Consider the following 257,718-nt stretch of genomic DNA (forward strand, 5'->3'; position numbering starts at 1 on the left):
AAGCTAGGGTGGTGCCACCATGTTCCCACCATGTTCCCATCATTCAGCCATATTAAGTATGTTACATAAAAGATGACATTTCTTAGTGCAGAAAGGGAGTATGCCGTTCCTTTCATTACATAATGTACGTAGGAAGAAGGTAAATCTTCAGCATCCGTTGAGTTCAAGGGGAACCACAAAGTCATGAGGACTGGTCAGGCTCATAGAGCAAATGACGGAAACTGAATAACCCTTGTTTCTTAGTGAGAAGGTGAAGCCCTCCACCAAAATGGAGATTCACAGCTAATTATTGCAGGTGTGCTTTGTGCTCCCAGTGGATGGTGCTGCCTTTTCAGTTATTTCCCCTGCATCCCATGTTACTCTCCTCAGTGAATCAGTTGGACCCTACAGTGGTTCACTGAAGGTTGAAAGGAATTTGATGTTTTTCATCCAATACAAAAGAAAAAAGATTTGGATAAATTAAAGAAAAATCTATCTCTGTACAACAGACATTTTCGGAACTAAGAGATCAATATGCAGTACTTCACATGTATCTCAATTATCTTCCAGAATAGGAAGCGGATGTTTATAAACTGTGGACCTCGGATACAACGAGGGTATAATTTCCCATTAAACCTAACACTATGTGTGTGTAGGTTGCAGCTAAGAGGGACAATCCCACTCCCCTGCCTGTGGCTGTGCATTCCCTTTCCCTCATATGCATGCAATCACAGGGCTAGACAGTATTGCTTCAGCTAGCTAAGCCAGCAGAAATAAAGTACCTCCTGCTCCAAATGAGTAGAATTCACTCAGATCAGTAGGCTGAACTGACTCATCCTGCATAGTCATAGAATGGTTTGAGTTGGAAGGGACCTTGAAGACCATCTAGTTCCAACCCTTTGCCATGGGCAGGGACACCTTCCACTAGACCAGGTTGCTCAAGGCCCCATCCAACCTGGCCTTGAACACTGCCAGGGATGGGGCAGCCACAACCTCTTGGGGCAACCTGTTCCACTGCTGCACCACCCTCACAGTGAAGAACTTCCTTACATCTAATCCAAATCTAGCCTCTTTCAGTGTGAAGCCATCACCCCTTGTCCTATCACTACCTGCCCTTGTAAAAGGTCCCTCTCCAGCTTTCTTGTAGGTCCCCTTTAGGTACTGGAAGGCTGCTATAAGGTCTCCCCAGAGCCTTCTCTTCTCCAGACCGAACAACCCCAACTCTCTCAGCCTGTCTTCATAGGAGAGGTGCTCCAGCCCTCTGATCACCTTCATGGCCCTCCTCTGGACCTGCTTGATCAAGCAGGTCTATGTCCTTCTTATGTTGGGGGCCCAGAGCTGAACACAATACTGCAGGTGGAAACTCACCAGAGAAGAGTAGAGGGGCACAACCCCTTCCCTTGACCTGCTGGCCACGGTCCTCTTGATGCAGCCCAGGATACGGTTGGCTTTCTGGGCTGCAAACGCACATTGCCGGGTCATGTTGAGCTTCTCATCAGCCAACACCCCCAAGTCCTTTTCCTCAGGGCTGCTCTCAATCCACTCATCTCCCAGCCGATACTTGTGCTTGGGATTGCCCCGACCCATGTGCAGGACCTTGCACTTGGCCTTGTTGAACTTCGTGAGGGTTGCATGGGCCCACCTCTCAGGTCTGTCAAGGTCCCTCTGGATGGCACCCCTTCCCTCCAGCGTGTTGACCACACGACATAGCTTGGTGTCATCAACAAACTTGCTGAGAGTACACTCAATCCCACTGTCCATGTCGCTGACAAAGATGTTAAACAGCACCGGTCCAGCACAAGGAAGAGAACAAGACCTTCTGGCTGAGGGAGGAGGAAGAGAGGAAGGAGGGGAGAATGGGCCCATCCTGAGAGCAGCAGCCTGCAGCGGCACTGGATTACATGTATCAGGAAACTATACCATTAATATGTCAAACAAATTAGCCTAGTGTATTCTACTGTTATAATTATACTGCAGTTATGCTAAGAACAAGTGATTTAATAAATAAAAGATAATACCAGCCACAGAACTTGATACCTTTTATTCCATCTATTCATATGCAGCAGTATTTTTTAGGCATTGTAAATAGTAATAAGACCTCACAGTAGCAACTGAGATTAAGGTTCCACTGTGCAAACAGGTACTAATGCACATTTTCTAAGGAAACAAAGAAGGTGTGATGACAGCTCTAGGGTAAAAGAATGGGTTATCATCCCCACTTTACAAAGAGAGAACTGAGGTATGCCCCAGTTAAGCAAGCTGCTTATGATGATGTGTATGAACTCCTCTGGAATGTATTTCTGTTAAATACCTTCATAGAGTGATTATGATATAGTGAGGGTGACCTTAGATGGTGGCAATCTGAATAGGAACAGCAACTTTGATAACATTTCCAGGCTATCAAATAATTAAGAGTGAATTTAAAGTTCTATTTTCAGCCCCTTCATGGTTGGGACTTGGATGCTTTTCTTTGAATGTTAATGAACTATGACACTTGGATTTACATCATTCATTCTGTATTGTTCAAATATTTATCTACCTCTATGAAGTATTAAAATTTGTAAGACTGAAATATTTAAAATTCTAAAGGAGACCAAATAATATTTTTTTTAGTATCAATGTATTTCTAATACTTTCATTTGGAGGTTTGTGACAATTTGAACATGGAAGACTGGTATTATATAAGCACTAATTAGAGAGGCTGCCTCTGTCATTGCAATAATTCTAAAATTGTCTCAGAGATGTTAATCAAGGTTATTTGGAATCCCCTGTGCTAGCATTTCCCATAATACATGGTGTGCATCTTTGAGTACAAGAGGTACCTACCAGATTTTGACACTGGAACTTGCTAATTGTAACGAGTAGGGAAGCAAACTTGGGAAAAATAATTTGGGAAAATTTGCGCTATTGCTGGGATAGTTATGGATTTCAGGAATTTCCTGGGCTAACAGTCATGTTTTTGAAATTCTGCAGACTTCCAATAAGACAGATCAAATGCACTGAGAATAATTTAAAATTGATCCACCAAGTTCCATGGTGAAATGCTCTATTCACATCAGAAAACACAAAAAATGCAATTCTGAGAGAGAACCCAAGATCAGAGTCCGAGGTTTATAATGATGAAGGGGCATTTTCCTCATCCCAAGCCTCATAGGCCAGTGCTGGAGACACCGTACCAGTGTGATACACCATAATCTGCTGGGGCAAAACAAGTGCTCTTTGTAAACTGCTGAGGTAGATTTCACATGCTTAACGAACAGATCAAATCAGGGCCGAAGAAACTTCTGTTTGTTATACTGCATCGGGCATTCACAGTTAGGCAGATTTCAGCATGATGGAGCATGTAAACCCAGCATGGGTCTTCCATACCTAGGCATAGATCAGGTGAGGAGCTGCTCCCAGTTTCACCTGTGGAAGTAAGAACAAAAATCTGGGCTGCAATGTCTCTCTTCTCTCCTGGCTGCAGGGTCCTCTTTCACTTTTCCTCCTAAAAACTGAGTGAAATAAGCTCTGTCTCTCTTGAAGTCAGTGGCAAAATTCCCATCACCTGCCTTTCTTAGCAACCCTCATCTTAATTTTTTCTTACTGATCCAGCCAAGCAGTCGACAGAAAGAAGCTCTTCTCCTTCCTCCTCCTGCCGTTTTGCCTGCTGCCCTGACCTAGGGACTAGCTCTTGACTTTGATGCCGAGTGCCTCAGCGTGCTGGAATTTACTGTCAGAAAGGAAACACTCTGACTGCTATAGGACACCATGGGGCATGTGTTGCTTACAGAGTAATGTCATCCTTTGGGTCATTGTAAGGCAGAAGGTAAAGCTGACAAGTGGTGTTTATCTGTCAACGACATCTTGTACATGCCTTGAAGTGTCTCCAAGCCGACTGTCTTGGAAAAAAAAACCCACAATCTAGGCTTTAAAATTTAATCTTCCCTCGTCTTGCTACACAGAGTAAGACCCCATTTGTGGATGCTACATTTATACAGAAAGTATTTCTCATCACTTCTCAACCAAGGTCATGTCTCATTTACATGGCAGAAAAGTAGAGTGCATGGCAGAGTAGGAAAGTCTTTTTTTCCTGGTGGGTCTACAGTACAAGGCTGTGATTAAACGGAGCTGGGCAGGTGAAGCCAGGTGTCTTTCATCAACACCATTAGGTTCAGCAAAGATGTCAGATAAAAAGGACTGCTGTCGCAAATTAGGTGGGGACTTAAGGAGTAGCAGGCTTCCTGAGATGCAGCAGGCTTCCTGAGATGCAGCAGGCTTCCTGAGATGCAGCAGGCTTCCATGCTGAGGTACTTGGTTCTTTTGCAAAAGTAGAAGTTGTGCAATTTTGGGATCTACATTTTTAGTCTTCCACTTGCCAGCATTGTAGAAATTGAAATAATTGATTTGTTATTTTTATTGGTAGAAAAGAAAAAATGCTCTGTGGGTTATCAGTAATATCAAAAGAAATAAATTCACCAAAACCTATAATGTCCTATTTTAGGTACCATATGTGGCAAAGGTGGAATCTGAGCACAAAATGATGTCACTATGATGTGATTCTGGTGGGAGGGGCATGGGACTTAAATGGGGCTTGGGGACTGTCAAACCTCATTCCGGTGTCCTCCTGGAGAAGTGTGTTTATGTGTTCATCCTGATGGGAGGGAAGGCTCTGTCTGCTGCTGCTTCTTATCATTTGTCCTTGGGCTCAGTAAACTGTTTCCTAGAGCTTCCAAATATTAAAAATGGTTAAAATGGGTTTCTGTTATGCAAGACTTTAAAACTTTGGATTCTTTGTTAGTAGCAAACCAAGCTGCTGTTTATTTTTTTTTTTTTAATGAAAATGCGTAGACACACCAGCATTTTGGGGGTTATTTCCAGATTATCTTCTGTGTGGACTGGGAATCCTTTCTTGTTCTCATCTAAACTGAATGTTTCTGCTCAGCATTCTTATTTCAATTGATCATCTTTTGTCAATATCAATAACACCTTTTGGTGGAAAATTTTTAAATAGTTTGGGTAAAGATTTCTCTCTGAGGTCTTCTGGGAATGTCCTGATCCTTTGGCTTGGTGACAAGATGAAGATTTTTCTCTGGCAACAAACAGACAGTGACTTACTAGAATAGAGACTGAAGTAAGTCAGAGTCCAGTCCTAGGAATAGCAGCAAATATGAAGTTATGGATGCAGATCTAGCAGCTGCAAGAGCAAATAAGGGCTTTGGATGTTTGACCAAGGGAATTTATTAAAAACAGACGAGAGAGAAAGATTTAATTATCTGACGCCTTGGTTAGCTGCTGTTTGGAAACTGCTCAAGGAGCTGAACAGAGTTAAAATAGGATACTCGTGTTTTGGAAAGAGACCACAGAAGATTAATTGGGACAGGCATGGAAGGGAAAGGTTCAGAGAGTTTAGCATGTTTGGCCCCTGAGGTGGCTGAGAAGAGGGCTTAGGGTGGTACACAAAAGCCATGCTGCCATGAGGATAAATTTTGGTCAGAAGACATTCGCCTTGCAGAAGGGCGAAATACAAGGTCACATGCCTACTTATGGAAGGAGAATATCAAGTTATGAGACGGGACGTTTCCATCCATAGGCATGAGGCTGCCTGTGCAAACAGGGATGCTTTTAGCAATAGGGTAAGTTAACGAAAGCATGGCTGGGGACCGCGCAGCCTCTAGTTCTATCTGCCGAGGGACAGGAGGTGGGCTAGAAATGAGGTGGAGCTCAGCTCTTTCCACCTCACGGTTTCTCTGAAGGGTCTGGCTCAGTCATTTGGCAAGTAAGCTGGCAGCTGAGTCAGAAGATGGTTTGTGGCCCTCTCGCTTGCTCAGGAGTTGTGTGTTCAGCACAGAGGAGCTAAATGCTTCCCCTTCTGGCTCAGCTCCTTCACCGGGTGAGTTGCAATCTCATCAGCTGAGTTGTTGCTGTATACAGGGAAGCAGAACAGGCCTGCAGGAAGAAAATGGCTAAAAAGCTGAACTTCATAGAATTAACAGATAAATGCATTTATTAACAGAGTGTACAGGTTGGGTGGATAGATAATTGTAAGTATATTTAGACATTTCTGTGATCCAAGAAGCATAAGCTTACAGATGACCAAGATGGAAGAAAACCCAAAAAGGTCAGGCATTTCCTTGTCTGCAGTTTTTTTTCCTTCTTTTTTAACCAGCTTTAAAGCAATTTGGGCAATTGTTGGCCAAAATCAACATCTCTCCTGTATGCAGTGATGAGGCAAGTTTGGTGACTACTGTGCACTTTGCAAACGTGGAAAAGAAGTATAAGAAAGCAAGCTCTGAATAGTATCTATCCAATAGTACCAAAGTATTAATAATTGTTACGGCACAAGCAAGATGGGGTCAACATTGTGACAACATTTGTGCAGGAAGAGAAATAAACTAAAATCCCAAGGTTATCTTAGATTGGAGTATGAAGTATCTGCAGGTGCCTGAGGCATAGACTCAGCTGGGAACTGGACTGAAACAAATAAAATACGGCTGGCTTACTTAGGAAATAAACTGCTTTCCTTGTCACTGCTACTGCTAAGGTACACTAAGACATCACAGCCTAAATCTACCTGAGTGGCATCTTTTATAATACCATTAAAAATTACATTACAGAAAAGCTGCAACACTGGAATTTTTTATGGGAGTAAACCAGAACATAACAAGAAATGCAATGAATTATACAACTATAATGTAAGGGTAGGAAAGAGTGAAAGGATGAGCAAATTTTCAGGCGATTGCTAGTCCATAGTTCTAACTTATTTTCTGCAGTTGAAGAATGTTTTGCTTGCACTCTCAGCTTGCCTTTACAAAACGGAGACCTCAGGAAACGCACATTTCTCTGCACGCTACAAATGCAACTATACTGTTTTGTGATTTTATTCTACATATAACCTGTCTTCCCTTATTGCCTAGCAGAGTTTATAGAGCCAATTTAGTTTTCTAGCCATGTCTATACCAGTAAATAAAGCAAAGCTAGGGCATGGGTTCAAGTGTTGTCCTGTGATTATCCCCACCGGGGGATGGTCAGCACTTTCCCTGGTACCATTTTGGCTCAGGCCAGCTAACACTCTCCCACCTATACTTAAGCATAGGTCAGGCACATGCCAGCAACCATTCCCTGAGGACATTTTGGCTGCAGTCTCCCTGTTTAGGGGTAGAGAGGGAGTTTTGCTGTGTGGATGAGAACCACGCACTTTCACTTGGCCTCTGGGTCAGTGAGTGGTCTCAGTACAGATTTATTTAGTAGTATAAGGGTAATCCATGCGTTAGAGTCCGTCTTCCTGAATGTCCTTCTTCTTCCTGTAAAGGAAGCCCTTTAAGGCTGTAAGGATAAGCACTGATCTCCAATCCTTTCTCACCACGAGACTGCAGTGGAGGTCGTCTCTAACCCATGCAGTGGTAGACTGCAACCATGTTTAATCCTGTATTAACAGGAATCACCAGATATGTAGTTCTGAGCACCTCTTGGCACACAATGGGTGAAATGCAAAGCAAACTGTCTACATCTTACAAGGGACCACTCGGGAAACACCGTGCTGGAGAGAATCAGCAGTTGCTCTTCATCCCCCACTGGTTCCAGCCATCACAGCATTTGGTACGTGGATGTGACTAGAAGAAAGGGGAACAAGAAAAAATGATCTCTGCAATGTTATTATCCATTCATGCACCAGTTCCCCACTGCCACCACAATCATACACGGACAGACAGAACCCCCAGTTACCTATTCAGGGTAGTGTTCTGTTTGCTTTCCAGAGAAAAGAATGATTTCAGTGATATAAAGAGGGTTACCTAGACAGTGATATGAAACAAAGGAGGAAAATGGCTTTATTATTGCTTGGTTAGGTTCTTGTAGGCAGGGGTCTTGCCTTTCTGTGTATTTTATAGGCACATGAATCAGTCAAATAATAAAACACCATAATGAGTAGAGCAGAAAAAGCCAGATGATAGACTTGTCTTAAAAAAGGAATGAAATGCCCATCCCTTATAAGGTGTCTATAAAGTGGCTAAATACCCAGAAAACAACAGATTGTAGAGGAAACAATCATGCATCGGCTACAGGATAAACAGGCATATGACCACTCTTCCATCTCTAACTCCTATTCAAAGACATGAAATATAATTTCCATAGCATTTGGGTGTATTTAGACACTGAGCAGCCTGTCTAGTAGCCTAGTTCTTATCGATATGCGATCGTGATATGAAGATGTGTTTTAATAGCATGAAACCCTTGAGGACCACTTAATCTATTGCACTAATCGCTACAGTTTTGTCTCAAAATCCTAAAAGGGCATAAGAAAATAAATCCTAGTACCCCCTGATTAACTTGACCTACATTTCTATTACCTATATATTCATAGTTTAAGTAGGAGTCTAAGAGAAGGGGAGCCCAGTGGCTTAGTTTAGTGGCTTGATGTGTATGCTGCAGATAGGATTTCCATTCCTTCTGTCTGGTTTCCTGGCTTGGCAAAGGCGAGGAGTGTTGCATCTCCTGGATGAGTGGAAAAGAGAGTATCTCTTCTCTCAGCAGTGACCTCTCCAGTTAATGAGGTAGCAGTGCTGAAAGGAATACTATAGTCTCTACCGAAGCCAAAATGAGGACGGCTACAGGAAAAGGACCCAAGAAAGTGCAGCAAATGTAAACAGAAGGGAGATATAGAGGGTCTTCACTGCTCCAAACAGGAACACAACGATCCTGTTTTCTTCATTAATACTGCAAAGTACTCTACTTCTCACTCCATCTTTCTCTTAAAGGAAGGAAATGAAGTTTCATTGCAGGCATACTGGCTATGCTTATTTGTCCCTTTCATGTTGTGGAAAAAGGACTAAAAGTATACAGGTAGTTCCTATAAGTTCTGCAGGCAGAAGGACCTCTTTACTAGCATGGCAGTCACTTTTTCAACCTCTGTCTGTGTGTGTGTGCGTGTCTGCATGTTACAGAGAGAGACGCAGAGAGCGAGCGAGCAGTGCGGCTGAATTTAGAAAGTTATAGATGTTCTCATCAGCCCCATGCAATGCAGCAGAGATTCCTTCCAAAAGCCAAGGGAGCAGAGGCTGCAGACAACAGATGTGAGAGGGGTTCCCATAACTGTCAATTTTCAAAGTGTTTGCACTGAAAAGAGAGGAGGTGCTATTTTGATTGATATTTCAGTCGCAGTATATAAAGCAGAGGAATTCTTCTTACCCTCTGCTTGTCATACTGATCTGCATACTCTCTCAGCTGGACTTGGGGCTACTACTTACTGCATCTGAAAGACTGAAACTCACTGGGAATAAAGAATTCTTGTAACAATGCCGGAACCCACCAAGAAAGATGGTAAGCATAACAAATATTACCTGAACGTTTCTTAATTGCAGGAATTATGAGTACGCACACACACAAAACACTTTTTAGACCATCTTGCATATTTCAGCAACAAACAATATCTAAGAGTGATAGCCATTTAACATTGTTATATCATTACAGATCACTGATCCTTTTAAAGTAAGAAATTACTTTCAGGTAGGGCTATAGCACAAAACTGTTTTGGCCTCCAAGTATTTTAGACAATAAACAATGACTTTGTAGATATATTGAGAAACTACTTGATTAGGCAAATGCTGTATTCACTTTTTAAAGACTGCAGGGTTCTTTTAGTGCAATTAGTGGTTTCTCTATAGCTAACATATCTAGACATGGGAAAACAGGGAATAAGATTTTCTTACAGTTTAAAAAGCCAGCATGTCGATATGTTTTTCATAACATTTTATAAGTTATTGAATAGAAAGGGTGTGTTCATGAAACAATTTTAAGGTTCTGATGAAAATATATTCTATACGTTTAATGCGTGAGTGAAGAATGTAGTACGTTTTCCTGTACAGGTGAAACTGGAATGATACATTTTGTCACACTACAGAAATTACTAATTTTTGTCTCAGAAGGATAGTTAAAGGCAGTAATACTTGCCCCTTTTGTGGTACTATTAAGTTCATAGCAAAGAAGCTGAGTATGTAGTCTGATAGCAAGATACAGAATTGTCCATTGGAGGCTGCCCAAATAGGCGTAAAATGTTCAGGGTCTATTAAATCATAACATTTTAAAACCAGCACTTATTTTTTACTATTCTGAAAATTTAAGTTAAATAAACTTCTTATATTTGTATTACTTCTATAGACTTTCTTTTATTTTTCTTTCAAATTTAGACATTTTGGTAAGATTTTTTGATGATTATTGTTTAGCAGTGACAATATACACAGCTTCTGCAAAGCCAATAATGTGCAAACTGTATGTGCTTTGCAAGTGTTGGCATACAAGAGGTATACAGGCAGGTTCTCTAATACATTCCCAAATGCAAAACTGAGTTTAATCTTAAAGATAATCTTGTGGAAAGTACAGAAGTCATGAATCGGCATTTATTTCCCATCAATTCTGAAAGATCCAGTAGGTCCATGCACGTATTTGAATGAACACATTTGATTTAACACTGGCCTATCGATAGCATTTGCTTTATTTTAAAAGTATTTTTGATATATTTCTTTTTTTTTTTTTTTGGAAGGCAAGAACAGAGCAACTATCAGGAGCATAAGGCAGTTTCAGCACCTTGTTGGGTTGGGGGCATATGAAAACTAAACTTTTTGCATGACTGAGTCTTAAGCAAGTAGTGTTGACAGACCAATGTGATCGTTTTACTTACTGGCCCTCCTTAGTGCTCGAGGACAATGATGGATGAAGTATGCTTCTGAAAATAGCTACACCAAGTGCATGTATTAATACGAGAGGCTAATCCTCTATACCAAACCTAGAGCCAAGCCCTTTCTAGAGTGTCTTATTTGTAATTCAAATGATTTACACATGTATTAAGTGTCCTTTTTATTTGATCTCTTATTTGACTGGATATTACACAGTTTAATCAGAACGCATTCTGTGGCTGCCAACTAAAAAAAAAACCCCAAAAATATTTCTGCACTTTCAAAAGATAATGTACTTTAGAAAAAATTTGTTAAGAGGGTCAAGTTTCTAAAGGTTATTATTCTGTTTAAGACTAGATTGTTTCAAAGATGTTCTTACAATGCAGTGAGTACAAACACAGCTCCATGGTTGTGTTATGAAATAAGTCTAGTAACCCTGAGCAACATCATATTGACAGTGGAATAAATGTGATTTTTTTGATGAGTCAATATTCAGGAACATAACAAATATTGAAGCCTTCTTTCCTGAAAGAGCTAGAGTTCACAAGTAGTAATGAGCTCTGGAAAAGTGATACATACATGTTGTACACTGGTTGCTCCCCATTGCACCCAGCTTATTTGTAGCCAGTAGATCAGGGTGATAACATGTGTATCTCATTGCACTTAAGAGATAAGCTTCTTCCTAAAGAATTTTTGTTGATCGAGAACTCACCTGAGCTGGTGGCAGTACTTGTATAGTAAGAAGTACTTACTATATTAGTGGCAGGAGTATTCGGTACCAATAAAAGTACGATACCACTGCTGCTACTCATACTAGCTCTACCAGTAAGAACTCAGAACCTCAAGTGTCCATCAAATGCCTGTTCTCAAGGTAATTTCCAAGGCATGAAGGATTGAAGGTAATGAATTAATGAAGGTGAACCTTGGACTGACTACATTCTGGAAGATACCACTGGAAGGACTCTTGGAGAAACATTTGAGGAACTTGTTGGCAGACTACAGTAGAAAGCAGAGAAAGAGGTTTAAGGTTTTTGCATCACATGGGCACATAAGCAGTATTTTTCTGACATTTCCAAAAGAAGCAATCTACATGAATGATCCCATACTCCTCATTCTCGTAGGTCCTGCCCGTTAAAAACAGCACACACAAGAGCAAGCAGCTGAGAAATCAGAAACTAGCTAACACTTGAATGTTAAGAAAATCTCAGCTTTGCATTTTTTTTGCAGTGTCTGAAGTGCATAGCTACATTTTTCAGAGGCAGTGCTCTAGCAAGCTCCCAGGCTTTTTTTCAGGCCAAATGCTCTTTGAGCTATTTTAAGATTATTAGATTACTGAAGTGAGAAATTTCCTGACTTGGTGAGAGCGTAGCCTCAGAATGTGCTCTTAACAAATAGGATCACCAAATTAAACACACCACTCAGCTTAGAGAAGGTTGCTGGAGCACTTCAGCCTGATGGAATTTGTCACTGTAGAAACAGGCTTCCATGACTAATGATTTAAGGCCTTTATTGTACTCCTAAAAAGTCAAAGTCCTATATATTACATCAGCTGTGGCTTCTTTGGAGTATATGGTAATGCTGTTGTAAGATAGTTTTGTCTTAGCCTGTTCAAAACTTCATATTTGCAAAGTGAAGTTCACATCAGTGGGTTAACTGATCCCAGTGGATGACTAGGATAGGACTGTCATGCCAAAGACCTTCACCAGTGCATTTAAATTTAACAGCTTTTAGTTTTCCTGGTGACTAATAAAATAACCTTCACTCACATAATTACTTCCTGTAATTTATTGTAATCACTCAGTCAGTCTTTCCTCTCCCCCCTTTCCTTTAACCAATATTCATAATAAGAGCTGCCCATTAATTAGGTGCCCTCTTAAGCTGTCACAGGCCACGGCATTTGGATAGGCTTTTGTAAAAGTGCCAAGTCTCTCAAGAGCAACGGTTTCAAACTATTTGTGGGCATCATCCCACAGGGACAGGTGCAAGTCAGTTCCCAGTAGGCAGCTCTGTAAATTTGCCTTATTTATTCTCCCCAGTCTAGGAAATAACTCATGGCCCTGAGTTAAGTGACCATTCCAAATTTTAAGCCAAAGCATTTATCAACTGTCTGCCAACTTCATTTTCTAAGGGTTTGCAAGCTCTGCTTGTATACTGCCTGGAGCATCTGCATATTGGCAAGGAAACAAAATTAAAAATCTGCATGTCTACTTTAAACAGTGTTTTAGCAAAATCTTTTTTGATCTGTAAAAAGCACAGATGTAAAAGTTGTGAAGAAAACTATGTGCATATATTTTCTGTTAGAAGGACAATCTCTAAAACATGAAGCAATTTGTGAAAGGAGGTAGACGGACGTATCGGTAGCGACTGCTTTGGAGATGTGGTAACGCTGCTCTCTCTGAAGAAGCCCAGTTGAAACAGCATTTACTTCTATTAGCTTTTCAACGTGACCGGTTTTGTTTTATTGCATGGTTCTCCTATAATTATATTTGCATTATATTTATGATATTTAAAACAATACCACAGTCTGGTATGTCAAGGTAATAGGCACTGTCAAACAAGCCAGCTAGTCATATAAATCATGTAAGTAGACATGTAGAGCAGAATTCCAGTGGGAAATCAATCTCAGTATCAAGGCTGGATAAGAGTTAATTAAAGTAAGATTTCTTTTAATATCGTATTTTCAAGGCTAGACAATTTTTCAGAGGTGAAAAAGAAGTTAAATAGAATTTCTGCTTTGGTATATGGATTTGGCTTGTGTCAAAATTAACACTGCTGATGGGAAGTTTTCCTGAAAATTCAAGAATCCAGCACGTGAACATTGTATAGCATTGTTTAGTGCTTTCCATGCAGAAGACTGGAACTGTATAATCATTTTATTATGGCACCAAACTGGGTAGTGCAGCTGCTGCTGTCCTTGCTGCATAGATAAATGCTTCAGTGAGGCCAAAGAAAAGCATACAGACATCCATCTTCTGCCATCATCATTGCTTCTCCGCTGGACTGACTGGAAAATGCATTCCTATTATTTCTAACTACCTTCAGTCTTGGAGCCAAATTACACTCAAAGTCAGGCCCATATATATCATTTACAAGCACTGTATTAAATTCACAGGTAAATGAGATTTGGTGGGTGAGGGAAGGAGGAAACCCTAACCCCTTATCTTATTTTCCCTCCCAATTCTTTAGAAAGTTTCTCTTCATCACCTCTAGCTAATAAATTTAAAGCCCTCACAAACAGAAAGCAAACTTACGCCTAACTGTTGTAATTAGATCCGTTAGGGTGGGCTCCGCTCCTGTCCTGAGCCCTATAGACCAGTGTCCTCCTGCACAGATCTTGTTGCACACTGGGAATTGAGTTGTTCTTAGACTGTCTTTGCCTTCCCATTGCTAATTTCTAAGTGTTGCTCCCACGCTTCCTTCTGAGATAGCAGAGCATCTCAGATTTATTCTCTGACCTTCCGCCTCCACTGCTCCTAAGTTTAAGACTACTTTTCCAACCAGACTAATCTGATTGAAAAATCCCTACGCTGGTGAAGAAAAATCCCCAAACTTGATTTATTTTGGTGTTTTTATGTTTTGTTTTATTATGGTGTAAATTGAAGGAACTACATTGATTATTTTTTTTTTCTTATACAATGCATTGATTTTATTTTAAGACTAGTGTAGGAGGATAATGCAAGATTGATCTGGTTTACTGTTCTTACGTGAGTTGAAAATCTTGTCCACCCTGTGCAAAAAGCAGTGCATCTATGCACAGGAAAAATATTTAATATTACCACACTAAAATAAAAAAAAACCATTGAGTTTAGGAGGAAAGCAGGGAACGGTCTTTCAGCAGACCAGAGGGTGCTTTGTACTTGGCAAAACTGAAATTAGCAAATGCTGCCTTTGTGCCTCCCTGTACTGCACCTGTTGGGAAGATAAATAAAGGACTGCCCAGTTCTTTCCCCTCATACCTCCTAAATATATCACTTTAAGAGAGCTTTAAAAAAACCCAACCATGCTACAGTACCCTTCTGTTCCATACAAAACTCGATGAGTTTCTTCATATTAGTTTCAGGGATCTACCGAACAAGAAGGGAAGGTCTGTGGTCGCATAGCAAAAAAAAAAAAAGCAGAGAGATCTGGGGAGACTTCAATTATCAAAACATTAGTAGCTGCCACACACATTAACGGTCCTTGGAAAATATGTGGTACAACGTATTTTGTGTTTCATGAGGGGACATCCAAAGGGTTCCTTGAAGTGGAAGAGCAAATCAAGTTTGAAAATAAATTACCTGGGGCAATTTCCATTGGGATATGGCCAAATACTACCACTCACCACTTGGGGAAAATGCAGATATTCCACTAAGAGGTCCTAATTTAATAGTTGTTCTAGGTGAGGGGGGAAAAAGGTTGTTCTCATCCAGACACTAATGTGGATTTGCACTGAATGTAAAAGTCTGTAAAATAAAGGAGAAGGCACATGGATAGAATCATTAACTTCAGTCGTAATTAGAATTTTTTCAGTCCCACTGCAGACAGCTTTGTCTCTTGAGTCTGAAGAACTGTGTGGCTGAGAAACAGCCCCTTCTCTTCCCATCCAGCCCTCTCTCTCTACTCTCAGTCACAGCTGAAGTGCTACTTCTGAAGACTCCCCAAAAAAGCTTTCTCTTTTCCACTGCTGTTAGGGAACCAGCATTTGAAGCCATTTTTCCATCATTCCCTAGGGGAGTTCGACACACTTTGTGACCACCAGGAGATTTTATTCTTTTGCTTTGAAGAGTAGTTGGTGTTTTAAGAGTTAGGGGAGAGAGGGCTGATCTGACGTGAATGTCTATGTTAGTTCATTGCAAATTTTGATAAGTTCGCAACCGTACAAAGAGCCCAACGGTCTTTACACCGCCGCAGAAGACCTTTGGGTTAGGAACCAGATACCCAGATGGAAGTGTGTGCAAGTGAACAAGGTGTCCCCGCTCCCATGGCCAGCAGGTCATTACAGTCAGTGGAGCCCAGACTGCTTCTCAGCTGACCAGCCAGCAGTTGCCTAAAGATAGGTGCCTACTGCCATATGAGACACTCTGGGATACACAGACTACCCGTTTTGGGCTGGCAGATATGACTTAGAACCTACGGGAGACCTGCAACACCCTGCAGTAGCAGCTAGAAACCAGAAGGGTATGCTACAGCATGTGAATGTCATTGATCACCTCTGTTTAAGAAAATGAACTGAGCCATAAGCAGCTATTTTATGGAGAACAAAAATCTAATTCCATTGATTGTAACGGTAGCTTGGACTCCTAGCTCACACCGTAGGTGCGTTCATGTGTCTCCCTTTTTTTCTGAGTACCTTAACAATAAGGCTGCAGAGTTATTCTCTATAATTTATTCAATTGGTGTTTAAGAATTTTCTGCAATGTGTACTTTTATAAGAAGACAAGGAGAGAGTTCCACTCCAGCATTATTTGCATGTGGTACTCAGGTGCTCTCCCTCAATAAATGAGGAAGTACGTTGGGCCCAGATTCCCTTGAGCAGAGAAGAGCACGCCCTTCTGTAATCTGCTGGGTGCAGTGATAGAAATAAAAAAATTAAACAAACAAAAAACCAAACAAAAACAACAACAAAAAAGAAAAGATGTTACTGCCATGTTTTTGTTGAGAGATCCAGCTGGTTTTACTCGCTTTATTTTTTATAAGAAGGAGTCAATGTATTTTATTTCATTTCATGGCTAAGCTCAGTGTTTAAATCAATTCAAAATTAAATTTCTTTTTTGCATCAATGAGAGGAAAAGAGTTGCATTCCTGTTCAAAGCAATATTAATTCCTCTTCCTCCTTTCTACTCTAGCTTGCTCTCACTTCCTCCAACAGCTTTATGCTGTTAGATAAACGACTGGTTACATCAAGGACATTTGTGGCTATGAGTAACAAGCACTTTTAATGTTAAATCGTAAAGGGTTTCTGAATATTCTACAATGTGTTCAACAAAACACATGTAGATTCAGGAATCTCCATGAATTCTTATTTCTGGAATTTATTCTCCCTAATTTGTCAGGTGTGATTTTAGCTCCTAGAGCTCACTGAACTAGCAGGTGGTTCAGCCAAGATGAAGATGCTTGCAGAAGAGAGCGAATTAGAGTCAAAATCCAATTCTGTGTCCAACAGGATTTTATGTCCTAAGAAGCTGTTCTAGCAAGCATGTTTTGGTAAAAGTTTCAGTTCACTGCTTCCTGAGATGCTGTAGGGACAGAAAGATAGGTGCTGTGGATTCAAGAAGTATGAAGGTAGATTTCTGCTCAGACACCTCTCAGAACCCTAAAAAATGCAGCATTCGCAAAACAGAGTGGTTTCTCTCTGGCTTCCCGCCCTCGTTACCTATGTCTGTATCGCTAATGACATCTCCACAGAGCAGTCAGTGGGACCTAGGCGAAGTGATGCAGGATGTCTTACATCCCCATGGCTTAGAACTGCCTCTTCTGAAGAAGAACAATCCTCTACTGCTTGGCTAAGTGTCTTTATGTGTATTTTCAAGTTCAAAGTGCCAAAATAACCTGTGGTCTCTGCTGCAGTCAGCCATGGTGGTGTTAGATGTCATAATACTGAGATGTTGCATGCCCTGCTCTCTGGTCGTGCTAGATGGGGGTTAATTCAGGACATTAGACCTCCTGGAGTTGTGTCAGAGGGTTGTTGAACAGAAAGTCAAATATAGCACAGTCTCAGAAAAGTTCTACAGTTCCCCCCAAAATTCACCACCCTAAAAATTGCTCCATGCTCTGCTTTGGAGTAAAGCTGTTTGTTTCAGGAAAGACCCTCATGGATACGATAGCGTCCAAGTCGGTCAGTGCATGTGACTTCCATGCAGTGCAGAGAGTTGCGGTACCGGGACATGGGAGCATGGCTGGGTGACTCATTCCACAGTTTAGAGCCCCTCCATGTCCCATCTGCGTGTTCCCAAAAGCGTACAGACACCGCAGCAAGAAGGAGCCCTGCTGTATCTTGCCGCAATGGAACACGTTCAAGAGAGTTATTGCTCTCCCTTCCCTGGAGATTAGGAAATATTTCTTACATAATTCGCTATCCCCTGGCCCCATTACTAATTGAAAATAGCATGTGATCTACTTCTTAGGGCAGTTGTCCTTATATGTGATGGCTCCAGCAAGTTATTTTGATCAGGTGATTATTACAAAAAGCTCCGTTCTAATTTAATTCTCCATAGGATCAAATGGTGGTTTTAGTGAGCGTCTGAAAGCGTCGTTCAGTAGTACCATGATGCTTCCTGAGAGGGATCTGTATTAAAACACATACTCATCACAACTTCGCAGGCTCAGAATAACTTCCTAATTTTGATCATAAATGCCAAGAGCAGGTTGCAGTCATACACAGGCACGGATGAAGATTCCCTTTTCGTACAGGTTTCTGTTTATAAATCTTAGCTCTGTGTGCATAGACATAAATTGCAGAGACATTTGCTCCACTTCTTGCTATTGAACTAACTGGATGAAACACATTAGGTAGGGGCTGAGCAAAAGCAACGCACAAACCAGCTCAAACAGTTACTTTCTTCTTGAACGGGAGCCATGCTTTGCTCGGCCAGCATGCAAACCCAGTCTGAAAGCCTATTCCAGATTTTGTCTTTCAAAACCCTGAAGTTGTGATGAAATTAAACTGAATATAGATGCAGCTAAAGCTGAAAGAGACCCCAAAAGAAAAGCTAACTGGTTCAGTTGATGGGATAGGTCTTACTCCTTGACACTCACCTACTCCAGTGTGCTAGCGGACTAGAAAGAGCAGTAAGATATAGTTGTTGAACAGTTGTTAATTTCCAATCTTTGGCTATTTTTGTGTTCATTTTCATAACTTTCTGACACAAGATCTTTTCCGTGTAAGAGAAATGCACAGTTACGGCCCCTCGCACCAGTTCCAACTGTTCTAGAAGGAAGAAAAAATACCTCTTATCAGTCTGAGCTGACTGTGCTAGTGTGGGAGGGTCTTTCACTGGTTTCTGACCTGAAATTAAACATTTCAAACCATTTGCACACCTGAATGTACACAGCATTGCACTTCTGTCCTTTTCCAACAGCTTCAGCAGTTTCCAGTAACCCTAAAGCACTGTTCCTAGCAAAAATTACAGAAAACACTTATCCCTGGTGATGTGGAGAATATCCGTGGCTAGAGATATCTAGGAACAGTCACACGAGAAATGCCATGCAGATGGAGCAATTCACTGACGAATACCTTCTGGGTCTCGTGCTGTGATATTCATGTAGATCGAGATACACATACACACGCTGTAGCGCATTCTGTATCTTCTGTTTTTATAAGATCATAGTATCTAGGCCAAAAACCTTATTTTAGACCCAAAGAGGAGCATAATACCGATGGAGGCTGTGGCTGCCACTCCTCCACAGATGCAGACTTCAGTGAAGGCACAGAGGGTCAGATGCCTGATGACATTTTTTCCATGGCATTCCCTCCAGCCTTACTAATCTTTCATCTAAGCTTTCCTTAGCCCTATTTTTAAAGGGGAAATCTGACCTCTGTCCTCTGCCCCTTTTTCTTTGCCCTTGTTTTGCATTTCCATGTTTTGCAGTGAAGGTTTCTGTCTCACCCAACAGCTTTTTAGTTGGAGAGAAAGTATATTCAGTGAGCTGTGACTGTTATTCATCTCAAATGCATTTTGCTGTCATGCTTTGTAAGAGCTTTCTTTTATACATGTCACTTACTGATTTACTGATGCAAATCCCCACAGTCTGCAAATATCCTGCTGTGGTGTTTTTCCTAAAGGCAAAGTTAAGTGATTTTTTTTTAAAGCGAAGGCTTATAATTCTCACAGTTATCTTCAGTGCTGCAGAATGAGATTGAGTGGTAGAAAATGCAACAGTATTAACACAGGGGGATGTATGTAATTTTGTACGCCTAACACCCACAAAGGGACACGCCTGACTTTCATGTACATAAATATTGCTGCACGATCCACCAAAGATTTGCCTAGTGCCATAGGTCTCTGGGACCTTAGACCTCTTAAATTTACCTACAGAAAAAGTCCTTTCTCTCCACATGTGCAAAACACTTCTAAATGTTTTTCAGTACAATGCTGAATTCCAGGCATCTGAGCAACAATAAATATTTATATGCAAACAAGCTTACAAAAAAAGAAAGCTCCCAAAGTCGGTACATAGAATTCCCATTAAGTAAGCAAGTTTCTGAGGTTCAGGGTAACTTCTGATTCTTTTAGTGTTTGATATCAGCAATACTGCAACTCTGACACAGAGCTTTCCTGCATTGCCAGTTATGTTTGGAGTGTTTTTTAATTCTTCTCCAGACTGAATTACAAATCACCTTTGGCTGGCATGTACAGGAACATCAGCACTCACAAAAAATAGCAGCCTCTGAATTTTGTAGCCCATAAATATGATATACCCTTAGTAAACTAAGAAAGTGGATGCTACCACCCTCTTTTTCATCTTGAGTTATTTTCTAAAAGGCTGATGATGGAAAATTAGCATTGGGGAAAAAAATTCAGGTTGACGTAAGTAATGGATTATTAGTGATTAGCTACATGAAACGATCTCTAATCACCTATGCGCCTGACAGCCCTTTGTCAGGGCTCCTCATGACAATCCCATTCTGTAAGACATTGTCTCCCAAGAGGCGGCAGAGTACTGAAGTGCAGATGACAGGAGAGTGCTCTTATCTGAAGGAAGTCTGAGAAGACTTTTCCTTCTTGAAAAGATCACAGAGTATCAGATTATCTGTCACCCACTGTCAAATAGCCTTGAAGCAAATGCTTTTCTTATTTGGTATTTGGACACAGTCATGACAGTGTTTAGACACAGTTGTAGTACATATTAGTTTGACAAAGAGCTGATAACAAGCTGATAAATTCAGTCCTGGGGAAATCCCAACGTGTGCCTATTTGGGTTTGCCCTGACCCTCAAAGAAAAGTTGATATTTCAAAAACTATGGCATGGCAATACCAGCAGGTTTTAATTTTAACTTGTTGAAATGTTTTAGTCTGAAATTTGCTTAAAATGAAACCTATCAGCACGTCTCAAATGCTTCCTTTTAAGTTGCTGAAATAAATTGGATTGCATGAACTCGCGTCACCACAGCTTTATGCTGGTGCCCTCGCCTTCCCCTAAGAGTCAAGCTCTCCAAGTGGAAGGATTTCCCACTGTCTGCACATACTCACCTGCCTCCCGGGACTAACCTGAATGCGCTGAACAACAGGAGATGTAGTCCTTTGTGGAACTCACTCCAGTTATGTAGAGCATCAGGTCCATAATGCGATTTTCATAAAACAAGACTGCAACTGATTTCCTTGATTCAGAGTGAAATATTTCAGGATAGCTCAGCAAAACAACACTGGTGTGTTTTGGGTTTAGCAAGAGCAAAGACGTTTTTCTAAATTAAGAAAATGCTTCCTGAGCTGGTTTGGAAATTATCTGGACAATCTGAAAGGAAGTTCTTTACTGGTTGAGTATTCATCTCTTGAAATAACTGCCCTTTCAACTTTATTGCTGACTTTTATCCTATAATTAGAAGTGCAACTGTCATTGAAAATATATTGTTAAATTTGAGGAATAAATTACTGTCATTCCTGAGCGGTAGTTCTTTGTTTTATGAAGATTTTAATCCAATAACCTGGTCCACTTTATTACGTTTTGTAGCTTTCAGAAAGGAAGTTAGCATTACTCAGTGTACTGCTATCTCTGGTATCATATTGTGCTGTCTTTTGCTTTCATTTTTCCCTAGGGAATCTCTTGAACTAAATGAAAATATTTGCTTCCAGAGAAAAATTAACAAACTATTGCAAGGAAGGATAGGAAACAAAGAATAAAGTCTATCTGTCGCCATACTTTTTTTACATGGGATCAAACTTTTCTGATGAGTGAATTAATTGATTTCAGTAAATATATAACAAATATTAATTAGATTTGGGTTATTTAAAACAATAATTTCACTTGCCAGGGCTAGGAGTCATTTTGAAAGTTTGATGCCTCATTAGGACCTGCTGCCAAAAAATCACCTTATTTTACAGGCCATTTAACACATTAAAAATATGTTGCATCATTTAATGAAACTAAGAATGTATGAACTATGCTGTGCTCGTACATTTTGGGTTTATGCTGAAAAGACTGTCTCCTGAACACAGGAACTAACAAAACCTGGCTCTCTGTGGCTCTGTGCCTTTTGTCCTTGCAAATACAAAAATACAGATCACTGCATTTTGACCTATGAGCCAGATCACCGATTTTTAACCCAAAGACAAGAATCAGAGCAGCTCTGACTGCTCCCCGCTCCCCGTAAGGAATAGGGAATCATTTCAGACTTGCATTAAATTGGTGGTATATAAACTGAGATGGTGCCATAATACAGGAAAATTTGAGAGTTTCTATCAGCAAGCTGTCATTTGCAGGAAGAAGCTGACTCTGGGTGGAATTTCCACACTTTTCACTATGCAAATATTATGGGGAAAATGCCTACTAAGAATTTTTTCAGTGACATTTGGGATTGCATACACTACATTTTATGACAAGTTTTGCAATGATAGTTCAAAATAAAATGTTTTTATTTCCAAACATGGAAATAAAACTGAACACATCAAGATGTGGAATAAAAGATAAATCAATGTAGCCACAAACAGACTCTCGAGAACTTTTCAATGGCTCTGCAGGGACAGCTGTGCTGACAAAGCCTTCTCATAAAGGTACAGTTATGATGGCAAACTGAACTACCTTATCAGCACAAGTCACTTTGATAAACACTGTAACACATTTCAGCAAAATCCTTTTGGCATATAGATGGTGTAGCCAGCAAAACTTTGCCTATAGGATTTTGCAGGACAGATAACATCACAAAATTTCAGTTTTGGAAGTTAAAAAAAACAAACAGTTTGTTTGTTGTTTTTTTTTTTAATTATGGAAAAAGTTAGAAAACTGCAATTGTGAAAAGCTCAATGGAAAAAAAACATTTAGTCAAAAAAATGTCAACTGTGGCCCTCAAATTGCAGTCTACTGCTAGTCTGTGATGAGATACAAGCATGAATAATCTTTTTTCTCTTAGATGCACAAGTGCTCAGGAAATAACTTTTATGGATTAATTTCTTTGATATAAAGTAAGAGATGAAAGATACAATGGAATTATAAATGGAATTTAATTACTCCATGGTGGTGCCTTGTGGGCTGTGTAGGTTAAAAATGAGTTTGCGAATGCATGGGAACTTGATAACTAGCCTAAAGCCACCAACTTTAACTTTATTTCTCTATTTCAAATACTGTCAACGCTTGGCAGCCTTCTAGTTTCCAATTACAGTACATAGGCAACTTCAAGACTGCTAAGCAAGTCTTGCACCATCTGATGAAGGTGCTGACTGCTGATGGCTGCCTCCTACCTACCAGAAATTAAATATGGGGGCTTTTAATGCATGGATGACATAGTCCTTTGCTGGACAGTCTACTTGCATACACTTAGAAGAATACAGATATGTAAACATACATTTTATTAAAGAAATTACTTTTGTTCAAGGTCATGGTCACAGTGTTCTTTAGAGATTAATTCCTATATGAAAGCAAAGTTCTCGTAAGAAATTAGAAAGCTGTGGAAGCTTACATATGATCGGATTTGATGTAATAGCATCATTTTAGAAAAATGGGAACTGCAAGGAAAACACACTAAACAAGCAATGGTTGCTTTATGCACTTCCATAATTATGGATGGCAATGAAGACAAAATCTAGAGTCACCAATTACACTGCAGCTCCTCAAGTGGATCTCTAAACTATTTCTTTGGTGTCTAATCCGTTCCACAGAATTCACTATTACTAGGCTTTTGTTCCAACTGTTCATTCATTTTTTCAGTCCTTAAGTCAGGGAACATTCTGCATTTATTGTATGATGGTTTGATTGGATCCGCAGTCCATAAAATCCTTTCTAATTGGAAGTAATTAGATTATTCCTGAAACAGGAGTATTGTAGGTGAAATTATATGCTGGGACAAATTATAATTCGTTAGGAATGGTTTTGAATCTTAATCATACGCAAACCTAAATATTTAAGCAAACTCTGTTACTTCTTCTCCGGTCCACACCTGAAGATGCACCACTGGATTATGATGCATATAAATATAAATACAAATATGAATATAAATAGAAATAATTTCAGCTTCAGTGAACATGCTGATTTGTTCACTTTGTTGCAGTAAGAGACAGTATTTAACATAAGGCTGCTGTTCTCATGTTGAACCAGAAACAGTCACAGTGAGCCAAAACAGGCAGTTTCATCTGTCTACACCATCATTAACAAGTGGAAACAGAAAATAGAAATACGTTAATAAATTTACTAGTCTGGCTCCATCACGCTGTTGGTCACAATAATAGTCATCTAAGCAGCCACCAGTGCACCACTGCTTATTCACTTCAGTCCTTTAGAATGACTTTTGCCCTTAGGACCTAGGACTGAAGTCTGTTTAGAATAGTTTCTGTAGTTTTATTTTAAAAGTAACATAGAAAATGTCCATGGATATTCATAAAAAAAGGTAATGATTTCAGCTGGCATAGTTTCTTGCTTTCACTCAGATTGGGAACAGTCTGTGGAAGTTGCATGCAAATCAGATTATTTCTCAGTGAAGATCTGAGACTCGGGAGGCAGCTGGCAGACCCTGTCTGCATGACTGTGCTCAGGTTTTGCAGAATGCTGAGCATTCCACTATTTATTGATAAGAATAGTATTTACTTCAATTTAAGTCCAACTGAACACATTAAGAGCGCTTTTATTGATAACAGAGGACTTTGAATCAAGCCCTCTATTTCCCAGCTCCTTTAATTTAGGGTCTGATAACAGTATTGTTTCCCAATGAGATGCTCACCATGCTCTGGTAACCTCTATAGTCTGTTGAGCGAGTTTCTGTCTTCCAAAAGATGACCCTAACGGTTTTAATGACATCACTGACGCCACTGTGACTCTGTACTGGCCTGGGTGAAGTGACCCATAAAAAATGGTCAAACCATTTTGAGCCATTTCTCTTATTCAGAGCACTTGTTTTGCAGGGAATGTAAGTAACACTGAAAGGAAGAAAGCTTTACTGTTTTTCTCTGCTGGTGATCTGGACGTGAGGTCTGTTGAGCAACTGTTCCACATCCTTGGTCCTTCCCTGCCCACCTATTTCAGTGGAGCATCTACCCCAGGAGAAAGCCATGTGCCACAACGGGAGTTCTCGTGTCTTACGGGGGCCACGCACAGGGGACAATCCTTACACGCGACAACTGCACAAGGGCTGGGGTGAGCCGTGCTCTCTCCCCAAACTAGCATTTTGTCTATTTTTGTCCGACTAGCAGAGTCAGCACTTTAGGAATGCCTACGTAATAGTTATATTTGTCTAATCCCTTGAGGCTATGTCCGCAGACTTAATCCACCTACTTAAATTTGACACAAGTTGACAGGTCTTTGTGACAAAAAGCATTAAGTGACCATCCTCGTGCTCTTTGACATATGAAAGTCGCTTTAATATGCTGCTGTTCCACGGACAGATATCATACCTGTATCCATGATGATGCAGCTATAGTCCTCGTTTCCCTTTCAGGTAAATGAGAGTAAGCCCTCTGGTCAGACTGGGTGAGATCCTGAATCCCTTGGCTGTTCAGACCAGAGTCTTTGCTGGGCTGTAACTAAACTAGATCTAACTGCAGGGAAAAATTAGTGCAGGAGACTCTCCTCCCTCTTGTGAATGTTGCAGCCCGGTGATGGTGAAATGCTATCTTTAGACTTTGTGCAAGCCCTGATTTAATGCCCAAGGTCATTTCCTTCACCTAAGGGGAAGAAAAACCCCCACTACTCATTTTCCAATACCATTGGGAGTTCCTAAGCCTACCCAAAACAAACCTGGTCATGAGTACAGAGTTGCAATGTGAGAAGGGTTATCCAGCCAGACGTCTTTCCCAGTACGCTCGCTGATAACCTGTAGCTCTCGAATGGTCTGAACTGCAAGTCTCCAGAATACTTTGCTCCCAGCACAGTAGTAGAGTAGGACCTGGTGACTGTTTTAGAACTGTCAGCATGCCTCATCATTATGTTTACACTCCAATGTGAAGAGTAATATATATAATGTCAGGGAGTTGCTATGCTTGTTGCTATCACAGAAGTCAGTGGAAGTGGGAATTTAGAGCCCTTGAAAAAAGGCCACCACACATAAGCACCCTGCCAGTTCCCTGCCAAAGCTTCTTGTGGTTATTGCAGGTCGGATGTCAGTGCAGCCAGACCTAAAATGGAATTGAAATTTTAAATAATGATAGTCCCAATTTAACATGGTTCTGAAGCATTTCCATAACTTTAGCACATGGGTAATCTCATGGAACTTTTTAAACCTTAGTTATCTTTATGCATAGCAAGAGATTTTAAGTCTTATTTTATCTGAAAAACTGAACGTAGTAACAGTGGAACAGTGATGGAAAATTGTTGGTAATGGGTCAAGTTGCATCTCCTGCTGATTTTCAAGAGTGTATGTGTACATGTACATTTATAAATCACAAATAAAAATGTCTTGGCTCTAAGTGCTCATATCCTATGTCGAACTGGATCCTGAATGCATCTCATGACATGGCTGAGGCATGAAAGCATTTCTGGAGATGTTATTTAAGTGACAGTTGTGATTTCACTTTATTTGCTAACTATACTTCTTAATATACTATACTTTCTGAGTAGCCACATAGATAGGACTGGTAAGTTAATTCCTTTTCTTGCTGTGGAATTATATATAGCCAGCTGCTTTACAAGCTCCCCAACCAGTGAATAACCCAAGGTCTGTGTTTAGCAGGACACAACCCGCTGAAATGCAACATTCTTGGCTTCTTAAATAAAGAACTGCAAAGAAGAGACCGTTACCTTTTGTCTTAGAAACTGTGAGGCAGAAGTTAACTTTAGGTGTTTAGTAGAAGGCCCCGTTGACATTATGGTATCAATCCAGCGGTAATTAAACCTTCACCAGCCTCTTTCCCCTGTAGCTCAAGAGGCATCGTCACGACCGAGTGAAGAACGCTTCTTCTCCCAAAGGGTGAGGAGCGCATGCTGGAGGCGACATTTTCTCCACCGCCAGCCCCACTGACAATGCCTCAACAGAGAACCATATTAGGCCATGGGGCTGCTGGGAATGGCATCTGGGGACTCCAGTGAGCATGCCTCCTAGGGAAGGAGCACAACCGTAAGCTGCCGGTTGAGTGCACAGAGCCCTTTCCTGGCTGACAAGCCTGTTGCAGAGGTCAGCCAGAGAGGGCTATCATTCTTTGGGGAGGTGGAAACTACTCGGTGCTATTAATGGGTTTTTTCCTGGCTGTCCTCAGGAATGGAACTGTAAGCCTAGCATGACCATGAAAGGGGTCGCACATGGCCAAAAGATTATGTTGAAGTATCTCCCATGTCTCTGCCACCCCCAGTGCCTGGAACTCTCCCCCTTCCTTTTTTTTCCTCCCACGCCATACTTCAGGTCTCTCCCCTGAGCTCAGTTCTTGACTCAATTTTCATAGCAATAGCCCAAACAGCCTCGAATTATGGTGTAGGAAAGAAACCGTGGACTTCTTGGTCTGGCTTCAGTCATCATCCCATCACAGAACTGCAGAATAGCTGAGGTTGGAAAGGACCTCTGGAGATTGTCTAACCTCCCTGCTAGCGCCAGGGTCGACTAGACTAGGTTGCACGTGGTATTGCTCCGGTTTTGAATATCTCCTTGTATGCTTGCATGTATGAGATGAAGTTTAGACTATAATAATAGCGTTTCAGGTCTGGTCCCTGCTGTAGATTTTGGCTAACACCTGCACCTACTGCTAGGTAAGGCAGGACTGGAAAGTTGTGTGATTTCTGACCAACACTACTGTGTGATAAAACCATGGAATACCTTTCAGAATGAAAGAAAATCTCAAGGCAAGTCCCTCAAAAGGCTCATAACCCTTTCATCTGAGCCTGGAAATTGCTTAGTTTGGTAAGCTTTTGTTTATAAATTTGTGGGTCTTGCTCGTGACCCAGGGAGAATTTTCTAATTCAATGTTTGTAAGAATACTCCCTGTTTCAAGCAATTAAATTTCAAAAAGACAAGTATACAGTCAATAATTTTCTGCTGTTACTTTTCCATGCAAGAAATAGTCTTTCATGCCACAGAGATGTTATTTTATTCTCAGTGGAAGCGGTAAGAAATGTCATGGTAGTAAGGGAATATGTTCCAAGATACACTTTTTGTGGTGGAATTTTCATATTTTCATATGAAAAAATTTAAATATTCTCCTAGGCCACAAAGCAAAATTTAGTATGTTAGTAATTAGAGAAGAAACAATACATTGCTATGAACCTAAGTAAAGCTATTTTTTTATTATCAGACTGTGTGTCTGTTGGTCTTACATACACATTCTCCCTTTTATTCCATAGGATGGGTGCTGTGACCAGAACATACAGCACTGAGCGCTTTCCCTGTAGTGAGGGATTCTCATTGGACCCTCTACAAGGATTTGCTATAGCATCCATGTATCTGGCTGGAAGTTCCTAAACCATATCAAATTCACACACTCAGCTTAAAATTACATTTGTATTAAAAGTATTCCTCCCTTTTAAACATTAAATGGATTTATTAAGAATGAGAAGTATGTTTTAGTTATATTTAGACCTGAGTGCAAAGGAATAACCTTACCAGCATTTCTGTGTGACAGAAACCGAAACTTTATTTCCTGAATATGACCTGAGGTGGGGTCCCAAAGGTTAATACCCATAACATGACAAAGGTTAGTCAGAGCCATCTACTGTTACGGTTAAGGATTTCAACCTTTTAAATCTTTGCTTGTTGCAAGTAGTTGAACTATAAGTCAATGCACTATCTCCAGTAAATATTACTATTTTCAACCAGTGTAGAGTCCTAAGGCTTTTACAGGTTGAAAATAAGCTTCCTTTAACATTTTAAACATAGATTTTGTCTAGTTAATTTGTTCTTATGGTTTTAGATCGCAGAACTTGTCATCCCAAAAGCATAACATTTAAATAGGATAAAAAGCCTGGTTTCTATATTACGCATCTGAAAGGGAAGTGATTTAGATTAAAAACCATGATTGAAAGAAACAAAACCCAAACATACTGTAAGTCCTATGCAGAGCAGCTAAGATGATTTTTTTACTTTCTGCTTGCACTGAACTCTAGATCTAATAGTGTGGTAAAAATGAGAGAAGGTTTCTGCATTCTCCGTGCATGATCCTCCTCAGTTAATGGATCCATTACACTTCACAATAAAACTCATATCGGATATTATTCTAGTTGATGGAAAATTTGCTTAAACATAGGATATTATCTGACAGAAGCATACTGATGTGCTAAGTTATACATTTAAGCATAGGTTCAAGACCAATTGACTTAAATCAAACCCAAACTTGAAATTCAACTTGAATCCCATGATGTTCCAGAACCATCCTAAACTGGAATTGCCAAAAGGTCCCAAAACTTACTGGGGCCCACCTATATAAATTAATATGAATACATGCAGGTAGATGACCTGTGTCAGGCATGGAGAGACCTTATTGTTCTCTACAACTACTTGAAAGGAGGTTGTAGCGAGGTGGGTGTCAGTCTCTTTTCACAAGTAACAAGCAATAGGATAAGAAGAAATGGCCTCAAGTTGCACCAGGGGAGGTTGAGATTGGATATTAAGAAAAATTCCTTCACCAAAAGGGTTGTCAAGCACTGGAACAGGCTGCCCAGGGAAGTGGTGGCATCACCATCCTTGGAAGCATTTAAAAGACGTGTAGATGTGGTGCTTAGGGACATGGTTTAGTGGAGAACTTGGCAATGTTGGGTTTACGGTTGGACTCGATGATCTTAAAGGTCTTTTCCAACCTAAATGATTCTATGACTACTATATCTCTCCAGACTGAACAAGTTCAGCACCCTCTCTTCACAGAGCATAAACTTTAGGCCTCTGACCATGTCACTCTGAAGATGCCATATGTTGCATGTGTAAAAGCAAAAAAACCTTAGAACTTCATTAAGATATTAAATGAACCAAAACCTGCGTCCACATTCAACAAGCATACACCACATGTGTGAAAAATATTTGCTTTTACTTGTAGCTCAATATCTGTCTTCCTTCCTCATTTTTCAGAGACTGAAACTGAAAGTGCACCACCACCTCCAGGTTAGTGTAAAAAATGCTAATTTGCACTGTAACACTAACAATGGTTGCATGAGAGTAGATACTGCATAGCCGTAATATGATTTGTGTTCATTGTCTCTTTGAAAGTGAGAGGACAGTAGGAAAAGTAAGAAAGCCCTGAAGTAACAATAAGATTTTCGCACTTCACTTTGCCTGAATGTTGGTTTTTCAGATTCAATTTTTTGTTTGTGAGAGACTTGTTGTTTGTCTAATGATGCAAATATCCTTCAGGATACAGGAAAGTGATGACTGCTTAAATTCTGAGGCTAAATTATGCTGTCTTCTTTGATGCTGAACAGCATCTAATTACCAAAATATTCCCTTTCATTTTGCCTCGAAGGTACACTGTGAGTAAAGTTGACAGAATCAAGCATGGGATTCATTTCACCTAATTTTAGCCGTCTGAGGATGAGGTATCTTGTCCAAGTTGCTCAACCTATGGCGAGGATCCTCAGTTATACATGCTCATCCAATGGGCATTTCCTGGATAACCCATCTAAAATGTCACTGGATGTCTGTGTATAGGCAATTGCCCTCAGGAGGCCGGTTGTCTAGATTGGAGTGGGTGAATAACTACCAAGAAGCCAAAGTTAGGTGAGGGGAAACTCAGTCATAAGGACTAGGGCTTCAGGTAAAGCTGAAGCTCTGTGCAAAGCTGCTACATTTTCTTTACCGGGAGCTGGAAAGGTGGGCAAGCCTTTGCCTTGTGGGTTTGATTTGCATTGATTAACTTGAGTTATATTCTCTCATGCTGGTTAATACATATATACATTATGCATGTCTAATTTAACCACTTCATGAGTTTTATTCTCTGTGTATCTACCCAAACAGCAATACCAAACAGAATAAACACTCACCAGGTGTTAAACCTGCGTTTACTTACAGTCTTGCAAACTGGCATTTTACAAGGCTGATTCAAGACATTTTTGTTTAAATGATACACTTTCATTAAATAATGACAAAGTCTGAAGGTAGTGGTATCATTTGCCACAAGGAGTTTCATGTCTAAATAACCCATATATTATTTTTATGTTAGGATGAACTCTTTCATATTGCATATATTTGTAAGGAAAATTAATTGATATTTCATTCATGATGACTGTATTTTACTCAACCATAAAATCTGTACAGTTGATATTAAAGTAATTATTTTCAAAATATTCACACTGAGGTTCTTATCTGATATACTTTGTACTTGAGTTCATGTTCTCCATCAGTCTTAATGTTTAAGGAGAACTGAAGCAAGAAGCTTCTTTTTGTAGACAGAAAGGAATAGCATCTTTGAAGCATTATATTAAGGACATCTATTAACATTTTCAAATAAATAAAATCTTCTTCATTTCTATTTAAATACACAGGATTAAATGCAAAATCACTCCTATAACCCCTTCCGTTTTCCTCATACCTGTACTTCCTCTGCAAAACAAGTAGGGTGTCAGTAGGCCTTTATGGTTATGCACAGACCAAACTGGGGTATTTCTACGCTGAAATGCCGGTTGCTTGTCCTGGCTTCCTTCTGCCTGGGTCCAGATACTGCCGTCTTGCATTACCAAGTGCTGTCACACAAAGGGGGAGGTTGGCTGTTCAAGAATCCAAATGCTATAACATATAAATATTTTATTGGATGTAATCAGCACCTTGAACTACACCAGGAAATTTTTGGGAAGCCATTGTAAAAGCTCCTTCTAGATCTCAATGTCAATGTCAAGCCACCAGGTTGGTATACCAAGCCCTGATGAGGTTTTCAAATGGAATTTAGATATGTTACCACCTGCCAAGAACAGGAATTCTCCTAATTCCAGTTCCTAGGGGAAAGGAAATGTTACTGTAGCAAAATTCCCATTAAAAAGGAACAGGTTTAACCATCTGGCCAAGATGGACAACCCGACAACTGGAGCTTGGAAATTTAGGGAATCCAGACAGAAGCATCTGGGAGTCTGTCACGCTTCCAGAATATGGACTTCTCTTCCACATTTCAAATTTTACTTTTGTAGTTACCGTGGCTATGCACATGTGAACAAGAAATCAGGATAATCATAATATCAGCTGGCTCTTGCAGATGTTTCCTCCATGGCACAAAAGTTATCTTAGCTCCGTCTTGACAATGTTAGTCCATTGACCTTGATCCAAACCCATATTCTATCAGGCAGGTGACAGGTAAGTTTGCCACAGAAAGTTATTGTTCAAAGGCAGTAGAATACCGAATGTTTTGACCTTGAAGACAGCACAATTCATATGACTTGACAAGTCTCTAAATGGCCTTGCATGCAAATTGAATGAGATAGGAAATCAAAGAGAATAGGAATCCTATCAAATCCTGAAATAGAGAAAGTGTAGAAATTTTTATTTTGTTGAAAATACAGTCCAAGTTTTCTCATACATATGAGGTCAAAGATAATTCACATTCACTTGCTTGGAGTAGAGGACAAGCTGACAACTCTTCTGATCAAGAAAACTGAAAACAAGTAGCCTAGGAAACATTATGATGATAATGATAAAGATGATAAAGAATTAAGAACACCCTCAATTCACTCTCTCTGTCACCTACTTTGTCTTAAGGATAAACTGATTAGGGTGATGGAGCTCTGCATACCATTAATATTTGGCAGTATCTCATGTCTGATCCAGTTCCATTCAAATTATCCATATCAAATAATGATATGTAACTAATTTCAAAGGCTTTTGTAAATAAGCCCAAGAACAAATACTAACAATTGCTACTTCTAAAAACCCCAGTATTTTTCTTCCACTGCATATAGGAACATCAATCTTATATGACTCATTCAAAAAATAGAAAATGCATTGATATGCACAGAGTTGTAAAATGCTTTATGGAATTACAACTTTATATTACATATAAATGTATATCAATAAATCTTTAATTTTGGGTTTTCAATATTAGCAGAACCTAGAATACTGATGTATTTTTTAATGCTGTGTAAGTTTTTCTTTTTACTTTAAGATCCTCTCAAAAATATACTTGTACTTCCTACACAGAACAAAAAACACCTCAGGAGGGTGAAACTGGAAAGGGTAAAGGTGAGTCCAAAATCGTATTTAAAAAATGGGCAGTAAAGAGAATATTCCTAAATGCTGTTCTGTTGCTGGATTGCTTGAGCTTTAATTCACAATTTTGGTGCCAAATTTCAGAAGTGTGATGTGGAGCTTCCTGGACCCTTTTTCTGCATGACTTATCCAGCACAAGGAAATTATGATACTTATGAGTATCTTCAAAAATTCTGCAAACAAGACTGACACTTTAGCAACTGTATTTATATAGACTGTGTAATTAATAGATCAAATTTCAAGTGATTTGCATGAGCAGAAAGCCATGTTTAAGTGAACCTGGATGCTGACACTGACCAAGCTTGCTAAAACTCAGATACTATGCACATTGGTAGCTTTTAAATAAAGCAGACAATCTCCTACTGTCATTCTAAGCTGTTTCTATTCTACCACAGAAACTTGATATTGCATGTTTTACCTTTCAGCAAAGTGCAATAGATTTTTTCATCTGAAAAAAGAAATCACACATTCGCCTTTCTGTCCTCATTGGGAGCCCAGCAGCGGAGCTCGTTAGAAGTTCTGAAAAATGTCTTTGAGGACTGCTGTGAACAAACACATAACTGTTCCACTAGCAATGCATGTAAAAATCAGCTCCATTTTTAATATACATTTTTGTGGTGCTGAGTTTAGGCTCCAGCTCTGTTGGCAACTCTTCCGGTTACAAAGATACATTTTGAGGCAACTGGGCCAAATTCCACTCCTTTTTGTACTCCCTGCCAAAGTAGAATTCAAACAGCTCATCAGCTAATTTTGAAATGAATAATCTTTTTTTTTTTTTTTCTTCATTCAGATAAAAGGCTAAACCAGACAAAAATATACTTACAACTGATGCAATGCTTGCTTTTCATTTGGCACGGTTATGCTTTTTCATGGCAAATCAAGAAATGGCTTGGTTGAAAATGTATTCCGGTTTTTGGTCTCTTCCAGACAAAAATCTTGCCTTTTAGACAGACTGGATGCATACTTGATATTTGCAGATTTATTTGGCAAAGGCATGCATGGCTATTTTTCTCAGCAAAGTCAAAATATAAACACTGAGAGTGTGTGACTCAAGTACCTTTTTGAAAATAAAAATGCTGAACCAGGATTCAGTGCATGTTGTTTTGCCAGCTATCTTTGCATTGAGCAATTATTTTGACATACAAAATTTCGTGTGAGTAATCAAATCTGTCATCTTGGTAGTGGAAACACAATTCAAGAATAATTTGCATGCCTAATGATAGGAAAAAAGATGAAGGTCTTACCTCAAGCTATTGCAGCAGTTAGTTCTGCTTGCTTTAATTTTGATATGAGAGAAATGTTTGTTCCCGAACTGAACATGAACGGTGTTTTCCCCACTGCTTACAAGTCTACATTTTACTGAATAAAAAAGAAAACATGGTAGGTATCTTATCAAATACTTCTATTATCTTTTTATACATTACTGTGTTTCTGTTTTGAATTTAGTGAAGAACACAGGTATTTCCTAAGGGGAGAAAAGCTTTCTTGGTGCTTACCCCATCTAGCATGATTTTGCTACCAAAAAAAATTGTTTGAGATCCTAGCATGGGAAGTGTTTCCAGTTTCAGTCCATGGTGGCAGCAGCTACGTCAATAAGAATTCCAGTGAAAGGCTGAATACCAATATGTAGAAAGAACGACTTTCTGCCATGCTCCAGTGAAACTGTCAGCTCTGCAAAGCAATGTAGATGCCATTACCAGACACTCAGTAGTAGTTTTTTTTAAATTAGGTATAGTGCAATTGTTCCTATCAGCTCCTGTTTTGTTGCAGAGCACAATGAAGTAAGAGAAAGTGTCTTTTCTTAGAGTCATTCCTTCATGTCTGTCTGCCAGAAGAAAATCTTTGTAATGGTGAATATAATTCACAGAATGGAAAAAGGCTCCATTTTTCCAATCTGTCCAAAATCATGTACACTAGCAAATGAGTTGTTCAACAAGGAAACAGGGACAGAACTAGCTAGAAGTTAGATTTTGTAGAAGCTATTTATAAAAATGTTTCTGTGTAGCTTCTGAAGTAACAGATTTGGGCAGTTCCCTGAATGGGAACGAGGTGGGAAAGATTTCGTATCTGAATTCCACAGCAATTTTACTATACCTGTGTGTTAGCAGTTGTGACCTCTTTGCTGAAAATTTCTAAGGAATAGCACACCGCAGGAACCTGGGACAGCCCCTCTCTGCAGCACAGTCATGCTGTGCTGCAACCTGGCCTCTAGGAAAGAAAGCTTGGTAGGCCACATAAACCACGTAGTCCGTAATTTTCACCTCATTTCGAAGCCAAAGTTAACAGCAGAAGTTAGGAAGATGAAGTGTACCTATCTGTGTGTCTGTTTTGCTGTTCTATTTCTCTTTAGTAGTTACTGTCTGTGTGAAATTACATATTTATGTTGCTTTATGTTCACCGTCAAGTTAAGAAATGGCAGACAGTGTGATAAATTCTTTGTTTTCTGTGGTTATTTTGCTGTAAATTAGTAGCTCAGAGCAGTAAAAATAATTTTTTCTTGCACAGAATAATCTTTTATAGCATTTTGAGTTTCAAAAATATCTGAAATAAAGTTGTAAAAAAATCAGGATATATATGATCATCCATTTTATTTTCAGAGAAAAAAGTGACTCAGCAGAAATCTCACCAAATTTACCATGTTATCCCATACTCATTCAATTTAAATTCTTCTGCCTTTGTTTTTAATTTTAGCATTATCTTACAGATTGAATATTGTTATAATTGTGTTCCCACTTGCTGGAATAATAATTGAATTTTAATATCAATTTGCTCATTCCTTTTTTAGGTCAAATCCAGCCATTCAGAGAGCTACTAAAATTTCCGCATGTTTTACTGATACCTATTTCTCTAGGTTCCATCCAACCATCTACTAAAACGTTCATATGGTTCATCCTTGTATTTTTCCAGGTTTCACTTATCCATTCATCTCTCTACTAAAACTTCCATTACTGTGTGTATGTACTTCATTTAGCATTTCCAAATTGCCAAGTCCCCTCGATGGGACTGCTGAATTCTCTTTGAAAATCAGATGGGTAATTGAAGGCAACTAAATGTTAAACTCAGTCTCAGACAGGTTCAACTGCGCTCAGTAATTTCAGCACAAACCAAAACGATTCAGCCAGTGGGTTGAGTTACTCCGTACTTATTTATGTACCACGAAGACAAAGGTTGACTCTTTGTGGTGTTGGTCTGTCTCCTGCCTTAGCCCCCAACGCTTGCTCCGGTGTGCAGCAGCGCAGGGAAATGTTAAGGTTCTCTGAAGTCCCTGCAAACCAGCGTCGCTCCCCCGTTCCCCACGCTGCCTACGTACGCCTGCCAGATCTCTCATGCCAGCTCCCGTGGGCGTCAGTGAGCGAGAGCAGGGAATAACAACAAAGAAAGATTAATTACTTTACCGGCTCTGTCAGCTGATTAAATCAAGTTTAAGATGCTCTCCAATGGAATGGAGTCAATTCCAAAATTCCCCCGTTCGGTTCTGTGCCAGGGTTTTGACGCTGACACGTGGCTTTCAAGTCTTCTTTTCAACAGCTAAAAAAAAAAAGAAAGTAAAATAACGGCGTAATATGATTTTGCCACTTCTGCAAAACATTAAGTTTATCAACAATGTGACTGATGGTAGAATAGCAGCTTCCACTTTTGTGTGGTAGATTTCAAATCAAGGGAAAGTAGGAGGTCTAAAAGTCTTGATATCAGCAGTTCATGTATAAATCAGTAGTTACCACTTACATTATGACAGAGTTTTCTAGACTCTTGCTGGGTCAGCAATCAGAAATTTTGATATTGAAGTTACAGTAACAGTGAGTATAAAAAAGTTTTACATTACCTACTTCTGAGGTATGGATTGTTCCTTCCTCTTACAAGGCTCTACTCCTGATGGAACTCCAAGAGGCCTGGTCCTCAGTTAATGTGATTGTTTAGATACAAGGAAATAAATGTAAATATCCTATTTGTTAATGAAAATGTGCCATAGATGAATAGAAGCCAAAGAACAAAATCTCTATAGAGTAATACATCCTACTGACCTACTGTCAAATGAATGAAGTGACTTCTTCATACCTAGCTCTTATGCAACAGATTGCTAAATATATTCCATTAAAAGTTTACTTGCAGAAGTTAAGGATAGTGAACTAATGATCATAGTTCTACCTCCAGGTCTGGTATTTTTGCGATATTTGTTATCTCTAAATAGAATTTATTGCCAACATAAACGATTGTTCATCACAGAAAGCAAATTGGTTATAGCTGTTGAACCATTTTTCATGTTTATTCAATAGTCAGTTCACTTCATCCTAGAAGCCTGAGATATAAGGAGTCATGGATTGATAATTACCCATTTGTCAGAACAATCCTACTGGCATGTATTGTTTTCATACTCTTTCCATTTACAGCCTATTCAATTGTGCTTTCATTTTGACACTTCTGAAATGTTTGTTTTGTTTTGATTTGCTTGTGTTTGATGTTAACATTTTGTTTGAAAAATGATAGATTACCCTGGAGAAACCCCGGCAATCCCTCCACAAAACTAATAACAACTTGCTGTTGGTTTAGTTTTTCAAATGTTTAAAGAAAATAGAAGTCAAATAGAGTAGTCCTTTAATGATGTGATTATCATACATCATCATGTAGGCTGTATCACATCAAATATTTTGTGCTGATTGAGCTTAATTATTTTTTTCTGGGCAGAGAGTGTATTCTGTACCTCTTCAAGTCATCATCAACCACAATGAAGAAAACATTTTTGCAAGATAACACATTAATCCTTCATGTGTAGGCCTCCTTCTTACAACTGACATCCTCCTCCCAAGGGATTTTTAAAAAGAAGTTTGATGAATCATTAAAAAGGAATGAGTAAAATGTTATGGCTAAGTAGTTATATTCTATTAACAGACTTTCAATTAGCCTTCAGTGGTTAAGCAAGCACAAAAAATTAGTATGACCAATATTTACAAAAATGCAACTATATTTTATACGTGGTTTTGTCATAGTTATCACTTTTGTCCTTGAGAAAATACAGACAAATTATAACCTTAAGGTCAAAATCAAACAGTAACCGCAGAATTAAAATTTTATTCTGGAAACCCAAGTTTAAAATCTAAAAAAAAGAAAAAACCTCTTTAAAAATGTGGGCTAATTGTTCAACTGTCTTCTTCCACTTTGAAATGTTCTCTAGATTTCCTGATACCGTATGAAAGACATGTTATCTTCACATTACATATGTATTAAATCCTCAATACATCTAGTTTATTCTAGCCTTTCAAATGCTACATTGGTAATTTTAATTTATTTTTTTTTTTTTTTTTTACCATTAGGCTTTAAGACACTAAGACTTTTTTGTATATTTTTACCAGAAAGTGATATCTCTAAGGTTTCTAGTCAACATCTAAATTTCAAAGAGATGTAGGAGACTCTTGTAAAGATAGTCTTTACCTTATTCTGTTTTTCTAATAATCATGATTACAGTATTTCAGCTTTAACTTAAGTTTCATGTTTTTTCCAGGCCTTTGATTTATTTAAATATATACCTCAATGTATTCTATGAGATTAAACATTTTAAAAAACCTGGGTAACAATCTCTTGTAGTGATCTAATACCTGATGATGGTCAACTTTTAGTGTAATTAAAAGGAAAATCCAGTGTGATGATAATAGTTCTGTCCTTATTTAAAATTATTCTCCTGTAATATGGGGAAAAAAATTAGTTGTTTATACCCTACATTTTAAATTAACATTCTGATACAGAAATTACAAAGTGTAAATACAGGGGACTATTTTTAAGTGTTGCATATCTTGATTTAACGATGCTCAATGCGTATATGGTGCACATTTTAATTGCAGACATGGACATCAGAGAAATGGCATCTTCCTCAGGTCAGATATGTGATTGACCTTGATTTCATTGTGTCTTTTTTGTATTTACTGTGGATTACATCTCTAACAAACAGAACCACTCAGCAGCTTTCATATAAACTCATGATTTAATAATAGATCACAGTCCACATCTCATTTTTCTTTTACTTGCTTGAAAGATTAAGGTTTACCATTTCAGCTACTGAATTACGCAAAGCTTTCTTCATCAGTTTGAAGTTTCCATTGTGAATGCTCCTGACTATTACGATTTCTTTCCCTCTCTTTTGCAGGTTTTACATTTTCACATATTTGTTTTAAAGCAGATGATCGTCTGTGCTTTCAGTTTATGTACTTTTTTATTTGTATTTCTTTTCACAGATGAAGATGACACTTCAGTTAGTACTCCACCAGCAGGTTAGGACTGTGATAGTACTTTGTGTGTGTATGTATGTATGTATTTTTCTTTTGACTATTAATGAAGAAAGACTCCAAACCATTGGACTGAACTCAAAACATACTAATTAGAGAAAAGGTTTTTGGAAGTGCCCTACATTAAATTAATCTCTGTTCAGAAGTATGAGACCCTCATACCAGATAAGTTCCTTTCCAGTCCTGTCTTGAGGTCTTTGATAGAACTTCTGGCATTGGAAGGTAAAATATCACTTAGCAGCTCTGAAAGCAACTCCCCTTATTTTTTCCTGTCAACAAACATGGGGTGCATTTTTAAGGTTAGCCTTGAGAGCAAATTCCAGAATTACAACTGAAACAGACACTTATGACTTCAAACCAGATTTATCCACATAATTGTCTACCACCTCACGTTAGGCCATATGACCTACGAGGTAGTTTGAATGTACTGCTCCAAGCCATTGCTGCCAAGCTGGCAGATAAAACGCCTTTGGTTGTTGGCAGTAAAAGAAAAGCAACAGCGCTGGGGTCCATCATGATAGATGTGACATGGGCAAAATTTCTCCATTGCTTGCTTAATATGTTTTTTAAAAATCAACTGTGAATGAAACAGAGATATTGAACGCAAGAAAATGCTTTGCAGTGTGTCAAACGAAAAACATGCTCCTGATTATCTTCGTTGTCCTAAATGATCGCATTGTCTTGATTTCTCCCCAAAGAATTTGCATTACTAACTTTGGGCTGAATGCTATCTGTAAAGTCAGTAGCAGTACATTTATTTACAGTACTACAGGATCTCACTGGTAAAAGCTAAATATATAAATGACATTGTGAATCACAAAACCCTAAAATTTAACTTCTTTAACTATTTATCATTTTTCTGCTCAACCTAGATAAATAAACAGACTATTTAATAATTCAAAGTACTGTCCCCTCAGATAAATATTGAACAACATAAATTCATCTCTTATCTGGAACTACGCAAATCATGAAGAAAACATCAGCTTCATGGAACCCTTCTAAATATGAACTACGAAAAAGGGAATTCTTGAATGGGAATTCAACTAAACTAATTTAGATTTTCTAGAGAATAGGGGGAAACATTTCTGAGGTTTTTTTCTCAGCTGTTCACTTCCTTTTTCTGGTATTCCAGTAGGTCCTCATGGGTATGGTCCTAAATATCTAGTCTAATCTGCTTGCATGAAGAATCAGTGTTCTTAAAATCCCAATGATCTGAGGTCAGTGAAGCTGTGATCTCTGAGCTGGTGTCATCTAAATTGCTCTTCCCTTTCAGATGGGATGTCTAAGCCAGCGGAAAGAAAAGATTCAGGTGAGACCTCCTATAAAACATGATGAAACACTCCAAAATTTACATAATACAGTTATTATCAATACTTGATTTCTTAGCTATAATATTTATTTTCATTGTTTATACAGTATCAAACTGTAACTGTTGAAGTACTTTAAAGTATCGGAGCAAACTGACTTCTAGCAGCTGAACCAGGAGTGAGAGAAGGCTCTGCTGCACAAGACAGGACATGTACCAGTATTTTACACATACATACATACCTATCTATCTATATCCATTTCTATATAGATAGATACGCAGCTATTCCCTTCCTCCTCAGCCTACAGGGTGACAGTGGCTTACCTGAACGCCACGCACAAGCCCCAGGAGATTGTAGGAGAATGGCTTCTTCTCACAGCTCAAAGGACGGTGGGGAAAACTTAGCAAAGTCATAACCTCTTTCTTCCTACCCTGGCAGGTAACGCATACTACACCCACTTTTGTGGTTTCAGGATTTGCAGCCTCTGGAACAAAATGAGCAGCAGGTACTTCAACCATGGTTATTGACCTGGCATAGCTGCCTATGCCAGCCCCCCGAGCCAGCGTCCAGCCCACGTTTTGTTCAGTTTGTTTAATAAATAGGAAAACGTTAATAGCTAAAGGTGACCATAATATTTAGGTGTTACTTTATGTGGTACCGAATTAATGACTCTATGTAAGCTTCTTCCATTTATTAATATCCTTTTTTCATTTCACCCTGTGGCGTCTTAGGTTTGTTACTGCACGTGACCAGGTCCCGTACCGAGCACTGTCACATCATTCTGTTCACACCAGTAACCATCACTTGTTCTTACATTGTTTCCATATACTAGCACGTTATACTGGCATAATCTAAACGTCTAGATGATAGAGAGAGTATATATAGATCTGTATCTATATATATTTGTGTTCATCTATGTATATGTTGTCATATATGTGTATATACGTGTGAGTATATATATGTAAGAAATATTGTACAAGCAGAAATATACAGAGGTGTTAGGCACACCACCCATAATTCACTGAAAGACTGAAAGGCAAAGATTTTATAGCAAAGCTACATAGTATTTCTATACCTTTTTAAAATTCCTATTAGGCTTTAGGATAATAAAAACAGTTTGGTTGCATTTTCCCATGGCTGTCATGAGTTGTAGTGCATCCTTGAGTGATGGAAATTTTCATGAGTTAAAAAAGGTTACCGTAGCAGTAATGTCTACATAGTAGGAAGACAATTCTGACTTGTGGCAAATGCGTTTCTACAGAAAATACTGAGCAGGGAAAGGAACTTTTAATTTCAAGACCAGGGTTTGACTAAGTGAGAAGAGTTGTGTGACTGCTTCCTCATTTATGCTAGTTATGAAACCAAAACCAAAAGAGTATTGGATAAACTATAACAAGCTACCTTTGCTTCTGAAACAACGGAAAGTTCAAGGGGAACAAGGGAGCTGCAGCTCTGATTTGAGAGACAGATGGCTTTGTTAATTATAGCTGTACGTTTCCACATTTGCTCTGCTCTTCGGTACTACCACAGCAGCACTGGCTTTACTCCGTTTCCCCTGTGCACTAGCGATAACTCCTCAAAAAAAGGAGATGTGGCATTTGGACTCCACAAGTTCTCACTTGGAATATGAGACACGTTTTGCCTCTCTGCAGAAAGGGAGCAAGTAACGGACAGATGTTCACTGCCTTGCTCTCCCTCCCTTTTCTGTTAGGAATCAGCTTTGACCATGGTTTTGCGTGTATTTGCCTGAGATGTAACTGTGTAGCCCAAAGCCAGGGCTGTTTGGATGAGCAGAAGGGCCAGAAACGCAGAGCTGTGCTGGTACAGTTCTCTGCCCTGGGGAGACCACTCACTTGCTGCTTCTCTCAGTACCGTTGCTCCTTTTCAGTTCCAAAACCCTAATTTCCAGAAGAGAAGGCACTGTGTCTGAACATATGACACAATCGTTTCCATCTGACAAACTATTTTTCTGCAAAATATCATCCAAAGCCCATGGCAGGACATGGTACTGACTGATCCCCAAGCCCTCTGCTTCTATCATGGTAGAAGAGATCAAAGTTCAAAAGTAAGCTTCATCCCTGCCCTATTTTGTGGACAAGGAGGAAAAACTAGCTTGTACAATTGACTGAGTTTGGGCTTGAGAGAGACCCACTGAAACGATGCATCATACGTGTTTTGTTTGTGCTTATAGCTGTTTGTGTTTTCAGAACCTCCATCTCTTCTGAAAAACAAAGAGCTGACCTTTGTGCCTTGCCTCTGTAAAGCACTCATGGTTGAATGCTGATGCCATTTGAGTTGCTCAGTACCCGTCTTGGCTGATCAGGTTCCTCTCTCTTCCTCCCTGATAGTTTCATTTTCTGTCACCAGAGGTAGCGTTCTTGCAGGAACTGTACACAATGTGACAGCCAAGCAATGGATGTCAGTGTGAACAAAAACTTACATATCTTTCAGGACATCTGAAGAGAGAGGTAATAGGGTTAGAGAGTTTAGTAAGTTCAGGTAAGTGTACTTTGGAGGGAGAAAAACCACGCTCAGATGATTGACATTTCCCTCTCTCTCTGCATCTCAGTATGGTCTATTGGAGAAGGAGCTCCAGAAGAGACGGAAAAACGCGATGACTCCCAAAGATCCACTTTATTCATCGAAAAACCTCAGAGCGGTTCAGTGAGTGTCGGTAAGTGCTTAGAAACAAAATCAAAAGCGACTCCCAGAGACACAGAGCCTGAGGCAGAAAGGACGTGCAGTTCCTGCGACACGCGGCTTCTGCTCTCAGCTGCAAGTACTTGCACGGATTTTAGTTGGATGCGAACTCCACTCTTTGAGGGCAAAAAGGTGTGTACGAAGAGGAGCAAACCCCAACTGTTTAGTTCAAGACAAGCTCAAAATCTAGCAGTTTACTGAGCACAGTGGGTAAGAGGTATAGTTTCTGGAGAAGAGACCTGGTTGCTGTGATGCTGTTGGCCGTGCTGTTATTGCTACGTCAGGAAGGTCTACCCAAAGGCCTGCAGCGTACCTTAGAGATTGCCGGGTCAACTTTTGTACCCTACAGTTGTGTGTAAATTAGCAAGTAGACTAACAGGAGCAGCTCCGTGGGGAAGCTGGTAGGGTCACCCCCACTGTAACCATTCTGGGGGACTTGCTTTGGACTAGCTCTGGTTTAGTCCAGTGGTCTATATACCTGTTAGAAGTTGGAGCACAGGTGGTAAACTCTCAGAGCACATATTTGGTTTTAATTTCACCCCGGAGGAATCCAGTTCAAGCACTGTGAGGACTTTCTGTGTTGTGAACCAGAGCACGGTAAATGGGGATGGTCAGGAATTTCACTTCCCACCTGCACTCCTGAGCCATGCTATTCCGGTAAGGTTGCACCCGAAGCAGGGTGGCAGCAATGGTGAGAAGTTCAGGACAGGCTACTTAATACATCTGTTATGTACTTGGGTACACTAAGACGTGGTCAGATAGGGGGTTTGGTTCTATGCATGCCTATTATTTTTCTGTTTCTGAGTAGAAAAAGAGCATTTGGGGAGGAATTATTTGGAAAATAAATATAAGGACTTGATGGTGTTCTCCTCTAGAGCCCGGGAATGTTAGGATGGAAACTCAGCAGGGGCTGGGCAGTGGTGTTCTGAAAACTGGGCTAACTTTTACTATTCCCAAATTACTGTTTAGAGAGGACTCTTTCCCCTCCCTTCTCAGCTTAAAGAATTCAGGATAGAAATGCATGAAGAGCTCCAGGCTTTCTTTTCCAGACTGGAGTTTATTTGTGTTACATCTGCCTGGTAGACTAGGAACAACTGTGCTTGTTTTAAGCAATGAAATTCAGATATTGGGAACAATTTGCCCATGACAACACGGGGTTTTGCCTCAACTAATTTATCCTGCTTCTCAGTGTCTCAAGCTCCACATTGACATGGGCAGAAGGCTTCCAGACCCAGAATCATTAGTTTCTGTAACACTGCGGTACTTTCATAGCCTGTGTGACTCCATCTGATTCTTACTGTTGTGGTAGAGCTAGCACATGGAGACTGGAAGGAGCAGTAATAAAAGAAATTTGTACAGACGGGACTGACTAACCACATGTTCCTTAATGCCTGCATTATTCTTTTCTCTTTTTAAAAGGTGGGAATATTACATTTATAGCCAAAGTAGAAGCCAAAGATCTTCTCCGAAAGCCAAATGTTAAGTGGTTTAAAGGAAAATGGATGGACCTGGCCAGTAAAGCGGGGAAGCACCTGCAGCTGAAAGAGTCCTTTGAGCGTCACACTAAGGTATGTCCTTGCTTTTCCTTCTTACGGTGGCAAAGCTCCAAAGAGAGCTTAAAGATCAGTTTAAGACAACAGGTAGAGTTTCAAGAGCAGTGGATTCTAACCCAGGCTTCCCCACGCAGATTTCAGTGATGATCTCTGACCCTGCACAGAAGCAGGCTTCTCTGCTCTCCCAGCGCAGGACAAGTAGTGGTGGCGAAATCAAAGTTTTCCATTGCCGTTTCTGGGTTCCAGTTTCTTTCCAGAGCCCTTTATCTGAGTTATTCCTTGTTCCTGGTTTAGGCCTGAAAGACTAATCTTTTCACTTCTGCTTTGTGCAAATGTATCCCCTACATTAATGAACAATTATGTTTTATTTTTAGATTCACACATTTGAGATGCATATCATTCAAGCTAAGGAAAACTATGCAGGGAACTATCGCTGTGAAGTATCTTATAAGGACAAGTTTGATAGTTGCTCTTTTGACCTTGAAGTCACTGGTAAGATTCCACTTGTGTCTGTAAAGCTTTATGAAGGTTTCTTTGTTCTTTAACCTGAAATGCCACCTAATTTTGTTCAGAACCTTTAAATGAAGTAATGCTAAAAGTGAACATTTTTAGCACAGAGCTCAGAGAATTCTCTTAAGTGTCTGTAATTTATTGTTTAAATGAACATTGGGATAGATAGCATGCGAGATATTTATCCAAAAATTAGAAAAGCTGGCAGGTAAAACTGGTATTGAATTAAAATCAGGCTCTGGCACACAAGACAGAGAGCTAGGCTTAGGGCTATCCAGAGAGAGAGGCTTCCTCTGGCAGCGTCCGAGCAGAGGGACACGGAGTGGTCATGGCTCGCCAGGGCTTTGCACCCTGATCCGGCACGGTGTGGTCATATTCCAGAAAGCTGTTTCTTCCACTCTTCATCAAAATAAAGCATAGCACAATGTGGAGAGTCATGCCTTTGTCTACTTCTGTGTTATAATTATCTCTTCTGAAAATCCAGCGCCGGCAGCCAGTGCACAAAATAGTTGTTCACCCTCATAAAGTACACCTACCGAACAGCCTAGATCGGGCTGTTCCGTCACCCGTCAGGGGGAGCCGGTCACGGTTAAGGGGACGTTTTTCGGCTGACTGCCAGCCGGAGGGGCACAGGTAGGTGTCTGTACTCAGAGGTCAGCGAGGCGGGGGCCAGCCTGGCTGCACCCGTTCGCTGGCTGCGGATCGGAACCGTTTAATCTGATTCAGGCTGGCACAAATAGGTAATTCACGCGAGGGGGAATTCCTCCTGGCGCCAAGAATCAACGTGAGTCGGTAGCTGTAGAGAAGGCCGTCTCTCTCCTCTGATGCTGAGCGTACTGAGAAAGTGCAAGATGCAAGCAGGAGAGAAAGCATAGGGAATGGGGAGACAAAAAAGCCGGAGCCTGTGTATAGGTAGGAAGGGGATCGGAGAGAAACAGCACAAAGACAGATCTCCTGTGCAGAACGGCAGAAAGTATTTTAGAGAAATGCATGAATTAAACTTAGCTCAGCACTGAGCAGCTTTGCATTTATCAGAACTTAATGCCAAGGGAGACGCACAAACTGCGGTCACTTTTATCAGGAAACTGAACAAATATGCCAAATTACACTGATTACATAAATTACATTAATTTCAAATTACGTTTTTAATTCCTGTATTACTGTTATTTCATAGAATCTTCCCAAGCTGCTCCATCCATTGACATCAGATCTGCTTTCAAAAGAAGGTAACTTCAAACAGTGATCCTGTGAAGCTCCTCAGTAATGGATGGAAGCTGGTAGCATGCACAGAACTTGCATCAGGCAGACAATTGTATCAAGTACTTTAAAAAAATGTTTTTGTAAATAAAGATTAAAGAAGTGGGGTTTAGGGTAGTTGGTAGTGCATAGAATGAAATAGTTACAACACATAGTACATATGATATTAAATACTCTACCGTGAAATTACAATGTCATTGCTTTAAGGGAAAATAGAATATTTAAGGCAATTAAATATATGTTTCTTTAGAGGTTTTTAAAATTGTATTTTCATTCGCTAAAATATTCTACCACATTTTTCGGTAAACTTGTCAGCTACAGTATGAAAGTTCCTGGTCCCAATCCTGTACTGATTAAAAGCAGAGAGAAAATTCACACTGATTTCAAAAAGAGGGGATCTAGCCTTATGTTATCTTACAGCAAAAAAGTATGTCATAAGGCCATCATTACGGAAAAACTACAAACAATATATTGCAGAGGACATAAGATAAAGCATTGTGTCTTAAGTTTTGTTACTTTTGTGATAAAATAGCAACTCAAACCAGTATAGGCATCATCTTTACACTTTATGGAGAAAATTGTCTTACAAGGACAGAAATATTCAGAATGAAATTGTTTTACAGACAGAAAATGAATTTGTTTGTTATTTTACAGATACAAGCAAAGCTGTGATTCAGAAGTGACTGCTTTTATTTAGCGGGATTTGATTTAAAGAGTAAATACAAAAGATATTACACTCAAGGTGCACTCCTTTCTTGAGCACATTTTAAAAAAACTGCAATAATTATTCTGCCCAAGCAGATGAGGACATCTGAATATTGTCTGATTTTCTAAGTAATATCTTGCATGCAAAATCTGGGATGAAATATTGGCATCATCTGATTTAGCATTTGCAGGATTTTGCCCTCTTTACAATTACTAAGGGCATTTCTTTTGCCTGTATGTGCTTTATAATAAGGTATTACTGCTTAAGGTCACATTATAGAAAGAAATGCACCTTCACAAGACTGTGATTCTATCTGTAAAAATGTACAATGTACTGTTTCTTCTTTTTTAACTGATTTCTCCCTTCATTTAGAGGAAGGTTAAATGTTAAGTGTAATGCTTTGCAATCAGTATTTGACACAGCTATGCATTGTTAAAAGCACCACCCAGCAATGCGAATCTTTGTTTTACATTCACAGCAAAAGATCAGCACAAGCCCTTTGTTTTTATACACACACACTATGGAAATGAAAAACAAAGCTCATTGTGTTGACTAGCTCGCATTTATTTGTGTTACTGAAATCTAACACAAATCTTGGCAAATTTATGTATGCAGTTACAAAAATTTGTCACCAAAGTATAATAACAAGCAATACAAACCTTTGTGTTATTTTTCACAAGTGCCTAAGGAAACATAATTTCATGTGAAAAAGAATACAAGTTTGTGTTGATTTTATACCATTATTTGTGTGTCTGGACAGTGTTGAGTATGAGAGACATGTAGAGCGTTTGCAATGTGTGTTGTCGAAGTCTTCCTGTATTAAACAAAGATTTGATTTTTTTCTATTAATAACAGCGGTGATGGACAAGACGATGCAGGAGAACTTGACTTTAGTGGTCTCCTGAAACGTAGGTGAGAACCAAGTGATGCAGTGAGCAGGTGTGGATTGCAAACCATTAGGTTCTCACACAGAAAGAGTCAGGTGTAGCATTAATAACTTCTTAAGAATTTTCTGACCTTTCTTTTTTTTTTCAATGTTTCTAACTATTATTCTCATAGTATAATACGCAAGTGTTCAGTTAATTGTACCTTTAACTGTGCAGAAAAGAAACCTCAGATTTGAGTGCACTGGGAAAAAAGTGAGCCACAACCTAAAGAGGCCAATAACATTTAGTTTACTTGCTATTTCTTTTGTGTTTGCATGAAGGGTAGAGGGGCACAATTTCCTACGCAGGGATGAGCAGTTCAGAAAATTGAGTCTGGTGCAAGAATAAAAAACTGCAAGGGTTAAATTTTTACCTCTTTGGGTGCATCTTAATTTGATTTCATAAGCATCCTGATATGAAAAATCATATGTCATGCTTTCAAACCATAGACATTGGTATTAATTCTTTGTAGCTTTCTGTTTCATTATGTGCACACAAATATTCAATGGTGTTTTATTCAACTTAAATGCTGTGATGGAGAAAAACTTGGGCATGTGTTTCTCTGGTTTGCCTTGAAAATCTGGTGTTACGATAGTTATGCCTCTAGCTATTTCAGATCTTAAACACAGTTTAGTCTTTTAACAGGGCAAGACAAGATAGTTAATTCGTCATTTTTTTAAATTTATCACAGAAATTCTATATGCCATGGAAAGCAATGGCAACTGACCACAGAGAACTGGAAAAGGAACTAGATCCTTTATCTCATCTGCCACTTACTCTGAAAGAGGAAAACCCAATATGCAGTATTAATTACATAAAAAGTTCACAATGGGCTCATGAGCTATGATGGTGAGGATAGTATTTAAGCAACTAAAGCAAACAGGAAAGGCTGAACGTAAAAGTAGGCGGTGAAAGAATTACCTGAAGCAATTCAAATCCACCAGGTCTTTGGTTTTTTAATCTTCTCATCCCTAATTAGGATCTGCAGTTTGACTTTTTATCATACTAATACAACTTACCAGGACTGTTCTCATGACTGCCCGTGGGGTGTTTTATTCGCAACATGAGAGTTGCATGTAAGAGGTCTTGCTGTTTTTGTGGAAAGAGAAATGTGATTTAAGAGTCATTATCATTTCACTAACAAGTAACACATGTTTTGTAAGATAAATACTGTATAGCCATATAAACATAGTATACCTATCATGTGGTTAATGGGCAAAGCAAACTTTTAGTTTTTCAACACCGTTATTTGATATTGGTCAAATAGGTTCATCACCTCCTTGCTTCAGGCACTGACATGCAACCTCACAGTTCCGAGCTTAATTGAGTACAATTGCTAATTAAGCCCCAGTATGGATATTAGTATCCATTTTTATGAAGACAAATACACATTTTTGTAACAATTTTTTCAAGAGGCAATGTTGCAGGTGCATTCCTTTTCTTTTGTATGGTTATATTACCAAGGAAAGGGCTAGAACTTTTCACCTGTGGTGCATAATACTTGAAATATGTTTTTAAAAAAAACCTAAATGCATGGAATCTATATACTGCCTATTTTCTAATTTCGTGCTGGTCTTGCAGGAAGAAAAACCAGTTCTTATCTCAGTAAGCCACTCTGTGACTGGTTACGCTTCGTCAATGCAATGGATCAGTAACGGCACGAAATTCCAAAAGGCACAAGATCTCAAAACCACTCAAACATTTAGGTCCTTTTTTTAAAAAGTACATCTTTCAACAAAATGCACTTTTTCGGGGAAAAGGTCTGAAAGCGATTTTGCGGAGAGGTCGGTCTGCTCAGGAAATTCCAAGCATTGTTTGCCCACTACCCACAGCAGAACCTGTTGTGGTGTCAGAACAAAGTTGGTTTGCTCTAAGTGTCAAAATTTGTTCTCCAGTTACGCAAGAGGGAAAAAGAGTCTGGAATTAATTATTTCAAGCTGGTTGAAAATCAGGATACTCTAACTGATCCTCATTCTCAACTACTGCCTGATTTAATGGGGTACTTTATCTCCATTCCCACGGAGCGTACCTCTCCTTAGCATGGACAGGCGTTGCATGGCAAGCGGCCAGCTCTGGGAGAGGAGAATGCCACCCCATGGGGTGTGTCAGCTTTTACATCTATTTGCAAGCTGATCTCCACTTGCCACCATGCAGAAGGAATCTCACTGAAACGCCAGTGTTCGCTGTGCATAGTCAGCCTCCCCAAAGCATGAGCACAGATAAAAGTAGAAGGAATGAAACATAAAATTTCATACCTGAGATTGTCTAACAATAATTCTAAGATAACAATGTATTTCAAAGATTCCTCAGCCAGAAGTTCTTTCCTTTTTGAAATAACACTGGCATATGAAAATTAATAAACCTCATGGATTAAAATTTCCATAGTTCCTCATCCAACAACCATGCAGAGATTCTCAGGGACTCCCAGTGCTATTTCTGCATATGTTAAAGAAAATGCTCTATCAGACTTGATAGAGCTCAGCTCTAACAGTGTCTCACTCCAAAGCTCAGGGTTTTTTTATTTCTTAAATGTTTATTTTCTCACTCTCTTCTCTAAAACACTGATTTTGTTAGACCAACTAGACCAAATCAGAATGATCCTGGTCTGACCCTCCTGAATGTACAGGAAAAAATGTCTAGATTTCTGCTCCGATTTCTGGATTGTTCTAGCAGTTCACTTTTTTGAGCTGAGCTGTCAATATGAAAAATTATCGTTTTGTTTTGTTTAGGATGCTTCCATTGTTCTCTCATTTCATGGCTGCCATTGTGAAAATAATTATACTTCTTTTTATTGGTTGTCTTAGCCTGAAGTTGCAGATAGTAATTGAAACTTCTGTATAAAGGTGATGCTATTCACACAGGCCTCTGAAAACACTTTCCTGCTCTTAAGACTGAGATAAACATGGAAGCCAACAGATCCATCTTGCAAGTCCAAGCTGGTGTGGAAACCTCCAGTTCCTACCCATATGCCAACTTTAAGTAACTCTGAGAAGCACTGGTGTAACTATAAACAGACCCAGATTCCCCTGGATTTCAATGTCCTTTCATTGGTCACCCCTAGTAGCAGTTACAGGGACTCAGGGTTTGAAAGCATTTTTATGTAATTATGAAATATATGGATTAGTCTCAGATCTCAGTGGTGCCATCATAAATTGTAACTGATTCCACTCAAGTTACAAGATGTAAAATTGATTTAAGTGGGATTAGCCCATATGCTATTGTAGTACTACATTTTCAAATTGTATTTTTTCTTTTAAATAATGAAGCAATATAAAAACTCTCGTAACCGATTACATCAGAAAAGGCCATATGAAGACTTATACCCAAATTCTGCCTGAAGTAGTGTAAAGTAAGATGTGAATGTCATTCTGAGCTATTCCACTTGCACTGAATGACATAAAAGAATATGATGGTTGCCTTCAAATTTTGATCAAAACTTTTCTAACCTCACCATAGATTCAGCTTCACCTTTTTTATGGTGTGATAAAGCCTCGCTAACTCTTCTCCCATAATTTTATTTTGCTACTGTTAGGGAGATTAAACAGCAAGAGGAAGAACCTGAGGTAGATGTGTGGGAGCTCCTGAAGAACGCGAATCCCAGTGAATACGAGAAGATTGCTTTTCAGTATGGTATCACTGATCTGAGAGGCATGTTAAAGCGTCTGAAGCGCATGCGCAGGGAAGTGAAGAAGAGTGCAGGTATGGATAAAGCAGAATATTCTTATGTTCAGCAGCTCAAACATGAGCGTCCGCCTTAAAAAACCCAAACTTGCTTTATTTCCATGTAAGGGGACTTGCACGCTACAGCTCAAGCCTTATTACTGCAAGGAGTTAATCGGAAGGCGGCTTTGGTCCACTGTGGTTAGTGTAAACACCCTAACCTATTCAGTGCTTACCAAAAGCGTCCCTCCCTCTTGGCCAAACAGTAGTTGCAACAGGAACAAAGTCCCCGAGTTGTGTGGAAGGGTGTTACCTGATCAAACAGTATGGAAATTAGACCTTGCGTTATCATTAATATCTCCTGCTCTAAAATAGAGTCGCTCCAAACACATTGTTTGCTCTTCATAATTTCATTTTGCACTTTATCTGACACTCCTTTGAAATCCCACCTGTACTAAAACCCCTCCACCCTGCGCTGGGTGAGAACGTTCAGGCTTGTCTTTCCCCATCTACCCTACTGAATAGTACGAGTGGTGTAATACATACATAAATATAGATATGTGTTTATCTTTTGTGTATATATTTAGGTATATGAAATATATGTCGCATAATATGTATGCACACACAGACATGCATATAAATACAACACACTATCCATTATACTCTTGTGGCATTTGCTTGTTCCTGGAGAGCATTTCAGACCTGGATGCAATATATACACCTGCTGTTCCACTGGTTTCCTGGAGGGGAGTCCCTTTTGTGTAGGTGTAATCCTCCACAAATCCAGCTGTAATCCAGCTGCCTGATCTACCCTCTCTCCTCATCCATTACCTCACATCATAACATGTGTTATGTTCCTACACATTAATTTTTAATTTATATTTTTCATTTGCTGGTATATCTGATTCTGGCCACAGTTGAGGGAGGAAGAAATGGAGTCGGTGGGCTTTGGCTGAGCCACGGGGGCAGTTTCTGTAACCACTGGAGGTCTCAAGGGGCTGAAGCCCAGGGAAACTCCTCATTTTGCCCCAGGAGTCCAGAGCAGGGCTGGAAGCTGGGGCAGGAATTGCGCAGCTGGCAGGAGGAGCTGCTCCCTACCCAGTGCATCACGTGGGAGTGCCTCAGTGTTTTACTGGGAAAGGGGCATCTCTCAGCTTCTGGGACCAGTCTGTCTGATCCCTCTCCCCGGTTTGCTGTTGAGTAAGATGGAGCTTCCAGCCATATCAGGATTTTTCAGTGGACGGGGTTTTCCCTACAGGAGGGGCTCTAGATGTTGGGAAAAATGTCTATCGTAGTGACAAGATGAGAGTAGGGTGTTCTTCCCCTCACACCACTTTTATTATAAATTGGAAACTTCTACACTGCAGCAAGATAGATAAAAAATCCTTTCAAGATTTAATAACTCTACTCCTGTTGTGTTGATATATTTAGTCTGCTGCAAGCAGACATATGCACGATATAAACCTTAGCAGAAATTGATTACTTAGCCGTGGGCAATTTGTTTGAGGCACCATTTATTTATTTATTTTTGAGACACAGATATCTGCTCCCCTGGGTCTGACTTTTGTGGCTGGCAATATCTACATGTTGATCTTAAAGTGTTTTGAAATGTTTGAGTTGCATCTGGCCTTACCTTGCCCAGAACAACTTGGCCTACATTTGCACATCTCAAAGAACCTTTTTGAAAAGCCCCATTAGGATTCACAGACTGACAACTTTTGCCTGGTTTCAAATATTTTTGCAAATGTTTTGCAGCTGTAACATTTATCATAAGTGGAACTGCAACGTATGCCTTGCAACCTACAGAAAGAATCGGGAAAGTTAATTTGGCTTTTAGATAAACCAATGTGTTTATTCTGATAGTGGGAAGCTCAGTAGGAATTTCAGCTTAAAATTCCCTGTTAACATGCGTGGCAGTGCTAATAGAGAAGCCCCTTGTAACAGATCCATCGTAAAAGATTCCATGGCACCAGCTGTATACCATTTTATTCTGACTTCTCAGCAAGCTGTAAAAGCTACATCTACCCAGTCCTATTCAGAATACAGTCACGCTGCAAAGTCATGGAGAGATACTAGCTTGAACTTGGTCAGGATAATCAGATCTGCATAGGTTTGCAATTACTCTAATGTTTCTAGAAAATAAATTGATTCATGTGGACTAGCCTAAGAATATAGATTGATGCATAACATCACGTGCATGTATTCTGACAGCTTTGGTGAGGTTTCTGCGATGTCATTTCAGCATTCATATTCTTGTTTTCTGATCTTCTTTTATAATAACACTTGGCTTCCACAACAGCTTTTGCCAAAGGTCTTGATCCTGCATATCAGGTGGACAAAGGAGGTAAAGTAAGGTTCATGGTGGAGCTAGCAGATCCAACGGTGGAACTCAAGTGGTATAAAAATGGCCAAGAAATACGACCAAGTGCAAAGTAAGTGGTTTTATTGTATGTAAGCAAAAAAAATGGGTACCCATGTACTTCCCTGACAAGTGTGTTGCATAGATCTATCTCTTTGCTCAGGTTGCACCGATTTGATTTCTGATTTTCATTATATGTGAAAAGTATGCAAATGATGCTATATAGCTTATAACCCAGAAAAGTCCACTGTAGGTTAAATGTTAATGCAGATTGGCTCCTTTGCCTCAAGAGAAAAGAATTAAAGATCCTCAATCAAATATGGAGCCACTTCCTCCTTGGTAGTTTGTAAAAAATTGGGAAGCACTGTGAGTAAATAAATCACTTGTCCTCAGTCCTATGTCTGAAGGAGGTCAGAATCTTTCTACAGTAATTGGGTGAAAGAGGAGAGATGTTTAACATCACATACTTACCCACCTGGCTCATAAACCACCTGAGGAAAGGGGAGCAAGGTTTGTCTCACCTGCCCCTACCCAGTTAATGCTCACACTGAAGTCAACATCTCCGTTAGCTCAAAGTGACTTCAGTTCTGTGCAACAGGTCTAGTGTACCCCGAGCTGCTTCATCATCTGTATCACCTGCATACTGGTTTATTCTCTGGTTTTATCTAGAAGAAGTGGCTTTTCAGGTGCAGACACTTGAGTACAGGTAGAGCAATGGCTGGAAGTTGAGCCCAGTCCCTAGTGTGGGCACAACCAGCTCTTACAACCTGGTGCAGAAAATCCCATTCCACAGTCAGACACAGCTAGGAATGACGATGTGCAATAGTAATGCACAACGCTGGAAAGTTCCTCAAATGTTCCTCAGCAGCACAATACCCCAGCAACTTTCTCCTCTGCCCTTTGAAAAAATAATTAGCAAAAGCCCTCTTATGGAGAAGGGGCAGATTTCCTTCATTCTGTTGCTGCAAAAGTCAATGAAGGATTTCAATTAACATTCCTAGTTGACAAAAAAAAAAAGCATAATAAAGAGGGTACCTTTTCTTTAGCCCCTATATCTGCCATGAGCAGTTCAGAATTGTTCCACAGCCAGCTATATGGACACCTCTCCAGTAGAAGGACCTGGACTGAATGCTCCAGTGCATTTCTTCCAGGCTGCTGAAGCAGCTGTCAGATGCTAATGAGCTTTGGTCATTACAAACCTGGAGCAGATCTAAACTGGTGACATAAAGGTGAAAGGCTCCATATCCCATTACCAAAACCCCATATCCCATTACTGATCTCTTGTGCCATCTGGCCTACCAATAATATTAACTTCTTAACTTCGGCTATTATTATACTTCACAAAAATGTTAAGAGTGTTGGAATGGGGATGGTGTCCTATTACTGGTTATTTTCATCTTTACTCATCTAGAGTTTCAGACTCCATTTTAATTGCCATCCTTCAGAGTCTGCTCATTTTTTTTTTGTTTTTTCATATCACCCAAGCTTGGGATTTTGGAACAAGTCCTAAGATGCTCGTTGTCACTCTACACCATAGCTCTTTTTGGTAAAAAGTCTATGACAGTTCTGTTGAATCTTGGAAATTGCTTCCCAGGACAATTTTTCCCGTTCTATGTAAAAACCAGGTTTTTCACCTCTAATAATCCTTAAAGCACTTTCTACATAAAACAAAAGGGGTCTAGTAGTTTTGCTAATGTATCTTTGCTGCATTCCTGTTCAAACAGATACATTTTTGAGCACAAAGGTAACCAGCGAATTTTATTCATCAATAATTGCACGATGACAGACGATGCTCGCTATTACGTAACAGCTGGTGATGAGAAATGCTCCACAGAACTGTTTGTGAGAGGTAACTACGTCAGCTTGCTCCTATTTCACCTGCTGTAGGTTGGTGTGGCTTCTTTGGCTGCAACAGAAATTAACAGGGAATATCTGGTTCGGTATATTTTTGAATTTGTATTAGCAGCCCTTAGGATCACCCTGTATTTCTGTGATCCCTGACCATTTTTTTCCTCATCCTGTATTTAGTAATTTAATGAAAACCCTGAAATGGGGATACATTTGATTTCATACTGTGCATTGGGATCTAGTGGGGCTGTGGTCCCCTTCATAGTTTTGAAGCCATTTTGGAGACTCATTTGTCATAGCGTTGGCTTTCCCTAACACCACCCTTAGGTACCTGATGACCCCGATACTCTTGGGCCAACTGATCTGTTTCAAGTACCCTCAGATCAGGATTTCTAGCAGTTAGTTTTCATTCCATCTGCACAGATTTAATGGAAGGCTCTATCAAAAGCTATGAATGGGTGGCCATTTCTTCACCCTTTTTGCTCTCTCGGTGTTTATAGTCTTACTGATAATATTCATGGCACTACTCACACATGCACAACAAAACAAATGGAAAACCAAAACTTACACTGAAAGAAAAAAATCATCAAATATTTCAGAAAGCTATTTAAAATAATGGAGCCCACTGCCCCTATAAATATCATAGGATAACTTGTACAATCTCTTACTATTAAATAAACTTGAGTTTTGACAGCAGAAATGGGTTAAACCAATAAGGGCCCCACGTTATGTCATCAGGTCATCTTATTGTGCATAACGGGCTATAAGACCTAATAAAAATGCAGCTTTATGAGAGGGGTCTGTGGGAGGCAGGAGGGGAATGTCAGCTTCTCATGTCGATCTGCCTGGACAAACTGTCAATAAAATGGGACACAAGGCAGGTATTAATCTGAACAAATGTTATATTTTTATTTAGCACATTTCTTACCAGCATCTTAATGAGCAATCGCTTTTCTGCTTTGAGGCAGAAAAAGATGCACTAAGACTGATATTAGAATTTTAAAGTACTATCATTTTCAATAGCATGATTTTGAAAACCTCTTTCACTTAGTTTTCTCTCTCAGAACGTAAATCTGTAATTTTCTCTCTACAAAGATCCTCCAATTTTGGTGACCAAAGGCCTGGAGGATACCAATACCTACGTTGGTGAACGAGTAGAACTGAGCTGCGAAGTGTCTGAGGATGACGCAAATGTGAAATGGTAAGCCACACTTTGAACAGATACTGTTTTCCCTGAGAATAAAACCCAGAATATTTTAATTGTCGGCAAAAATGTGGACAGCTTTTTCTATACCAGTGAACATGAAAATTGCTAAGAAAATGTTAAGAAAATCTCAAGAAAACATTATTCAAAAATGTAGCAACAGCAAAAACATCCTTACAGATTCATGGATGGGTTTGTTTAACCTTTTCTTGTGCCTTAAGTCTTATCAAGTCTTCTTTGGAAGTTTCGGTCTATGGGAGTCTTATTTGCACAGAACTTCTATAGGAAAAATAATGACTCTTTGTTTTCCATTAGGTTTAAGAATGGTGTGGAGCTTACCAATGAACCTAAATCTCGGTATCGAATCAAGGTTGAGGGTAAAAAGCACACTTTGATCATAGAGGAAGCTGCAAAAAATGACAGTGCAACTTACTCAGTAATGACAACTGGAGGCCAATCAGAAGCTAAACTTTCGGTTGATTGTAAGTATCATCCACCTTCCTCTTGAATTTGTATGTCAGACTTTACTAGCTTACAGGAATAAAAAATTTGTTTGCCTTTTCCTGGGGGTTTAAAGGGAGACTTAACTTCCATACCAATTTCCTTGCTGAAAATCTCCAGAACAGTGACTTTCCTTTAGACACTGTTTGCAGTAACAGGCAATGACCTAGTCCCGCTTGAAAACTTTCTGTCACTCTGTTAAGATGGAAAACAAACCTATCCATCCAAAGATATAACAGGTCAACAAAGTGAAATTTTTGAGGGAAGTATCTGCTTTTCTTTAATCCTTTCAAGTTTTCACAGGAAAGTCAAACCAAGGCTTTTTAGCCAAAATCAGGAAAAAAAGTATGTTGGAAAAAATAAGCAGTTCTTTAACTAGGCATACTGTTAACAGGCATCACAGTCACTTGACCTGAACTCATAGGCACAAACACACAACTATGTAGTTCCCTCAGTATTGTTTCTGCAATATATTTTTAAAACGCCTGTGGTTTTTTGTGAAATATATGTGCCCATCCTCTAAAGTTATCATACATTATGCATAAACATACCCTGTTCTAGAATACTCATACAGCTTTTAACCGTTTTGTACAAATTGGCAACCTAAGCACAACCAATTCATGCTGTTCTATTATCAAGTTGGAAATTATCTTCCACGGCTATTGAGCTCCATCATCTTTCCTTTCATGCAACTTCTTCTGAGGATTGTCCAACCGTCTTTCTATAAAACACTGCCCTTCCCATCACTTTTTGTTTCCTACATCAGATTATAGTCAGGTATTATTTACTACATACATATGGTACTGTGTGTTCAGCCTGGTCTACAGCATCTAATCTTCCAGAAAGTGGAAGTGAACTGGGGCTCTGCTGCTCAGACTCAAATTTTACAAAAGCTAGTAATATCTCTGGGTATTCATAGGGTGAGTTAAGGCAGTTTAGCAAACATAAGAACAAATAGCATATGAAGTTAAGCTTACTGGCCAGTCAGCCTTTGCTACCAGCCTGACAAAACAGGTTGAGAACTACAGTCCCTACTTGTGATGAAATACTTTGGTAAATCTCCAAATTATCTTGGATCAGCTGGGAGAGCTAAGAGAGCAGTTAGATCACTGTTAAATCACAGCAAAGATGGGTTGTAATCCCTTCTAGTGCATAGGTCTGGGGACACAGGACTTTCACTTCTTGAAAGTTTCTTACTGGACTCTGGGGTATAGAAATACCCTACCTACAGCACCTAAACACCAGAGAGGGGACAGCATTCAAATTATGCTCCTGGGCTTACTTATTCTACTGGCAATATTCATGGAGTTTCCCCAGATCCAGTATTTTGGATCACCCTTTCTAAGGCATCATACTACATGAAAAGAGGTTAATTTATGTGGCTTACATGTACATATTACTGGTACTTCGACTTGAGAACTTTATTATTGGAGGCTTTTTTCTGATTTGAAGACTATTGTGATGGCTAGTAGCAGCTCTGTGACAGGATCATGAGCTATTGTTTGATATTAGCATTAAAATCTCTGCTTTTGTTTTCCTAAGTGAGACCACTGAAGATATCACTTGCACTAGAAGACCAGACTGTGAGGCTTGGGCAGGAAATCCACCTGAAGTGTGAGATATCTGAGAACGTGGAAGGAAAATGGTACAAAAATGGGCAACTGATCGAAGCTAGTGACCGTGTAAAGCTTTATCACAAAGGAAGGTAAGCCTGTTGCGTCTTGGCTTTTGATGGAATGACGCTGTAGACCAGTATGTGGGTTACTTCGCTGAAAATTATCTAGTAATCAAGCCTAACCTCTGCCCCTCAAACATATTTACTTTTACCATCATAAAAGCCATGTCTCCTTGCGCCCTTTCATCTCGTATCTTTTGGCTGTGGAGGACAATAATCAAATCCTTGATGCATCTAAGTTCAAGCTATTAATTTTTCTTGACGTTGCTGGTGGAGTTAGTATGGGATATTAAGTAGTAAAGTAAAATAATTGTTAGACATTATTAAAAATATATAGCTTTTGAATGTCCGTTTTTCTGATGGCTTCTGTTTGTGTCAATTCAGACCATGCATCTCTGCACCACGCAAAGTATGGGGAGATATCAGGTCCCTTTACATTTATAATCTGCCCTTTTTCATGGAAAGTTTGTCAGTTAAAAAACAAAACAAAACAAAACAAACCGCAAAAAAACCCACAAAAACCAAAGCCAGGTCCTACCTTTAACTACATCCCCTTCACTTCAGCTTAGTAAACCATACATACAGCTGGGAACTGCATTTGTGAAGATGCTCCTAACCAGGCTATGAAATGTTTGCACTGATTCCATAAGGCTTGCTAAGTCGCAGTAGTGCCAGCTGTGCAATGACCCCTTGCTTTGACATAAGGTGAAGGAGCTCCCCACAACCCACGTAGGCCCATAGGGTGAGGTGAGGGAAAAGGGAGCAGGAAGGGGCACAGAGGTGAGTCCTACCTTGAGCAAAGCTTAGCCACAGCAGGTCATAGAAGAGCAAAAATATCATCATCCTGGAGGATGCAGTTAGCTGGTAAGAGCAGAATATGCTTCACCGACCCATTTCTTCATTCTGGCAAATGAATAGTAGGTTGGATCGTGTCACAGAGATGTTCAGAATATTCCAACAATAGGATCACCTAAAGATTTCTTCTTGAACAACCAAACTACAATCCAATGGCGGCAGCACAGAATCCCTGTGTCAAAAAGATTACGCTCCTGTATTTTTCTAATTCTGTGTTCAAACAACGAAAGTATTAGAATTGGTCACACTATTTGGTGTTTGTCTCAATAATATTTTGTACAAATCACACAGTGTTCCATCAGCTAAAATACCACTAAGCAGCCAGCAAAAGATTTTCCGTCAGTAATTTTACACACTTGCACAGATCTCCTAAACTTTTCACAGATTTTTCCTTATAGCTCCAAGCAGTCTTCAAAAATAATTTACATCGATTTCTTTTTCAATTTTTCACAGAATCCACAGATTTGTTATAGCAAGCGCTGCTGTTGATGATGAGGGTGAATACATGTTTGTACCAGATGCCTATAATATTAATATTCCATGCAAAGTACATGTTGTGGGTAAGTATATGGCACAATGACTTATATGTAACATCTCTTTTTCTGACCTTTGGAAATTAACAGCAGTGTGAAATACCCTTGATTACAATCAGTTTGTTTCCTCTGAGCAGATATCTACCAGAGAAAACAGACCTGCTGCTTTGGCAAAATGCAAGTAAGCTGGTCAGAGCGCACTTTGCCTGTGCTCAGGATTTGCTCATAGTTTACAAGCCTGGGGGAGCTCCCAGGGAAGGTTTCTTGATGTTGAATTCCTAAACCTAAACCACTATTAAGAGTATGTGTAAAACACCTGTTGCTGTCCTCTTTTCAGCTATACAGTGTTGTCTTCTTTGAAGAACTGGCTTGCTAACATTGCAAAATGTGATATAGTTTGGTAAAAGATTAGTAGAATAGGTACATATTTACCTATTTCCTAAATACGTTAAATGATATCTACAGAGCAAAATGTTTCTGGCCAGCTTTTCTTCACTCAGCAAAACATAGGGCTTGTTAATGATCCCAGTCTTTCAAACAAAAATAAAACAAGGCATTGACTCTTCCCACAACAATACCTCATTGGCTTTTAACTGCAACCAGCAACTTGGAAGTCAAAAGGTGAGCCATATGAATGACCAAACTTTTAGGAAGTTTGTTCTTTAATTGAAGGTGAAAGAAGTGGGATATCTGTGTTAAAAAAAGTATTGGCACGGTTTAGGGAGAATGAAGAGGGAAAGGGTACTACAGGGGTATGCCCACCAACATAACTTCCAATACATTAAAAAAGTTGTAAGAGGATATTAATTTGTTGTTCTCCATACACATGGGGTACAATAAAAGTGACCATTTCATTTTCAGAAAAAGGATTTGGGTTGAGAAAACTTTTAAATTGTAAGAACAGTGATGTCTGAAGTGTGGTAAAAGGTGTAGAAAGCCTGCAATGGAAATTCTGAAGAGCCACTTAGAGGAAATCTCTCTCAGAAGTTACCTGAATAGACATAATTCTGTCTCAGGAAGATAGATTTTTTTGTTTGGTCTTACTATTCCAAAATTTCTATGGTGCCGTGATTTTTTTTTCATCAAACAACTATTTTCTTAAAAAGAAATTTTCTTCTCAAATTTTCTTCTGAACAAAAAATCAGTTGACTAAAAATACCAGGAAAATACAAAGCATAGAGCACGTTTCTCTATGTTGCAGACCTGTGCCAGGTCACTGAACTCTCAGAGTGGCAGCCACAGGGCAAATTTGGACAATCTCTCTTTTTTTCAGATCCTCCTAAACTCCACCTGGATGGTCTTGGGGAAGGTAACACTGTGACAGTAGTGGCAGGAAACAAACTACGACTTGAAATCCCCATCACTGGTGAGCCAACTCCAAAAGTCATGTGGAGTAAAGGCGACAAGGTACATTGTCATTATACATGTTTCTTTAGCTTAACAAGGGGCCTTTTCCTTCAAAAAAATAACCTTTAGCCACGTGAAGACATTGATTTTAATAGCAGAAAATAAGGAGGAGATGCATTTTATCTGAAAAGGCCTCCTTGCTCAAAAATGAAGGGTAAAATGGATAAATATTATCTAGTATCTCTTGGGTCTTTTTGAGGAAAGGTTGAAATTAACGAAGGAAAAAAATATGGGTTTGCTATAAATAAATTGTAAAGGAGAGGGACATACGAGATGCAGAAGAAAACTAGTGAAAATCTACAAAATCACTACTTCTTCTGTACATACCGCCCAGAATGGCTGCTGGGTTTTGACAGGAAGGCATGGCACGGTCTGGTTTTGGAAAATGAATGATAAATTCTGATAGAGTGTCAAGTCTCAAATGAAACAATAGGCTGGGCAATTGGTGTCTTGCATCTGGTGTCTTAATGCAAAACTTTGCACAGATCGATCCCTGGCTGTGTAATACCAAAAAGCCACTTTTCACATTTAAATTTTTATTGTGGTTCATGGAAGCTGGAACATGTTATTATTACTGGATTTGTCAGAACTATCTGGTCAAATCTCTGAGTACTATTTTTCAAATATTAATTGTAGTATCACCACTGTGAACTTGTCCAAATAGGGAATTATTCTAGGAGAGCTCTTACTCCAAAATATGTGCCATCATTTGAAATCTGTGAGGACAAACTACTGATCATTGTAATCACTCTGACCTTTCAACTGAACGAATTATATTTTGACCTGACTTGTGGGAGAATCCACTACTCTCTTTCCATCAAATTAATGACAGGTAGTGTTGACAAAAGCATGTTCTTGCTCACAGGACAAGTAAGCCCAGTGCCTCTTCCTTTGAGATGCAATGGCTGAACTGATTACCAAACACTTACCGTATTTTAAAGTTACTTATTTGTCCCTCAGTTATTTTGTCATTTTTGTGATCATTAGGTGACTGAAATTCTGAGCTTTAGTGTGCTTTTTCTTACAGTTGCTTCAGTATTTTTGGTGGTGTCCTGTACGGCATTTGGATTTTGATTTTTGAGCATTTTTATTCTCAAATCCAGAAAAGATGACTTTTCCCTCTGCTTACTTTGATTCCTAGTGGATCACAGACAGTGGAAGAATACGGGCAGAAACATACCCAGACAGCAGCTGTCTGGTCATTGATGCCGCTGAGAGGGAAGATTCGGGTCCTTTCAGAATAACGTTAAAGAATGAGGCTGGAGAGGACACAGCTCTAATCAACATTAAAGTGGTCGGTAAGTCATGTGGAACAGTGCACGTGAGCCGTGTCTTTTAACACAGCCCTCTTCAATAAATGCTCCTTTCAGAACCCTATTTTTCTGCACCCCAACAGGACGCAAATTCTTCTTCCCATATCTGAAGGGTCACTTCTGTAGATGCTGTCCTCCCTAGCTACCAAACTGTGGTAGATTCTCAGCAAACTTTCATTTCCCTGTTTATCTCCATTTTCAGATGTGGAATTGAGACGCAAGGATACTAAGGTCCAGTGTTACTGAAGGACACAGGAGCTTAGCACGGGATTTAAGTAGAAGTTAATTATCACCCCGCTGCCACCTCACGCTGCCGGGACCAAACTTATGCAGCTGCCTCAGGCTGCCCTTAACACTCTCTGTTCTCCGTTCTCCATAGGGCTGTGGGCTCTGTCTTACCACATGCCCTCAAGCGCCTCTCAAGTGTCTTGACTGTGCTGAAGAGTTTGGCATTTATCCCTTCCTCACCACCTGCCAGGATCCAGAGAGACCTTCTTTCTCTCTCTCTCCTCATTAGGAACTCGTGTTGCACTTCAAAAACTATTCAGATTTGTTTCTTATTTGACATTTTTTATTTCAGCCTATGTGAAAAGAAGAAAGTTTGGGGTTTTAAAAAAAATAATATTTACTTTGTTTACAACAGATGTTCCTGATCCTCCTGAGGCACCAAACGTGACTGAGGTGGGCGAAGACTGGTGTATTATGACCTGGGACCCTCCAGCAAATGATGGTGGATCACCCATCTTAGGTACATACTTTCCCTTTTTTTTTTTTTTTTTTGTGGTGATGCTCTAACATAGACAAAAGAAACAAACACCCGAAAACAGATACCATAGGATCAGAGTTTAGCTCAGGCCCTGGAGAGTTGGATTATCCAGTTGCAAGGATGTCCTGCCCAATCTTTGACTTTATCAGATACCTGTTTTTCTAATGCTTTGAGATTTCTCATTTTGCCACATTAACAGTCTCCTTGTTTGAAAGACAACCTCTTATAATACCAAACTTTGGACAGTTAGCCTGTTTGAGTGTTAGCAGGAATTTCAGAAACTATTTACTGAGTAAATTGGAACATCTTCTAATACACTGAGCTAACAGGAAAGTCAGAGGGGCTCACAGGCCGGCAGAATCAGGCCCTTTTCACTCTGAACTAAATACAGAGGTGGTGTAAGTGAAGCCCGAAAAAAAGCTGGTATGTGGCCATGAAAGCCAAAGAAGTGCCCGATAGCTTGAAATGGGAAAAATTTAACAGTAGCACCTAAAGCACTCTGAGGTGAGAAAGGGATATTGAGGAGTATTCAGAAAAAATGCCATTGGGCAGTCAAAAAATAGACCCCTCACTATTGAGCTTTATGCCACCACTTACTATAATTTGTTTTGTCAATAGGATATTTCATTGAAAGGAAGAAGAAACAAAGCTCCAGGTGGATGAGGCTGAATTTTGAACTGTGTAAAGAAACAACTTTTGAGCCAAAGAAGATGATTGAAGGTGTTGCTTATGAGGTCCGTGTATTTGCTGTTAATGCAGTAGGCATTTCCAAACCAAGTATGCCTTCAAAGTCCTTTGTTCCTTTAGGTAAGTAGTCAAGAGCATAGGGATAGGCATGCATTTAGAGAATTATCACTAATACATTATTACAGGCATCTAATTACATAACTGTAGTTCTTATTGCACTTGTGTTGCTCAGGACCTGTCTTTATTAGGTGCTGCATAAACTATATGTCTATCCCTGAAGGATTTATAGTCTTTTATAAACAAGAAACAAGGATGTATAGACAGAGAAATGGTGCACTACAATAAAACAGTGACATGCTTTAAGTGAGCCTGATACGGTCAATACTGTGGTCAATATGTTTTAAGGACCAGAAATAGTATTAGTTCCACGTTTTTGTGTATCATAGGTACCTCCTGAGTCAATAGTCCAACTATTGGCAGCCAAACTGGCAATTTAGAGAATTGATAAAGATGATGGATTATAGTCTTGGTTGTGTTATGTGTCTTTCTCCTGCTAAAAGTTCAGTCAGGCACTGGCTTCTGACCAAAAATGGTCAAGAAAAGAGACCAGAAATCTAAGGATCACTATTTGCAGGCTGAACTGTATGAAGATGAGACTTTATTTCCTGTTTCACTACTTAGGCTTGCTGATACATAGTAGCTTGCAATTTAAAAAGGTACAAGTATTCACAAATAAACCATACATTTCCATTAAAAAAAAATAAATCACAGGTATACAATCTATCATAAAGGTAGAAATCTATGGGAAAAAATTGAGTGAATTTGCCTGATATTGCAACAAATCATATGATAAGATACATTTGAATAGTCCCTAAATTCACTCTATGCCTCATGAATCCCCCTTAGCTGAAGCAGGGGCTTTTTTCCCAGAAAGGGACCACATATTTTCAATGTCCTTTTGCAGACAATCCAGATTAGGCTAGGTCATGTTTTATACTATTGTCTATAAAATCTTATTGATTTATATTAATGTAACAGCTAGAGGGCCTTGCCATTCACCTACCGACAGATTAATTTGGTGGCCTTTTCACAGGTAGAAACAGACTTTCAAACTATTGTGACAACTACGAGTCCCCGTAAAAGAAAGGTGTCTTGTTCCGTAGGCCAGCAAAGGTTCCCACCTTGCTCAGCAGCACCCCTGTAATTGCTACGGCACCCTCTCCTCCTGCCAGAAATTATACCTGCCGCTGTAGAATACGCTACTCGCAACTTCTCTGCTCCACCTTCCACCTCTCTTTGTCCTTCTCACTCCCCAGCAGGAGGAATTTAGCTCTGGGTTAGGCTGCGAGCAGATATGGGATGAGGTACCTGCTTCTCCTAGTTTGGCCCTAATTGGGAAAGAAGTGCCAGGGTATGATTGGAAATACCGGGTAGGCAGGGTTTAGCTTGCCAGCTATGATGCTAAATTAGAGGAAGGCACACCATAAATGTAAACCTTTAATTGTAACACAGTTTTCTGCCTTCTCCCCACTGCCTGCTTGCTTCAGCTGTTACCAGTCCACCAACTCTCCTGACAGTGGATAGCGTGACCGATACCTCCGTTACGATGAAGTGGAGGCCACCGGACCACATCGGGGCGGCAGGGTTAGACGGCTATGTTGTAGAGTACTGCTTTGAAGGAAGTAAGTGCCAACGACCGTGGTATGTTACTCATAGTGAAAGTGGGTGAGACTTTCTCCATTTTTCCTCTACGGGTATCAGGTGCTCTCACTTTGAGGCAGAGATTAATCAGTCAGAAAAGCTCAGGCAGCAGGGTTTTGTTCAGGCTTCCTTAGGTTTGTATTCCAGATCCCACTCACTGATTGTAGTTCAACCCATCTTACGTTTGATCTGAAATCCAAATCAAAAGCCAGGTGATCTGCTGTAGCGTACCAAGTACCGTGTTAATCGCTATCCTCTTTTTTTGAGCTAAATGAAGAGTCGACGCAGTAAAGAGTGGGTAGATGAATGAATAGGAAGTAATGACTGGCTATAAGTGTGGTCCAAAATATGTGCAGGTTGGCTGGGTTTTAGGGACAGGAGGTCCTCAGTGTGGTAATCTCTATCTTGACATATTACTAATTGGCTACTTCAAGTGCCAGTTCCCAATACTGAGGACAGACGGCCTCTCCCATAGCTGGCTGTAGAAGTTACCTAGGCATGCAAAGTTCCTGTCTGGATGTTGAATTTCTCCAATGTTTCAGTTAGATACAGGGTCTTTAACTACGTCCATCTAAGACATAAATCTATACAGAACTGAAGGAGAAAGATAAAGATGAAAAAGACTGAATAAACTTCGGAGAGTAAAGTAACAAGGAATAGTGAAATATAATATATATTTTACAAGTAGAGTCTTTGGGGATCAAGCAGCAGAAACTTAGCATTTTCCAGCAGATTTTCTTCTGAATTGGCATCAAACGAAGTCTATTTCAAAAAGTAAAATCCACCAACACCTGGGTAAGTATCAAATAGCCTGGAGTGGTATGTGCAATACCCAGCCTCTGTGGGAAAATGCAATCAGTGGGACTCCAGCAATGTTGTCCATTTGGTCGAATGGGACACAGTTCTCTTCAGCTCCACTAGCTGCTGCTCTTAACCGCATTGTAAATCAAGTGATGAGTTGGAGACCTTTTTTCATCAAGGCGTTGATTTCAATGAAAGCTTTTCATGAATGCAGTCCGCAGCCTGCAGACAAGAGGTAGAGGATAGAACTTGTCATTCACACTGTCACATGTTTCAGATTCAGACAATCCAGGAAAACAGTAGTTCACAAAAGTGGTCAGATACCACAGGAGCAGAGTGCCCTCAGCTCTCACTCAGGCGAGTGGGAGAGGGAGTGAAGAAGAACCACTGGCTTTTCTCAGGAGCACTCAGCGTCTTGTAGTATTGAGCTGAATATCTGTAAAGGAGCAGGAACAGACTGCAAGAAGCTCAGAGGTCTGGAGAAGATTACCTGAAGGCAGACACAGCTGGAATGGTAGGAAGGGTTTTCCTTGTATATTGGGAGGGAGCTGTGGGAACAGCTCAGAACGGGTAAGCATGCAGTCTTGCGTCAAGATGCAGCATTCCTATAATGTTTCCATTGCACAGGCAAGGTGTACGGGAATATAAAGGGGACTGTCAATGTGAGGACTTCAGTGTATATTATGTACATTATGTTCTGTTTAGTATTGGTAGGATGGTGGGGAAAAAGTTAAAAGTGCTTGTACTATGCTACTGTCATAAACCTCTTGACATTACAGTATGTGATATCCAAATTAGGTGCCAAGAGAGGATGAGAAATACATATATATGCTAATGCAAACTGAGGTTTTCAGAGGAATCTTCCAAATCTACCTTTTAAGGACTATCAGACAGAAGATCATTGTATACCTGTTGAATGGAACAAATTCTTTACTTTTTTTTTTTTTTCAGATAGGTTTAAAACATATGAAGATACAACAAAATGGCAGTCAAGTCTGTCATTTTATTGTTACCCACCTCAGTTAAAATACAATGGGTACAATGTATTTTACATAGCTTTCTGAGTGTTTATGTATATCTATATATGCCTCTTATATATGCATATACATCTATATATACACAATTGTCATTATTTATGTATATATGTTATGAAAATGGTTAGGAAGAAGCAAGCTTAGTAGAAAATACCAATTAAAAAAAAACTTGTTATTGGAATATACATCCTTTTCTCTGTGTTCAGCCCTTTTTTTCTTTCTTGCAATATTGCAGTGCCTCCTTTTCTCAGCCCTTTCACTGCCTGTTCTGCCTCAAACTAATTTCTTCTATAATGTTTAATAACTCTTTTCAATTTCAAGGTACTTTTTATGACTGTCTATATTCATTCTGCCGTTCTTTTCTTAGTTATCTGTTTGTAAACTCATTTGTCTTTACCTTCTCCATTCTTTCATTGTTGTCACTGAAGTAGTTTTAAAGTGGGCTTTTTTGAGTCTTCCTTATCAGAGCAATCACTAGAAGAAATCACAAACCGAAAACAGAAAGACAAAATATATATATAATTATAATTTAGAAGAATCACGTACCACGAGCATTGGTTTGGCTTTGTGAAAATTGGTATTTCCCTTTAGTCTGAACCTCACAGCTTGATTAACATGGTGGACTCTTGGACTTCCTTAACCATGGTAGCACCTTTGACAGCTCTGTGTATATTACTGAACTGGAGTCTCATCACGAGTATCTGGATCTGGCACTGCAGAGGTGTGAGTAACGTGAATATAGAACTCCTCAGGGCTAGTATACAACATCCAACTTGAACTTCTTGCTGTGGTGACGTGGAGTAGACCCAATCTTGTTGACGCTGGAGAAGTCAATTCCTAGTAATGTATGCTGCCAGCTGGTTCTTGTGTGACTTTTCAAGGGTAGTCTGATGAGTTTGGCCCTAGTTTTCCCTAGGACATTGTGTTTATCTGCCTTTAAAGGTCCATTGTACCTGCAGATGTTCTGTTTTCATAGCTAGTAAATAAGCACTCCAGACTCTCCGTTCACTGAGATCTTTGCCAGTGTGCCCATCCAGGACCATGCACAGATAGTAGAATAGTATTTTTATTATCCCCAAAATAGCCAGGTCCAGGATTCCAGGAAATCCAGGGCAGTGTTAGCTTGGCCCAGGAAATAAAGCCTTAGGGATTACATTATATCTGTCATCATCCATGGTTTTGGCCTTCTTTTCTTTCTATGTTGCCTTTAGCTAAATGTGTTCTCTTCCTCTGTTTCCCCAAGTTTTTTTCCAAGACTTCTCCTTTCCTGTCTCTCTTACCCAGAATTCTTCTCTGAATTTCTTCTCTCTTCTATGATGTGTTTTCTTCTCCTACACTTTCTCCTATGATCATTTTGTTTCATTTCTCTCTTCCAAATGTTCCTTTTGTCTCTTTCTTTTCATCTTTCCTGGGCTGTGTCAGGCCCAAAGAAAAAAACTCAACCTTATCTTCCCCTCTTCCTTTATCCTTTAGCTTTCCTGTGAGCATCATGTGTAACTGTTCTTTGATCTAGACGCCCTCTTTCCACCTCTTTCCTCCCTGCAGTCTCCCTAAATACGGGTCCTCTAAATCTTTAAAGCCCAGCATCTATCTTTGCATACTTACTAACAGGAATTGCTAACCACTGACAAAATGCTCCATCTGTGTGAAAGTGGGTGTCTCTGATTAATTTTAAAGATGGATTCTCACAAGGTATATCGACAGATCTGTCTGAGGAATTGGTGGAGCCACCTTTTAACCTGGAAGGTACAGTATTCAACAAAGGATATACATCTTCTTTAACAAAAGAAAAACTCTCTTCTTAAAAGTAAAGATAAATTTCTGAGAGTGAGTTTTAGGGGCAACAGTCTACAGAATCTGCTGTAGTACATGTATAAGGGGAGGGGGGGTGCTAGGGAAACAGTCATTGACTGCAATCCTCTTCTACTAGAAGCTGAAAGAAGCAGCTTGAAGGAGACCTTAATCCCTAAAAGTAAGACACACAGTTATGAAAATGTACTACAGTACAGTATTGCGCTCTAAGTCTGCAGGGCTCTCTAGTTTATCATAGTTCTCTTGTCTTCTGTGCTGATTTTATAACGCTGTCTTTATATGGTCTGGAAAGTATTGATACTGACTTGCTACTGCATAAATCTGACTCGGAACGTCAAGGTGCCAGCAGTGTTAAAGCAATCTACGTTTGGAGGACAGGGTGGGAGAGAAAGTATCATTAGTAATTGAAGCTTTTCTGAAAGACCGTACTCTTGTGATCACTCTATGGATTACATGCGACTGCCTAGGGGTAGGATAAAAAAATCCAAGAATGCTGTAATTATGTGAGTAATTCTGACAGCCTTCCTTTTTTAAAGGCATGAGGAGAGATGGCATTTCATTGCAATTTGTAAATATTCTGCGTTTCTCTCATCCCTGCACTCTCAGTGGTACTTTCAAGGGAACTCAGTACTGGTTGAAATTAATTGTAAAACCCATTTCTCTCCAAGGAAGCTGTTAAAGCAATGATGAGTGCTTTTGGAAATATACTCTATGTCCCCCTTGTTTTCTATCAGCCAAATTTAATAATTAATCAGTTTTCTCTCTGGTACAATTAAATGATAGACACATTCTAAAAACATTTATCTCTCTAAATATAAATATATAATCAGCAGAAACCCTTTAAGGTTTGAAACATTCTTCCTACACATGAAAGTGAATCAATATCATGTTATCGCATAATTAGAAAAACAAAATAGAGGTATTCATTAGAATATAATGAATCTATTACTGTTCTGTAATATTCCTCATCTGTGCAGTGGATGTATTTCTAATTCCCTATTCTTTCGATTCGTCCTCCCATCCTCTTTGCCCTAAATTAGCTGATGAATGGATCGTGGCTAACCCAGAGCTGACAGACAAAACGAAGTTTACTATCAATGGCCTGCCGACTGGCTCGAAAATCCTTGTGAGAGTAAAAGCTGTGAATGCTGCTGGTGAAAGTGAGCCCAGGTACCACCCACAGCCTATTTTAGTCAAGGAAGTGGTAGGTAAGATCCTCCTGCTACACTCGCCCACAAATACACTCTGCTTCCATACTTAGTTCTGGTTTTTTTAAGGCTAATACTTGTTGTTGGAAACTGATGATATGGCCTTACAAAGCCATTGTGCAGTGGCTAGAAATCATGAAACCATCTTTAAAAATATTCATAATTCTTTTTATTTGTTTTATTTCTAAGCCTTCATTGCTCAAGCTTTTTTTTTTTTTCTGCAGAACTTGAACTTGATGTTGCTTTTTATTTAAGTTGTGCTGTTTGTCTCCTGTTCCTACCACCATAGCATTTGGTGCTACAAAACCCGATGGTGTACTGAATGTAACATTGTAGGACCAAGAAATTTAAAATACCTCATTCATTTGTCACTTCTGGGAATTGTAGAACACACAGTCTCCTATTTATAGTGATGCCCACCAGTGCTGCCTCAGTTAGAAAAGAAGATAAAAGTCAAACACAAGCTTTTGGCTTTTTTCAGAACCTCCAAAGATTCGTCTACCAAGACACTTAAAACAAACCTATACTCGAAGAGTTGGAGAAACTGTGAATCTCGTTATTCCTTTCCAGGTAAGAACTAAAAACACTGTCAGGAAATTACTCTATTTTTCTTATACTGCTGCTTTTTAACTTATTTCTGTATAACTTTGGTAGGCCAGTGAGTTAAGCAGATGTGGAAGCACACTGAAGTACATAGGTGCTTGAAGGCTTTTGTTTTGACATCCCAAAGAAATGATGTTAAGCCAATTAATGAATTGGGTAACTAGCTCACGCAGACTGATTTGTCATCTGTCATCCACAGGACACTTATCCTCACAGTAGACATTACATGTGAGATAAATAATCTCTAGCACAATGCAAAATGGTGACACTGGCAGTAGTTAGAAAGGGTATCAAGGGTAGGACTGTAGCATTTAATCATTTCCTTGTCATAAGAGAGGAAAAGGGAGGGGAAGAGGGAGCAGTTTCACTCTCTCCTATAGAAACTGCAGCTTTTAAATTCTTGAGATCACAGCTGTAATATGACTATTTCCAAGGATATAGCATGTTTTGCCACAGCATTGTGTTAACCTACAACAGTGACTGCCTCTCTACTTGCAGGGTCCTTATTCTTCTGAACACAAGAATTGCAGCAGAATTCATTTCTATTTCATGTCTGCACACCTAAAGATACTGGGTGGGCATGATCTGGCTTCTATAAGGCTGTTAAAAGCCTGATAAAAGCTTGATCAGCAATACACTGCAAGGTACACTGCTCTTGAGAAATTAAAGGAATATTCTATGGTTATTCTCTAAGGCATTCAAAAAGGCGCGAGATTACACTTTTTGGACAGCATCTACAAATTGTTTGCCTCTGGAAGGCAAATCACATGGTAAAGCTGGTGGAATTCACCCTGATTTAAGCACCTAAATCGTGCATTACTAGGCCTACAAAAATGGCACAGAAAAGACGTCAACCCAGCCTACCTAACAAGTATTCCAACTGCTTTTGCAATGAAAGAAGAGAGTTTGCGATCCCTGGAGGACTTTCCTCTTTCACTGGCAGTGTACAGAATGTAGGCACTTCCAGAGGGTGAAATATTTTGTTTGGCATTTTCTGGGGTTTCCCCCCTTTTTCTTCTAGAAAACTGGAAATTAATTGTCAAATTTAACCAGAAAGTTAATTGTGCAATTTAGCCAGAAAGTTAATTGTCCAATTTAGCCAGAATTTGCAAGTATTTTCAGTCTCCTGAAAAAAAAAAAAAAAAAGAAAAAAAAGAAAGAAAACTGCATTTTAGGTCAATTAATATGATTTCATCTTATATGCTGTATGATTTAAGAAAGAATTCTCAGTTTCTTTCAGGATGGTTTTTACTTCCCATTTGAGGAAAATGGGAAATAAACCCATTTTCTCTCCCATCCTTTTCTTTCCCCAATATCATATACAAACTGTTTCCTGGCTTCTTACAGGGAAGACCAAGGGCAAAAGTATCATGGCAGAAAAATGGTTCTCCAATCGACAAGAACCAAATCAACATCCGCAACACTGAAAACGACACTATCATCTTCATCCGAAAGGCGGAAAGGAGCCACTCTGGAGAATATGACATGAAAGTGGAAGTAGAGAACTTGGAGGACAAAGCTACGATAGATATTCAGATTGTTGGTATGTTTTGAGAAACAGAAATAAATGCATGCCAGAGAAGCAGACTCCAGCCATTCCAAGGCTATAGGAAAACAGAGGAATCCCAAAGAGCATCTTTCTCGACAGTGATAACTCTCCACGTCCACTTACTTGGCTATAGATTTGTGGTCTCTAAGTAAAGCTCCCTACACAATGGCAGGTGCTTGATGGAACATGTCAGTCCCTTTTCTTTCACTGTTATGCTGTTCATGTTCTTGCCTATCCAGGATGTAAGCTTTTTCCTGTTGAGTCATATCCCTAGCCAGAAAAGGTAGTAAATTCATAGTAACTTTGTCACAAGTGTAATGTGAAAGAAATCCTAAATGTTGAAAGTACATAGAAGTAGGAAAGACAGACAAGAAAACTCATTTACTTTTTGGTTTTACCAATCTATTTCTTTACATAATAGGCAAAACTGGTAGCACAGCCTTTATAATGATTGTCTGACTTTGTCTTTTAGGAACACATCTTCAACTGTTTTAACTTTCCCAAAATATGATGTCCTTATGCTATTAAAGAGCATGTGCATATTAGAAACCATACACACAAAGTGGTCAAGTTACGTTTTTCATAATTCTGACATGTCTTAACTTTGGAAAGTTTTATTTTGCAACCTCAGCTTTCTTTTGACGTTGGTTTTGGCATCTGCGTGTTGTAAGAGAGAGAGAGAGAAATTGAACTAAGTGGAAGATGTGCGTAGGAAAGACAGAGGCAGAGAAAGCAAAAAGTGGAAAATTTCAGCTGCCTTGTTTTCATTATAGATCGCCCAGGGCCACCAGAGGTTGTAACTATTGAGGATGTCTGGGGAGAAAACGTAAATTTATCATGGAAGCCACCAAAAGATGATGGCAATGCTGCCATTACTGGGTACACTATTCAGAAAGCAGATAAGAAGAGTATGGTAAGTAATAAGGAGATATTTAAAAGGCTGATGTACTCATGAATTCTCCCTTTTAAAAATAAAAAGCCTTACATGCTTGAATTGATGGAGGTGGACAAAGCATTGATAAGTCAGTGTTGAGAAAATCTGCAAGGCATCTCTAAAATTTATAAAGATCACCTATTCACTGTATCTAAAGCCTAGAAATGGAAATGTTTTCAGATGATGCCAGAGAGGAGGACTAAAAAGGAAAGGACGGGTGGATTTGAGGGAAGTAATTCTGCTTTTTTTTCCTTTGTCTCAGTTGAGAAAGTAAAACGCCAAAATATTAATTCAGAAGTCAGTAGGCTGCTACTACTATCAAAATGTAGTGCTGTTGTTTTCAAACCTGTGATGTCACATTGTGTAAGTCATTGCCATTCCTTGCTATCCATGGCAAAATGGTACATAAGTAATTTGTAAACCGCTTTGAGATTTACAGATGAAAAGTGCTATATAGAGATGTTTATTATTTTCATTAAACTACATTCATTAAACATGAATTTTACACTTCCTCAAAAGAGAGTAGTTGGTTTCTTACATTTAGCACTTACTGGAAATCTAGGACAATGTTTTGGGAGTTGCCTTATCTAAGGGAATCTTTTTGCCACCCCCACCCCCCCCTCCCACTTTAATATGTTGATCTGCTTCATGGTCTGATCAATTCATTCTTCCTGTGCCATTACTTCCCTTCCTGTCCTTCATTTTTTCTTCCTCTTCGGACTGTAAGAAGAGATGGTCTCTGTACAGTGACCAGAACAATGATGTCCCCTGTCTCTAAATTACTGTGTTAAGGAGAAAGGAACAACAGTGGTGTCTGGGCTCCAGTGTGTCGTGGATCACTCAGGTCATTGTTTCCCCACATTCTCCATGGTGGTGAATTCTGCAGTTGTGGCACAGCTGGCCTTCTGCAGAAAAACTGTTTTCCCCAGAGGCACTTTGGCTCTTAAAGATGACCAAATATCAACAAAACCTGTGGCACACTGAACTCGGAACAAGTTCATCTTTAGAAAAGCAAGGAAACTATGTAGGGCAGAGTAAAGAAAAGCAAAAACATTGCTGTGGTCATATTGCACTTTATATTAATTGCATTTTTAGCATTAACCTCTTTCATCTCAGTTTGTTATTTAGGTGTTGTGTACTAGGATAGTACTTACATGCCCTGTTACTGCTGCCAGACTAAAGCGCTAAAACCCACCTCCCCATCTGACCCTTAAGATATCAGAGGATCACCTGCATAAAATTACATTTCTCATGAGCACTCAACCTGTGGAAGGGGGTGCAGATTAGTGCATTGGCCTCCTGTGAGTACATGTTGCTGCAGACTGGTACATGCAACTACTTTCCCCCCGCAGCCTGCAGTTTTCTACCTTCTCCGTCAGCAGCGTGGACTAGGAATGAAGGAACCTGCCTTGCCTCGCACAATACAACCTTTGTAATATCAGATTTCCTAAAATGAACCCTCCCAGCTGACGGAGTGTAACAATTCAGTAGGGTTCATCTGCCAGTTGGCCTTCACTGCTCAGTAGTGCACTCTGTGGTATTCTCATTATCACTCATTTCATCAACTACTGTTAGCTTCACTATTTTAGTATTCACTCACATTGCCTTAAAAGAAAAATCTTGCTTCTGCAAGCTTGATGATTCTTCCAAACAGTTAATGGTTGAGAGGCGCAGGGGCACGCGGGGAAGCTCACGCTCTGCGTTGGTGTCTTTCAGGAATGGTTCACAGTAATGGAGCACTACCACCGCACCTGCGCCACCATTAACGAGCTCATCATAGGAAACGAGTACTACTTCCGAATCTTCGCTGAAAACATGTGCGGCCTCAGTGAGGATGCAACGATGACCAAAGAGAGCGCTTTGATTGCAAAGGATGGTTAGCTAATTATCCGTTCCTTGTCAAAAGGGAAGGGGTGTGTTCAGAGGCTGGAAGGTGATGAGAGGTAAAGGCCATATCTCTAAAGCTTTCAGGTGCATTCCTAGCCCCAAGACCAGGTACAAGTAGCATCTAGGACATTTCATATTAGGGCTTCTTGGTTTGTCCACACAGTCGCGGGTTTTTAATTGAGAGTGGGACATTTTTTCCCATGTTCTGACATCCTCTACAATCTTGGATCTCAAAGTCGTGTCACCGCTGGCAGACCTAAGCGGACAAGAGCTGGAAGAGGAGTAAAGCAGCTGTTGGGTCAGAAGCAGGGGGTCACTGCCTCCCCCTGGAGACTTGGCATCAGCCGGGCAAATGCTTCTGCCCGTTTCAGGCAGGATCCAACAGATAAGTGTAACCCTCGCTTCACATCCCTTGCAGGTAGAGCTGGACAAATTCTGATTCTGTGGTCAGAAATCCTGACATTTCAGAAAGTGCCAGTTTGAAATGGTACTGTAAACTTTTTTAAAAAAAAATAAAATTAACTGCCCCTTTATGGGAGGGAAATTCTGCGAACAGGTGTTTTAAAGGAAGAAAATCAAACCAGATCACCTCAGTTTTCCTGAAAGGAAGGAATACGACTGCCACGATGCAGAGAACAGACAACCTGTATGACCCACACAGCCAGGCTGAAGGACTGAAAGTCCAGGGCACTGGGCCCCACTTCCATTATTAAAAAGAAAATAACCTGTCTCTTAGAAAGGGGCTCACGAGCAAAAGAATGGCTATAGGAATTGCTTTTCATCACTGCTTACTTGCCCTTGTCATGAGAGCAAGTATCAGGCCTAAGCTGCACTGAAGTCGGTATGAGAGCTTGGATCAGGTCTCAGTGAAGCAAAGATATTTAATGATACCTGTGCACAGGAATGGATGTCAGTCAGTCCAGCTGTTTTAAATGCCAGCTTAGTTTGTGGGTCAAGGTGATTTATTGATGGTAATCTCCATTGCAGAGCAGGGATAAAGTGGAATTGAGAAACTAGATTTTACCATATTTTCCTTGTACAGAAACTACATCCATTCAGATGTCTGTATTGTTAGTGCACTGTATGAAGCAGAAAGAAAATGGATTTTCCGATACAGAGCCAGTTTGTAATCAGAACAAACTGTGAAAAGTAATTGGCAACAGAGTGAACAAGGCTTGTCAGGGCAGACATCCCGCAGTACATCAGTCAGGATCCATCCTGTTCTGTAATACACAGGGCACGCTGGCAAAGACACAGAATAAATGGGTATTATTTTGTATACCACCTACTCAGGAAACAAAGAGAAGCTCTCAGACATCTATGCTGTAGCATGACCGAGGGCTGTAGTCAGTTCACAGGCGCACTTCCAGCCTCCCCTCCAAGTGCAATTACTAGAGTCACTAAAGCAGTGCAGGTCAGAACTGACTCTTTGCAGCCGTTGAAGATGCTTGACTATTTAGCTACATGCCAACAGTCTTTTTATAAATATTTTCTTTTCATCTCATAGGTAAAGTCTACAAATATCCAGTTTACGACGATTTTGACTTCAGTGAACGGCCGTTGTTTACTCAGCCTCTAGTGAACACATTTGCTGTAGCTGGTTACAACGCTACTTTGAACTGCAGCGTTCGGGGCAACCCCAAGGTACAGCAGAGCTCGTAACGGTATCAGTCAAAACACTAGAGAGTTTAACCTGACAATAAAAATCATAATACCATTTTTACTACTTGTCTCATGAGCCATGCTGAAGGCAAAAAGAGTGGCGTGGGCTCTAAAGAGTGGGCTCTAACACACTACCTGTGTTATAGGCATTATAGCAGTTACTAAATCCACAGATAACTCCGTGAAAGGGTAGAACCTCAGGAAAAGGCTGGGCTATACTGGGACCGGCACTTACAACAGCTGTACGGTTAATAGATCAGTAAAGGTTGTTACTAAAATAAAGCCATAATTATTCTATAAAAAGCTAATTATGCTTTAAGTAAGCGCATTGCAGGAATACTCTGGGGACCACGCTGGTTCTCAGGCCCACTGGGCAATGCATCTTCCAGTTCCTTTTGAGTTGTGTCTTTTTGTGATCTATTTTCTGTTGTGAGAAACTGAACTGACCTAGTAAAATGAGAACTCGGGAGTGTTTAAGAATGTTAGCTGTTCACTCTCCACCTTCCCAGTTTCTGACTGTGGAAGTTATTGTGAAAAAACATGCTTTTCTTATTGACTTAGAGTAATCGGATGTCAAAAGTTATTTCTCAGATGTTTGCTATCATTACACAGCACCTCTTATATTGATAATAGGCTTATATTTATGACTTTAATTATGTGATAGGAGCTGCACTGAAAAAATCATGCTTAAAAAGAGATGCATGATGCAGCCCATGTTTATGTTTGAGTTAAGGATTACAGTTTCCTTTCTATTACTACTTTATCCATTTCGTATCATTTCTGGAATACTCACCTTTAGCTGAACATCACAAAAAGTAGTAAAATATTTCGGTTCCTAGGTTTATGCATGTGGGCTTTCTTTTGTTTTTACCACAGCCCAAAATAACCTGGCTGAAAAACAAAGTCGTTATCATGAATGACCCAAAGTACCGAATGTTCAGCAACCAAGGTGTCTGTACCTTGGAGATCCGCAAACCCAGTCCCTACGATGGGGGTACTTACACCTGCCGAGCAGTCAATGAACTTGGAGAGGCAGAAGTTGATTGCAAACTGGAAGTAAAAGGTAAGGGGTTTAAAACATTGCAAGTGCCCTGTTTGTCTGAACACCATCTACATAGGAGTCAAAAGTATGCAAGGCAAACGCAAAAGGGAGTTCAAACAACTTTTTAAACTTTCCCAGATGAAAATATTAACTTGGTGAGGACAAAATAAACGATATTGGTTGCTTCGATTTCTTTTTGAGGACCAACATGCTGTGCTTATGGTATATTGTCTTCCCCACCCCCCCATGCTGATTCATATCTTCAGTGATTGCAAGGACTTCTTCCCAAGTGACAAAAGGGAAAACTGTGACTCTCAGACCACTTACCTGAGAAACTCTAGTAAGACTCAGCCATAGAACTCTTTGGGAAAACGTTAAGAAAATCATCTTGGATAAGCAACAGATCTCTGAAGGAAATGGCAAGGGGAAAAGGAGAGAAGGAAGAAAGATTAGTTCAGGGCAGACTGTCTGCTTTAAAATTATTAAACAAACCAAAAATTCGCTTCAAAGGAATGTGTTAGCAAAATCATGTAGCAAAACCCAGTATTGTTCCCAAGGACACAAGCTAGTTGATACAGCTGCTGTATTTGCTTTGAGAACAAATATTCAAAACTATGGATTTTGCAAATACAGGGAAAGAGGACTAAGTAGGTTAGCCTTCCACAACTGAAGACATGCTTTATTTTCATTAATAGATAAATTTTATGAATTTCAGGGAGTTTAGCATTGACTGGGATATCATGAGTGGCAACAGGGTTTGGATTGGACTACTAATGAATAATCTCAGGATGATATTTTTCAGAAAATTACTTCCTAGGAAAAGATGGTGTCATATTTAGCTGGACTAACTCCTACCAAAGGCTTTTGTTTCAAGTGTGGAATAAGCTAAGTATTTCTGAAAAAATTAATCTGAGGTTATAAGTAAGGAAAGCTGCCTAAAGCCAGCTGATAGGAAGTGTCTAACTCGGGAATTTAGAGGGAATTTAGGCTAGCTGAATATGGCCCTAATTATATTATTTCCATCATGCTAGTCTATAATGAAAACCATAATATTTAATATCCTTATGGATTGTATTGTGTTTATTTTGGATTTCAATTTCCATTTTCTGTATTTTCTCATGTGTCTTGTCCCACAGCTCAAATCTGCTAGCAAGAAGCCATTGCAATAAATGTTTGGTCTATGAAGTTGAACATTTAACTAAATGTAATGAAAATATGCATAATATGTTTCTTAATTTTCATGATTTATTTTTAAGAGATTGTGTTTAAAAGATGTCCTTATCCTGAAAGTATGATGGTTTTCCTTAATCACAAGCAAACTTTCTATTTCACAGCATAACAGAAGACCTCATCACCTGAGAGGGTTGTTTCATCTATTTTTTTATACTGAAAGGCCAAGTTAGTTTGCTATTTCATTAAACTTCCTAAGTCCCCAAGCCCTAACGTTCTTAGGCACATTTACACTCAATTGCAACTTTTTAGTCTTCAGCTCTTTGCTTGCAGTACAACCAAATACTACATTTTTAAATACAAGAAGCTGGTTTTCTCTGTCCTTTGTTTTACAAAGAATTTTTTACATTTAATGTGCAGAATACTGTGAAACATTTTTAAGATAAGACATAATTTAACTAATATCTCTCCATTTTAGGAAGTCCAAGCTCCAAATATTGCCGCAGATTACGTATTATTCTTCAGTAGTTCCCTTTCCAGCTGTTGTGAAATATAGATTCTTCTGTCGATCTTGGAACTTTTTTTCATTGAATATCAGGATGAATTACTTCATTGCCTTTGAAGCGTAATACAAACACCACGTTGTCACTCAGGCTCTCTTTTAATACGTAACACTTCCCAAGAAATTGTTCACTAGCAGTGGAAGCTGCTCTATGCTAAGAGTTTTTGAGAGAAGTGTGGGGAGATTTTTGCCTTTGATCAATACAGATGGGGAATTTAATGTCTTACATTTATGGACTGGTATCTGAAATAGGCTGGGAATGCTTAAACCCTTTTCTAGTCAATTAGATGTAAAGTATCTAAGAGAAAAAGTTACAGTTCTATTCATTGAAGTGGGCACTAGGTACAGCTGAGATGATGTCCCTGCTGATTTTTGCTGACAAATGTTTATTTAACTTTCAGAAGTCCAGTTTTCTGAGTAGTGTTCTGAAATGGAGAGCACATGATACACTATGTTCACAAGCTGCCAGACCTGTCCCATTCACAGCTGATTCTTTCCATAATGCCTGCAATTAAGGATTAAACCAAAAAAATGTTATGTCTGGCAACAGAGCAGCAAACGATTAGGGTAGACAACAGAGCAGTGAAGCACTAGAGCAGATTTCCCGCAGAGGTTGCAGAGCCTTTGATACCAAGAGCCTTTAAGAGCAGCTTAGAAGAACAGCAGTACAATTTGTTAGGCTTATGATATGCACTAAATGACTTCTCAAGATTGCTTCCAGCTCTGTCAGTCTGAGATTTTGACTCAGTTCTTAACGCTGCCAACGTACCCTAGCACCTCAGTCAGGTTCAAGCATCCCCCGATAGTTCATCCCACGGGAAACCTTGGATAGATGCATGGGCTTTGCATCGTGTCCTGAGGGTTGTATTAATCCTATCAGCTGGTTGCAGCACATCCTACAGTCTCAATTCCTCTGGCACCTTATCTTGGGGTTGCAGCTGAAGATACCTTTGCTACAGCGAGAATGGGGCTGTAAGAATTATTCACTTTAGACAAGATTGAGTTCATCCTTCCCCACTTTTAAACAAAACCTCTCACACCCACTGACTGCAAAAGGCTTGTAGCATAGACCTTTCTAGACTCAAACAGCCTTCTTTCTTCTCAAAGAAAGTAATTTTTACTTTAAAAGAGGAACTGGAAATAATGGAATATGATGCCATAGACATCTTGCTCAGAGCAGCACTTTAGTTTTGCATCACACCTGGAAGAAGTCCTGAAAAACGCAGGCTGTTAGGATCCTACCCGGGCTGTGTGTTGTTTCTCTCTTCTTAGCTACGTGATGGGCTGTTTCATTAACCTAAATCCCACCTGCCCTAGTTAATGGTTGGCTTCTGAACCCAATTTCACGTCAGCCGTCACCTGGTGCAGCCCCACTCCCTCCCACCAAGCTTGGTGTTGTGGTTCTCTCCCAACGGTTTGGGCTGTCAGTGGTCGTCCCGCCTGAGATTCCTCCTTCCATCCTGGCAGGTTTAGCCATTACTTCGGGCTCCTTTTTGAAGACGGCTTAGACTAGTGATTTGTAGGGCTTAGACACAGGACAGCTGTTGTGAGGGTTCAGTGCTGACACTCTTAACATGATTGGCAGTTCAACTGATGAATTCAAAGGGAATAGGATTAAGCGAATACAGCAGCTTGGCTAACCAGGATAGGCTGAGGGTTTGCTATGTGATACAGATAAATGCGAATGAGTATTAAACAGCCAGAGCATAAAAACATAATTGCATCTTATTTCACTCTCCTACTGACTTACGTGTTGAATCATTCTCTTAAATTTTCCAGCCTGTTTGTTCATTTAAGAAGGCTCTTCGGATCACTGCTCATCACGCTGATGCAGAGCAAAGACTTAGGGATTTCTGACTCACTGGAAATAGACTGCAGTGTGTGTGTGTGTTTTCATATGTATAGCTTTAAACTGGTTCAGCTTTATTCCAGCAAGTAACAGTCAAGGTCTGGATTTGTAAAATGATGAGATACAGTTGAAGGTTGCCTGAATAACACCAACAGGCTCAAAGCTATGCTACCTATCTGGTGAACATACCAGCTACAGTGCTATTATTACAGCTCTTTGGATAGTAAGTCCTGCTAAAGAGCTCTATGCCACGCAACTGTATATATTGTAGTAAGTGAATTTTCTTATATTGGCTAGAATTTCTGTTATCCATCTATTTCCGAGGTATTGGAGATCTGAAATTTATGACGCATATATATATACACACATATATGCTCAGTCCAAGGAATGTCATAGAACTACTCACAGAACAGTCCTAGGATTTCTGATTTTGCATAGTATTTGACCAACTGAGCAGCTATGAATACCTTGGCTATGAATACTATCAGTATGCTACAATTTTCTACTTTTTTAGCCATTTGCTTACATTATTTTAGGTGTAAAATTAAACCCCCTAGTTGTTACTAAATTTAATGCTCTTTTCCTGAAAAAGTTTTAGTCATAATTATGAGCACAATAATAAAAATAATAAAACCTTATTCTGTCCTCATAAAAAGGTTTTGCATGTACTGATGTTATTTCAGATAGACAGTAGTTCATTCTTCTGTCTTAAGTTTTGCTGGGCGAACTTAAAGATGGCAGGTTTACGAGCTGCTTGGTACAATTGCACGTGCAATGGTTTTTTTTGTAAATATAAACATGCTGCAAAAAGTCATGTAATAGATTTTAGAGAAAAGAATAACTCTACCTCATATATCTTGAAAGATGATACATGCACAGAATCTCATGATACATCTTTCATACTAATCTTACTACAGAAAAGAATGTATATATCTTTTAAGTTTGTTGAGGTAGATCCATAAATATGGCTGTAAGTCTCCACTGCAAGCAGTAAGAAACTGATTCCTTATCAGCCTCACTGGAGTCAACGAAAAGATTCAGATAAAGCGGCATGTTGCTTTTATCATGAAACAAATGTTTTTGGAGAATGTTTATCTTAAGAGCGAAATCGAGGTTGGTGATCACTCTTGTAGGTTGATGGTAGCAAAGATGCTGTATGAGAAATATTTTTTAAAAAGGTGTTAACATCAAGATGCTGTATGAGAAATATTTTTTAAAAAGGTATTAACATCAACTGGGAAGAATTTCAAATGCGAATAAATACCACTATAAATATTCTAATTCTGCAGTGATATATCATGGAGTAATTAACCCAGGAGAACCATTCTTCTTGGCGGGGAATAATCAGGTTTATAATAAGCATAATCCTCTGGACATTCCATTTCACTCCCTTCCTTTCTTTCCACATGCAAACGCATTTTCTGCATGCAAAGTGTGTATTTATTTGCTTTTTAGATTAAACTAGCTAGTGTCTCATGGCATACAATGTCTATGTCACATGAGCAACGAAGGCCAAATTAATCAAGAATATGGGTATTTAACATCAGAGTTGCAAAGGTTCTAGATGTATTTCTGCTATGTCACTGGGCATAGAACTACTACCAGGACCTATAAAGGATTTATTTAATGACTGTGACTACCTTTGACCAGAACACTTAGACCTTTCCAGGAGATAGAAATTTGCATCTCGAAAAACCAGCTCTCAGTTAGTTTGTAGAATTGTTGAAAGAGCAGAAGTATCATAAAGTCATTTGCTGTGCTTAAAAGGCATTCTTTATTACAATCATTATTTGGTTACGAGTTAGTGCTCAGAATGATATTCCATGCCTGAGCTTGACCTACAGTCTAAGGATGAAATCTTGATCCAACTGAAATCAGTGAAAACTTTTTACTTACAAGCATATAATTTTACCTAATTTCCTCTAGAACTTACCTTAAATTCAGGTTTGGTGGGCTTCAGAGAATTTGGCTCTTTTTATAGAAATGTGTTTGCTTTTAACATTGCCCAAATCCAGAATATTGCCAGTGCAGTTTTAAAATTACAGAGATGCCCAGAAACCAGTCTGCAGCATATTATGCATCCAAATTTAATATTTCAAACCTAAAACATGTTAAGAAATCAGGCTAGATAATGTTCCTGTAGTTTTTGAAGTATGAAGGTATTTTTCTTAAAAGGCTACACTAGGTACAAAGTTGATTGCTTTTATATACATAGACATATATAAATGTATATATATGGGTGTTTTTGTAGAGTCAAACTGCTTAAAGGTAAGGGCTCGTATAGAGTAAATAGCATGCTTTAAGTAATGTAAATGTGGATATGTGACAAAGTACATACTTTAGTCCACAGGTATGTAATTAGTCTGTACTTGATTATTTTGCCTTATAGAGTTTCAACATATATATATATATATATATACATGCTTCAGTGTTATGTGTGTGCTTTTTTTTCCCTGGTGGAAAATAGTATATATATATATGTGTTAGCTTCTTTGAAGCTATGTTTGGAAACTTTTATCATAAATGTCAGTTGCATAATTTGGTTCCAATCTATACTTTAGACTAATTACAGGATTTATAGTTACTTGTACATATTAATATAGCTTTTACATATTAATGATAATTTTGAAGTGGAACTGGATCCCTACCTTTTACTCTTCATGTGTTTCTATTCCTACATATTTTACATGACTAAGGATTAAAACGTCATCTTGACATAATTGTAAGCATAATTTCACTCAACATTTTCTCTCTACTTTTGTGTTTGCGATTAAATTGTTACTTCTCTTTCTCTCTCTCCCTTAGTTACACAGTAAGGATTTTTGAATGTATATTGTCATCTAAGGTAAGCTTTCATATGATTCTTGCATATGAAGCTTATGTCTGTTTACACGTCATACAATGTCTGCCTAGTATGGCATGATTTTCATTATTTCACTTAATGAAAATGTTCTTTATAATTAGTAGCATGATAGTTTTAAGGCATATAAATTCAGATTTTTATAGTAATTGTTTGTTACGGTAACTCCTCTTAGTAGTACATCCCACTACCTTCTAATAATGCATGTTTCAATGGAATTTAACAGTGCATGGGTTAGCATGATTAATTAGCACGAATAAAATGCAAGTAATAAAAGAGCATTTTGCATTTACAGTCAGTTATTTTCATAGGAATATACCTCTACATAAATGAAATATTTATTCCACAGTTAATTTCATTTACAAATGAATAAGTCATATCACAACTTGCTCTACATGAGTTGAAAAGAATGCCAAAAAGCATGCTTTTTTTGTGTCTGTATTGTGCATCTACCTAAGGTCAGAAGCGAACACTTCTGCAATAATGATGGTGTTAAATGAGATAGCGCAGTCTCATAATCACTAGTAACTAATAGCACTTTAATTGGATAATCCTTGTGTTAATAAAGGTTATAAATTCCTAAAATCTGTACTCAGGATAAATGCTGTAAGTATCAGCTCAGTTGCATTTAGCTGAAGCATTCAGAGGCGCTGGTATCTTCATCCTGGCAATGTACTTTTGCTTTAAAGTTTTTGGTGTGTTCCAGAAAAGGCTCAGAAGGTAAGTGCAGTTATTAGTAGGTGGTTTTGCAACTTGCAGAACAGAATACTCATGCAGACTTGTAAAAGGGATAGTAACGGTACGTAGCTTTCTTACAACGAATGGCACCCTTCACCCTGAGAAAGGGCAGACTTTAATGCTTTTAGCAAAATATTTACCTTTTCCCCACTGTTCCTTCCAAATGTCATTTGATTTCAATGAAATTAACAGAAATAGACATGTGTTTCGTTTCCATGACATTTTTTTTTAATGGCATGAAATTTCACCCCTAATTTGGATTATTGGTAGTAAATTACTGCTTCTACAGCAGTGGGATCTGGGGTGCCCTGGCTGGTGTGTTAGACACTACACACGTTTTTCTGGGCACTGAAAAGAAATATTTTGTCTTGGATTGCTAAAATTATTAAATGTTCTTCAAAAAATCTTTTGCCTTGTCCCTTTTTCCAGAACACCAAAGAAAACATGGAGTACTTCGAGTGGCTTTCTTAAAAGTCCAGGTTTCTATTATAGCAGTGATTTAAAATAGGTTTGGTTCAGCTTTTTACTCACGGTGGCTAAGCCACAGTCATGAAGCACAAAGACCTAAAAGGCTGGCAATGGTACTTCTGATACCTGTTCAGTGCATATTGACTCCAACCATCATAAAACTGGAAAATGGAAAAAAAACCCCAAAACCCAAACCCAACCAAGTTTAGTTTGACAGAGACAGGAAACAAAGTTTTGGCAGGGCTGGAGGAATCGCTGAATTCAAAAAGCCCCTATTTGTCAGCAGGGCTTGTGAGCAAGGACACTCACTGCTGCAGCTGAGGAAGATGCTGGCCACACGCAGGGAGTAAGTCTCCCCTATGGCTCCGTGCAGGACCTCTGCCGTGGTTTAACCCCAGCCGGCAACTGAGCACCACGCAGCCGCTCGCTCATTCCCCCTCCCTGCAGTGGGATGGGGGAGAGAATTGGGAGGGGGGAAAAAAAAAAAAAACCTCCTGGGTTGAGATAAAGGCAGTTTAATAGGACAGAAAAGGAAGGAAAAATACTACTACTACTACTAGTAATAGAATATACAAAAGAAGTGATGCACAATACAATTGCCCACCACCTGCTGACAAATGCCGGGCCAATCCCCGAGCTGTGGTGCCCCCCAGCCAACTCCCCCCAGTTTATATACTGGGCATGACATCATATGGTGTGGAATATCCCTTGGGTCAGTTGGGGCCAGCTGTCCTGGCTGTGTCCCCCCCCAGCTCCTTGTGCACTCCGCTGGCAGGGCAGTATGAGAAGCTGAAAAGTCCTTGACTTAGTACAAACACTGCTCAGAAACAACTAGAACATCTGTGTGTTATCAACATTCTTATCCTAAATCCAAAACACAGCACTATACCAGCTACTAAGAAGAAAATTAACTTTATTCCAGCCTAAACCAAGACAACCTCCCACAGCTTTGAGATCACACACCAATAGCTTTAAGCGCTGGGAAAACTCTAGAGCTTTCAGGGAGTAAGCACCTGGATCCAAGGTGATTACATGTGGTCTGGTTTTATACAAAAGTGAATCCAAAATCATTCCTCAGGCTTCCCCAGCAGGTGAAAGTTTCCACTTTCGTCACCTCTCTCTGGAGCCTAAAGGCACCTGTATCTAAAGTCCTGGCTTTTTTTCATATGATTCTTTTACATATGTCATCCCACCTGTTATTTTCAAGCAACTTGGTAAATATCTTGCTAAATACTTATAAACCATTATAAGACCCAACGCTAGAATAATTTGAATGTCTCCGCATGTTTTCCACAACTCATCGTAGTCAGGTGTTTTGTACTTTGTTCGTGGGCTCAGTTCCATCTCTGACTGTACCCCACCCAGCCGGATGGAAAACCAGGAGGGTGATTTGAGGTGAAGCTTATCACAGACTATTGCATGGGGTGAGATAAAGGACTGTATAGATCACATCCCAGAAATTAAATTCACCCTGCACAAGAGGACAGGAAAGTTCTGTATGGTACAGAGATTAAATAATGGTTAATTCTCATGCTGGACTTTTGAACAGGGATGAATTTTATCACATCTCAAAATGAAGTATGCAATAGGGACTGACTAAATCTTTCTTGCCAGAAAACAAAGGTAAAAAGCTCTTGCTCCAAGGACCTTTGACCTAAAGATTGTCTTATTCCTTGTTTGTAGGTGGGCTTTCGTTCTTCAGACTACTGATGGATGGAGTGCCTCCGCATATCATTGATTCATATATGCGTGAAGTACAGGCAAACAAAACTGAGGGGAAGTGAGAGTCCGTCCAGTGTTTCCTCCCACCGCGCTGGAAATTGGTAGCAGAATTACAGCATTTTAGTTCTTGCAATGACAGAACAAACGTGTGGCTGGGGATTTTCTTTTTTTTTCCTTCTTCTTCTTTTTTTTTTTTTTTTTTTTTGTTTGTTTTTTGTTGTTTTGTTTTCCCTACCTGCTCTTACTGAAAAGAAAGAATACGCATGGATTGCTTTGGGGTTGAAATGAAATGAACTGAAGACAACACACATTTTGTAATGTTCAGCTTTATTTCCTGTTTGATATTGTGTTCTGGTTTTTAATGAGGAAAGAGGAGAAGCTGTGTAATAAACATGAGGAGGCAGTCAGAGTTCCCACTCGGTGGTACAAAGCAGATCTTTCTCAGACTGGAAGTACATGGATTACCCAGTAGCTGTGCAATAAGACCCTTGGAATACATACCTCTGATAATGTATCTTATTCACCTGAGAATTGTTTAGCAGAATATGGTTTTACTGTAACGTAATTAATACATATGTACTTAATGATCATTTAAGCTGAACATATCTTCCTTTAGAAGTTTTGATTTCCTAAATCCAACCCATCAGTCTCTCAACTGAACTGAAATTGTTTTATTTAATGTACAATAAATATGAAGTGTTTAAGATCTACCAAGTTCTTGTTCACTATTTTTTAAAGTTTTTTTCTGTCTCATCTTACCACATTTCTTGTTTAATTTCCACATACTGTAAAGCAGGAACTTGAGCCCACCACCTTGAGGGGAAAATAGTATCAGCAGTCACCTAACCCAATGGGCTTATACCGTAAGATGCATGACCCAGAATGTGAATGAAGTTAAATGCTATAGGTACATGCAGTTTTGTATCTACATGTTTTGAATGCCAAGGGTGGCAGCTTTCATCACCCTGGATCTGCCCCCGTCCTCATCAATTCATGGAGCTCTTGAGGTATGGTAGCAGGAAAGGGAGTCAGACCATATCACTAGTGAGTTTACCATGCAAGGCAAAAATGCCTTAGATAAGGTAAAATGGCTACATTATTTTTCCAGCTCTAGTGTCATTAACCTCCAAGTATTTCAGGAGTGGGGGTGATTGTCCGTAAGTCTCCAGCAAACTCTAAAGCACGTGAGACAGAAGGTCACACATAATTCAGCCAGGTTGTTGATTGTCTATTGCCCTGTCATTTATTTACCAGTTCTCACTCTGGCTGTATAGATAGGGTAGGTTATGTGCTTACTGACTAATGATTGATCTCCAATTACGGTTTATAAAGATAAAGGTCTACTTAGACCAGTAGTACATTACAAGGTGGTTATTTGAGGTTAGCACATTTTCAAACACCCAGCAGTCAGTAATTATGCAATAATAAAAGAATGTGTTACTATGAACCACCACTGCTGAACGGGTGTTTTTGCAGCTGAATTACCATTTCTTTCACTTTGGGGACCTGAATGCATTTTCTCACTTTGTTCTGTAAGTCTTACTCACGCTGTGATCCTTTTTCTTCCTTCTCTCCTTACTATCTTTGTGATTTCTTCTGTGCTGCCATCTGTGCAAGGAAGCAATTTTCCGTTCCCAGTGTTCCTAGACACAGCCCCCTGCCAGTATTTCACCCTGCTCCTGCAAAAATCATTTCTCTCCTACACATTCATTCACACCTACACATGAAAGAATGCAACACATCTACTAAGAAGAAAATTTCATAAAGGATTAATAATTTCTCTTTTTTCTGTATCTCACCAGTGAATCAGGACTCCCTTCATCTGCTTTGAAGGGCAGAAGGCTGTAGGAAAGGGTCAGTTTGAATTTATGCCATGCAGGTTTAAGCATTTAAGTACATGGCCCTCATTTAAAATAATATGAGTCTGTTGAGATATATTATAGTCAGCACCAAAAACTATAGTTATTTTGAGTTTGTGCTTTTCAGTAAGCCAAAAAGGATGCACATAGCCATCTGCACTTTGTATGCAATGATGTTTACAGCTTCAAGCTTATGTATCTATCTGCCTCCTCAGTCTTAATATACTGTACATCACAACCTGGAAGCCAGCATAAATCTCAGCTTCTGTAGGCTCTCTGCCGATGGAATTAGCTAGGCTAATTTCTACCAGATGCCAGCAGTGTTAAAAGACAAGCTGAACTAAGCTACTTTTCACTGTGTGAACAGTAAGCGTTATATTCGGATGCCCTTAATTCCTCCCCAGTTGCGTTGCCCAGCATTTGCCATTGGCTGTCCCTCGGCTCGAGATGGGCCACACCAACAGGACACACTGGGTATCAGGCCGTGCGTGGAATCGAGCTGAGTGGGCATTAGTGTGCTATAAATTCATACTCTCGCTAACTGCTGACCAGCCAAGCCTCTGGATTAAAAATTAATTGAAAATGACTTTGAGAGGAATGATAGGATAGGGTGGGATAGAAAAGGGACTTCTAGTAGATCTAAAACATGCTGCAGAACCTTAAATAGAGAATAACATATGATAAAGTTTTGATTTATGATGATCCCCTAATGGGATTCTCCAGGGATGGTGTTTGATAGATGAAATAAAGTCACCAAACCCACAGAGTTAAGAAAATGCTAATGAAATCTGCAGTTAATACCAGCTTGGGAGAATAAAGATGTACCAAAGACAACAAAAACTACAGGCAAAACAACCTAGAGAAAATAGAAGCAGCACAGTATCATGTAGTAGAAGATATGTCCCAATGCTCCTAAGAAGAAATTTCTCCAACAGTCAGCTCACATGGAATTTCCGGGAAATTAGTAAACCTGAAAGAGACCTATGAGTAACAGAGGACAGCAAATAAAACCTGGTCATAGGAGATAAAGTAACAGCAAAACACAAAAGCTCCAGAAGTGAAACTAGCTGTGCTTTTGTGGCTTGCGGTTGTGTTCCCTGATGTCTCACAATATGCGAAACCAGCCTAAGGCTTCAGCTAGTTGCATTATTCGTATTACCTGTTTGCTATGTACGCTCTCCCTCAACTAGTATGTGCTGAGGTTATAGTTCAGTAGCACCTTTAATAAGGATTCTCTTTTCTGCCCGCTTTCACATATCTGGTAGGAATTTAGTATTTTTGAAAGCTCTGCCTTGGTGTTCAGTTTGACTTACACAGGTCAGGGAAAGGTATTACTTGGAATAAGAAGGCAGACCCAAACATGTATACAGATATAGATATACACACAGAGAAAGAAGAAGCAAAGTTAATTAAAAAAAAAGGGGGGCATTATTTTTAAAGAAGCCAGACGAAAATATTTTGTCTTCTCTTGGCTTGTTCTCCTTGGCCATGAAAGGGCATTTGATATATAGTTGTTACTGTGGTATAAATACAGATCCATTCTCAAATTGGAGCTTGATTTTCCAAATTCTCATTACGTGGAGCTTGATTCAGGCATTTTAGTTACCCATTTGCATTGAAAGATCATGGCCAGTGTCAGCCAGTTTTTCCCTCATTGAAAACAATCTCACAACTATAAAAAAGGGAGGGAGAAAACTACATGAAAATCTTTTAAAGAATGCTTAAATTGAGATATGCTGTTTATAAGGAAGTCTTTACTAAAAGTCAGAAATTTTAAAAAATATTCCTTTAAAAAAAAGTTTCAAGCTTCCTCTACTTTCTTTTTGGGGAAAAAAAAGTATAATATTACTACCTTTTACAGAGTATTGTGAAGGAAGACTTACTTTATGAATGTCTTTTGCTGCATTTTGAGATTCTGGAGCAAAAGGCATTCTATTTTAAGCACAGTGTACTTACTGTCACTTGATTTTTTGTGGCTTGCTTTCCTGACTGACAAGTAAAGCTGCTGCTTTGCTGAAGCAGAGAGCATTTGGAAGCAAAAGTGTATCCTGAATACTGAGGAAGCACTGGAAGTCTAAACACACTGGACTTTAACTTCTATGTTTCTCTTGTTCTATGCCTTGCTGCTGAATACTTTTAAAATTGAAAGAAACCATTCCCCCAGCTCAGTGATAAATTCAGTAGAGAATCTGTTTCTTCCTCTACTCACTTGGCCTTCATTTTCATCACCACTTACCTCCCCCCCCCGCCCCTTTTTTTTCCTAGCTGTTTTTTTTCCTTCTTCTTTCTGTTTTAATTGTTTAAGTTTATAATTAAGAACATGGATGCAATACTGGTTTGGTTATAATTCTTTAAAACATAAAAAATGTTTTCCTTTTATTTTCCTCTTGGTATCACAAAGAGCTTGAGCAATCTTTCCATAAATACTAGTACCATCACGTTCATTGACCATAGCGATGCACAGGGTATTAAACAAACAGTATTTTACCTTTTGCCAAACCCAGTGACTCCAATGGACGGGCAATATGACTGGTTGTGAATCTGGCTGTCACACTTGCCTTTTGCCATTCTCTAGTTGGCTGTCATTGACTCTTTCTTTATTACATTAGGTATTACCCCCTCCTTTGCTGGCAGTTCCTCTCTTCTCTGTTTGGTCCCTAATACCAATTGCCATATTATACTGTATTTACTGAGCTGTAACTTAAATCAGCAGACGAATGACATAGCGTTTGGGACACACATACCACGTCAAGGGATTTTGAAACCTCCTTTTTGCATGTCAAGCATTCCTGACCCTTGCAGTAGAGAAACCTACTCAAAAACGTATTATCAGACAAAGGGAATCAGCTCACTGGGGATAACAGGGAATTGCTCTGTCCAAGAAATTGTCTGGCCAGAAAGCTGCAGCGTCTGGCCCGCAACAGAATAACTTAGAAAAGGACTGCTGATTCCAAGAAGATGCCATTTGGGTGTGTAATACTTGTTAGAGGCTGTCTTTTATGTTTTCTACTTCACCTTTTCGTCTTTTATATAGCTGCACATTGCCCACCTTTCCTTGGCCGCATTCAGAAACCTCATACCTTCCTAGAGCGTCAGCGATACATGTAAATCCTCCACATGACCAATTCAAATAACCTGACGTGCCACAATTTCCGAAAAGGCGTTATCTGTTTTGAAGCGCCTTCTCTAAGCAGGTCAAGGAGGTGAAGGCGATCCAGCATAAGAGAGTCTTCAGGTGCCCCGTAACACCTCAGACCGCCCCGACCCCTTCGCCGATACGCCGGGGATCACCTCCCCGCACACACGGCTGCGGCGTCCCGCCGACGGCAGGGAGGTTTCCTGCTGCCCGAGCTCATATTTTAATAAGATGAACAAGGCAATTCAGAGGGGAAAGGGGGATTCAACCCACCCAGCCCGCGTCCAGCAGTGACGAGCCGTGGGCGCGTAGGCCCGCCACCTCAGCACCGGCTGAGGCTGCCCAGGGGCCTGCAGAAAATGGCGGCCAGCAGGCGGGCACCCCCTCGACGACCGGAGGGTTCCCCCCCCCCCCCGCCGCCGGCAGCCGCCACAACCGGCCTAGAAACGGCACCCCTGCCGCGCGGGAGGGAGGGAGCCGTGCCCTCGGGCTGAGGAAACCCAACGGCGGGCCGGGGGCGAGGGCTCCCCGCCCCGCGTTCGCTGCCTCAGGGGCGGCGGCGGGGACCGCTGCCCTCCAGCAGAACGGCCGCTGGGCGTCGGCCTCTTCCGCCTCCCGCCGCTGCCCTCAGCTCAGCCCCGCCCCGAGCGGTGGCGGCGGCGGCGGCCTGACCCCGGTCCCGTCCGGTGCAGCGGCCGAGCGGCGGCGGCGGCCCCCGCGGCGGCGGCATGGCCGTGCGCTGGGCTCTGCCCACGCCCCTCAGCCCGGCTCAGCTGAAGCGCCTGGAGCAGCACCGCTACAGCGCGGCCGGGCGCTCGCTGTTGGAGCCTTGGCTGCAGCCCTACTGGGCCTGGCTGGTGGAGCAGGTCCCGCTGGGGTTGGCCCCCAACGCCATCACCCTGGGCGGCCTCCTGCTGAACTGCCTGACGGCGCTGCCGCTCATCGCCTGCTGCCCCAGCGCCACCGAGCAGGTACCGGCCCGCCGCCGCCTCCCTCCTCTCCGTGAGAGCCCTTCTCCCGCCTGACACCGCCTCCTCCCGCCGAGGGCCTCGCCTCAGCCCGGCGGCCCCTACCCCGGCAGCGGGTGCCGCCGGGCGAGACCCCCCCCCCCCCCCCCCCTTGGCCCCGGTACCTCCTGCCGGTAGCCGGCCGGAGCTCTCGGGCCCGTGGCCCGCCACGGGGGTGCGGTGCCCGGTCACACCTTCCCGCGGGAGGGAGGGCTAAGGTAGCGCTGCGAGTTTGCCCTGAGAAATCAGGGGAGCGGTGATGCCAGGGGTCACGCTTTGGGGTAGCGGGTGGCGGGGGGGTCAGGCTGGAGGTGGGTGTTACGGTTGGAATGCCCAAAAGGTTGGGGGGATCCCGTGAAAGGGCGAGTTCCAGCGGGCTCCTCCGCGCCCCTTTGCTGACCAGAGGTCCTGGTGAAAGGGCCCGGGGCTTGGATGATGGGTCTGTGGAGCCGAGCTGAGACCCTGGAACACGGGAGCCCAGCCTGCTCCGGGGACCGTCGTACCTCCCGCGCGTGTGCCTCTGCTCACGCAGCTTGCTGGGAAGGAGACAGAAGCTGTCAACTCCCTTCTGGAGAGGAAGGCTGTAACAAGGGCCGCCGGCCAGGAGAGAGGGCGCGGGATGCGCCCAGGAGCAGGGCAGAGCTGGCCACCCCGCGTGGCTGACGCCACTTCGGCACCGCTTAGTCCGGAATCGAGGTTGGTTTGTGCTGCAGACGTGTTAGCTGACGGTAGCTGAGATGCTTCCCATCCTCGCATAGGAAACGATTAATTGCTTTAGCTTCTGGAGGGAAAACAGGCTTGTTAACGTGGGCTGATGCTGCTGGCGCTTAAACTGGGTGGCCTGCGGTTTCTCTGACAAGTTAAGGAGTTCTGTTGGAGCTTCCCAGCCTGTTACGGGTTTCCCAGTGCAGAGTCTTCACGGTGGGAAATAGCAGGGGAGAATGGCTTTGTGTAGGTAAAATATCTTCAAGGGTGGCTGTTGTTTTCCTGCGTTCTGGTGGGCTTAAATCCTAACTTAAGGCAGAGGTGGCAGTTGGTTGGGTTTCTTTAATAACTTAGATATACTTTGGTGAGCGTTCTTGTTGACAGAAGAACCCTTCTTTTTCTCTAGTTGCTTTGCCCTTTATGCTAGCAGAGGTGTTTGTGGCAGACGTACCAGGAAGCTGATCCAGATCAAAATTAAGTTTGCTTTGGTCTAACCTGATCACTTCCCTGATTTCCATCACCAGGTAGAGGCACTCTGTGGCCTTGCAGGCAGTAGGAGAAGGGAGGATAGAGATGGGAGTGAATGGTTGGAAACGGCAGATTGTCTTCTAGTGGCGCTTTGAGAATTAAAATGCTTGTGGAACTGCTACCTTTAGCTTAGTTTGCCAGCTATGTGTCTGGATGTTCATTTTAGCTTCTCTTTGCTATTCAGGCAAAAAAAGGCAGAAAGTAAATTTTAAGTTATTTTTCCCTTGAGGACTCTTGCACAAAAAGAACAAGGTTCTGTTGCAGACATCCAGGGAACCATTCCTTCTGGAAAAGCTTAGGTTGAGTTTTAGAAACTTTACTTTTTTTTTTTTTAATTGTGGAAGCTGAATTTTATAAGAATCTAGAGTTTGGACTAAACTTCCTTGTTCAGATATCTGTATATGCTTTATAAATATGTAGTGTAAAGCCAGACTCCTTATCCTCCTGGGATTTTTTTTGCCTCTGCGCTGTGAGAATAGCCCTCACTTTCTCTTTCTGCATCACTTAGGGCATCATTATCTCTCTTCTGCTTGTTTAACAACTCAGCTTGTCTTCCACCTAAGATGTCATGGTTCTGGATGGCTTTTTAAAAAATATAAAAATAGCTAAAACTGTTGCAATGCTAATAGGTGTTATATGTACTGTTGTAACATCTACTTTGTACTTTTGACTTGGATGTGTAGGCTGGAAGGGCTAGGGGGAAGGTGGAACTAAAAATGATGTTAAAGGTCATTGAATCACAGGCTGAACTAATAGCATAGTACACTTCAACATCACTTCTCTATACTGCCAAGCCACCTCTTCCACTCATGAACAAGTCTTGATTACCTGATGGACTAACAAGAACTTGTTATATTCTCTTGGTGGAAGTGTAGGAGCACTGGATAGAAGGCTTGGATAAAATAACAAGCAGGTTTGGGTTTTAGGTGGGGTTTTTCTTATGAGTTAGTTTGTGTGGTGGGGGTTTTTTTCCCCTAACCAGTCTTTAAGTGGGCCGTTTCTATTAGTCCTTTATTGAAAACACTGAAGTCTTGATGTTTGTACAAACTACCCGAAACAAGTAAGACTGGTAGCTGAAATCCCTTGGAGCGTAGCTGCTAGCAGATGCCTAGAAAAGAGATCTTTCCTTGATATACCCTTCCAGCTGCCAAAAGGCTGTGGTTTAGGGGTTTCTTGACAAGGGATTCTACTCAGGTTACTTGCTAGAACAGCAACCGATGGATCTATTTCTCCACAGACACCCTCCACCTCATGATTTTGCCTTCTGAATTACTTGTTTTGAACCTGTTTGTACTTTCAGATTCCATTATGTCGTATTGCAGTGAATTCCACAATTTAATAATGCTTCCCCCTCCGCCAATGCAATTAATGTCTAAAACCATACAATGCTCCCTTGTTCTCTTACTGTGTAGCCATTATTTCCTTATACACTATTCTTTTTATTTTCATCAGCATGAGTAGCCATTAAAGCCACTTTGTTACTGACTAGCACAATATGTTTTGGCTTTATAAAATATTGTCTGCTTCAGTAATGTCTCCTTGTTTAGTAGAAACATGGGTAGTATCACTGTCTCCTGTAAATGCACATTTCAACATAAGCCTTCTTACTTGTAGCTAAGCCATTAGCAGACTGCACCCCTCAAGCATTGTTGTAACTAAAATCCATGTGTGTAGATTTTTTTGTAGAGTGTTTGTCTAGTTTCCTATTCTGTGTAACTTAGGACAGTAATCTATAGGAATAATACCCAGGACTGCTACACCAGGTGTGGTGGTGGGGAGGACACTACCTGCACATTTCATGTTCTGTGGAGGGCTGAAATACCTCCTTCGCTATGACTTCAGGCTGTTTTGGTTTTTTTTTTCGTTTTTTTTTTTTTGTTTGTTTGTTTTTTCTTTTTCTAATACTAATTATAAAATATTTAGGAATGAAAAGTTTTACTGACTTGAAGTATGAACAGCGTATATTTGCTGCATTAGAGTGTAAATGGAGCACTTCTTAGGTGAGGATTTCTATTTTATCCCCATTTGACAGTGAACTGTTTTGCTCTACTGCCAGCTGACTTCTCTGAAGAAGCTACAGTTACTTCATTAGGTCTTGCAGGGGAATCTCTCTTACCCTCTCAGTTTCTAGGGAAACTGACATGTTATTTTTTTTTAGCTTGCATCAATACCAGGAAGAAAACTGGCTAAACATAATTCTGTCTTTTTCAAAGGGAGAAAGGAAACACTGATCCTGCTGCTTTCATGGTTGCTTGTGGAGGGGCCTGGCTTCGGTAATCCTTCAAGCTTAGACACAGGTCTCTCTAAAATAGCATAGGAAGCTAGAATTTTAGGACAGAAGTTCATGCTAACAGTAATAATGACTTTGTATTGAATTTCTATCTATTTAAAATAAAAATAATCTTGTAGCATTTACAGCAGGATCTAAACAAAGAGCCCCCCAAACTGATCAGAGTAGATGTCATCCAGTGATAAAGACTTGTCCTGCTTGCTGTCAACTTCATAGGTTCCATCATGTCTCATTTATTTGGGGTTTTTTTTAAAGCCTTTCTTCCTGTTGTCTATAATTTCCTGGAGATTACTGGGAATAGGGGAAGATGGGAAGAGAAGAGCATGGATTATGGATTTGCAGTTTGGGCAGTGATGGCAAAAGGGGGCAGGGGCTCAAGGGTTCTCATGTAGAAAGCAGAGAGAGGCAAGGGAGGCCTGTGGTGGCTAGCTTTGTAGAATTGTTTAAGAAATGGTGCAGTGAATTTATAAAAGCTGATCTTGCTGGTCTATGCTGTTTAGAAAGCCATATGTCTAGGGAGACCAAAAAGCATGGGAGGGTCTGGGTGACTCCAGCTAGCTCTACTATTAACTGTTTGGAGGGAGAGGAACATTGGCTAGGTGTTGTCTCTGCTTCTCTCTCTTTTTTAAAAAAACTCCCTTAAAAAAACCCCCAACACCCCCAACCCACCCCCAAACAAAAAAAACCCCAACAACCACACCTCCTTTTAAACTGAAAGAGGGATTGTCTTGAGTTTTTTCCTGTCAGAGGGGAAATGAGGGGAAGATACTGACAGGCATGACATCATGTAAACTCCAAGGGGACAACTAAGCTTTGTGGGAGGGAGAAGTAGAAAAGAGGGTGAACTGGAACAGCTGGTGTGAGCTGGGGGCATGGGGGCGTGAAGGAAGAAGAATTAAGCCCCTGACCTGGTAGAGGAAAAGCGTGAAGCACTGACTGGGGTGGGGAATCCAGCCAATACCCATGAGTGAAGAACAGACCACTCAATAGTGAATGAGAGAAAGAGGTATTTGGCATAAAGTAAGACAGCAAAGGTTCCAAAACCCTGATGCAGAAGGGTGGGAGATCTTTCAGAGGGAGCTTGTTAGGGAGAGGAGGATGCTAAAGGAATGCGGAGAGATGCTGGTGTGCATGAAATGCACTTGGGCTATAGTATGATTATTTGATATTTCCCCCTCCCCTCCCCCTGTCCTCTCCTCATGCTGTAATGAAGGTTTAAACAGGCCCTTCCCTTCTCCTGCTATTAATACGATTGTACATAGTGCTTTGTGCTGAACAGAAGTGAGGGAAATGATCTGTGTTTGGGGGCAAGAGGGAGGGAGTCCAGTAAAAATGTCTCTCTCTATTCTGGATCTGGTCCAGAGAGGGACCGTGCAAACCAGGGCAAAATTAGTAGCTGTGGATTGAGGAAGTGAGATTATGACTAAATGTGATGAGTAATTAAGGGGGGGGCTGAATCTTTAAATATTGCAAGATCTTGGGCTGTTGAACCCTCTGGGCTTGAGAGCTTTGCTTGAAATAAGTGGTAAGGGATGTCCTTGGCACATGTAGTCTTCTGCAGCTGTCCATGTTCTTTTGTGGGGTGGAATCACAGAAGCAGAAGAAGAAGGACTGCTGTTCAACCTACACTTTTTCCTGAAGGAGAGGCATGCCACACATACCTGCCAAAGACTATATGCACATGGTTTTGTTTTGACACCCTCTGGTTCAGTAGATGGCTAGACCTACTGTACCAAATCTGTGTGTGACAAGATTCTGGGGCTGTATCATCTTTCAGACATCCTTTTTAACTGAAGCAGAGAAGTATCCCCACTCGCTCCCCCTTCCCCCAGGTTTGTGTTCTCTTCTAGTTCCATGAGAATAGCATCTAGCTCTGGCCAAATAATACATTTGCTTGGACAGGATATAACTTTGGGCAGAGATAATAAACACCTCATCAGTGAAAAGCTGATGATTATTGGGAGCCTCCTGACCTTTCTGCTGAGTCTGTCAGCCATGTCAGCGTTCTCAAATGCTCCCACTTCTCTAATTTGCAAACTACTTGGGTCCAGCGTGGGAAGCCAGCAGGGGACATCCCTGGATGGAGAGCCAGGCATGTGAGAAGGCAGAGGAGACAGTAGCTGTAGCTGTATTGAGAGGGTGGACAGCAGAGAGAATCTGTGGTTATTAGGGAATTTGGAAACCTCTGTGCACCTTCGGTGATTTAGAAAACTGTATTTTACCAATTAAAGAGCATTCATTTAATCTGCTAAAAGCATAGTTGATCGCAAGTGACCTTTGGTTATTACCACTTTGGGTTAAATTTGAACTGACAGCCTAGGGATGAAATGCTCCAGATTGTGTTTCTAAGCTCTCTCAGACACCTGTTCCCTTATACTTACTAGGATCTTCTTCCCTTTTCCGCAGCTGTGGAGATATAGATGCATCCGCTACAGGTGTTAATGGATACAGATGATCCTTACTGGGAAGAGGATGAAAACTCTCCCCCTCTTTCCAGATCATCAAGGAGCAGAGCGTTTTAGTTTTGGAGTCTGGGGGGACCATTGCTTTGATTTGTCCCAGCAAGAGCTAATGCAAACAGACTTGGATCAGCAGTCTTAATGATTATACCTGTACTATAACTTGCAACTTGACAAAAGCCATTGCTTTGTCAAAAAGACCTAATATGAGAAGTTTGAGTTGAAGCTGATTTATTTGTTTATTTTTACATTTAATGTGTTACACTTGTTTTGGGGTAAGGTAGATCTAGACGATGTGACCTCGAACAGGAGTTCTTGCATCATGTTCTGTGGGTTATGGAAACTTTCATAAACTAACTACAGTAACTAGCATGCAAGCCTTGTGTTTTGGTTAGAATTGAGGCTGTACTTCATGGAGCTTGCATTTAAAAAGATTGTGATAATACCAGCGTATGGCGTACAGAACTATGGCTAATGATTAAAAAAAAAAGTGCCATAACAGATTTCTGTTCCTGACTGGTGTTTCAATTATGGAAATGATTCAGTTAAATAAGAAAATGCCCACGCTCCGGCATTTGACTTAATTGGTGATGTGCCCCACACTGCGGGGGGTGAATGCAGAGTGGGTAAGGAATTTGGCTAGAATATTTAGCACTGGAAACAGTCTACTTCTGTCCATGATTTGGAGAACCTGATGACTTTAAAGCAAACTAAAATCTATTTCAGCTATAGGTAGATGGTTGCAAAAGGAGGGGAGCCTAATGCAGCCAAAAAACCAGTGGTGTCCTGGACAGAATTGTCAGGTGTGGCCTGGTTTACTTACCAAAATCCAGGGATTAGAGTGACAAGTTTTGATAGATCTCAAGCTATCATTTCGTAACTAGTAGAAGTATGTCACAGTAAGGACGCCTTGTAAAACGCTGCAGATTACCTTTGTGGCAGTTCACAGTTGTATCGGTGATAAAATTGGAAATGTCTTTAAAATACTACTTTAAAGGACTACAGTGAAACCAGTGGTTTCTCCTAGCCTTTCTGCTCATAATGCTTCATTCATAGGTCTGTGTGAGGAGCTGCCTTGTTTGAGCAGTATCAGTTATTCTCCGTACAACAGAGTTATCCTGAATAAGCTGATATAGGTACTGTGGTAGCTTTAGTATGTGGATTATATCACAAGTGAAATGATCTTAGCTTCAACAGGGGTCCTAACTGTGCTTTTATGTCCTGAAATACCTGAGCAATGGCTGACAACTCTCTGTTTTGGAAAGGTGGAGAGCAAGAACAGGGGCTGCCTGATAGCTGCTGCCTCCCTGCAGAATGTCTGACCAAGTGAGCTTGAGCCAGGAGAGGCCCCTGAGTTCTCTGTTCCTCCACATGATCTGCAAACCCGGGGTGGCAGTAGGCATCTCCTGCTGTCCCCAGGCTCTGTCCTTCCCCCTTTGTCAGAGGAGAGAAACTTTTTCAAAAGTTGGCTAAGAACTCATTCCCTGGCTTAACCCCATCCCCCAACACAAAATTCCTTTGTTTAACTGCACTAACAAGGGAGAAGAAACGTAAATAACTTGACTAATTCCATTGGTAAACATCAAACATATTGCTGTCATCACTTGACCTGGATTTCTGTAGTGTGATCTCTGGGGGGGCGGTTCTCAGATACCAGCATGTTAAATGTCCATTGGAATGAGAATATCTACTCATCCCGTTTCACCTGCTCAAGGCTTCCAACATGATCTGCGATTACAATTTTACTTAGTTTCCTTGGATGAAGGGGAAAGACAGCCTTGCCAGTTTTGAAGAATTTTTCTAAGTTTTCTAGATTTCTGTGTCCATACAAATCCAGACTTCTCACCCATAGCTGGAATCCCTAATTCTTTGACTGTCTTTTACTTCAAAGCTGGACACAGCAGCCAACCGTTTGACTTTAAATGGTGGAAATGTTTTGTTAATGAAATTATCCAAATACTGGGTAGCAGGAAAATCATACATTTGCTGACAATATTGTTTCCACATTAAGAGCACAAAACTAAGCGATAACATATAGTGTATCAGCCAGCCTTGAATACATGAGGAAGTCTTAAATAACAGCAAAAAAGCTGTTCAGAATTGAACCTCCCTTAAGCATGCTGGTTCTTGGGAATGACGTGTGTTTTGATCAGTCTGACTGGAGGCATACCTTTTTTTTTTTTTTTTTCCCCTAACTCAAGTCAGTGAGTATAATGGTGATGAGAAAACAGAACGTCTGGAGGAGCAGCTCATCTGCATTCTTATTGCTGTCTTTTCCTGTCCCTGCCTACGAACTGATGGACAACTGTTGTTTTTCCTTTTTCCCCCCAGCTCTGACACTGGGTTTATACAAGTGTGGACAAATCTCAGTGAGCTGAGATTTGATCTGTTGTCTAAATCTGCTTAATAGCCTTTACTGGAGTTAGGAAATACATGTAATCACGTTGGTCTGTTTGTGCTGCAGCAGAGGAATTGCAGAGGTGTAGAGCCGCAGCAGCTGTCCCTTACCTGGGAGTGGGAAAGGATTCAGCTCTGTGACTCAGCCTGTGGCCGTTCACTTCTTTAACCTGCAAGTTGCATTTCCAGCATTTATACCTAACTTTGACTCTTTTTGTGAACAGTGTTTCTAAATGTTAAGGATACCACTGGAAACTACTTGAGAAAAAATTTTACCTGTGCTTTGTTCAAAAGGCGTTATAAGTAATTTTTAGTAAAAACTAATTCCTAGACATAGACATGCTGACTGTGCGTGTGAAAATAATGCTTTTGAAAGGTACTACTGTAGGACATTTCCTTTGAACCTAAGACTGGTGTTAATGTAACTGATTCACAGCTTGTTTTGAAACTCTGATAGTCAGTAGACAGTTGCTCCTTCATATTTAGTGAATTACTTAATTTCTTCAAACCCTTGTCCAAAGTGCCTATGTAGTCAATTTTTGTATGTTGGAAAAAATCTCTTTCCCTAAAAGCTGAAGACTTTATTTAGTAAAATGTAATGGGTTTTTATATCTATATGTTGTAAATCATCTAAGCATCTATCACATAAACTGCTGAGAACTTTAGTAAGTGCCTTGCTCGTACTTTCTTTTTTAAAGATTACTTTTATTTTTGTAACATGTTTCAGTACAAAGAATACAAATAATTATAGAAATACTGTGGTTTTAAGGTGGAAAAAAGTCAGTTGATGCAGAAGAGAGGTTAAAGTTTTTTGGGTGGGTTTTTTTGTGTTTTTTTTTTTAATAAATGGAAGGACCTGTGTTTCACTGGTGTATCTGGAATAGTTCATTATAGTAGTTACTACAATTCATGTAGACTAGCGCAAGGAATTTGGTTTGTCTATTAACTAACAAATAGCACAATGTAGTATAGTTTTGTGGTGAATAGTGTTCTACCTTTAATGAAATAGATGATCAGCTAAGAAATTGGGAACTGCCTAGTGACCTTATATGTGAATCTCTTTCAGGCACCTTTTTGGGCATACATCTTGGGTGCATTAGGACTTTTTATCTACCAGTCTCTGGATGCCATTGATGGGAAGCAAGCCAGAAGAACAAACAGTAGTTCTCCTCTAGGAGAACTCTTTGATCATGGTTGCGACTCTATTTCCACAGGTAGCCTTAACCTACTGTTACCCATCCTAGTTTTAAAAAAGTTACCTGTTTTCAAGAGGAGCTGATTAAGCACAGATTTGTTGAAGTTGGAAAGGACCTGTAGAGATCATCTAGTCCAACCTGCTCAGAGCAGGGTCAGCGTGTTCCCTTCTTTTAGGAGAACTTCACCATCTCCTGGTCACTGCAGCCAAGACTGCCCCTGACCTTTGCATCCCTGACCAGTATCAGGGAGGATATTCCAGAAGTACCTCTGGCACGTGTTGGGTAACGTGTTCTGCTCACACTCTGCATCTTCACGTACAGTGTTCTTTGAATGACCTAATGGTGAACAAAGAATTCCGTAACAGCATGCTCAGAGATTCTTTGCTATACATAGCCTGTGTTTTCCAGTGGGGTGCAGGTGATTGCCTAATAAAGGATTTTAAGGACCTAAAAGACCAATGCTGGCATGTGAAACCAAGGATTCCGCTTTAGGAGTGAGGTGCCAAAATATCAGTTTGGTAATAGGGCATCCAGCCTGGCACTTAGGAGAAAGATAATTTATATTCCTTAGAAGAATGAGTTTAAAAAAAGTTGATTTGGAGTCCTTAAAAAGTAAACCTTGCTCAGTTTTACTTTCCATAACTTAGCTGCTGTTGGTGGCAGTGCCTGTACTTCTATAAAATCTTAATGGCTGAAACATTTGCCCTGTGAGTTTTTTACATTCTTTATGCCTCGCTTCCCAGAGAAGTGCAACTACTAGCTTCTCTGAGCTAGGCTTTTCAGTTGGAGCTGTCAGTGTTGCAAAGAACACGAGATGACAAGGCCCGAAGAAGGGAGAATGACCACTGTAGGCTAGAAGGCAGGGCCCTCACTTGGAAGAAGAGAGTCCTGTGTTTTGGTGTCTCCTGCCAGGACTGTCCCTGAGGTTAGCTACTCAGTAAAGTATCAATCATATCATTACTTTGTTACAGTGATGTAAAATGCCTTGTGATATTTTTTTTTTTTTTAATTTCTCTTAACTACCAGCAAAGAGGTTATATGACTAACATGTTCATTTCTGCTTTTCAGTTTTTGTTGTCCTTGGATCCTGCATAGCAATCCGACTAGGAACAAATCCTGACTGGTTGTTTTTCTGTTGTTTTGTGGGACTGTTCATGTTCTATTCTGCTCACTGGCAGACATATGTATCAGGCATACTAAGGTTTGGAAAGTAAGTAGGTATCTTTAGAAGTACATGTTGCTTAATGTCTGAGACTGCTAGCTACTTGATTTCCATTTCTTCTTTGTTTTTTTTCCCTGCTCTCTTCACCTCTCACCTTCTTCCTCATCTCCCTTCCACCCTAGCAGACTTGTGTTTTACCTGTCAAGAATTCTAAAACTCTGCATAATACTGAGTAGAGGACTTGTTCTTTTGGCAGCTGATTTTAGCTGTATGTGCTTTGTGTGCATGCGTTTGGCTCTTTCATCTACGGATTCGTTCTCAAAATCCATACAAGCACTATGCAGGCTCAGGCCAGAGAAGTCCTGCCCGCAGTGTAAACATGTGCTCTGTGTAGGAGTAGGGACAGGGCAAGCATTTATGGTACCTCCCTTCGTAATCTCCCAGCCACAGAACAGTTTCAGCCCCGGGGACTCTGACCCGCATGTATTTTCAGAGAAATTCCTCTGCTGATGGGTTTCCCTTCCATAGACATCTTCAGTCTTCCTTCAAATGAACTCTGCATCCATTGCATCCTTTGGCAAGGCATTCCACAGAGCTATGATAGTGCTTGAAGAATTACCCCAGGTTTTGGGGGGGGGGTTTACTTTTAATCTGACTCATACTGGCTTTGATGTCCTTCAGGTTTTGTGTTAGGTCACAGTTCTAGAGATTGCTGTGATGCTGTTCATGACTTTGTAGAAAACTCATCTGTTCTCACTGCAGTGTAGGAGAAGGAGTCATGACATTCACGTAAAAGATAACAATTTCAATTTAACTTCTAATAGCGTGGGGATTGCTGCACCCTCCTGCAGCTGTGGTGGTGCCTAGCCATGGCCTTTTGCTGTTTTTAAACAATGAGCTGCACTTTAGTAACAATTTCTGAAAAGAGGAAAAGATCAGAGACTTCTGTGGCAGCAAAATTGGAAATATGTGATAGATGAAGGCTATTCTCCTGCTAATCCTAGTCACTTGTGATGTCACCTGTGTGTAGTCCTACTTAGCTCTGACCTGCAAGAAGCACATTAGCAAATCTGAGTATCACTGGGCACACAGGCTAGTGATGAGCTATCCTTGCATGCTGTTCGATGTCTGTATCAAAAGAAAGCTGTCTCTGTGGTAATGCTAAGAGCTCTTTTTTTTTATTTGCTGATAATGCATTTTACCACACAAAATATAACTCTTCTACCTGCCTACCCATCCTACTTTATTTAAAGGATATTTTGTACTGTAAACAAAAATAGATGCTTTAGAGTGATGGCTGAAATAGGATAATTTCCATACATGACAGTGGACTGCACTGAAGTGATATGGACTATGCCATCAGCTCTGGGATTTTGCATACATGATTGCTTTTCTGTGCCTTTTGTTCCTGCATAAAATGTGAGAATGATTTCCCTACATCAGGAAGATACCGAGACTCCTATACCACATAAAAATTTCTTCATTAAAAACTTAATGGCTTCTACCTAAATACAGTGATACTGCATTGTACAAGCAGTTCGGAATGGCCTGGTGTTCCATGCTTACGGTTTGAAATTAAACAGACACAACTTTTCTCCAAGGTAACTATTTGTGTGTAGTGAAAACAGGTCAGAGTTTTTTTCAAGGCTCACAATTTTATTTCTTTTAAGCACAGAGGTGAGAGTCTAAATGAAGGCATTAGTATATTGCTCTAAATATGACAATACATAACCCGATGGATGGAAGCTTTCACTGATGCTGTTCCTGAATTAGCAGCATTTGATTTTAGAAGTCAAATGACAGATAAGAGAGCAGCATTTGATTTTAGAAGTCAAATGACAGATAAGAGAGTCCTAGCGCTGGTGGTCAGGAAGGATCAGAGCAGCTGGGTACTGTGCCACTGTCAGGTTTTGCAGAATACCTACCACACAGTGTCTGATTAAAATCTTTTGAACTCTGATTTGGACTGTGTTGCAACCAACAGTCTAAGCCTCTGTAAAATTAAGTACTAAACTTTTGCACACGTAATGACTCAACTTCAAGTTCGAGCCTCTTCCTGCCACCAGCAACAGCAAGTGCAGTACAGCTTAGAAATCTAGGTTTTAATAGTACAGAGTGCAAACGCCGCACACGTGCACTTGCACATGGATGCTTTTGGGTGATGTAACCAACAAGTTCAGTGTGCAGCTACAGCAATGATGTAACAGATGTAACACTTCATCCCTGGTAGAGGGGGAAAAGCCCAGCAGTTAGTGGAAGAAGCGCCACTGTCTTGTTTCCCCCTGCACAGACTTTGTCACTTGACTTCAAGCCAATTCATGAAACGGGCAGAAGATTAAAAACCTACACTAGGCTAGCAAGCTGAACTGGTTCACCACAGCTAGTACAAGGGAGGGAGTGCAATGGCGTAAGGAGAGGACTACACGTTCCAGCGGCTTTGGACAGTGATGAGCACCTCAGCTTGTCTAGTTGCAGCTTAAACTTTGGCTCTTCTAAGACTACAAGTCTGAAGCTCGTGATGAAACTTAGCGCATTTTATCACTATCTTTCTGATGAAAGAAAAGTTGAATGTTACTGTGATTATCAAGATCAGATAAATGTTTTCCATTAGCCAAGAGCTGATTCCTATGTGTACAAACAGTTCATGTGCTAAGCAAGTAATAACACATGTTGACTTTGGTCATAATACAGCAAATTTATTCTAACTGCTTAAGGAAATGTATTTTAAACATCCATTGTCACTGCTTGCTGGTAACTTCAGTACAGAGATCAGGTAACTGTCTCAAAACCTTCAGTAGCATAAACAGTACTTAGCTGTGCACTTTTTATTTATTTATTTATTTATTTTAAAGCTTTATTGAAAATACCAATTCTTTCTCTTGAGCCTCTTCTTAACTTTTTTTTAATATATTCAGGTCTTCTCAAAACATTTCATCAATCAAATACAGAAAGAGTTTGGCTATCTTGTCTGAGAATAAAAAAAGGTAGAATGCAGAGTCTAGACTTCAGGGGACATTCAAAGCCACCTATTTTAATTTTTTTTTTTATGGAAAAAGCAAGATATTAATTATATGTCCTCTGAAACAGGACAGATGCTTAGCTGTTCACTGACTAAGACCTCAAAATACTGCCCTCATGTTTTGCAGGCTGTATCTGTCAAGTTTTCATGACATGATAGCTTAAAGAAATCCCTTCTGTACCAGCCTGCACGGTCCATACTTCTATATATGCTTTTAATGGAAATGTTTGATTGCATTTACTATAAGCTTGCCTTAAACTTTGATTTGATGCTTACACAGCAACAACTCTGTAAGTTTATACAAAATTCACAAATAGTTAACAATGTATTCACTAAAGATTTTCCCGTTAGAATTACATGTAGCTTGCTCTAGATAAGGAGTATAGGTTTAATTTTAAATCTTAACCAAAGATGTGTGCCTCCATATAGATTATCCTTCTCAGTCAAGGAAAATCATATTCTGTATACATTGAAGTAATCTGAAGTACTTTTAAGGAGATAATTGAAAGTCAGTGTTTTTTGATTTTCCTCCCTCACCTGCCTTACAGCAAAAAGACCTTTTCTTTAACTAAATCTCCCTTTTTTTCCTTTATAGAGTTGATGTAACTGAAGTTCAGATAGCCATAACAATGCTGCTCTTGATATCTGCGTATGGTGGCACAGCAATATGGGACTATAGGGTAAGCATATTAAGTATTCAGAGTTCCTGCTGAGTATTCTGTTCCTGTTAAGTGTTCACAGTTCCTGTGGTATTTGAAGCTATCCTGTGCAGGTACCATCAACACCTACTAGTTGTCTAATGTTCTGTTTTAGCTTATTGTACAAATGTAGGTTATTTTGATGTTGTAGTTAACTTGGGTATAATGGTGTGACTTTGTATGCACAAATTTAGAGCTACGTAGAGGAAAAAAGACCCCATCTGCCATATATAAACTTCTGATCTGGAACTAATATTCTGCAGATACTTAAGCTTTAACAAATAGTTTTTCTTCTAGTTTTCTTTGTTTTGTATATTTTATTGTAAGACATACATTTCTGTTCAGTTAAATGATTTATAGGATGCTTTATTTTAAAATTTCAAGATTAAATGCTTTAATCCAACAAAATTAGGGGATGAAGTTAGGGGGTTTTTGGTTAAGTAATCCACATTTATGTGCTGATAGAGATGTACTGATTTTTAACTCTTATGTCACAGCCGATGTAAATGTAAATATCTATACTTAAAGAACTGTTTTCTGTCCAAAAGCATTTCCCTATCTCTGGCTTTTATTCTGATCTTTAAAGATGCACTTTATTGGATGGTATCAAAAGTATATTAGACTAACACCTTCATCCTTTCTAGGGTCTTTACTCGGAAATGTATAGTTCCTCTTGGTTGTAGCGCAGGGAAAAGCAGAGACCATTCCACGCTATTTGTAACCAATGGAAATTAATCTAAATATAAACCACCAAGTAATTAAAATTAATTCATGAGTTTACTCAGCAATTAAGAACTGTTTAGCTAAATCTGTTTCCTTTCCCCATCTTGCAAGATGCTTTTGTTCTATTTTCAAACAGCTTATTTTCTTGTTGGAAAATAAAGTAGGTGCATTATGATTTACTTTTCTTCAGTATTAAAATCTGTGGTAGTTATGCTGTATCTCAAAAAAATCTATATTCAAAAATATAGTCAATGGTTTAAATTTATTACTACTTCTCTTTTTTAAATCCTCTGCTGCCTTTGGAAGTTTCCTTGAAACTGCAATTGATTCTGAAAGGTAACTGTTTAATTAAAATTTGTATCTGGAGACTATTCTAAATGCAAAGATACAGCATACAAATAACATGTACCAAAACACAAAGCAGGCAGATGGTGTTTGTGTTTCCTGTGGTTCAGTATTGTGTTACCCAGTGAAATCGAAGGAACTAGCCTTCTCCCCACTCCTGTGCCTTGGTGATGCATAGTTTGTGTCAAGTTTTTGCTTATGTAGTAAAAATATTTGAAGAACATCGTAAGAACAAACACAGTAAGATCTAGCTGAATTTCAAGACCAGAACTAAAGTACTCAAAAGTCGAGTTTAAACATTACAAAAGAAATTCGTCGTCTCCTTAGTAAGGAAACAAATTCCAAACACTGTCCTCCTAAGCTTGTTCTTGGGAAAGTGAGAGTTTAAATAAAACAATTGTTTAGTAGATATCAGTAGCTTTTAAAATAACTTTTTTAAAAAGGTGTTATCCTTAACTTTTAATATCTTTCTCTTGTTTTTCCTGCTAAGGTCCCTTTGGTGGGCTTAGAACTGAAGTTCTTTGCAGTTTTTGGCATACTGTGCGGAACAGCACTTTCTTTTTTCAATTACTTCCGTGTCATCTTTGGTGGAGGGGTTGGAAAGAATGGATCTACAATAGCAGTAAGTTACTTTAAAAATCTGAATGAGGTTTGAATAATTTATGCTCATAATTTATTGCATTTCAGACGATCATAAGGGTTTTACCTGTTTAAGCATTTAAGCAGACAAGCATATGAGTGTTGGATGGCTAAAGCAAAGACTTCATTATCTACCTTCTCTCTGCCTGTTACTGGATTTCTTCTGTCACAGGAACCAGCAATGAATTTTCTTACAAAATTGATTAGCGGTCACTGCAAAGGATGCTAATAGCATTGGCATAATGCTAATGGACCCCTGAGTTTTGACAACTGGTTTTGTTTAATGGTATTTGCAATACATATAAAATCTGGACCTTACCATGTGACTGAAGCCTAAGACAAATTTTCTGTCCATTTGTATTTCAGGGAACAAGTGTTCTTTCACCAGGCCTGCACATTGGACTACTTATCACACTGGCCATCGTGATCTATAAAAAGTCTACAACTCAGCTGTTTGAAAAACATTCTTGCCTGTATGTCTTGACATTTGGATTTGTGAATGCTAAAATCTCACAGAAGTTGGTGGTAAGTATCTTGTTTCAGTCCTAAACCTCCTAAAACTAAACTGGTTCTTGGCTTAACGCTTGCTCAATCAGTGGGCACCATGCAAGTTTTCCCATTCTGCTCTGCCACTGTATTACCAGTTTCATTATGGCCAAGACACTGAACTAGACTCGGGCTCCTACAGAGAGATTATATATGACACTGATGTAAACACGTACTTGTTGTTGAATGTACTGGTTAGAACTTTCAGCTTTGTTTCACTTACTCCTAGAAATATACTGTCTGTCTTTAACATCGTAACTGTGGTCTCTCGAGCCTTATTAACAGTGCTGTGACTTCTGATTTAATTACTTGAAATAGGAATTTACTTTAATCATTAAAACAAAGAGATAAACTTTTCCATCTTTATCTCTTCGGTAATTAAAAATGTCATCAATGGATTAAAAAATAATCTGCCTTACTCTACATACTTGCTAACAACAGTAATCCAGCCAGCTGGTTCCCTGCCCCCCAGCATGACATTTTTCATGTAGAAAACAGGTATTCTACAGACTTTGTTGCTAAACAGGAGTTCACCTAGTGAGCTGCTAACTTGGTTCAAGAGAGAGAATGCTGATAAGACTGAACCTTAAGACTGAACTTGAGGCAGTTCATCTATTCTGTCAAACACCTTGGCTCCCTTGCTCATTGTAACCAGCAGTCATCGCTGTACGTACGCCAACTCACTCATGGACACTTCTGAGCAAACCATGTTTCCCTTGAAGCTTTATGTGTAGCTTTGAGGGTAGTCTGCTCCAGAGGCAAATCTGTAAAGGTAGTGGGGAAAGGATTTGGGGGGTTTAGCTCTCACAGTTTTCTGATACTATTTCAGGAGGCCTTGTCCTTCAGGCACTCCAGAGTGAGCAAACTGCAGTAAAAACTTAAGGCACGAACAAGGTCGGAGGCCCCGTGGAGACATGAGCCAAGGTCTGTGCAGTTTGTGTGGATGTGCAAGAGCTGCTCCATGGGCACTAACCCTGTATAGCTGTTGCACATCATGCCAGATGCGAGCCAGGAATTGCTCCCTGCAGCAGATTCCTTTAGCAGGAGAGATGCATCCTTAGCTTAGAGTGGAAGCCTTTGTCAGCTCTCCTCTGGATGTAAGCCTTTGTGGTTTGTCCCATCTTTAGACTGGGACACTCACAGGCTTTTCTGTGAATTTAGCTGTTCAGCATAGAGTTGAACATGATTTATATTATGCTGAGACCACTTTTGTTCACAGGAACCTCTCAGTACTTTAATCATATTTGCCAAGTGTCCACAATGCACGGAAACAAGGAATGACAGTGTGATTTCTTATGGCAAACTTGGCACCTAGACTACTTTCCTTCTGCCACTTTTGAGCTTCCCAGTGTGGACTCTTCATTTGTCCTCTGTTAGGTGTCCAACTTCTTACAAAACCCTCTTTTTCTGCCTCTCAATTAAAGGTGAGCTTAAGTTGTCTTTAAGTGCTAAATATAGAAGGATCAAGGTGTGTGTGGGGAAGAGATTCCCTCCCCAGTAATCTTTCTTCTTCTCTTGGTCATTCTGTAAAGCGTCTCTGCGTACATCGCTATCTCTACTAAACACTGAATACAAGTCTTGTCACCTAAGCAAAAGCCTAGTTTCTAGTTAGCTTTTGGCTAAGTAAAGCCAAAATTTTCAAGGTAGACTTGTAAACAACATTTCAAGTGAATAGTATTAATTTTCTGTAATACACTTGCAGTCTTACCCTTCGAATACAGCACCGAAAAAATAGAGTGGGGAACACCTGCAAATACCTAAAATGCACTGGTATAGATGTAACATACTACAGAAGGACAGGAACATGTTTCTTGTATCAAAAAATACCAATTGATAATTCAAATAGCTGTTATCACTGATTAAAGTGCTATATATTGATTGAATAACCTGGAAAGAGGTTACTTGGTCCTTGGGAGATAAATTGTCAGGGAGCAGCAGGCCCTGAAGCTTTTCTGAAGTCCTCAGCCTGCCTGCTGATTGCTTCCTAAGAACTGGGGACAGCAGGCTGCTCCTGGGTAAGGATGTCATGCCCCTTTGTAACTTAAGGTGGAGGTTATCTGGTAGTTACATTGATCTTGCAGTGGTGTGTTTTTGTCTCTCTCCTTTTTTTTCCCTTTTTTTTTTTTTCCCCTTTATCATAGGTGGCTCACATGACAAAAAGTGAAATCTGTCTTCAGGACAGTGCATTTATTGGGCCAGGACTTCTGTTTTTGGACCAGTACTTCAACAGTTTCATTGATGAATATATTGTTCTATGGATAGCATTGGTAAGCATTTTGTTTTATACTTTTCATTCAAAGCATACTTAAAGGAATGGATTGAGAACTGTCCCTGTCACTCTGCTTTGCCATTTCTGACTTGCTCAGATTTCAGCTGTCACTGCAGAGGGAGTGCCAGGATACTGTGTAAACATGTAGTTTGGGAGCCGACAGGCTTTCTTTCCTTGGAACAGAGATGTGAAAGTAAATTTACCGATCTCTCTTGTAATTATGCTTTAGTTCAAGTGATTTGTTTAAAGTTATTCTGCTAACTGCAGACTAACAACCTTTGTTTATCAGACTTTGTATATGTTTAATACCGTTTGTTTTTTGGGTTGTGGGTTGGTTTTTTTTCCTTCTAAAATAGGCCACGCTGTATGTTAAAATGCTTGCTAAACTTGTCACTTGGATAGATTGATTAAAGTATGAATGAATTTATACTAGGGACAATTTTAAAAAATATGTGTGGGATTGGTTGTTGTTTTTTTTTTTTTTAACCTGTTCTGTTTTGTTCTTTTGAAGTTCATATCCTTGTTTGATATGCTGAGATATGCCACTGGTGTATGCCTACAGATTGCTGCTCATCTTCATATACATGTCTTCAGAATTTCATCTCATCAAGCTCCTGAACAGGTTCAAAACCATAATGACTGATTAAATAGGTCAAGGACAAGAGGAGAAGCAGTTAGGGGAATGCTGAATGAAGCAGCCTCGTTTTGGGGGAAGACAGATTAAGTTTTTCAAGAAAATAGTTTTACGAGAAAGCTCACTCTATCCCAGACATTACCAGACGGTAGAATTACTAAATACAAAGTCCTGCAGATTCTATTGTGATCAATACTTTTGAACCAGAACATATTTCCCCTTGTGTTTTAGACATTGTAGCTGTTATTTTATACCATGAATACCATATTTGAAACTTTTGCCATTTCCTGTTAGGTAACCTTAATTCAGTACTTCTGGTCTGGTGAATGTAGACTTCAAACCAAGGTGCTACTGACCAGAATTTGAAGAGGAATTTCACTTTTCCCTAGACCAAGTGATTCATCTTATAGCATTAGTTCCTAAAGTGTTCTTGGAACTGCTGTGAAGTGGTAGTCAGAGGTATCAATGAATATAGTACTGCATTATTAAGACTGGTAAAATGAGGTACGACTACTTGTTAATCTCTGTTCTGGTATTTCTAAAGAACAAGCTACTGGATCAGTAGGATGAAGGAGGTCTAGCTCAGGAAATTTTTCTTCTACTTAAAAATACTGTTATGAGTGCCTTTAGGATTCATGCATTCTCTAGCATCTACAGTTGTAGCTTGTATTTTCTGTCATGGCTGGTTTCTGGTTTTGTGGTCATAATAAGGTTTGCCTCATTGTACTCCATCATTATCTAGACTGTAGGTAGTTGTATACTTCGAGGACACTAACTTTACCTAGCCTAACTTGCATCTGTGAAAATGCACAAGTGAATGACAAAATTCATTGATAAACTGAAATGACTGTGACTGTCTGACTGTGACAATGCAACCCACTCATATGTAACTCCCTCTGAAGTATGTTTGCTATCGCTGTGATCATCTACCTTATAATCTAATTTGTCCTGTAACTATCACTGTACTTTATCCAAACAAAACTGATGAAACTAAACCCTAATGTATAGTAAAACTCCAAAATAGAAAATCAGGCCCACTATCGGCCCTTCTTTAAGAACAGACTCCCTGGCTAATACAATGTGCATGGTTAAAGGGCTGTTGTTGTCATTAAAGAAAAGCTGAATACAAGTAGCTTATCTGTACAAGCAAATCATGACATGTACAGAAACCCTGTAAGCTTAGGCTCCTTTAAAGAGGTACTATTTGAATATGATTTTTGTAAAAAGCCTGTTGAATGTAAGTGTCCATTACCACTTTCAGTTGCTGGTATGTAGCCGAGCTGTGAGTTTATAAAGTCCTTCTTGAACTGTACAATAAAGAATGCTATGGTTTGTTTTAAAAATATTACTACTGCAGCTTCCTAGCTATACATTAATTCGAAAAGACTTCCTGAGGTGTTCAAAGAACTTTAAAAGTGGTGTATTGTCTGCTAAATGCGAGGGGAATAAAATGCCATCTACCATGATCCTGCCTAAGAAGGATATACTGATACACTTGAGGGATAAGTGTAACGGTTACTGCCAAAGGACTAGCATGCTAAGTGATTAATATAAATTCCAAATGAATCCTACTACACCTGTTTGAGCCTGGGAAAGACACAGCATCTATACCTGAACTTAGCCTGAACCCAGGCCATGGACAAATAGAGGAGAAGATGGTAAAGACCATTTCAGTTTGTCTGAATACTGGAAACAATTGATGAAAAGACATAGGCAACTTTTTTAGAATGAGATTTGGTTCCCCAGAATGCTCAGAAATGTGTCATGTAGTAGTAGGTATAAGTAGCTTTAAGGATATGATTGAGGTATGTGGATGATTGATAGGAAACTAATGCAGAAATCAGTCAGAAAACCAGAAACATGAGGCAATACTAACAAACAAAACCAAAAACATGAGGCAATACTAACAAATAACCTAGTATTGAAGATCAGAAACAAAAACTGTTCACTGTATTTCATAGCATCACCTAATCATCCTTAGAGGGCTGAGACTCAGCAGTGCAGTTACAAATTAGCATAGTTACCTGTTACCCACCAGAGGCCTACGTTGCCTCATATATCATTCTAGCAGTGTAACTTCTGTGTTTGCCCCTTCCCTGAGTCTTAGCAGATGCAGAACAAAAAGAGCTCCATAGCAGTTGCTTGTTCAACTTCAGTTGCAACCTAATAGCTGAAGTTTCTGTAAGTTAGCTGTCACTAATCTGGCTCCCAGAACTAGAGAACCATCACCAAATGACTTGATTCTGAATTAAAAATCCTAGTAAGCTGAAGAGAAGAATCTGTATGGACTGGTTTTGAAATCCATTGTTATGAAAACATCACATTTGTGTGTGTGGGTGTGTGGATGTTTTTTGTTTTATCTACTACTGTATTAAATCTAAGCATTAAATATGTTAGAACTACCTAATTTGTAGAAGTGGATATTCAGGCATAATGGTTTTCTGTAAAAACAAACTGCATGCAAGCTAAGCTGATTGTTTAATTTATGCTGATTTACTGTAATGAGATACATGAAAGACAAATACTTTATCCTTAAAACTTAGGCCTCCCTAAATTGCTAGTCATTTGGAATTGCAAAAAGTAATATTCCATCTCAAAGGCTTGTAATAACTTGTACTAAATAAATGAGCTAGATGACTTCTAGCAGTGGTTCTACAAGAACTACATACCCAAAAATGCATACTGTTTAATTATGCTTACTTGAGCAGATGTCATATAAAGCTATGATACTCAGCTCATCGTTCAACTAAAGAAACCTGCTTTTTGGACAAATTACAGCAGTTCATAAATCTCTTACTAGTACAATGATATTACAAGCCTAGCCTAACAGGACAGTTAAAATTTACTATAATGCACATCATTAAACAATCTTATATGAGCTATGTCATACTCTGTGAACTTTTATAATTGCTGATATGTTAGCAGACTAAATGTTGAAACTATGAAAATCTTAAAGTCTGCAGCTTGTGAAAAATGCTTCTATTTGCACAATGTACCTAAAGGCCTACAGTTATTATGTAAAATCTGGGTAATGCATTTTTCGTTAATTCTGCTCATTGTTACAATTTGGCATTATAAAAAGTGAAACAATTTAAACAGTCCGATGCTACTGGAAGTAAGTATTAAGTAGTTAAAGATTAATTGGACAGACAGTAAATGGTTTGGGGTCCATACCACCCCCCCAAAGTAATAAATTTATTAATATATGTTCTTATAACATTATCAGACACAAGATTAGAACAATCCGTGAAAATGCTTAACAGGAACTTTAAAACATTTAAATCTTAACATACTTCTCTATGGCTAATGCCTATACTTGTATCGTGTCACTTAGGTACAAGTTGTTTCTCCATTGAGCCGTCAGAATAACATGGACTGAAGAGACTTGCGAACAGTTGCCATCTCCTGCTGTTGCTGTTACAAGAAAAGGAGATAATACTGAACAAATGCCATATTAATCTGATTCCTTTGAGTTAATTAAATGAATGTCAAATGAATTCTATAAAGAATGTTCTATTTTTGCATTTAACTAACTTCTTTATAGACCTGACACTTACGGTGTCCATCATAATCTTCTTCTGCAACATTGCCATTTCTTTGCGAAGTTCACTTTGTGCACCAGCTAGAAGATTTTCATTGCTCTTTTCCAGCTCTTCCATGCTCTGAAGTTAAGGACAATCTTAATTCAGAACTGTTCAATGTCAGAGGGTTAATTTAAAACAAACAGACAAACCGTTATTCAGACTACAATTTAATTTTTATAACAGCAGTGGTCACTGATAAGTCATTAGTTTTGTCACAAACTTGACAGACAAATCATACAGGACTTGGTACTCCAGTCTACGTTATTATTTAAACAATATCAACCCTGTGAAACAATATAGACCCTGTGAAGGAAACAGTCCCCTCCACTTAGCATCTGTGAGGTCTCAGCTAGTTATCCTGCATTTCAGTAAAGAGTTCTAGGTGAAAAGATTAAACAGACATCTGTCAGGAATGATAGGGTCTATAATGTTATGACAACCTTGGAGACTTGAAGTAAGTACTATAAAACCCATTAAATTTCCTTCTTTTTGCACACTTCTCCCCACATAAGCCAAGTAAAGCTTGCTGGTTATCCTCCCTTTTGTAGACAGAGTTATGCCTAACTCTATGTGTGTAGTTGCATTTTCCTTGACTTGTATTTAGTGAAGCTTATTTGAGGCTTGATTTCTACCTTTTGATCTTTGAGGAGAAAAATCAAAGTAATACTTGACCTTCTGTTCAGTTTTTCATCTTTGATGAAAACATTTTGGAACAGTTATTATTTATTAATTTTTCTGTAATATCCTCTGTAAATTTCGACTATCTTAAACTAAGAGTTGCTCTGTTTCAGATTTATTTTTCAAAGCTACCAGACTTGAAAAAAAACCCATATCATAATTTACAGAATTTCAAAAAGGGACCAGTTAGAAAATGACTTGAACAGAAACTAAGGTTTATCAGAGACTGACAGACTTGAATCTGCCCCATGTACCAGTATGTACTGGGGGCCACCCAGCTGGAAAGCAGCTTGGCAGAAAAGGACCTGGGGTCCTGGTGGACACCAAGTTGAACATGAGCCAACAGTGTGCTATTGCAGCAAAGCCGGCTAACAGGCTCCTAGGCTGCATTAGGAGGAGTGTTGCCATCATCAAGGAAGGTGATCTTTCTACTCTACTCAGCACTGGTGAATCCACACCTGGAGTGCTGCGTCTAGTTCCAGACTCCTCAGTACAAGAGAGACATGGACATACTGGATAGAGCCCAACAAAGGGCCACAAAGATGAGTAAGGAACAGGAGCATTTCTCTTACGAGGAAAGGCTGAGAGAGCTGGGATTGTTCAGCCTAGAGAGAGAAGGCTGAGGGGGATCTTGTCTATATACATAAATACCTGAAGAGGGGTTGCAAAGAAAATCAAGCCAGGCTCTTGATGTGCCCAGTGTGACAGGACCAGAGGCAAACTGAAAACACAGGAGGTTCCCTCTGAACATCAGGAAACACTTTTTTACTGTGAGGGTGACTGAGCACTGGAACAGGCTGCCCAGAGAGGCTGTGGAGTCTCCATTCTTGGAGATATTCAAAAGCCATCTGGACATAAGTCCTGGGCAACTGACTCTAGCTAGCCCTGCTGAACCACCTGCTGGCTGGACCAGGCGACCTCCAGAGGTCCCTTCCAACCTCAGCCCTTCAGTGATTCTATGGTATTGTGCCTCTGCATTTATTACAAAACCAGTCATTTAGGGTACTTTCATTTTTCTCAGTTTAGACTTCTAATACCTTATTTAGAAAAATAGTGGGGAAGGAAATTCTGGGAATAAAGTGTTTTGTTCTTAAGTGTAAAATGACAGGGAAAAACTGTTTGGTTTTTTTTATGAAAAAGTCAAATTTTTGAGTAGTTGTACTCAATCATTTTTTGATTGCTGTCTAGTATGTTAGCTACTTTGTTAAAAAAAAAAATCAAAACACACAACAGTTGATCAGTACTAATCATGTGTTTAAAATACATTATCTCTCTAAGCACTGTCCCAAAAAATGGTGTTTGTAGGGACCCCCAGCAAACACAAAAATTATGCATAAAGCAACAGAAAGTTAAACAGGACTGATTACATAACCTTCCAGCTGGGCCTGTTTTCACCATAAATCATGATTTCCATCAGGTTCTTCCTGCTGACATATTAGTGAATGCTTACCTTGAATACCTGGTTACAGAAAAGAAAACACTTCTACTGAATGTTGCTTAGGAAGAGATGAAGGGAGTTCTAACTGGGCAATTTTAAGGGAATTACAATTGATTTTTCGTCAAGTGTCACTTTCCTTACAAGAAGCAGCAATAGCTAGAAAGGTTAATGACAGAAAAAAATTGGCATCTAATTGTCGTTATGGGGGATGCACCTGCCAGCCATAATAAAAGCAGTAGATTGCATCTTAAGATGTATTTTTAATAGATTGTCAAGTTTCCCTTTTTTAAATACATATGAAAAATCCAAGGGAATAATTAAGACAAAATCCTGATGATTTAACTGACCTGTATAATCTTTAAACTGGTACAGAACTGTGTTCTGTTTAGAAAGTATGCTCTGAGGGTTCTGGTTAAATATTTGAAACAGGCAAGCCAATCAGATCCCTGTGAGAACACATTTAACTAAATAATTTATTAAACAGATGCAATATGTATGCATGTATAGAGAGAACAAGCCATGTTCTTAACAAATAAGGGAAAGATACTAACATAAATATTCATGCAAGACTGTTATTTTCCCTAAATGAACCTTAAATCTCTGTATTTCATAGAAGTTGAATTAATACAGCTTTCTTATGTGATATGATAAGGATCAGCTGCCTTCTAAGAAGAAAATTTACTGTACCTTTAAGAATTGCTCATAGAGTTGCTTAATGGTTTTCAGTCTCTGACTCTGAACTACTCTTGCCTGTTGAAAAACTTTTTGTTGCTGACGAAACATATTCTGAAGCAGAGGCAAAAGAAAAAAATAATCACATTAGTTAACCAAAAGCGCTTGGACAGCAACACTAATGTCATTTATCAGAATGAGAAATTCTGCCCTCAACGGAAATCTGGGTCATGTAATGTAGATCTTTGCCTGGAGAGTTATCCTTGTTCTTATTAATGAAAGAAAGACTGAAGACTGGATTAAGCCCTGAGTCACCTCCTGAGGTCCCTTCCAACCTGAATTATCCTTATGAGATCATATGAGGATTGCTATCCAACACAGTTCTCAAGGGTATCCCAGGGAAACGTACTGCTTAGGGAAAAGCAAAACTTGCAAATGTGTTGGGAGTACAAATACAGCAACATCATGTGATTACATTCCATTGTATAGCTCCTGTCCCCTTTCAATGATCAAATTCTCATACATTTATTATATACAGGCATATTTTTAAACAATGCATGCTAAAAGACAATTACTTTCCTTTAGTCCTTTGTTCCCCGAACCCAAAGACTGTGGATACACAGGAACAGCACACATCTTTCTTCTCTATAAGTGGTCTTGGCTTTTCTCAAGCCATATGCTGGCTGGCCTAGGGCATCACTTACTGCCATTTATAAACCTGCAATAAAGTTTATAAATGCACCCCTCTTCACTTTAAATTATATCCCAAAACTTAAACATTTACAGTTTGAGAGCCACCCAACTTGAATTTTTTTAATCAAGAGGCAAACAATCGTACGTTTGTTTGAACTACATGAAGTGTTTCTACATTTCTTGAGTGTCTGAACAACAATATTCCCGCCTTGTGAAAATACAGTGAAACTCATGCCATGCTGGAAACCCACCGCTAGTTTTTCTTCCTGCTCCTCTGCTTTCTGCATATCTACATCCCATTGCTGAAATAAAGTCAGGAACTGCTGGGAGAACTCATGATTGAGCTTCTGCCTATGAACAGACACTAGCCATTAAGTACGACAAATGCTACAAAGAATTACAAGGAAAGCTAAAGGTCAACATGCACATAAAGTAGAATAAAAGGAGCTGGCATAGATAAACAGCCTAGTTTGACATCTGGCCCTAACTGAATACTGTATGTTTTGAAAAACTGAACAGACATATATACACACACACTTTCTGAGTGAATGTGGATTATACACATATGAGGAGACAGCACTCATATACAAAACTCAGGTTAAAAAAAATTTACAACTTTTCTTCCTAACAGTGTCAGGTTTTCTGAGATTTACTACATTTTTTCTAACCCAGCTATATATCTTGGCTTTAACACAAGGGGTTTATAATGAAAAATTGATTAGCTCATTCATTAGTTCATTATGCTCTAGTTTCTCTATGTAAACTTAAATTTTGTCAATGCAAGTGGCAAATATATATATATATAAAAAACCACCAAGACAGTTATAAATATTGCTGACTTTCAGTTTTTAGCTGTCTCATTTTTAGTTTTCTCTACTTGTAGTAACAGATGTAGTAATTAAATATGCCTTAAGAGGCAAGAGGAATGTTATGTAGGGTGAAAATGATTTACAATGTGAAATTGAAAATTCTTTCTTAACCAGAATGGTATAAAAGTTTTACTGAACATTTTTCAGTTTCAAGAAGAAACATAAAATTCCAACTGAAGTGGAAAAAAATTAAAACATTGGTTTAAAAGACAAAAATAACATCAAAGGTAATTTTCCATAAAGATAAAACAAAAGTAAAACCAGCTCTTTTAAGGTACATTGCTCTCGAAATTCCAAATCTTAAGATTCTCCATTCAGAAGAAAAAGCACTGTGCTAAACTTCTACAGTCAATTTAACCAAGTGAACACAACTGGAGGCAGCAGCAACAGCGGACATAAGTAGATACTTAACTAGTAGATATGCTACTTGCTATTTAACTGCAAGAAGATGGACCAACTATTGATGCGATGACACAAAAGGGAATTTGATTTCACAGGTTTGAAAAACAAGAGTAAATGTTACCTTTGCTCCTGCTGTGTTTTCCAAACATGTTCAATCTTCTGGTTACTGGTTTTGAGTGAGGCTTTTGTATACATTTCTAATCTTTTCCTCTTAGCTAACAAAGCCTTGTTAATGTCAGCTAAAAATCAAAGAATATTTAGACATTAAGCATACTGAGATACATTGTGCCTTTTATTAAAAATGCTGAGGAGTTATGCTTTGGAGAAGTGAACGAGGTGTATTCTAATGGAAAGAAGCTAACGTGATCTGGGCTCCTGGCTGCTGTGTTTAGTGTCCTTCAACCTGCTGTTGGCACTGGTGTGAGCGCTGCTTCCCTAAGCCCCCCGTACACCCTAACCGACACCTGGCCTCTGGAGTTGCAACTGCTTGTTGCCCAGCCCCACCAGCTACTCGAGCATCTACTTCGAGTCCCTCCTCTCTCAGGGGCCAGACCAAATAGGACCTACCATGATGTGACACAGCTTTAGCTTCTTTCATTCTAGGCAAGATGGTAGTGGGTACAGTGTCAGACTAGCTCTGAGAAGACACACACAGTGAACTGAAACCGTCCAGCAGTTTGAACTCAGGGTAGCTGCAGTGCTTCCATTATGTACATTTAAATCGGTTCCTTACACACTGTCATCGTGTGTTCCCCTACTGATTATTACGGTCCAACGGGCACTTATCTAACATGTCATCCATACAATAAGCACACATACGTGCCTGAAACACTAGAAGCACTATCCAATCAGTTCACACTGCGTATCTTCAAAACATTGTATTTGGACATCTCACAGTCTGTAAATTTTCCATTCAAGGCTAGAGATACCTTGCAAAATCTGAGTACAGACACCTTGGTCTTTTCTCTAGTATCTAATGATGTTTTAGTCACACCATCAAAAGCCTCATTAGTTTAGCTGCATGACTGCAGTGCCAGCTCAGTTTCCAGACCTTCAAGGAATTTAGTTATGCTGACACTTTTTTTTCCCTAGAAAAAACACACATTTCAGAGTAATATTCAAATTACATAGATTTTAGAAGTAAATTAAAGGTAGTATGTAATTACTACCACTGTGAACATATGGAATGAATGAATGACAAACTATTTTTCATACTTTGGAGAGACTTCATACTTTTTAAAAAGTATTCAGGTTAATATAAGTTAGTATGTTTGTTTCACTTTAATTTACATTTGGAGATCTAACAAACAAGTCACAGCTTAAGGTTAATACAGCAATTTCCTTTCCCTCTCACTGTAGATTTCAGGAAACATCTGTCAAACCTCTCTCTAATTTGCTGAGGCATCTGGCCCTGCTAATGCCAAACCTATTATTTTTGAGCAGACAGCATCCTTTCTCTGATCCATTCATTTTCCTTCCTTCCCTCCTATTTTTGAGTCTTCAATAACAAGCAGTCCTAGCTTCTGAATACTGAAATCCTCCTCCTACCTAGATTGCTAGATCTACAATAGCATTCTAATATGTAACTTAACAGCAAAAAGTCTTAATTCATGGATTAAGGAATTCCTTGAACTCTCTTTCACCTCAAGATTTACATGCAAGTAATGACTGTGTACAGCATTTTCTTATACAAAAAATGAAAGTATTAATCAGCTATTAAGTATATAATACTGGCATGCTTTGTTACATGGTGACATGTATTATACATTCTTTACAAGCGAAATGTGTCCGCTATCTAGTATTCAGCTGGAAATTTAACTCTAAGTAAAGGCATCTGATGATCTGATTATGACTAAACTAAATCCAACTAGGTAACATGTATAAATGTCTCATCGCTAGATGACTGGCATTACTTACCCTCATTCTTTAGCTCTTCTAGATACTTGTATTCTTCTTCCTGACTGCTGAAATTCTCTTTTCTACTGATTGCCTGTTCTCTAGATTCCTGAAGGTGTGGAGTACAGACTACTCTCTAGCTCATTCTGTATCACAACTACAATCTACTTCCAAAATTCCTTGTTTAGCATTATAACTATTTGTTCTATTTAGCTGCTCATATTAACATTTACGTGCCCCTAATTTCTTACTCAAGTCTTGCAATCCCCAGTCTCTTCTACGTCACTGTAACAAAAAATTGAGTAAGAACAGCTGAGTAATATTGTTCCTTTTCTCTACAATATAATCACTGCCTCTTAAACTTCTTCTTAATTGGAACTGATAATCAAAACCACTTCTGCATCTTGCCCTTTTTCCTTTGTGATTACTTACACTAATACATCTCACTTCATACGCAGTTTCTCCCTTCTTTCTCTTTGCTCTACTTAAATGTAAGTTTTTTTCTGAAAACTAGCTTTTTTTCAGAAATGCTGAAAAATGCTAGAAAGACTGGTCATTCTATCTAAATTTTGTAAGTTATTTTATGGTAAGGAATTACTGCCAATTCTGCAAACTAAACATTAATTGTTTTTTAATTTATTAGAATGTAAACATACTTACCTCCAAATCTTTCCAGCATATTCTGTACTTCACCCCTACAAAATAGTGTTTAAAGTTTTTATTTGCCCACTTTCTGACTTCAGAATAAGACCTGTTGTATATGCTTAAAACTAATTTTAATCACATACCTATCACTTGTAAGCAGTAACAGAGATGCTACTGTTCTACAAGATAAAAAATGATACTCCTTTTCTCCTCCTGTGAGGGGTCTCTTTTTTAGACTAATTTTCTTTTTTCAAAAAAAATTACTAAAATCTATTAACTTACTCCCCAGTAAAAAGACAGTATTAGGCATTTAAAAGGTCTTGAGTGAGGGAGGATGGTAAATAAAATTATCTTTCCCCATACAAAAAGAAAACACAAAAGGTATTTGCAATATCAAATAAAAACAAGTCCATCACAGAAAAAATTCAAGACAAATTCAAGACAAATAATATCAGTGTTGTTTTTACACCACCTTTAAGATGATAACACCAGCGTATAAGGCAGTGGTACAATAGCCGACAAATCCAAAAAGGGACATGGTGAGTAAAGAAAATGTTTTTCCTGTTTTATAGCATCTTCTCCACAGGATAGCACTTTCTTTTTTGAAGAGTAAAAAAAAGAAAAAAAAAAAAGAAAGGAAAAAAGGTCTCTTCAACTCAACAGCAATAATCTTGCTAAAAACTATTTCAACATACACTTTTTAATTATGTTTACACTGCCCATAAATACTGAATTTCATGAGAGTTATCTGTAATGAGAATTTATTTTCCATGCAATAGTTGGATATTTAAAGTACTGTCAATATCTTCAAGCAACTAAGATCAGAGGGAAAAACATTAATGATCAACAATTTAGGATAAAACTTAAATCATCTTTTGTAAGAAATGAATTTTAAGAATTCACATAAATATATCTTTTTTATGCATGTTCAAAAGTATCTACAAAGAAACTGCAGAATTACTAATTTTAAAATGTTACATTTTCTTTTTTTACCTACAGCTGCTGTATTATCTGTCAGCTGATTTTTGAATCAAGTATTTAAAAAAACCCAAAAAAACCCAACAGGCAAAACAAGCATAATGAATAACTGAAATCGGTAAAAGAAAAATAAAATCGTAACCTTACCCCACATCATCTGGAACGACATGAGTAGTCACCAAAGCTCTCTTCTTTCCATGCTTGTCCATTACCGGTGTTTCGCCTTAATATAAAATTCAGAAAGATTTACAAAAATATCTTATGTTTTGAGGGTCATTTGAGTTATTAAAAGTATACTTACTTTTCTGTAATGCCACTTCTCTGAACATGTGTCATGGGTCTCGGTTCCCACCCATAACACATGCAGCTCTTAAAACTTTGAATCTGGATTTGATAGATGGTGGTGAATTATTCTGCAAGGCTAGATTTGAGCTGGCACTGCCTTGAGTTCCTCTAGACTGGTCTCAACCAGTTTTAGTTTCTCTGTCCACTACTACACAGTTACTCCCAACTCACAATATAACAATCATAAGAAAGGTAAAAATAATCTAAAAATTGAAAAAGCCTAATCTGTAAGAATAAGTACTTAAAATAAGTACTGAAATTGTGTACTCTGAAAGCAAAATCACAAATAGATATTTATATTCTTTCCAAAGAATAAAAAACCTTGTCTGTCAGATTCTATTAACGAGGGGTGGGGGAGGAATTTAGTCTGAAGAAAGGGAAAAATTAAGAGAAACAACCCCAGAGATAACTGCTGAAAGACAAAAATCCAGAAATGGAGTTACATCAAACTTTACAAAAAACTATCATGTGATGAATGAGAACTCTATTTTTAAGCAAAGTCTGCTTTTTTATGACACTCCCTCAAAATTAAACAAGAATCTCTTGGCTGCCTTCTCTTCTTTTTTTCCCCAGCTTTCTCTACTTCTCCCTCTCTTTTCTTTGGTTCAGATTCTTCTTGAAGTACTCTTAACCCTGCCAGCGTTGACTCCAACTACCCTATCCGACATAGCAATCCATGCAAGCAAGCAGAGCTCTTCTGTTCTATCCTGATCTAACAATGTTATATGCAGCCAGGTGATAGGAGGATATGGCATTAGAATAAGGTAACAAAATCCTACTCTATGAAAGACTCCACCTATAATTTTAAGACATAATAGTGCACTATACAGAGCTACTCTATTGTGTTCTCTTCTCTTACCAATCAAAATTATACAACTGGAGGCTAGTTGTCACAAACATTATAAACCACGCTTACTCAGACACTCACTAACACGGAAGCATCTCCATTTCTATTCATAGTCAGAAATATTATAAACTTCATATTTTAAAAAAAAGTATAAAAAAATTTCATATAAGCACCTTCTCTAATATCTTCCTCTGATCCACTCAGCTCTTTTCTTTCCTCCTGAAAGTCATAGGCAGGTATGGCTTGATCTTCCTGTGCTGGTTTACCAGCTTTTCCTCCATGCTTTCTTCCCGATGGTGCCATAATGAGATTTTCTTCCTACTGAAACAGTATGTTGTATTTGTTACCTAACTCCCCACAATATTTTGAAGACGCTTATGTTGAGCTGTTATAGACAGCCCTGTAACAGTCTCCACCTGTCAGAATATTCAAGCAGTCAAATTGTTTTAGTTTTGAGGTAATCCACAGGATTACCCATCAGTGGTGTTTTTAAGAACAGGGTAAAAAAAAAAAATAAAAAAATACCAGGGCTAATAGGAACATACTTGATTCTGCTGAAAAACAAGGAAGTAAATGATACTCTTTCTTAAGGTGCCTGCCTGCTTGGCTTTCATAAAGTTTATTACGTATTTTGTCATATCCAGTACTGCATTCCCCAAAAGCTATGCCAACATTCTATTTTACAAAATACAGAAATGATAAGCCATAAAGAACAATCTGATTCTACAAGCCATCCCACACTAGAAAGACAAATATACACACACGCACACCATTTTTAAAAATCCTGGGCAACTTTCACTTTCTGAATTATCTCTATTTATAGCTATTATGCTTCTGCATTCTGTAACATAACTAATGCAGTTTCTGTATTTGTAAACGTTTTACAAAGATATTGCCCTCTTAAAAAAAAATATTCATTTCTTTACTTTAGTAATACTAATTTTTATATATTCTGTGTATTTTTATAAATATTCAAGGAGTAAAACATCTATTTAGAAGGAAAAAAGCATATTTGTAATCATTAAATGCATGAGTGACAAATTTTTTTCCTTAAAAATCCTTCACAAAATAACTGGATTACTTGGAATATGGAAAGAACACAGAAAAAAAAAATCAGCTGCAAGTATCCTGTTTTCCAAACTGAGCAAGATGTGACTCAGCAGTGGATAAACTTCTCATTCTAGACAGCTAGTAATATCAATAGGTTTTCCAAAAACCAGGGCAAAGATAGATCTGAAAATTAAGTTCATGCACTGAAACTGACAACTCCAGTAAAGATCTTTTGAATTTCCAGGACTATTAAGTCCCCCCAACATTAACAGCTGTCTCGCACACCTGAGTTTCCCATTTCTGTTTTCTGACTTAGTTGTCCATGGCTATGAAAATACTTTTTTAACCACATATTACATGGGTATACACCACGCGATCACACTAAGCTACAGGTTTTTCTGTGGTTGATGCTTCTCTATGCAGTATGGTTTAGATCTTAGAAGTTTCTTGAAAAACAAAAACAAAACCTCCTTAAATTATTAATTGGAAAATCAAAAACTCGTGCATTAAAATTATCCTCAAATGAGAGAAAATTTTAAAAACTCATTCTACTTTTCAACTACTGTGGCTGTTGAAAATGTGATGTAAGGAGGAAAGTACTAGTAAGGCATCTGGCTGTGCATGTCTCTGTGCTGCCAAACAAAGCGCTTCGACTTTGAACTGCAAGCACATATTTTATGTCACATACAGGCACTTTTCCTTGTACTGAAAATCAGTATACAAAGCAGAACACCCCAGTCCCTCCATAAACTGTAAAACAATCTTGCCACCTCACAACCTCATACAACCTCCACCCATTCTGTGTAGCTACCTGCTTCAGCCAATTCAAATATCTTCAATCCACAGTTGTGCATTTAACAACGATTTTTTTTCAGAGAAACTCACCTCCTTTTTTCACCCTGCCCCAAAAGACATGAAATAAACCAGTATTTGTGTGAACTTCCTACATGGGGCTTTTCACTGTGGGGTCCCACCTATTTCTACCTCAGAGCAGCAAGGGAGACAGGCCCACACCACCACCACAACAGGTTTTGGGGCGAAGCCACTGGGGTATCAAAGGCTGAGGGGCACCGCAGTGTCCTAACCCTGTTCCTTACTCCCTGCCCAAACCCCTTTCATCCCTCTCCCTCTGCCCCGCGATGGCCTCCTCTCACCCCCACACAGCGCCCACCACGGCCGCCGCCTCACAGGGAGGGGACCCACCAGCCTCACAGCCTCCCGCAGGCAGAGGGAACACCGCTCCGTCCCAAACCCCTCACCTCCACTCGCACCAGAGCCCCCGGCAGCCCTGGCGGCGGACGGGGCTGACGGGAGCCGGGCCCGCCTCAGCAGCTCCCGCCCCCGAGGAAAAGGCGGGAAGCCGGGCGGGCCGCACAAAAGGAAGGGGGCGCATGCGCACTAACAGGGGCCGTAGGCCCGCGGGAGCGGTACCTGTGGCGGAGGCCGGGCGCGTCGTGCATTAAACTCATTTAAACCTTACCTACCTTCATCTATTTTTATTTTTTTTTATAGAAATGGCTTAAATTTCTCATTTGGACAACAAAAGGTCCGCAAAAGAGGTCGGTCGGGTGGATGTAGGCTGTGGCCAGGTGCTTAGTTGCCACCACAACACTGTTCACATCCTTACCCTGCTTGGCTTGCTTGCTTTTTTCCACATTTCAGCAGCAATTTTCAATGAATGTTTCTCAGCAAGTTTATGCTACATCTTTTGGGCTCTTATTGCTGTAGTGAAACAAAGGGGCATTAATCGACCTTCAAAAATTGCTTAAACAAAACTGAATTTCCATGACAGCTGAGTTACCCAAGCGAGCCGTTTGTTTATACGTAACCTCAGCAGAAAAAACTTCCTTAAAATTTTCACTTGAATCTACCTAATAATATTTTGAAGAGTAAGAAGAGATCAAAGCTTTCTTGCATTCCTTGAAATGTCTCATTTTCTGCTAGTCTGAGGTAGTGTAAACTACTTATTTATATGCTACATTTCAGCATAATATGTATTGCTAGCATGAAATGTAACCTTAATTTAAAATGCTTGCATTCTTGCAATGCTCAAAAGTTTGATTCTACTTTGAGAATCCATCCATGCTTCAAATTAATATTAAATTATTACTGGTGGAAGTTTTTTAAGGGACAAATAAGAACTTTTAACATAAGGATGCATACACATTCATGGCTAATTTATCAAAATGGGTGAGTTTTGGTTTACTTGAAAACAGAAACAACAGACAAAACTTTCATCACATTTTAGTTACTTTCAAAGCAAACCAAGTATCTTTCAATACATACGCACAGACATTTTGTACATCGTCTGATTACAAAAATTAATGCTTTTTTGAATACTGCTAATACAATTAACTGAAGACACACCACCAAAAATTTCAGCTTGAAAAGATTCGGCATCCTTTCCCACATAAGACAGCACTATTCTGATGTCTCAGCAAAATAAGAGCCAAACCCTGTTAAGTTTAAAAACACCAAAGCTTCGTATGTCAGTACAAATATTGTTTTCTGAAGTGAAACACTGTCCCATACATTGCTACATTAAAAGTTTGTTACCCATTCATATAGAGAGGCACTTTTGCTTTTATATTTACAGTGCTTGTAAAATACTATACCTTGATCATTTTCATTTGATTACAACCCTCTCTTTGTAATCAAGCCAAGGAATAATACCATTGTATTCTTTGGAATATAATACACCAGATATCTTTCAAATAACCATTTGTTGTTCTGTTACTGTGTATTTTATTAGCATACATTTCTTCCAAATCCCAATTAAATATTACAAATAGGAGGATGAATTGTCACTGTTCTTTAAACATCAACATCAATAAATGTATACTAAATCTAAATGACAAGTTACATAATTCTCAATTTTCCCGTAGGGCTAAAAAAAAAAAGAGCAGCAGTGACAGAAATTTGCAAAGTGTTTTGGAATGCAAGATCAAAGACCCGTTAAGCTGATCCCAAACAACTTTGCCTTCCAACATTTTATCTAGTTGGCAACATCCACTGCAATAAATGCAGTTACGTTTCTTTAGGTAACCCTTTTTATAAAAAAGGATAACATGGCCATGAACTAACAGTTGTAAAGTAAGATCTGTTGAAAACTGCCTATGTACAGCTTTCCTGCAATTATTTTTTGTGCTGTTTTGCATTGTCACAGCTCCAGCAGCTTGTAGATTATGAAGAGTACTGCAGATATTCTAACTGTAGATGCATGATTTTTTTTCTTCATATCGACGTAGTTAAATGTCAAACCATAAAAGACACTGATGAGAGAGAGATTTTAAATGCTTATCACATCTTGAGGTAGACTGATCTCCAAAATAAAGCTCTTCTACACTTTGATTCGTTCATGACCAACTTCCTTTTGGATCCTTCTCCTTGGAAAAATCTTTCGTTTAAGTGCAATTAGCTGAGGAGAAAAAATACAATATTTAGTACTCTGCTAGGCTAGAGGTGCGCAGTTGGTCAGGCTTTCATTCTAGAAACTGTGAATTACCATGGATGGTAGACATTTAAGTCAATACTGTCTATTTTTTTTCACTGCACAGGAAGAAAGTTACTTACTCATATTCATCTATTAGGTGTGCACATTTCCATTGGACTTCTCAATAACCAGAATACAAGCCGAAAGTCAAAAATACAGTATCCGTATATTCTGATTATTTTAAAGTTAATTTATGTATTTAAATTAATATAACACCAGGCTACATTCAGTTTCTAAAAGATCAACACAAAGCTGGCATCTTAACACAGCATTTATATACCTAGCTGTAGTACCGAGTTCAGTACCCCCTTTCGAAACCAAGTTACTAATAGAGGGTGAGTTTTCCAATATATACAAAAGGCTGAAAATCAAGGGAAAGATTCATGCAAAAGTTACAGGTGGGAAGAAAATAATAATCAAAAGCCAACCTTTTAAGAATTACACCCTCTTCATCAGACCACGGAAAGTGTTACTTAAGGCCCCAACCTGCAAAGAATTACCCATATGATTTGTTCCATTGACTCCCTCTAAGTTTAGCAGGATTAATCATGTTCAAGAAAGCCATTTTATGCTTGCAGAAGTGGAGGGGTTTTTTTCCTTTGAGTTGGATTCAAAACCTTTTGCATTCAATAGGAATCTTTGCAATTACTTAGGGATGACATTTAGATAAGGCCTCTAAATAACCTAAGATTCTCTTCAGAACTAGAGTATTGCTATTACTTAAGTTTTCTTCCTCTTAATTTACTTTGCACTTTTACCAATATGTGTGTTAATAGACCAAGAATTTTTTTAAAAAATAATTACTGCTTTTGAGCATCCAAATTTAGTGCACTGAGGGACTTGACAGTAACAATGTGCCTGAAAAGGAAATACCACTCTCCTTCCCCTCCATGACACTCTTTTCAAGGAATCTCAACACGACTTAAAAATTGGAACAACCTCATCATTAGTCATGTAACATCTTTTTATGAAGGAAAAATCCTAGCTACTCTTAAAAACCTATTTAAAAATCCATCTTATGCTATCCTGAAGATACAGCAATCTATGAAGTGTTATAGATATGATAAGAAGTTAATTTTACCTGTTCAGCAAAAAATGAGATGACTGTAAATACAATAAGTGTTACTAGAACACAATGGGTCCAGAATTTGAGCTTGTCTCTGTATGCCCTCCTGCATAAAGAAAGAAGGAAACAGGAAAACAGCTTCATATATTACAAATGCAAATATACAAACTTTATAAAGAGTTCCCACAAAAGGCAAAGAAAGTTTTCTCCAGTACTTAAAGGGTGGCTAGAAAGAGGACAGAGGCTCTCTCTTCGCAAAAAGCCACATGGAGGAGATAGGGGGCAACAGGTACAAGTTGGACTGGGAGAGGCTTCATCTTGATATAAAATATTTGTTTTTTATAGTGAGAACAAACATTCACTGTAACAACCTCCCCAGGGATGTGGTGAGGTCCCCTCCACTGGAGGTTTTCAAGATGCAACCAGAGAGGGTGCTGGTTAATCTCATCTAGGCTTCCTTTCCCACAAAATTTTGGACCACATGATTTTGAGCTCCCTTCCAACCTGGGCTGTCCTAGGATTCTGTAAAACATTTTGATAAACATGGATTTCCACGAGCACTTCAGCATGCTTTCTTTCACTTACCCTGGAAGAAATCCGCTTTGGCTACAAACAAGTCAAAACAAAGTGTTCTTTTGAAGCTAACGAAGTCTTGATGGATGTCCTCAAAAAGGGAGCCAACAACATCTACTCCTCCAGCACAAATTTCTACAGCTAAATGCTGAAGTGGGTTTGCCCCCCAACTCCCTCTGCCACTGCTACAGCAGGGCTTGCAGCACTACAATCCACGCCTATTCTTGTCACCTACAATCCTTCTGATTCCTTCTACAGTTCCTCTATATTTTCTCTTTCCTTACCAACAGCTATTTCTCATAATTTGCTAATCAGCAACAAAATTACTATACTAGTCTTGACTCATTTTTATCACTGTACCTGCCAACCTTTTGCTCATATTCTTAAATCAAATACCCCAACTTCTGAAGTTGTTATATTTATAAAATGGCAAGAGGTAAACACACACAAAAATTTCACACATTATGTAAAAGTGACACACACATGTATCTTCTGATGATTATCCAGCTGATTATTGCTGTCTGACAGATTAAAAAGAAACACTTAGTGAGAAATGTAACAGTTTATATTGCCCCTGTGCAACAAGCATTCCAAACAATGTGGGGGTTTTTGGTTGGGGTTTTTTTTCCACATTTAAAGAAAGCCAGAAATCCTGAATTAGTTTTTTTAAAAAAAACACAACTTTTCCTTTGAAGTAAGTTGGGGCCAATCAATGAAATGTTGATGACTATGAGCACCAGCAAAACCCAAATCCTGCAAGCCTCAAATTTTAGTCCATTCAAATCTCTTCACATTATTTTCACTATTAACTCCTTCATGACAACACTAAGGAAAAAAATGGCTTGTACCAATATGTTCCATAATTATATGCTACCACACTACAACAACTTGAAGAGAACCTGTGTAAACATACCATTCTTGCAGTTCATGCATGTGAAGGAAACGATTCCGATATTCTCTTGGCAGTTCAAACTGGGAAGGTATGGGAAACATTGATTCATAAAAGTCCCTAAGCACAGCTTTCACTGTCTGAGCATCCTTATGATTGTGATCAATATTGTCATTTAGGCAAACAAATTTTCTAGAAAGCAAGAAATCATTGTTAGAATATTTATTTAATAATATAGCAAAGGTATTGGCAAACCAAGAACACACAGAGAATCCTTTTAAACAAAATTGATACAATGTCCTTTTAAAATCAAATTGATATATTTGATACTGGTAATCAGTTTCCTTGTTGTTGCATTATTTTAAATTAATTTGATTTTAATTCTAAGAGTACTATAGCGGCCAGTGAGTCAAAACCTCTGAGGAATCCAATGACAAGCCACATTTCTCTCTCTTCTATTTATATAATGCTGCCATCTAATGGGCACTAGCATGCATCATCCCAGAGCCCACCCCTGGATACAGACAGCAGTTAGAGGGCCAGCATTATGATTTGGGTAAGAGTTTTTATAGTTTTAAATAAATTATCATGAGTAAAGTATCTAAAATAACAAAGTGAGCTCCACTGTAGGAGGTAAACATACTAAATTATTAATATTTTACTGCATATGCTGCACTCTTCAGAGAAAGTCAACATAAAAACTATAGAAGATTGTGCAAGAGAAGGCAAAGCTTGGTCCCCAGGCTTTGAGTTACTGAGAACACTATATAAATTGGGCAGGACATGACTTGAATCACAGACTCAAAGTTGAACTTGTATAATCAACCAAAATACAAACAACAACCACCTGGATAGAATTTATACGGAAATCACTGTGACCAAATAAGCATGATCCCAATAATGACTCTTGCAAAGAGTTATTTCTCAGGTAAGAAACACACAACTGTCTAAGTTATTGCAAATTATTTAAACTAAAGCAGCAGCTAGTGTTCTAGACTGCTATGTACCCTTGGTCGCTCTGACCTGGTGCCTGACAACAAAAATTCCTTTTCCCATATATGGGCAGAGTTATGTGCTTTATTTATATTGTGAGATACAAGACCCTTACATTTTCCCCAGAGGGAGAAATCGTATCTGGTGACATATGCCTTGTAATTGCTAACCTTTGTAAATAAGTAGTTCTGGTCAGCTGTATTCTCTATAGTATGGTGTGCTCTTTCAAAGAGCAAAGTTCAGACTTCCTACATAAAGCTGGAAATAGGCAGAACTCTAGAGCACGCGAATCAACCTACACAGGCTATTACCACTTTTCCTCAGTTTGTACCGAATCTGGCATAATTGGTAACCTTGCTCTAGACAATTACATGCAGAGGATAAACAGTCATTCAAATTGCTACATCTGAGAATAAAATACACCTCTTCAAAGATGAGCAGGCTGTGTCTACACTATCAAGTAACACTATGCAAAGCAGCTAGTTACAGCAATTATGTCTACACTATAAGCATTTTGGGAGTTCACACTGCACTACCCCTGACCTTGTCCCTTGGACTGGCAGCTCATTAGCCCTAGGAATGCAGTAGCTGTACTCCTGGGGCGTATATCCCTGCTTATACACACAGCAAACCAAAGCACAGTAAGTGGGAGCGGTGAGGGTATTAACCTCTTTCAAATGGAAAGACTTTTTAAATCCATCCAACAGAAACCAATTCTGACATTCCTTTGGATATTCCAGAATTAATGCATAGATGATTAAGGCTCACTTTTTTTCCTGAAGGTTGCAAAACAAATATTTTAGGCAGATCAGTAGGTGAACAATACTTTTAGTTCATCCCAGGAGAGGTACTGAATACCTGTTTTTAGAGACTGTGTATAGTTATTGTTTTATATGCAGGGAAAACATGGCAAAGAGAAAGAAATGGCATGCCTACGTAGCTGTGCCAGCTCTCCTTTGGTAACAAGATATGACCACAGTACTGCACTATACTTTGTTGCAGGAATACAGCTCAAGCAATTGACTCAACCTCACTTCACAAAGCAGCCAACAATCTGGGACTACAATACACTACTGTTCTGTAAGAGAAAGAAAAAAAACAACCACCAAACCAAAAGGGTATGGATAAATGGGAGTCTCAGGCTAAGTCCATAATAGCATGCCAGTACATCATGTGAAAATTAGGGAAGATTCAAGACAGATCAGCTCACCTGCCTCATCTTGCGTGCTGAGGTTCCCAAGACAACAGATTAGACACCCCTACTCAGACACATCCTCATCTAAGGATGCAATCACTCCACAGAATAGGCAGCTCAATTTTAAGTTGCTAGAAGGCCTCAATCCATTAGGCATACTCATACCACAACCAACACAGTGACAGGATCAAGTCTGACATCAGCAACCACCCTTCAAAATAAGCAGCCAGTGATTGCAAGCATGAACTTGAACACTGAAGGCGAGAAACTCATGTTTTATGCCCTGCTTGGGCCTAACAAGGCTTGAAATCACACTTATATTTCAAAAAAAAAAAAAGTCCTAGCCACCAGATACAAAGAAATTGGGAAAGAAAAGGAAGCAGCCGAGAAAGTTAGGGCGCTGCCCACTTTTCTTTGGAACCGGGTCATTGCAGAACTGGAATACAGGAGTTATGTGGTCAAAAGGCACTCATGTAAGGAGCAGCAATAGATACAAACCACCTTCAGCTGCAAAATGTCTCAAGACTAGCATTCCCCTTCCCGAATGAATGACCTAGCAAGTAGTAGAGTGTAAAAAGCAAGTGAAAACCTGCTTTTTATCTACAAATGCAAATAATGGTGTAGCTTTACAGGCAGCTGAGATTACCCAATAGCCTGCTGTGGCCTGCAAGAGGAGGTTTCACTTTCCCTGGCCCAAAGTATCTGGTCCTACTTTCCTCCTTGTTGTTCTTTAACACTTGTCAGACCTCTCCTTGAGGCCAAACTCATTATATTGGCAGAGAACTCTCCAGTTTTCTGAAGACAGAAGCAAGACAAAAGTGTGCAACCAAGAGCAAGGAAGGAGAGCAGACAGGTGGAGGCACTGTCTCACTTCTATAACAGCTAGCTATCAAATTATCTCACCATGTCTTGTCAAACCCCAGTCTTATGCAATGGGCTCAGGACTACAGTTAAAAGTTTCTATGAAGCAGATTCAGACTTGAACCTCAAATACAGCATCCTTTGCTTTGCAAGGTGGTTGCTGTGAAATATATTCCAGGACATTTATTTTCGCCATTTCTCTCAGTCATTTCAGGAGCCTAATTCAACACTACAGACCTTACTCTCAGATTTGGGTATCTAAACCTTTCACCACTGCAGACTGAATAAACAGAGGACTACCTTCCAGCTTTGGATTTTTTCTCACCAAATATTAAAAAAAAATAAAAATTAATACCTCTTGCCATGTTGTAACAGAGCATGAAAGCATAATGGATATGCAAAACTGATTTTGTTACAAAAAAATCCATCCTTAAGTTTTAAAATAAAATTGCTACATAAAGCAGATCAAAATGATTTTCCTTTAAAACAAAATTGCCTGCAACATAAACTGTATGCCCTCTAGAATGGCAAAAATGAAAGCCTCAAAAATAGCTGAAGTTTATCTATAACTTTTCAAAGGTTTTAGATACATAAAAATGTAACAAATTTATGAGATAACCCCTAGCATAACAGAGAGAGCACTTACCTTCAGTTAAATAGAAAAAATGAGAAGTACTTTTGGTTAAAATTGGTCTTACCCTGTAACACACAGTGTAGAAATACATGGCAATAAATTATTTTTTCCAACACACAGTTCAAACAGTTGACAAAGAAAATTAAAACCAGCTCAAAACCTCATACAAATCAAGAATCACGATACCTGGGATTTTTTCGTATGTCATCGAGCTGACCAACTACATGAGAAACATTTGTGCGAATCATTTTGAAGGCAATTTCCTCTTCTCCCATGATTTCAAACCTTGTTGTTAAAATAAGATTTATACATTAATAAGACAACCTAAAGTCAGGTTCAATAAATATTAATCTTTTATTTAACAGCTTATTTCTAGTCTGACTGACCAACCTTCATTAGAATTTGTCATTTGCTTTCTATCAGTGTATTTACATTTTTCATCTAACACTCTTGCACAGATCCACTTTCCTATAGATTTATTAGTAGCCACCCATAAATCGAAGAACTGAATTCTAATAAAAAGTATATAAACTCTGAGTTTTGGCATAAAAGTAACAATTGATCTGAGAGTAGACATAACACTTACTATGCAATTTATTTTTTTTTTTAAACACACACAATGTACAATTGTCATTTACAATTACACTTCAGACATGAAAAAACATGTTCCTATTTTCCAATCACCAAGCCCAGAAAAATCTTGAAGTAAAATTACAGAAGAGTATATAAAACTACAACCTTAAATACAAATAAAACCTTCCTCACCCACCTAATCAATAACTTGCAAACAAAACAAGTATATGAAATGCAGAAGTATCATATCTCTGAAAGATATCTTGAATTTGAAAGAGCATTTGACCCCAGTTTAACAGCCTTACTAGAGGTATCACACATTTGTCACCTTTCTTTCTTTGATATAAGCAAATACCCTGCCTGCTCCCTGAAGTCTCACCCGAGAACATACTCCATTTATAAAGCTCACAAAACTAACAACACAATTTTTAGAGTTCAACAGAAAAAGAGAGCAGCATACATCCTAATGCTATAAACATATTACTATAAATCAATTTAAGCACAGCAAATCCTTGCCCCCACCCCAACATTTTTCAATCTCATTTGTTGTGTCAGCTTTTCAGTTTTAGCATAAACTCTCCCAGGAAGGGAATTATTTATAAAGCTTACAGCACAACTTGAGGTACTATGAATTAATGTATAATAATGTCCAAAAGCTGCCCTAAGCAGCATCTGTAACCTTCTTTCATTCTACAGTTTCATTTGACTTCGTAGCCACTCCTGGGGCAACTGCATGGTTCAGAGGCTCCCCACCACCCTCCCCTGCCCAACACTGCTGGTGAGGCAATGGACAGGAGACAAAGCTATAAGATCCACACCAGCAAACAGCCTCATTGGCATGCAAATGGTTTGCAGGTTTCAGAGAAGAAAGATCCAAGAGAACCTGATCTCAGGCAGATCTACGCAAACGCAATTACTCAAACTCATGGTCATGATCATGGTTTTTCCTGCCCTTTCCAAAAGGGTATGGAAACCCTTTTCTTGTCCCTCTCCCTCCCTCCCTGTCACTCCTCCTCCTTGCAGGAAAACTACAAGGTAGTCAGGGCTAAAATGCTTTTTCTTTTCTTTCCTTTTTTTAAGCTTCAGTAGAAGAAAGGATTAAGCAGATTTACAACTTCTATGTACAGGACAGGCTCTTTCCTCCTTTTTATGCTACTTTAACTGCCCTTAATCACTACATATAGTCAATTTGTATAGCCATCTAAACATACTCTGGCTTACTGTTTACAGCACAAATGAGGATCTGGCCCAAGATGACGAAAGTATCATGGAAATCCTTAAGTCTACTAAACAAGAAATGAAAAGAGTCACACCGTTCTGCACAATGAAACATACATAGGTAGATACCAGTATGTTTCTTCAGTTCCACTGTTAAAATAAATTGAGCTAAAATTTGTTAACATATACATGATCAAAGATTCTATGTGTATATTTATACCTCTTCTTACTGCTTTACAAAACCTAGCTTGGCTTTTCACAGGACTGTAACAACATACCTGTATTTGTTTTTGTCCTTGTATGCCTTACGAATTCTGTCAGTCACAGGTTTGCAATTAGTCACTAGGTTTTTTGTTACTGGAGGCTGGAAGAAGACATTGTTTAGATTATAGGTTACTGAAAATTACAGAGTCTGTTATAAAGATGTATTTTGTAGAAAACTTATATTACAGCTAGAAAGGCCTGTATATGCTTACTCTCCTAGAATGAAAGGCAACAGTTTCTTGATCAACTGTTGAAGGGGAAAACCAAACAAACAAAAGATACTGGTGCATAACATCAAGATTTTTCTATGCATACAAATATTATATGAAAAATACAAGATTATTTTTGGCAAAAATATTGTAACTTCTAGATTTCACCCTCAATAAAATATTCAGAAATTGTAGCTCATTTGACAGCTGTCTGACATTCCTCTGGTAGAGGCCACCAGTAACACCAGCCAGGCAAACTCCACAGAACAGCTGATACACGAGGCCTTATTTCTATCACAAGCTATGTTGAAACAATTCTGGGAAATAAAATCCCTATTCTCAAGGGATATTTCTACGGTAGTAGACTCATTCCAAGAAGTTTAGCTGTTACAGACAACAGAATTAAAAATAAATTAGGCTTCTGCGCTAAACACAAATGCTATTTTGTCACTATTTGAACTGACTGCTAACATTAGTACATTAGGCATTACTGCTTAGATTAGTAATATTTTACTAACTCTCCAAAAAGATTAAAGTAATTTGACATTGTTCCCAACCACTGAGACTTATTTTTAACCCCATCTTAAAACATATTCATGGCAGCCATCCTTTACTACTATTCTTCAAAGTTTTTACTTCACAGAATTTTACAGACTAAACTGAGAGTCATAAAGAGGCAAAATGAAGGCTATACTGGATGTAATGTCCTCAGACTGTGCAGGATTCTCAAATCCACACTTCCATTTCTTCAAATCAGGCTGACAGAATGGCTTTATATAGAACTTTGCTGGAATTCAGACTTAGGGGAAAATATTTTTAAAACCTTGTAAAACAACCTGATAAGAACACAAGGCAGGATAGATGTCCAGAGGGAAGGAAAGGAGAAAAAAAAAAAGAAAAAGAAGAGAAAAAAATAGTCAATGTCCATATACATTTATCTACACGTACATTGTAGATCTATGTACTATGATTTGCAAGTGTTGGGGATCAATAATGCTCTTCTACTACCCAAAAGTTCATGATCTGTACTCATTGAAGTTATTTTTGCTTTGATACAGTATTAGTTTGAAGCTATAAAACACCAGGTCATGAATTTAGCAAAGTACAACCACACATCTTTTTTACACGCATAGGTTGATGCAGGAATTAAATTCTCATTGTAGAAGAAATCTAGGTATTGCTATCAGATCTAAAGATTCTAGATTCTTAAATTCCAGCAGGCTTTAATGAGAATTTAACCACTAAAATAGAAATTAAGGACTCAAATCCTTAAGGAACATCTAGTCCCAAGACCTCCATTTTCACAGAATCACAGAATGGTTTAGGTTGGAAGGGACCTTGGGAGCTCATCTGGTCCAGCCCCCCCCGCTTATGCAGGGCCACCTGGTGCCAGTTGCTCAGGACTATGTCCAGATGGCTTCTGAGTATCTCAAAGGATGGAGACTGTCCACAAATGGATGACCTGCACCAGTGCTTGTCACCTTCACAGAAAAAAGTGTTTCCTGATGTTCACAGGGAACCTACTGGGCTTTCAGTTTTTGCCTATTACCTCTTGTCCTGTCATTAGCACCAGTAAGAAAAGGCTGGCTCCATCTTCTTTGTGCCCACCCTTCAGATATTTATATACATTGATGAGATCTTGCCTTGAGACTACTCTTCTCTAGGCTGAACAGTCCCAGCTCTCAGCCTTTCCTCTTAAGAGAAATGCTGCAGCTCCTTAATCACCTTCATGGCCCTTCACTGGACTCCATCCGGTATGTCCATATGTGCCTTGTACTGAGAAGCCTGGAACTGGACACAGCACTGCAGGTGTGGATTCACCAGTGCTAAGAAGAAGGTAAGGCTCACCTCCCTTGACCTCCTGGCAACGCTTTCTCTAATGCAGCCCAGGATACTACCTTCTTTGTGGCAAGGGCACAGTGCCGGCTCACGTTCAGCTTGGTGTCCACCCGGACCCCATGTCCTTTTCTGCCAAGATGCTTTCCAGCTGGGTAGCCCCTAGCATAATACTAGTGCATGGGGTTGTTCCTCCCCAGGTGCAGGACTTTGCACTTCTCCTTGCTGAACTTCATGCGGTTCCTGTCAGCCCATCTTTGGATGTTAAAAGGAGTTAGTCTGAAGCCTTCATATTAGGAAGACTTATTCTAAGATGTCCATCTGATTGTTTGCTTGGTTTTTTTGAATTTTATTGTTTTTAAATACATGGGTTATAATTCAGATAAAGACTTATCTGAAAGTTCTAATCAGAGAGGTATTGGGCTTACTGTCTTTTTGGATCACAACACTGAGTTTTCCTAACAAGGATGACTTTTTAAATCCCATTCTAAAGCTCAGCTTTTCTCTGTTTTTGAATGAAATTAATGGCTTTCTAAGTTGGGAAGTAGCTTATAAAATTTTCATTTTATAACACGTCATGTACACACAAGTAGAAATTTTTGTAAATACTTTCCTTCTAGAAATCAAACCAGCTTTTCAAGCACAGAAAATACATGCTCAGGAAAGAAACCAAGCATCTTTTAAGACCAATGTTTCTTACCAGATTGGGATCATAATATGCTTCCTGAGTTGGTGGAATGACATGGATCTGAGTGATGTTGGCAGGAAGAGCTTTAGAGCAATTTATTAACATTTGTTCTAAACCCGTCAAATCCTAACAGAAAGAGAAGAAGAAAAAAAGAGATAATCCTGTTTTCTCACTGACATAGTCCTAAAAATCCAGGGTGCACAGACATATTTAATGTTACCCACATAAATTTCCATGCTACTGCTGGAAAAAGACAACTTAATATTCAGCAGACCAGTTGTTGGGACTTCCCTAAAGTAAAGCAAATGCTTAATGTCGTTTTGATTTAAAATGAAAAACACACCTTTACTGATGATGTCAGGACAGTACAGAATTCCCAAACCAGCACTGGCATATTAAAATCCCAAATCAAGCAAACAAACAGAAAAGTGAACTGAAAGGACAGGAAAAAGATTTGCTGGTTAAGGTACAGGCTAGGAACACAGTAAAGCAGGGCTGTGTTCCAGCTATGCCAATGATTTTGTGTGCTGTTTCCAGAACAGATTATTTCATTGGTTTGTGCCAATTCCTCTCTGTAAAGCAGAAATAGTACATTTTGTTCTCTACCAACTGTCTCTAAGTCCTACAAAGACTATGGCTCTGTTTATCAGGTTCCTAGAAAAACAGAAGTGTAAGCCTTTGTATATGGTCATAGTATTTACTAGCATGACCTCTTTACTACCCTTTTTTTCAATTCTTTCTTTAGGCCACAAGTTCCTTGCAGCACAAACTGTCTTTTACCACGTGCAAGAACAAGAGTAAGCACAGCAGGATTCCAGTCTTCACAGTGGCTTTTACCCTTGAACATTTTTCTGACAAACTAACACTAACTGCTTGCTTGAACTCAGACACCAGTGACCCATTTTTCTGATGCTGCTAGAACTCAGTTTAATTGTTGACTCCATAGAGCAATGAATGATAAAATAGAACAGAACATTATACACTCCAGGTAAAATTGAAGAATTGCCAAATGTTACAGATGCTATAAGCAAGGATAAAATAAAGATTTGACTCATTTTATTTTAACAGTTTTGGACTTTAAAACCGAAGTTACTCTAAAAGTTATTGGTAAGGAAAGAGTACCTGCAAACTTAATGGTAGTTCATGGATTCTCGTGGCCAACGTGCGAATCTCTCGGTCAGACAAAATGCCCGACTGGTCCGTATCAACCTCATCGAAGATCTGAGAAATGTTCAGTGGCTGGACTGCACTCATAAGATAGTAGAAATATGAAAAAGCAAACTGCATATCTTCTGAGTGCCGCACTTTGTGAAATGATGTCTTGTCAAACTCCTCAGGAAACCTATATAAGAATGTAAACTAATTTAGTACTCCAGTTTCTTAAAGTAAAACATTCCTTACCAAAAACCAAATTCTCATCTAGAATTTTAAAAGGTCCTCAAACGTCTCCTTATTTTAGCACGACTATCATGTTGTAATAAATTCCCTATTTTCTTTTTCAAAATATAATTTTAACGAGTAGACATCAACATATTGGAAATAGCTATAGCAAAGCATCTACAGAAAGACAGAATTACCTCCAGTTTTACATTATTCAAAGACATACTCACATATCCTGTAGCTCTTGCATAACAGTGCGGTCAATCATGTGAGGCATATGAGCAGGCACTTTCCGAGATGTAAATCCAAATTTGCTGTTTAAAAGCTTATTTACATATCGAAGGGAATCAGCAAATGTATCTTTCAGCTGCCTTCCAAGATGTTTACCATCAGTAAAGTATGACATCTGTTTGAGTAATGACTCTTCTTCCTAAATAGCAGGACAGGCACAAATCAAGGTTACATTACCAAAAAGACCAAAACCATTAAACACACAGGGGAAAGCGGCATTTCAGCCAGCTGCCAACTCTTTCCAATATTTGCAAATGGGAAGAGAAGTTTTGAATATTTTTCTTCATATTGCTTAGTTCTCTCTTTAAAGAGAAAAGATAAAAGGTAGCCTTTTCCTTAAAATTTTCATACTTTGAGGATTAGTCTATAAAAAACTTCCTTACTATTTGTGCTCCAACACCTCCCACACACACTAAAGTTCCTGTTTGCCATCAGATTTATTTGTAATATTGCCTTGGTTTTTGCTGATGATTCATCCATTTTTGATAAACTGAAGTCCTGTGAATATAAAGATTCCTTACACAAAATCCCATCTCAGATGAACAGAAAGAGAGAAGTCTTTTAAAAACATAGCCCATTTTCTATTTGGATTAGTGCAAAGCAGTTGCTACCAACTGAAGCACAGTCTCCATCTTCTCTTCTAGAGGTTTTCAAAACTGCCAAAATGCTTTTGGCTGGAAGCAGAAGCAGCTTCCTACACATGTTCTTGACACGGTCTGGATATTCAGCCTTGTTGGCAGACTTTCAATTTAACTTTTAGAACCCAAGTATTTACCATTATACATATTTTTTGCATTTTTTTTTAATAAACTGGATCCATATTTGCATAAATGCAATAGAAACAAAATTTAAGCTTTCTGTTGTAGTACTATGTATGCCTGAACAATAGCACTGTGCCAACATACAGTGAATAAAAACCAAACCTAACAAAAAAAAAAAAGAGAAGGCAGTAGAAAGGGAACAGAAATGGCTATTCAGCTTTTAGCACCTAGCTAAGAGAGGCCCAAATTATAAACAAATTAGATTTTATGTGAAAAGTCAAAAGGAGCTTTCAAAAAACCTCAGAATTTGCCTCAAAGACAAGACACATTCCAAATGTATATATCATATTAACAGTATTCCACTATATGCAGAAAAATGCAACTATTCCAATAAGCAATGACATTAAGATACTCACATCAAGAAGGTCCTGGAAATACTTCTTTTTCTCCCACGGCAAAAAGCCTTGGTAACTTCCAGCATAAAACTGTAATTTTCTTCCCCCTAGCCCCTCCCTTACATTTGTATCCACCTGCACATGCCCTTTTCTTCCTTCCATTCCCTGTGCATCTTCTCCAGTATCTAAATTCCCAGTATGTTTTGATTTCTGGGTTTCCCTTAATATCAGTGCATTCAATACTTTTTCTCGAGTTTCATTTTTATTTTCCATGCTCTGGGTGGGAAGGGTGGATTTAGGCTTTACTTTATAAATAGGTTCATTTACGTTCATTGTCACAACAGTCCCCTTTGTTCCCGTAAGCCTTAATGGAACTTCTTCACTTGCTTTTATTGTTTTTATCTTGCCATCGTTTACATGTTTATAAGGCTTCTGCCAGCTGGTATGGTTCTTCTGATCTTCTGAACGATTATGCACACCCTTCTTTTCCAGGCCTATAGTACTTTTTATCGTAGTTAAGAGCTGGAAAGGTCTCAGGAGAGCAGCCTTGGATAGGTTAAATCCTTTCTGAGTGATATCACCATTTAGTAGTTTTAAGTCCAGGTTCTGCAGTGCTAGCTGAACATCTTCAGGAAGGAGAGATACGTTTACTGATGGTATTATCACTTCTTCATGTAGACTCTCTTTTGTGCCATTTCGACGTCTCCTTACTCTTGGAAAGCGTTTTTCTTCGGGAATATCCTCAAATATCATTTCAGCTTCTGGTATTGAAGTTATAGTTTTAAAATCAGATTTGGATTTTTGCATGGAAGTTGTATTCAGTTTTGGTTCCTCTCTAGTATCAGCTTCAACAGCGACTTGCATTTTAAACTCTTCATCATTTTTATTTAGAAACGTAAGGTTAAAATAGATCACAGTTGCATTCATGCCACTATGCATTATGAGGTGGATAGTCTTCCATTTGTTAGCAACTGAAGCATGTCGGATAATTGGATTATCGCTATATGAACCCTCAATTCCTTTCTTGGCTATTTCACTGAAGCTGAAGTAGGGCAGACATTCACCTTTAGGAATAACATAGTAGGTCTGATTAAGCTGAAGCGTCACCTTGTACATCTCTTCAAAGTGATCTGGAAAAAAACCCAAGACACAAACCAAATTTCTGTCAATTTGCAGTGTGACACTTATCTTTCAGTCTTTTTTAATTGTAATATGCCCAGCTAGATCCACTATATTAGCAAGGAGACAGCTTTGTGAAAGAACACTTACTGTAGCTCCCAGTTCTTGCTCACCTATCTTTAATAATGAATGACTAGAGCATACTCAGATATATAAAGCTGCCAGACATTTCAATGGTAACTCTAAAAGCCAGTATAATTTATCACTCTTTCAGTCTCTACCTGAAGAGCTTAAGTGGCTTGTTATCACATGTCACTTAAAATTAGGTATCAGTCATAAGTAACATGACCATACTACATTTTTGCCACATTTTAGTAGATTAATGTTACAAGAGTTGGATTTCACTGCTACACTGCATCTTGATTTGAGACTGCCAGAACCAGATAGGCTGAATCGAACTTCTCCCTCCCACAGCAGAAGACAGTTATCTGTCTACTCTCGCATGAACAAAACCTCACTGCCAGCAGCAGAATAGCCATAATACACTCATCTGAGCTGAGATGCCGGGGAGTCTCCACTCTTTCAAACAGGCCAATTTCTTTCATTTCTGTTCCCCTACCTATACCAGACAGCATTCTCAATCACTTCATTCATTCCTGATAGTCTTTCATATCAAAATAAACTTCAGACAACTTCAGGTGACTGAAAGTAGCCTTTGGCAAGAGCCCAGAGCCAGGCTTGTACTCACACTGTCAGTATCGGGTCCTTTAATTTTTTTAACCACTACGAGCATCATCAAGTCAGCTGTCCTTACTCAGGTAAAGACTGTTTGCATAGTTGAAATGCAATTTCTCCATTTAAAACGTAAGCCTCTTGGGGCAAGGAGTTTGATGCTTGCTGCTCTGTAAAGTATCAAGCACCTCACCCATACTTGGTCCATAATGGTTTTATTTAATAAAACAGCATATAATATTGATTCAGGTTTGTATCAGTGAATACAAGAAGCATCTGACTTTTTTCTTCAGCTGCTAGCAGGTCTTTTCCACAACTCTGTACAGGACATCTTAGCCCAATCTCAGAGTAAAGATAAGTCAAAAAGGTCAGGCAATTAAAGAGAATTCCTATAGAAAGTTATCAGCGATGTATCTTACGTACCCTGGCCACAGTCACCAGCATCAAATCCACAGGAAAGGACATTGCAGGCCTGATCACAGAATTTGTCTGCTAGCCAGGAATTAGCACAGCCTTGGTTACAGTATGAAACACCACTTATTCCTGCACCAAATTGCCATGGTGGTCCATTCCCGATACCTCCAACTGCACCTCCACCAGCAACATAGCGACTACCCCCACTGTTACCTACAGGGAAAGAAAAGAAAAACAAAGAAACCCACTCATTTGAAATCCTTATTTCCAAGTAAAGGCACACTTTAAGCCACAGTATTAAAGCTATACTGAAGAGTCAGTCTTCCTTATCACCACTGAAATTACAATGGGGCAAATGCTTAATAGACCTCTATGAGTTACTGTAAAATAATCTATAGTGTGCACAATCTCACTGTTGAAGTTTAGGAACTGACTTAAAACTACAAAAAAACCCCTCCAACATATTTTGTCTTAACTTCAAAAAAGACAGGCAGAAAACTGATTTACTGCTTCTCGTGCTTGCAGTCTTGAATCTACAGCCTCCTAGAGTGATATCACTTCCTCAATCCAAAAGCACCACTTCATTTTCGTACCCTAGAGTCCTGAAAATTCGATTTAGAAACTCATGGTGCAGCTCCACAGTCCTGTTGTTATTTCGGTTCTGAGTCCAAATAATACATAGTATTGTACTACTACTAAATTTGAATTTCAAAAACCTTCCTTTCAAGCTAGTCAAATTTGGTACCCAAAGAAAGATGTTCCAATGCCCTACTATTTGCTGTCATTTTCCATAGAAGTTTGTAGTTTGCAAGAAACAAGGTTTTCATCTGTAAGCCAACTTTTTTACTGTTATTAAAGGAGGTAAATTTTGTAGTTATAGGAGAATAACAAATTACAGAATTATTTTTATAAGAGAAAACAACAGTTCACTTTTTCTAAATTTAACACTGCTGTCTTACCAATGCAATCACCTCCATCCCAATCACATGCCGAGTTATTACAGGCTTTATCACAGTAACCGTCTTTAATCCATGAGCCAGGACATCCCTCAGCACAGTTTGGCACAGGCCAAGTCAAGTAAACCTGGAACAACATTACAGTCTGAGACAAGGACTGGCAAAGAAAAGTCAACTGAGCTTGTTTCTTGGAACACAGACACTTAAAATAACGCCTCCCAGCGTAGAGTGCCTTAAGTATTCACAAAGCTTTACAAACAGCTTTACACCCTATCACCTGTGAAGTAAATGTTATCCCTTCAAATAGAAGGAAGAACTGAAGAATTTCCAAGGCCATACAACAAGGCAGCAACAGCCAGAAATAGAACGCAGGACTTCCCAAATCTACTTCTGCAAACCATATTCCAATGAAAATTAATATTTTATCTTTTATCAGATAAGAAGGGGGAACTTGAACTCTGAAATAGCTCTGCTGTTCACTTGTTCTCCTGACTCAAAATGTTGCTTCATTAGTAACCAGTCATGAGATAAGCAGCACATGTTGAACATAATCCCTGAAGCATCTGATTGATTCTCTATGACTTAAATAATTCTAAAAATTGCCAAGACAAAAAAAAGTGTGTGGGTGTGTGTACTTTGAACTGGGGAGGCATTAAAAACCACACACATTTTCCTTTAGGCCTTATTGTTTCAAGATTTTAGCAGCACATTTCTTACTGAAACACCTGCTGATCAGGTTATCACAAACAATGCTGCACCTAACCTGACTTTAGCATAACAACTGGAAAGAATAACTGAAAAACAATAAAAACGCACTAACAGTATGATTTTGCAATTACATGCTTACATCCTTAAGATTTAAAACAACTAAAAGCCTCCTAACATCCTCAAGTACTGAAACAGTAATTTCGGGGTGGTTTAATTTTGTACAATGCTCCTGTGTGTGTGTGAACAAGTGTGCACATCCACCTGCATGAACTGTTTAATTTGGTGGTCTCTAGTGTCTTGTGTACTGGCTACTTTAATATAAATAACAATTATAAATCTTAATTTTTTCCTCCAGGTCACTCTTATAGATCCATCTCATGGATGGAAACTCTGCTGGCAACCAGAGTCTTTATGTATGAATATTGCTAATGTTTCCTTTCCTTGCTTAACCCCAGTTGTTGATAATAGGCCTGCTGAAAGACTAAATCACTTTGCATGTACATGAACACGCAACAACAAATCTTTTAGCAAATAATTTTATATATATGATTATATAGAGAGATTGGGCAAAGATACTATGGATGTCTGGAACAGAGGTAATTAATGGTAAATTTAAATATTAGACCAATTTAAATGTCATCTAACCTCAGCATGACCATGGAAGAACTGATTCTGTTTTGTTTTGAATACTTCCCACAAAACAAAAACAATTTACAAGGGAGGAAAGACTGACAGCTGCCAACCACCACATCAGTCTTACCAGTGCTCCAACAGAAAGTGGGAGAATTAGAGAACGACACTGAAACTAAAGCATGAAGTCTGACAGAGGAACCATTATACTGCCAGAAACCTGTGAGTGAATATGAAAAAAAGTAATTCTGCAACACAAACATCAACACAGCACACATACAAAAAAAAAAAAAAAAGACGGAGCCCTCTCCACCCTGCACCTTTGCTAACAATTATCTAGTTAAGAATAATGAACCTTTAGAGGTAAAAGGGGGAACGGGGAGCAAAGGGAAATCTTCTTGTATTTGTTCTTCCTTTCAAAGTAGTACATCTTTGATTTTTATTACATTAGCATAGAAAATTTTTACATCTATTTCTGGTAAAAAATCCTTTCATAATGGCTTACCTTTTGACCTTTAGAGTGACTGTAGAAATCATCAGGCCAAACATCCTTCCCAAACATAACATCATCATTGAGATAGATAAACTTCTGAGAAAGGCCACTGATACGATGAATGTGACTTTCAATAGCTGGTGAACTGAAGGTAGGCAAGTGACTCACATTCTGAAATATTTCCTAAAACAAAAAAGCCCCAACAACCAAAAACAGTTTCAGAAGGCAAAAATAAATAGAAAAACCACAACCATATCTGGTGTGCCTGACCTTTTATATTTGATACTTATCTACTAAAAAAAAAGTTTTATCAAGAACATGGAGAGACACGAAAGACAAAAAAGTGAAAATATTGTAGCAAAAAAGAAAAACTTCACTATCTCATTTTCCCCACACGAAACCACTTTCAAGTCTTCTGCTTAACTAAGAAACTGCACCTGGTTCAACGCAAAGTCACAAACTCCTGTTTCACTGGGTACTGGATCAGGCCCAGTGTACATATATTTATCCTTCTCATGCAGTACAGGCTGCACAAAATTTCAAGCAAGTTGAACCTGTTCCAGCACTCAAAGTCAGGATTCTTCCATCTCTTTCAAGTAATTTCACAAGCAGACAGCAACTGAAGTTGAATTAGTATCTTGTTACCACTTCGATTGCTCAGGGCTCCTATAGCATGTCCAAATACCAAAATTACTCCCAAATTCATAATAAGAAGCTACTAGAATATTTTTGTTTCACTTATTCAGGAAGGCTGAAGGATTCTCTTTCTCTTTTTAAGTAAGATTTTTAGAATGCATAGCTACTTTTGCAGCCATCACCTTAGTTCCAGTAATTGTAATTCCATCCTGTCTCAACCCAAGCTTATTAGATTATTACTGGTCCTGAGAGTGTTTATGGATTCAAATTACATTTTCTTCTCCCCAGGTTTTTTATAAAAAACGTCATAAGGAAATCAGACATGGTTATACATTAGCTGAAGCTTCAGTATTTGGAAAAGTGGACTAAATGAAGGCTTGATATATATTCAGTTATCTGCTTAGCCAAAATACAAAGACATACTGGGGTTTAATAAAACCATGGATGAGATGAGGAAGAGGTGGTCACTTCTACCTTCCAAATAAATGCAGCCTTTAGTTGAAAGGGGATAATTGCATTTCAAAACAAACACAGAATCTTTACTAGTGCCACTTTCATGCTGGTATTTTCGTTTGTTTGGGGCTTCTGGTGGGGTTTTTTTTGTTTGGCTTTTGTTTTTTTGGGTTTTACCTGATGTGTCACTATGGTTATCCGAGGATTATCCAGGTTAAGCCAAGAAGGAATCTGCCCATTAGTGACGATGAAAATATGTCGTACCCAAGGGGCATGCCTCTCTATTGATCGCAACGAGTATCTCAGCTCTTCATTATCTTCAAAACGGCTGGCAGAAATATCTTCATCCTGTTTAGACTATAAAAAGAAAAAAAGTCTTTCTTAGATTTTAAATAGAACATTCACATACTGATCCAGCTAGGTAACAACAGTATGCTTTAGCATATGGGTGCATAATCATTTGAGAACTTAGATGTCAAAAATAAAAAGTACACCAATCAAGTACCATTATTCTTCTAAAGGATCATATTCTCCTGAATTATCAAGGTGAACAATACAATCTTCTGACACCAATGGCTGAAAACCTGGTATCATTAGGATGTCTGCTGACCGCACCACAAGACGACAGTGCCTTGTGTGATCCAGGCTCCCAAAGAAAGAGCCCCAGAATAAGCACACCCTCCTGTTTTTCTAGATTATTACCCTCAATTATTTTCTGATCTTGATCAAAAGCCAAGTTGCATTTCAAATCCATAACATCACCTTTCAGCAATCTAGTTTTAAAAGGCTGGGGCCTTCCAAGTACATTGCATTATAAGCCATATATAAACGTCACCCAATATAGATACACTGGAAGCGTCATGATGTAGCAGCTCTTCAATTATTCTTTGCTCTTATTTTAAAGAACAATAACAAAAGAAAAATAACAAAACTGAGCCTAATACTATCAAATAGCTAAATGTTTCCGTACGTTTTTGTTAAAAAGACATTTTAATTAGAAGCTCTTCAGGTAAGTAACAAAATTAGGTTACGTGACACTGTAACATATGTTTCTTCTCCCATTTATTAGAACTTAATGACCTCTTCTAAAAACAAAAATTAAGGCTGCCTAAAAGGAACATTTCTAAAAGAAGTATGCCCAACTGAAATAGTAAACAAGAAAAATTTGAACATTTAACAATTACCATTTTTACTACAGATTCTACACACTGTAAAGAAGTCTCTCTTTCTATTATGTACAGTAAGACAGCTTACACATTCTCAAAAACATAACAACTGAAAACATTTCAGAAACACAAGAATCCACTGGCTTGGTACCCATTTACAAAATAATGCATAATTTCAACATGGGAAAGTATAAAGTTCGAGTTCAGCATTTGTATTAACAAGGAAAAGTTCCCCTAAAAGCCAGGTTCACAGGATATAAAGACAGACTGCAAGCTTTACTGGAGAGGGCACATCTATTTTACCCATGCCACTTGACATTTACTGTAAAATTAAGTTCTAGCAGGAAAAAAACCCTAAGATTTTAGAAGATCTTATCTTGAAACAGACATCTTGTTATTTTATTTCCTTTTGCTAAACCAAACACCCTTGCTTGCATCAAAAGCATTTGGAGTAAACCTCCTTTTTCCTTACAGATATCTGTATTTCAGGACTTCAAAATTTTTGGAAGAGAAGTAATTAGCATTTGGTCAGCATATATGATGCTGCAAAGATGTCCAAGAAACATATTGGAAAGGAAACATTCATGTTTGTTAATAAAGCCCTCTGTCTCTCCCACACAAGAAGCCTGCTTATCTGCCAGTCAGTATCAGTTAAGCCTTTCAGGACTTGACTGCACACAACTTTATCAGAACACATGCAGAGGGCAAAATCTTTCACTTAATGGAAAACATTAGAATTTAAATTAAATGTCACACTTTGATCCTTCTTCCTCCTCGATTCCAGAATTTGACAGTGTTCTCGTGATGTCTTCTTACAACATAATAAACACTGCATTCTTAACACTTCCAAGCTTCTGGAAGAAATCCCATGTTCCTTGTCATTGACTACTTAGCCTCTACTTGCAGTTTTTAAATACTACCACCTTTACATGCTACAACAGAATTTACCTACCTGACTGACAGAGCTGAGGTCCCACAGTAAATAAGCAGGATTAAGTGTCAGTTCTTTTCCATCTATAGTCATGTTCTTCTTTGCTTGCTTGCTCAGTTCTTGGAAACCCTTAGGGTTATTCAGTTGCAGGAGAGCCACGCTGGCTTCTGAATAGAGCTGCAACTATACAAGCAGAGAAAACTTCTGGCATGCACCACCAGCAGCACTCTTTCTTCACCAAATCCATCTTTTTGTATATTTTTCTTACTAGAGTTACTAGTAAGAATGACTGGTAAACACTGTTTTTAAAGAACTAGAATTTTGTAAGAACACAAAAAGGGGTAGTAAAATGGGAAAAGAAAAACATATAAAGATACAGAACATTTCTAGATGCTTAATTTTCATTTTCCAAAGAAAATTTCTCTTTACACAGTGATCTAGCAACAGTAAAGCTGTCCATGTTATAAATATTTCTGGAGTAAGTGAATACTAAGTCCCCATCCTTTCCCCCTGCCCCCCTCCCCCAACAAAATTCATATTTTATTACAACTTTATTACATGACTGAAAGAATCATACTTTTTTTTCTGTCTTAATCAAGCAATGCTTTTCTCAGAAAATTAAGGCCACCAATTCATCGTTGCTGTCAGAAGCGTGAAATTTTCAGAATGGTTTACAGATCAACCTACAGCTAAGAAATCTGAGATACAAAGGGCTCCAGAACTAATCCATGTGGGTCTCCAAGTCCTTAATGATGGTTGCCAATATGCTGTTAAGGTCATTTCTTAGTTGGGGACTGTTTGATCTGTTTGCTGTTTTTATCTCTTGCCACTAGTAAGTCTGTATATCAGATTTCATAATGCACAGGATAAGAAGGGGCTTGCACTACATGCTTTCTCTAACAGCTAGTATAGCTTACAAATTGCAGGGCACCAAAACATTTCACTAGAAATATAGTATAATCCAACAAAATGCTGTGTTTACCATATGAAGTAGCATGAACAGACACAAACAAGCTAAAAGCAGAACTGCACTTTGATTCAAGAGTCAGACTGAAAATAAATGCAGTTAATCGTTAACAATATTTATTAGATGCTATGCTTAATTTTTGTTCCTTCACGCAACATAAGACAAATAAGCATGTCTCCCAGATTTTCAGTTACATAAGAGCCGTAAAAGCAATTCATAAGTTAACAAAATTTGAATACTGTCATGTTCGAAAACAAAACAATCACAGTATATTTCGTAATAGCCTTACGTCATTTTTTTCTTTATTTTTTATTAAATCTGACCCTTTCTGCTCATTTTAAAACAACACTTGTCCTAGAGTTAGCACCCCTTCCCTTAGCAAGACCAGCTGTCCCACTTGTGACATTTTAAAGCTGTTGATGCTTTGACTCATATGCTATTTGAGATCTTTCAATCTGACTTATGAGGCCTGCCATCAGAAAAATCTGATAAATCTCAGACCTTCCAGGGAATCATCTGAACCTATGGGTGGAAAGGATGGCTTGAGTAGCTAAATGGCTGAGGTATAGTTACGGACTGCAGCTAGCAACCTCCAAAAATATCAATATCGAAATGCTACAGATTGCAAAGCTGCCATCACTGGGTATGTGCTTTATTTAGGAATACAACAGTGTCACACAGTCCCTTAGAATCCGTCATTTAAAACATACATATAACAAACCAAAAATATTACCATTCTAGTGTTTTGAAAGCATTTAAGAACATTTAGTTTCTCTTCAATTTGTTTCCACTAAAGTCAACAAAATAGGTATGTGTACTACAGACCCCTAACTAGATTTATCACAAAAACTTCCCATTCCACCACGCCCTCCCAACACAGCATATATACTCTAGGGTTTTAAATATGTAACAATCCAAGCACAAACAAGAAGTAGTGAAAAAATGTGGTCCACTGCTCAGCATCAGACTTAACCCCTACATTGAATAGATTATTTTTATTACATCAGTGGTTTTTTTCCACCAACACCTTTTTTAAGAAACAAGTCTTTTCATAAGCAGAGCTATCAATAAAGTTAGATTTCAATGAAGTTATCCGGTGACATAACTGACTAGATTCTAATAAGTTGCAAGCTCTGCTCAGACCATTTTGTGGCTGGTATATTCAAAAGGGAATTCTCTGGCAGATTTTCTGATGTCTCACAGGTATTATCATCCTCTGAGTGGGGACACATGCAATTGCCCATTCCCTTGAAACATTATCTTCTAGAGATCATCTTCACCCTGAGAAAACAGGTCAGCAGATCCAAAGGTATTGTGAAAATAGAACAGAAAAACAAGCAGGTAGATGCACAGGGTCAGCGTGATCAGGTGAGCCTCAGCTTCTAACACAAGCAGGCTGAAAGGACATCATGCAGGCACACACACAGACCACCACCCCTGCACATTTATATCATGCACTCAAAAATGAAACAGGAAAACTGCATTCTCCCCACCAGGTAAATGTAAATGCAGGTTCTCCTTTGGAGCTAGCATGTTTGGCAATGCTTAGACTTACTAGACTAGGAGGCAGTGAGGATGGGCTATGCCACCCCACGCAGAACTAACATTTCATTTCCACATTCTCAAGGTAAAAGGCCTAAAGAGCAGATTTTTTTCTGAGGTGGAACTGGACTCTTAACCAGTCTTTAAATTATTATGCTTTATTTTCTTAATGACCAAAGCTGATTGTTAAGGAAATGAGATGCTCCTGTTTTCACACTCCGGTATGGATATTAGGAAAACTCATATGCCAACATAGCAAGGGAAGGGGGAGGCATGTGTTATGTTAAAGACTTACAAAAAGCTTTACAAATATGAAATACTGTTGTCTTTACATATTTATCATCAAGTTCCCTTTCTAAGGTAACTAGTAGGAGGGTCATCTCGTAGCCAAAAGGACTGGAATGCCTTAGGTTTTTTTCTACTAAGCTTACTTATTACATCTCTGTGAACGTATAACACAACTCCTAAAACCACCTGTCTGCTCCATCAACACTGACAGAGCAGCAGCAAGATCCCCAGACCCTCCACCTTCAAGGCAGTGAGGACAGTAAACATCCAGCATCACTGTGCCTGCAGCTTCCTATGTTAATTTTTTTCCATTAGTAAGACAAAGTCATTAAAAGACATATTACAGCCCTTAGTTTCCAACATAACATGTCCATATATGTGTGCCCATGCAGATTAAAGAGGAAACAATATTTTGCAAAGGAAGGTAACCTGCAGGCTCTGTTTTCCCTGAAGCAATCAGGATATTAAATCTTGAAGGAGCCACCTTTCTCCACAAATTTTCACTACTGTACACTATTTCAGTGAAAAAGTGTCAGCATGGTAGCCTCAGAAAACAAAAAAAAAAAAAATCAAACAAATCAAATCCCCCTTGCCCTTTCAATCCTTCCCTTGTCAGTCTTTACATCACTACCTAGTTTTTAAGTCACAAGCATCTCTTTTAGGCTGAACAATGATTCTTTTCTTTAGAAATGTAGGTAAGGGGGGGAAAAGAAAAGTGGAAAAAAATTTTCAGTTGCTCTTCTTCAGTATAGTTACAACATAACATCTTCACAGCTTTTATAGAAATATGGTTTAGCAGCAGAAAGCTGCATAACCAGAGTAACACCTCCATCTAGTGGCTCACTAAAGCACTGTTAAGAAAGAGTGGAAAATAAAAAGCAGCCAAATATAATTTTCAGCCACGTCTGTGATAACACACACAACTTAGAACAACCAATGCAATCAGCGGACACACCGCTGCTTACCCTTCATCTGGAAATAAACTTCCATATCATTACATTACGATACAGGCCATAAGTACAAAATTTCAGTAGACCATAACATACATAATTCACCTTGGAAATTGATTCATTATATACCAAATCTTCACAATTTAACCCCCTCTACTAGAGCTCAGCTGCTTTTCTCAGAGATTTTTAGAACAAGAAACACCTGGCCCAGATGAACAAGCAATTTTTAGTCCTCTTTGGATCCAGAAGTTATTTCAATCAAACTAAAGCAATCCAATCAAAACAGCATTGGCAATATTCAACACAAATGCAACAGCTACACTTCTCTGTTTCTTACCTTTCTTCCCTTCTAATAGCAGCATTGTTGAAATTTTTTATTTTTATTTCTTTACTTCCAGCATTACACTAAGAAACAGCCACTGAGAGCATGCACAAACCCACTGAGCATCAGGAGGCAGCTATGAGACCCAAGTCTAGCCTAAACTCATGTGCAAATTTCTTCCTCTCCACTGGGCATCTCACACTACTTTCCAGACTCCAGATTCCAGAAGTGATAACAGCAGAGGAATTGCTGCAAATTTCACTGGAGACTCTAAACAACCCACCTTTCTTCTACTTAGCTGTAGCATTAACCTAGAACCTCTCTCTTTGGTAAGGAGAAAACCACACTTGGTTATTTTTACCGTAACTGACTACCTACAACATCCACTGAATGAAGAACTAATTCTGAGCTAGGATCTTAATAAAGGCTTCTCTAGAAACTACCTCATCCACACTTCATATGTAAAAATTTTTATCCTTGCAAATAAAACATTTCTTACATTTATACACATACACATAAATAAATTGCTGCTGTCAAGAGCAGAGAACTGGTTGGGGAAGAATCCCCTGCTATTACCACACAGGGTACAGTAATCCCAATTTAATTTCTAAAGCATCCACCACCAGGAAAAGAAACACAGACAGCAACGATGACTGGATGGAGAAACTGGAGAATGCTGCGGATACCTGAGAAAAAAAAATGTGTTTATACGGAGATAAGCCTAACCAAATTGCAGAAGAGGTGCTCTTAGCAACAGATAATAAGCTGATCACAATGGTAACATTTACACAAGATAAGAATGCACCAAGGAAAAGAGAACTAGCACAAACAAAGATTTTTGATCAACTCGATGACACATGACTGACAACACAGAGAAAAACACAACCAAGTCAAGGTAAGGAAAAATCATGTAGAAAGAGAATAGGCACGGGATGTCACTTCCATAAAAACAGACAAGGAGATACGAGACATATATAAGACACCCCAGACATGCAGCCTTTATGTTAATTTGGACGGCAATGCACAAACATAGATAGACTATAGCATTTTAAAGATTTGCTAAAAAGAGTTAAGCTAGTGATCACCTTGGATACAGACAACAGATCAGCCAGCTGCTTGGACATGAGAAGCAGAACTGAAACACTGAGAATCCATCCATCGTGGTTTTTGTTGGACTAATACTGCTAGGAGATCCTACTGGAATGGAAAAATGATGATGAAAGGGATCATCTGATGAAATGGAAAAAAATTACTACAATCAAAAAATTAAGGTCCAGACAGAATCGCTCCACAAGTCTTAAAACCACAAGATAATAAAAAAACAGCAGATGGCTCAAAAGTAATTAGGAGAAATCTGGGCATTTCATTCTTCCAAGGTGTCCACGGAAGATGGAAGGGCTCTATTATAGCACAAGAGACACAGGCTAGTCTAAGAATAGGGTCAGTGCTTGACAGATTTACAGCAAAAGTCCTGGAGAGAATTATGAACTTCTGGGTGCTGGAAACAAAAATCCACACAGGAGTATTAAGGAGAAAAAGCATTAACACTGACTTGAACAATAGTTAGATAATGCAATTAGAGAAATAACCACAACTAATGAAGTCAGAAAGTACCTGGGAACAAGGGGTGGGGGAAAAGCAGGAAAAACCCCTACAACAACAAGCATTCTTATACTAAAAGAAGTATGTTTTAGCAGCAAAAATATTAGTACAAGCCATGACACCAGAGGGAAGAAGAGAAGGTGGTAGAACATCAAGGACAGAAAGATACTGAAGGGTCCAAGAAAGACACATAAAAGCTATTCTGACAAAGGAACACCAAGTGTTAACGATACAAGGCACCAGAACTCAAAAAAACCCAAGCAACCAAACAAAAAGTAGAGTACTATGGACAAAAGAACTGATTCATGTCAAATTTTGGAAAAAGAGCATAAACCAAAATCTGCTAAGGTATAGAGAATGAAATTCCAAATTTTGTTTGAGGAGGGATCATTCCTCAGAACTATGGTATTATGAGAGCTTATATCTATGATATTCAACCAGAGAACAAACATTGCCTAGGAAGGCATTCCAATTTATCCCCAGAGGTAGAAGCAGACAGATTTCTTTTCCACCAAATTATCTTTGAACTGACAGAGGCAAATATTATTTCAGATACCAATTTGGTAACCAATAAGAACATTACAGAAGAGCTGCTCCTAGACAATAACCCTAGGTGAGGAAAACATAAGCCAATTGACTTTAAACTGAAACAGAAAAAAATAATTAAGGAGCATCTTGTTATTAAATTTCTTGAATGCTAAAGGGCAAGTTTAACAAATGAAAAGAGCTGGTAGTTGAAGTTAAAGGTATTCTGAGCTCTTCACCTCCATTAAGTCAAATGTGTTAAAACTACCAGGAACTGGTAAACTTAAGTTGGGGTGAGGAACTAGAAAAGGCTCCAAACCCAAATGGATGAACCTGCACTCAAAGAAGATTCTTCAGATGGCTCAAAGTCAGGAAGCATTTAACTAACAATGTTCCCCACGCAAACTAGAAATTAAGAACCTAGCATCTCAGCAAAACTGAAGTACTATCTCCTGTTGGATAAACAGTAAACACCATTTCTTTAAAGCAATTAAAAAATACCCACAGCATATAAAACAAGCAGAGACTGAAAGATTCACCATATGAATAACCACTGCCATTTAACCAATGTGCCACTAGGAAAGAGAAGAAAGGATGCCTTGGCCACACCAGAGCACATCCACCATCACTCACCCTAACTAGCAAGAGATTCACAATAGCAAGAGACAATGTTATGAACAGCACCAATACACAGCAGTGGAAGGATGCAAGGGAGGTTACATAGAAACAGTTGCAGCACTGTTTGCAATGAGCATAATCTAGCACACAGCGAGTCTCTGACAGTCTGCCGGCCTTGGGTTAACTACGTACTACACATTTTCACTGCGTAAAAAGTTCTGGTGACGACTCATTTAAACTGCTGTACAAAATTGCAGTCAATCATGTTGAAGGCAGACAAATCCACAATGGAAGTGGCAGGGAAGAGCTGTCAAAATAATGAGAGGAATGGAGAGCCAATGCTGTGGGATGAGCACTGCCTGATTAACTTCATAAAACAAAGGCTAGGAAAAGCCATAGCTACTCTCTATGAATACATTAGAGATGTAAACAAAGGCAAAAGAAAAGAGCTATTTAAGCTTAAATAACTGTTTAAGCACGTGTAGGAAGAGAGGCATAAATGTGTTTACTTCAGAAGTTGTCTACCATTAGCGAGACTCTAAGACAGCCTAACGCAAGCTGAGACAAGAAAGAAATTCAGCTTGCATTAAGTTGGAGTGTGACCAGCCTATGAAAGGCATCATTATAATTTCTGCAATAGCAGAATACATGATTTGTTAATGCAGCCTGCCAAAAAAAAAAAAAAAAAAAAAGAAAAAAAGACAAGGAAAGGAAGTCATGCTCATTTGAGCACCAAGAACAAGCCATAAAGTGAATTAGCACATCCTACAGGTGGGTATCACACTAACAAAGACAGATTACCTATGTATTGACATCCCTCTATCCCTGCTAACTCCTCCTCCTCCACAAACTCCCTGGCCTCAGACCCTTTCACAGCATCAATCACATCTCTCTCCAATACATAAGCCAATGATTTTCACAAACTTTTGAAACTTTAACCTATCTGTTAAACCTGGCTGTAACTGGAAAAGGTGTCCAAACGACAGAGGAGAATAGAACGCACGAAATGTTAATGGATGACACAGTCACACCAGTTGTGATCTACTGTTGCCTTGCAGGTGGGTAAGTTGAAGTGCAAGTTGCTCAAGACCATACAGAGTACTTGGCAGAGAGAAATACAGCATTCAGCTGTGAAACAATCCGGTATTGTTACTATTAAGGTAATTCTTCTAAAAGCAAAGAGGGAAGAAAAACGCTAAGAAGCTACATAAACAAAATTCTGTCACATTAAACAAGCCAGTGATATACTATACTTCAGCAGTACACAGCCTATAGCAAATGGCTGAGAGAAACTGATAAGGCTGGTACATTTTAATCAGCTAGCAAATCTAATGCCCAATAACTTACAGTCACAGAATGGACAAGTGGTCTTTTGAAGGCAACTATTTGAGTCACTATTTACTATTCTTCACAACTCAAGAAAACAGAGCCACACAGAAAAAACGATTACTACGGGAAAAGTCTCCTAGGTGGATGAGATCTCATATGGGAACTGTTCCAAAAAAAACCAGTACAACTAAATAACTCTTTCCTCCAGACCCTTACCAGTTTTACTTTAGAGGCCAGGCTCTCTGGTAGTTTTGTTCGTAGCTGATTTGTTTCTTTGAATGTAGCTGGAAATCCACTAAGGAAGGCCAAGTCTTGCATTAATACTAGACCTGGAACTTCTTTGTCTGTAGTCTAAAAACAAGAAAACAGGGTATAAAGACCTTTTTAAACTTACAATAATTCACATTTCTGTCAATTCTTCATCAGGTGACCGATTTAATAGTGTATATTTTGTCACTGAACTAACCTTCAAAACTGAAATCAGGTTATTTTAAAAGCTTTCACTTCTTACTACATGTGAGTTATGGAAAGAGAATAGCACAGATACACACTTTCTAAAAATGTACAAAAAGTGTAATATAATACAAAAGTTAATCAACAGATTTTAAAAGTACATACCAAGTAACCCCTCCATACTATCTGTTTGCTCTTGTCTTTTAACATTCCAAAATGGGCAGCTTCAACTAGAATACATAAAATGCATTGCAAGTGAAAAAACAAAAGTAACCTCTTTTGTGTATTCTAGTAACTAAGATATACTTCTGCAAATTAAAAAGATTGGATATTTATGGTGTGAAGAGTTGTCTTTATAAGTGATAGATAATTCTTGGTGATAAAATAAATACCAGTGGTTGGACTCTACATATTAAACAAAATAAGCAGCCCATACCTGCTCTAAGATCCTACTTATATATGCTGAACACAGGGATAATTTTGTTTTAAGGTATGCAATCTGATGAGCAAGGGCAGAACTTATTGCACAATATTCAAACTAGAGTTCACAGCAATTAAAAGAGGATTTCTAAAACTAACCTTCCCTCAATCTAAACCTCAGTCTTCTGAGATGATCAGTGCAACACAGATACTCAGATATCAAACCCGTTTTGCAATAGTCTTTTAAAGCATGGAACTCTAATCATCTGTAATCAGTTGTCTGGGAGCTAAGCAAACAGTATCATTAATGTCATCATTTAGAGGAACAGACTGAGGGCAAGAGATGCTGAATGACTTGCTAAAGTCAAACAGAAAATTAGTGGCAGAGTCAGTATTGGAGGAAAAAAAACCTAATTCACAGCGGCTTACTAAAAAGCTTCTTCTAGAAAATTGGCTGGAATCTGACAAATAGGTTCTTACCATCCTTAGGGCTATCAAAAACAATTACTGTCACATTGGTAGAAGGATTTTTTGGTTTTGCTACAAAGAACATATTGTTAGCAGCTTGTAAAGCAGGATGAATGGACAGCAGGTCTTTCAGTGTGACATTAGTCGGCAGCGCAGGATCCAGGACAAGCATTGGCACTTTGATGCAGTGTGTCAGCAAACACTCCAGTTGCTTCTCACTACAGCAAAATACCAAAGGTGCATTTAACACTATCAGAAAATTTAAGACAAAAATCAATGTTAGATACAATAAGATATGTTTTTGTAAAATCTGATCAATTATTTCTAACATCTCCTAGGGCAAGGGGAAATTACTAAGAACATACTTATTTTGCTGCAGAAGGCAAATATCTGACTGTTACAGTTAAGTTCATTCCCATAACTGTTTTTTCCACAAGCTTCCAAGATTTCAAAGTTTGCCCACAGAGAAGATCTTATAAAGATCTCTATATAGCAGAATGACCAAGCTAAATGAAGAAAAGGACAGACCAGGCTCTGCCATTTCCTGGTAGCAGAGCCACAAGTGGCTCAGACCCTCCACAGTTACTTGCAGTGCCATGTATACAAATGGCAGGTGAAAGCAACATTATAAAAATTTTCATGCTTTTGAATTATAAAATTCCAGGTACATATGCATTAAAAATCCACACTTGGAATAGGTACTGACACGGATACACTTTCTGAACTTCAGAAATTGTCACATTTCAAGAAGCTCATTCATATATATCACAATAACGTTACTTTTATTCAGCACAATATATTATCATGCTGTCAACTTTTCTTGAAGTGACATAGAAGGAAAGCATGCACAGGCTATAGAAAACCAAACCACCTCCCCAGCCAGCATCTGCTTTCAGCTACCAATGAGTAAGATATCATTTATTCCAATTTATGCCCAAAAGCACAAAAACTCACCTCTTCTTTGTTGGTTCTGTTGCATTCTTTCCAAGGATTTCCCTATTACAAAGTTAAAACAACTACATTAAGTAACACCAAGTTGACAGTAAAGAACTTAGTCTAATTTCAGATTAACTGAGTCTGGGACACATTGTGAAAGCACCGATAACCCAGTTATAGAACTGCCAAGGCCTTGCCATTGGCCTTGTCAAGGTGAGCACAGCCTGACACACATGCCCCTCACTGCTCACCCTCATGCAGTATAGCCCAAAAACTCTTGGCTGCGCTGACAGCTGTGGCAGCGGGACTCTTTTTGCTAACAAGACTTTCAGGGGTTATTATTAGATTACTTAATGAAACTGATGGTGATATGAAAAACACTAGTAAGAAACCTGGGTGAAGTGGCCTGGAAACTAGGCTGACTTGATTGTTTTGCCTAACATACATATTCTGATAAGTTCTATCATGCATTTGCACATAGAAGCTAATGAGGATTAATGTAAGGGTAGTGCAGTGCTGATGCTAAATAATAACCATAGTATCAGAAGGGGACCCTTCTACACACACCAACAGAAAGAGAATCACCATCCATCAAGCTACTCTCTCCCAGTGAAGAATAAAGCACCTGGACCATGACTAGCTCAGTTCAGGCGTATCGCCAAGAAAGTTACAACTTACTAAGTTTTGCTATGCAATACAAAATATACACCCATTAGCAGAGATTTATAGCCTTTGTCTTGTGCAGGTATCTTGATCCCATGAAACAGCTCTTTTTGTAACAGTGCTAACTGATTTCAAAGTACATGAAAAAAGTTATCTACAAGGGAGAGAACCAGGTGCCCCTGTAGATATTGAATGTGGCACGGACAGGAGTCTTCCCCATACGCTTGATATCAACTTTCCAAATCAGCATTATGAAAAAAAACCACACCAATGTGTTTTTCCCTTTGTAAAATGGGAATCACAGCATGAGCGATGACAAAGCTAAAACCACTAACATTTGCTATATGAACTGCTAGGAAAAGATGAGTATAAATCTGAAAGCTTTTCAGAGCAGACACCATGCCTCTGTTTAAGATGTTTAAACTTAATGGATTTAAAGTTCTACTACTACTTTCACTGTTTAAGTAGGAAAACAAACATTCAGAATTTCACTTGTGATCACACCGTCAGTGGTACCTAAATTGCAAGTAATAACGTGCCAAAAAACTGATCAATCCACTTACTTGTGGATTTCAGATTATTCTGAATAAAACTATTAAAACCCTTAAAATACAGACTTGTTCTTCCATTTAGCATATTTTCTGGCCAAAAAAAGATCACGTGACCACAGAGTTGCTTATTAAGAAATAAATCAATGGTTACAAGACACAACCCAAGGTATCTGCTACAGCCTGCGTTTGAAGCCTTACACGAGTAATTTTGCAGAACAGTATACCACAATCTATAACACCAAATGCAGCAATACATGTCTTTCCCTCCTTAGTTAGAAGGCTGACTCATACCTTTATAACACGAATAAATTATTTTCTTCTTTCTCGGTTTCAGTGTTTGGGAGACTACAAATCTAAGTTTAAAAAGGAGCCTTTAAGAAATATATGCTTAAGATTCTATTAAGCCCATTATAAAAAGAAATACTGGGGAAGGGGGGGAAGTGAGGAGGAAAAAGGGGATGAAGAGAGATTATACATTTGAGATATAGTTTTATTATTATCATTTACAAACTGAGTTGTAGAAATCAATACAAAATCACATACACAAAGCAGTTTTCTGCATGGCATTTTACAAATTCAAGGCAGAACAGCCATAATTACTTAAAATTATTATGCTTTTGTATCTAAACCAGTTTTCTGATTAGACAGTACTTCATAGCTAAATGTAGAACTGAAACAAGGTTTTGCGAATAATCAAATGAAAAAGTGAGAAAACGCTCTTTGAATTTTCATGTTGAATAACACAGGAGAAAAATGAAAAGGGCTAATACTGCATTAGATTGCTGCTGTCAGTTAAAGGGGAAAAAATACATAAGATTATTACCTCATTATTTTCTGTTCTTCCTCCATCTGTTCTCTGACCTGTTGCAATTCTTTGATCAGTTCAACATCAGTGCCGTTCACCCAGGTGTATACGACATCAATCGGCATGGGTAAACAAAGCCTACATAATTCAAATGAAAGCTACATGAGCTGTTTAATATTACATTACAAGTGTTTGTGCCATCCTACGATAGCAATTTCTGTCTAACAACAGAAATACTTGCTGTCTGAGCTGCAAACAACACAAAGCAAAAAGCTTCTCTTTAGCTATATATATCATCTCTTAATTATACACAAGCCTTTGACAAAACAGCACAGACATAAAACCAAAAAGGACATAAAGTGGCTATAACAGTTCAGTAACTAAATGAAGTCTGAACTTTATGCTCTAACTTTCACTGACATTAACTTATAACCCAACTCCTTCAAACCCATAAAATATTTCTCAAGTCAGTACCAGAATCCAGGCACAGCCTTAATTCACCAACTACATTAGACAGGACAGCAAGAAGTATAAAGACTTAAATCATACTTGCTGTTATTTAATTGCACAGAGCCAATAAGGTCTCAGCAGGACCAGGTCTCTGTCCTAGGAATGCCTCTTAGATATAAATAACAGGGCATTTCATAAACCGACATAAGTAGAGTGCATGAATTCAGACCCTAGACACAGCAGTCAAATTCATTCTTGCCACAATTCAATACACTGGGCTGTTTCTGGACAGTTAGAGATTTCCTAGCATACCTAAGGCAGAAGAAGAGAAAAGGATTTGGGTACCTTTTTTCTATTTATGATAACTCCTCTCTGAGGCCCACAGCTTTGTTTCAGAGGGTACTCCAGGCTGTGGCCGTAAGTGAAACTCTCAGTCTCAGACAGCAGGAGGATGCCCCAATTATTATTTTCAAAAGTTTCAGTGTCAAGCTATTCAATACCTTCGTAAACTGTAGATGGCCTACCAAACCTTGAGCACTTCTCTAATGCTAAGATCCACAGGGTCATTTAATAAGGTTTCCAAGGGAAGGGGTTCCCTCCCCACCCACTGCATCCTTCAAAAAGCATTCAAAAAGAGACAGAGCTTATAAGCCAGTATCTCCTCCACCTTCCCTTGCAGACATGCAGTCAACTTCTACTCAGCTTCATTTTCTGCTGGCTGAGATCCAATAACAAGCACAAAATTTGGGAAAAGGGCAGCCAGTAGCTGGTCACAGCACAATAGACAGGAACATTTTGTACTCAATTCATGACTGTTCCTAACTGAGCTACAACACTTAGGAGGATAACAGTGGGTCAGTTTGAACACCTAAAAGAAGTGCTGCCTGCCCCAGCAGCACCACACAGAAGTCTCTCACCTCTGACATGCAACACTCTGCAGGAGGCAACTGGCAAACTCTCAACTGGCAAAGTCAATTTAGTGACTACAACTACCCTTCTAATAAGTTATTTCACCTCTTTCTCAGGAGGTGACACTAGCTTCTGGTTCATTAACAGGTGCAACTCAAGGCACATTTTCAGGAGTAGAAATTCAATGGCAGGAGCTCTTCCAGCTTTCCTACATTTGTTGCGATCAGTTAAATTATTGCATTGACAGTCCCTTGTACACTACAGCTAAGACATGAGCGTTTTAGGTGGAAGCACCTGACTCAAGTCAGCTGATTTCAAAAATGCCCAACCCTCAGTCTTCTGGGCAAAGTGCAGAGTTTATTTACCCAGGCTTCACTGAGGAAAATAAAATGTCCAAAAATAAAAAATGCCTCAAGTCCAACTCTTTCTATGGTATGAGGCAATTTTGACTGTGAAGCCTCTCCCCAATTTATCGTTTGCTAAAAGTGTGTTTCTATGCAATAGCACGTATAACTATGTAATTTTCTACACTTAATTTTTACCATTGAAATGATGTCACATACAGCCACATGCTAATAAAGGAAAGGCATTTTTGGTCAGATGCAGGTATGTCAATTCTGACTTGACCCTGGCATGGCAATCTCATTCTTCATTATCAGTGGCAACAGACACTAGTAAAAAAGGCTATTAAAGTGAACCGTTTGCAGATCCGCTAGTCTAATTGCTTAAAATTTATACAAATACTCGGATAAATTTTCCTCATGCATTTTTACAGCATACATGGTTTGAGAAAGTGGCGTTATCAAACATAATAATAAAAAAAGAGATATCATACACAAATTAATTTGTTGCTCCCAACTAGGATCAGGAACACTGTTAAGTTTTCACCCTTTAGGTCTTTGCCAAAGTTTTCTGATTGGTTTCATGGCTTCTTAAAAAGTACTGAGAGTTTATATTTTGAAAAGCATGTAGTGGCATTTTGCTTTAAAATTAAAAAACAACAGGAGAGCCACTTCCACATTATCCTTCTGAAACTCTATTTTTAGTATGCAGAGTCTTTTGCAAATTGTTCAAGGTCAGCTAAGATCAAAAACTTTCTCCCTCAAATTCTGTAACTGCATTTCTCCTTCACGTGGATTTATACATTCGTCTTCATCACAAATACCAGTCTGGCAAACAGATTAAGCCCAAGACGAGCTGCCTAAATGGGAATTATGTAACACCTTTCTACAGAAAATCACCAATTTTCCCAGTTGCTACTGTTTTTAATGTCAGCAAACACAGACTTTGGAAACTTCCTTGGAGACTCCCAGACAATTAATAAGTAAAGGCTTCTTTCAGATACTCCTTTACATTCCCCTCTTTCAAAAATGTACCTTTTTTTACTTGCAAACCTAAAAACATCTATAGGATCCTGCTTGAAGACAAAGTCAGAGCCACCAGCTCTCCCAGATGGGACAGAAGACCTGTCACATGCTGCCTCTTCCGTGCACCTGCCAGAAAGCATTTTCCGTACCCGTGACGTTTGTTTACATGCGAGAGCCATGCTCACAGCCAAGACTGCAGCTGGAAGACAAAGCCTCATTGTCTCAGCATCCACTGTTGCTGAAGGAGTACAGCAGCCTCTGGATCTCTCCCAAGCTACCATACAGTGATCTCCAACCTTGCCGAGCCTCTTTATGAATGAGCACAAGTCTATTATGCCCTTAAGCTCCCCACTATAAACCTCCCAGCCCTCCTGCCTATTACATCTCTGTAATTAACCACCAACAGCAACTCAGCTGTTCCATTGCTATTCCTGCTCCAGTACCTCTTGGCTCCCTAAACTGTGTGTCTTTTCCTCTCTCCAGCCTCACCCTGCTCAACAGTTAATGGCTTCCCAACCACTGATGGCTCTCACTTGCTGTACCATACTGAAATCAGCCTGTACACTTTAAAAGCTGAAGATTGTTCCTTCACATTTTGTTTCCATACATATTTTGGAGTTTTAAATATGATTTGGCCATGTCCTGGAATAGCAAAATTACACTTCAGCATTTGCCAAAATGCAGAATTTGCTGGTGGACAGTAGTAAAACACAGTTCTTGTCCAAGACACTCATGCATGCAACTCCATTATTTAGTTTCCTTCTCCCCTTTTTTATTTTCATATCAATTAACTAAGTCTTCAAAAATGGGTTTGGATGAGGTGGCTTAGTAAAAAGCCCTGGAATTTCTACTCCACTGTCTCAGGCTCTGTAAGAGCCTGGGCAATGTAAGTAGGAAGTTTAGCAGCTGACGTGACTACCTGGAAAGTACAACAGCTAGGATGCCAAAGGACATGCGACGGGAGGGAAAAGCAAACTAAAGCAATTGCTAAACTTCAAGGCAAAACGAAGTCTTCCAAGGTCTGGCAGGGAACAGGACTCAACAGGTGTAACTAATGATGGTAGCAACATCACTGTCTTTATGTCACTCAGGAAGAAGAGTTTTTGAGTTTATAATCATAAGGAGCTTGCCCACATGCACAAATTTTTCTACATTTTACACTGCGGTTTTCTTTATAAAAGTTTATAACGCAACCGTTTGACAAGAACAGAGATGTTTTCCTGCAAAGCTCCTTGAAAATGACACTACTTTAATTCAGTTGAAGGTCCATTAATACTTCCTAAAGGCCAGGCAGCTTTTACTTTCCACTAAGCACTGGATCTGCTTAATATCCAAACCAACAAGCTTCCTGTTCTCCAATTCTGAGTATTTTTCTCTAACACTAAAATAAGAAGTGATTAAAATCAATGGATAAGCTAGGATCAAAACAGGAAGTCTACAATCCTCAGTTTATGTAAAAACCATGTGACACCACCCTACATGTTGCATTGATACTAGCCTTAAAAACTCCATCAAACCACCACTGATATAGTGCATACTGCAAGATGAGATCCATTACTGCATTCGTGAAGTTTGATAATAAAAACAGATTGAACCCCTGACAAGTGGCTTCTAAAAGTTAACAGATGCCTAAAAGCATGTCTCCGCAAAGAGGCTTTGTTGGTATGAATTTTTACAGGAAGTTGGTATCTGCACACAAATATCACAACAAACCTCCCTGCCACAACTGACATAAGAGTATTAAAGGCATATGAGTAAACTGGAATAACTTAAGCACCCAGCATGAAAACCTTAAGCTTTTGCTCAGGCAGCCAATAGTTCCTCCCCAAGCACTGGATATTTTGCTCACAATTCACAGAAATCAACACTAGCTAAGGAGTGCTTTATACAACAAAAGTGAAGTAAGAAAGCACACTGCAGAAATAGGAACTGACTATACCTACATCACAACAGTAAGATTTGCGATTTTGTTTTGGACAAACCCAACCGTTTTATAAAAGCACTGCACTAAATTATCACAAAGTCAAGCATTTTAGTACTGACAGGAACAAACTACCATGCTTTCACTTCAGTACTGCATAAACATGTAAACATTAAGCTAATCATCCATATGAGCTGCATCACTCTGCCTTCATCTGTCATCCTTTTGGAAAATGGGGGAGGCGCGTAAGACATGAGACTATAAAAGTGTGTAGGATTCAGTGACACCACGCAATGTACTTTTACAGAGTTATGTTGCACCAGCTAAAGCATGACAAACTGATCTGATCATTTCTACTGTCCCGTGATTCAACAAACCACAAGGCAGATTAAGCATCTGCTTTCAGGGCTTTTTTTTCCAGTCAAGTGTATCAACACTTAAGAGTCAGATGATATCTCCTTAGTAGCTTCTTCCACCTACCGATTTACAGTCCACTGACTTCCTGAGCAGACCCCACGACCATTCAGACACGAACGATGAAACCACAAGAAGTCACGTAGCAGTTAACACAACTGAAACAAATGACCCATATGACTTGGTTTCCAACTTGCTGTGAGCAACTTCTCCCATGCACTCAGCTTTAAAAAGCTTCTTCTTACTAGCTTTGTGACTTCTCTACTAAATAATGTCCCTCATGAGATGTCACAGAAAATGTAAGGTAAATGAAAAATAACATTTCAAAACACTGACAGTTGGAATTTTAAGTGCATAGGAACAGTACTTGTACTTTTCTATCTTAGTATGGAAACCATGTCATGTCCTCCCTTTATTATTAACTTTATCACCATTTTGATGCTTCATTAGAGACTGGATGAATTAAATGCAGTTAAAATGTAAACTCTGTTATATGACTAGAGCTTCCAAATGCCAAACATCTTCCAAGCTGGGATATTATGCACAATTTTAAAACCGCTAAGTTTAAAGTTTGCTGGAGATTTAGAGCCCATACAATAAGGCCCTACTCGACAGTACGTTACTTCATCTAAAATATTTTACTTATATATTTGAAAATTCATTGAACAGTAAGATGTGCAATACTGTCAACTGCAAATAAAGCTCACCGATTCTGAAATGATTTGCCAGCAACGTTGTCTCTGTACGAATCAAACATAACATGATACTGGTCTCTACTCCACTCCAAGACAACCTGCAAAGAAAAAAAACCAAACAAAACAAAATTTGATGTCATGACCTTCTAAAATTAGATACTTAAATTTTTCCTTTTGATATGTTTAATCACAATCAATTTCATTCAAATTAATCTATGCATTAATGCACAACTGACTAGACCTTAATACAAACTAAGTTATTACACTGAGCCAGCAATCAGAACCAGAACTTAAGACTACACTTGATTTTAACAAACTTTGTTTCTTCTCTGCAAGAAAGGATTTCATGTTTTATAGACACCCTTTGTAAGCTGCTATTCATCTAGGTTACCTCTCCCTTGTCTCTTAGCCTTTAAAAATTCAGAAATGTTTTCCCAAAACTGAGATCTAAACCAAATATACATCAATGCAAGCAGGACACCCCCACCCCCCCGCATAGTTTTGCTGATCTTCCTTTCTATTCTCATACAGGACATATTGAAGTATACATACCTCTGAAATTTGAGCTTTGCAAACAAACAGCCAGGCCAGGGCACATCAAATTATGCAAATTGACCTGGCCACAAACTTAAAACACAATAGCTCTTTCCCAATACAGGTGACGTCTTGCATCGCAGCCAGACTAACCCAACAGCAAAGTATTTCTGCAGGCTGCAGCCTCTCTTCCATCCCCCTGTATTTCTGCTACCTCCCTTTAGCTTGACGCGAGTTCATCCGACCCTGCAGTGAGCCAAGTCATGGAGCTAAACCAAAGAAAGACGAATCTTCAAAAACCAGGACACTTGATCTTCGTCTATTTGGTTGTTGCAGCAGATGAGAAACAGTGGCAACACACAGCTGAAGGCAGGGTTGTCTTCCCCACCTTCATCCAGCCATCAAGGTTGCTTTGCTAAAACGTCAAGCTGCGCCTTACTAAACGCCCTTTGCAAGCCGTCCCCATTCCCAGGCATTTTCATAAATTAGCCATACAGGAAACCAATCACAAGCCAATTCTTACTTTGGAAAGCTGCAACTTTACATTCCATTTCCATTCTTAAATATACATACATATATATATATATATATATACACACACACAAAACAAAGGCACACAGTTATTTTTCCATTACTAACAAAGTATCTGACATCATGGTTCTAAACAGAAAAAAAACATCAGACTGACTCTTCAACAATAAAAATGCTTAATATGCTTTGATATAGCAAAAAAGCATAATTTGAGATAAAAAAAATATAAAATATTTAGGTTCTACTCCGAGATAAACTTGCTGTGATATCTTTTACAATGCAAGTCCAACTTTAAAAACTACAGTGGCATCTTGTGCTGCTTTAGAGATGAAGGCGTAGTAGCTTATTTTACCTGGTTAAGTACGTATTTGTATGTATCAGAGAGGAAAAATAACAATATCAGGAAAGGATAGTACTTACTTTACACTACTCTCCCTAGATTTAAATTGTACTATTGCTCATTTCTTGTATTATGGGAACTATGAAAAATAGCATTTCTCTAAGACAGCATTCAAAACCACAACATAAAGACTACCTGCCTCCCTTTTAAGAAGATACACAACTCTGCACCCTCATGCCCACTAAAACAAGTTAAAGCCTTCTAGAGAGCAGGGAAGCCCCATCATGTGGCTGTGTGACAAGCACACACACACACAATTCCTGCCAAAGCTGCAGACAGTCTCTTTGTAACCAGCATCGCATCTGTACAAGTTCATTCCCCTTACACAAAGGACGCATGATTTCCCAGGTGAGCATAAAATCTCCTCCCCTAGATAGCAAAGTCAGGAAGTGTCTTAAAAACACACTATTACACTTTTTTATGCACAAGTCATGACACCCTTCTGCCAAATACACTAGTTTAATACAGCACACACTGCAAGATATCCACGCAGAAACATTTGCTACTACTGATAACAGTAAACTGACACACACTGATCTGCTTCTAGAAGGAATACAGAAGTATTTGAGTAAAAATGTCATTTATTATATGAATAATACAGCTCTCCAGAAGCAAAACATTAATCATTTAAGCTTTTGCTTTCTGCCTTTGTGCAACTATAACCAAAAAGGCCCAGGACAGATCTCTTTAGAAACACATCTAGGAAAAAAGTTAAGCTCTTCCCACCTGATACATTTTTTTCCTGTAACTGTTTCCTCCTGTCTCATGATTTGTGTTGCAATAATGCCTGGAGGTGGCTTTGCTTCAACTTTACATACTGATATTATAAAACCACTAAGGGAACAACATTTAAAAAAAGGGGAGAGAGACTCTCTATTAGGAGATACTGTATCAGAGAGGTGATAACAGTGACTCTGGCATGTTCCAGTTAGAAAACATTTTACAAAGCTGAGCAACCTACAGAAGGATGGCCAAGAAGGGTTTAGAACCAAACTGTCCTAAAACTTAAAGCTCATGTTACGACTACGTTAAGCATTGGCTTAGACCTGGCTACCCTATATGTTTTTGCAGACATGTTCCTGAATCACGCTTAATGCACAGTTATTTCATTGAGTTCAAGTTTTTTCTTGAAATCAAGCTCATTTCAGCTTGAGGCTGCGAGGACCTCAAATTATTTGCCCTAGCCATCCATTTTTACACCATGATTAATATTGATATTAGCATGGATCTAAGCAAGCAGATGTAATTTTGCCTACTAGGACAAAAAAGCTGTCTCCGAGGGTGGGTGAAAAGCAGAACTGCAAATGCTGCTCAGACACCAGGGTCTGATAAGCGTTGCCTCACACCGCTTTTTATTGCTTGACAGTTCCCCGCAGATTGTTAAAAATGGTTGAGCTGATAATTACTAGAAAGATTTCTTGGTTTTATTTTAGTTGCTGCCTTGCGGACTTTGTACTGAAGAAGTATTTTCCATTTCCAGTACAGTTGTCCGAAGAGGTCTAACAGCATTCGTTCTCACAAGCCTAGTCTCTCCTAAATCCTTAAACTAACCACTGTTTAGCAAAACACACCACTTTAAATCATAAAAGTAAAAAGCAAAATGCATGCAAACATCTCTTACCAAGCTCACTTATCATCACTGTAAAAAAAAAAAAAAAACAAACCACCACCACCACCACCACCAAAAACAACACAGAAACACATCAGTTTTTCTGTATTTCTGCATGGTCATTCCATAAAGGGTGGGGGTTTTCTTGCTGGTTTGGTTTGCTTTTTTAAAAACAGTGCTGGTCATTTTTCTTTTTTTCTTAACATATAATTTTGAAAATTTACTCCTACATGAATCTGCCAGTTCTTTGCTCACTGTCTAAATAGTATCTAAGTTTTCTAAACAGCTCTAAAAGGGCCGGAAGTAGCAAACTAAGATTTGGTACAAAAATAATTCTGAGCAGTGCTTTTCACTGATTCTCAGCGAAATCAGCCATAATTTGGACAACTACTGAAGTATTTTTAAAAAAACCTTCAAAGCTCAAAGAAATCCTAAAGTTGGGTTTAAGTCCCCATTCTGAAGAAAGGCAAAACTATACTCAAGGTTTCACAGCACCAAGAGGTATACACCAATCCAAGTTGATAATCATGTGCAACCAGGTGACTAAGAGTACTACACACAATTAATTAATTCACTGATGGCTTTCAACTGTTTCAGGAACTTGTGAGCCCTGCAAGACAGTAGGGACGAAGTACTTTATGCAAACAAGAGGTACAGATACACAAAATAAAGTTCTGAGTGTGCTACACTCAAGAGTTTCAGACAATACTCTTTATGGGTCCTCATCTGAAAGAGTCCATCAAAACATAACAGGGAAGAAAAAAAAAAAAAAAAAAAAAAAAGAGGAAGGGGGGGCAGGGGGAGAACAATTTAGGAATCAGGAAATTCCAGTCTGTTTGCATTTAACACTGCCACCCTTTTACACTGACAAAAATATTTTCTTTAATTCCCTGAATACTTACTATATTCTCAAACACTACGCTGAAGCAGGATTGGGTTTTTTACCCCTCCAGATTCTTTCACTGAGGACTTCCAAAATAGATAGGGTAACATGAAATGAAGCTTTAAACTATAGTATACATCTGTATAATGTCATATATAGAACAAGTAGAAGTTATATTGCATCATCTACAAAATAGCAGGCAACCTGGGCAATAAGCAGCGAGCGATGTAACACAGACTGCTGAGCTGCAGGCAGCTTGCAGAGAGGCTACGTTTAACTCCTTAAACTCCACAGGGGGGGGGGAAGATTCTGTCACTCCCCGCTGCCATTTGAAGGTTACATCCAGCACAGCCTTCGAAAGAGTCAAATTGGACAAAACCACAGCACTAATAAATCGCCTGATAAGGGAAGCGGGGGGGGGGGGGGGGAATAAATTGCACAAGACAAGAACACGCCGGCTCCTGGAGCATACAGATTTTCCTCGGCTCCCCTCTGCCAGGGCCCGCCAGGACTGTCAGAAACCACGTTAGCACCCCCGGGGGGCACCGACCGCTGGCGTCACCCCCGGCGTTCGCAGGAGAGCGGCGTCACTCCCCACCGCGCACGTGAGGCGGCGGCGGCGGTCTCCTGAGGAGAGCGGGGCGGGGGGGAACCGCCAGGCAGGAGGCGAGCGGCGAAGCCCCGGCAGCTGGGGCAGGCCGACGGCACCCGCCGCCCCGAGGCTCCTCAGCCGCCACCGTTAATACCCCAGGGCGAGAAGGGAGCGCCGCCGTGAAGCCGGTTTTCTCCCTGACGCGCTAAACACACACGCACGTATAGATATACATAGATAGACAGCCAGCACGCGCGCCCGAGGTGCTTGCTGAAGGAACTCGCTGCTCACAGGACATGACAACTCCCCGGCTCCCGAAAGGGAAAAAAAAAAAAAAAAAAAAAAAAAAAGCCCCAAGCCAAGCTCCGGCCGCCCTGAGGGAGGGAGAGGAAGGGGAAAGGCGGGGGTTGCGGGCAGCCACGCCACGCCAGCGCGGCGCCGTACTGACCTCCCCGAACTGCAGGGCGGAGACGATCATGAGGACGAGGCCCCCGAGGCAAAGGCAGGGCCCATACCTGTGCGACAGGCAGGTATAGGTCTGGCGCTGCAGGAGCTTTAGCAGCATGGCCCGCCGGCGGCCGCCGCTCCCGCCGGCCCGGCCCGGCGCGGCGCGGTCCGGCCCGCCTCACCGCGCTGCCGTGCGCCGGGGCGGCAGCGGGTGGGTCCCGCCGCCCCTCAGCGCCCGCCCCGCTTCCGGCAGCGCTGCGGCGCCACCTGGCGGCAGCGGGCGGGCAGGGCGGGAGGGGGCGGGGCTGGATGCCCCGCCCCCACCCCCTCGCCGGCGTGAGTCTCGCCCCTGTCAGTCAGGCTTCCCGCCCCTGTCAGCTTCCCGCCCCGGACGGCTCTGGAAGCTTCTCCGCGGTTTTCCTCAGCCTTCCCAAAGGTCTCAACACCAGAAGGCAATAAGGGGTTAGGCTACAGGATTTTCTACTTCTTTGGCTCCTCGCTCACGGCCTCGAGCGCTCAAGGCGCCAGGCTTCGAGGCGTATCAATGGTATGGGCCTGCCAGAGGTGACTCTCCCCGCAGTTTTTCAAGAAATCATATGGATGAAGAAATCCGGATCCAGTACTGTGTTTGCGGCTGGTGCACCACAAAATACAGTGCTTTGCTGACAGCGCTGCCCCCGCCACAGGAAAAGTGAATCGATGCACGTGAGAGCACGCACCCAGGAACGAAAAATCACACCGGTTTCACTTCACGGTCACGGTCGTACTTGTGACTCTTCCCTTGTCACCTACTGGCCGTAGAATAAAATTGAAACGTTTTGATGTGTAATGTCCCAGGTGATCTTGAAATTACCCACCCGCGAGACAATTTTTCTGCACGTGCAAACTCCTCTCCAGCTGTGGCCAGCAGAGCTCTGCACCATCCTGTCATGCTTCCAGATATGCTGCAGAGCAAATTCATTTCCCCAGCTCAAACGGATCAGGAGGACTCTTGGATAACATGAAGATACAGTAGAGCTGCATGCTGTGATTGAATTTAAACATTCTATGCATGTTTTGGCACAGAAATGAAGTGCAGGGGTACATTCTCGAAAGAGGAACCACCAGGCAAGAAGAAGATTATCCATGGAGTTCTTCAAGAACAGTTCTTGAGGCAAAAACATGATAACAAGAAACTAGTTAGAGGCCACTAGCTGAGAGCAGACTCTGTAAATCCTTAATCTGCATCAGTCTGGTTTCTGCCATGAAGTTCAGCCATCTACATAGGACACTGCTGGTATCGCCACTGTCAAAAGCTTCACCAGGCAGAGGCACTTCTGGTTACCAGAGCAAAATAATGTGGTGTCATAGGCCCTCATGAGGCCGAGGACAGTAGCACTTATCTCTGTAGTCTTTTATCCCTGCATTGAAATGTCATCTTCTAAGTATTTCTTACAACTCACTGCAGTGGCTTTTCTGAGTAACAAACATCACTCTCGTGTTCTTATTTTTCCCTGTGTAAAGTAACAATGCCTGACCATTTCCAGAAGTTTGTCCTAGTATGTTTACACAGTTGTGGTGTGAGAGGACTGCACCTTTTATAAGATGTTGTAAAGGCTGTACTTCTTTAAGAAATGTCCAAGAGTGCATGGCTCTTCGGCACAGCTCTGCCTATCCACTGAGCCCTAATCCTGTTTACCTTTTTGGTGTCACAGTGTTTTTCCTTTCTTCATGGGCCGTGGGACAGGATGGCAAATTCACTATGTGCTACCTTCAGAGTCTCAGAGCCCACTACACAGTGCCGTGCTCCACTTCCTTATCATTTGTTACCAGCATGATTGTACTTGTTTGGCTCTTCATGATAACCCAGCCCTCCAGTCTCGGTATGCAGAAGCCTCTAGCTAAGCTTTTATCACCTGCTGTGCACAGCCAGCACTTTCTCCTAACATATGCAGCAGTATTCTTCCTCCTCATGTTCACACCAACGTGCCAAAGTACTACCCTGGAGGAATATAATATTTAAATATTTTCTGGTACTTCCCTCACATGCACCTCCTGTTCCAAGACTGCTCTGTTATTGAACTACTATTACTGAATGGCAGCATCTCTTACCACTGCCTACAGCACTGGGGATGCAGTACTAGTGGTGGCCTGGTGTTCCGAGTCAGCAGACTGAGGTTTTCATTAAGAAGTTAGGTATATTAAAAGAAAAACATTAGTTCTGGTCAACAATACAGCATAAATGCAGAAACGAACAAAAATGTGCTGAAGATTTGAAGCCGAGAGAAATAACACCAAAGTAAAGCAGAAAATCAGCCAGCCTGAATGGCTTCAAGGCCTGGATTAATAATTAGTGCAAAGTGTGGGATGATACATTTATACAGACTAATAAATAATTCCATATAATGCTAACGTGATAAAGCCATTAAAATTCACATAATCTCTGTAAGATTTTATAAGGTATCAGCCAAAGTATTCCAGTAGATAGAGAGATGTAAAAAGCTACTGCACAAATCATGATGGGAATATATCTGTCCTCGCTTGTAGAATACTCATGTTCAAGGAATATATATTCAAACTGAAACAGAAGCATGGAAAGGAACAACCAGATCCTGCCTTCTGAGGAGATGCTGAAAGATTTTGGCTTGTTCACATCACAGGCATGAAGATCAGAAGGTTATTTAAACTAAATGCAATACTGTCACCAGGTTAAAACAAACAAACAAACAAAAAAAAAACAAACAAAACACAAAACAAACCCAAGAAAAAAGGAGAGAAAAACAGGTTCTGAAATATATCTGAAATAGGAATAGCAGGAATACCTATCAAGCCTTGAGAGACAGCTTAGCCAGCTTGTGACAGGAGGCAGGACTCTATATTCCAGATGTTCACCTATATTCCCATTTTGCCATGGGTTCATACACTATTGCCATCTTCAGTCCATCAAAGGCTTAATTATTCCATGCAACACAGAAATCATGACTGAAAATGGATGAAAACAAGGCAACCCTCACTTGCTAATTAATTGCAAGCTATAGGGTATATGTAGTAGATGCAGGTTCAAATCCCTTTTGAGACAATCTGAATCCAAGTTGCTTGGATCCTTCTACATCCGTCACCAGAAATTCTTTCCAAGCTCAAAACCAGAAGTGAGATCAGGGACCTTGAATCACTTTACAGCTGGCTTTGTGAGTGTCTCTCTGAAAGGGGCAGGGCTCAGGCCAAATTCTTCTTTCTTCACATTTTATCTAATGCATTGCTTAGGCAGCTCTCCAGGTGAGTATCTTGCTATTGTATCAAAGAATGGGATACTTAACTTTCTTCATTTTCCCCAGTCACTGTACATGCAGATGAACCCAGATATTCTGCTTGCAACAATAAATTCCACTAGGTGTCAGGATAACTAAAAATTAGATCCTGCCATTATAATCAAACATATACTTAAGGGCCTTGCCAAATCACTATCCATGTAAACCGTTGGGCTCTTGGAATAATCTACTGTCCTGGTTTCAGCTGGGATAGAGTTAACTGTCTTCCTAGTAGCTGGTACAGTGCTGTGTTTTGAGTTCAGCATGTGAAGAATGTTGATAACACTGATGTTTTCAGTTGTTGCTCAGTAGTGTTTAGACTATAGTCAAGGATTTTTCAGCTTCTCATGCCCAGCCAGTGCACAATAAGTTGGCACAGGACACAGCCAGGGCACCTGACCCAAACTGGCCAACGGTGTATTCCATACTATGTGACGTCCCATCTAGTTTAGGAACTGGGAAGTGCGGGGGCAGTGAATCGCCGCTCGGGGACTGGCGGGGTGTCAGTCGGCGGGTGGTGAGCAATTGCCCTGCGCATCATTTGTACATTCCAATCCTTTTATTACTACTGTTGTAATTTTATTAGTGTTATCATTATCATTATTAGTTTCTTCTTTTCTGTTCTATTAAACCGTTCTTATCTCAACCCAGTTTTACTTTTTTTCCCGATTTCCTCCCCCATCCCACTGGATGAGGGGGAGTGAGTGAGCAGCTGCATGGTGCTTAGTTGCTGGCTGGAGTTAAACCACGACATCTACTTAACTGTACTTGTATTTGTTTTAAATTGAAGACGCACGTAGCAGCACTTAAAGCAAAGGCATGCCTTCTGTGGAATATGAAGTAATCTAAATAAGCAGTCAAATAATTATAAACACACTTTATCTTGATCCTGATTTTCTGCAAGTTGCCTTCACCAACATTTTCTCTCTCTTTGATCTCAGAAAGCTCTCTGAATTTGAGATATTTTTCTTACTACAGTTAGACCTGCTTTCTAAGAAGGGGTAGAAGCTACTTTCAAAAGGAAAGTAATAACTACTTCTTTTAAACGGGACTGGAGATCCTGTAATGTTCAAAGTCTTGAGGAAGGCAGGAGTCGCTGCTACTCTTCTTCATCTACCCTGGGAAAACAGCAATTATTCACACTGTTCCTTCCTTAGAAAAGCTGAAGTATTGTGGAATACTCTTCCCAAATCTTTTGCATTCTAATTTACTGGGAAGGGAGTAAGAGCTAAGTATCCGAGGCAATAATGTAATTATCTTTTGTTGAGGCAGAAGACCAGAAACGATCAGTCTAGCATCTCAAGCTTCTCTGTTAGCCAAGAATAATATTCATGGCACGCTCCATGAATGCTGCGCTAAAGCAAAGAGAATTAACTTCATCATAGGCTTCCCGTGTTCATCACTGTACGGTCTGTTTCACAAACATAAATTAATCTTGTAGCACCTCTGTGAAGCAAGTATTACCGAGCACAAAGGCAAAGACAAAATTCAGCAAGTTTGATGCCTGCTTCCACTTGGACTGATTTTTCACAGTACAGGAGCTAACTGGTAGTACTCTGAAGGCTCAGCAGTTCACTCTCAGGGACTTTGGTTGCATTTGTGAATGCTCAGAACTTCTGAGCATTCAGAGATGTCTGACATCAGGCAAGCAAAAGTTAAAGAACATAGAGGTAATGACTTACTTGCGGAAAGTTTGTTTGAAGTGACTTGGCTATCATCATACAAGAATTTTGCAGCAGAAGCAGGGGCCGGTTTATATTTGCTCATTGTAATTAGGCAGCCATCTTTTCCATTCCTGCCCTATTCACAAAAGATCTTCTAAGAACTTTCGTAAAAAACCTAGAAGTTCTTCTACACATCTGTGAACAGGTTTGCCCCATGCACTGAAGGATGGAGAGGAGAAAAAAATCAGCTAATTATTTCACCACTCACTCTTGTAATGCACATGCTCAGAAGGATTAAAGTCCTCAAAGGCTCCTATAAAAGCATCTAAATTCCTATCAATTTTAGTGGCAATCTAGACACTTGCCTAAATGCCTGTTCCATAATTACCTCTGTGCATCTGGTCTAAACAGTCTCTTTTCAGTACCATTTATGGGGGAAAAAAAGTAATAAAAGCAGTTTTATTAGCATAAACATAATCCAGAAATCCTCCTAAATTTTCCCTTGGTTGTCAATACCTACCATTGAAATTACGTCTCTGTATCATGCAAAAATTCATGTGTAAGCATCCAGAGTAGCTTTGTCCTGTTTAGCAGAAGATGAATAATAGTGTAGCCCTGTTAGTGTGGACTTAAGGGCAGGTTATGTGAGCTCCTGGTAGGAAGCATGTGAGTTGATGGTCCCCAGAGAAAGCTGTGTTGCCAGGTCTTCGCAACTAGCATGATCTGTAGCAGCTGGGTTAAAACTAGCTGAGCTGGAGCATGAAATTTTGGAAGCCAGACACACTTGCTGACCCACCAACAGGGACCTACAGCCCCGCTCTAGAGCTCTGGCCCATTTCTTCCCTGCCAAAGCCCATCAAAAGTTTCTCTGCTACACTTGCATGGTCATTTACTCTAATAACATACTCTTAAGGACCAGCTCCTTTAAGAATTTATGTGTATTCTGTGCGCCTAGGAGCCAACAGAGGACTTTGTAGAGGGCTAGGCCCTAAATAGCAGGCAAAACAGGCTAGTGTGCTTGTCAGTATTTTGAAGAGCTGCATTAGCACTTTCTATGGAAAGAAAATGGGAGACAATAGGGTCTTCTAGAACTTCTCTCTCCACCTCTCCACCCCAAAACCCCCTATATCTGAATGGCGATATCTATGCTTCCGAAATTTAAAGTAGTAGCCTTAGGCATACTGGAATGAGTAGCTCAGTGCAGCACAGTGAATTTGGTAGTACCACTATCAAATGTAATAATTAAATCACATTAGTCATTCAGAACATAAAAGAGTAAAAGACAGTGACTGAGCAGTATTCTATCCTTCAAAAAAATCATCTCATTTTGACTCACCATTTATAAAGATCTTAGCCTTTGATAAGACTCAATCCCACTGACATTACTTGTAAAATAGAGATTGAATATACATGATCAGTTTCTGAGAGATGATGTTGAACCCTGATGCTATGTCTTATAATGGATTATCTCTAAATCAGCCTGCAGTAATTTTAGCCTCATGAGCACATGCATTCTAATTATAGACAGCTAGTGAGAGTTTTTACTTAGTACTGCAGCAAAAGTGGAAATTTGAAAATTGTGCTCGTTACTTCAGCGTGTCACTGGTTTTCAAAATCCTCAGATGTTCAGCTCCTAACCCTCTGGATAGGTGTGCAAGGAACATTTATGACTTCTCACTTGAAACTTTTATTGATAGACTACAGAATCCTTTTTTCGCTTCAGACCCCACTTCTCTACTGGCCCCATTTCTCTACAGAGAGAAAACATTTGATTCTCTCTTAAACAGCAGTCATCCTACCCTTTCCACTTCTTTTTATTTGTGCAGATACTAGAAAGGATATTTACAATAAGCTGAAGAGCATGGCTGGTAAATATGAGGTATGACTAAAGAAAAAAGGAAAACAGTGATATCTTAGAAGAAAAAGCAGTGACTGGAGAGCAAACAATTGGAACAATGGCATTTTCAAAATCTCTGAATGGAAGCATGTAGATAAGGCTGAGGCAGCATGTGCATCTGGCACCAAAATAAAATTTTCAAAGCATAATACTGACCAACATTTTACTTTGAAAGACCCCATTATTTTCTGAGGACTTCAAACTAAAGTAACAAATGCCTGCAAAAAGCCAGAAGAAACCTTTTGAAACTTTGCAGATAGCTGTACAATGTAATCATGGTTAAATTAGCAGGCAACTTGGCCTGGTCCAGTTCTTCTGCAGAATGTCAATTGCTCTGTCTTCTGTGGAGTAAGGGATGAAGAGTACTGAAATGAGTTAAATTTCTCAGAGAGTTAGGCAGCAGCATATTTAGAATAGAATAGAATAGGATATCTTGGAGCAAAGTCTGGTTCTCTGAAATGTTTGGTTATTCTAAAGAGTAAAAAGGCATTATTTTTTATTTTAACACTAAAAACACAGGGCCTTTAGTATATTGATGTCATTGTTACATAATAGTGCTGGAAATTATGTTTCTTTTGTTAATGCTACCAAGTTGTAATAGCACAGAGAAGAGACTGTATGGATTTGATGGTTAGAATGGGCAGGGTAGTCTTTTAAATCCACTCAGCAGCACACTTAGCAGAAAACAGAGGTGCCTTTGGTGATGAGCAGCAGTCAAGATTTTGTCGCTGTATCAAATGGCACATACTTTTTACATGACAGGAGTAAGATGGAGACTCAGAATGTTAGGAGAGCATACAATTTTGGTCAGTCACCTCTCAACTCCCTGATACAGATCACAGTATCAGACAGAAGGATGAAATAGATAAAGGACCTGTTTAGGATAAACAATTTCCTTTTTTCTTGGAAATATACTTTCTATGTCTAAAAATGCTTAAGAGACTACAAAGCGAGTAGAGTGGAAATAATTACTACAAGGTCTTTTTGGAAAGCCCTATTAACTGTTGTTCTTCATGTCTTTTTTTATTTCAGAACATGGCCAGAATTCATCATGAGTCCTTTCTTTTCATGTACCCTACACCTACAGTGAATTACTCTGTTATGCCCAGAAAAACTAGACTTTGAATTCTTGCTCCATGAGCCTCCAAGGAACAACCTGAATCCCCTAGGGCCCACGTAGGGAGAAGGTCCAAGGGGGTTTTCTCCAGCAGGGTGGTGGTGGGTGGCCCAAATAAGAAGCAGCAGCAATGCTCTGCTCCCACAGGTTATCACAGTGCTTATGGCCAGGGAACAAAGCTGAGCAATTGCTTATGCCTCATGATACTGATTTCACTGCACTTCTACTTAACAAGAACAATCCTTCTGCCTTTATTCCATTTTATTTGAGGTCTTATCAGAGTTGCTATGCAGCACAAATCTTTGATACATAAGAGCTATGAAGGACATTGGCAAAGGCCAAGAGAGGATGGAAAACACAGTTTGTTAAAACTGAAAAGACAAATTTGGACAAAATATTTAGGTTTTGTAAAATTACATTTTATTAAGTAAGTCTGTCTGTTACATTTGTAGCAGCTTGAAACAAGCAGTTCCAACATAAAGAGATTTCAAAATATTACCCTGAAGCACATGTAGCTGCTCTCTGTGGCCCTGTTAGCCATTGGTGTCAGCTGTGACCAGACACAAAAGAAGGAAGTTTATGAAGGGAGCAAACGGTAACGCAGCCAGCAATGTGCAAAGCGTGGTATAAACAGGAAGAAATAGTTGAATGCCCTGTATTTAGCAATATGCTGCAGTAAAGGCAGACAAACCAACATCTGTAATTGTTCTGGCAAATCTAGCTTAACATACAAAAGTAGGATCTGATTTGTCAGCAGTGGGTACTCCCCATTTCCAGGAGGTTTTATGTTGGACATAGCACATCATTAGCTGCTTCTGATGTTGAGAAAAAGATATTTTTGATAGCCTTTCCTAGGACTGATCAAATTCTCTCAGTTTAGACTGATTCCTTTAATCCCTGATTCCTTTAATCCCTTTGCATCCTAATTGGACTCAAGGTCATGAATTTCATTACTTTTCCTCTTCAGCAAGCAACTTAGTGTCATTTACTGTGTTCCACTAAAAAAACTGCAAAGGTACTTCTCTCAGATGGCAAGGCCACATAAAAAGCTACCATTTTACCTTGAATGATTGCCTTTTCCCTAAAAATGTGCTCCTCTAAAAATGTAGTGCCAAAATTATTAAAACACTGGAGCCAAATTCTCCCACTACCTGCTTCAGCATGTTGACTACCTCATTTAGGGTGAGGAAGAACAAAGATGCTGCAGGATGGTTTGTCTGCAGCTAAACAGTCTCTTTATTGCCTTTTATAGCCCACATCAGCCTGTAGCTCATGCATTCTGGTAACAAAGACTTCTCCCATTAAACCCATTCTTTTCAAAAACGTCACCTGAAAAGAAAGCGAAAATAGAGAGTAGAGGAGTTAAAAATATACATTCTGAGAGCTAATCTTCTCTAGGAATTCTGGAATAAAATTTTTCAGATCTCAGCATTGTCGGGACATATTGATCCAAATCTGTCCCGTACCACAGAAAGCTTCTACACTTTTTTGGAGAGAAAACTATGTTAATTTCAACCCAGTAGTTACCTCTCTTCATTCTTAAGGGACTCATCAATATTTTTGATTTGCCCACTCTTTTTGACAGCTGAGACATCTTTATCTGTATTTTGGTTAGACATTTGGTTAGATATTATAATCTAGCTAACTATAGAGGGAACCAAAACAAACTGAGCAAATTAAACCATCTTTTCTCTTCAACAGTAACACCTGACAGCTACTTTACAACTAAACCTCATTACTTGCCGGAAATATTAATATAAAGCCATGAATGCCTCACAGCATAAGACTTCACAGATGTTGTAAGTTGTTAATATTGCCATTCTGAACTTCATGTCAGAAGTGAGAATAGCTTACACATGCTTTTGTTACTGAGAGAAGGTTACAGCCATTTGGCATGTGACCAAAGAGGAAGGGAAGAGATACCACAAACCAGCTTGAACCCTTCACACAGTAATCTGCAGAAGTTACAGGTAGTGTGTTTGATTCCTCCTGTAAATGTTCTTCTGGCACAACCTGTGGCTGGCAACTGCTCTGTTCTTTCCAGCCAATACCATCTTTACCATGGCAGTCCCCAGCTGCTACACAGCTGTTGCACCCTCCTTTCCTTATTTCACCATACACTGCTTTTCTCTTTACAAGCAACAAATTCTTCCTCTTCTCTTTCACTTTATTCCCTGGGAAGATCTAGTTCTGCTTATGAGCAGTCAGAAGTCTGTGAATTCCAAAGGGTATGTCGTTATAGTAGAGCTCCCTGGATATCCAGGTCTGGTTACATATAAATAAATCCAACAAGTAATCAAAATCTGCAGACCTTATGTTTTTACATTCTCAATGTAATCTTCTCACAGATTTTTAGGGGTTTTGTTCTATACCGGAAACACTTTCAAGTTTAAAGCAAGGGTAAAAGTGCTAGGAGAACAGTGAAGTAACAGGCTAGAATAAAATTGTATTTTCAATTTTATTTCGGGTTTTGAATGCCTGTGTATGACAGCCAAAGCAAGCTTGAGTGGTACCCTTTACTCATATTTAAAAAATACATATGAAGTAAGACAAATCACTTGGCTTTGCTGTAGGATTTGCTAAAGGATGGCGGTTGTTAATAAAAAAAATTTAAGTATTCCATTCATGGATCAAGGCTGCTTTTTTCCCAGTGCTTGTGTGTAGCAAAATACAAGATTTCAAGAAATAACTGAACTACTTAACCTCTCTCTTGCTCACGTTCCAGACTTTCATTACCGTCATGTTCTCATCGCTCTTGTTCTTCCATCTTCCAGCGAGTTCTTTACCAAATCAGGGAAGTAAGAGCTACCATAACTATTCTGCACAGGATCTGTCTGAACACCATGCAGAGATATTAAAGACCAACATGTTTGGGGGCGGCAAGTCTTCCAAGTAGGTCTTTCATGTTCCAGATCACTTCATAACAAATGAGTTTGGAATTGCACATTGCAGCCAGCATTTATTTTATTTAGATCTCTTTCAAAATCTGCCTAAATTAAGCTATGATGCTTCTCCATACACTTATTTTTGAACAGCTTTCTTGTAAACACAATTTTTTACAATTTATTTATGTTGCTGTTTATAAGCAATATCAAAACAGGTGGATGGGACATATTCTGAACTGCCGTTTACCTTCTTTGACCTACCTGACTACCACAGTCTAAATCTTTCTAGTTAGAGATCACTCTGATGTCTACTTCTTGCCCAAACACTCTGTTTTCTCAAGAATTGTCTGCAAGAGCACAGCAAGCTGTGCTTGTGGACTTCTCAGACAGCAAGCAGTTTAAGTGCATGAAGTATAACAGGGGAAAGACTGAAGCAAATCAGTATCAGGACCACACTGTTACAAGATAAACCATTGCAATGCCTGTCAGCTTCTCTCAGAGAAAACCAGGACTGTTTACAAACCAGTCCAGAAACCCCCAACCTCCACTGTTTAAATACGAGAATGGATTCACCAGAAAAAATGGTCTAGATGTGACAGATACAAATACCAGAAAAGGATGCAAGTAATGTCTCTAGATTTAGAAGGTACTATTCAATATTCTTTTTCTAGTGCTATTTTCTAGGTACTATTCAATATTCTTTTTATCAATGCTCAAAGTGAGATGCTTATGTGTCTAGAAAATGTGATAGCCCCACTATTGCTTCAATCCCTGGGCCTTCAAACCAGCCCTTCCCCTCAAATTGTTGTTAGCTACCTGTGTTTTCTGTCAGAAAGAGAATGCCCGTCAATGACAAATAAATAAACTTTTCACCAGAAGTTGAAAAAGTCCACGGAGCAAGGACTCTTGCCGCCCACAAGGCAGTAGGAGTGCATTCGAGTAATGAGTGCATTTTGGGGGGATCAAAATACAGTTATGGACAGTAAGAGGAGTGGAATGGGAAAGAGAGGGGTTTAAAAATCAGTATATAACCATTCTGAGATTGGAGGTGCCAAGGCATAATTTATTCTGGGACACAGTATTTTAAAAACTGAAGAGTGCTATGTAGGTAACAGAACAAAACAATGAGCTTCTTACATGACGCTTGGCACAGAAGATCTCTTTATGCACCTTAGATAATTGAAATTACCTAACTTTCCTCCAAATGTAATGTGATAAATAGTCACATAGTCACCTGGAAACCAGGTTGTGAATAAAATACAAGAAAAGTGGGGATACAAGTACCACCAGCAAAGCCCATTTTAGGTCTCTTCCATTATTATTTCCTTTACCATCATATGTTTTCAAATCGCTGACATGGGTGTTATTATTTGCACATCTTGACATATCTATTTTTCTAATAATTCTGATATGATATTGCACTGAGAAGCATAAATTTATATGAAAGTTTTAAACATAACAGGAAGTAGTCCTATCACTTTGTTAAATCACAGAATCGTATAATCATAGAATGTTTGGGTTGGAAGGGACCTTCAATGATCATCTAGTCCAACCCCCCTGCCACGGGCAGGGACGCCTTCCACTAGACCAGGCTGCTCAAAGCCCCATCCAACCTGGCCTTGAACACTTCCAGGGATGGGGCATCCACAGCCTCTCACAGCAACCTGTTCCAGCGTCTCACCACCCTCATAATGAAGAATTTCTTCCTTTGATCTAGATCTACCCTCTTTCAGTTTAAAACCATTACTCCTTGTCCTGTCACTACAGATCTTGGTAAAAAGATCTCTCTCTGTCTTTATTATAAGACCCCTTTAAGCACCGAAAAGATGCAATATGGTCTCCCCAGAGCCTCCTCTTCTCCATGCTGAACAACCCCAACTCTCTCAACCTGTCTTCGCAAGAGAGATGCTCCAGCTCTCTGACCATTTCCATGGCCCTTCTCTGGACCCGCTCTAACGGGTCCATGTCTTTCTTGTACAGGGGACTCCAGAGCTGAAGGCAGTACTCCAGGTGGGGTCTCACCAGAGCAGAGCAGAGGGGGAGAATCACCTCCCTTGACCTGCTGGTCACGCTTCTTTTTATGCAGCTGGTTTCCTGGGCTGCAAGCACACATTGCCAGGTCATATCTGATTTTTTATCTACAAAAATCCAGTGAAGCTACATTAAAGTCCATAGTTATTTTATATTTTTATACCACCAGTGTTTTAATATCATTTATCCAAAGCACAATAAATCAAAATACATAGATCTTCTTTGAAATATCACGCTAAAGTTCTCAAGTCCAGTAAATAAAATTACTCCCCCCAAGTTTGTGAGTAACCTGTATTTGTTACTCCTTGCAGCTCCTAATGATCTTTTGAAGAACAACATATTAACCCTGCTGACAAAAACAAATTAAAGATCACTGCTCAAATTTTATGTAGTTACTGACTGCCTCCTACAATAAAAGTATAAAGAAATGTCACATGAGCTGTAATAAATGTTTACATAGCAATAAAGTGCCTTTGGTAGTGATTGCCAAACAGTAAGTTACCACCTGGTTGAGCCAACGATGTGTCTTTTTCTTTTGCTCCAAATTATGTCCAAGCACTGCAAAAAGTCATGTGAAGAATTTAAATACTCAACTCTCACTTAAGAGAGAGTTATTTACTACTTACAAAACTATAGTTGGTATTCCAACAATGTGACTTAAATGTTGATCAGTAAAATAAAGTGAATCCTGTCCTCTTTCTACAAGGAATCAAACTAGAATACTACATTATTGACACACAAAAATGTCACATTCTACTTTTATAAATACAGTGAACATCAGTAAGTTTCTGCAGTCCATTTATTTACCAAAGAGTCTAGATATAGTGCCTGCATAGTTTTTATTTTAATTTTCTGTTTCAAGGGGAAAAACAAAGACACCTGATATTGAGGGGTAATTAAACAAAAGTTTTAAATTAGCATATATTAAGGCAACTCAAATATTAACTTTGTTCCATTATTTTTGTATCTCTAACTTTAAAAGAAATAAATCCTTTCTTTCAGCCAGAAATTTCTGCCACTTAAAATTACTAGAAGACAGATTACCTATGGGAAGATTAAGTATGAATTTGTGGTTTATTTTGGTTTTTTTTCAAACCTTTGCTTTCCCTATACCTAAGATACCTCTTTTTCAGAGTAGTACAGAAGTATTAGCCAATATGAAAAGGGGTGGGCTTTATTTAAAAAAAATGCTCGAGTGTAAACCTGAAGTATCAGTGAATTATTAGGTTCAAATTATACATTAAGAATGTGAGCAACATGCTATTGCCAAAAGGCATAGGGTGTAGAGTACATCCAGTCTTAGTGGTACAATAATTTGTGTCATTACTTTTCTGTACTTACACCACAGTGCACTGTCCCAAGTCCTTTTATTAACTTTCTGTCTCGCTTCCTAATATTTTCAAAGGCATGCAAAGTACTCACCTTCTAACTTACTACGCTTCCACCCCAGGGAATGTGTACTGAAGGCAGCAAGACAAGACTCACAGTAAATTTTCAAGGAGACAAAAGGAGAGAGGCGGAGTATGCACGTATTCGTCTTTGTTTCAGAATGGTGACCATGCATTTTCGATGTTAGTTTGGAAGGCAGACAAATATGAACAGTCAAAGGAAACAAAACCAACCTTGACAGATTGTCCAAGGCTTCAGGTTAAAGCAAAGCAAAACCATGGAACACCGTGTGATTTTGAATTAAACTATGGATTCCCTTGGAGCGCGTGAAAAAGTGAATCCCCCAGGAGGTCTGCAAATCAAGGCTATGTTATCCGCTTGAAATGGAAGTCCGAGGCGGATGAGTTTTGTACCATGCAGGACTGACTGACCCCCGTGAGACCTTCCAACCCCAGCGCCCGTGCCGCGTCCCCACGAGGAGTGTCCGCGTCCCACCGAACCGGCCTCGACGCCCCGCCGCGATCTCCGCAGGCCGGCCTCAGAGCCGGCACAACCCGCGAAGCCCACAGCGATACACGCAAACACCGGACTCCATTTTTAGCCCTTTTCCTTCGAAAGACTAACTGCGAGCCCACAACCCGCCGGCACCCCCCGCAGACCCTGCCCAGCGCTCCTCCCTGCCCCGACCAGGCCGTGTGCGGCCCGGAGAGCCGGCAGCGGCCGACCCCCCCACACCCCGGGACCGGGGCTGCGGGGAGACTTTCTGCCGTCCGTCAGAACCTCGCCGAAGCCCCGAACGGGACCACTTCGGCCGCCCCCCGGCTGCCCACCGCCCGAGGCCGTTAGCCGGCGGCGGCCGTTAGCCGAGGCGGCGGGGCGGGACGGGACGGGACGGGAGCGAGCGCTGCCCCCCGCGGCGGGGAGGCGTGTGTGTGGGGGGGAGCGCTGAGGAGAAACGAAAGCGAAGGGAAGGCTGCGGGCGGCGGGGGGGGATCCCCGGGGCTGTCGGAGGTGGCAGCGCCGCTGCCTGGCGGGGGGCAGACACGCGTGGGGCGGGCGGGTGGACACCGGCCGCGGGGTGGGGGTGTGTGCGAGTCCCGCAAGTCTTCACTCACGGTCCGCGACATCAGGTCGGCGCCACGGAGCCCGGCCGGGCACTCCCGCTCCAACCGCTGATGCCCCGGGTAGGGCAGCCGCCGGCGATGCTGTGCTACATGCCCGGCGTGGCTTTCGTCCCCGCTTTGCTCGTCAGCTGGTCCTCGGCCGCCTTCATCATCTCCTATGTGATCGCCGTGCTGGCGGGGCACGTCGAGCCCCTCGTCCCCTACATCAGGTGAGGCGGGAAGCGGCGGGAAGCGGCTGAGGTGCCGGCAGGGCGCGGGGGGCGGGGGGTGACGCCCGGGCTGTGAGGCGGCGGCTTAGCCCGGGGCTTCGGAGGGACTCCCTCGCCGCCGGCTCCGCGGCTCCTTCCCCTCCGCGGCTGGGGCCGGGCCGCCGGCGAGGGTGGTGTGGGGTTCACCGGAGGAGGAGAGGCCACGGTGAGAGGCATCCCTCCCCCCCCCCCCCCCCGCCGTGAGGGGAGGCAGAGCGGGGACCCGCTGGGCGCTCCTGTCACCCATCACACCTCTAGCACCCAGGCCTCTCTGAGAAGCCGCAGGACCCAAACGCTGACGGACGTGGTAGAAAGGATCCGAAAGAGTTTTCTGCTGGAGCCGAAGTGTGCCACAGGCCCGATGCTAGCAAAACTTAGGGAGTAAGGAGTGGAAATGTAGTTTTGTTTGTATAACTCCAGAACTGGGCCAAAGCGCACAATACGGTGACAGGACTCAAAGCCATACAATAGCTTTTGTAGGACACACACCCCTACAAACACGTATTTTTAAAATTTCAGCATAGGAACAATGAGTGCAAAAGGCTCCCCGAGAGATGGCTGGCACCACTTTTCTATAACCTTAGTCATTTCAGTGCAATTCTGAATAAATCATTGTTTATACATTGCTTATGTGAACATTTAAATCTAAGCTGTGAAATTATTAGTATTTAGCTCTTAATAGATTAAAGGTAATCCAGAAATCCAAGAGTGGTCTCTGATACATAAAAGATCTAAAAAAAGACTTTCAAGTACATCTTTCAAGATACATCTAGACCTAATTTCTTGAAGGACTTCATGGACGTGCATAATTTCCAAAGACTGCCAACCCAATTTGTACATACACATAAATTTGATTGAAAATTAAGGTCTGTCATCATAAGCAAGTGAGATGGTGCAAATGACACTGCAACCCACAAGAATGTTGAGCTTCATTCAAATTGACCAAAGAAAGTTGGGCTTCATGCTTATGTTAGCAAAACTTCTTAAGATTATCTGCCCAAATCTGGACTCAGCTCTTGTAAAGCCTTGTTCTTGTATAGGCACAAATGCCCTACTGCCTTAACAATTGTGGTTACATTCATGCTCTTCCTTGATTACATACACAGTTTTACTGACACAAAAGCGCTTGTAACCAGTGCGATTTATCCATTATTAACCAAGAAAAACAAACCATTTGATATAACTGTGTCCACACTCAGTACATGGTTTGTGCTCAGAAGGATTTTGAGGTCCTTTAGGAAGAAGTTTGACAAATGTTGTTTCTTATGTTGAAGCCGTGTCCTTAAATAAAATATATGAGAGAACGGGATGGGGGTTTTTCTGTATAACTGTGTTTGCAGTCAAGTTTTTGACAGTCCAGATATCACAATCGTAAGTATCTTTCTTTTTAAAAAGACCAAACGTACAAGTCACAGCTGTATAACTCTGATGAATTTATCACAGCTGCCGTAGTTATCTCAATCTAACTGAACATCTCACTGAAAAAATCATTCTTATCCTTTAACTAAAGAATCACAAGAAATGTCCACATACCCTAAAAAAACCCAAGACATATGAGGCTGTGTCAGGGATTAAAAAAAAAACAACAAAACAAACCGGCTTACATTTCAGGCCCTCTGCATTTGCTAGTAAAGTTTTTTAAAAGACAGATGTCTTTTTTAGTTTACATCCTTTTAACACAACATTTGGACTAAGGATATACATTGACTGTTGGTGAACAATCTGTAATAATTCTAATGGTGTATGGTCTAAGTGTATTGTCTTTGTAGAAGGTGCACTTGGGAGTAATATGATGATTCCTTCTAAGTACTCAGGCCAATAGTCATACCATAGTTCATATTCTTATTTTGCAGGTCATTGCTTTAGCCTAAGAAGCTGAATCATGGGATTAAGAATGTGATCTAGTGAAACTTGGAGTGATAAAAAAGAAAGAGGAAGAATGTTGCAACTTTTCAGTTGTGCAATATCTTAAAATAAGCAATAAAAATTAAATAGAGCTTGTATCAGGAAATTTCAGTTACATGAAGGAGAAAAATATTGAAAAATTTTAGTTTAACATTTTTGTAGTTCTTATTTATATTCCTCAAGTACCCTGTGTATGCCTTGAGGTAACTTGTAAATTATTTTATCTGTTTACCATGTAACAGCTGTCACAGTGAGAGAAAAACCACATCTAAATTTGTCATTGAAACTGTGCTAATGTCTCATCAAGTAAACCATATAAATACATTTCTGGGTAGATAAAAATGAATATGATTTTGTGTTTTCTAGCAGCTGAGGCCTAAAAGATGATAAGGTTGTGCCCAAATTAGTTCTTTTGCTCATACTACTCAAAATCCAAACTAATTTGGATGCGCTGGGGTTTGAATTCTCAGTGAAAGAGTAAAGAGAATTTTCCTTAAGGTATTTGCTGCCAGTTAGTACCTCTGGATCAATCAGAATTCCTGTAGGCAGAATATAATCTTCCTGCTTTAAAAATTTGGGACTTCAGTTCACAGATAAATAGTTTATGATGGCTATGAAGAAAATTTGAGGATGATAAGTCTTTTGCCCCTAAAAAATTTATTCCCTGTCTGCACTACCTTCTCTTTCCACTCTTCTGAAGGCTGTTAGACTGTAGAATTCTACTGCATGAGATGGTGACACAAATGCTGTCATTTTCATACAAGGTTCCTTGTCTTTTCCATGGTGGTTGTGCTCACCTATGCACCACTGCAAATAAGTGAGCACATGTCTTCGTTTCATATGTGCCATTTGCTTTTTTCTTTTTCATGAAAAGAAAGTAACTGTCGCAAATACTTTTTTTTTTTTCCAGAGCAGTAGACCAGAAGTAAAACAAAAATGTACTTAAGTCTTCACTTAGCTTCAAGGATTTTTAGTGCTAAATATGGCATTAAAAAGATTATGTCCTTAAAAGTCCATGCAGTACTTTGTAAATACATTGTAGATATGATATAGTACTCTTGGTGTGAAATCTCTTGAAAGCATACATCCAAGTTTATTTAGTTTAAAAATCAACAATAGCAAAATTCACCTATAAAGCTTTAGCTTGAGAAAAGCTTTAATTAAAAAATGAATGAAGTTCAGTGCAATTTCAGGTTATTTGGATTGCTCTTATGATGTGAAGTGTTCCAAGAACTTCAAATGGCTTTCTTTGCATGTGCCGATTCCGTTCTCTTCTCACCTAAAGTCCTTCAAAAGCTTTGAAGTGATCACAGTCCTGTACTTAGCATAGAGCAGCTTCTCGTTTGCAAAAGTCCTTCAAGACTGTCACAAGTGGCCAACTTTTTAAATAGAATCCTTTATTGTATTAATGAAAACACTCCAGAAACATGAGGAAAAGATGTGAAGTTCAAGGTTAAAAAATGGGCTAAATGAAGCATGGATTTAGATGATTTTCAGAAGTGTCAAACAAAAAACCCGAGAGTTACTGTACCATTTTCATCAATTCCACTATCAAAGAAAAACAGAGTACAAGATGGAACAAGTCTTCAGAAAGCATTACAACAAGAAGATACAGATGAATAGGGATTCTTAATGCCTGAGAAGTTGCAAAAACTTGTCTAAAAGCCTGATCCAAGCTTTTGCTGTCTGAGAATTTGGAACCAGTCAAAAGAAATACAAGATTTTTCTCTATTTTTTGCATCAGCTTTTCAAAGAAAAGGATTCTCCCTTCACCCTAAGCTTCCTCCTGTTCTTGATAAATCATCTTAGCAACTGATTGCACAAATTCTTCTGTAACAAGACGGGGTGTGAGAGTAAATATTAATTTCTGAAAAATTAAGTCTTTTGATATGGTCATACTCTTCTGGCTTGAACTTAGCAAAATTGTCAAAAACCTTAAGAATGATTACTTATGTAGAGAGTGCTTTCTCTTTTGGATGTTAATAGCACAGGCATTCATGCTGAGCACCTGTCATTTTCGCTGCACTCAGCGGTAGGTTCAGAAGTTTAGCACTGAAAACTAATCCAGCCTCACTGTTGGAATGAAGAGTATTCATCTTCTTGAATCACATAAAAAAATGCTCTCGCTAGTACCTACTTGTCCCATCATACACCTAAGAGAAAGTTTTGTTCTCAGAATCTTTGCTGAGTTTCCACTGAACTTTGGCATTAGCTAAAATCCTTACATGTTTACATCTCTGACAGTAGAGTTCCTCGGGTGCCTCTGTTGACATACGCAATTGTGCCTCTTGGTACGCTGAGTAGCTGAAAACTCAGCTCACACCCGAATTATGTAAAGATTGATGAGCTACATGTTTTCCATTGGCTTGACCAACAGAGCCTGATCAAACAGATATCAACTGGTTGTATGTTAGACCAAAAACAAATAGCATAAACAGGTGACAACATCACAGTATCTTTCTTTTTACAGACCACCCACCTTGTGTAAAAGAGTCATGCTTGAGGGAGCTTGAACCCACATACTCCCAGGAGTATGTCCTTCCTGCGAGGAAAGGGCATTCTCTGGGGTGGGTGTTTGCACATATGTAGGGAAAAGAGGGAAAAGGATTCTATGATGAAGGTATTCCATTTTCTACATAACATATATTTTGTATATATGATGTTTTTCATATATATGTATGCATGTATGTATGCGTATAAATTCTGTAGATATTCTCATGCTCCGCCTGTCTGTCCCAGTGAACTTCTAATTAGCCCCTATAAATGTGAATTGCTTCAGCAGAAGTGACTTACAACACCTTGGGCCTAGAGTACTCTTAAGCTATATCTACAATAGTAGATTAAACAGTGGCTAGGAATGTTCCCGGGCATTGGAATGCAGTTGCTCTCCTGGAGTAAAGTCCTTTCAAACAAATCGGGAAATTAAGCCCAATTGTCTCACATCTTAGGATACTGAATGCCGTTAGGTATGTTTTACTCTATCACAGTGTTAATTTAGCAGATAAAAGAAATGTCATTTATGTAATCATTTATGTAATTCATAAGCAAAGTATCACCCTGTCAAATCTCTGCATATTGCATACAGAAAGGGAAGAAATATATTTCAAATATATGCTCTAAAAATACGATTTCTTTCTAAAAAGAATGATTCAGTACTACAAATGGAGCTTAAGTGTGCAGCAGATGACATTCCAATTTATAAGTTTAAATGTCTTACGCGCATAGCAGCAATTCACACACGTTACATTTCTCTTGGGGTTTCATGTGTACATCTCATTTATGTTTCACAGATCTCAATTAACTTTTAATTTCTTTCTCTTCCTGCTTTAGCGACACCGGAACTAAACCTCCAGAGAGTGGTATCTTTGGTTTTATGATTAATATTTCAGCACTTTTAGGTATGTATAAGGTACTTGGTTTGAACACAGAGAAGAAATGAAAACTAGCAAAGGCTGGCTGCTTACATTGCAGTCCATACAGTATTCTACAAAAAAAGTACTCCACAGTCAATGGTAGTATCAGGTAGATGGAAGTAATACCTAGAGGGCCAGGTCCTTAGGGTCAGGAAGTGCAGGCTTAGAGGCACTTCTGTCTCTTAAGAGCACCTCATGAGTGCAAAGTAGTCAAAGAAAGATGGCATAATTACTTTGCAAAAACCATATCCTTGATGTAGGGAGACATTAGGGTCTAGGATGCTGCAGCAGAGGGAAGAACAGTGTTGAAGCAACACCTGGTTTCCTCTGCAAGATACCTACTCCTCTACTAAATGTCTACTGGCCTCAAATCAGGAGGTTTGGCATTTTCTATTCACTTCTAGGGGATGGAGGGTCAAGAGCTGTGTACTTCTGTATACATGTAGTCCATGATGGCCTTCATGCAAAGTAAAAAATCACAAATTTTACCTTTTTTAAGAGCCTCATTCAGTCACACTATCTTATTGTGTTTCATGTAACCTCACAGTGCCTGGACAAAGTTAGCTGATTTTATTTTTCCAGCTGTAGACAGATTGAAACTATGTTCTGTGTTATTGAACTGTGGAATCCAGTCTACAGCTTACTATATCCTGATGAACCACAAACTTCTAATTCAGTAGAGGTGTTTGTCAGGAGTGAACTGCATATTGGGGCCACATAGGCTGGAATAAAATCTGTGTATAGTGGTTTGGGGATGCTGTTGTACTAAAGAGCAGCCAGAATTGGCCCAAAAGCTTTGAAAATATTTTCTGGATACACAGCTAATTATATTTTCTTCTGTTTACACTCTGCAAAAATGTATTAATTCTTCAGGGCATCCATTATAAGGAGATGTATTTCTGTTACAAGACTGCATATCAGAGCAGAATAAATTCTCCCACTTCCAGCTTATGGTTCATCTCCCTGTAACATCTATTCCTAATGTGGAATACCAATGCCTTTATGCCTAAAACACACAGGTGAATGGGATTTAAATTAGTGTTTTTCTTGAAGTGATGTGCGGTTATTTCTAGAAAGCATTAATGTGCGATGTTAAGACCAAGATCATGTTAAGACAGTTCTATCTGAAAGTAATACATCTGAAATTCACTGCCTTTCTTCATCTCAGTAAACTTAACAGCAGTATTATGTATTTTATTATGCTTATAATTTTACTCTGTATGCTAATGTATTACAGGGCAAGGTCTTAAAATGTAAGCAACACATGATCATTGAACAAAATATGTATTTTTTGTTTTTCAGGTGTAATGACGATGTACATCAGATATTTATTAATAGAGAAGCAAAATGAGTCATCGCACTTTGTTAGGTCTTCGTGCAACATGATTTCATTATGTATTGGATTGATGGGCTGTATTGGAATGGGCATAGTTGCAACTTTTCAGGTATGACTAAATTTTGACTCATAAATGAAACTGAAGTTGTTTTACAAGGTAAAAAACCAAATAGATAAGAATGGTTAACATTATCCCAGTGTGGATATTTGGCAAATGGAGTAGGAATGTCTTTCTTGCTCTTGTCTTTTTTCAGTAGCTTTAAAAACACAGATTTGCTTTCTCCCTGTATACTAGATTTTTTGCTTGTAGAGTCACATCAGCAGGGGGGTTTGTGTGTGCTTGTCTTGTAACATGTTTATACTAGGAAACAACTTAATATAGATGCTTTGGCTGTAAAATTTTTACTATAAAAAAGCTTTGCTATTTGTAGTTTAGTTTGCTTACAGTCAGGTAGGGCAGAATAAGTCAGACTAGCAAAAGCACCTGTATTTTTACCTGAATGATGGCACACACACTAGCAACATTTTCTACAGAATAAACTAGACTTATCTGACAGGGTAGAACATTGAGCACAATATTAGCCCATTAGTTTGAGTCTGTAGGAGATGGCATAACAACATGTTAAGTCTTTTGATAGAGACACGTAGAATTACCATACTTTGCCAGAAAGGATAAGACATCTCATTATGAATAAAAGTCCAGCCCCCAGTGAAAGAAAATTCAGTAGAAAGGAAAATATTGAAACAGATTATTCTTTTCACCTTTTCTAGTGAGGAAGCATGTAATAGGGTAGATTCTGACACAAAGAAGGATTAAGACAATTGCACTGAAAAATTCAGCTGAGAGTCAAGTCAAGTTTAATTGGCAGGTAGTTTGAGATACTGCCTTTAAATCTGTCGAAACAGCTGATTTCTTTTAAAGGATGGTCTACCTTGGGGAACATTTTGGTAAATACTGTTGTGCTCATGGAGTGACCTGACAACATACAGAGAAGTTGAAAATAAAGATTGTCACGGCTTCAGCAGCCAGTACAATTTTGCATGTAACTGACATGATATTTTCAGACAAAAAACTCTGCCTTAGAGTGGTATCTTGCTCCTCCAGGCAGTGCATGTGGATTGCAAACACTACAGGTGCTGTGGTCTATTCTAAGCATGCTGTTCTACTTCTAAATATCTGTACTCTTATTGATTAGATTTATATGTGGCACAAAAAATTAGATGATGAGGAGCAGTGTTGCTTGACTGAAATAGGAAACAAACTCAGCTTCAATAAGGAAAAGTCAAATCAGGAATGCAAAATAATTTAGGAGAGTCAGGGAAGCAAAATAATTTAGGAAGTCAGGGATCCTAAAGTTTCCAAAGGCACCCCTTGACAGTTATAACACTGGTTCTTACCTAATCTCTGTTGTGTCTCATTGCCTGTTCATAAACTCCTTCCTCACCTAATTTCTTTTTCCTCTGCTTTGACCTTACCTTCCATGTTCAGTGCAGTTTGTAGGAAGGGTTCAGAACACAGTAAGGATCTAATCTAGCTAAGAATCTGATCTAGCAGATTTTTGAGCATGTTTAATTGCGCAGGAAGATGGAAATGGTGGCTTGCAAGTCTTCAGTCTTTTAACTAATATACAACTAGTAAACAGTACACTCTTATCCCCATTTTCCAGTAGAATAACTGAGATATGAAGGGGCTGTGAGATTTGCTCAAGGTCAGGTGATTGTTTCAGGTCAGGTGACCAAAGCAAAGCTGGAATTAGAAGTTATTTCTTTAGCATTCAGTCTAGTCCTTCTAATCAGTGGGTCATGCAGAAGATTCACATTCATGTGCACTACCTGTTTGTTTCTTAACTTTTTTTTCCCCCAGCAGGTGAGCTAACACCATACCTGAGTGCTGTAGTACAGCTGATTGCCACTATTGGGCATCAGTTCATTTTCTCTTTCCCCAGAGCAAAATACCTGGTTTGTTAAAAAAGCTTTGGTATGAAATTATACTGGAAATATTTAAGGTTTGCTTTTATTTATTCAAATCTAGCACCACTTGTGGTGAGTCTTTTAACTAGCATAATTAGTTGTAAGGAAATTCTTTTTGCTTCAAGGTAACATATGGTAAGTAGCGTGGGGTTTTAATGATACTGGTCTCTGCACACTTAAGCGAGGAACAGGGTGGGAGAAAACACTGGGAGTGTGTCCTCTAAAAGCAAAAGAGTTTCTGAGAAAATAAGTAATGGTCATGAATAAGGTGTTTGTTCTTTGTTTTAAATAACACAATGCTTGAAATACAGAAATGAAAGACAGTAAAGGACTAGCTTTAAGAAGATAATTGGATATGGAAGGAAAAATCCCGTAGCCCTTAATGAATAAGGCAAAGTGAAACCCTAAGTGTTATCAGGTATATTATTGCCTGTTAAATGTTACACATGATTAAAGAGAGATCTTCCTGGCTTTGACTAGGAAGCTTAGGAGGCTTACCTTAGCAGATGTAGCAACATTTCCCAGGTTCTGTAGGGGTTGAGTGTGATGGGCTTTTTAGGGAAGCTGTGGCAGTTCCATAGGAGCAATCATGAGAGCCATGTTAGAAAAGCTGTATATATTGTGTATGGGGCTAAACGCAAAAGCCAACAGTTAGGCTTGCTTAATGCTTTCAATACCAAATTCTGTCATTCCTATATGGAAGGCAAAAAGTGGGACAGAGGAGAAGAAAATGCAAGTACAGGTGAGATGGCACTTAAATACCTGTGTGAGGAACATGCTTTAAAATCTGACAAAACTTAATGTGTCACAGAGATAGAAGGGAATAAGTAGAAAGAAAAGCATGGAGAGAAAGAATTTAAAAGAGCATGTGAACATAATCACCACTACAAGACAAAGAAAACAGTGGCCGCCAGGCAGGAAGGATGTTAAAATATGTAATGAAAGGATATAGATGTGTTTTCATGAATCGCTAAAATAGAACTGTATAGGTCAGATCACAGCACATGTTTTGCTATGTTCTGGTGACAGAAAGGAGCTTTAAAGCTAACTTATGTGTCTGATATTGGAGTCCAAGGTAGTGTAACTTTTTAATTTTTTGAAATATTTAGAATACAATAATTTGTCTGGAATCTTCATCTGTTTTGTTACTGGATATTCTACTTGTTTGTGTTTTAAAGGAGAGAATCTTCCATAGGTAGGGTATTAAAAAAATATAGGCCATATGTAGTGATACTGGAATTTTAAACACACTTTTACCTGTTGCTGAACTTGAATAAAACTGGCTGATGATGTGGGGAAGAGTAAGAGGTTCTGAATAATTCAAGAGACTGACAGTGTAAGACCTTCATATCAAGAGCTTATTTTAGGTAACACTTTTTTTTTTTTTTTTTTTTTTTTTTAAAAATATATAACTAATTTTCTGCTGACTTATTTCCTGGAGCATTGTGGCTGGCCACTGGAGGGTGGGGGATGGAGCTCTAGCAGTTGCTATTTAGAACAGCTCCCGTGAAACTTTACTGTTAGAGTATGGTCACACAAATGTAGGTTAGACTTTCAACGCAAAAGGATGAAAATATTTGGCAGGTTAAAGGGAAAAAGGAGGTATAAGAACCTCTTAAGAAAAACATGAGCCAGTTCCTGTTTGTGGAAACGTTAATTGGTAATAGACCAACTGTTGAACAGCACTAAAATTGATCTATGCTTTTATGTGAACATGGGAAAGGACTTTGACCTGGTGGCTTTGGACATGGTTAGCTTAACTTTCTGAGCTACTCTTTCTCTATTTTCTTTCATCTTCCCTGTGTAGACTGCTGGGAGAAGGGACTGTTTCCCGCTGCTTGTACATGCCCCACATAATGCAGCTACCATCATCTCAGGACTCATTGATTCTTACCACTGTTCAAATTGTAGCAGCTAACCATTGTGCTGATTCTCTTTCCAGGAGCTGTCTGTTCCCAGTGTCCATGACATAGGAGCTTTGGTAGCATTTGGCTCGGGTGTTGTATACATTACACTTCAGTCCATAATCTCTTACAAGTCCTGTCCACAATGGAACACTTACTTTGTGTGTCACATAAGGATGGCCATATCTGTAATATCATGCATTGCTTTCATTCCTAGTATCCTTTATGGTGTGTCCCACGGTTTTCCCTTTCTGCCTTCATGATTTTCCTTTTAAGTTAAACTGATATTATTGCTGATAAAGGATGAAAATGAGGTTACAATCTTTGCTTAGAGCTCTCTAATATTTCTGCTATAATAATGCATATAGCATGTCGAGACACTATTAATAGCATAAAGATGAATTTCAGGGTCTTCTAAAAAGCTGTATCTCTTCTTTCAGTGGTATATTTAAATCTAATGCCCCAGAGTTCTTCGTAAGATCATACGATAATAAAGCTAGGCCAATTTTCCAACCTCCTTCATTTGAAGGAGGGTATAGAGAATGGTCTGCAGAAGGGGGGCACCACTTCTAAAATGAACCTAACACACAGACATATAAAATACAGTTGGCATACACAAGGCTTCCTTCAAGCCTAAGCCATTGCTTTCGATCATGTCGGTTGGCACTTGGCTTCATTATATGCCTTCCCTAGAGATACACTCAACACACTCACCGGCTTTTCCCACAGCCTGCTGAAGTTAGAGTCAACCCATTGATTTTGTTGGTCTTTAGGTGATGTGCCAGTGTTGAAAAGTGGTCGCAGCAGATCATCACATCAGCCAGCCAGCTACAGCCTGCTTTTGGTTTCAGCAGCTGTGAAAGGGCTTTTAAAGAGGGCCCCAGACCTGAGAGAAGGTTGTACAGATCTATCAAGGCACCTGTTGTGGACCAGTGGAAACCAGCATGGTTCCCCTTCCAACATTGCAGGCCTCTACTCCCACAGTTCTTAATCATGAATGTGATCCAAGTTTTGGAGTGTCTCCCCTTACCCTCTGTACTTCAGAAGAACCCACAGAAACCTTTATTTATGCAGAAATTGTTTTGATTGCTGCTATCAGTTACCTTTCAATAATGTGTTTCATTTACTTGTCTTCTTAATACTTTGATTTGATATTGTGGTTGTTCAGGACCTCTGGTGTTACACAAGGGGGAGATGGGGTCTTTTTTGTAAGCAGACATTTTCACTATTACTCACTAAATTTTATAGTTTCCTTTACACTGTGTTTTTCCCAGTGATTGTGTTTGCTTCACAAATATCCATGACAAAGATTGATTGGACTCCAGGTGAAAAGGTAAAATCTCATTAGGTAGCCAGTTTACCCTGTATCATATTATCTGGGATATGCTGTTATGTTTATCTAAAAGTGTATAACACTACAAACATTTCAGAGACTTTAAACAGTACATTATCATGAACAGAACTGTGAAATCTCATTGATTTGTGCAGTGCTGGTTTCCAGTTATTTCTTCATTAAAAAACCATCTGTGGCTAGGGTAAGAAAACTTGTCATGGATGGGTCAATCTTCAGAGAGTTAGACTTTCATCTTAAGCAAGCATTTGAAACTTACCCATAGAACAAATTGTTAAAAAAATAAAAAAAAGATATTCTGGAAGTGAGTTATTCTACTTCCTTTTATAGTCACATTTCTTGAAAATGAACTTCACACGTAAAACGGAAGTGAACCAATTTGATTCTGAAGTTTTGAGGTTTTTTACAACATTGGTTTTCTCAGCTTTTTCACCATTCTTTATTAGTCTTTACTATTGTGATAAACATTGGCTGTCTGAGCTGAAGCATGCTAAAGTCAATATCAAGTATTTGAATTTATTGCAGTGTTCTCAGAATGATAACTATGAAAGGTAATTTTTCTGTTTGGACAAACTTTGCCACACAGAGGTGTTAAAAAAGCAGGTTAAATAATGCAGAGAGTGCATCCCGCTTGAAGAGCTCAATAAAAGCAAACTTGGCAAATGTACTTCAGCCAAACAGTGGCAAGGCAGCTGTGAGAGAAATCTTCACAAGTTAGATAATCTTAGTAATATCTACCTCTTGAGGGTTTTTTTTTAGCTTGAGATGCAAGGATGAGAAAATGTTTTTGCTGAAACAGATGGCATATTTGTTGATGGCATGTTAAGAAACACCTTACGTTCTGTTTGTGTCATATTACATAGGTTTTCTGTGATAGTCTACTCAAAAACAAAGGTCTTCTCAGGTACTGTCATACAAGGGTAGCCCTCCACTCTAAAACATGGTGAGAATTTACTGTAAGGGATGGTACTACTGAACTTAGTGGCTCTGAGTAAAAGTTTTGAATATGGACACTTTAGTATCCTTCACATAAGAACTACATTTTTTTCAGGTGCAAATTATATTCAAGCTGTGTTTTGATCTTGTGCTAATTGTAGTTTTCTTCTAATATTTTTTATGTTAGTGCACAATGTTGCTTAATGGAACATATGCAACCTTGATAAATATACTTACCATTCTGTAAAAACTAAATCTGAATTGATTTTTAGTCAATAGGGTATTGGGATGATGAGTCATAAGTCTTAGAATATTTGTTGAATTTACAGAAGGAGATGTCTATTATTATAGCATTCCACAGTTATTTTGTTTAGCTGTTTTATCTGAAAATTCATTTTATGTCTCATTTCATCAGGATTATACTTACCATGTTTTGAGTGCGATCTGTGAATGGACCGTGGCCTTTGGTTTTATCTTCTTCTTTTTAACGTTCATTAGAGATTTTCAGGTTGGTATCTACATATTTTAGCAGTGAGTAAGAAGTGCTATGAATTGTATAACAACAAATGCAATATAAAATTACCATTCTTTATCTCAGTTAGATAAACCAGAAACAGAAACAAATTTTATCAGTCACAGAACTGACTTCTGTCTACCTAATGAATATTTTTCCCCTGCATTTTAAAATATAAAAATCAGTTTTATAAATTAGTTTAATGGTTTAATAGGTGTCTGGTCTTGAAAATTATTCATTAAATTAATATCTTCTACTTATTTACCAATCTTTTTGTAGAAAGAGGCACTCTAAAAGTGACATAATATCAAAATAAATGATGCAACTAAACCTGCATTTCTTTCTACCTGAGGGATTTTATATAATAATCCAATGCATTTCAACCATAGACGTTTCCTTTCTTTTTAAAAGTTACAATTTTGATATATGTTCTCCCACAATGTGAAGAATATAAAATACTTTTCGAAAAGGATTGACATGAAAACTGTCTGGTTTGGGTAGCTGGATCTGGTGATGCTTCAAGCCTGACTTTAAGGAAGAGAACATATTAGATTAGTTAAAAAGAGAACACTTTTATATGAATTGTGAAAGGCGTGCCTTGAACTTACTTTCCCAAGCTTTGCCTCACCAACTCTTGTTGTTTACACAGCATGCTCTAGCTGCAGTGTTTCATGGGGTTTTTGTTCGGTACAGGGCTGTAAAATGTTGAAAATACCAATGTGTGAGGCTTAACTTTGGCAAAAGACCTTGTAAAAAAACCACAACCAAAACACATTGCTCATGGCAAGTGCCTTGTGGAGATTTGAGGGCAAAACCTCCTGGGTATTACTGTAGGAGTTAGAAGGATCATGGCCTCCTTATCCTTCTCAGACTTCTGTATGTTTATTTTCACCATAAAGTAGTGGGATATTTGCAAGACTGGAGTAGAAAGCTTAAGGTAAAAAAGACTGAGAACTGTTGTTTTGTACCATATTTGCAAAGATGAACTAACTCAGTTGTAATCACTGTAGATGTCATACCCCATACATAAGTCTTTCATATACATCATTGCCTCACACAAGTCCTAGAAAGTCAAAACCCAGATCCAAGCACTTGCATAACTGTAGAACTAACAATCAAGATCACATATGTGAGCCAACTGGTGCTGTGATAATTGCTGGAAACCATATCCAGAATTTGTGGAAGTGGGAAGGGAGGAAGAATACTGAGAACCCTCTAAGTCTTCTGGCATAAAACCAAATTTGACATCAGATCATGTAATTAATTTACTTGCATCTTCACTTACATGCTTGCTCAGCTTGCAAGTGGTTAATACTTATATATAATCTGTACATAACTTTCATAACTTATACAGAAATAAATTTTCAGCTAAGGATTCAGAGTTAACATACATTTTGCTAACTGATAGCAAACATTTCTACCCCTGTTTACTTTTGACTGATAGTACTGAATAGACCATGGCTGTAGGGCTTCCCTTATTAAAAAAAAAGCTGGGTTCTGCAGAGCAAAACGCTTTTTTTAAAAAAGTAGTTGTTCAAAGTTACATAATGCATTCTCTCAAAGGCATATAATTGCCTTCTAAAACTGACAAAAATATTGAAGTACCATTCAGAAATGCAGGCATCATTAAATTCACCATTTTGAGGGGAAGGTATTTATTGCCAGTCGATCACTGTCTGATATCTGCATATATGATGGTATCTGTTTTATCAAAAGTCAAACTCTTCCCTTGGAGATACATATTTGCAGACAATGCTGTAGTCCTCAGAGTAGCTAAATTATTTGATAAGTCTGCTTCAGATCACAGGTCCCAAAGTGTTCAACACTGAAAATTTAACTATATATAAAAATATTGTGAACATAATAAATAAGAGAAGGTGATGGAATTAAACTAAATAGAAATGCAGACATTTTAAATTACAGGCTATAAAATAGCATGAAATCCAATCTTAGTGTTTGACAACAACAGAAAGATTTTTTAGATTCTCTCCTCTTTTTGTGCTAACCAATGCTCACAGAAAGCCAAACTATTAATTCAGAAAAAACAACCACCAGACTCTAAGAAAAATAAGCTTTTTTTTTTAATTTCTCACAGTATGCATTTCACTTAAATACATTTTTTTGGTTTATCTCCTTGTACTTTATATCACAGAACTGTAAAATTAATTTATCCTAAGCTGATCTTTTATTTTTCTTTTAGAGAGTTTCTTTAAGGATATCAACAGAAATACATGAAGAGTCCTGATAGTGGAAAAAATTATGGGTTTTTTTATATATATGAATATTCTAGGTTTTGTTTTACTTACAGAAAATGTTGCAGAGGGACAGGGATTTATAAAGTTGTATAAAGAACCCATGCCATTAACTCTGCAACATCTATAACAGCATCCACTAAAATATTTTAAAATTCACAGGAATGTTCTTGCTACATTTTTGCAATATTTTGTAATTTTCATACTGTTCGATATATTAAAAATACTGTAATAGAAGCAATCTGTAGAAGCACTTGAAAGTCATTCAAAGAGTTTTGATTTCCTCAACTCCTCCCTTTTGGACATATCCATACTTTTTCATGTGTTATAGTCTGACTAGTAACATTAGTGTTAAACTTGAGACAGTACATTTTGCAAATAGTTAGGAAAGTCTAAAGACAGTGTAAAACACTAAGGCTGAATTCTGACTCTGTTAAATTGCAAGGACTGTGGAGGAAAGTGTGAGTGGATGCGGGCATTTTTGTTCCAAGACTTGAAATTTGCAGTTAGTAGATGGCAACACTGTGCTACATGTTTCTGATAGTGGATGCTGTATACAAATACAAATCCTAGGAGAAGTTTAAACTGTATTGCTTGAAAAATGTTTTCTAATCATCACTGCAATGTATGTTGTAAAAGTCGACCCCTTCGCCCCCTTTATGCACTGCTAGTCATAGGAAGCTTAAAACTGAAGTGGGAATAGAAAGTAAATTTACATTTATGCACAATCTACTAAAGAGAAATCTTACTGCAATTTGGTTAATAGAAATCAGAAGGTTTCCAGCCTGTGTTTTAACCTACAATGATGGAATGGAGAGCCATCAAAAAGTCATTGGGAGTGAAGGGAAAACAAGAAGGGGCACCACTAGTTGTCTGGTGTTCAGTTGTATGTGTATGAGTGTTATATACATATAAAACTGAAGAAAAAAGAAATCCTGGAGAGCTTCTGTAGTGAAGACACGGCACATTTGCTGCTATAAACTTACTTCTTTAATGAAAGACTTGGAAAGGAACTAATTGAGAAGTCAGATGTTAGAAGTATCTGGAGGCAAAAGGGGCTTTTGTGGACTGATTCACTACCTCCATTTAGTGCATTAACCACTTGGCTGTCAATCAAGTTCTCTGAAGATTACGTTTGCCATGGTCTGTCACAGTTTATGCAGAAATATTGAATATTTTCAGATGTTGATTTTCATGAGATAAAACAAATGTCTGTTTTGGGGAGTGATGTTTTAAGACTAGTCATCTGTTGATATTTCCTTTAATGTGTATTTTAAACTGCATTAAATTCAGCTTTTTCACAACTTAAAGAGTCCACGTTTTCTTTATAAGTTTTTCCAAATAAAAATAGTAAAAATGTTTTTCACAGGCAGATTTGCTTTCCACAATATTCAGGTTATCTTGCAGAGGTTTATAGTTACGATCATGTTAAAAACCAAATCTAGTGCTGACTAAATGCAAGACTTACGTCTTGCTGATTAGATATCCTGCAAGGGGCACACATTCCTTCAAGGGAAGATCAGAAATAGTCACAAGAAAATATATACCACCCACAAAAAGTGACATCCTGTTATTTTGAAGGCCATGTTAAGAAAAGACTGTATTTCTTAGTGCATTGTGTATTGTTCTTTTATTGCTTTTTATTCCTAGCTTTCTTAAAGTATAAGGAGCTCAAAGCTGTTATTTCAAACTGTATCAGATTTCAGCTCATCAATTTACTAAACCCTTTACATGGAAAAAAAGAAATTACGTGAACTTGAAGTTCAGCCTTAACTAATATTAGTGTGTTTTTACAGTGAATCCAAGGACACTTAAACAGTAGAAGAATTATTTGCATTGTTCTGGTTTAAGCAGGAAATCACCACAACAAATTTCACAAGTTTCAAGGCGAGAGAACACTAAGAAAATATTAAATCATCATCCCAATACAAGGCTCCTGAAACAAGTTCACACTTGGTACTCTGTCCTCCTCAAAAGAACCAGAGCCAGCCTGCCAACCTTTGCAGTTCTTACAGTCTCCTAAAGAGAAAAAAAAAAAAATTTTTTTTTTTTTTCAGAGAAAGTGGCTGAATCAAGATAATCTTGTCTGCTGAAGTCAATGTACTGAGGAACTACAAATGAAATCATTTCCATTTTTCTGAGCTTTATCACGACACATTTTTATATGAGTTACATTCATGACCAAAAGTATGCATCACCAACAGTTTGCCTTTCATTTCATTTGTTTGTTAGGCCAAAAACATTGACATACATCAGTATGCAGATAGAGACAATGGATTATTACCTTTTCATTTGTGCAGTGAACAACTATTGAAAACATTTTTATTATTCTCTGGCTCCAGGCAGCATTTCAGTCAAGATCCTAATTATTTTTTTAGTTGAAATATGAGCTGACAAGTTGCAAGCAATTGAAAAAAAAATTATTCTAGCAAGGTGTACCATTTTAGCTATGGATGACTTTTGTTAGAAAATGGTGTTTAATTTTTTACAACCAAGTGATCTCTACAGGTTAGTACACATAATGTCACAGTATACTTTTGTTGCTTTGCAACAGGCTCTTTTTTTCTGTATTTTCACATTTCTTAGCAACAAGAAGTAGCTATTTTTTCTTGGGAGCTATGCTAGAAATATTTTCAACATCTACTCTCTTTGCATGATGTTTTCTATTTGTCAGCCCATGGTGAGTGATTGAGAAACTTCTTTTGCCTAAATTACAGTAAATCACATGACATTTATTGTTATTTTTAGTGATGATGCTAAATCATTTCTCTACCTCTTCCAAAAGCGCAAAGCCTCATATTTCTAGGTTGTGCAGCTTGATCTACTGATGAAATACTACCACTCTGGTCTCTATCAGATTTCCAAATCATGTAAGGATGAAACTCGGTCGACATAAGGAAGTTGCAGTAGGTTTTAATTTATAAGATTTCTGTAGGTTTGACTAGAACTATCACAGCTGGGTCTGTCTTTCACTGCATTCGTGTGCGTGTGTCCCCCTACGGAATACATGCGTACACAAACAATATTGGCATGATGAAGCCTGACAGTGGTTAGAGTTCTGCGTGTTGCTGTAATACACATAAATGATAATAATTGCTGTATTTTATAAAAGCAGAAGTGATTTTACGAGCTTTGGCTATGTTTTCTAATTGGTACGGTAATGCAGAAGGAGCACTTCTCACATTTTAAAGACAAAATGGGCAACTTCTACATTCAGTATCTGTATTTTTCCCTGTACACAATAGATGGCACTAGTAGACCACATGATCAGGGTTTATTTTCCACGTTCAGTGTACTAGCAAGTACAATAGTTTTGTAGGTAGCCTTAGCTGTTTTTAATAGTCATCTGGAGACCCAGTTAAATGATTTTTTTATTACGCCTTTGTGGAAAACAAGTCAGATCTAAGTTTCCTTGCCATCCCTTCCTGCCTTAATCTAAGTAAATATGTTTTGCTACTGCAACATGTCGTTTCATAGCAACTTCAATATTCAAATTAATTTGTCTCAATCAGAGGAGCCACTTGCTGTAGTTAGCACTGGCACAAGCTGCAATTCAGCTGTCGTTATTAAGCCACTTCCCGTGGGAAGTTTCTCCTACCCTATTCCAGAGAAGGTACATTTTACTCAGTAGCTTCAATAGACTTCTGTCAGTTTGCAATGGAGCATCGGAAGACAATATAGACCTTATTTTCACGAGACAATACTATAAAAAGAACAAGATTTTAACATTTCAAAATTGTAACCATTCTGCAGTCAGAAACAGTGATGTGTCAGGTTGCAAAGAAAAATTCAAAGGCAGTTGCCGTATCTATTTAAAATCCACTTTTGTTTACATATAATGAGTCTATTTTCAGTTATTTCCTTGCCTACCTAAACACTTGGGTAGCATTTTTTGCATGTCTTCTGTGAAGTGTAGTAATAAACCCGGCCTCTGACCATCCATTATTTTACCTGGAATTATATAAGTCCAGCATTCTTGGTCTCAAATAAGCCACACTGAGCATAGATATTCCTCAAAAAACTCTCATCAAATGTTGCATGGATTTTTTTTTTAAATAAATATAAAAAGTGCTTTAACGAAGTATGAATACTTTGTTATTGATGGACATCTTTAACACGGTAGAACCTTCTTACTCCACAACATGACTCCTCTCCCAACACACCCTCATAAAAGTAATTCAAAGTGGAAGGTACATTTCAAAGAAGGTTTGTCCCATGAACATGTAGATTTTCATCATGAGATCTGCAGGAAGAGGCTTTCTGTAGCCCTCCTTTTATTAGAGAGATTAGCGGCTGGTGGATCTCCCTGCAAAGAGGCACCTTTCTGTCCTCTTGCACTGCATCAAATAGTTGAAACACATTGGATGGTTTTCATGGACTTTTTTTCCTATTGGTTTGAATTATTCATGAGCATTTTGCTATGGCAACGGGAAGAAGGAGCGTGGCGGCAGCACGGGTTAACCTCAACGTGGTAAGGTGGTCACAGCAGGCGTCACTCAAGTGTGCAATGATGTCACATGCAGAGGCAGGTCAGTACGAGATCATCATCTGTCTGCAGCACGGGCTTTGTTTTGTGTTGTTTTGCTTGGCAAAGGGAGAAACCACGCAAAAAGTCAATAGCTTAAGGTTAATTTTAAAGGTCTTATGGAAGACTAGGGAAATTCTAACCAGGAAAAAAAGGAAATAACACTAGTAATGAGATACAATATATGCCTTAGCTTTTATCTTTGTGCATAAACACTATTTTTTATCTTTGTTCATTTTAACTAGAATCTGGAACTATTTATTTTCTGTTTGTCTATGGGTGATGCAATTCTTGTGCAATACTACAATTCAAAGGAATTTTTTTTTGTTCGAATCAACCAGCTTCCCCCTTAAACATCCAATGTGTAGGTAGTTCAAAAACCTTGACTACGCTCCAATCAAAAGATCTGAAACAAGGGCTTATGCAGGCAGTCAGGCCCCAGCATTTCTAGGCTGGTTCTGTTTTTTCCAGTAATTCTGCTAGATTTAATTCATATAGGTGACCTGGGAAAGTCAAAAACTATTATTTTGGAGTTGCCATAAATATTGTTTTATAAAATTGCTGGTCTTTTCCCCAGGATAGTTTTTTATAGTAAAATAATTTTGGGGCTTTTTTCCTTTAAAAAGTTGTAAATAGAATTTTGTACAGATTTGAACTTTCTCTAGAATTACACGTAAAAACTTGTCTTTACTGCTTAGAACTGATTTTGACCATAGCTCTTGGTCTTACGCCACAAATGTAATGTTCAAAAATTCCTCCTGATGAAATATCACGTTGTTCTTATAGACAGCTGTTTAATATGTGAAGATTCAAATTCAATAGGTGATAAGACACTTCACTTGAAAGAAAAGTGATCTTCTTACCTTTAATCAACTAAAATCAGATTACAAGCCTTTCACTGGCTTTAATTGTCAGTATTTCTTGCTCTGCCCAGCAAGTGCATATGTTGGTCACAGGGCCTGGGGACGTTTCCTGGGTAGCTTCTGGAGTCAGCAGGATAACCTTGGGGATGTATCTGGAAAATACGTTATTTCTCTGTAAGCAGTTTGAAGGAGGCATCAAGCTCAAAGGCTCTCCTCTGCTTGTTCTGCTCTTGCTCCTTAAACCCAATTTTTTTTCCTATTGAAGAAACAGAAATGGAGTGTTCGAAGCGAAGTGTTTAGACCTGAGGTATCAGAACCAATACCATAAATAGCAAAAGGGTGGAGTTTTGGTTAAGCCTCTAATAACATTTAATTCGAAATTCAACGCAGTGGCTATTGTGTGTAAAGATCGTGGTGCTGTGCTACGATCTGAGAAGTCCCCAGGTAGCTGTAATGGTCTTAGAAGCAACCGAGGGACCAGAAGCCAGGCCTCAGCAAGCACTTGTTTTCTCAGAAGCGTGGAGGCTTTCCATTTGCATCGCTTCCTCTCAGTTTTGGGGGCACGGAGATGGCATCACTTCTTATTTCTCCCTTTGTCCTCTGTCCTTTTGTGCTACCTATTTCTCAATTCACACAAATTGTGTTGGCAAATGGCTCTCGTAGCGTGTTAGATTTACCATGTGGTTTCTATGATTCTGTTCCAGAAACCATCTTTCTTCATGACAGTCAACAAATTAGCCTCACTTCCCTCCATTTTGTGGTCTCAATCTGATGTCTGGGGAATTGAAACGTGTGCAGGTAGTAAGTCATGGGTGCTCTCTGACCCGACTGTCGCCCAAAATCAACTCTCAGCTGAGATCCTTCCTACAGCTGGCATGGCTGGGCAGCTTAAAAGTGTTTAAACCAAATATTTGGGGTACTTATAGTATTGTAGCAGATTTTAAAGGGTGATTGCCAGTGCTGTCAAAGGGTGAAGCTGACATTTTTTCAGTCCCCCTCCTTGCCAAACAGCTTTAAAATTTGAACATTATCATTGTATTAGCGTAGCTTTCTGAATTTAAAACATGCTTACTGTTTAGGGTAGGCAATACAAAATCCCTATTGCTACTTTCCTGGAATTTCAACCAAAAGGAATGGTACAACATTATATAATCAGATTTTTTTAAAAATCAACTTGCAGTTTTACATGGCATCTTGTGTCTGCTCATGGCAGCCAGAACCGAGCGTTGCCATTGAAAACAGAGAGTCATGGCAGTATATTCACTCCAAAAATACCTTCTGGTTGCAAAAATATTTAACAATGTTAGGACTAAAGAGGAGTGAGAGGAAACTAAAGAAAGACAGGGTTGGAAACCGTTCATTGCACTGTCAGATAAAAATTCAACACGGAAAAATGCACAAACACTCAAATAAAAAAACAGTTTCTGGAGTGAAAAAGCAGTCCTGCAGACCACTGAGTCTTATTGAGTAGGGCTTGAAGGATGAAAGGGGGTTGACTCTCAAACCACCCCATTAAATTCAGCGAGCAGAAAGTGCTGTGCATCAAGCATTCAGGTCAGGACAGGGGACAGATAAGTCTCTCCCAGATTTCTAGAAAGAATAGAAATACTGCCTTCGCGCATACCTCTGGGTTTTGGAAAAACAGAAATCTCAGAAACCAAAATCCTAGAATATCACGGATGGGTTATTGAAACATCCTATAAATCATGGTAGCAGTTAAATGGCATGGCAAAATGGGAATTAGTGATCTCTCAATTTTCTTCAAGGGGAGCTGGAGCTGGGTCACCATCTGAAATACTAAATTATGTAACGTTATGGCAGAATCAGCAGTTCCCTGGCGCTTTTGTCGGGAAGTCTCAAAACATGCAGACTCAGAAACGGGTCTGAAGTTTAAAAGCTGAGAGAACAGGTAAGAGAAAGGAGAGTCCTCATGTAAGAAAAGAGGAGAAGGGAAAGGTAGGACTACAGGAGTTTGTGTCAAAGCCTGCGGAAATGAACATGCCACTTGGAGTTGGCCTCAGTGGAAATAAAGAAAAACACAAAGACCTCTTTATTACCCTGTAATGAATACACAGTCCATTACATTCACTGACAGCACGTTACATAGAGGGAGCAGGCAGCGCTTTTTTCTCCAGTTTCCAGATTCTAAGGATCAATATCTTGGTAGGTTTCTTCGGAGTCAAGTTATGTTCTAACTGGCGTCACAGGACCTGGAGGAGAGGTACCTGCTCACAGATTGCAGCGGATCGGTCAGAGCCAGGAGGATTTCTCCCATCTGCGGATTCTCGGTGTAGAATTTGGGCTAACAGGAGACGGTGCTTGCTTGTAAGGGTCCCCATGTAGCTTCTGATGGGAAGACACCAGCTTGTTTGGCAGTCCCCCAGGGAACACAGGAGAATTCTTTGCCAGCAAAGTGACAGAACTAGGAGAGGAACAGAGGCGCTGAAATGAGCTGCTGAGGAATGAGCTACACAGGAAAGATGGTGGTGGTGATCGGCTCCTGTCTCCAGTGCCAGGTGGGAGACTCTGAACAGGGTGTCACTGTGGGGGCGAGGAGGGTTTGCTCGGTTGTGTTGGGTTCTCCACTCCCGGCAGCAGCCAAGCGAGAGCTGAAATACCTGTCAAGGAGTCGGGGCACAAGAACCCTTCACATCACGAGATGGGAAACCAGAAACCTAAGCTCACACTCATTGCTAAAGTTTAATAAAATAAAATTAAAATAGGAAAGAAAAACAGTGAAATTGGAAATAAAACAGATACAGAACTCCAAACCTCTAGTGAGTCTAATGGACCAGTACTGATCTGGGGAGGAGGAAGGGGAGGAGACCTTTGCTGATGCAACTGAAAGAGCCACAAGGTAAATGACCACCCATCAAATAACATGTAATGAAGTCTTAAAATATCTGTTGACAATCGGAGGGAGGATAGAGAATCCAGCAGAAAAGGGCAGAGATGGCTTTTCTTAGATGTTTTTATACTGGGTTGCATTAGGATCAATCAATCAAATGCGCTGTCATACTTCATCCAACCAAACCTATGGAATTAATTCTCATCTCCTAAATACTCTGCACAGGGGGTAGTTCTGTTAGCAGTCTACTGCTAAACCACGGTTTAACGTAAAATGTTGCTAATGTGAAGTCACTCCTTCGCGTATGTTTGTTGCTGCCCTGATAATTTATTTTTGGGCTATTATGAATTGTCAGTATTGTTTTCTTTAAACAAGGGAACGCATTATTCAGAAAGTGCCAAACAACATCTTTATAATTATCATGAAGTCTCCTATAGAGCGTTTCCTGTTAACTTTCATAGTGTTTTGAAGAAAATTCTTTTGAAGGCTTTTATAGGCTCTTGTCCAACATATCTGGGGAGTCTGTTTTTCAACATCTAGTTTTACTCTTTAACGTTTATTTATGGCCCCTTTAGTGCCTTTAACTTCCTAGGATTTTAAAATATTTTTTTAACCAACTTACTCATCTCAGATTTGCACAAATTTGAACAGAGACCAGCTGATTCACTAGTAATCAAAGTATAATCACAAAACCTGTTCTTAAAACAACTTCATTTACAGCTTGTGTTCTGCTTTCCAATGCTGTGCATGAAGAGGCACACAGAGCTAGTTTTGGTTTGGCCGTGTACAGCTACACCAGAACTGTGCGGGATGCAAACATGAAGCTATAGAGGCTGAAATTTACAGGAGACATTGTAAACAGGACGCGAATTCCAGCGCAAGTTCCTTTCAGGAAACTTAGCCATTTTTGTCACTTTTTTCCCCCAGTATTTTTTTACTTTGTTTTTAAACCTACTTCTTTTTAAAGGATACCAGTTGGAGTCCTCTTTCCCCCACCCACTTAGCTACCACCCCTTATCAGAACTGCAATTTAAGATCCTAGAACAAACTGGAATGATTTAGGCTTATGTTATTTTCTGGCTGCTTATAAAGGTCAGAGTAGCTGGCTACTTCTCGCATCTACATTTACCGTGATAGGAGCAAACATTTTTTTGTAGTTAATCTTCTTAAACTTGAAATACAAATCCAATCATGTTCTGAAATGTCCATTCCCTTGAGATCATTTCATGTTTGCGGCTGCTTTTGATTCTCCATATTGTTCGTGGTGATTCTCCTGCTGGTGCAGTGTAAATTAGTTTCCCCCTGCCACTCAACTCTGCGCATAACGGGCTGCTTTGCATATAGCTCATTATTTCCTAACATCTACTTCTAAACAGGGACAGTGCTGTTTCAAATAAGGCAGAAATGACTAAGCCCATCATACTACTGCCCAGGTAGCCTAAAGACAGCGTGCGTTTCTGCAGATCATATTGCAGCTGACATCTGGCATGCCGCGCAGAAAGAGAGGATTCTTTGCCTAATGGTTGAAATGTTCTCAATCAGTAAATACTTAAACATAGCTGGAAATTGGCAGAATACGAGGGGTCTCCTGTTAAGTAGGACATCTGCCTGTAGGATATTCCAAAAGAAGGCCCTAGGACGGAAAATTATGAAGTGAGAAATTGTTTGTGTTAAGGCTAAAGTGTTCAAAAAACAAGTATTGTTATTAGACCTGAATTAGCTCCTCTGATGTTACATCAAACCTTATTAGCCTTCTTTCAGCAAAGAGCTGAGGCTGTTGCTTAACTTTCTGGAACGAGCCATGAATTCCATTGTTTTTCAGAGGCTGTGGTTTGATTCCCAGAACCAAAATGAATCTGATTCTTGAGCTGGCATATACCCTTAAAGCATTCCTAGATCAGGGCTCTGAAAAGAGAGGCTTTGGTTTCAAAACCTCTTCCACATTAATGGGTTCCTTATGGGTGATAATGGTGCAATTATGAGAGATGAAGAACCAGACCGAGCAGTGGGCTACGCAGCAGCAGCCACCCCTTTCAGATTCATTGGAGAGAAGGAGTAGAGACTGGGGGTACTTAAATTTGGCCTCAGGAGGAAAAGGAGATCTCCTAACCATGCTACACGGTAGCTGCTGTGTTAAGAAGGCTGTTTACAAGAGGACTCATTCAACACCATTGAAATTCTGCGGAATCTTTCCTCTCTGCGTGGATTTAAATCACATTCGGTTCCTGTCACGCTTATCTGCTCAGTGGTGACTACCTTGAAGAGGCCTTCAAGAGACATGTGCAGAAAAAACCCCAAAACCCTGCTTGCTATTTTTGGTTGACAATAACTTATGAAGCAGGTAAACAGCAGCGGTTACCGATACCACCTTTATCTACTGACTAAATACTCAGTGCACACAGGTTACTGGTGGGGCTGGTCTGTATAATTGCTATTTACTGTTTGTCGTCACCTGTCCAGTAGTTGAATGCATTAACTATTTTTTTTCCTTAGTTCTACAAATACATACGTGCTTATAGTTAAGCCTAGGCATGTTTGAATGGCTGGCCATGAATGCCGTGCACGGCTGTGAAACAACAACTAAAAATGAGCTTCTCCTGAAAAGAATTAACTATCTGTCCTATTCAATGACGTAACATTAAGGGTATCACAGAGATCAGGCAGGATGGCACCACATGCCCTGGGCTATCTACCTTGACACACTGGGTTAATTAGCAGATTGCAACTGGCACTCCATTTATCATCATTTTCAATCTTTTAGGCAGAAATGGTGCTTCATGTAAAGCAAGACTGATAAAAACGTATTCATTTGCAAGAGAACCCAGAGCCAAAGCTAACATAAGTTTTGTGCTCATTTACGCGCTGCCAAAAACTACAGGCTTCACAAAAGAGCTTGCTGATACCTTTATGGCAACAGCGTCGAAATGCCCAGCAGCCTTGGCAGACTAAGTTTTTAGCATTCATAAGGCTGCAGATGTAGAAGTCTTGGACAGCTGTCTTCATCAGTCCAGTTTTTTTGCGTTATGTGACCTCATCTTTGACCTGGCTGCTGGAATAGTGTCAAAAAACATAGCTTACCTCTTTAGGAAGCAATCAGAACTACCTAAATGTGATCTGGATCATGTATCCAGATTCAACAGCAAGGACTGCCGGATGGAAAGTTTCAAAGGTATCCTTTGCGTAACATCCTTTTGAATGACTGATGCTCCTCCATCAGCAGATATTTGTCTCGGTTTTCATGAAGAGGTCTCCAAATGGTTGTTTTCTCCCTTTTTTTTGTATCAGTCCTGTATTTAAAATTATTCTATGCTAGATGGGGGCAGAAGACTAGAGAACAGATAGCCAAAAATCAAGCGTTCATCAGATATGATGGCAAAACCAAACTCCCCAGACTTACATTGTGATCATATTAGATTAGGAAAATTCTTTTATACACCTGGACCAAGGCTGCTAGATCCTGTCTTCTGGAACTATTCCGGGCAGCAAGGCTTCAATATTCATGTGGAAGAAGCCCTTGAAGGCTGCTAAGCACATGGGCTTCGAAGCACTTGCCTTCATTTAGGAGGGCATCCCAAAGAGTACAGCTGCAGTTCTCTCTCACCCAGCACATAAACTTTCTTGCAGTCGCAGAACGGAGTCCATTTGCTCTGCAGGTTCATGAGGCACCGGGTGTCACCTGTGAAAGGAGTAACTCACACCTTTCTTCAGAAAACAGATCTTCCAGTCTTACTGCACAAGGGCGGAAGGAGCAATGAAGAAATTCTCCCTGGCTATGTTACATGTAACCTAATACCATTCGGTACCAAACCTTTTGTTCTTGTAGCAATTCACAAAGAAGCGAGCAAAGATAGGTGACAAAATTTTCTTATGAAAATCTACACCCTTGGTCACCAGAATTCATTTAGACTAGAATAGAAAAGTACTATATTAGTATTATTATTACTTATTAAAGCCAAGGAAAGTCTTCCCTGGAAATAAGGGATTTGGGGGCAACACTAATATCCTTAACAATCCATACACCAGGCCACACCTCATGAGATGAAAGAGGAAAGCTGTCCTTACAGGAATTACTCTGAGCTTTTCGAGGAACAAATGGCAACAGCCTGGGCAGGAAAGTTCATTCATTCTGAAAGAATACACCTAAAACTGAGAACTTAAAAAACAAGTACTTGTTTCTTTTCTGGAGGCAGGCCAACTAAATGAAGAAAATCAAACTGTAAACTCCATGAACTTTGTATGATGCTGAGCTTTGTTTATTTATAACAAAATGGAGAAAAAAGAGGCAGGAGCACCTATGTCATAACATGAACTGTACAGCGTAAAATAAATATAAATCTAAGAAGCAGTCAGGCCCAGGAATCCAAAACAAAGTTTGTTCAAAACGTGAGCAGAGGCACAGCTGTCACAATGCTGACTTAGCATTCTTCAGGTTTCAAAGGAACGTCAAGTCCATTGGTATTTCCATATCCAAGTAAATCGATACCTAGCCGTAGCTGCAGACACTGCTCTCATTCACAGTCCTTCATCAGGGAAACAACCAGAATGGCAGTTGTCCTTGGACACACACAAAAAAAACCCCAACACCCAAACCAAACAACACGTGAATAATTGCGCAGTGATATCATATTTCTGCCTTTCATATAGAAGCCAAATTGGAGTTATAAGTTGTCATAATTTCAGTTACGGTTTGGAAAAGTGATTCCCAAGCAGAGTTTGCGGACCGCTAGTCATCCACAGCAATCCTCAGAACCACCAATGCTCTGGGCTCCTGGCAGACAAAATCTGAAGGCTGACAATGGTTCATTGCTTTAACTTTTTAAATTATTACTGACTTCTTAGAATAATTTTTCTCTCAATTCTTTTTTAGAAAAACAAGTTCTTTCTGCAGTCATTTTAGGTATTACGCTGAATTTGGTCTACAGCATGTAGTTTAGGAAGTGTAGGTTTTGTCCTTACTATGTAATTGGCTATTGCAAATTGCCTGCAGGGAATTTAGAAATAAGACAAGTTTTTCAAGGGTAATACTTTACCTGGAAAAAACAGGCTTTACTTTGCACTGTCTACAAAATTTCTTTAAAAAAATATGGGTGAAAGTTTACAGAGTATTTTCCAGAATGTTAATATGCTGACAGATGAGTAAATATAAAAGCTGAAATCAAATAAGCATTTGAGTAATTCACTGTATTTGACTGGAAAGAGAATTTGCTCTCTGAATACTTGTCTTTTTCGAGTTAGAGGGCAGCGGGGTTATTATTTTCAGAAGGTTCGCCGGCACATGGAGGACAAGTGGTTCTATGGCCGGGCCAGCCGAACAGCGGCAGGAAGGCTGGAACCACGCAACATTTACTTTATCTTAGTTCACCAAAACAAGGTTTCAGCGGCGGTTTTAAAGAAGCAGAAACCACGACCAGCCGGCAGCGGCAGCTGATGAGAACCAGAGAAGAGGGCAGCCCGCCGTGAGACAGACGGAGGGCTACGTGGGTTTATCTCCAGTGGGCTCCTCTAAAATGGTGGCCGGGACAGACACCCGCGGGCTCCTGGCTGGCGGAAAGGTTTGTGCCATTTCTGAAAGCTGAGCACGAGGGGGGACAAAATCCCAACGAGGAGCCATTGCAGTACACCGTGAAGAAAAAGCCAGTCGTCTTTACTGCTGCCCTCGTCCTAACTTCAGTTCGTCACTACGATAACCTTGGCGCGCAAGAGAATATTTCTCCTATAACCTCCCATTCCTGTTCCCGCTTGTTCAGTTTTCGGTGTCTTGCTGACAACGCTTAGCTTGGTTAAGGAGCACGACTCTGCTATAAATCTCAGGTACAGCTCTGTTCGCAGCAACTTAGACCAAATGGCAGCTAAAACTCTGGCAACTCCCTGCAGCCTGCTTTTGCAGGACTCCTCCAACTTTTCCTGCCTTTGGTGGATCAAAATCAGTGGGAGGCAATTATTATTATTTTTAGCAGAAAGCAGAGTGCAGGAACCATAAACTGGCTGGAAAGGTCCGAAATGTGGAAAATCTGAAATTATACAAAGGCTTGTTTTCAGTCCCCTTTTATTATCATAAAGCGGCAAAATCTGATTCTCTTCCTATCACTAAAGCTTTCTCACTGTCTGGTTTACCACATTTCTGTTGGCACCTCTCACACAGGTGTCCTTGATCCAAGGTTTGTATCTGTGATTCAAAGAGTAATGAAGGAATGCAAATATTTCAAATATTGAATTAGTTTGGATTCAATGTCATTTTTGAGCACTTTTGGATGTTTGCCTTTAAAAGAAGCAGTAAAGAAGCAAAAAAAGAAAAAAAAAAAAACCCACCTTTTAAATTTAGCTTTCTGCACTAAGGTGATTAACTCTCTTCCGTCCCAATCCCCCCAGTCACCCTGTGTTTTTACTCTAGTATTTGTATTACCACTTTGAGAATAAGTTCCTTATGATTTTGCTTTGTGGAAAACTATGCGCCAGCTTTAAAGCTTCTACAGTAAGTTTTTATTTATGAGTCATTTGTACCAAAACCAGACACTTTTGGAACTGAATGCTGCCAAGTCAGGACATCTAAGGAAAACAAAACTGAAAATTTAACATTAAATCTTTTTAAAGTTCCTTACAATTATCTGACAGCAGAAAACCTCCTGCCTCTCGTGATATTTAGAATATCATATTTTCACATATATTCTCCTAACTGTATGGAACAGTCAGAGGTGACAATTTCTGTTTAGGTAGTATGTCTGCGCTTTTACAACAGTTTAAGCATTATTATACTTGCCATTTTAAAACAGGTGATGCCAAGCAAATTTTTGGAGCCGTCACCCTTTGGCCACACGTACACATCTGCTGACGTGGGACAAAGGTTTTCTCAGCGGGAGCTCATACTTTCTGCTCTACTCATACCTATTGGGGACCTTAACGAGCATTTATCATGCTGGTCTAAGTTGCTCTCTCGCTTTCTGTCTTGCCACGATGGGTATATGATCAGAGCAAGTGACGTCAAAGCCCCAAAAGTTCGTATCTGCAACACACAGCTACATAGTCCTGCTTTTTCCTCGGGTCTTTCTCTCCCATTTGTACAAATCAGCTCCTACGTAGACCAGAAAAGGAATGAACGCAATGATCAGCAGAACTTTGTCATTCAGAAGTGACTTCTAGCTCGCCATTCAATCTACCCTTTTGCAAGTACAAGTCTTTTTACTGCAAGGATGCTAGGGAAGTTAATAAGCAGATGTTACAGATCTTATACTGATGATGTTAATAAAGACTAGAAAGACTGCTTTTCAAATAGGTAAAATCGCGTAACATGATATTTCCTATTTGCATGTTTTAAATATGAGACAAAGTATGGGCTCTCTTGATAATTCAGTTCCTCTTTGGCAATAAAATGCTTCTGGATTAGGTATGAATTAATCTAAAAAGCTAAGTATGTAGAACAAATAGGAGCCTCTCCACTCCTATTTTTGAATTGAAAACAGGATTGGGATGAAAAAGAAAGCCAAAACATTTCCCAGTATAACATAAAAAGACCAAAACACATCGTATCTTCATTGAGGCAATCTTAGCAGCTTTACGCAAATATTTCTGACTGACCATAAAGATTTGTAATGTTTCAAAGGGAATGTGACAAAAATCATTAACGTTTCATACAAATCAATTATACCTCCTTCCAAGTACTTTGAAGTCTTTCATAATCAAAAAACTGGTTATAAAAGGTTCTTTCCAGATCTTTCCATTTAATCTTTCAAACATTCACTTTGCCAGCTAAATCAAACTCACTTGCTGAACACAAAATATCTACACAAACAAAGATGAACATTTTTGCATTTGTGGAATTTAAGCTGCTGCCCCCCTAAAGCTCAAATGAATGACACAGAGTCATCCTGGCTGTCATTTTACTAGTTTACTTGTTTGTTTGTTTGTGTGTTTTGTTTTCAGGGAAAAACTAACTTTTAGTATCTCTGTGGTTCCACCTAACCAATTAGAGAAAACCTGCTACCATATGGGACATACGTCACCACTTCTGTGCTTCATTATTTGCTACTATCTTTTTTTCTCATTAGGAATCCAAGTCACTAACCATGTTCGATGGAAAAATACAAGTCTACTGAAAGCTGCAACTGAGTTTTGACTCTCAGGAAATGCAGTTCTAACTCATTTCCTCAAGTGCCTGCCTATATATTTGGGGATGGCCAAGATACACAATTTATACCGTTCAGGCATTCTCCAGACATTCGAAGTGGGATGCAATTTTCTCTAATCCTAGATTTGCCCATTTTTCCACTTTGCCAGCCAAAAAAACGTGTTTAGAGGATGCGTTATAGGTGCCTGTGGCAACTGGGTATGTTTATCAGGGCATCTGTTGTTGCACCTTTTTACTGCTCTGTCAGAAAACTATTTCCTTTTACTGCAATTGGAGTTTTCAGTTTTCTTTCAAGAAACCCCTCCAATATTCAGAGAGCCTTTCGGTGCGTGCTATTAGTGCCAAAAAATAAAGTTTTACCAGACCTCTTCCCAACATCTACTTTATATGCACCACTGCCTATTTTTTATTAGGTGTTATTTGGTATCTTTTCCACACTATCCCTCCTCACACAAGAAGAATGAGTCAACCCTTTTCTCTTAGTCTCTGCAGCTTATACGTATTAAAATTTCAAGCCAAAACTGGACTTTGCAACCGTCATGTGTTTTTTCCCATAAGCATGCAAGCTGTAAATTGGCAGTTTTAAAGCTACCTGCGCAACAGTACAATCCGAGCCTCCTTCACAAGTGTACTGCCATTTGTGTTTTAATTTTCCAGTTACGCTCTGTATTTCCATAGGGAGCCTCCCGTTTCATAGTCTTTCCTGGACGGTGGTGCAGGGCGTACCATTACTTTCACGGTTTTTGCATGTGGTCCTCTGAAGCCGTCAAGCTGAGGGGAGCTCAACAGAAAACGTGGTGGCAGAAATGGCCAGGGAAATCCCTACTGCGGGCTCTGCGTCCCTCCAGCTCCGGCGTGTTGTGGTGCCGGGCTGGGGGCTACCAGGGGCACCGTCCCCACTCAGGACAAGGGGCAAATGGGCTAGCAAAGGTTTTACTGAAGGCTGTGAAGTTCTGGTGGGGCTGGACCTCACTGGGAGGAGAGAGATGATCGAGGAGGACAATCACCAGTCTTGGAGCTCTTTGAGAAAAACCTCAGATCTGATTTTCTGGCTTGACTTCAGACTTTCCTCCACACTACGACCACGCTTGGCGATCACTGGACTGTGTGATGATCAGGGTGTTTGTCTCTGGACCCCATCCTCAACTGCAAACTCAACCCGACCTCAAACCTGCCTCATCACTACGGACTTGTCTGGTGATCCGGACTCTCGGTCCAACTCGGATCCCGTCACCGGCCCCTCTCTGCTCACCTTGCCGGGGGCTGCGGGACTGCGGCCGTGCTGGCCCGCTCCGTGCCCTGCTCCTGCCGTGCCACCAGCCGCAGCTCCCGTCTCGCCCTCCCTCAAGGGAAGGGAACCTGCCCCTGCCGCTCCCTGACAAATGCTTCCCCTCTGATCTAAAGGCCAGGACACCGAAGGTTCTCAAAAATGCAATTTTTTAAAAATACAGAGAAAGAGCAACTGACTTTTTCTGCCTAACTTTCTCAAGAAGACATTTTGAGTGAAACTTTTCAGAAACAAGTCATCCCAAGAAGGGCACCTGGTCTGGAACATTTCACCCCGATGGCTGAAACGTGGCAGGTCTGAAACTCTGCTCTAGGTGGCTCTGAAATTTTTCTAAATGCTTCCGTGCCATTTTGCAAGAAAGGGATGCAGGGACTGAGGAGAAGAATGGAAAGAGGGGCCTGGGCAAGTCAGCAAGGCATCGTGAAGGAGCTAGAGGAAGCAAAAGGAGCAGAAGGTCAGTCTTTCCTCTCCGGGAGCTCCAGTCATTCCTAGGAAAGAAACGTGAGCTGAAAATTGACTCCAACTGCTGCAACCAGCTCAGATTCGCCATCACGGTGTAAGAGAGCAGGCAGGAATTTCAAGCGGCATCTTGACCAGTTGCACTCGGAGCTGACGTACTTTGGGGAAATATGGACAAACGCTCTGGTTTGGAGAGCTAAATATTATTCCTGCTATTGCCATGGGATTGTTTATGCAAATGAATGTCATGCAGAAAGGGTTTAGAAGGAATGAAAAACATGACAGCCTGTAAGTCAAGACACTAAATTGGGCAGTTGAAGTGAAAGGGACTCTTAAGTCAGACTTCTTAACTTTAGCGTTTTTTTTAAGCTCAGTGCCTGATTTAACTACAGGGAAAAGAAGGCCTTTGTTAATGATTTAATCCTTTGCCTTTCACTGAAAAAGCTTGTGCATATAACATATAAAAATCATAGAGCAACACTGAGAAATCCTAGCACTGATGTTTCTTATCTTTGCAGTTCACAGGTAAGTATGTCATCTCGGCAGTAAAATGGAGGTGACCGTGCTTAAAGCAGCTGAAACTTTCCCCTCCCCACATACCAGAGAACCAAAAACTGGGGACTTTCCTCCTGGAAAATTAAACATTTTCAAAAATACTTAATTTTCTGTGTTCTGTTCAGCAAATTTGGGGGTTTGTTTTTTGGGGTTTTTTTTGCCTTCTTTCTTCCTTTTTTCACATGCAGCACAGACCATTTACAAAAAGAATTACAGGTGGCTTCCCGAGAGTAGTGATCCAGGAGAAGAGGAAAGGGACAGCAGCCTTAGGATGTTTTCTATTTACAAATCCTAACCAGGAGGTTTCTGTTCCCTCTCATGCAACTTTACAAAACTGTCTTGAAAACAACCATCAAGCCACAAAATTATTCAGCTACTAGTTTTCCAACGTTACTATGAAATAATTCAGATATTGCACGCCCCAGTGTTTTGGGGTTTGGTTTTTTTTTTTCACTTGTGTTTTGTTAAAGAATGATTTTTGTAAGGCTGACCTAATGTATTTGTGATTTCCCTCTGGGACTCCTGAATGGAAGTGCTAGGGAGGAGAAAAGCTTTTATGTGGCTTTCCCTTCCCCATGTCTTCTTTGCTGATCTAGAACCATCTGATCTTGGCTTGTGCCTAAAGGCAAATAGACCCGAACTGTAACTGCGGTGTGATGGTTTCAGTGATTTTACAGAAGAAGGTTTCATCACAATGTTCCCCCTTCTTCCCAAATCTTGAGTAACAAAAAGCCATAAACCAAAGAAAAAAAACATTTCAGAGCAAGGTGAGGAGAAGCCAGGAAATGGTTTCTGACAGCAGGAATTAGGGGAACTTAGTTGAAATCAGGGATGGCAATGTGTATTGCTATCACTCCATGACTTAATGAACTTCAATAACAAGCCTGAATATTTTTAAAGGCCCTTGGGAGGGCAGAAAAGAGAATTTCTGATCTCTGAAAACACCGAAGAAGTTTTACTGGTTTTTTTCCATCAAATTACCAGCTGCTATGGTTAAAAACAAATCCTGCCATCATCTATTTTGTTAATTCTTTGTTTTTTTCAGAAAAAAGAGTATAACTTGTAGACCAAAACCTTATGTAGGTCACTAAGGTTGCATAAAATACTGTGTAAATGCTGTCATAAAACCAAACAAAGCAAAATTATTCTGCCATAAATAACATGTGGTTACCATTTGTTTACAATTTAGTCCAGCTATCAAAACAAGCTAAACATTTTGATAAACGGTTCACAGTCATTTTGTAAAAAGCACAGATTAGGGGAGGTATAGCCAACATCTGCTCTTCTAGCTGAACCTCAGCTCCCTCTGCCTGGGCAACACACAAGCTACCAGAGCCCAGGGTCAGGCTACGTAGGCCAATGGTCTGTGCTGCTCACTGCATTTTGCGCTCATAAGCTGATTCCAGTGAAGCCATCCTAATATTTTAAAAGAGAAGAAAGAAATGCGATGAATTCCCTCTTCCTTTCATTTAATTCTTTATGAAAGAAAGGATTTATAAAGAAGAGTGGGACCGGGGGTTGACAACATATCATTTTCTTAGTACACAAATGACTTAAAATCAGCAATTGTAATTTGTCTGGAGGATAAACACGGAAATATTTTGCGCTAAAGAGCTGTTGGAAGTGATGTGCGGAGGGGGAATGTCTGGTTGCCTGTGGAGACTGAAGGGAGGCTTGCTTCAAAGCCAAAGTTTCAAATATCATCTGTTTTCACTATAACACTGTGTAGCAAAACAAGCCCCAGTAAAATTTTCATTTAAGTGGGAGAGAATTTAATTGTTTTGCTTTTTTTCACTGTCATCTCTCCTCTAATTCAGAAAGATGTTTGAAGGAATTTTGTTTGCTTGGGTCTTGGACATAAATAAAGAATGTGCACTGCTCCGGAACAGATGAAGTGTTGCAAATTGGAACTAAAAATGTAAACATGTTAGGAAGTTAGGAGCGTGTATGTGAGAATGTGTACGTGTGGATGCATTTTTTGTGAAGTGAAAGAGTTTATATAACAAAAACTTTCAAAATCTAGGGATAAAGACTCCGTCCATAATAAAGTTAACCATCAACGAATGCTTTTTTCTCCCCAGTTTACTGTGTTTTCATATGTTGGCTAGAGAAAAAGAGATCAAGCAAAACTACTCAGTCAAGACCGGCACTAAAGTGAATCTACTATGCAACCCTAAAATCAGAAATGCTGTCTATCTTCTAGCTAAGTATCAAGTGCACGTGTTATTGCAGAAAGGACATAAACTGCATCGGTGGACAATTGCTTGCAACTGACAGATATGAAATCTGGAAGGGATGAGCAAATGACCAACGGTCTTAAGTTTCTCTCTTATGGCAGGGTGATACTCTGGGCAGGTGATTCCCGTGTGATAAGGAGTCTCATGCAATAGGGATGCACACTGAAAATCGGCCAAAGTATGGCATTCAAAGTTGGACGGCTAGTACCTGGACTGATTGTGTGCCATTAATTGTGGCTATAGCTCGATTGTGGGCTCAGTGTGTGAGGAAAATGGTAGTTAAGATGCCCAAGAGAGCAAACAACTAAAAGCTAACAAAAAAAATACCGTAACCTCTTTTAAAAAAGGAAAAGGGAAGACCTCTCGGGGGAAGGTGGGGCTCATGTCTCCTGAAGTCAGGTTACTGGGGTCAGCAGAGCCCCATCGTATAGAGTCTGGCAAACCCCGCTACTGACAGCGCATCCATTACTTAGCACACTGCCCTAGCGAAGGCATCTGATGAAAGAATCCAGTGACAAATACTTGGGCAAGATTGAGCAATTCAGTCCCCAAGAGAGGTGAGATTAGCAACGCACCGTGCGGCAGCCAGCTGAGGCCTGACGATGGGTAGCTGTACTTTGTGCTGCCGACGGATGAGGCTCGTTTTAACGCCTGGAAATCCTGCGGAGGGCAACAGCACGTAATGGAGCAAAGGGATGGATGCCCAGGGGACACAGGTCCTGGAAAAAACAGCTAGTGCAGCGTGTGCTGATATGTGTGACGATATAGACACAATAATTGAAATGGAAAAACCCCATCCAGAACGGGAGAAAGACGAGTTCGGTTATGCAACCCACTCTGTTTATAAGGCAAAAGGAAAGTTTGTACTCCCACCTGATTTTCTGAGGACTGCCTTACACAACACTAGCACAGCGTGGCCCACTTGCGAGCACAATATAAATAACTCCCGAAGAGAACTGTCCTATTGTTCCTGTCCTCTCTGCCAAAGCTTCAGTCGCCACAAAAGCATGGCATCTCTCTTCATCCAAGCTGGTCAAATTTTGAAATGTTTTCTGGTAACTGTAGGCTCTGAGCAAAAAGTTCAGGGAAATGAACAGAATTTGATTTCCTAGGGAGCTCGAGCGTGTGCCTGACTGGCTTTGATTTCTAAGAGGCAAGCTCTACGTGTACATTTCCTACAGCATGGCCTTACGCTCGTAAAAATCTTTCAGAGATGACGGAAACCCTGCTTAGGGAATCTCAGATTCTAGCTGCTGGGCAGACTGGTTTCCACTGGTTATAATCTCACTGGCAATGTATCAGTGTTGTGCTGTTCTGCTGACTGACACATTGCCTGAATAAAGAAAATCCAGGAGACAAGCCTAGGATTGAGTTAAGGCTGTAACTAGAGAGGTCCAAAGGCTTGTCTGACTGGTGAGAGGGCCTAACCTTAGGGGAAAAGCATAAACAGGTACTTTATAACACGTCTTTCTGACACTGATCACTTCTGGCCTAAGGCGGCTTCAGCCAGGGATGCAGCCTTTCTTCAGCTCAAATGCTATTACATCATCTCTCCCTTTTACCCAGTTATGTATTTTCATCAAACCCATAGGGACCCTGATCTTTGAGATGTCCCGCTCTCTCCCCTACCAAAAAGTGACTGAAACTAGCCAATAGGTTCTGAAAGCTGAGGAAAACTAAGGACAGACACATCTACAAAGTGATGGTGCTTCCATTGTAAATCAACACTTTCCAGCATTAAAATATTATGCAGAAGCTATCATAGGGTCATTCTATAAAACAGAAGAGCTCAAAAGAGAGACTTGCATGGTCTTAAACTATGGTCATAGGTCAACTCAACAATGTTTTTAAGAGCAAGGATGCCAGGAGGTGGGAGGAACAATAACAAAGCCTAACGGTTACAATAGAAGAGGAGGCAGACACGAAAGCCAAGTCAGAGGCAAAGAGAAGTTACAGTATGAAAAATACTAATAATCACCCCCTGCCCATGATATTTTAACTGTGTTCAGCTGCTTTGAAATTGTCTTCTTGATATATGCTTTTGTGCAGGCAGCAAGCTTTTGACATCGGTTCCCTAAACCACACTGAACACACAATAAAGCATTATGAACCATTTTTCACCTAATCCATTTTTACAAAAGTACTGGCTGCCGCCTGTTTCACCCTTTGCTTTTGATGATGCCAGGCATCATGCTGGGCAAAGAAGACAATGTTGTTCAAGGTTTCTTGGAAAAAATCTCTGTTGTTATTATTTGGCAGTTCCCTAAAAGTGCTGCACTGAGGAAAAAGCAAATGCTGAAACAACTGAGAAAAAGACACTCCTTGTTTTCTCCGTTCATTCCCCTCCCTACTTCTACTCTACTCTACTTTAAAAGTAGGTGAACTGGATCCAGAAGATCAAAGGATCATCTCAGCATGCAAAAGTATTCCTTTTCAAGGAGCTGTTGGGAAGCGGTATAGAGAAATCAACACAGTACGATGTTAATTGTGAACAGTTCAGCTCTCCGTGGGGAAGGATTCCCCGTGCCCCTGAAAAATGGTGTAAACTGTGCTACAAGAAATCACTCAAGGATTATGGAATTTGTTGGGAGCAGGGAGTCAGCTGAATGCTAGAGATCATTTGTTTGTAAGCAAAAAGGATAATCACAATTCTTAGGAGAGTTACCATTTAAAATGGGCCTTACAAGTTTTTTTCCACTGTCCAATTCTTCACAGCAGGGTAATTCAAGTGTGCTCAAGTCCTCACCACTACGAGTGACATACAGGGTAAGGTTTATCAAACACTTGATGGTAATCACCTATAAAAAGAACTGTTCATATAAATGTAAAAAATTACTCCCAGATCCCCTCCTTCTGGCCTGTCCTTTTCAGCACTCAGATGCATGCTCTTTCCAGTAAAACACTGGTCCCAAGCCTAGCATCCACTTCACTACAACTTGATTCCACAGACCAGGACAGAGGTGATAATGAAGCACAAAAAGGGATTTCTAGTGTACAGGGAACAGAATGTCCTCAGACAGAGCAGACAGCTTTCAAATACAAGCTCATATACTAGAAAATACAAGATCTTGATAAGCAAAAAGTATATTATCTAAATCAGAGAATACTATTATTTACCATTTCATTCCTTCAGGGAGAGGGTACCAGTCTGATGCAAAAAAAAAAAAAAATCAACTGTCTGCAAAGAGAATGTTTGCTCAGAATTTTCCTTTCCACCCATTTACCTGAAAATGGGAAATACACTGAATGAGAAAATAATCCACTTGCTTAAGGTCAAGACACTGACTTAACTTTTTTTTTAAAAAAATCCAAATAAAACTGTTTAATGCTACAACTGTCCTCACCCAACGACCTGCATTTTAATTTATAGCCATTTAAACTTGTTTCCTCAAAATGAGTAGAAGTATGTGGAGACACATCCTATGCTAAGCTTGTTTCTGTCACTCGTTTTTTCTGTATGGCATAGGGTATGTTATTTTAATTTTCTGATTAGATTCCCTCATAATGCACTAGGCCATGGAACTCCCTTAAAACAATATTGTATTAGCAAAGTTAGGCAGTTAAACACAAGGCAGGAATATCCAGAGCTTCCCGAATCAATGCAAATGTTTTTGGAAGCACTAACAAACTTGTAATTTAGCACTGAACATCAATCTCTGCTCACAGCTGGAGTAAAATCTTGGTGGCAGGAAAAGGACTGCCGGAGCACTGCGGTACTCCTCACATCTTCCGTTAAAGCATTCAGTATTGATTTTTACCAGAGACAGAACTGCAAGACTAAGCAAGCCACAGGCCTGAGCTAATGTGGCAGTTCCTGTTTTTGCCTGTAAAGTGAGCGGACAGAACGGAGACACCATCCCATGAAGTATCAGAATAACCCTTTGGACACTAGTGCAGGCATTTGACCTGCTGACGTTTCGGACAACAAGGTGCCAAATTTTCTGAAGAGTAGGAAAATACACGTTCCGTTTTGCAGACAAATCCATTGTAACGCTGTAACCTTGTATCAGCTTTTCAGAGATAAAACTGGATTCCCAGAAAGCTTAAGACCATGATGAACTTCAGTTTCTTGCTATGCAACATCATGGAAAGCAGAATTGACCTGCTCACACTCGAAGTGCTGATCTTAGCAATAGTCTCTTTTCCAAGTACAGTATATAGAGCTTCCTATGACTTCTTTTCACAGAATGTCAAACTATACACTTACTCGCTGGTGCAAATAACACACTGGAAAGAAAAATAAGAGAGAGGAAGAGACCCAGCTTGGAAAAAGAACCATCAATTTTCTTTTCAAATGTAGCTGAACAGGAGAGTTGAGAGGAAACAGATTAATGATTAAGAGTGCAAAACTAGGACTTCAGTGTAAAGTTATTATCATGTCCAGATGTTGTTTTTGCCTTTGACAGTCATTTGAGGTTTCGCTTACATATATACGGATATGCATCTAGTCTTAAAGCACCTACATGCATTTAAAATGCCTGCAATATCTTTAAGAAACTGACCTTCATACATTCTGTACTCCAGTTCACCTGCGAAATGAGGGAGATGGTGATAGGGTAAAAAAAAAAAAAGTTTGTTTAAACATTGAGTACATAATTTACTATTAGTACATAATTAGTATTAATAGATACATTCAACAGTTATTCCAGCAACGAGCTGAAATAGTTCTGGATAATGATCTTAAATCCATGTAAAGTTTGGGTATACTAGATGCGTACAACTGACACCTCTTAACGTATACTGCACCTCTTAAAAGTTCTTTGCTGTTGGAAGCTTTTTAAAAATCAAAGTCACTTAAAAATGGACTTCTTCCCTTGAAAGTATTGCGTATTTCTGATTACTGTGCAGCCAAGTTGAAATACTCCCTCCATCTTCTATTCCAAAACAGATGGCAAATAATGAGCAAGTTGGAATATCCTCTGCTTATAGTATTTAGCTTGCGGTTAAGGACCTTCCAACTTTCTGGGTTAGCACCATCTCACTAGAAAACTGCTGTAGATCAAGGAGGACTAGCACAGCTGACATAATTCAGTCTCAAACCAACCTTCCTATACTTAATAGCTTCTTGTGTCAGCATGTGTCCTAAGCTAAAACATCTCAGATTGAATTTGGCTACAATCTAAGAGTACAGGGATGTGTTTTGCAGATGAGATTGGCAGGAACAGAGGAGCTTAATGTGGTCAGAGGTTCCGAAGGCAGTGGAAGCACTATGGCTGCTGATGCACCCAAGGTAAAAAGGGAAGGTTTTATCTTCTCTTCCCTAGTTCATCTCAGTTTAGACACTTAGATTTTTACTGTGCAGTGTGCCACCACTCAAGTGGGAGAGGAGACAAAGTGGCGAGAGTTTTCTTAACGTTTCTCCAAGCCTACCAAGATTGTACTATTCCAAAGTAAACGGCTACCCTGAAAAACCCCCACAAGTCTTAAGCAATTAAATTCACCACGCCTACTCATGAAATTGTTATTCTGTGACATATGTAATTACCAATTAATTATCCCTCATTTTAACAAGTGACAGTAGGCTAGAGGCTTTATTTTTCATTCCACGTAAAAACACATCTGTAGTGGTGTAAAAGACAATTGATTTTAGGTTTTTCAGACTGAAATTAACACAAAAAGTTTCTTCAAACTGATAAAACAATGGAACTCACACCTCCTTAAATGTGTTTTGGTAACCTTGTTTATTTCTTTAAAAAAATAATTAACTACTACGTCTCAAGTCTTTAAATCATGCTACTTCTTTACATAGGTTAATAACAGATCAAGACTGTCAAACATACAGTCCTTATTAATTTCAGTCTTTCTTAAATTTTCTTGTTAGAATAGTGGCTATGGGATGTTCAGTTCTTGTCTAGTCAGTTTGCTAATACGGCGTACGTTGAACTCTAAACCTCTGTTTTCAAAACTCTCCTCCTTCAGCTAGCAGATTGATGCAACTTCAACAAAACTAGTTTTAGCGAAACACAATTTGCGGAGATTTCAGAAGAATTTTCATTATCTTGTTTAAACTAAGATATGGGAATAAAATAGAACCACAACTTTGGTTTACAAAGCATAGCTTTAATTATACGGATTGCTTCAATGAGTTTTCAATATAGATTTAAAAAAGTCACCAGTGTTTTCATATATGCTTTCTGAAATAACATTATAACATCTACTTTTGAAATACTTATTGCTAATATCTTAATATTTGTCGAGTTTTACCAAGTGTTAACTATCGAATATCTTTGTTTAAGTGTACAATAATAATTAACTCATCACTGAAATGCCATCTCTAGACATTCTCTAGTGTATATATGCTTTCGCAGGAATTCAGGCATTACTCTGATTTACAGGTTATGAAGAGCTAAAGTATGTCTGCTAGACTGAAATGGGAGCCATGCTTAAGTTACAGAAAAAACCCCCAGCTAACCTACTGAAGTGGCGTAAATAACTAAGAGAGAAGTTAGTCACTTGGTCATAAAAGCTAACAAATTTATATACTTACAACTTCAGTTCTAGTCTTTTCTTGGTCTCATGAAGAATGTGAAATACCAGGAAGTGGATGATTGCCTGGCCCACAGCATTCTAGTATAATCACAATAATCTGGGGAATTCAAATAGATCGTAAAGAATTTCATGTGGAACAAATTGTATTAAAGAAGATTCTTTAATGAAATATCATTTTTGACTCATGGAGTAGATTAAGTAATTTGGAGGGAAGTCTTCAGGGACAGTCAGGCTCCTAGTGGATTTCTTTATATTGTTCCCTAACACACACCTCAAGAGGTAGCAAGGTAGTTTTATCATTACACAAACTGAATTTTGGCTTCTTTGCTGAAATTATCAGCAAAGGCACCAACTTGGAGGTGATTTCTTATCCTATGCAAACTGCTCAGCCACAGCTCCTTTTGAATAAGACCAACAGCAGTCAGAAAGTGGTTTCTACTGACCCATGTGACAGTGAACAAGTAGTGAGAATCTGGTATTCCATTAATAATCTCCCAGTCACTTGCTTCTATCACAGTGTCATTTTCAAACCAATCTTGCAAAGTCTGTAGCTTTCTACACCAATGTAACCTGAATTTGATAAATCAACTGTTCTACAGAGCAGGAATTTCTTTAACAACTTTGTACAGACTCTAACGTGACATCGAATAGCAGTATACACTTTGAAAATAGATTCAGATTGGGTTTTAATATATTTCTTACTTGTATTTTAGTTTCTCTCAGAGTATCACTGATTTGCAATCACCATAAGATAGCTGACTTCTGTGTAATTCTTGTTGTGTCACTTGAGAATACAGTATATTAGAAAAAAAAAAACCAAAACAAACCTAAACAGTTCATCAATGAAGCAATTTCATTCTGAAAAGTTACTTTACCTGTAAGTTATGGGACAGAAAGAAGGCAACTTAGGTTAATTGTGTTACGTAGAAAATGCAGTAACAACCAGAATGCAGTCTTAGAGGCCTGGAGGTTTAGAGGTGTGGAATTTTTAGTTTTACAAAGTAGTTTCAGAAGAATTAGAAAGGAATCTGAAATGATGCAGCATAAAAATTGCAAGGATCTCACGATTAATTTTCATCTTGGAAAGGTTCAGGCTGAAACACGCTGCCTGTTCAAATTTTCTGGTAGAGAACATGGAGGATCATAGCTCTTAAAAATGCTGTCAGATAAACATGTCACCCACGTGACCAACGCAAAACCATTGTCTGCTAAAGCTCCAAAGGCATTAGCACTTAAGAGAGGTTTCCAAAGGCCAAAATCAGTCTCTTCAGTCACTAAATGAAGATTCACTATCAGAACTGTCTTCTGCTTTCCCATCATCTCCCCAGGCAGGCACAGGGGCATCTGGGGTCCTGCAGGCAACAAAAATGTTCTATTGTAAATCCTAGAAAGTGGCTGAGAACACAAGCAACTTAGCATGTAGTGCTAATGCCCTTTCACTACAATTGCATGCACTTTATTTCCACAACACTTAACAGATTAACTGTTTATGGTTTACAAACTCACACCTTATTGGTATTGCTCCACTTACAACTGAAAGATAAACACTAGAAACTAATTCACTGGACATCAAAACTCTGTAGACATCGGTTTGAATGCGCACCTTTGAGGTTACTGGAAATAATGACAGATCACTAAGAAGTGGCAAACACTTGTAGAAAGAGTTGAAAGCAGGCAATACTGATTAATTCAATTTTTTTTTTTCAGTCTTCAGAGGTTCTAGGGCTGAAAGGAACATGCTGTACACCATTAAGCAGTGTAAATAGTACATGAAAAAAATAAGACAGGAAATGAACAATATTGTATCCAACTAAAACTGCAGGGATAATTTAGAGAAGCAAAAAAGAATTACTCAGAGTGGAATTTGGCTAGAACATTGGGTTAAATTTGACATGCAAGAGCAGCCATGGGATTTTTATTGACTATAAATGATCAGACCTCTTGTATTTAGTTTTGAAGAGAATATTTAAGATGGATCTTAATGTGTTGAAACATTTGCTCAGGGAATCTACTGGGAATGAAGGGGAGAGAAACAAGCCATCTAAAGACTAACTACCACTACTGACTGAAGGTGCTGGCTCTCCCTCGAGTCTCCCTCCTAAGTATGTAATGAGTTTGACCATACAAGCAAGACTGAGCCTGGTAAATTTTGAAACCAAGGTGGAAAATATACATGCAATTATACTTGGGGAAGGGGAAGAATGATCTTCACAGAAACTAGCTTCTTGTATGATAGTTAACTGCTCTCTTTCATAAAACATTACATTTTAAACTAAGCCAACAATTGTATTATTCGTCCCGTTGTTATTTATCTTGGGGCTACCCCTATGTGTCATGCCACAGAATTTCTCTTCCAACTTTAGTTCTGTTCATTATAATTCCTCTGTTGGAAATCCTTAAGGTACCTTTAAAGTGTTTCTAAATATTTTGGGTGCAAAAATGAGAAATGCATTAAAGAACCGTAAGACAGCCTTCTCCCTCCCCCCTGCACACCTCTAAAATAAATTAAGAAAGCGTTTACTTTCTCATGCAAATAACACTTCACAATATTATTCCTTGTTGCCGTGGCAATGACAAAACAGAAGAGCTGTGCAAAGACATGTGATCTGGAGAGACCAGTGCAAAAACTCTCCCCTAGTAAGGAGAGGAAGATGGCAATGAGTTCCTTTAGCTCATGAGAGCAGGACAAACTCTCCTGGAATTGTAGACAGGCAAGAGAGGAAGGATAAGAAACAAAAGTTAAAAATAGATAAATTGGGAGCGTCAAACTCTGTAAAAAGTTGAGAAAGGAGTGGTAACAGAAGTAAAACAGATGAAGGAAGAGAGTATAAACAACTCCATATTATTAGAATTAGCATCTCTGCAGCCACAAAAACCCCACGCTCAGTCACTGGCAAATAGCTGGGAGAGTCTGCAGTAAGTGACTGAGCATACAGCAATATGCACATTTTCCTGATCTTCACTGGGACTAAGTGAGCAGGCCTAAGGAACCTGAAGACCCAAGAAATGTGGTGTGAATGGCAATATATATATACACATCTATATATATATATATAAAAGTCTGTGATATTGAGACAAGAAAGCAAGAAATTTAAAAGGTCACCCCTGATTCCTCAAAATATGCATTATGCACCTTGGCAAATATTTAGCTTTCTTTAACCAGGCAGATTTGCTATACTATAAAAAATTGCTATGCAGTTTTCAAACCAATAACATTTTAAAGAAAATCTGCCTAAGCATTACTATTGCACAGAATCTTTGAAGATGGACTTTGAGACCAAACCCCAAACATATTCCATGAGCCCAAATCCACAGTAATAATGTTTCTGTCTTAACCCAAAAGCAGGTTACCCAAAGACCAAAAAGACAATCCAAAAGCAGGTACTTTTTTAAAAAGCTTTTGAAATTTTAACGTATTATCTTATTTTTATCTACTATAAAAATCCATCCAAACATAAAGAAATAGCAGCATTTACAGAAAGGTATGGACCAGAAATGCAGAGTAAAAAATACAACACTTTTAACACACATATAGTAAACCCATGTTTGATAAACCTGTCTCAGACTTGCACAGGTTCTTACTTGTGTTCTTTTTCTTAATTCTCATTTGATCAGTAAAAATACGGAATGAGGAGTAACTACTTTAGGCTTATTTAGACACCAGGAAGTAGCTGGGAAATAAAGCGACTCAACATATGACCAATACTTCAGTTTTCCTATATTTTTATTTATTTTATTAAACAAGTGGCTAGTTTCAGAATAAGCCTTTCCAAAATGTGAAAAGACTTCACTAGAAAGGACAAGCGAACTTTCTAATACGTTAACAGTTTTGAGAGGATGCAAAAGTGTTTCAAACAGTTTAGTGGCTACAGTGTAAGAATGGAAGTTAATATTTCACCAGTTTAACAAATTCTGTGAAATAGTACAGTAAAATGAAATTACATGTCAAATGTAAAATAAGCCTAAAATTCAGAGCCAGACAAATAGCTCTGAAAATAAGTACCTATTCTTAGTAGTCTTCACATCAGGTTAGCTATATCAACAGTCACAATTTTGAACTGCTGACTTCAATTTACACTGTCAATGTTGAAGTAAAGTTGTACGCTCTATCTACTGAGGGAATCTGGAAACAACTGTGTTGTCCCTCATGCATCCAGCAAAATGTTCTTATTACTCTACAGTGATGACATGTTGTTATTGAAGTGTTGAAAGAAAGTATCTGGGTAAAACCTCATACTCTTAACAGTACAGTGAAAACGGCTACTGATGTATTATTTGATTTCTCATCACTAAATGCTCATTGTCAAATGTTACCTTGTCATTGCTCTATCCTTTTCCTTGAACTGCACCACCTCTGCTTGGCTTGGAACAAGTCCTTCCATTTCCTCTCAAGTCTGAATGGTAAAGTCCTGCAACTTTCTGTCTGGGAGGGTGCAGTACCTACCCATTTATATTCTAGTCTCTGTATTTCCTCGGCCTCGCCTTGGACTAGACAATATTGAGAAGACAGCTCATACCTGAGATTGCATTCCTCTTCCTTTGGTACTAATGGCCCTCTTCAGACCTATAAAATGCTAAAAACAGCCTTTCACAGAAGACTTCAAAATCTGTTTTAATGCTGATAACTTAGATTCACAACCTTTTCTAACACTTTTTCCCAAGTTTTTTAAGCACATGGTTGCATTCCAACCCTACTGAAAGTTACAAATTACTTACTCAAGAAGATCTGGATTTAGCCCTTCAGAAATCATTTTGTTTCGTATTGCCATTACAGGAACACCCTGTGTTAAGAGGAGGAAGAGTAATATCAAATACTGGACACAAACAGGTGAACTAAGTTCCATAGGTTCTTTTAGGCTACATTTTTATACAAATTTATGCATGTCACTTGTTGAACAAGAGCATAGAATGATAAACTCAGTTGTCATCAGTATGAACCTAGAAAGCAAGAAATGACAGAGATCAAAGGCCCTTGTAATCCTTCTTATATTTACGACAAAACATCTACAGGAAGTTGCACGGACAGAATCGGGAATGGACAGATATATCTGCAATTCATGCAGAGAAAACCAGGAAGCTGAAGTTTTGTGTATAGATAAGAATGTGAAGAAAGCACAAAGTACCACAAAGACAGCAGAGAACAGTAGTGCTAGAAAGATGAAGACTTGCACACGCTGAAGGTATAGCCACAGAGGGAGGAAAACCAGGAAAGTGCATCTGCTGCTGCTCTGGAAGAATACCTTAAGGCAGTGCTAAAAATTGGAAAAGTCTTTAAAAAGCATGCAGAAAAAGGCAAACAGGACATGGGAACAGAAGCACAATTTAAAAGTGATTCCTACGAATACAAGTGCTTGTACAGTCAGGCTTGAATCTTCTATGACTTCTGGACAGATCTTAGCCAACTAAGTACGTGTTAAAAAAATTCCTTCCTTTCACTGCAAGTCCCTCCACAGTTTCTACACTTTATTTTATTCAGCAACACCTAAACATGCCCTCATCTTGGATCACATACCCAAGAACACTTTGACCCACGTCGTCTTACGAGATATGTTCCAACAAACTGCTCCTATGTTTCCACTAGAGTTGCTCAGACAATTTGTTGCTTTGCCATCCCCTGTTGCAAACCATCAGAAAAAAACACCTGGACCACTGCATGCCAAGATAGAAGGAAAAAAAAAAAAAAAGAAAAAGAAAAAAAAAAGGAAGATACAATTTCTGATTTCCAAGGGACAAAGCTACTGGTGGTCTAGGAAAGTCAGGAGAGGCCTCACAACCTGAATGAAAACTAGTGTAGGATTCTTTTGGCACAGGACAAATATCTTTTGTCCAAAGTAAGTAAAATAGTGATAAAATAAATGGCAGCCATGACTAAAGTTCCAGAGAGGCATGTGGTACTAGTGACAGTTGCGGTAGATAACCTGGCAAAGTGAGAGCCAAGCTAGCTGTCTTAACTGTGTTCTCCTTGCGCAGTTTCACAGTAAGAATCACAATCAAGACGTGTACATTGCAAAGGGGAAAGTATTTGAGTATTTCATGACAGTTTAAAATATTCGCTTATTCTAGTGTAGATTTGCACACCAGGGATTGAGTGTCTATACACCGTCTCCTACTGTCTAATGTTTTTTCTCTTGCTTGACTGCTCTTAGGGTTCCTTTCTCCAGCTCAAAAGTCACTGATGAAGTGTTTATGCGTCATTTCAAACCAAGTGAAAACAAGATTGAGTCAGATCAGGCAAAGCAGAATTTGTATTTGCCTTCCAATGAAAGGGAGCTCAGTATATGAACTTCTAAGAATGGATTGGAAACGGTTATGCTTTTAAGTTCGCACTTGGAGAAGCATTTTATTCCAAAATTGTATGCATCAAAATATGTAAGAAAAAAACCCTCTCAGTATCCTCATATATCATAGATTTACAAAACTAATCTGAAGTTTAATCAAAATACCCTTTAAAGTGCATTTTTTTCCTGAAGGAAAACAAGTAATATTGTACCTATATATGTTTATAATACAATTAGAGCATTCAATTAGTTTATCTTTCATACTTTCATAAGTTTTACTCTGGAAAATCAGAGCCTGATACTGCTGTGACCCTAAATCTTACTAAAATAAAACAGACAACTATTTTAAATCTAAACAATAAGTACACCGTTGAGCAATCCTACGCACAAATACAGGCTGGGTGGAGAATGAATTGAGAGCAGCCCTGCAGAGAAGGACTTGGGGGTGTTAGTTGACGAGAAGCTTAACAGGACCTGGCAATGTGCACTTGCAGCCCAGAAAGCCAACCATATCCCAGGCTGCATCAAAAGAAGCGTGACCAGCAGGTCAAGGGAGGTGATTCTCCCCCTCTGCTCCCCTCTCGTGAGACCCCACCTGCAGTATTGTGTTCAGCTCTGGGCCCCCAACATAAGAAGGACATGGACCCGTTCGAGCGAGTCCGGAGCAGGGCCACCAAGATGATCAAAAGGCTGGAGCACTTCTGCTACGAGGAAAGGCTGAGAGAGTTGGGGTTGTTCAGCCTGGAGAAAAGAAGGCTCCAGGGAGACCTTATAGCAGCCTGCCAGTACCTAAAGGGGGCCTACAAGAAAGCCAGAGAGGGGCTTTTTACAAGGGCAGGTAGTGACAGGACAAGGGGTAATGGCTTTACACTGAAAGAGGGTAGATTTAGATTAGATGTAAGGAGGGAGCTCTTCACTGTGAGGGTGGTGAGGCAGTGGAACAGGTTGCCCAGAGAGGTTGTGGCTGCCCCATCCCTGGCAGTGTTCAAGGCCAGGTTGGATGGGGCCTTGAGCAACCTGGTCTAGTGGAAGGTGTCCCTGCCCATGGCAGGGGGGTTGGAACTAGATGATCATTAAAGGACCCTTCCAACCCAAACCATGGTATGATTCTATGAGTCTACATTGAGCATACAGGTCCACTGAAACGGCACAGGTGTACTTTTCTAACATAGGAGCCAATAGTAAATTTCCACTGCATTTGTCTCTGCCCATTTAAGATTTGAAATAATCCAAATCACTACACATTCAACACAGTATACGCCAGCCCTACTCCCAGCCTGGTCCTGGTGCTTGGGAAGTGTGCAGGTTCTGGAGAAGCCACAGTGCAAATAGCAATCTTGCTGCAAAATACGTTTTGGTTCTCCATAGTGCAGAAGGAGGTCATATAACCATCAGTGTTGGCAATTCCTGATGATCAGTGCGCTCTCCATGTTTGTTTTTTATTTCAGTCCTTTAAAGCAAGGATCAGTCTGTATCAGGCCAGTCAGTATCTTGGCATCTATGCAGTCATGTTTGGTGTTTAGAATCAAGTAAGAGTATTTGTACTTTAAACATGAAGTTTATCTGAAATTGTGGACTGCTCCTCTCACACCGTCAGTAGAAGTGTTCTGAACATTTATTATAGCAAAAAGGATAGACAACAATATATATATAGTATGTATATACAACGATATATTGTATATTTAAAAAAATAGGAATTTAGTATGCTCAACTGCACTCCATTGAAATGAATTTGTTACTATTTCACAGAACAGCTATATTTAGTGCAAAAGAAGTATTTCTTCATGGTGTTAACTCTTAAATACTACAAATACTGTGAGCAATAAATAAATGATCAGTTCAAACAAATCTTCAGCTAGAAGCTTAATTTGGGCAAATAAATAACACGAACTGAAATATTTGACTGGACAAGAAGACAAGTTTGGCAAATACAAAAACACACATTAATTTGTAGTATGTTAGTTTGACTTTCCTATGACACTATTTACAACTGGCAGAGGAGTCACCAGGAACTGCCAGTACAAAGGATAAATGTGGAAAGTGAGATCTCACTCCTCTAGCAGTCACCAAAAAAAGTCAAAGTAATTAGACCATCCAGCACTTTCACATCCACTTTGAAGCCTGGCATTAAATCAATACACTAACATAGCGTTCTACTCTCTGCTACTACCCCACTGCTGGGTTTTCCAAATGGTTTGTAATAAGCTACCCATAAAGTGCCAATTTGTGATTCAAATGAAAAATAAGGTCTGGAACATCATCCAAAGTACCAAGCACACCAGTTGCAATAATTGCTCTGAAGAGGGAGTGAAACCATGAAGTTAGTTTTAACATAAGCAACACTTTACTAATACTATGACACAGTCATATTTTCCAGAATTATAATATGTATTTTAGAGGAAAATTTCCACTGACAGCTTGAAAATAAAGACAGATTTTTTTCTTTGTTTCCAATCTCATTTTTAATTTTGTGGACGTGAAAATAAGAGCTCTTAAAAAATGTCCCATTCACCTTTTCACTCCCAGTTACACATGTAAATATTGAGATTACATTCATTTATTTTCTATTTATCTGTAGAATGGCCCACAGATAGAGAGGTAAACAAAACCTGCATCATGAATAACTGAAAACTGAAGTGGAACCAAGTAGTGAAGCAATTCTTGTGTCTCTATTTTGAATGCTACAGAAATACCAAATATTCCTGCTCTGGACTATACTAGCAAAGCTGTATTTTGTACCTTACAGCAAAACCAAACTGTGATCATGTCAGTGTGTAGGGAATGACAATTCTGCCAGAATAACTACACTTTCAGTGGCATCTTCTGTGAGTCCAGCTAATACCACTCTGCATTTACACATCTTCACACCTTCAGTTGACAAGTATATTGGCAGAATTTTGTACAAAGCTGAAGCTCATTTATTAGAGGTGTGCTAGAAATATTGTGATGTTTTCCTAGCTTAAAGATTACTGTTGCAATATATATCTTCAGACACGTAATGTTAATTTACAGCGGTGTGTGACATTCCACCTAAAATAATGGAGTACCCAAAGAATGATAAGAGAACTGACTTACCACTTGTACCATTTTGAGATATCTGGCATATCTTGGATCTTTGGCCACAGTTCTGACATCTTCTGTTACTACCTCTGTTTTCTGTAACCCTTCTTCATGTACATTGTTCTGCTGCATACAAAGAAGATAACACTTTAATGGTTAGGTATGCAGACCAGAAGCATGGAGAGATTTCAATCAATAACATTTGTAATTTGAGAGTAAAGCACAACACTTCCTCATCAAGATTATTCTGATTTACACTTCATAGTATGAGAGATTTCCAAGATGTATGAATACACAAAACCCAGCTCTTTCATTATTCACTGCCACAAGTGAGACTTCCTACTTTTAGTCACAATTTTAAATTATTGCACAGTATGTGGGGAAAAAAAAGCGCCTTTAATAGCCCTGTTAAGTTTGTTGTATTTAATGAATAAAACAGAACTAAATTTAAATGCTCACTTCATTAAAAAAAAACTTTGTAAGGATTATATCTATGTATTTCCTCTAGTGGTCCAATGCATTTTTTCCTCAAAACATTTATTTGATTCCCTGAAAAATGTTTCCTACATATCATATAATTTTTTAACTATAGGTTTTAGTATAAAACATTAACTAAAAGGATAACATAACAAAATAAAAAAAATTCTTGAGAGTAATTCATTTATGAAAAAGAAAAATTACATGAAGATATAGTACTATTTAAAGGACAACAGAAAACTGCATATTTGCTATTAAACTAACCATTTGAAAGTAGCATTGGAAATCTCCTTTCAGGAATATCTGTCCCTACTTTAACATCTGTGAGGAGGAACATTTTAAAGAAAATGAAATAACAGGGAGTCATTCTCCAACATGACTGAAGCACGCAACGCTAACTGTCCATTCTGTTTCCCATGTTGCTGGCTCCAAATTAAGAGTTATAGTCTTTAACAGGCAGGGAAAAGCAGCAGACTACTCCAGCTATTGCTGCTCCACAGCAACTTCCACCAAATAAGAGAACGAGCAGAGATTGAAATTAGAGATTCCAAGAAAAGAAAATATAATAGGAAACCAGGGAAAGAATTCCATCCACAAATGAGCCAGAAAGCCTCACTTAGTGAAGTGGTGATGACAGGATTTAAGTCTGGGTTAAAAAACCCAACCAAACACACACACACAGAAAAACAAACAACAAAAAATTAATTGCAGGGATAGGATCTTAATGTTATTCACTTACAATAAGCTGGCATTTTCTGTACACAGATGATAATATATAGAAAACATTCACTGTAATAACCTCTTTAAAATAAAGTATGCTAGAAACTCCAATTTGAGCTGAAAGCTCACATTCTAAAGGAAGGAGAAAATAATTGGAATTATGTGTTTCAAACTGTTATTTTCATTCATGACCTTCCCAGTCCCCTGATGTAATTCACGTTCATATTTTAGTGTGATTGAAGAAGAGCAAGGAGGCATCTACCATCAGATTTGAGTTAGTTCTAATTACTTAAGCCACATAATCAAGGGAATACCCTTTTTTGTTTTAAGACATTCATTAAAACAGTTTCATTAGTGAAAAACGTAGGTTTAGATCTTTACAGATTGCTCTCTTCCAATAGACTTGCTTCTTCCATCTATTTCAAATGAGACTAGAAACTTGATGTGGAGAGGTATATTCCTTCAGTGTATTAGTTATGCTTCATTACTTACTCCAGACTGAGGTGATACAGCTGTCTGTTGATCTGTAGTAGTTTGCCCCACAGGACCATTTGTAACACTGTTCATATTTGCACTGGACACTTCAAATTTGACATCTTCTAGGCCAGGAATAGAGGCTAACTGTACAAAACATCATCAAATAAGCAATAAGCATATCATAAGTCTATGTGTACAATAAAATCAGCAGTATGCTGCTTACCATATATTCCCCAAGTAGGTTTCACATTAGTAAAATCATAACTTTTTATCACTAGTTTCGGTATTTTGATTGGCAAAAAAAAAAAAAAAAAAAAAAAAAAAGACTCTTCTAACCACGTGGCTTCTACAACAAAACCCCCAAAACACTGCATTGGAGCTTTCACTGCTAACACAGGGTTGCAGTGCAGGAAAGGCTTTGACACCTTCCTAGCATTTTGCTGCTGCACTTAGCAACCACACAAGAGCCATGCCATCTTCTCTGCTACTTCCTCTACAGTGAAGAAATCATTACAAGAACAGCTCTATTACCTAACAGATAGGCGACTGGTTACAGATTTTGCCATTTTCTACATCTTTCACTCTTTTTTAAGGAGATGCTGAGAGTGCATATTAAATACACCACATATCTATTTGAAGGAAATTCTATTTTACATGATTATGAAGAAGTCTGCAAGAATTATCAATACTGATCATTCCTAAATATTTTGAAATCAGTAAGAGTTAGTAAGCATTGTTTGTACTACTACAGTATTTTTTCCACAAAGATCTTAATGAATGGTTTCAAAATGTCCTATCCCTGCTCCCAGGAAAACCAAGTGAAATTGCTTCCATCATTATTGAAAGAAGGATTGGTTAAAACACTACAGTGGGTGGTTTTTTGGTTTGGAGATTTTTTTTTCTTTTAGCAAATTAAATGATAATATATGACTATAGATTATATCCTTTTGTCATTTCAGCTAAAGAAGATACATCAGACACATTTGTGTTAGCTTAGATCCAATTCAGGTCACATTTCAATATCCAAAGGTTTACAAGGCATCTATCTAGCTACTTATACCAGTTGAAATCCTTACAGTCCGATAACACAAAGATACTTTTGCTTTACAAAGGGGGCAAAAATTTCTCATTACAGTTTGCACGGCAAATGCAATTTTGTACTGCAACCTTGCAACACAAGTTGCATGTTTTAATAGCAGAAAACTCCTCTCCATTTTCTTAAAACCAAACATTGCAATAAAATCAACACAAGTAATCTGCCATATAGTTTAGTTGCCTTTTCAAGATCCAAGTGCTCCTTTCCTGTTCAGTATGCTTAACAGAGACAAACTCAACATTTCCACTATGTGCTGTTGGTTCCTTTCTTCCATATCAACTACATGTTCAGACATTACACAATAGAAGTGGCAAGGCATGCGAAGTGAGAATTTGCCGTGTGAACAGTTTGCATTAACTCCTTCAAATCATTATGAAAACTTGTTTGCTCAATTCAGGCTATGAAAAGGAAGCTAGTTCACGTATATAGGAGGCTGTCACTGTTAGAAGACAAAGTCTGTACACATACAAACCTTTGCATCCAAAATATTGAGTGTTGTTTCAATTTGTTGGATACGGAGAGACAGCGCTGACAATTTCTAGAATAGAAAACAATTAGGACGTAAAAACACTCCACTAGGCACTTGTACATATAAACCAGTTCAGATCTAGCTAAACAAAATCACTTTTGTCTTCTACTTGCTGAAGGCAGAGTAGAGTGTAAATGAGATGATAACATTATGAAATTAATGAAGCAATGGCATTCCTTTTTAGTACAGTAGCTACAGTGGTTCAATTTTTAAATAATTTTACTAGGCAGTTAGTTTTCCCAAATAATGACTGACAAAAATGAAGACAGACTATGTACAAAAGAAAGCCAAAGTAAATAGGGTATTACTTTGGGCAACTGGAGAATAATGGTAGACATATTGTACTCTCACAGTTACCAAAACACCTTTCTTCAAAGCTTTTTCCAAATGTGGAAGATGTGATGTGTGTGTATGTAACTGAGCAAATACAAAGTAGAAAAATCTGATAAAGAATACAGCAGGTGATTGAAAGTCCTATAGAGTCAAAATGCGCAGTGAACTAGAACTAACCAGAAGCTTTATATGCTCCAGGTGCACCTCAATCACATTTTGACAGCTTTTTTTTTTTTTTAAATACAACTTAAGTTTTTCTAAATTACTCTATAAGAACTGTCACTCTTTTAACTAATCACTACCATACTCCACCAGACCTGTCCAAGTGAAGTTGGCTAGCACACTGGCTGGCAGATATGTACCACTGACAGCTTTCTGGCACATTGGCAAGATTCTGCCTGGCTCTGAAGCAGAACTTTAACACCCTAAGAAAATGGCAGGTCTGCCAATATGCTAGAAAAAGTAAAAAGAGACTGACAGGAGCTAGTCTTTTTGGATAGTGCACTGACTTGTTTACAGATGGTTCTTTGTTCATGAAGAGGAGTTAGTTCCTATTGAAAGAAACTATGTGCCCTACATGTAGCTGGGGAAAGAGGAGGAAAGATGTACAAAAGACAGTTATATAACTTTATGGGTCAGTCTGACTAGACGAGAGCCAAGAAATTATAGAGTTAAGGATGGTGTCAGCCCTAATTTTGAATTTCTTGGCTTCTGTTGATTTACACTGGGAACTTTCACATTAAAAACACTTATATACTTCATAAATACAAAAAACTTCTCAAGGAGTTTACAAAGCAACTATTTACTCTGTTGGGTAACAACATGTTTAGGTTAACTAGTAATGTTTTATTAAGTAGAATTCACAGCGTTGCTGTGTGCTCAAGATGGATTTAAATATATGTGTTCTGATTTCCATAGTGCCTATGTAAGAGGTAATATTGAGATCATGTGACAACTGAGTTCTGGACAACTGACAACAGCATCACCAGGCAGCTACACTGTCCCATGTATCAAGTTACAATAAGTTTAAAAAACTAGAAAAAAAATTACATTTTTTCCTCTGAAGCTTCATAAGTTGATGTGGTAGCCAAATTTTATACTTGTCACGGGTCTGGCTCTAAACTTTACTAACAAATAACAGAATTTCTCAGATTACATAGCTTAGTTTAATTGGATTTGACTGCTGCCCTAGCCCTGCTGGCTAGGGCTGTATAGTAGCCTTTGTTGAATAAACTAGCGAACAGTTACAAAAAACCCACTAATGACAAAAAGGTTAAGCTCAAAGCCACATTAGAAAACTCCCTTTCTACAAGGGAGGAAGCACTCTTGTCCTATTCAGTGGACAATTCTAGTCCTGTCAGTCTGGTATATTTCCATTGACACTAAAGTCACCACAAAAACTTATTAACACTAAATATTTGTATTTTTCTCTTTTTTTACAAGACACTAGAATTAACTGCTTCATGTTCCATACTAATCACTTGCCAAAAATGTCTTTTCTTCTCCACATCAAACACAATCTTCATTTCAATGAAGAACATTCACAATCCACATCTTCTCCACATTTACCTTCAGAGCTTAGTGTATCACCCTTTTAAATTAAAGATGGTAAAATCTGAAAGCAAGTTTTGATGCACAAATCAGAGGGATACTGACTGTCAAAGTGGATTCAGCATCATAGTAATATGGCATCCTTCTTCCAAAACTATAATATCCACAGATGGAGCTGTTCAGAACAAATTCCATGTATCAAAAAGTTCAAAGACTGTGCCAAACACAAAAGCGTAAGGCAACAAGATTAAGTGTGGTATAATCAGCAGTTCATGTGGCTATCCTGGGAAAAAAAATCTGTCTTAAGCACTTAGTCAAGAGAAACCTTGAACAGAAAGCAGACTAACTTTTTTTGGTTTAAGCTACCAGTATTATTGCATCAAAAATATTTAAGTGAATAGTTCTCATTTCTAGGTTTTTTTTCCTTGTATAAATTGACAGCTGGGAAAATAATAAACATACCTCTTCGCAAACAGTAGAAAAGCGGTTGAGAAACTGCACTGTGTGTACCACAAACTGGTTTAGAAATGCTACAGTTCGTTTCTGCTGAATAGCAGGAACCTGCATTAAATAATATAAGAAAATTAGATCATACATAGTTATCAATTCCCACATTTGGATTCAAAGACCTGTTAAAAAATGCAAATGTTTTAGAAGAAATTATTTTAGAAATCTGTCTGAAATCTGTGCTTGCTATGAACGCACATATATACAAACAAATTTTTAATATACGTATACATGTATACAAATGCTTTTTTGCTAAAAATCTACTAACATGACAGTTGAAAAGTTGCGGGATACACAGAAAAGGCAACAAGATCCACGTAAATGAAGGACTGTTATCTTACTTAAGAAAACACTTCCAGATGAAATTGTGAACATTCCTGAAAATCAGTGTTAAAATTTTTAAAACACAGAGAGGAAATCAGAATCTTTCCTTCTGAAGCTTAAGAAGGAAAAGCAAACTTGGTCATCCATACAAATAGTCAGTTACAACCAACACTATAATCAAAAGTAAAGGACAGTGAAACTGCTGTCTCAGTCTTTAGTGGCTACCTACACTTTTCCTTATTTGCAAGTCCTGACTATCCTAAATTACCCTTTAGTGTCACTCCTCCAAGTCAGATCTGATGTACACATACTTTTCAGACCAAAAGGTAGAATGTTATGTTTGTCAGAAGGAAGTCTGGTGCTCATAATGTAACAGACAGTTAACAGTTTAAATAAAAATGCTACACAAGACCGGAATCAGGATCATTCCCGCAAACGTTTATGTATAAAATTATAGTCCCCGAGGGTTCATTACCTTGGACAATTGCTTTAAGTCTTAAACGTCACACAGGAAATTTCTCTATGGAATCATAATTAGTTAAAGTGAAGGATTTACAAGAAAAATTATTTGCAGCCAAGCTGCAGCTGCACCAAACAACAGTTTGTGAATATAGCGACTCTCTGGCCTTCACCTCATCTCTGGTCTTCCATTTGTCAGCGCAGCCATTCATGACACTTTGCTAATCTTAAAACGTCTCGATTTTTTGTGAGGCTTTTGTTGCCACTATCTCAAGTTGTCAGCCCGTGCACCCGTACGGCAGGGTTTGCTAAAGCTCAACCCAGCAGTTCCAAAACTGTCAAACAGTGCTTACGACCTTATCAGAAATTCATGGGGTAGCAGAGAGGATGGAAGGATCATTGGGGCAACAGGAACAGTCCCACCTTTATGCTCTGTGTTTGAGAAACGGCTAAAAAAATGGGCTTGCATCATTAAAAGACACGAACAAGCAGCTTTGCACGGGATTTGCCTCACAGCTGTAAGGCTGCAACGGCTTAGCCTTTAAATATCAGACTACCGCAGAACACGTAGCAAAACGCCTTTGGAAAACATTAAGACCGCGCTCCTGGAGACCCAGCTTAAGACAAGGCGAACCGCCTCCGCCCCCCTCCAAAGCCCCGCTGCGGGATCTCGGCCGCCGGTCCGAAGGCGGCGGTCCTCGCCCGCGGCAGCAGAGCAGGGGCACGGAGGGGGTCCGGCGAGGCCGCGGCGGGGGCTGAGGGGCTCGCCCGACCGCCGGGCCGGGCCGGGCCGGGCCGGGGAGCGGAGCGAGAAGGGACTCGCCCAGCACCAGGGCCAGCGCAGCCGCCGCCAGGGGAGGAAGCGGGACAGCTCCGGGCCGCCGGGCGAGCGCAGCCCGTACCTTGGTGAGGTCAATGCCGGAGCCCACAATGGGCAGCCCGTCCTCGTCCATCCCCGCGGGGCCGAGGCCGCGGGACGGAGAGCGGCCCCGCAGCCGCCCAGCCGCCTCCCGCCGCACCCCGGAAGCCCCCGGAGGCTCAGTACGCGGCCTCTTGACCTCGGCCCGGAAACAAAACCTCCGCTCCCAGAGGAACGGGGGGCGTGCCCGTGGCTCTGCGCATGCGCTGTCTCCTCTCCCAGCACAATGCCTCATGGGAAACGTAGTCCGAGGGAGGGCGGGAGGCGCGGGGCGGGCACAGGCCAAGCCGGCGTGGCCTGCTGCTCCCGAAGGATGAACGCACTCTTTTTTTCCAAAATTGTGTGGTCGGTTCTGCAAATCACCCCTGCCAGGCCGCGGCGAGGCGAGGGGAGCACCCCCCCCCCCCCCCCCCCCGAGCGTGGTCCTGCTTCAGGTCACAGAGGTTCACAGCAGTACGGACATCACAGCCCCGGGGCAAGGCCCTGGGTGAGGCCGGTTGTGAAGATAAAATGTCTTCCCCAGCGGTCGGACATCAGAGGAATGATGAGGACAGCCAGTGATGAGACTGCTTCTGTGCTCTTGTGCGTCATTCGGGTGGTGAAGGGTCAGTCTTTGAATGTGGAGAATAAAAATAATGAGCACCGAATGACCCCGGGATCTTCCAAAAAAGATAAAAGCGTGGCTGCAATCACGTTAGGAAAGGTTCCTGCACTTCAATGCTTACACAAAAGGAAAAAAAAGGGGTATGGTAAATCTAGCTGTTGTTTTTGTTTTGTTCAGCAGTAGCTATCACTTGATTCTCAAGCGTAGGCTATAAGTAGGTTTATTCCCTTTCAGCAAAGGAACCTCAGAGGCACCAGGCTCCAAGAAAAAGCAGAATAGCACGTAGGTTCACAAATGCTCCTCCTGAAGAAATTCGTAACTGGAAAATAACCAACCTGTTTTTTTATCTTCGAGTGGTTGCTTTTATTATTTTTCTCTACAACAGATTCAAAGGGCTGATCAGACCATTTAGAAGTAAGGTCCCAATACGAAGAGAGGCCGAACCACTCGTAACACGTTGCATCGTCACAAGGGGCTTCCCATGTCTCTTTTGCTTCCCACTGATGGCGACCCGCACTCATTTTACCATTTGTCAGTTATAGCACACGGTGATCCCTTACTTAGGACTGTTCAAATTGCTGTCTTGGTGGAGAACTAGTGTTAGAGGAGGGTCTGTTTTCTGCCTGGTCCACAAATTGAATCAAATCAGCCAAAGCGTGTGTTGAACACCAGAGTCTGGTGAGCAGGGTTACAGAGTAAGACTTGGCTGGATTTGATAGCAAAAATACAGATAACTCTACCACCTCATGCAACTTCACCCATGGCATTTCAGGAGAACAGCAACAGAAATACTTCTTGGTTGGACACACATCTGATTTTTTATGTTGTGCTTGATTGAGCTCTACTGGCTGAAACTGATAGGCACAGTGAAAGCATAGAAATGGGACCTGAACTCTTGGTACTACTGATACTGTGCTAATAAAATTTTGAAGGTCATATCTACAGTTACACACAGTTACATACAAGAGAGAGATTGTGAGCTGAACAGAAAGTATATTTGACCCCATTTTGTATGATATTGAATAATCCAGCTTCTGCATCTTCAGTAGGTCTTCTATGAGCCAAGACATCTTTTCTCTGGGATGACCAGACAACTGATGAAGATCAAAGCCATTAAAGAACAAGTCATTAAACATCTGAGGACATCTTGCCCCTCTGGAGAGTCAGGAATGGCAAGTGCATATAGATCACAGGTCTAATCCCAAACTGATTAACTATGAATGAAAGATGAGAAATGACCTTTAAATCCCCAAAGAGAGGACTCCAGCCAGAGAATTACACACACTTGCATTTTTAAGTAAACCCCAACTCAAACAGTATATGGAAATCCCCTCTGTTGGGTTATTTCATCAAAACTATTGTTGACTCTCAGAATTTATTCTCACGTTAGCCAGGAATAATCAATTCAGAAAAGAATCTGTCCTTTGGAAATGGGATGGGATGTCAAACTGAACACTGAATTCCCAGTCCTGATGTCTGGGCTAAGTTTGGAGAATCTAGGCTAAGCAACGAAAAATCCTGGAATGATGATGTGTGCTATGTTTGTTATTACATCAGAATAAAAGACTACCAACAGCTCAACCTGTTAAGTAAAACTACTTCATTTAAATTCTACGGTTGTGTACTACTGGAAGGAAAGACAAATTGGGGTGATTTGGGGTCCTTGTTTACAGTGAATCCAGATAAAGTGTAGTGGAGGAAATATTTGGTGAAAATTCTTCATGGTTACATCTAAATGCTGGTACATTTAATAAAAAAATCTAAATTTAGAGCAGAAAAGAATCAACCATAGTCTGAGGCTATCAGTAGGAAGCTTCTCATGGGATGAGATAAGTAAAGATGCACTAATTACTTTAATGCCTTGAAGATTAGAACCCAAATGTGCTATGCTAATTTTGGTTTAAAATTTAACAAAATTCTCAATTTATCTGCAAATTATTACAGTTTGCTAAGCATTCTACAAACCCATATACAGAATCCACTGTAGCTATACACAGAACACTTGGATCTGCTACTCAAGTTTACATGAAGTTCTCATTTATGTACTGAAGAAGCTTTTCTTTGATTTCATATTTATTACTTTCACAATATATTTATTACTAACTTGCTGTCATACCCACATCATTATTACTCTCTTACTAAAACACTATAGCAAAGTCTTTTTGCCCATACTGTTTGAATTATTGAACAACCTGTGCTTCATACTATGTTTTGGAGCAATGACATGTAGTTGGCAATTTCTCCCATCTCCCTAAGGAAGGACAGGGGGTTAGCCTACAAAGTTCAGTAGGTTTAATCTAGTTTATAGGAATTGTACAAATTTTTGCTTGGCAAAGGAGCTCTTTGTTTAAATTATCTAAGTGAATTATCTTGCCACCTTAATTACCTCAAAAAACCCCCTAAGTTGTTATATTCAAGAAGAATTCATCTCATTTACCATGAAATGTCCATAATACAAGTTTCAGGCAATGCCACAGAAATTTAATAATGTAAATGCTTAATCAAATCTTATCTGAATCTCTTGGTCTGTAAAGCTGGACAAGAAATCTCACAAGAATATGCTCTTCAGTGAACTTTCTGGTGCTTCCTGCTTTTAATTTGGCCAAAAATACTGCACAGAAAAGTGCAACACAGCACTTTTTCTCCCAGCTGGAGTTAGGAAATGCAGGGTATGAAAAGTGAAAAACAGAGAGTAGAGGAAAATGATCCAAATTTTTCCAAAACCTCTGAAAAATGTTTTAATTGAACTGGTTTGTTGAACTGGAACTATTAAGGACTGAACCCCCAATGGGAGGATTTATAAAAAATAAGTGAGTGTTAATATCCAGATTTACAGGGTGTATGATTTGAAAATGTATTTTGTACCAGCACCCATACCGGATGATAAATGTCAAATTAAGGAATAAATACTGTACAGCATGTAACTGCTGGCAATTTATACCCTATGTATGTGTACATATATATGCAGGCATTTAAAGACACAGTCATGCAGCTCCACCTTTCAGCGAAAGAAAGATTAAAGACTGTTTAACAGTTCCTGAAATGCAGTTCAGTTGAACATTAATATTTTGAAGATGTTAACCTTAGAGATGCTGAGGCTAACTTGGAATGCAAAAGCTTTGTGTACAGAAAACTGATCAAGGCTTTGTCCTCATCATTACTAAAAATATTTTGTCTTGTGATTAGCGTACACTAAAAAGTAGAGGCAACAGCATGGGTATCAAACCACTGAAACTGATCTGCTATATGTATTTTTATATTGCACAAAATCAGAGCCTTTAGTCAATTGCAAAACAAAATTGCACAAGCTGAAAAAACTGGCAAGTGCTACTGTAACTTACAATGTTCGTATGCATTTTATATGCTTATATAGTGTTACAGGTCCCAAGACACAATATTCTGTTAGAATCAGCACAGAACTCAAATAGCTATACAACCGAGAGGCAAGTTAAACAGAAACAAAAAGCTGATCCAAAAAAATTTCCAGACATGGTGTCACCTGATCCTCCATAGGGGCAATAGTTGTTTTTACTAAGGTGGTCCAATGAACAGCTGAAAAGGTCAGAGTGTGGATTAACATTTTTTTGATTTCCCATGGAGTCTTCTAAATCCATGCTTGCAAAGGGTATTCTGGCAAAGCTTTCTACATGAAACTGATACTGCCTCAATGATTTTTCCCTCAACTGAATTAAAAAAAAGAGTCTATCTCAATAAAGTAGGTATGTCAGAATATGTACAAATGTAGCAAACAGAAGGTTCAGAGAATCATCAACCCTTGACAGTTAAATAGACTGAGAAATACAAATGTCAGGTGTTATGTATATTCATTCATTCAAAAAAACCCCAAAAACGGAAATTAAATGATAAATGGTTTGCAGTTCTCTGAAAATGGCTCTTCAAGTTTCAATTTTCCAAGCACCGTGCTAAGGCAACATCAGAGGATTAACTAATTATTTTGCTACGTACGGAAGAACATGGGGAACATGCTAAAAACATTAGCTGCTCATTTTTATTTTTATTTTTTCTAAATAGCCATTTTATACTGGAAAGAAGTAATACGAAGAGCTTTGCACTTGGCAAGATCATTCCAATCCTTGGTAAATAGTTTTTAGTCCTTAAAGAACCAGAGTATTAAAAACAAACATCCTGGCTTCTGAATTAACTACAGAACAAAAGAATTTCTGCCCTCTGCCCCTTGGGTTTTAATCAATTTTAAATAAAGACGTCTCAGTCAAAATGCACCTGCACATACCTAACGCAAATTGCCTTTGTCAATATGGGTACTGAGTATAGTGTATGATATTCTGTATAGCTAGGTGCTATGCTCTGAGAGTGTACAGAAAAAAAATAAATCTGCTTCAGTTTCACTACACATCCAAAAGGACAGCAGTGCCCCAGTCCATTCTTTCCTCTCAGACCCACAAAGATTTGCAGCTGTGTCTGTGAGCCAGTTAAACCTCCCATTAAGCCTGTACTCTTGTCAAACTATGGATACGAGATGAACAAAGTGCTGTATCTTGAAAGATCCTCCCGTCTGCTTATTTTAAAGTTCAAGCACGCACCAGTCAAACTGGAACCTATGAGGAAATTTATATTCATCTTTTAGGTAAATTTTGGTGGCAGTTGGAAAGCAAAATTTCTCAAGGATAAGAAATGATGAAAAATGAATAATGGTCTTACTTCTTAAAAGGTGACTGTAATCTTGCTTTTTGCTGTCCTAATACTGAACTGGTTGTATGTGTCCAGCATAAATAGGGACAAACAAAAGAGTGGTTTAAAATCTAACTACTGCTAATAAGGATGGCCATGATGCTGTAAGGAGCTGTTAC

At 39.3% G+C, this 257,718-nt stretch overlaps 6 protein-coding genes across 15 annotated transcripts; 3 read left to right on the top strand and 3 right to left on the bottom strand.

The window, feature by feature from the left end:
* The first annotated feature begins 9,161 nt into the window (after positions 1–9,161).
* Positions 9,162–89,157, top strand: MYBPC1 (myosin binding protein C1). The gene is made up of 33 exons (XM_049822256.1): positions 9,162–9,276; positions 29,728–29,760; positions 32,776–32,817; positions 38,679–38,711; positions 39,069–39,104; positions 40,393–40,428; positions 42,996–43,100; positions 44,546–44,694; positions 45,054–45,171; positions 46,364–46,415; positions 51,611–51,777; positions 54,038–54,170; positions 55,822–55,946; positions 57,041–57,146; positions 57,465–57,631; positions 59,193–59,355; positions 60,634–60,740; positions 61,987–62,120; positions 63,262–63,418; positions 64,077–64,181; positions 64,818–65,006; positions 66,434–66,568; positions 70,100–70,168; positions 71,275–71,442; positions 71,924–72,012; positions 73,393–73,588; positions 74,368–74,507; positions 76,245–76,404; positions 77,923–78,059; positions 78,954–79,140; positions 83,990–84,048; positions 85,506–85,512; positions 88,450–89,157. The coding sequence occupies exons 1-33, from the start codon at positions 9,252–9,254 to the stop codon at positions 88,548–88,550; spliced, it is 3,630 nt and encodes a 1,209-aa protein (XP_049678213.1). The 5' UTR covers positions 9,162–9,251; the 3' UTR covers positions 88,551–89,157.
* Positions 89,158–94,116: 4,959 nt separating this feature from the next.
* Positions 94,117–117,643, top strand: CHPT1 (choline phosphotransferase 1). Its single transcript, XM_049821452.1, has 9 exons — positions 94,117–94,454; positions 103,936–104,083; positions 105,134–105,275; positions 108,842–108,926; positions 110,503–110,634; positions 111,018–111,176; positions 113,339–113,464; positions 113,978–114,088; positions 117,435–117,643. The coding sequence occupies exons 1-9, from the start codon at positions 94,212–94,214 to the stop codon at positions 117,477–117,479; spliced, it is 1,191 nt and encodes a 396-aa protein (XP_049677409.1). The 5' UTR covers positions 94,117–94,211; the 3' UTR covers positions 117,480–117,643.
* Positions 117,410–130,355, bottom strand: SYCP3 (synaptonemal complex protein 3). 4 transcript variants are annotated; one of them, XM_049821453.1, is made up of 9 exons: positions 129,825–130,355; positions 127,321–127,465; positions 126,103–126,178; positions 124,993–125,027; positions 122,558–122,675; positions 121,417–121,516; positions 120,488–120,586; positions 117,658–117,762; positions 117,410–117,514 (listed from the first exon to the last, which is right to left on the bottom strand). In XM_049821453.1, the coding sequence occupies exons 1-9, from the start codon at positions 129,852–129,854 to the stop codon at positions 117,461–117,463; spliced, it is 762 nt and encodes a 253-aa protein (XP_049677410.1). In that variant the 5' UTR covers positions 129,855–130,355; the 3' UTR covers positions 117,410–117,460. The 4 variants fall into 4 exon arrangements, with proteins under 4 accessions (XP_049677410.1, XP_049677412.1, XP_049677411.1 ...); XM_049821455.1 differs by having other exon boundaries at positions 127,321–127,468; XM_049821454.1 differs by having other exon boundaries at positions 129,682–130,355.
* A 70-nt stretch (positions 130,356–130,425) lies between these two features.
* On the bottom strand, positions 130,426–177,109 carry GNPTAB (N-acetylglucosamine-1-phosphate transferase subunits alpha and beta). 6 transcript variants are annotated; one of them, XM_049821447.1, is made up of 22 exons: positions 176,947–177,109; positions 171,962–172,047; positions 166,212–166,331; positions 164,193–164,234; positions 163,251–163,456; positions 162,516–162,580; positions 162,114–162,248; positions 153,776–153,937; positions 151,835–152,014; positions 150,581–150,751; positions 148,741–148,864; positions 147,791–147,994; positions 145,538–146,646; positions 144,300–144,499; positions 143,812–144,031; positions 142,702–142,815; positions 139,971–140,056; positions 138,088–138,186; positions 134,243–134,410; positions 132,772–132,862; positions 132,119–132,176; positions 131,510–131,615 (listed from the first exon to the last, which is right to left on the bottom strand). In XM_049821447.1, exons 1-21 carry the CDS (start codon positions 177,061–177,063, stop codon positions 132,129–132,131), a joined length of 3,747 nt encoding a protein of 1,248 aa, XP_049677404.1. In that variant the 5' UTR covers positions 177,064–177,109; the 3' UTR covers positions 131,510–131,615; positions 132,119–132,128. The 6 variants fall into 6 exon arrangements, 5 of the variants coding, with proteins under 5 accessions (XP_049677403.1, XP_049677405.1, XP_049677407.1 ...); XM_049821446.1 differs by lacking the exon at positions 132,119–132,176 and having other exon boundaries at positions 130,426–131,615; XM_049821448.1 differs by lacking the exons at positions 132,119–132,176; positions 176,947–177,109 and adding an exon at positions 175,926–176,473 and having other exon boundaries at positions 130,426–131,615.
* A 15,133-nt stretch (positions 177,110–192,242) lies between these two features.
* DRAM1 (DNA damage regulated autophagy modulator 1) lies at positions 192,243–209,479 on the top strand. Its single transcript, XM_049822091.1, has 7 exons — positions 192,243–192,548; positions 197,823–197,890; positions 199,208–199,350; positions 203,155–203,332; positions 204,391–204,449; positions 205,819–205,911; positions 208,118–209,479. The coding sequence occupies exons 1-7, from the start codon at positions 192,391–192,393 to the stop codon at positions 208,160–208,162; spliced, it is 744 nt and encodes a 247-aa protein (XP_049678048.1). The 5' UTR covers positions 192,243–192,390; the 3' UTR covers positions 208,163–209,479.
* A 25,626-nt stretch (positions 209,480–235,105) lies between these two features.
* On the bottom strand, positions 235,106–252,401 carry WASHC3 (WASH complex subunit 3). 2 transcript variants are annotated; one of them, XM_049822431.1, is made up of 7 exons: positions 252,269–252,401; positions 250,539–250,637; positions 248,136–248,201; positions 246,583–246,711; positions 244,909–245,016; positions 240,272–240,336; positions 235,106–236,907 (listed from the first exon to the last, which is right to left on the bottom strand). In XM_049822431.1, exons 1-7 carry the CDS (start codon positions 252,317–252,319, stop codon positions 236,823–236,825), a joined length of 603 nt encoding a protein of 200 aa, XP_049678388.1. In that variant the 5' UTR covers positions 252,320–252,401; the 3' UTR covers positions 235,106–236,822. The 2 variants fall into 2 exon arrangements, with proteins under 2 accessions (XP_049678388.1, XP_049678387.1); XM_049822430.1 differs by having other exon boundaries at positions 244,909–245,019.
* Positions 252,402–257,718: the final 5,317 nt, after the last annotated feature.

The sequence above is a fragment of the Accipiter gentilis genome, chromosome 18 (genome assembly GCF_929443795.1).
Source record: "Accipiter gentilis chromosome 18, bAccGen1.1, whole genome shotgun sequence".
Classification (NCBI taxonomy): Eukaryota; Metazoa; Chordata; class Aves; order Accipitriformes; family Accipitridae; genus Astur; species Astur gentilis.

Bases quoted from the DNA above. Each gene is read 5' to 3' on its own strand.
- WASHC3 (XM_049822430.1), bottom strand. From the start codon at position 252,319: ATGGACGAGGACGGGCTGCCCATTGTGGGCTCCGGCATTGACCTCACC. The intron at 245,020-246,582 runs GTAAGTAATGAA...CTTTGTATGCAG, and splicing joins CTGTATCACCTCAGTCTGGA to CAGAACAATGTACATGAAGA. The intron at 240,337-244,908 runs GTAAGTCAGTTC...CTCTTAACACAG, and splicing joins ATCTCAAAATGGTACAAGTG to GGTGTTCCTGTAATGGCAAT.
- DRAM1 (XM_049822091.1), top strand. From the start codon at position 192,391: ATGCCCCGGGTAGGGCAGCCGCCGGCGATGCTGTGCTACATGCCCGGC. The intron at 192,549-197,822 runs GTGAGGCGGGAA...TTCCTGCTTTAG, and splicing joins CCCCTCGTCCCCTACATCAG to CGACACCGGAACTAAACCTC. The intron at 204,450-205,818 runs GTAAAATCTCAT...TCATTTCATCAG, and splicing joins ATTGGACTCCAGGTGAAAAG to GATTATACTTACCATGTTTT.
- MYBPC1 (XM_049822256.1), top strand. From the start codon at position 9,252: ATGCCGGAACCCACCAAGAAAGATG. The intron at 63,419-64,076 runs GTAAGTCATGTG...TGTTTACAACAG, and splicing joins AATCAACATTAAAGTGGTCG to ATGTTCCTGATCCTCCTGAG. The intron at 71,443-71,923 runs GTAAGATCCTCC...GGCTTTTTTCAG, and splicing joins TTTAGTCAAGGAAGTGGTAG to AACCTCCAAAGATTCGTCTA.
- CHPT1 (XM_049821452.1), top strand. From the start codon at position 94,212: ATGGCCGTGCGCTGGGCTCTGCCCACGCCCCTCAGCCCGGCTCAGCTG. The intron at 105,276-108,841 runs GTAAGTAGGTAT...TTTCCTTTATAG, and splicing joins GGCATACTAAGGTTTGGAAA to AGTTGATGTAACTGAAGTTC. The intron at 111,177-113,338 runs GTAAGTATCTTG...CCTTTATCATAG, and splicing joins AAATCTCACAGAAGTTGGTG to GTGGCTCACATGACAAAAAG.
- SYCP3 (XM_049821453.1), bottom strand. From the start codon at position 129,854: ATGTGGAAAAAAGCAAGCAAGCCAAGCAGG. The intron at 122,676-124,992 runs GTAAGTATGTTT...TTTGATTTTTAG, and splicing joins TATGCTGGAAAGATTTGGAG to CTGACATTAACAAGGCTTTG. The intron at 117,763-120,487 runs GTACAGTAAATT...CCTTAACTTCAG, and splicing joins TCTATGAGCAATTCTTAAAG to AGCATGGAAGAGCTGGAAAA.
- GNPTAB (XM_049821446.1), bottom strand. From the start codon at position 177,063: ATGCTGCTAAAGCTCCTGCAGCGCCAGACCTATACCTGCCTGTCGCAC. The intron at 138,187-139,970 runs GTATGTTGTTAC...TTTAACAACAAG, and splicing joins AAGGACAAAAACAAATACAG to GTTTGAAATCATGGGAGAAG. The intron at 131,616-132,771 runs GTAAAATTAACT...TTTTCTCCTCAG, and splicing joins TCTCATTTTTTGCTGAACAG to CTAATTGCACTTAAACGAAA.